Below are 288,358 nucleotides of genomic sequence, written 5' to 3'. Positions count from 1 at the left end.
GTGGCCAGTCAGCCACTATGACATTGGACCTCACAGATCTAGATTAGAGAAGAGGAGGGTGGACCACCTTACCCATGAATACTGTGACCGAATGTGTCCACAGAACCTCACCATGAAGGAAGGCCCTTGCTTGGTCAGCTCCTCCCAAGAAAGGACATCTCCTCTGTTCCCATTTCACAAAGATGCCAGAAAAGCATGTCATCAACTGCTAGAACTTCAACAAAGTATGGCAAACTCTGAAAGTTAACCCAACCTGTATTATCTAGTTTCTCTCAGACATCCTCCTCAACTAGAATAAAGCTCCGCTCTAAATGCGCCTGTAATTACATTGGACCCACTTGGAGAATCCATTTGAAGGTGAATTGATTGGTAAGCCTAATTGCCTTTGCAAAGTCTCTTTTGCCAATTAGCGTAATATAAACCACAGGAATAGCAATGGGGGATAAGGGGGACCTGAAAGTCTTACTGCCAAAATCCTACCGGGATATCACAGCCCCATAGCATAAGAAAGGAGAAACCAAAGACAGTCGAAAATAAGGCAGGTTTATGGACAAAGTCATTTTGAAAATTTCTTTTGGGTGGGAGCTGGTGGCTCGTGCCACCTAGTTACTCAGAAGGCTGAGATCTGAGGATTACAGTTCAAAGCCAGCAAGGAACTACTGACACAAAGTAGTGCTTGCTCCTGATACCTATCAAAGACGCCTAATACTTCCAGTTCTTCCTTTTGGAGGAGCTAAGTGCTCCCTACAGCTTCCAGTAGAGAATTTTTCCTATCACAGGAGAACCTACCTCTAATGCTGGCCCTCTTCCTGGCATACCCAGTGCTAAGTTAGATATTAAGTCCTGATAAAGACACACTGGCCTAGAGGCTGTTAATTAATGAACCAACTTGGTGTGCAAACTGAAGTTACTCACCTCCCAGTCAACAAATTCCAATAAGAGAATGAAGTGACTGGAAAACTACTTCCTGCTAATTAGGGGAAAAGAAACATTGGATTTTTTTCAAGTCCTAGACAAAGGGTTATTTTGTTGTATCCTCCTACTGGAGAAAAGGGGGAATGATAACTAAGCCAGGAGTTCAGAGAAAGAGTTGAGTGAAGACCAGTTGTTACCGGAAGAGTGAATGACAGACAAAGTGACACATTTTCCAAGTATAAGCATACAGGTGGTCTGGAAATTTCTTTTGAAGGAAATGAGCTCAGGGACCACAGGTTGAGAATCATTAGAACCAACCTTTGGGTTGAAAAAGTCATTAGTCTACTCTGGAGTCTGAGGTGGGCAGGAGGGGGTAGGGAATGGCTCCCTAAACGAATACCAAGAGCTATCTGTGCCTGAAACCTAGGCAGGAAGAAGCAGAATATCCAAATTTTACTACTTGTAATCACCTGGTATTAGGCAGCAGTCTGAAAGCTGCATTCTGCCTTTTGACTAAGAGTTTCCTGGGTAGGGTGTGTCTTTGTTTCTATACCAACCTCACCTAAACAAAGGAAAATGTGTGTAAAGCAAGGATGTTAAGAGTAAGAGAATTCTGTACCAAATCATGGAAGCGCGGCAATGATGAATGCTAAACGAAGCCTGAAATTATATAAGAAAAGCACAAAGGCAGGCCCAGAGCATCTGCAAGATTATACAGCTGGAGTTTACATGCAGAGCTCTCCCCTCCGGGGCAGGTAGGACCTCCAGTTCCCAAACAGGGCTGAAGCAATCGCTTGGCTGGTGTGTGCCAGCCAAGTGACTCACTCTCAAACATGTTTAATATAAAACAGTCGGGGTAAAACCTCAGGGAGAGTAGCTGCTCACCAGATCAGATTATAGCTGCAATCCTTCCAATGTAGCCTCTCAGGACGATTCTCTACCTGCACCCGGCACTTGCACAAGAAAGGGACTGTCCTTAAACTCCAAACATCTTCAGTTGGGACCCTACTCTGGAGTTATTTTGCCATGCAAATGGAACAAGGCCTTCCCTGCCCAACCCAGGATCCAGGGGGAAATGTTACAGAATTAAGTGATGTAAATGGTGACAAGCTATTATATCGGATATTAAATTACATTCAATATCATCAATCTCCCTTTACACTTGCGTTGGTATTAGGGGAGGGGATTTCTTTAAATAGCAGGAATGAAGAAACAGACCTAACCAAGACTTTTCCTTCATACCTGAATAACAAACAGCACCCATAGAAGCTACCAGTCAAGCTGTCAGCTAGATAGTCAACTTTTGTCAGTCCAGGTAATAGGCTGAAGTCTTTTCAAAGAGCTCCCTCTTCAGTGTTATCTGGAGCTATCAATTAAAGTATATTTGCTGTTACTCTGTAAATTATTTCAAAGGATCCAGGTTTGGAAAATATATTCAATTATTTTTCCCATCTGTCATTACATGGACAAGAAAATGGACAAAAAGATCTCTCTCTCTCTCTCTCTCTCGCTCCCTCCCTTCCTGTTCCTCTTTCTCTCCTCTCTTTCTCCCTCTCTCCTCCCTCTATTTCTTCTTCTTTTTGCCATCCCCATCTGTATCTCCTTTAAAAAAAAACAACACTAGGGTATAATAAAATGAGTAAGATCAGTATAGGTCTTCCCTCAAGTATAAAATTGTATGGAGCATAACAAAAGTATAACATAACATAACAACAACAAAACCCCTCTAGGACCAAAAGTAGTTTAGTGAGTTTTGGTGTTGTTTGAAACACAGTCTTACTAAGTAGCTCAGGGTAGCCTAGAACTCAAGGTCCTTCTACTTCTACCTCCTAAATACTTGGTTTACAAGTATAAGCCACTATGCTCGGTCTTCATGAGATAGCATTTTAATTTTGAGAACTCCTGAACAAAGTATCTAAATCTACTAAATAAAGGTCATTGACAATACCATGCTAAGACACACTAAAGAAATCATAAAATGTTGGTATTTTGTTCATTATGGATTTTTAGATTAGCTTTGTATAATAAGTATCCATGATTTTTTTTTCTTTCTGAGCAACATCTAAAATTACAGTCTGTTTCAGTATCAGAGACATCTTGGATTTGGCTAAATGCTTTCCATGGGGTGTGAAAAAGAAGCATGACTCCCAGCAATCAAAAGCTAACTTGATTTTTGTCTCCTACTGTGTCCTTTAAGTATTAACTCAGTGAAGGTCACCTTCCTCGTTGCCTCTGAATGAAAATGCTGAGTGTCTCACAGCTTTTCTGTTCACCCTTAAATAATGGCAGTCTCACGGCCATTTTGCAGTCATAAACATAGGCTCACTGTAGCAATTAGAATGCAGAAATCCCTAAAGAAAAGAATCCTTAAAGGAGAGAAGATTCAACTAGTTCTTACCTAGCTGGTAGCTTTGCTTTCCCTACACCAAGAAGATGCTTAGCGGGCTGGGGATATAGCCTAGTGGCAAGAGTGCCTGCCTCGGATACACGAGGACCTAGGTTCAATTCCCCAGCACCACATATACAGAAAACAGCCAGAAGCGGCGCTGTGGCTCAAGTGGCAGAGTGCTAGCCTTGAGCGGGAAGAAGCCAGGGACAGTGCTCAGGCCCTGAGTCCAAGGCCCAGGACTGGCAAAAAAAAAAAAAAAGAAGAAGAAGATGCTTAGCAGGGACCTTTCCTCTCTGGACATCACTGGCTCATTAGAATTTCCCTATGGGCTGGGCGCTAGTGGTTGACACCTATTATCCTAGCTTACTCAGGAGGCTGAGATTTGAGGATAGAAGTCCAAAGCCAGCCAGAGCAGGAAAGTTCGTGAGACTCTTACCTCTAATTAAGCATCTAAATAAAAGCTGGAAACTGGGCACAGGTGGCTCATACCTGTAAACTACTCAGGAGGCTGAGATCTGAGCATGAGGGTTCAAAGCCAGTCCTGGGGGAGCAGGAAAGACCCTGAGACTCTTATCTACAATTAACAACCAGAAAACAGTGACACTGTGGCTCAAAGTGGTAGAGCACTAGCTTTGATCATAGGGACAGTGCCCACGCCCTGAGTTTAAGCACAAAGGGGAGGGGGAGCTGGAAATGGAGCTGTGGCTCAAGTGGTAGCATTGAGCATTAAAGCCCAGGGACAGCACCCAGTCCCTGAGTTCAAGTCCTAGGACACACACAGACACACACAGACACACACAGACACACACACACACAATCCTATCCCTCTCCTCTCCCTCCCTCCTTCCCTCTCTTCTTTCCTCTTTTTCTCCCTTCCTCCCTCTCTTTCTTTTTCTCCCTATTTCTTTACTACCAACCATTTCAACCTTGCCCTTCATTTCTTTTATCACCCTGTCAGACCTATAAAGATAAGAGTTCAGCTCCGTTGTGAGATAAACTCCTTTGTGCTGTCATAGGCTAGTTATGCCTTACTCCTTCTGAATAAACAGAACCATATCCCCATGGTTTTCTCATTTCTATGAGAATAAATGGCCCTGGCCCAAGTCCAGTCCACTCCTAGTCTTCCGGGACCTTGTCCAGAGAACTAGAACATCTCTGCTTTTGACCTCTAGGATAGAAATCAACAAGAGTCCCACAGCAAGTGAAACACTGGAAACAGCAGAAAACACATCGTGCCTCACCACCAAGAGTTCCTCCATACTTGGTCGGTTACTAGGTGTGGAAATGGACACAGAGAAGAATGCAGAGATTTAGTAATGACCCCCATTTTAATAAAATATTCACCCCCATTGTGAAGTTCGCAGTACCAATAATATGACTTGCATTTTTGAAAATGCCCTATTTCTTCCATTAAAAAGATGTCTTCGTCCTTTGGCTTTATGAGTAGTACTTAAGTATGTAACTTTTATATTTTACCTCTCTAGGTTCCATGGAAGTCAGAACTAGAAGGCAAACTCAATTCTCAGATATGCCAAAGGTCCTCCTCAGATTCAGGATGTCAGAAGCGAACATGTTTCCAACATGACACGTTTCAGGGTCCTAAGGAGAGAACAATTAGCAAGGGGTAAGTAGGTCTTGTAGCTAAACGAGAATGGTGTTAGAGTTTTTGTGACAAGTACGGGAGAAAAGCAATTTAGGAGGAGGAAGGATTTCTTTGCATTCATGGTTTGGGTCTGAGGTGAGGAGCAAAATAAGGCAGTGCAAGCGAACACGTAGCAAAGGCCATGCCTCCAATGGCAGCTGGGGAGCTTAGAGAGCCAAAAGGGGCCCAAGGCAAGAAATGTAAACCCCTTCAAAGACATGCCCTTAAGTGACCTAGTCCTCCAACCAGGCCCCAACCCTTAATAGCCCATTGATGAACTTAGTGCTACGCTGAGCCCATCAGCCCTCATTAGTCACTATTGGGGGGCCAAACAGTCAACCCTTGAGCCCTTTCTAAAGACATTTTATATACAAACCACACACCAACGAAGCACAGAAGGAAATGAATGCCGAGACTTCATTGCCGAGAGGATTGTCATTATTTTAAGAATGGATCCTAAGTTTGCCACAGACTGCCAAAGAGGTCAAAGAGGGGGTGCTCAGGAACCCTTATATTTGGCAGTTATGGCTGAGGGTGAGGTCGCAGAATCCATCAAGCCACATCCCAAGATTTCACGAAAAAGGATTAGGGAGGAGGGGAAGGGGTAAAAATACAACTTTAAGCCTGCCCAAGGATTGCGCAGCTCCCTAGATTATGAAACAAGCTAACCTCCAGCTGAACGCCAGGGGCTTGAAGATTTTCTTGGTACAAAGTCCAGCTACATAAGAAGGAAGCTAGCTTGTCTTTGACTTCAAGAGGAATAATTCTAGAATACAAACCTAGATCCAGTATGCCCTAATTTCCAGCAGATTCCAAAATCTGTAAACATACACTAATCCTGCTTCTTCTCTCCCAAGCATTCATTTGAGAAAGGGTCCCAGAAGTTAAATAGAAATGTGTTGATAACCAACTTTCACTTAACCAAAGTATCAAAGTACTTAACTTTCGTTAAGCCTACCAACTAAATTCAACCTAAAATCCACATCTCATGCAAAAAACAAACTCACTCAAAATGAATCACAAATGTGTAAAGTATAAAACTTTATAACACTTTTAGAAAAACTAACCAAAAATCCAGGTACCTTTGGGTAAATACGGTTGTAGAGCTGACGCCATCGTGATTAGGGAAACATGGTAGGAAATGCTGCGGGGAGTAGAGCTGACTTCATCTTGATTTTTAGGTCAACCTGACCCCAAAATTCTGCTTCTGTAAATGGCTTAACTTGTTATTTGCTCTCCCCCGTGTCAACCTCCTACATCTGTGCCACGCTTGTGTATCGCGTGCTCTACCCTCTGCGTCAACCCCCTACACCTGTGCTACGCTTTTACCTTGATGAACCCCAGCTGGAGGACTGGCGTAGTTTCAGCTCCCCAGTCTGTGCTGTGTCCCTGGCCAGTCAGTTCGCTTTTTTCTTCCCCAATAAACCCATTTTTCGCTTGAGACTGTCTCTGAGTGGTGGACTCTTGGAGGGATGGGACACCCCTCTCTCGGACCCCGTAACAAATACTTAAGACTTAACACCAAAAAGCATGATTATAAAAAAAAGGAAAGTATAGTTGGACACTGGTGGCTCATGCCTGTAATCATAACTTACCCAGAAGACTGAAAACCAGAGATCCATGGCCTGAAACCAACGTGAGCAGAAAACACTTCAAAACTGTTTCCAAAATAACCAGCAAAAAGCTGTTGAGAGGCCACTGAAATTGTCCTGTATCGATCATGTTGGTGATGGTTACAGAATTATGCTTGTCAAAATTCAGAAAGGTAGATCTGCATAATTTGCAACTCAATATTTTAAGGCATTAAAAATAATAGGAGTTTTTAAACCAATCTCCACTTAGTTTAATCAGTAAGTTAACTACCATTTTCCATTTCTTTTCTAAGGCATAGCAACTGGACCCAGAACACTTATTGCTGTTCTCTAGTGTACTAATGTTTTCTGTACCAGTACCAAGAATCTGTAGTGTTCATTACCAATCCTGCTGGTGTTAAATGTATTGCATGGCATAAGCCCACAGAATATGAGTATGGAAATTAGGTGTGATGCTTTTGGAAAAGCCTGATAATTGCAAAATGCTGGGGGAAAAAAGACAAAACATTTTAAGGTAAAAACAGACAACAGGAGGAATAAATCATGGTGGTTGTTTTTTGTCTTGGTTTTTGTTTTGCTTGAGATAGAGTCCTACTATGCTGTCCAGGCTGGCCTCGAACTTAACCATTCTCCTACTTCAATCTCCTGAGTTCTAGGATTACAGTCATGTACAACCATGCCTGACTAGTTCTGGTTTTCTTTTTGCTGGTCCTGGAGCTTGAACTCAGGGCCTAGGCACTGTCTCTGAGCTTCTTTTGCCCAAGGCTAGCACTCTAACACTTAAGCCACATTTCCACTTCTATTTTTTTTGGAGCCGTTTATTGGAGATGAGTATCTCAGAATTTCCTGTGCAAGGCTGGCTTCAAACCTTGATCCTCAGATCTCAGCCTCCTGAGTAGCTAGGATGACAGGTGTGAGCCACTGGTGACCAGCTTAGTTTTGGTTTTCTATAGCTCTACAGATACAAAATAAACTACTACTGTTGAAATGCAATCTTTTGAAATACAGTCTATGCTGTATTTCAAAAGATACAGTCTATGCTGTATTTCAAAATAACTAGAAGTATGAAAGTTTCCAACACATAAAAATGATTAACGTTTGAAGAGATGGAGGAGTTGATTACTCTGATTTAATTTGATAACTTAATGTGTTTGGAGTTCCTTTTCAGAGTGATGAAATGTTCTACAATTGATATAACCATACCCAAAAACTTTTGTATTTTGTACATGAATTGAATTATAGTACTGAATTCCATAAAGATAGACACATACTATGTCTCAATAAAAAATAAATGTAAAAGGCATTTTCCAGATGGCGCCAGTAACTGACACCTCTAGTCCTAGCTCCTCTGGAAGCTGAGATCTGAATGAAGATCACAGTTCAAAGCCAGCACGGACAGGGAAGTCCATAGGACACTTATCTCCCAATAAACTACCTCCCTTACACACACACACACGCCAAAAATGGAGCTCTGACTCAAGTGGTAGAAGACTAGCCTTCAGCAAAAGCAGCTCAGGGACAATGCCCAGACCCAAAGTTTAAGCTCCAGGATCAGCAAAAATACATATTTGCATACATACATACATAAATGCATTTGCCTATCCTATGGTAGGCTCTTGGTTCAATTCCAAGCCACACACACACACACACACACACACACACACACACACACACACATACACACACTCATAGAAGAAATAAATGGACAAAATAGCTGTGAAAAAGGAAAGGAATAAGCCATCTATATTTGTAGACTTGTAGTAGCTTAACATTTTTGCTCTATTTTGACATAATTCAAACTGGAAGTTGCAGAATTTGCATCACAAGAATGGTTTATGCAACAAAGATACTTGAAATTCTAATTAACACTCATATATGAAGGAAGGGTATGTAGGGCCAGTAAATGTATATTCACATATTCTAATCTTTTAAATTCATGTATGAGATATCGTTTATGAGTCTCTAGTCTAGTTGCTTATAAGCCAAAACCATGTCCAGACACTGAGTAAGAGTGAAATGATCGAAACCTTAAGTTTTACACTTGGTGTGCTGAGCTCAAGAAGTTATTTTTTTCATCATCTTTGCAATTTGGATGTATTTGGTTTGACAGATGGAGTATTTGAAATGTTGGATGGATTCTTGTGACTTTCACTTGAAATGTTTAAATGAATTTAATTGATGGTAGATTGAAGATTTAAATTTTAGAAGTGTAAAAGATGGGTTGATTACATTTATAAACTGTGTTTGAATGTTCAGAGATTCTGAGGTACAAAATCTATAACTTCTGAGTTATTAAGTTTGTAAATAGAGTTTCAGATCTTATGAATATTGGTTTATTAGACTTGTAAGCTTGTTTGTTGAGTACATGAATTACTTCAGGGAATCAGATAGATGTTGAGTTTGAAATCTAAAAATTTTATCAAGCACACAAATGTTTAGAGAATTCATTTATTTATTGCCAGTCCTGGGGCTTCAACTCAGAGCCTGAGCACTGTCCCTGGCTTCTTTTTCTCAAGGCTAGCTCTCTACCACTTGGGCCAAGCGCCACTTCGGGCTTTTTCTGTGTATGTGCTGAGGAATCGAACCCCGGGCTTCATGTATTTGAGGCAAGTACTCTACCACTAGGCCATGTTCCCAGCCCCCATTTAGACAACTTATAAGCTAACTTTAAACTGTAACAGAAGAGTACAAAAATATACTAAGATTTGGTAATAAAAATGTATTTTAAAACTAAGTACTTTGTATAAAATGGACATTAATTAAGCGAAGATGGCTCTACATAGGTTTTTATTGTTTGTTTCTGTTTGTGCTGATGGTGGGACTTGAACTTTGGGCCTTGTGTTTTCCAGTGGCTTTTTAGCTCAAGGCTAGTAGTGCTAGACACTTGAGCTTCACCTTCACTTTTGGCTCTCCGCTGGTTAACTGGAAATAAAAATCTCAGGAATTTGTCTGCCTTTGAGCTATCATCCTCATGTCTCAGCCTCTGAAATAGCTGGTTTTGATTTACCTTTCCATGTGCAAAAACCTGACTCATGGGCTAGGAATGTGGCTTAGTGGTAGAGTGCTTGCCTTACATGCACGAAGCCCTGGGTTTGATTCCTCAATATCACATACACAGAAAAAAATCAGAAGTGGCGCTGTGGCTCAAGTGGTAGAGCGCTAGCCTTGAGCAAAAGAAGCTCAGGCCCTGATTTCAAGCCCCCAACTGGCAAAAACAAACCAACAAACCTATCTCACACATTAAGAAATGTAGATGACAAAATAGTGAAAGATTACCTTCTTGCAATACAGGGTCTCACACATGGACATGCACAAAACTCCTTAACTTGCAGACAAGAAAAAAAATAATCATAAAAACCAAGCATTTTAAATACCCTACTATAGTTCTTCCTCTATTTTGTTTGACAGATGGAGTCTGAAATACTGAATTTAGACTTGTGATTTTGATTTGAAATGTGGGGTGTTTAGTCAATTTACATTTGATGTGATTAGTGAAGTGGTTTGTTTTAAATCTACCACCTGGAGAACTTTTTAGATCTGTGAGTACAATCAGATCTCATACAAGTGAGACAATAGACAATAAGGTCTATTTAGTGATACATAGTGAAATATTTATAGGTAAAATAAAGTACTGCTTGTGATTTTTTTTCAGAAAAAGATGAAGGCAAGGATACAGATGAAACAAACTGGTCATGAGATGGTAATAGTTAAAGCTGAGTGATGGTGGCATAGTGGTTCATTAATATTTTATTTCTGCACTTGGCATTTTATGCTTTCACAACGAAAGTATTTTTCATAACTTAAAAAAATGCTCTAAGAAGACTTAACCCTATATTCTCCCTATCCCATAAAATTAATTTTGCTATTTCTTTGTCATCATAATAAATGAAAATATTAGTTTATTTTCAAATATTTCTCCAGCCTTTGATCATATGCCCCTTAATAGCAAAGACTAGGCCTTGGTTTTGTTTTGTTTTTTTAATATTGTTTACAAAATAGTTGTGAATTGGCCCAATTCACCAAGGCGCTCATGATCCAGGAACTGATTCCACACTGGACTGAATCGAATTTCCAGGCAAGAACTATGTCCTTTAGACATTCACCTTATATTCTGTACAAACGTATGGCAAAGGGGTCTAATAAAAAAACAACACTCAGGTAATAAAGCTGTCAAGACAAACCAAGAATCGAGGTTGATGGGGTCAGCAGTATTGAAATTATTTTATGGTTCACGGTGTTATTTCCCTTTCTTACAAGTATGAACTGTGACCTCTGCAAAGTCCGGCCTAGCCTATCCTCTCAGGCTCCTCTAGCTCAGATAAGATAGGAGATGCCTGCTACGGGGCTTTTAAAATGGACAAGCAAGTTGGGTGCTGATGGCTCGGGCCTGTCATCTTAGCTACCTCAGGAGGCTGACATCTGAGAATCATGGTTCCGAATCCAGTCCAGGCAGAAAAGTCTTAGGACTCCACTAAAACAAACTGCTGGGGGCGGGGGGGGTTTGGGAGTAGAGCCGGAAAAGTAGAGCTATGGCTCACGTGGTAGAGCTCTAGCCTTGAGCAAAAGCAGCTCAGGGACGGCTCCAGGTGCTGAGTTCGAGCCTCAGGAGGGACACCACGTTAATATGCCCAGCAACAAAATAAAACGGTGGTGGGGGTGTTGAGGGTGGGATTGGGGGGGTTGGGGTGGGATTGGGGGTGGGGGGGTTGGGGTGGGGGGGGCTGGGGCAGGGATGTTGGGGTGGGGTGGTTGGGGCAGGGATGTTGAGGGTGGGAGTGTTGGGGTGGGATTGGGGGTGGGGGGGTTGGGGTGGTTGGGGCAGGGATGTTGAGGGTGGGAGTGTTGGGGTGGGATTGGGGGTGGGGGGGTTGGGGTGGGGTGGTTGGGGCAGGGATGTTGAGGGTGGGAGTGTTGGGGTGGGATTGGGGGTGGTGGGGGGGTGGGGGTGTTGGGGTGGGGGTGTTGGGCGTGGGGTCTTGGGGGTGTTGAGGGTAGCGGTGTGAGGGTGGTGATGTTGGGGGTGGAATTGGGGGTGGTGGGTGTGTGTGGAACCCGGTGGGGTGTGCGTGTGTGTAACTCGGGGCCCGGGCCTGGTCCCCTTGGCGGGGTTAGGGTTCCAGGCCTCGCGGCGTCACCGGCCCACTTCCGGTCCTCTGCCGGCCGGCTGGCGAAAACAAGTCTCACAGACTTTTCAGCCTGGGCTGCTTTCGAACCTCGAACCCCGGGGGTCTCTCAGGTTCCCGAGGAGTGCGCGAAATGAGGCCTCCTCGGGTGCGAGAGGCCTAGAAGGATCCATGGGACCCGGTCCCCCCCACACCCCCACCCCCGAGGGCCCCTGCAAAGGTGGAGAAAAGACCATGGTGCTAAGGAGGGTGACAGAAAAACCAGGGCCGCCGAACAGCCTTCACCTTCCGTGGTCGCGTCCTTCGCCGAGCCGCCACCGGGCCGGGGCGCGTGCCGCCGGGCGGGCTCATCCCGGCCCGTCCCCTCGGAAAGCCCCGCGCCTCGCGGGGGCGTGTGGGGCGGGGCCTGGCGCGCGAGGGGGCGGAGCCTGGCGCGCGAGGGGGCGGGGCCTGGAGGGGAGCCCAGGAGGGGCGGAGCATTCGGGAGCTGCTAGAGGGCGGGACGACGTAGGGGGCGGAGTCTGTCTGAGGGGTGTGGCCTAGCGCAGGGGGCGGGGCGCCAAGCCCTGAGCGGAGGGCGGGACTGCAGGGAGGCGGCGACGACCGGCTGCAGCGGCGGCGGTGGCGGCGGAGGCTGTGGTAGCCGTGGCGGCGAGCGGCGGCGGCGGCGGCGGGCGGGCGGGCGGGGCGCGCTGGGGCCTCGGGCTCCTCACGAGTGCGCGGTGTTTGGCGGCGTTCACGAGAGCCCGCAGGCCCGCGAGCGCGCGTGTGCGGCGGCGAAGCGCGGCGGTGGCCGGCCGTCAGAGGAGGAGCTCCGAGGTAGGCGCGCGCGGCCTGCAGCCCTCCGAGACCCCCCCCTCCCCTGGTGGGGCGGTGCGGCGTGGGGGCGGGCGGGTATGGGGGAGAGGCGGGGCCCGGCCGGGCCTGGCCTGGCCTGTGGGGCCGCGCGGGGCGCCTGGCCCGGGAGGAGGAGGGGGGGGAGTGGGAGGTGTGGGGAACACCAGCCCCGGGGCTCCTTGTGGTGGAGCAGGAGGCCGGGAGGGAGGACGGCCCGGCGCCTCCCACTTCTTGGGGTTCCCCAGCCGGGCCCCCCCAACCCCCTCCCCACGGAGTCCCGGGGCAACTTGTACCCTGGCGAGCTTGGCAGGAAAGCAAATGCCAGCGTTCTGGAAGAACCGAGAGTCACGTCGGTCGCAGTTAGACGCTGAGGCTTTATTTTCCCTCCCCGCCCCCCTGCCCAGCCTCGGCCCACGACGACGACGAGGACTACTTGGCCAAAGAAGGATGTGTCACTGACTCCCGGATTGGGGAGGGGAGGGGAGGAGGAGGAGGAGGTGGTGAGAAAGGCGGGATCCCAGCCCCTCCCCCCGGGGCGGAGGACTGGGGTACCTGAAACAAAGGTAAACTGAGGCCTGGTGGGGACACTCGTCCTCTCCCCTCCCCGTCCCTGTATTGCTCGAATCGCTGCTGTGATCTAAATGGCCTGGATGGGTCTCCCTCCTTTCCCCCTACCCCACCCTATCCCCCTCACCACCACCCCCTCCTCCCCCCACCCCCCACACCACCAGGCCACCGCCTCCGAGGGGGCGTTCTCCTCTGGGACGTCTCGATGGAAACCAGCTGGCCGGGGTTGGAGTTGATATTGAATCAGAACTCTGTGTTGTGTTCATTATTTCCACTGGGCTCTGAAGCCTAAAGAAATGGTATCTCGTGTTAATAACGATCTGGGGGGGAGGGGGGGAAATGGAGAGATTGTGGTGGGGAGAGACATAAACTGTTGTAGGTAAATTATAAGGTATTTTCTGATTAGGACATGATCACAGATCACCAAGCCAAATCTTACTGTGTAAGCAGGAAAGGGAAGGATTTGTCCTGTCTTTCCAAATAAACGTTCCTCCTACAGATTTTCATTAGGCACAACACATCACACACACACACACACACATACACACATACCCCACACACATGCACCCACACTCCACAACCTTTCTCTTTGTTCTGTCTTAATGTCAGGCCTCAATTTCTTGTCAACACAGCACCCAGCTCCAAGACCCTAAGAATTGCCATACTAGGTCAGACCATGGGCCTCCAGCACAGCCGGTGGCAGGCTTGTGTTGCAGGAAAGGCTTGTGTTGCAGGAAAACACTAGGTTTCTTCCCTAGTGGTGCTGTTAAAAAATGATCTCAGTTTCTTTCATGGTCTCCATGACTTCTAATGAAAGCCTTTATAATCCACACACACACATACACATTTACGTTGATTGCTTCCAAATGGCTCTTGAAATGTCTGTTGGAAGAACTTGTATCATGAGACACTTGTGGGCGAAAAAAAAATACTTGATTCTTTTTATACAATCTTAGAGTTGCCTTTTCTCTTTCTTTCCTTTCTTGCTTTAATAGAGCTTTGGAGAAATTGGCCAGGGCCAACTTGTCCTTGATGGCTATTTTTGGGCTCAAACCCAACTTTACCTGCTAACACCCTGAACATTAAGAAAGTAATGATTTATTTGTACTCATAAGATTTACATATTTTAAAATGCAAGTGCACCTGCTAGAGAGTAGAAGACTTTTCTGATTTTATGATCTGAATTTATTTGGCCTTCATGTTTAGCTGAAACCAACAGTCCTAAAAGAAAAAGATGGTTGGTCTAGGAGGGAGTAAAGGTGGGCTGGAAGTGTGGCTCAAGAGATAGAGCTCTTACTTGGCTAAGCATAGGACCCTAAGTTGAAATCCCCATATTGTCAAAAGAAAGGGAGTAAAGTTGCTAGGGAATTACTCTTGAAGAGAGTAATTGTTCAAACCATAACTGTTTTGATGTGTGTGCCAGTCCTGGGGCTTGAACTCAAGGCCTAACTACTATCTCCGACAGGCCTTTGTCCTCAAAGCTAGCACTCTACCACTAGAACCACAGCTCCACTTCTGGCTGTTTGGGGCAAGGGGGTAATTAATTGGAGGTAAGAGTCTCACCGACTTGTTTTCCTTGGCTGGCTTTGAACCACAGTCCTCAGATCTTAGCCTCCTGAATTGCTAGAATTACAGGCAAGAGCTACCACCAGTGTCCTGCTTCAAACCATAACTTTTAAATTCCTCACTAGTCTGGCGCTGCCACCTTTTAGCAAGCAAAGGAAGCTTTATTTCCACGGAAGCTTTTTATGACACCTCTTCAATTCTTCCTTCTTAAAACAACCCACAAGTGCCGGTAGTAAAATTGACCACTGTCACTCCCCTTTTCACTTTTGATAGTATTGGGGTTGCAACTCAAGGGCTTGAACTGGCAAGTCGTCTACTACTTGAGCCACAGTACACAGATGCACACCAGACCTTTTTGCCTTAGTTTATTTTTCAGATAGGATCTTGTAGCTGGAATTACAGGAGTGCACCACCACATATGGCCCTTGGCCACCCTCTGAGTCAGGGTTTTTCATTGGTGACACTATTTTAAAACCTACGACTTGCTGGGTGCCAGTGGCTCACACCTGTAATTCTGTAACCACCCAGGAAGCTGAAATCTGAGGATAAGAGGTTCGAAGCCAGCCTGGGAAGGAAAGTCTGCGCAACTCTTATCTCCATTTAATCAGGGAAAATTCAGAAGTGGAGTGCGCAACTCTTATCTCCATTTAATCAGGGAAAATTCAGAAGTGGAGCTATGGCTTAAGTGATAGAATGCTACCTTTGAGCAAAAAAGCCAGGGACAGCACTCAGGCCCTGAGTTAAAGCCTCAGGACTGGGGCGTGCGCGCACACACACACATGCATACACATGCCAGATGTCCTCTTGGAAGGAGACTGTTGTCCTTAGGTGAGAGCCACTGTGATAAACTGCTACCTTTAGCGCTGGGATACTGCATTGTCCTCCTTTGCCTAGGTGTTGATTTCCTAGGTGTTGCTGTCATCATTTACTCCGCAAGTATCAGAAGGCCTACTTCCCAGCTTCATGCTAGGTTAAGTGTAACAACGCCATGGTGGAAACCCGTAATGCCATCGCTGAACAGGAACCTGTACTCTCAAGAGAACGGTGGATGTGTACGTGTCCATGTAGAATTAGACAGTTAACCTCGTCGCAGCTAAGTTCTGGAAGGAGAAACATGGGTAGTTGTTCTGTGTACCCAGCATGTAGGTATTGATCTAGTTTGCAAAGTAAGGAATGTTCCCCTGAGGGAAATGAGCTTTAAGACAGCCTCTGAAAGGGGAAACCTGGAGTTACTAGGTGAAGCTTAGGGGAACAGTCTTCCAAAAAAAGGGGGGAGGGGGTGGGAACCAGGCATGAAGACTGGTGGGCAGGCAGAGGGAATAAATAGCCAACTCAGGGCCTGGGCACTATCCCTGAGCTTCTCTTGCTCAAGTCTAGCACTCTACCACTTGAGCTGCAGCGCCACTTCTGTTTTTTCTGTGTATGTGGTACTGAGGAATTGAACCCAGGGATTTATGTATGCTAGGCAAACATTCTATCACTGAGCCACGTTCCCAGCCCCAATAAATAGCCTTTCTGAGGAACCAGAACCCATGTGGCTGGCGCATGGAGAATGATGGGGTAAGCTGATGCAGACCAGGCTGGAAAGTAGGCAGAAGCTGTCTGCTATCAGGGACTCCTCAGTCCAGCACTCCTCAGCATCCTGGAGAATCTTGAAACAGTACAGGTGCCTGGATCTTTCTCCAGCCCATTATATCAGAATGTCTTCTGTGGGTAGTAGTCCTCTGTATCCCTCCATTTTTCCCAGACTGTCTAAAGGGGTGACCATTGATCTTGGCTTTGAGTATCATTATAGACTTTTTTTTTGCAAGGATGCAGGAAAATAGATGTCTTTTTTTTCTCCTGTTTATACACTGGACTCTGTTCTCTTAAAAGTGTCTTGGGAGCCAGGTGCTGGTGGCTCATGCTCGTAATGCTAGCCACTCTGGAGGATGAGATCTGAAGATCACAGTTCAAAGCCAGCCCACACAGGAAAATCTATGAGACTCTTTCCTTCAAGTTGCCATCAAAAAGCCAAAATAGAACTGTGTCTCAAGTGGTAGAGTACTAGTCTTGAGCACAAAAGCTCAGGGACAGCACCCCAGGCCCTGAGTTCAAGCCCTAGGACCAGTGCAAAAAAAAAAAAAACAAGTATCTTGGTAATCTCCATTTTGATACATAATTTCCCTTAATTTTGATGATTGTGTAGTTATTTTACTGTGTGGGTATGCCACACACAATTTAAGGGTTCTTTTATTGAAGGGCATACATATGTATTGAAGGACATGTATATGTTTCTAATGTATTCTACTTTGAATATGCTTATTTACATATGTCTCAATATATTTGTAGTATAAGTTGCTGGAAGTAGAATTGTTGGATCAAATATGGGTACCTGTATACATGTGGGTGTGGTTGTGTTCGCAGATATCTGTGTTTGTAAACAGTCATTGATTTGGAAGGAAGCCCAAGTGAGTATAGTGGCAGTGTTTGGTTTTGCTTTGTTGTTTGGTTTTGTTTTTTCCTTTGGGAAGGGGACAGAAAGGGAGAGAGGAAGTGTGAGCAAATGCAGTCATGCTATTCAGTAGACATTATGTAGGAAAAGACCTGTGTAACTTGTGGGCAGGGATAGGAGGGGGAAACTGGAAGAAAGCAAAGGAAAAGAGTGACACTGTACAAAAAAAAAAAAAAAAAGAAATGTACACATTACCTGAGGTATGAAATGGTAATTCCCCCTCTGTGTAAGCCTTAATAGCAATAGTAAAATTATGTTTTAACAAAAAGTGAATGTGGGAGACACTGGCCTCATTAAGGTTGCCGTGTTTAACAAAGCTAGAGAGAAGTACGTATATGCATAACATACAGGTAGGAGGCATAGTTGATAGGATTGGATGGCTGATACGGTAAAGGTGTTGAGGGGAAGAATCGTAGGGTTCTGGCTTGCCTTGTGAGGTTAATGGCAGAGTTACCTGAAACAGAGCCTTGTAAGGACAGCTTGCAGATGCATTGAAATCACAGTTCCTATTGGGATGCTAAGATTTTCAGTGTGCGTCACAAAGCATTTTACAATGCAGACCCAGAGCCCAGAGGAAAGGGCAGAACTGGAGCATACAATTTTTTTTTTCATGTGAAATGAAGGGCGTGGGTAAATTACCCAAGGCAGAGGTTGCAAGCCAGTAAGTAGTCCAGCACGGATCTAGCTTGCAGATGTTTCGTTTTGCCCATGCAGTTGCTTTGTTATTTGGTTCGAACTCAGTTGCTAGGGTTTTTGAATCTGAAGATTTCCCATGAAAAATCCAGTTTGGTGTGTCCCTTAAAAATTGAGGCTATCACGGTGGACGTGATAGTACATGCCTCTAATCCCAACACTTGGGAGACCAAAGCAGGAGCCCTGGGGCTACAGAGTAAGGCAACAGTGATTGGTGCTGAGTCACACTAACCCTAGCTACTTTCTAAGTCACTACCATTCCTTAAACCATGCCTGGCTTGCATCATCAGAGCCTACTATTCCCTAAACCATGCCTGGCCTGCATCACGGGTTTACTTCTCTGAGTCTGCACTTTTGCATGTATAATGTCTGGTCTACAAGAGTGATGTGTATCTTGGTTTATATATTGGAATCACTGAATGATTCATGCTGGGTCTTATCTAAAAGGGAAATGGGTATTTTTGTTTACTTGGTCTCTAAATTATGGCCTTTTTTGTGGAAGATAGGGTACTGAAATTTTAACTCAGGACTTTGTACTTGCTAAGCAAGTGATCTCCCACTTAAGCCACACTCTCTAGGCCATTTTATATTTTGTTATTTTTCAGATAGGGACTCAAGTTTTTGCCCTGATCAGCTTGGATTATAATCTTCCTACCTATACCTCCTACACAGATAGCTGAGGTTACAGGTATGCACCAACATACCAATTTATTTATTGAGATGAAGGTGTCACTCACTTTTTTTCCCCAGACTGGCCTTGAACTTTGATCCTTCTAATCTGTGCCTTACGAGTGGCTGGAATTACAGGCGCAAACCACTCTGCCCAGCCTTAGCCTTGGAGTTTTACAAAGTCCTCAGTGATTGTACTGAGCACTGGGAGTTGAGAACCACTGACTGGAATTTGCAAAATAAGGCTTAGCTTCAGTTGGTGGAGAAGGGAAGCTCAGGTAGGGAATACGAAGTGAACAGAGAGGTACAATGGAATAGCACCTCGATTTTAGCTCAGGTATGTCAACTTAACTGAATATACTCTACCATGTTTTTAATTAGATGGTACAGAATCGGTTTATTTGCATGATTACAGATATGCCATGTCTAATGGGAGCACTTCAAGAACTGTCAAGTAATTCTTGATTATTTTTTTCTTTAAATGCTGTCTTTAGAATCTAATTCTCATTTAAAGTGTGTCGTCAAAAGCAAAGGAAAGGTATGCTTTCAGAAGAGCTATCAGGTAAAGATATGGACTAAAAAATCTTGACTTTAGCAGGATGAAGTCTTGACCTCAGAAAGAGCCATTATAAACTTCTGGAAGAGGCAGAAGCCTGAAGAAAATGACAAGTCAGGAAATGGGAATGGTTAAAGTTCAAAACATCTGTTGGGAAGGGGCTTGGGGCCTTGCGCATGCAAGTCAGTGGCTCTATCTGCAGTGTCTATACTGAGCTATATCCCTAGCCCAGTTCAAAATCCTTTTAAGAAGTTTGCCCCAAAAGATAAAGGAAGAGACTGGCGGTAGGGCCAGGTGTCTCATATACCCCACATGGTAGATGTTCAGTCTGTCTGTAACCAAACACTTCAACTTTCCAAGGAGGTAGTTTATTACATTCAGATTATCTAACTACCCCATCTTAGAGGGGATTTGCTTGAAATCTGTTTTAGAGACTGTGCTTTTATAACTAAGGAGATATTTTGTCAGGACCCTTACGATTCCTGCAGGGGCTGATTCAGTGTTTGTAATTAGGGTCTAAGTTTCTTGCATATCTGGAAAAAGCATGGAACTCCCAAAAGCCAGCAATGATCTGGGCTCCAGAGATCCTGACATCATCCTCCATTGAAATGACAAACAAAGACCAGATTGTTGGCGTGTTGAAAATGGAGTACTTTGACTGTGTTTCAGGAATGTGTATCTAACTGTCAGATCCCCAAGAACAGTTTTGGTAGTTGTATTGTTTTATTTTTTTCCCAGTTAACTTGATGCTATAGCTTGGTGGCTGAAGGATATGGATATAAATTGGAGGCATAGGCCCTCCTTGAGTTTAGAGACAAGAGCACCAAACAAACCATAGTTTCCAAAAGTTAAGAGGTAGGGTTAGAGTCACCATCTAGGGTGGGTGCTCAGGTAAACAGCTACAACCACTGTCTCCTATCTGTTTCTGCTCCACTGAACAGAGGATGTGTGGCGTTTTTGTTTTTACGTTGTGAGTTCTCCTGTTTTTAAGACAGGGTTTCACTTTGTAGCCCAGTCTAGCCTCAAACTCATATCCTCCTGCTGCAGCCTCCCAAGTGTTGAGACCAGATTCCAAGCTTGTGCCATCATTGCCTGGAACCACAAGAGGACAAAGGTCAGCTTTGTGCTTCCTATTCCTCAGAGTTGTGGCCTACCAGCAGAACAGAAAACATGAAGAAGAGATTGGAAAATGCCAAAGATTATTAGTGAAGAATGGCGTTTAACAGTTGAGAGTATAAATCTTACTGCTCTACTCTCAGAAGAAGTATCTTCTGAGGGACCAGCATTCATAGCTATCATTAGTTCACTAGATAGGTGAATTGTGGTTAACTTTTTTTTTTTTGGCCAGACCTGAGGCTTGATTTCAGGGCCTGGGCACTGTCTCTGAGCTTCTTTTGTGCAAGGCTAGCACTCTGCCACTTGAGCCACAGCGCCACTTCTGGCTCTTTCTGTCTATGTGGTACTAAGGAATCAAAACCAGGACTTAATGTATCCTAGGCAAGCACTCTACCGTAAGACACACTCCCAGCCCATCAGTACTGCTTTCTTTGGCTAAAAAATGTTCTATTGTATGGATATACCACTTTTTTTTTTCTGGGTAGAAGTCTTGAACTCAGGGCCTGGGTTCTGTCTCTGAGCTTTTTGCTCAAGGCTAGCACTCTACTACTTTGAGCCATGGCACCACTTCCTGTTTTCTAGTGGTTAATTGGAGAGGACAGACTCATGGGCTTTTCTTTTTTTTTTTTTTTTTTGCCAGTCCTGGGGCTTGGACTCAGGGCCTGAGCACTGTCCCTGGCTTCTTTTTGCTGAAGGCTAGCACTCTACCACTTGAGCCACAGCGCCATTTCTGGCTTTTTCTATATGTGTGGTGCTGAGGAATCGAACCCAGGGCTTCATGTATACGAGGCAAACATTATTGCCACGAGGCCATATCCCCAGCCCTCATGGACTTTTTTGGCTGGCTTCAAACCTCGATCCTTGAATCTCAGCCTCCTGAGTAGCTAGGATTACAGGTGTGAGCCACTGGTGCCCAGCTGATATACATTTTGTTTATTCATTAGCTGAGGGCTTTTGCCTCATTTGTAACTTTTGGCTCTTCCAAATAGTGAATCAGTTCTTTGTTTTTTAATTTTTATTTTATTATTGTTATTATAAAGGTAATGTACAGAGGGGTTACGTGAGTCAGATTTTGTTACATAAATCTGTTATATAAGTCAGATAATGAGTGCATTTTTTTTGGACTGTGTCACTCTTTCCCTCATCCTCTCCTAGTTCTTTTTTTATTAGCATTTATTAGTTGTATAAGGGAGATTTCATCAGTGAATCCCTTACTCTCCTCTGGACTCTTCGTCAGCATTGTACACTGTTGATGGATCCTTTCTTTGAAATGCTTCCTTAACTTAGCTTCTAGAACACTCTTTCTGTCCCTTGATTTCACTTCACGCTCTTTTCTCAGGCATTTGCTAGATCATTGTTCTTTTCCTGACTTCTAAAAGTTAAAACGCTGCTGGCCTCAATCTCAAACCTCTGTTCTTACTATGGACTCTGTTCCCTTGGTATTTCACCCAGGCTTGTGACTTTAAATGCCATCTCTAGACCAATACCTGTACACCAGGGGCCACCAATTTAGATCTCCAAAGTTACATCTGAACCCAGATTGTCCCCAAGAACATTTGAACCCCATACTCACGTGGCAAAGTGCCAGCTTGACATCTGTACCTCTTAAAACACACTCCCGATCTTCCTCTCCAGAACCTACTCTCTCTATAGCCTTTCCCATCTCAGTAAGTAGCATTCATTCTTCTAGTAGTTGAAAACCTTAGTGTCATCTTTGATTCTCCTTCACCCTGGGTTTGGTTTGTCAGCGAATCCTGTTGAGTCGACCCAGATTGGGACACCCCCACTCTTCCACTGCTCCCACTTGCCCAGACCACTGTTATCATCTGCCCTGGGTTATTGCAGCAACCTGACTCTTCCCTGCTTGTGCACTTCCTCTGCTACAGCTTGCTGTCAACATAGCATCTAAAGCTTTTAACACTCTTTTTTTTTTTTTTTTTTTTTTTTGGCCAGTCCTGGGCCTTGGACTCAGGGCCTGAGCACTGTCCCTGGCTTCTTCCCGCTCAAGGCTAGCACTCTGCCACTTGAGCCACAGCGCCGCTTCTGGCCGTTTTCTGTATATGTGGTGCTGGGGAATCGAACCTAGGTCCTCGTGTATCCAAGGCAGGCACTCTTGCCACTAGGCTATATCCCCAGCCCCTAAAACTTTTTTGTTCTTTTTTTTTTTTTTTTTGGCCAGTCCTGGGGCTTGGACTCAGGGCCTGAGCACTGTCCCTAGCTTCTTCCTGCTCAAGGCTAGCACTCTGCCACTTGAGCCACAGCGCCGCTTCTGGCCGTTTTCTGTATATGTGGTGCTGGGGAATCGAACCTAGGGCCTCGTGTATCCGAGGCAGGCACTCTTGCCACTAGGCTATATCCCTGCTTTTAACACTCTTAAAAGCAAGTTCTCCACTCAGAGGCTTTACACTTAACCTCCAACACCCCGCCCCCCAATCTGAACTCCCCTTTATTGCTCTGACCTCATTTCTTCCTCCTCTGTCTTGTACTTGTCTTGTTCCCGTCACAAATAGTACCTTTCACTTTCTCCCGCAAGGCTGGTATGTTCCTGCCTCAGGACCTTTGCATTCTTCCTAATTAAAGCATCTTGCTCAACTCATTTCCCTCAGGTCTTTGGTAACTTTGCCCAGTGCTCCCAACTCCTTTCCCTTCAGATCTTCTGAATATTTCTCCCAGTCTACTCCCCAAGACAGAGCAGTTGAGCTATCCCTCTTTCCCTCGTTCTCCTGTTCATTTTTACACTTTTCATTGGATCAGAGACTTCCGATTAAAAGAGACGTTTGCAAACTTACCTATGAGATCAGAAACTAAAAGCGGAGCGGAGCAGAGCGGCTGTGCCTGGGGATGCCATGGAGGCCTTAGGAATAAGCACAGCATGCTGCCCCTTCGTTCAGTAAATCATGGGCATATTTGGCGTCTCTCAGTACTAGCACTGAGTGCCATAATAAACGTCGTTACAGTGAGCTCCGTGATCCTGTCATGCGGATGTTCCCGGAAGCATTGTGTAGCGTTTTTGTCTTCTCTCAGCTTGGTACGTATGCACTGGCAATCTTCGTATTTGTTTTCTGGCAGATCTGAGTGGAGCCCCCTCGTTTCTGGCAGGGTGTGGGGCCCCCATGATGGATGAAGAGTGTGCTGGTTCTCCTGTGATAGCCCTAAAGGGAAGGGCAACAACACGACCAGTGATGGGTCTCTCTGTACCGGCATCATCAGCTTTCCCTGCAGGCCTCCCTGTGGGCCTTGTAGGGGGGTTGGTGTTATTAAAGGATGCAGTGCTGGGCTGGGAATATGGCCTAGTGGTAAAGTGCTCGCCTCGTATACATGAAGCCCTGGGTTCGATTCCTCAGCACCACATATATAGAAAAAAGCTGGAAATGGTACTGTGACTCAAGAGCTAGAGTGCTGCTAGTCTTGAGCAATTGTCCTCCCTCTACTTTTAACTATATATTATTTCTATTGAAATTTTAACCAAACAGCTGTTATATAAATATACCCTCCTCACCTCTGTTCTTTTCCTAGATGAGCTAATTTCCTAGATGGCAAAGAAGTGGATAAATGAATACGGTTTCACATAGTGATAATAGTGCAGTGCAGAAAATAAACCAGTGCTTTTCCTGTAAAAGGAGTTCTGGGATTAACTATATTTGTCTCTCTATTTTAAATATTACAGCAGTGAATCCTTGTACTTGTGCAAATGTATTTGTAGTACAGTCTGATATCCCAGAATTATAATAGATATCGCCAGTGTGGTTCCTAAAGTGTCTGAACAATATCACATAAAATATATAATGTTTCTTTTTTTAGCTGAAAAGATATTTATATTACTCTTTATATTTTTATTTTCAAGTAATTTTACAAAGGGGTTGTCATTCAACAAATAACTATAAGTACATTACTTTTTAGTTACACTAGTGGCATTGAATATAGTTGCTTTATGAAAAAAAAATTAATGTCAGGCTACAAGTCCTAAATACCCTTAATAGTTTGCATATATATCTTTCTCTTAAAAGTTGTATAAAATATTATCTTATCTCACTGTTTTTATCTTTCCCTTTTTTATTTTTTTTGGGGTGGTGGTGGTCTTGAACTCAGGACATGAGCACTGTCCTTCAGCTTCATTTTGCTCAATACTGGTGCTCTACCACTTGAGACACAGTGCCACTTCTGGCTTTTTGGTGGTCTATTGGCCATAAGAGTCTCATGGATTTTCCTGCCCTGGCTTGCTTTAAACCTCAATCCTCAGATCTCAGCCTCTTGAGTAGCATGAGCCATGAATGCCTGGCTTCCTTTTTGAATTCTTTTTTTCCACTCGGTCATGGGGCTTGAACTCGGGGCTTGGACATTGTCTCTGAGCTCTTTTGCTCAAAGCTAGTGCTCTACCACTTGAGCTACAGTGCTACTTGTGATTTTCTGGTAGTTAATTGGAGAAAAGAGTAGCTAGGATTGCAGGTGTGAGCTACCAGCGCCTGGTCCTTTTTGAAATTTTTAGTGTACACTGTGTGTGTATGTTACAGTTATAAACATCTTGATATGTATTTACAGTGTGTCAAATCAAATTTGAGTGACTGGTAGATCTGTCACCACAGTGTTTGTTATTTCTTTATGGGAAGAACATCCAAAGCCATCTCCTAGCTATTCTGAAACAGACAGTATCTTACTGTTAATTGCCCCTCAGTCCATATTACTGTAATAGAACACTGAGGTTAAATATATTTGTGACTTTTGGTGTTATTTTCTGTCTTCTGAGTGGCATAGCAGATACTACTACTTATGTCCCGTGACCCATTCTTCCTTTGTCTTTGGAAATAGGAACATCAGCTCATAGCCGAAACTATTGCTGCTCATCTAGAAGACTCAGAGCTAAGTATAAGCATGTAAGTTGTAGCTAATGGCATATAAGCAGAAGAGTTAGATGTGAAATCCCCCTCCCTGAGAAACTGCACTGTTAGAATATGCTTTGTGAATACACCAAGATTTTTCTCATTTATTTTCTCAGTATTTTTTTATGCTCACACTGAATCTGTTCCATGTTTTTTTTCCCCAAATTGAATTTCATATTTTACTCTTCCATTAGGTTTCTTTAAATTGTTTTTTCTTCTTGCCCTGACAATTGCATTCTTCCATATGTAGTGCCTTCTGTAGTTTCCATTTCCCTCCTGTTGATTTAATCTCACAAGTCATTTGCTTGTTTGTTTTTTTAAATTAAGCTTTATGTTTGGTCTTATGACATGCTCTATGTATCATTCTCGTTTTTTTAAATTAAGCTTTATGTTTGGTCTTATGACATGCTCTATGTATCATTCTACTTCTGGATATGATGCCATTTGTGAATATCCTTTTAATTATGTGCAATCAGTTTTATTATTGAACAAATTCATTTTCTTAATTGTACTCAGAAAGTTTGGTAGGTATAGTCTGAAGTTCAAATAGGTGACATTAAAACATGTTATCAAACAATGTTATTTGTTGTATTTTAGAAGCTAACTCTAAATTTTACTCCATTAACTTTATTATAATTTTGTTTTATATGGCTGTTTTGAGTCTCATAGCTTCATCATTTTCTAGGCCTTCATTGTTTTCTAGGCCTTCTCAAAGACAAAATGGGGTTTAAAAGAACATCACTTTGTACAGATTTTGTCTTCCTCTTTCTCTCCCTTTCTCCCTTTTTCCCTCCTTTTCTTATACCTACTGAGATCTTAGACAAACCTAGCATTAGGAAGAGATTCAGGTAGTATCTACCCAAGGTTCTATAATATAAACATAGCATGGGATGAAAGAATTTTGTTATTAGAGAAACCCGTCACAGTTCTTATACTTTCAGCGTAATGTGATCAAGGTTTTTAAACTTCTCTCAGTTTCCTCATCTGTGGTGTAGATATAATATTAACTTCAGTGGAGGCATAAGACTGCAATTAGATGATGTGCTCAACACAATCCTAGTACTGCGTAGTATAGCCATGTACCACACACTATTTCATTCAACACTGGATTGTATATACAATGCTAGTCCTATAAGATTATAGTGAATGATCCTTTTAATGTTCTATTGAATCAAATTTGCAAGTATTGAGGATTTTGCATCTATGCTTATGAAGGAAACTTTTTTTTTTTTTTTTTTTTTTTTGCCAGTCGTGGACTCAGAGCCTGAGCACTGTCTCTGGCTTCTTTTTGCTCAAGGCTAGCACTCTGCTACTTGAGCCACAGCGCCACTTCTGGCCGTTTTCTATATATATGGTGCTGGGGAATTGAACCCAGGTCTTCATGTATACAAGTCAAGCACTCTTGCCACTAGGCCATATTCCCAGCCCTCATGAAGGAAACTTTTAAATGAGTATGTTATATGTTATGTCATGCACACACAACAAAACTGCATCAGAATGCATTTCTCCTGTCTCTACCGATAAGCAGTGTGTGGCTGTATTGTATCACTCATGGTATATGATACTAATCTTTCCCCTAAGAGCCTGGTTAGAGCCACGAAGAGGAAGCATGCCTAGTTTTCTCCCTCTTGCTGTTTGTTTTTTTTCCATGTTGTTTTTACTGGGTCTCACTCTATAGTCCAAGCTGATCTCTTAACTGGATATCCTCCTGCCTCACCCTCTAAGGAATGGCTTCACCAGTGTGCACCACCTCACGTGCTTTGCTTTCTGTTATGTGTGGAGGATGGTGGCATGAATTCCTGCAGAGGGTGGTTTTATGCCCGCTGGTTACCATTTCCTAGCTCCGCCAGCGGCCTGTCGAGGAAGTCCCTTACTCACCAGTAATGTGTTGTTGTTGCTAGATATTATTCCTCTGGATGTGTGGTTATTAAACTTGTACTCCTAGGTAGGTAATCTAAAGGCATAGGGTATGGCCATGGGAGAAAATAACTGAGAAAAGGGAGAGAACAAGATCAATGTTGTTGTTGTAGAGAAAAGGTCAAGAAACTAAGAGGCCAAGATATCAAATGGATTGTTTGGATGTTGAAATCAATAAGAATTATGACAGAAATAGTGTCGGAATGACAGCGAGCCAGAAGCTAAAATTATCAAGGAATGAAAGGGAGTGACCTTGGGGAACCATAAATGACTGCAGTCAGAAAGGTAGTGGGCAGTAAAGTCTGATGAGATGTGACTCAGAGCCAAGGACTTTTGTACAGGAGAAAAGGAGAATGGTCTAGGAGTGGTAGGGAGGTGTAAGAAGGGCACTGGCCAGGCCTCATAAGTGAGGAACGTGAGAGAGAGAAAAAGACTCCTCACCTCAAAGGGCTACAGTGACAGCAGCTTCCTCAAGCGTGAGTGCCTTTTCCGTTTAAATAAGAAAATAAAAGGAGTGAGAGAAAGCATCTGAGAAGAGATAAAGGACATGAGGATTTGGCTAGTAACTGACTACCCAGGAGTTTGTACAGAGCTCGGGGAAGGGCTAGGGCTTCAGACGATGTGAGGGGTAGCTGCTCAGATCCTGTCATCAGTCATCACCAGCTCTCCCTCTCATGCGTCCTCAACTCTCACTTCAGCAACCTTACTTGGCTTACGCCCGCGTGCCAGTTAAACCCAGGCTTTACCTATTCCATGTCTGTAAAAAGTCATCGTGCTTATTGACTATACGTGTGTGTATTTTAAGCCAGATGTTACTATAAAAGTTAAAAAGATTAAAAGTTTGTAAACTAACAAACTGACCCTAATGCTGCCTAGCAGTCATACTAGTTTTTTTTTCCCTTTTTCTCTCATTTATCTCCTCTTCCAAGATGATGACTATTCCATTTCCTGTGTCCTTATGGTCACTATCCCCTCCCCCACTCTTGACTTTCAACAATGTCCTTGCTGCTTCTTACACTGAGAAAACTGTCAGAAAAACCTCATAGCTACCTACGTACATACACTCTTCTTTTTTTTTTCCCCATCATCGCGAACTAGCTAGGTGCTTTGTAACTATCTCATGACATCGGTTTTCCCTCTTCCTAAATAATTCTCTTTATGAATGAAAAATATGGTTTTTTTGGTCCCATTTTAAACATTGTACTTAACTCCATTCCTCTTCTACTCCCTTATTTCACATAAACTTCACAGCAAAACTTCTTGAGATTATTTTATATATACTTGTAATTGTTTTCTTTATTTCTTTAATCTCAAGCCTGTCCAGACTTCTGCCCCACAATTCCATGAAACTGCTCTTATCAGTTACAGTGTCTGTATCTGCTGTTTCTCAATGCTTATCTGACATTCCGGAAATGGGTTCATTACTTCCTCTTCTTTGAGGCACCTTATTTAGCTAATATCTTACCTAATTTGTAAACTAACAAGGAATCTGCTATGGACTCATGAATGCTTACAGAAAATATGGGACTTCTAAACAAAAGGTGAACAGTTTGTTCCAGTTCTTCTCTCTGGCTACTCCTCTACTTTATACTACTCTTCGCTTCCCCAAACTGTCGGTCTATGCTGGTTAGTACTGTGGCCACCAGCTCCAACAGTGGCCACCTGTTGAATGGCATAGATACAAAAGTATTTCCTCATCACAGAAAGTTCCATTGGACAAGCACTGTTCTGCATGTCTGAATGCCTCAGGGCTAAGCTTCTGGATGACTTCTCTTTACTTTCTGTAATCCTTCCCTAGTGTTCTCATCTATGTTAATGGCTTCAAATATGTACCCCAAATATCCAGCCCAGATCCCTCCCCTCAACTCCAAGCGCCATTTCCCCAACAGCTTCTACATACCTTTATATGGATGTCTCATAGTCATCTTAGAGCTAACATGCTTAAAACAGAAGGATGATCTTACTTGCCATCACCACACCCTCTGCCACTACAAACCTGTTCTTTCTGGAATCTTCCACCTTGGTTAATGTAAGTTTTCTTTTTTTTTTTTTTAACTCATTCTAGCATAACAAAACTGAAAAATAAAATTCTCTAAAACCCTTCCATTCGTTCTTGACCTCAGTCTTTTCTACAAAACCCACACATCTGTGTGTCATTGGCCTCAGTGCTTTCAATGTTTATCCCAAATGACTCTCTTCTCATCCTTTCCCTTTTCCCTGCTGGTCCAAGCCAGCATCCTATTTTACCTAGATTATTCCAGTAGTGCCTTGTTTAGTCTCCCTCTTTTGCCCTTGTCCCTGATGGTTTGTTCCCGACATGACTTGTTTAAAAGTGAGTCAAGTTGGGCTCAGAGTGCTCATTAAGAGCCATAGGCTAGACACACTGGGGAATGGTTCACAACACGCTCGCTTCCATCTCAGAGCCTTTGTGTTTGATCTCCCTTTCCACATCCTCTCTCTGCAGCCTACTCATACTTCTGTCATACTAGACTTACTGGAGAGATGAAGACAGCTGTGTTACAGAGCAGTCTACACTATATTGCAAATTTCTCAACTTATCAAAGATTGTTTAGTAAGAAAATTCTGTAGGTGATGCACATTTAGCACATTTTGTCTGATTGATGTATTGTTCATGATACTAAGCTGGACTAATTAATGTACTGCGGTAGTAGCTTTCAGAGCCTTGCATTATGACTTTCCTTGATGATAATGGGTGAACTGAAGAAGAAATACTATTTTCTAACCTGTGATTTTTACTGAGGAACTGTTTTTTTTCTAGGTAAAACTCTTCCTGAAAATCCAATATAAAAAAAAAAAAAGTAGAGCTTTTCTGGTTACAGTGGGAAATGCCTAATATTTGCAACTTGTAAGGAAACTCTAGACAAACACACTTTTTCCCCCCACAGAACTCCCCCCAAACTTTTTATTTAGGAAGTAGAGCCCTGGGGAGGATACATGGAGTCTTACAGTCACCTAGCAACTTAGGAGAAAGATTGAGTGGAGCTTCTCCTAGAGCAGAGTTCAGGGTCTGTGTCACGTCCTCAGAAAGCTGCGGCTCTGAAGGATAATAACAACAGCATTCCCTTTTCCCCAGGCTGTCGCCCACTGCTTCGAGTTATCTGCATGCTTTCTATCTGTTTTGCAGATGTGAAGATTTGAAATCGCTTCATTTTTAGTATGTGATGGGTTACAGTCTTTTTCTTTTCTTTTCTTTCCGTGTATGTGCACGCGCGCACGCCTCCCTTTTGGAAATGCTTCATCCACAAAGCGTCAGACATTATTCATCTGTGTCTGGAGCACTAAAATTTCAAAGGTTCCATATGTCCTACCTCTTTCCACCTCTAGATATTCAAAATGCTGCCACAGCTGACATCAGTGTTATCATTTGGGTGCTGCTGCTCTCTCTCTTCATCTTAATGCACATCCCAGTGGGCCTTAGTAGAGAATCTAATGAATAAATTTAGTACAGCATCCACACAATGCATAAAGTTGTATAACCAATTTTTACTTTAGCTGAAAGGAATATTAAAGAAAATAAGTAATAGGCTATAGCCTCACTTTAGTTTTTAAAAATATAGACAATCTCATGTCTGTTTCTGTGTGTGTGTGTGTGAGTGTGATTAAAGCCAAAAAGGATATTTACAAGGCAGATGATTACAGGTGGTGCACACCTGTAATCCAAACATATAGGAAGCTGAGTCAGGATGATCATGAGTTAAAGATCCGTGTAGACTACCTAGTGAGTATTTATATACATATGCGTGTACATACACATATGTATATACACATATACTCCCACGAGTGTTCATATTGATATTGTCTCATAGAATGATCTTTGTTCACTCTGTGTCTCTGTCTTTCAGTGTGCTGGGTTTCTCCAGTCATCATTTTCATATGATTCAAATTGTTGTTTAAAGCAAAACCAAAGGGGCTGGGGATGTGGCCTAGAGGTAGAGTGCTCGCCTCGCATACGTGAAGCCCTGGGTTCGATTCCTCAGCACCACATATATAGAAAAAAGCCAGAAGTGGTGCTGTGGCTCAAGTGGTAGAGTGCTAGCCTTGAGCAAAAAGAAGCTCAGGGTCAGTGTCTCGGCCCTGAGTCCAAGCCCCAGGGCTAGTTTAAAAAAAAAATCTTTTTCTGTATATCACCTTTATAATAACAGTTTAAATTTTTTAAGTCTTTTTTTTAGCTTTGATGAGAATTTGTATCTCATAGGAATGAAGGAAGGTATAGGAATTGAAGATGAAGGACGCCTGTTCATAGTTTTGTTAGTCACTTATTTAGTCACTTAGGCCTGAGCTAACTTCAGGTTTAACCTCTCTACTGCTTCCTCGGGCCTGCGGAGGCCTTCTTCTGCTCCAGTTAGCCTTGTCTTGTTTCCCTTGCTTTGCCTACCACAGTATTGCTTAGAGTATGAATCTGATCTCGTCTCCTCCCCCAATCTCGACCTCTCAGCCGGGCTTCTGTTGCTGTGCTGCCCATGCCCCACCCCTGCAGCTCTGGCTCCCAAAAGCCAACCTGACGCTTGGATGAGACCAAGCTCTACGCTCCCACGCATGTCACACCACCTTCTGCTTCCTTCCCTCTGCTCACGCAGCCTGTATCTGTTGGCTAGGAACACAGCTGCTATTCAGCTACACAGGAGATGAAGACAGGAGGATCGAGATTTGAGGTCAGCTTGAGCAAAGAGTTAGCAAGACTACCATCTCAAAAAAAAAAAAAGAAAAAATCGGGCTGGGAATGTGGCCTAGTGGTAAAGTACTTGCTTTGCATACATGAAGCCCTGGGTTCGATTCCTCAGCACCACATACACAGGAAAAGCCAGAAGTGGCGCTGTGGCTCAAGTGGTAGAGCACTAGCCTTGAGGGAAAGAGCTCAGAGACAATGCCCAGGCCCTGAGTTCAAGCCCCACAACAACAAAAAATAGGTAGGTAGATAGGTAGGTAGATAGATATAGATAATGAAAGAAAGGGGAGGAGAGGAAATAAAAGGGAAGTAGTGGGAGAGAGACCAGAGAAAGAGGAGAAATGAAGAGAAAATAGAAGAGAGGGAGGAAGGAAGACCCTCAGAATCATTTAGTACATGACCAGACAGACAGGCATGGTTCTCATTGGCTGCCCGCCTGCCATCTGCCTGTATTGATAATGTTCTATGTCTCCTGAGTGATGTTATAAATATCCAGATGGCCCTTGTCAGGAAAAAGAAAAAGTTCTTTTTTAATGCTTTAATGCTTTTAATGCTTTTTAATGCTTTTGTTTTAGGATCTCCAAAATAGAAAAATACATAAAAAAAAAGGAAAATGGATAGCTTGAGATAATGCCAGACAGAGACAACTGTTGCTAATGTTTCTGAGTGTGTGTGTACATGTGTATACATACATGTATACTGGGAACTAAATCCAGAGCCTTATATATGTATGCTAGGCAAGCAAGCTCTCTACCACTTAGTTATATCCCCAGCCTGAGATTTTGTTTTGTTTTGTTTTCCAAACTAGTAAAAGTTTAGCCCCAAATTTTCCCTTTGGAACTTTTGAGACAGCTTTGCAAATAACACACATTTAATATGAATATGCCTGTAATCCCAGTGTTCCAGAGGCTAAGGCGGGGACGATCATTAGTTTCAGGATAGTCTGTGGCACCTCTCAAAAGAAGCGAGCAAAAATAAACAGCTAATTTATTATTCTTCTACATAAAATATAAATTAAAAATATCCGTTTTGCTCCCCTTTTGTTCCCTAGATCCCCAGAGCCATCTTTCATCCCGTTTTTGCAGAAGAGAAGGTGAAATCTCAGGGAAGTGACTAGCAGGCTCTCAGATTGGTCAGTGAGGAGTCAGAAGCTGGAGGAGTTGCTCCTTCCTACCTACCTGAGGGAACGCCCACGGCCACGCTTCCTGTTGCTCCACTGGAATATCAATCAAAGTAAGTTTTATGAACTTCCTAATTCCTGTGTGCTCAGATGAGGCCTGCTGCTGATAGAGTGTTATCCCTAAACCCAAAGCATGTACTGTTCTCCCGGAATTACATATGCCATCCCTTTGTGTATAAGAAAACCTTCCCTTAAGAGATTCCCTTTTTCAATTTATCTTCTCAGCTCTTCTTGAATTGAACACATACATTAAAACATTCCAAGTTTCTTCTTCTTTTTTTTTTTTTTAAATTCCCTCCAGTAGCTCTGTGGGCCTGGTCTGTATTTCCTCTAAACGATTCTCTTGGAAGCCATTTCCACACTGAGTCACCCACCAAAGATTGCCTGTGTTTTCCAGGCAGAGCAGTAGTTTTATTATGTTTAAATGACTCATTACTTCTGAGTCATTATTCCTTCTGTACTCTATTAAATTTTTTTTAAAAAAAACCTCCCTCTATAGTATATTCTTCTCTCAGCCTTCCTGTGGTCTACTCTAGTGACGTGGATATTCAGCTCATTCTCCCTTGTCTACATATCTCTTCTTGAATCCTTTTACCAGCTGAGACAAACAGTGGAGTTTCTTTGCCTCTTACTCCCTGCTTCCAGATGTTTCCTGAAATGGTGCAAATAAATAGCAATATAAAATATATGTAACACCTTTTCTCTGTTTTCCATCATGGCACTTGTGTCGTTACAAGTTTTATTCACTTCCTAAATTTCTCCATGAAACGAGGGGTGGAAAACCCCATAAAAGTAAAGCAAAGCTCTGGTGATGGTTTGGTACACAAAAACCTGTGAAATGCAGCATGTTGAAAGAATGACTCTCATCTTTGGAATTCTGTGGCATATTTTGAGTCGCTCACTGCCCTTTGAACATTTATTTTTCTCTCTCTTTCTTTATGCCCTAGGGACCAAGTCTTCCTTAGAGTCCTCTCCTTGACTCTTTTCTCACCCCAGGTGTGTTCATTCTCACCTACTCTTGTAGCTTACAGTCCTTCATCTAGTGCCTTCCCTGCAACTCCGGTCACTCTGCTGTCAGTGAGGAGCGTGTACTCTCTCTGCCTCTGAAACAACCCAGGCCCTGAAGCCACACCCTTGACTCCAGCCCACCTGAATGTGTACCCTCGACCCCAAACCTGGGGCACAATTAATCAGGCCCTCGGCTCATCTCCCTAAAACCCATTTTTAATCTCTAAAATGTATTATAAATGTTACTTAAAAACATTACTTTGGTATTTAAAGTGTCAATTGCAAAAGGATTTTAGGTGCTTATTCATAAAGACATAGAGGCAGCGTGTCGATTTTTTTCATATCTTTTGATATTTCCATATTTCTGAATACATACTTATGGCTAATTCGTTCATTTTAAACACTGAAGTTCAGCTCTCTCACCCCTACTTCATCACCTTAACAAAATAAAGGATAAGTGATGTGATCATCTCAATATTTGGAAATATTAAATACACAAAAGAGATTTTATTTTTACAACTTCCAGTGAAATGAGAAATAGAAGACAGCTTTCTTAGCCTGAAAAATGACATCCACAGAAACCCCTCTAACTTTTATTGTATATAATAGTAGAAGACTGAGTCCATTTTCCCCAATTTCAGTTACAAGGCAAGCATTTTCTACTTCTATTCATTGAAGGCAGTAAGACAGTATGATTGGAAAGGAAAAAGCAGAAGTGTGTCTGTTCTTAGACAACATGATTCTGTACGTAGAGAATCTCAAGGAATTTACTCCCCAAAAAATTACCAGAAGTGAATTTAGCCAAGTGACAACTATGTTTCTGAGTACAAGCCACAATGTGATGGTGGAATGAAACTTCCCCTCTCACTGTGTCACATGCCCTTCACTGGTCACCTTAATCACTGTTCACACGTCCTTCGGTTCAGCCACCATCCTTGACACATCTGCAGTGTACCCTCTGTCCTGAAAATCACATGGCTGTTCCTCTGAAATAGGTCCACCATCTAAACATGTCACTGTTTCTTTCTTGGCTTAAGCCCCCAGCTTCTTGCCTGGCTCATTCCAGTAGTGCCTGCCTTATTTCCCAGCTTCTTCTCTCGTCTTTTACATCTTAGAACACAGCGTCCAAAATTCATCAGTTTCAAAATGTGTTCATCTGATCATGTCCTTTCTCAATTCAGTACCCATCAGTTGTGTCCTGGCCCACTCGTAATTCAAGTCGGCTTCATTATAGAGTTCTACAGATGCTTCATGGTTTAGATTCCCACCTTCCCTTCTGACCTTCCCTTCTATACTATGCCCCTTGCCTTCCCTGCTCTGATCACTTTAGTCTCCTCCGTCATTCTTCTGGTAAATCAAGAATGCTCCCACCTCAAGGCCTTTCCATTTAAGGTTGCTCTGCCTGAGAGGATTCACTGATAATAACTGTGTGGCCTGCCCCCTCTCTTCTTTTGGGTCTCTGTTCATATGTCAAGATCTGCATGGGCGGAGGATATGGCCTAGTGGCAAGAGTGCTTGCCTTGTATACATGAAGCTCTGGGTTCAATTCCCCAGCACCACATATATGGAAAATGGCCAGAAGGGGCGCTGTGGCTCAAGTGGCAGAGAGCTAGCCAAGAAGAAGCCAGGGACAGTGCTCAGGCCCTGAGTCCAAGGCCCAGGACTGGCCAAAAAAAAAAAAAAAAAAAATCTGCATGAGGCTGGAGGATGGAACCAGGAACAATTAGGAGAGTGTTATCCTAAAATAAGAAAACTAAAATTGCTGAGAGAATGATTTCAAACTTTGGAGGAGCTTTCAAATTCTAATAGATGTTGCAAGGTTCAAACATGGATCAAATAGAGGTAGACCTTTTACCTCTAGATTTTTCATGAAGAGGAATATTGCAGAGTAATTCCTCAGCCGTGAAGAATGAGAAAGCTGTCTACCTATAATCTTATTGGTATCATGTAAAGTGGGCAAGGAGACTCAGAAAAGAAATACCCGCTGGGAGGCAGATGTAACAGAAAGAGGTAAGGCAATATAAAATGTAGGGAGAGGGCTGGGAAAATGGCCTAGTGGCAAGAGTGCTCATGTCATACACATGAAGCCCTGGGTTCGATTCCCCAGCACCACATATATAGAAACAGCCAGAAGTGGCGCTATGGCTCAAGTGGCAGAGTGCTAGCCTTGAGCAAAAAAGAAGCTAAGGACAGTGCTCAGGCCCTAAGTCCAAGCTCCAGGACTAGCCAAAAAAAAAAAAAAAAAAAGGTAGGGAGAGCCAAACACAGTCATACACTTGTGTAAACCAACATACTCAAGAGAGATTGGAAGGATTATAGTTCAAGGCCAGACCAGGGCCCCCTCCCCCTCCAAAAAAAAGATACCATCTCAACAAGTAAGCTACACATGGTGGCTCACCCATGTGCTCCCACTCAGGTGGGAGGATCGTAATCTTAGGCCAGCCCTGGGGAAAAAAAAGAATTAGACCCTATATAAAAATCACTACAAGCAAAAAGGCTAAAAACATAGTTCAGGTGGTTAGGTACCTGCTTAGCAAATGAAGACCCTGAGTTCAAACCCTTGTACTGCCAGAAACAAAAAAGTGAAAGTTAAAAAAAGAAACGCAAAATCTAGCAAACAAAAGCCTGTATTGAATCACAAAGGAAAAAGAACATAGAAATTCTGTTGTTAAGAAAACATCTTTTCTTCTTTTTTTGCTAGTCGTGGGGCTTGAACTCAGAACCTGGGCACCGTCCCTGGCTTCTTTTTGCTCAAGGCTAGCACTCTACCACTTGAGCCACAGCGCCATTTCCAGCCTTTTCTGTTTGTGTGGTGCTGAGGAATCGAACCCAGGGCTTCATGCATGCAAGGCAAGTACTCTACCACTAAGCCACCTTCCCAGCCCCAAAACATATTTTGTTTTAATTATTTTCTCTTTTTATTATAGGTTGCTCTAAGTCACAGAAAAATGGGTCATTTAAACCTCTGGAGGACTCAATTATCACAACACTTCTGTGTAACTACCAGCTAAGATTTATGATGTAAATGTATAACAAATGTGTGCACCTAACAGAAGCACAGAAGAAATACAAGAGGATATCTTTCCTAAAAGTTTAATATTTCTAAATACAGCCCAACAGCACAATTAGTAAATTATTAGACTTGCCGATACGGGCACACATGTGCAGCAGCTACTGTATACTGATAATTACCGAACCTCAGATGTATATGATTTCTCTCTGTGAGAAAAGTCCTTAGATTTGTAGGAAATCACTGAACATTGCCATTAGGCACATATTCAGTTAAGTGTCATTGACGAGCGTTTTCTTGAAACATCGTAGAAGGTTGGCACGTCCCAGGACCGGGTGGACTGGCTATTATGGCAGCAGCTTACAGACTTGTGGTTAGTACCGTGAACCACTACAGCAGCGTGGTGATAGACCGGCGTTTTGAGCAGGCTATCCATTATTGCACTGGAACCTGCCACACGTTCACACATGGAGTGGACTGCATTGTGGTTCACCATAGTGTCTGTGCAGATCTCTTACACCTCCCTGTGTCTCCGTTCAAAGATGTCGATCTGAACTCTATGTTTCTACCCCATGAAAATGGCCTTTACCCCACAGAAGGTGACTACTCCCACCAGGCCCTCGCAGGCATAACCAGGGTCAAGAGAACATCCACGTTCCAGAACACCTGTAATTTAAAGGACATTGCAGGGGAAGCCATCAGTTTTGCCAGTGGCAAAATAAAAGAATTTTCCCTTGAAAAGCTCAAAAACTCTAATCATGCCGTTTACAAAAAGGGAAGGAAAGTGAAGTCTGACTCATTCAATAGGAGGTCGGTTGATTTTGACCTGCTCTGTGGCCATTATAACAGTGATGGGCCCTCACCAGCCTTTGGCTTACTCCGGAGTTCCTCAGTGGAGGAAAAGTCTTTGTCCCATAGAAACTCACTTGATACAAACCTGACTTCCATGCTTCTCCAAAACTTCTCTGAAGAAGACCTGGTGACTCAGATTTTGGAAAAACACAAACTAGATCACTTCTCTTCGGGGACAGACATCAAAATGTGCTTAGACATCTTACTGAAATGCTCCGAGGACTTGAAAAAATGCACGGATATCATAAAACAGTGCATAAAGAAAAAGTCAGGAGGGGGCATGAGCGAAGGAAGTGGTAACGATGCAACTTCTACCTCTGAGACCGTCTATATGAATGTGATGACGAGGTTAGCATCCTACCTGAAGAAGTTACCATTTGAATTCATGCAGCCAGGGCATGAGGCCATTGATATCACAGAACTGGTTACCAATGTGCCTAGCTTACAGCTGACACCCTTTTCTCCCATATATGGCACCGAACGACCCCCTAAATATGAAGATGTTGTCCAGCAGTCAGGTCCTGACTCGGGACAGTTTCAAACTATTGAATCTCAAGATGACAAGCATATTTCTAGGAAAACAGACACTGCAAAAGTCATTCCAAACAACTCTACCAATTCCTTATATAGGCTGGAGGCAAATGATCCCAGAACTCTAAAAGCTGTCCAACTTCCATCACCTTCAGCCAGGAATCCTTTAGAGAATGTTTCTGCTGGTGACTTACTGGAAACTCTTTATATTGAAGAAGAGTCAGATGGAAAGAAAGCATTCTTGGACAAAGGACAAAGGACAGAGAATGGGCCCAGTCAGGAGCTGTTCAAGGTAAACAAACAGAGAGCCGAATTGTCAGACCATGATATTCACCTTACAAAAAGCCCTGCCTTGGTGCAAAATAATATTGGTAAGGTGTTTGAAACACCAGTTGTTCATCTACCTGAGAAAGACTCTAAATCAAAAGTTCTCAACATGGAAGTGGGAGACCAGAGAGGTTTTATGAACCCTAATAGTCAGGAAGAGATTGATAAATTGTTACTGGATTTGGAGTCATTCTCCCAGAAGATGGAGACCTCTTTAAAAGAACCACTCACCCAGAGTACAGACCTCACTTCTGTAAGTAGTCCTGGTCCCGTGATTAGTTCAATCCCTGCAGATCTGGAGCTTAAATCTAAAGGCTCCTCACCCACAGAAAAAGTCTCACCTTCTTGCCTAACAAGGATTATTGAAACCAATGGACACAAAATAGAAGAAGAAGATCGAGCTCTCTTATTGAGAATCCTGGAAAGCATTGAAGATTTTGCCCAAGAACTAGTCGAATGCAAATCAGGTAGAGGGAGCCTGTCTCAAGAGAAGGAAATGATGCAAATTCTACAGGAAACCTTGACAGCCTCCTCCCAGGCCAGTCTGCCTGGCTGCAAAACTCCTGTTGGTGATAAAGCCAATGATACCACTTCCGTGGTTTTGATTCAGCAGACGCCAGAGGTGATCAAGGTAAGGCCCAACAATTGAGTCCTAAGAAGTCTCCAAAGATATTTATAAAATGTATAAGACAGGGGCTGGGAATATGGTCTACTGGCAAGAGTGTTTGCCTCATACACATGAAGCCCTGGGTTCGATTCCTCAGCACCGCATATACAGAAAAGGCCAGAAGTGGCGCTGTGACTCAAGTTCGCAGAGTGCTGGCCTTGAGCAAAAAGAAGGCAGGGACAGTGCTCAGGCCCTGAGTTCTAGCCCCAGGACTGGCAAAAAAAAAAAAAAAAAAGTATAAGACAAATTAGTCTCATTAACCATTTTATGCTCTACATTAGGAAGGCCAGTCATTGAGAACCAAAGACTTTACAGTCAGGCAGACTGGTTTTAACCATCCTCTCACACCTGTAAGCTTAGCTACTCAGGAGACTAAGATCTGAGGATCATGGTTCAAAGTCAGCCCAGGCAGACAAATCCTTGATCTGTTTTTCTAACTAGCCACCAAAAAGTCTTGAGGAAAAAGAAACTAAGCAAGAGACTGAGGCCCTGCATTCAAGCCCTAGTGCTAAGGAAGAAAAAGCATGGATACAGAGATACAAACAGATACAGTATTCAGAATAGCGGCTAACCTTGGAGAAGGAAGAGAGAGATGAAACCCAAGGATAGTCAGGGAGCTTCAGTAGTATTAGTAATACCCTCTTTATATTCATATCCGGGTGGCAGAGCTATCAAGTCTTTTCCTCTTTATCTACATACACTCTTTTTATCCTATTTTAAATACTGCATAGTAATCTATTAAAATTGTGTTAGAGATAGTATTCATGTAGCCAACTTAAAAGTCAAGTTGCAGCTAGAAATGGCGCTGTGGCTTAAGTGGTAGAGCCTTGACAAGGACAGAGCCCAGGCCCTGAGTTCAAGCCCCAGGACCAGCAAAAATAAAAAATAAAAAAAAGACAAGTTGCAGATTATTTTAGCCTCATTAAAAGTTTTAATTGAAGAACATGGTTCAAGTGATAGTATACTTAGCACGTGTAGGACCCTGGGTTTAATCCCAGTATACCTCCCCCCAACAAAAAACTTACTTGAGCTGGGTGTTATGTAATTCCAGCATTCAAAAGGCAGAAGCAAGCAGATAGCAAGTTTAAGGCCATTCTAGGCTACATAGCAAGTTGAACTGCATAGTGAGACACTGTCTCCAAAACCCAAGGGCTGGGCACTTATTTCAGTGGTAGAGCACTTGCCTAGCATGTACAAGGGCTTGAGTCTAATCCTCAATATGACAAGATAAGAAAAAAAAATATTTCTGTGAGCAGGGAAAAAAGGTGCATTTTAACCAGTACGTGTTTTGTAGCTGCTGTTCTGTTGCAGTTTGGGCATTGAAGTTTAAAGCAGCAATTCCTACTTTAATTTCTTAAGTGATTATTTCATTCACATCTACTTATTACCATTTCTGCAAACACAAAAAAAAATACTTGATGTGAGTCTCATTTGTTGATTCAGAAATATTAATTTGGTTACCAGAATTTTAGAGTTAAAAGCATGGGTTCCAAGAGGTCAAACATTCTCCAAAGCCAATCAATCCAAGAGACGACAAGTAGTGAGGGCAGGACAGGAAGAGCAGAGGTCCTGTGTCCTAAGATCTGTCTTTGGGGATCTGACAAGAGCTTTCAGGTTTGGTAGGAAGCAGAATGAAGACATGGGTGGCACGTTTGCATAGCTGACCAAACAAGGACTCTGAGGCTGATTGTTATCTAAGGATGGGTTTTGTGGGGAAAAAGGAAGTTGGTATTGCCGGGAGAATAGTTTCAACCCTTCTCCTAAGTTGTTTATCCATGAGATCTGTTAATTCTGGAACCCAGGGTGACTGACTGCTTAGAGGGGCTGGCAAAGAGATAAAGAACATGTCAGACAGGGAAGACGGAGTTAGTTCTTCCGGGTTTCGGGCAGTGACTAGAGATGTCTCCGTGACTCCAGTCCTTGTGTCTTGAGAGTGAAGTGTGCGTTACCAGTTTTGAAGAAACATTCCTTAAATAATGAACTGAACTACCTGCAGAGTTGAGCAGGAATCCAATTCAAACCTTGAGAGCAAGGAAGACAGATGCAGAATGAAGGCACAGATGCCAGGCATTTATCCTTCTCTTAGTTAACCATCACATCTGCAGCCTCCACAGTCCAGTGCCTTAAGCAATCCCAGCTTCTAAGTCCTGTTATATAGCATCTCTAACTTGGTCCCTTTTGGAGAGGCAACTGCAGAAATTATAAAACTGAGAAGAAATCTGTTCATACTTCCAAGCAATATTGATGTGCTTAACATTTTATAAGGGAAAGAAAATGCTTAGCACCTCAAAATGATAATGATATGTGAAGAGCTACCAGTTATTTGAGCTAAGTGAGGTATGCTAAGACACGAATTGTTCACCTCTGATGACCTGTCTTAATGTCTCACAGTCATAATAGCCAGAAATGCTTATTAGCATACAGAATTTTCAACGTTACTCAGCCCTCTCCTCACCAGAGGAATGGATCTCTGAGGAGACCCCCCCCCCAATTTCAGGACTAGGTCCCCATTGATGCCCCCAATTTAGGTACAACTGCTAAGAATGTCACAATGAGGTCCACGTGAGCTTCTCAGATTTTTACAATTATGGGCTGAAATCAGAATCTGGTTACAATGCTGTTTCCCACCATGCTGATATCATATAGAGTAAAAATTAATGAGATCCCTGTACAGCTGAGACTACAACTTGAGCCTCTTGATTTAAAGAGTAAAAATATTGTCAACAAATCATCAAGCATCAGCTTCAGTTGGAGTTTGAAATTTTGCACCTGCTAGGCAGGTGCTCTACTACTAGAACCATGCTTCCAGCTTTGTTGGTTTATGTTGTTATTGGGTTTGTTTGTTTTTCTTATTTTTAGTCAGAGTTCCCCAGAGATTCCCAGCAAACAGTACCTCCTCTAGACTAATCTAAGGTGGTTGGTTCTGTCATCTCCTTCATACTTTTAGACACCACAGTTGAGCTGTGTACCCTGGGAAGGGTTGAAATCCACGGGGCATAACTCCATCACCTATTGTGTTTGCAGCGTAATACATGTCACCAGAAGGATAGACTTGACCATCAGTTGCAGACTTCTCTTTTGACATCTCTGAATTTAGCTCTCACCTCAGGCGACTGAGAAATCATATCCTCTTCTCTTCTTCCTCTCACCTTCTCTCTCCCTATTCCCCACCTCTCTCTCCATTCGTTTAATGTGTCAGTGGAAATTCTCCACTCTTAACATTAGCGCTCTAATATATTTATAGGCCAGAAATTAATTCTTGTGCTCTCTCTAATAAGAAATCTGTAATTGAAATAATTCCTCAAGGTGAGAAGAAAGAAGAAAAGTAGACTAAGGACAGAGAATATCAAAGCTAGAAATTCTGGGCTCTTAAGAATTATCATACCTAATAATTTCAGGCTCTTCCTTCTCTCTTCTCTCTGCCTTAGACTCTAGAAGTTCATGTAACCCTGGCATTTAGAAAACAGAAAGGCAAAAATACGGGGTTTTAGTCTGGAGGCATGGCCCAAGTAGAAGAGAGGCTGTGTAACAGGTACAAGGCCCCAGGTTTGAACTACTGCCAAAAAAATAAAAAGGTGCTTTCCGTTATTAGTCATGGAAAGTGTTCCTGTCATTTGGAGGCACTGAAGCAAGACGTGCAAGTGTTTATACAATCTCCTCCGTAACACAGGTTTCTGCCTTCCGGTGTTGCTTTAGCCAGTGAAATAAAGGCAAGAACAAAGAAAACCATCTATAGCCACCATTGCCTGCCTTCTTTCCCCACCCTCGTGGTTCTTTGCTTAAGAACAAGATAACATTAATGACAGAACAAGCCATTAATTAAACAATAAAAAACACCAAATGAGGGCACACAAAAAATAGATGCTGAATTTTAAGATTAAGAGTAATTGACTAATTAGCTTTGTACTCAGTTTCCTCTTTTAAAACCTACTTACAGTGATTTTAAAGTCTGTGATTGCAAATCATTACCCTTTTTAAACTGACTCAGCAAGTTAGAACTACAAGGTACGAAGCCTTTTTTGTTTTGGTTTTGTTTTGTTTTTTGCCAGTCCTGGGCTTGAACTCAAGCACTGTCCCTGGCTTCTTTTTGCTCAAGGTTAGCACTCTACCACTTGAGCCACAGCACCACTTGTGGCCTTTTCTGCTTATGTGGTACTGAGGAATTGAACCCAGGGCTTCATGCATGCGAGGCAAGCGCTCTACCACTGAGCCACATTCCCAGCTCTTGAAGCCTTTTATTTTTTAATTGACATATAGCTTAAAACTCTGAGTTAGACCTCTGAGAAGCAGAAGTATATAACTTCTCTGAACAAGCAAAATTTTGTTTATCAAAAGGAATTCCAGGAAATGGAAATGAGTTTTCTGTTGTTATTGTCATTGGTGGTGGTAGTGGTAATGCCTGCTTTTGCTATTGAGGGGAAGGAGACAGTGGGGGTCCACAGAAATGGAAACAGAAAGGGTGAACAAATGCAATCGTGGTATTCAGTATGTGGAAAATGAATTGTGTGACTTGTGGGCAGAGATGGGAGGGAGAAACTAGGAAGAAAGCAAAGGAAGAGGTGACATTGTCCAAAAAACAAATGCACTCATTACCTGACTTATAAAATGGTAACCCCTTTTGTATAACACCTTAATACTAACAATAAAATTACATTTTTAAAAAATGTAGTCACTCTGAAAGCCACTTTCTTAGGTTCTATATTACAGTTGTCACAAAACTGACTCAGATTCTCAGATCCTTTCTAGAACAAGAGAGTATACTGCCGTACAAATAGAAGTAAGTAAAGAACAAATCGACTGACCTCAGGCTAGTTAGAGTTCCTCTGTCAAATTACTTAACTTCCCCAGACCAGTTCTTTTCTAAGCCCTTAAGGGTTCCTGTCTTTTGCCCTCTGAAATATTTAACAGCTTGGGAAATCAAAACTTAGAGCTTATTTCATCATCAAAAGACATGGAGGAATGTTTTCATGAGTGTTAACAACAGAGTCAAATTCTTCCTTTGAGGAGCTTCAGTCACTGTTTAGACTTTTAACTGCTGTTCTGACTTTGAAACTTCAGAGACTTATAGGAAGTAAACAAAATAAAAATAATTCTTTTTTATTGTACAGTCCTAGGGCTTGAACTCAGGGCCTGGGCACTGTCCCAGAGCTTTTTTGCTAAATGCTAGTACTCTACCACTTGAGTCAGCTCTACCTCCAGCTTTTTGGTGTTTAATTGAAGATAAGAGTCTCATGGACTTTCCTGCCTGGGCTGGCTTTGAACCACAATCCTCAGATCTCAGCCTCCTGAGTAGCCAGGATCACAGATGTGAGCTGCCTGTGCCCAGCTTAAAATTATTTCTTGTCGTTTGCTTCAAACTAATATAGTCCTAGGACGTACAGGGAGGAGAAAAAGAAAAGAAACTTTTTTTTATCCCTGTCTTCACACCCCGCAAAGTGTCTGGCATGAAACAAGTGATTGTAAAAATATTTGAACAAGTAAATAACTGTAAAATTGAATTTTCCTCCAAGAGTTTAGACAATATTAGAAAATTATCAGATTATAGGATATTACAAATAGAAGCTCTTGCTTGAACATGTTTGATCATGATAAGCAGTAAAGAACAGTAAACTATGTGTGTGTATACACATATATATGGAAATGCATATCTTAAACACTTAAACTCAAAGCAATTATTCAGATACCTTTTGATATAGGGCCCAAGCTTTTTATTTGAAAATAAGTCTCATAACAAAGATTCATGACATGTTTATTCACATTCACATTTGCTGATTTCCAGTTTTCATTTCTTTTTTGGGGGGTGGGGGGATGAGCACACTACCACTTGAACACAGCTCCATTTTTTTGGATTTTTTGATAACTGGAGATAAGAATTTCACGGGATTTCCTGTTGGAGCTGGCTTTGAACAGCCATCCTCAGAGCTCAGCTTCCTGAGTAACTAGGATTTTTACAGGCATAACACCAGTACTCAGCTCCAGTTTTAGTTTCTTAACAGAGGGAACTTAAGTCAGTAGTGAAACAGTTTGAATGTACATATCTTCCAGATTTTAATAATCTTTCTCTGGAATGGATCCAAAAAAAAGTGGTACCTATATACAATGGAATTTTACACAGCCATTAATTAGAAAGGCCAAAATAACGGCATTCACAGGGAAATGGACGGAACTAGAACAAATCGTGTTGAGCGAGATAAGCCAAGAACAGAGAGACAAATGGCTCATGGTCTCCCTGATATGCAGGTGTTAGATTTAAAATGCAGTGAGACATGACAAAGCAAACAGGACTCAAGATACCAACACATAGTGAGACCAAAAAAAGGACATTTTGGGGAGAAAAGCACCAAATAGTAAGACCTAAGCACCTCTTCATATGTACATAAAATAATACACAGATTGAAAAGAACTCCCAAGATAAAGAAACAAAGGATCTCTTAATTTGTCTTACAGTTTTTAGAGGACTCTATATTCTTTACCTCACATATGGTGTATACACGTGCGCATCTGAAAGAATCTGGGAGGAGGGCACAGAATGAGTGGAAAGCAGGTGAAAAAAAAAATACATCAGAGGGACCCAACAGCTGCAATGGACATTGATGAAAGGAAACTAAGCAACTCGAGGGTGGTAGTGGGAGGGAGGAAATGAGAGAAAAAGAGGGAACAGATGACACTAAGCAAGAGGAAAGAAATGTACATATCACCTGACCTGGAAGAAATTGTTTTATTGTTAATGTTCGTAGAGTTCACAAGCTTGTAGATTAGAATGATGGTGTCCATCACTGGGAAGGTTAAAGTGTACCATGCAATTTATGTAGTTACTTAATCTCAATAACAGAAAAAAATTAACTTTTCTCTTTTACCTCATCCAAACCTAAGTTTACAGCAGTATTTTTAGTTGTTTACCATTACCAAATCTTTATAAAACTTAAGTTGGTTTTTTTTTAAAATTCAGCTTTTTTATGGTCATATTTTATTAGTTTATGTAATTGAATTGTTACTATAAAAAGTACAACCAGCATAAACAGATTGGAGACGGGCACCGTTGACTCTTAGCAAGCATGCAACTGGACTGAGATAGAAATACGAGCGCAGAGCAGGAAATGAACAGTCCGCCATGCATCTTTGGCATCAGGAGCTGTTTTACAGGAGACATGGAAAGCTCTGGCTAGTCCAGAGAGAGAGGCCACTTGAGGAAGATGCTACAGTGACTCATTAACGTATAAACAAATTCATGAATTACACCAAGGGCTCTCCATGAAACACATAAAATTTAAGATCAGAATGTTGTATAACTTGAAGAAGCAGATTGTTTTCAGGTAGGAGGTGAAAATTCACCTGACGCCATGGGTAATACAAGCTAAGGTGTGGCTTAGCTGAATAAGCATTAAATCATAAGTGGGGGGACCTAATCGCATTCAGAACAAATTTTTGTTATTTTGGTATGGAGATAAATATTGAGGGAATATGACAACATACCCAGACCATAGATAGATAGATAGATAGATAGATAGACAGATAGACAGACAGATAGATGGGGGAAGAGAATGGGAGGGAGTATGGGAAAACTACCTAACTTTAAAAGTTAACACATTTGCAAGGTGAGAGAAAAAACCAGTGATTTTTCCATTGTAATCTTCAGTTGTAGTACATATTTGAAAGTTTTCAGATTAAATTTTTGTAGGCGCTAAGGATTACACAGCTCAGAAAAAAAATTTTAACTACGTGTTTAGACACACAAGCCCAACTCTTTCTTATACGTGTTGCAAGCTGCCACAATGCCTTGAAATGAATGGAAAAAAGCCAAATTGCAGGAAACTATGGAAAAAACGTGAGAATTTAATGCTGCTAACTTAGGACAGTAAGAGACAGTGGTAAAACTAATTTTTGGCTTTCTGAAGTTTCACATTTTTTAGAACTAAAATACTAATTGAATGATGACAGTGATAGGAATCTGTGTGCTCTTAATGAGCTAGTACTTGATTCACTCATAAATATTTAGATGAGGCCAGTGTTTAATATTTGTTAATCTGATGAGTATTGTAAACATCTGGATGATTTCTTTAAAGCTTTTTGAAGGAAAGTATCATACAAACCTTATAAATATGTAACAGGCACATATGATTGATATATATCTATTATTTATATCTATTACTTATATATAATATATATAAATCACATATATATAATCACTTCAGAAAAGTAAGTAACTATGGTAGTCTTCTGCCAAAAAACTTTTTTAATCTTTTACAAATTTCTTTGTAAATTACCATTTGAGCATGAAAGTTTCTGCTTCCCTCCATGTTGTGACCAGCAGTATCTAGAGGATTTTGAATATTTTCTCTCTTCCAATGAAGAAATAAAACCCATTCTTGAGCAGAAGTTCACCCTGTTCTTTTTTTTTTTTTTCATTAAGTACTAAGTAGCAACAAGTGGAAGCATTGTACTCATTCTTTTCCCCTAGTTTGTGGAGAAACTGCTTTGTGTGGATCAAAACACCTCACATGGTGAAATTACAAGCTAGCATTATCTGGGAAGTTGCTATTTTTAGGGCCTGCCATCATGCTTCTAACTTTGGTACTAGGAGTAGTGGGTGCTTCTCTTCCCAGAAGGCTCTGTATTCCTAACATGTGCAGGTCAATTTCACATAAAGCTACTCACCGGGAGCAACCAGACCCTTTGCAGGCTGTGTGTTTGTAATTTCAAAATTATGAGCAAGAATTGGGAGCCACAGGCTGTATTTGAGAACCAGCTGCATGTCAGAACAAGCATGGATTGTGGCCTCTGTGGATTATGGCTGGGAGAACACAATGCTTGAATTTAACCTCTTTGGGAGATAAGAAGAAAAAAAAAGTACCTTTCTACCTGACGAGATTGACAGTTTATTAAACCTTATCTTCAGAAGTGCGCTGGGGCAGTGGTGAAGTAAACGCTCACTTTTCAAAGATGATGATCAAGGAAACATCTTTACGAAGGGACCCGGATTTAAGGGGCGAGTTAGCTTTCCTGGCAAGGGGCTGTGACTTTGTTCTCCCGTCACGGTTTAAGAAGCGGCTGAAGTCATTTCAGCAGACACAGGTTTGAAGCTTGGGGTGTTTTTTTGTTTTGTTGTTTTTATTTTTTTTTAAGTATTTTTATTACTAATGAAACCACCCACTGAACTAACTCACAGTTTATAACTGACTTGTATCTTGATATTGGATCAAGGAATTAATCTGTGCCCTCTATCCAGCTATTTGCAGAAAGCTATTTGTAGAGAGATTCCAACAGGTTTAAAAATAGACGTGGACCTGGAATACAGGACTCACAGAAAGGGAATCCAGTTTTAGAGACAATAAATACAACTTACCAAATGTTTTACAGTTTAGCCAGAAAAGTAGTAAACAAACTAGACTTGCTAGATTAAAAGCCTTATTTGCATGCAATCAGGATTAACATGTTTCCCATGTGTAGAAAAGGTTTGCTGAAGAATATTGATATTTTTAAATAATGATCATTGCAAAAGCAGAAGAACCTTGTATAGAGACAATTACGTAGGTGTGTAGTGTGCTATATATCTGCAGATAATGAGGCGTGGCAATTTCTTCTGAATTGTGGAAAATATCTTTCCCAAACAAGCTGTGACATGAAGTGATTTCTGCCTTGTGATGACTTCTCTGCTGTCTCTACTTTCTTGCTTACAACCTAAGGGCCAGTGTCTGTCTTACCGTACAAGTTGTTCAGCAGAGTACAATACAAATCAAAAGCCCACACAAATAAGTGATAGTCATCTGAATTGTAGCATAATTATTGTAGCCCAGAGTGATTTCCAATTAGGTGGATGAACCATGTAGAATCTTTTTCCTTTTTCTTTTTGTAAATAAAAATTGAAGATATATCAATTAAAAAAACACTGCAGTGACGTAATAATATAAAATGTAGTACTAGTCAGAATGAGTATCGAAATACTGCTCTGATTAGGGAAAGACCAAAAGGGAGAGTTGAGATACTTACCTAGCTTTTTTTCTTTTTTAATGTTGTTTCTGTACTGAACTGAAACTTTATTCAAAGTGAGCAGAAAGCAAACTTTCCAGTAAGTATGGCACATTTTATATTACCAGATTTTATAATCTTTGGAAAGGGTCTGTTTTTTTTTATGCTACCTTAAGGTAGCACTCAATGGAAGAAGGTAAGTTAATGTAACTGAAACCTCAAAATAAACACATTGTTTTAGTAGTTTCCTTTGGATTATGACCCTGTTTTATTAAAATGGAGTTTACCAGTGAAAAATACTTGCCTTTCAGCCACTTAAGGGTAAGAGGTACACATGTACAAAAAAAAAAAAAAGCAGAGTGGAATGGAATGTAATCAGATGTTTTCTCACTCGTGTGAAAGCATTGACAGGTCGCCCTTGTTTGTTCTGAATAGCACCCACTTCTGTCAGAGAAGAAGCAGAGTTAATATCAAAGGTCTTGCTCTGCACCCTCCCAGCTAATAAATACCGTGTTCATCCATGCTGACCCCAGCGGTCTTGACTTTGATTGCTCGCAGATTAGCCCTAACTCAGCAGTCTTCCTGAGGAAAGCTGTGTCTTCCCAAGCCAGGTTTGGTGGCTTATGTCTGGAATCCCAGCACTCGTAGGCTGAGGAAGAAAGATCGATCACAAGTTTAAAACCAGCCTGCATTACTTAGTGAACTCAGGGCCAGCTTGAGCTCACATTGACTTCAAATACAGCCTGGACTTTACTGGAGATCCTATCTCCAAAAAACAAAAACAAAAAAACTAATATAGTTACAATAATAAGCTAGGTGTGTTGGTCCCATTCCTGTAATCCCAGCACTCAAAAGACTGAGGCAAAGTATAGTGAGAGCTTGTCTCCCCCACCCCCAAAAAAGAATTCACTTCTTTTTCAGCCAATTGAGGAAGATGTAAAAACTCACAAAGCCCAAGAACAGTTGCAAAAAAAGTTTACTAGTCTAATCTCAGCAGACTGACATTTCTTCAGATCTTTCACATTGCAGTAGCTGTTGCTCTTTGATTATTTTGAGATGCCTGCAAAGAATGTGTGGCAACATATCACTGGATTGTTTTGTTTTGTTTTGGATCGGTCATGGGACTTGAACTCTGGGCCTGGGCACTATCCCTGAGCTCTTCAGCTCAAGACTCTACCACTTGAGCTACAGCACCACCTCCGGTTTTCTGGTGGTTCATTGGAGATAAGAGTCTCATGGACTTTCCCTGCCTGGCCTGGCTTTGAACTGCCATCCTCAAATCTCAGCCTCCTGAGTAGCTAGGATTACAGACGTGAGCCACTGGTGCCTGGCTATACTGCTGGATTTTTAAAACATACATCTCTGTAAGCTTGAATATGAACATGTAATTTATGTATTGATATATTTAATGTGGAAAGCATCCCCTAGAAACATGCCGCCTTGTGGACTACGTAGAGCTCCTGACCTCTAGTGTGTCTTAATGTGTGGTTTCTGTATTTATACAGACTTTCCGTTAGGGGTGAGCATTCTCAAGAACTATATATACAGTTTAGAATTGGTGTGTCTTATAATCACATTTCTCTTCCAGATTCAAAATAAACCAGAAAAGAAACCTGGGACCCCACTTCCACCTCCAGCCACCCTCCCAAGTAGCCCCCAACCTCCCTCCCCTGTCCCTCATGCAAATAATGCTGTGAACGCACCCGTGTCCATAAACATTCCACGCTTCTACTTTCCGGAAGGACTCCCAGAGCCCTGCAGTAACCACGAACAGACGCTGAGCAGAATCGAAAATGCCTTCGTGGATATTGAAGATCAGAAAGCAGACATTTATGAAATGGGGAAAATTGCAAAGGTAATAGAAGTGCTCAGGTGATTTCCTAATTTCCTTTCCTAGCAGCTCCACCATTCCCCTCTCCTGTGCCTCGTGGCTTTCAGTTAGTTTTTAAGCAGGTGTAGGTTCCTCCATTTCCACACACACACACCCCACCCCATGTTGAAAAAAAGTCAGTTCTGTTACATAGCTAGCTGTGGTCCTACTTCATAGAACTCTTTTGTTTGTTTGGGGCAGGGGCAATTTCCAGTCTTGGAGGGCTCGAACTTGGCCAGGGCGCTGTCCCTGAGCTTTTGTGTTTTGTGCTCAAGGCTGGTACTCTACCACTTGGAGCCACAGATCCATTTTTTGGGGGGATGTGGGGGTGATTAATTGAAGATAAGAGTCTCATGGACTTTCTTGCCCAGGCTGGCTTTGACCCATGATCCTTAAATCTCAGTCTCCTGAGTTGCTAGGATTACAGGGGTGAGTCACTGGTGCCCAGCTTTGGTTATTTATTTTTACCCTCCCTTTGACTCCAGTGTTACTACTTGCTTATTGCTCTTTAGAAACACGTCTGTTTCTAAAGAAAAGCAAACTTTCCTTCCAGAAATCAGAACATCACCTGTCTTATTCCGCTTGTGAAGAATCTGCAGCCCTGGAAGTACTAAGCTCACAGCACCAGTGTGTGTCCGGGACACCCGCCGACACGCACTGCCTCTTAGTGCTGTGTCTCCTGGACAGCACTCACATTAGCCCACTTCCAGTGGGGAGAGGTCAGATAAAGTACAAGCCCTATTTCCAGGACATTCAGCCCTTTTTTTTTTCTTACCCAGTTCTCTGAGAGTGCTTGTTGTATTAGACAACAGAACCAAGATGGTTCTCTCTGAACGGGCTGGGAACTTGGGGGTCTGCATACAAAAATACAAACTTAGCAAGGATAAATAAAATCTGCCTTTAGAGGTAACCTATTAAGACTCTGGAGAGCAAGAGACTCTCTGGTTATTGAGCCATTACAAATGCAGATCCTAGCCAGAAAAAAAAAAAAAATCTGGCCAGTGACAAGCTCAAGCAGCTCCCAGCAGTGGGCTGGAAAATGTCAGACCAGAGCTAAGAGCATTTGTACAAACCTAGAGAAGAAAAGCTCTGTAGCCAACAGTGGCTGTCGGTCAGAAGGGCGGGATAAGGCAAAAGCAGGGCTAGCGGGAGGCTAGGAGAGCAGTCCTAAAGAAAACCAGTCCTGGGCTGGGAATGTGGCTTAGTGGTAGAGTGCTTGCCTCGCATGCATGAAGCCCTGGGTTCGATTCCTCAGTACCACATACACAGAAAAAGCTGGAATTGGTGCTGTGGCTCAAGTGGCAGAGTGCTAGCCTTGAGCAAAAAGAAGCCAGGGACCTAGTGCCCAGGTCCTGAGTTCAAACCTCAGGACTGGCAAAAACAAAACAAAGAAAACCAGTCCTGGCTTTCTGGATTGCTTACTTAGGGTTAAAAATCGGGAAAGTTTATGTCTACACAGGGCTTACTTGTTTCTCCCCACCTACACCCTCTGACCTTTGTCATTGAATTGGGGACTGCTCAGACATTCTCTGCATAAATACCAAAAGGCAGTTCTAGCACAGGGACCATCTGTGTGGAAGCCAGCTTCCCAGGGAACGCCTCAACTAAGCAGATGAGGAGAAGCTGTCCTGAGGAAGGGAGGCCCAGACGTTCCCCACAGCGGCGGGGGGGGGGGGGGGGGGGTCACTGTCTTGGGAGGCCATGTGGGTGACCAGTGCAGCCCACTCTTGTCTTGAATATAGAGACACATGGGCCCCCCTCCTCCCCTGACCGGGGAGCCCTGTTTGCCCTGTCTCCTACGTCCTGCTGGTCTAGAGCTCCCACTTCTGTGGGCCACCAGCACTCCGCACCGTCAGGGAGAGGAAAGCCGAAGGCCTAATGGCCACGGGCTGGCCAATGGAGGCGCGGAAGGAATGTAGGCACGGGAGGGAGGGAACCCTGGGGTGACGGGGAAAACAGCTCTCCACAGAGAGAATGGGGTCCGGATAGGGCGTCAGGGAAAAGTGCCAGCGCTGAAGCCAGCAATGTGGAAACGCTTAAAAAATAGAAGACTTATTTTCCTTAGCCAAGTGAATTTACTTAGTAATTTATGGTTTATATCTAATGACCATGTGGCACGATAACCATTTTACATGTATATGACTGATTAACTTGATGATAGCCCTAAATTCCATTCTTAGGAGCCAAGCCTCTGTAGTCATTGCTCTTAACACCTTAATTGTTAGCTGATGTGGCGAGATAAACTGTCCCGTACCTAGTTTTCACGAGCACTGCACATAATCATGTGTAATGACCACAAAAAAGTTATCATGAGGCAGGCCCCAGTGGGTGGGGTGGCTCACACCTATGATCCTAGCTACTCAGGAGGCTGAGATCCAGAAGATCACATTTCAAAGCCAGCCCAGGCCTAAAAGTGAGCATGACTTCATCTCCAGTTAACCAACAAAAAACCAGACTGGAGGCATGGCTCAAGTAGTAGAGCACCGACTGAGCAAGCAAACCTCCCCAAGTATCACACCCTGAGTTGTTCAGTCTCTGATACTGGCCAAAAAAATAAAAATAGGCATGGTGGGTACAAGCAAAGACAGAATCAGTCTAGACTTCGTAGTATCTAGGCTGTCAAAAAAAAATAAACACATATATTCTATGATTATATGATCATGTTTGTTTACATTGTTTTGAGCCTTTGGAATTTTGTTATTGTTGTTTCTTTTGTATGTGTGTTTTAGTTCCATTTGTTTTTTCTGCCAGTCCTCGAGCTTGAACTCTGGGCCTGGATGCTGTCCCTCAGTATTTTTTCTCAAGGCTAATGCTCTACCACTTTCGCCACAGTATCCCTTGTTCCAGCTTGTTTGGTGCTTAATTGAAGAAATGGACTTTCTTGTCTGGGCTGGCTTTGAACCGTGATCCTCAGATCTCAGCCTCCCGAGTAGCTAGGATTATGAGTCACCGGCACCAGTCTGTGTTTTAGTTTTTTGAGGTAGTGCCTTGATTTATAGCTCAGGCTAGCCTCAGATCCAGTCTTTCTGCTCAAATCTCCCATATCCTGGGATTGCAGATATGCCAGCTTCTTGGTGCTTTCTTTTTGACTAATACACTGACTCATTTTTATTAGCTTTTGCCTCCTTATTCTTTTTTTGTTGTTTTTGTTTTTGTTTTGCCAGTCCTGAGCCTTAGACTCAGGGCCTGAGCCCTGTCCCTGGCTTCTTTTTGTTCAAGGCTAGTACTCTGCCACTTGAGCCACAGCACCACTTCTGGCTTTTTCTATATATGTGGTGCTGGGGAATCGAAACCAGGGCTTCATGTATACAAGGCGAGCACTCTTGCCACTAGGCCATATTCCCAGCCCTGCCTCCTTATTCTTTTTTTTTTTTTTTTTTTTTGGCCAGTCCTGGGGCTTGGACTCAGGGCCTGAGCACTGTCCCGGCTTCTTTTTGCTCAAGGCTAGCACTCTGCCACTTGAGCCACAGTGCCACTTCTGGCCATTTTCTGTATATGTGGTGCTGGGGAATCGAACCCATGGCCTCATGTATACGAGGCAAGCACTCTTGCCACTAGGCCATATCCCCAGCCCTGCCTCCTTATTCTTAAAGTCACATTTTTTTTTTTTTTTTTTGCCAGTCCTGGGGCTTGGACTCAGGGCCTGAGCACTGTCCCTGGCTTCCCTTTACTCAAGGCTAACACTCTGCCACTTGAGCCACAGTGCCACTTCTGGCCATTTTCTGTATATGTGGTGCTGGGGAATTGAACCCAGGGCCTCATGTATACGAGGCAAGCGCTCTTGCCACTAGGCCATATCCCCAGCCTTTAAAGTCACATATTTTAAATATTGATTTCATTGTGTCTGTAAACCAGTTTTCATTTGCTTAGTTGCAGCTGTTTGTTGGCACTCACTAAATTGTCTTTATTTTTGGTCCTTGTTTACTCTGTGTCTTATCTGCTGTGGGCAGAAAACTCCACAGCTTTCACAACATAGGCTTACAACGGGTTGGTTGTTGGAAAGAGAGGAGGCAGCCTGCGAGGGAAGAGGAGAGAGAGAGATCTTCGAAGCAATAACTGGGTGTGTTTATGTATTGGTATAGCTTAGAGAGCTATTTGGAAGGCCGGCGTGAGTTTGCAACCTCTGAGTAGCACTTAAGTATAGCTGCAAAGACTGGGATCTGTTTCGTAAGTGTGGAGAGAACTCTGTTTATGAAAACTACAGGGGCTGGGAATGTGGCCTTAGCGGTGGAGTAGTTGCCTTGTATGAAAACTACATCTGTTGATGAAGTTTCACTCATTCGTCTTAGAGCTCAGACAGCCCTGGGGGGGCTTTATGTCCATGTCCAGTCGAATTCTTAGTGTGTACTTGGCACTTCTCTCTGTAACTTTAAGATAGAAATGAACAGAGAATGAACCTAGTAAGATGAAAGCAATATAGGAGCAGAGGCTGAGCAAGAGAAAGACAAGTGTGAGTGAGAGAATAGGCCACAATTTTATCTTCTAGTAAGAAGTTGAGGAAAACTCTTCTGAGCCTCCTCAAGCCCTCTGGCTCCTTCCTCTCTTCGGGTTATTGTTCATAAGGCAGCATCTCTCCACTTGAATTTCTCCTGCTCAACAGCTGAGGCCTATACTCCTAGCTACTCAGAAGGCTGAGATCTGAAGATGGTAGACCCAAGCCTGCCCAGATAGCAAAGTCCGTGAGACTCTTAGCTCCAATTAAGCACTAAGCCGGAAGAAGTGGAGCCGTGGCCCAAAGGGTAGAACACGAGCTTTGAGTAAGGAAGCTCAAAGACAGTGCCTAGGCCTTGAGTTCAAGCCCCAGGACTGGCAAAAAAAATATATATATAACTCTAATTAAAAGATACTTTTATTTAAAAGGAGAGCCTTTTATTAAAGAAAAAAGTATATCTTAGGATATTGAAGTGTTGTAATATTAATTCCCAGTTATTACTAAGGCTTTTATAATAGATAGTTATTTGTGCTAGCTTTTAATATATAAGGAAATGGTATCACTTAAAATTTTTCCTTTCACTATTCCCTGAAACATAACCCTCTGAACAGATTTGATAGCTGTTTTCTGGAACAGCCTAGCGTTTTCTGGCTCTTTTTGAATTTGGAATTTAGTAGCATTTTAGGTACAAGAGAGAGGAGGAGATAGGTAATGGGTGTTAACACCGAGTGATGCAGTAATAAAATGACTGCCTGGGGGGGCGGGCTCAAGAATTAAAGGATGAGCTGGGGACGCGGCTTATTGTACAGAGGGGTTTCAGTTCAGCACGTCCGTGTACGCATCTTACTCCGCCACCTCCTTCATAATTCACCTCCCTCATCTCTCCCAACCCCACCCTTTTTAAAATTATCTTTCTTCTTAAGCTTTTATTCCTTATACAGAGAGGAGATGTCATTGTTTCCACACGCGTTTACAATCCATCCCAAGCAATCTCACCCCTCTATCACTGCCCCTTTCTCCTTTCCTCCCTTCCCCAAACAATGCCAACCCGTTTCCTTGTTGGGTTTTCCTGGTTGCAAGCAGCTCCCTCAACCAGGTCATCATTCAGCACCGTTGTTTTCTGGTCTGCAGGCCTGTGGCTGTCCTCTCTATTGGAAAGCCCCCATGTTCAGGGCTGCAGGGGGAGAGAAGACAGGGTTCGTGACGGCACAGTCATTCGCTGCTGTGTGGAAAACGTAAGTGTGTGAGCAGTGCCGGGGCTACCAAAGAATTGGGTGGGTTTCAAGGTCGGCCGGCGGCTCTCGCCCCATTCCCAGCCTTCTTTCTTTTATCTTTGCACAACTCTACTAACCGACGGTAGTGCTTTCATACAGACGTGCTATCCCCTAAACCGCCAGCCCTGTCTCAGGGGCCTGGCTGTGACTTACTTTAGGATTCAGTAATCCCTGTCAGGTTAAACCAAGGTGGACACCAGCTCTCCTGTGTGAAAGTCAGACTCCCCATCAGTACTTGCATTTCCTGTCTCTGGCTTGAAGGCCTCTTAGCATAGTGTTTCCTAGTCTCTTTTAATCTCCTAGTTTTGTCGCACCTTTCTTACTTAAACTTTATGGCTACAAGGTTTTTCCCAGCAATTCTGAGCCCTATGGAGAAGATACCCCCGATGAAGTTAGGTTGCTTCTTGTGACCCTCCCCCCGCCCCACAACCCGTCTTCCACGGGCCAGTAACAGGCTTTTTTTTTTTTTTTAGAATCTGGAGTCTACCACGGTAGAAAAAAGGGCTGAACTTAAAGTTCCCAAATTCTGCTACTGTGAATATCCTAATTTTAAGAAATACCCCACAACTGGCTTTGCTACAAGGGAGATGAGAGAAAGAGGCCATGCCTGTTTCCCTGCCCTTTAGGCAGTAGAGTCTGTTTCCTTCCCCCTGGTTCTAAGCTCCCTGAAATACCCAGTGCTAATAGGGACTGAGGCATGATAGTCACTTGCTAAAAGTGGTTGGAGTGCCCTCTAGTGGGTATTCCTCACAGTGCCTCTGTGTATGCGTGCATTTGTATGCTCGTAAAGTGTGTGTGTGTGTGTGTGTGTGTGTGTGTGTGTGTGTGTGTGTGTTAGCTCTTTGGTGGTTAACTGGAGATGAGCGCATCGTAGACCTTCCTGCAAGGCTGGCTTCCCATCCATGATTGTCATACTCAGCCTCCTGAATAAGAAGGATTAAAGGTGTGAGCCACCAGTGCCTGCCTGTTTAAAGTACCTTTTAAAAACCAGAGTGCTTTTTAAGAGTTGTCAAGCAGCTAAATAAGATGATTGGAGTTACCACACTGACAGAAGACAAGCTTTTTTTATTTTTGACTCCCCCCCCCACAAATGGTACCCTTTTTCATAAAGGCTAAGATAGCGTATTAAAATGTTGAAGCAGCAGGGCGCTTGTGACTCACATCTGTAATCCTAGCTACTTAGGAAGCTGAGATCTGAGACTCTCAGTTTGGAGCTAGCCCAGGAAGACAAATACAATAGACTTTTTATCTTCAGTTAACAGCAAAAAGCCAACAGTAGAGATGTGGCTCAAGTGGTAGAGCATCACCTACGAGTGGGGATGGGAGGGGAAACAGCAAGAGTATGAAGCCCTAGTACTGGCACACACAAAAAAAAACAAAACTGGCAGTTAATAATACAGAATTAATTAGAGGACCTTATGTGTCCAATGTAGGAAGTTAGGCTTATGCATATGAGGCTAAAGAGCTAGAGAATGTGGGTTTTTTGTTGTTGTTGTTATTGTTTCTGGCTGGTTGTAGGACTTGAACTCAGGACCTGGGAGCTGTCTCTGAGCCTCTTTGTGCTCAAGGCTAGCACTCTACCACTTGAGCCACAGCACCATTTCTTGCCTGGGCTGGCATCGAACTGTGATCCTCAGGTCTCACCCTCCCGAGTAGCTTAGGATGACAGGCGGGAGCCACCAGTGCCCAGCTTAGAGGACATTTCTGAGTGAGGGAATTGTGTACCCAGAGTTGGTTACGAGCCACCTATGATGGGAAGGTGACTGCTGAGGTGTGGCAGGACCCTCTTTGCTTCTTGCAGTCAAAGCCTGACATTTGAAGGCCCCACGTTTGATCAAACAGTAGACATAGTAAGGAAGAAACAGCTCTCTAGAACATTTTGATGAAAAATCCCCAGGAGTCCAGTGTTGTCGTCTGTATTCCGGACACCTCGTGTCCCCAGCTAGGAACTGGGGCATTGTCACGGACTTCCCTTCTCACCTCTACACCTATCAAGAAGAAACTTGAAGCCCGGCGGCTGGTGGCTCGCGCCTGTCATCCTAGCTATTCAAGAGGCTGAGATCTGAGGATCGTGGTTCAAAGCCAGCCCGGGCAGGAACGTCTGTGAGACTCTTATCTCCAATCGACCACCAGAAAACCAGAAGTGGTAGAGTGCTAGCCTTGAGCAATAGAGCTCAGGGACAGCGCCCAGGCCCCAAGTTCGAGCCCTATGACTGACAGAAAAAAGAACAAATTTGACTCTTAGCCTACTCTTAACCGAAACGACCTTCGATCAGACTGGAATCCCCTGTTGCTTGCTAGCGTCTGTCTGTGTCCTGTCATTGTTCCGAGTAGCAGATCTTCCTGACTGGTATGTGTGTGTGTGTGTTTTCAGGTTGCTGACTAACAATCATGATGACGCATCTAAGTTCATCTCTCTTCTGGCAAAGCCCAACTGTAGCTCTCTAGAACAAGAAGACTTCATCCCTTTACTTCAGGTAACGTTGGCTTTTGAAAATGACATCTGCGCATAGAGTTTCAGAAGTCTTTCATACACATGAACAGCGACACAAACCTAGAGGTCAAATTTCTTTAAAAAGTCGGCTTTTATACTTGTTTGAGCCATAAAATCCTTCTGTGAAATGAAATTCAAAATAGGATCCTGCTACAAAAGAGATTTACACACACACACAAAAAAAAAACAGGGCTATTCCCACTTTGTCAGGGAGAGGAGCATCTGTTCCTCCCTCCCCCAGCCCACCCACGGAAATCACCAAAACATCTTCAGAAACCGTAGACTCCAAGCTTGGAGAAGGCTGACTTATAGTTAAGAACCTATTAGGAAGCGAGAAAAGGCTGTAGAATAACTAGGCCAGATGTCATGAACCCAGAGTCTTTACTCAGGGCTTTCTAGTTGATGTCAGCATCCTTCTAAAAGGTTTGATTCATTTTTGTTTGTTTGTTTGTTTTTAATTTTCAACCCAAGACATGAAAATAGGATCAGAAGAAAGGATAACAATATAAAATCAAACATGCTGAGAGCTACAAAGACAGGTTGTTCCCAGACTCTAAAAGTAGTCAGAGGGGTAAGAAAAACAACCTAAGAAAAATAGGACATAAAACCCATGAAATTACTCCAGTCCAAGGGTGATTTAGGATAAGAACAATAGTCCTTGGTCCTTTTTTTTTTTTTTTTTTCCAGTCCTGGGGCTTAGACTCAGGGCCTGAGCACTGTCCCTGGCTTCTTTTTCTCAAGGCTAGCACTCTATCACTTGAGCCGCAGCACCACTTCTGGCCCTTTTTTGTATATGTGGTGCTGGGGGATTGAACCCAGGGCTTCATGTATGGGAGGCAAGCTCTCTACCACTAGGCCACATTCCCAGCCCCTCCTTGGTCCTTTTAGCAGACTTCAGCAAGATAAGTGGTTTATATTAGTGGCATAGATTACATTTACCCATCCAGAAAACTCACTTACATGGAGCACCTTTTGCTGAGGGAACCAGATAAATGAGATAGCAGTATTTTTCTTATTTTTTTCTCTTCTATTTATGAAATTTTAAACTCTTGTCTTATTTATTCGTATGTTTTTATACATGTACATAAGGATAAGTCTTGTGCCAGGTGCTGATGGCTCATGCCTGTAATCCCAGCTACTCAGGAAGCTGAGATCTGAGGATCACAGTTCAAAGCCAACCTGGGCAGGAAAGTCCAAGGCCCTTTTTTTTTTTTGCCAGTCCTGGGCCTTGAACTCAGGGCCTGAGCACTGTCTCTGGCTTCTTTTTACTCAAGGCTAGCACTCTACCACTTGGGCCACGGCGCCACTCCTGGCTTTTTCTGTACATGCGGTGCTGAGGAATCAAACCCAGGGCTTCATGTATGCAAGGCAAGCCCTCTACCACTAGGCCATATTCCCAGACCCAGTCCAAGACTCTTATCTCTAATTATCCCCCCAAAAAGCTGGATGTGGAGCTGTGGCTCATGTAGTAGAGCACCAGCTCCAGGACAATGCCAGGCCCTGAGTTTAAGCCCCAGAACCAACACACACACACACACACACACACACACACACACACACACACACACAAATAAGTCATTGTTTTAGGGTTTTTTTTGTATTTTTTTTGCCAGTCCTGGGGCTTGAACTCAGGACCTGAGCACTGGCCCTGGCTTCTTTTCGCTCAAGGCTAGCACTCTACCACTTGAGCCACAGTGCTGCTTCCAGTTTTTTCTATGTATGTGGTGCTGAAGAATTGAACCCAGGGCTTCATGTATACGAGGCGAGCACTTTACCTACCACTAGGCCATATCCCCAGCCCCGGAAATAAGTCATTGAATGGGGAGAAGAGATAAAACTTCAATGCAGAAAAAATCCAAATAATTCAGTATAGTCCACCATCAAAGAGAAACAAAACTCTCCGTTCCTGAGGAATATACTGTGCATGGCAATTTCAGGGGGAGCTTGGAAGAGTTGGGTCTACAGCAGAGGAACCCAGCAAATACTGCTTCAGCTTGGTGATCAAGGCCACCGTTAGCAGTCATAAATCATGGTGATCGTGTGTCCCCTTGGCAGGATATGATGAAAATGGTACATTGCCTCTGTAATCTTCTTCCCCCAAGCCCACAAACCCCGACTAATCATGAGAAAAGCATCAAATTCCAGTCCAGGGCAACCTGTATGTACCTGACAGGTCTAGGCCATCAGAAGCAAGGGAAGTCTGAGAAACTTCCACTGCCAAAGGAGGCCAAGAAGAAAAGACAACTGAATGTAATGTGAACTCCTAGAACAGAAACAAGACACTAGTAATAGGATGTGTCAGTACTGATTTATTAGTGAAAATATGTGCCATTAACCTCTTCTGTGCTACAAGAGGTTAATAATCGAGGAAACTCGGTGTGGGGTATATGGAAACTGTGTGTTATATCTCTCAAATTTTCTGTAAATGTAAAACATGACAAACTGGAAAGTCAGTGATAAAACCGATTCAGACAATGAGAGAATTCAGTGAAATAAATTGAAACCTCTTTGTACAACTGCTTAATAATAGATAGGCAGATAGACGAGTAGGAAGGAAAGAAATTAACAGTGAAAATTAATAGATCTTCTACCCTAACCAAGTTTGGATTTGTCTTCTCACCTGAGATATTAACCAAAGAAGAAATGGAAGTGAAAACTCTAGCAGTCAACAGGTAAAATTCATAATGTCCTATGCAACAGAAGCAGCAAACTATGGTTAATAACCAGGAGGAAAAAATATAGCCTGATGCAAAATTGGCATTGATGTTAGAATTAGGTGAAAGCGGATGTCCTAAGTAAGTTCCCTATCTTCAGCGTGTTAAGTAGAAGGTGGAAGATACATTTCTCAGATGCAGGCTATGGGATCTTTTTCAGGATGTGGTGGATACACACCCTGGCCTTACGTTCCTGAAAGATGCTCCAGAATTCCACTCCCGCTACATCACCACGGTAAGCTGAGTCTGATTTTTGTCTTAATAGATAACCCCATAACTCACCTTTTGGTCACTAGTATCCAGGCTTCCTGGTTTTCATGCAGAAAGTAATATGAGTTACCATGATTATTTTAAGTGGAAGGAAGATGGAAAGTAAAATGAAATTCACATTTTTTTATTGGTACCCATTTCCCTTCTTACCATGTGCCAGCTCTAAAAGGAGACTCGTAGACAAATTCCCCTCGCTCTCTCTGGTCTTAGGAGGTATTGTGTATCTGGTTGCTCTTCAGCATTTCAAAATAATACCCAAAATAGAGGCGGACGCCGGTGGCTCTCATGGTTCCACACATGAGGACGAGGGCACACCTCACATTCACGTCAGTCTCGGGCGTGAGGGCCTTTGCTCAGACCCCTCAGCTACACGAGAGCAGCCCTCTGTCCTTCTGAGTGCTTCCATGTAGCATACTGCCGGGTCTTTTGTTTTGTTTTTGTCCCTCCTGAAGGAACTTCATTCTTGGCTCTTCAATTGGCTCTCTCTTTTTTTTTTGCTTCTGTAAAACTCGGAAGATTTTTATCCGAGCCAGATGTTGTCATTATCACCCTAAGACTATCTCAGAAGTTATTGTTGCTCATTGACCACACACCGTCCTAAACTGATCGCCACAATCAACCTGGGTGTGGTCTCCTTCATTTCTCATTTGAATGACTTCTAATTGGTTTTTCTCCTTCCACCCTCACCGCTCTATAGTATAGTCCCCCCTAAACAATTACTGTTTACGTCGAGTAAGGTCAGTCCCTTTCTCAAGCCCTCTAGTAGTTTCCTCCTATCTTGCTGAGAATAAAAGCCACAGCACCTGCCAAGACTTTCTGTCCTCACACTCAGGCAGCCCTGCCTTCTTTGCAACTTGTACCTCCCGATTCCTTCCTGCTTCTCTCTGCAGCTAAGCCCCAAACTCCAGGCGCTGTACAGTTCTTCCTCTCTGAACAGCCTGCTCTGCCAGATTCCATCCTCACTAATGCAGATGCCTGTTCAGATAGTCCCTGATCACCGTGCTTTAACCCACAGTGCCTTGCTTCCCTACATCACAGCACCAGCTTTTGTGAGCCTTTCAAATAAGCAATGAGGTTTAAAATAATTCATGACACGGGTGCTTGGATGGAAATATCTTTCCACCCAGCTTGCTCAGGCGGAGTCTTAGTGATATATTCAGAATCATCATTGAGTTGAACCGAATACATCACTTTGGGCTGAAATGTGGGACGTTAGTCACTGAGAACCTGGCACTGATCTTTACTAAGATGACTAAGCTGTCTATCGGGCATCACTTAGATACATTTTTAGAAGTCCAGTTCTACAGAAGGCCATGAATAAATTTCATAGCCACATTCACCAAAGAGTGGATTGGTAATCCACAGACAACCATCGCTTGGTAAGTGGAGCTTAGGCTTCCAGCACGCGTATATCCATCTGCGCTCATCACCTACCATGAGAAGGTCTTTGCCATTCCCATCTGCATCTCGTCTACTTTCAAAAACAGTATGACACAGCCGCCAAGCAGAGCTACCAAGCATTTCCATTCCTGGTGGCCTGTATTCACTAGTGAATGATCAGTGTCATTCCTCTCACTAGTGGTAAATAATTATGCGGGTTATTTAGTCTTTAAATCTTGAATTGCTTTAAAAGTTGTAATAGATGGTAGTGTGATCATGTACATGCTCATGTGTCTGTATATGCATGTGTGCACGTGCATGTGAGTGAATTGCTAATCCCGGGGTTTGAACTCAGGGTCTGGACGCTGTCCCTGAGCTTTTTTCCTCAAGGCTGCAGCTCTACCACTTAAGCGATAGTTAACACTTCGGGCTTTTTCTGTGGCTAATTGGAGATAAAAAGCCTCACGGACTTTTGCCAGGGCTGACTTTGAACTGTGATCCTCAGATATCAGTTTCCTAAGTAGCTAGGATTACAGGTACCTTTGCTAGTGATCGATTTTTATTTATTTATTTATTTATTTGCCTGTCGTGGGTCTTGAACTCTGTGCCTGGGCGCTGTCCCTAAGCTCCTTTTGCTCACGGATAGCGCTCTACCACTTGAGATACAGCACCACTTCCAGCTTTTTCTGTGATTGATTGGAGAGAGGAGTCTCATGGACTTTCCTGCCCAGGCTGGCTTTGAACCACAATCCTCAGATCTCAGCCTCCTGAGTCACCAGGATACAGTCGTGAGCCACTGACAGCCAGTTTTGCAATTGATTTATTTTTTATCTTATTTTTTGCCAGTCCTGGGGCTTGTACTCAGGGCCTGAGCACTGTCCCTGGCTTCTTTTTGCTCAAGGCTAGCACTCTGCCACCTGAGCCACAGGGCCTCTTCTGGCCGTTTTCTATATATGTGGTGCTGAGGAATCGAACCCAGGGCTTCATGTATATGAGGCAAGCACTTTTGCCACTAGGCCATATTCCCAGCCCCTGCGATTGATTTTTATCATTCTAAAAATGGTAGTTGGGCGCCAGTGGCTCATACCTGTAATCCTAGCAACTCAAGAGGCTGAGATCTGAGGATTACAATTCGAAGCCAGCCCAAAGAGCAAAATTCATGAGACTCTTATGGCCAATTAGCCACCAGAAAGCCAGAAGTGGTGATGTGGCTCAAAGTGGTAGAGTGGCATAAAAGCTCAGGGACAATACCCAGGTCCTGAGTTCAAGCCCCACAACTGACCCAGGTGGGAAAAAAATAAATGTAGGCCTGAAGTTGGAAATGCAGCAGCACAATGTAGAGCCATCAGTGCAAGCTTTCGCCACCAGGTGGCGGTCCTGCCTCAGTCTTGTAAATGCTGACTCAGTATTATGGAAGCCGCAAGGGGTGCCGATGAGGTGCGTCCCCTGAGGAAGATGGTTTAGGCTGTAGAAAAACGGAATGCATTGTTGTGTGGTTTCAAAGAAGCGGCTTAGGGGCCGAAGGCGCGTCCCTGTAATCCTAGTGACTCAGGAGGCTGAGATGTGAGGGTGGTTGTTTGAAGCCAACAGGCTAGTTCTGGAGACGCTCATCTCAAGTAACTACCAAAAGAAACCAGAGGTGGCGCTGTGGCTCAAAGTGGTAGAGCGCTAGCCTTGAGCAAAAGAGCTCAAAAACAGCACCCAGGCCCTGAGTTCAAGCCCCACACCAACAAAACAAACAAAATGCAGGTTAGGAGAAGCAAAAGAGATACCTAGCAAACTTCTTAGCAATTTTTAAATTCTATCCAAAAGAATAAAAAAAAGAGGGTATGTGGAGAGTCACGTCTATTTTTTGTATTATAATAGCCTTTTCCCTCAAAGCAAGTCATACCATTAGAGTACTTTTTGGCTATGGAAATAAAAACAGTTGCATGTTTTAAAAAGGAAAAAGAAAGTAAATAAGCCAAAAGCAATTTAAATTTAATAACTGTAAGAGCAACAGGGTACTTCTAAAAATGTAAAATATTTGATCTATAAATACAAATCTTGTATAGGAAACAGAATTTAAGTTAAATATTCAAAATCAAAAAACAAGGACAAAAAATAATGATGTTGGGCTGGGAATGTGGCTTAGTGGTAGAGTGCTTGCCTAGCATGCATGAAGCCCTGGGTTCAATTCCTCAGTACCACGTACACAGGAAAAGCTGCAAGTGGCGCTGTGGCTCAAGTGGTAGAGTGCTAGCCTTGAGCAAAAGAAGCTCAGGGACAGCGCCCAGGCCCTGAGTTCAAGCACCAGGACTGGCAAAAAACAAAAACCAAAACAAAGCAATGATGTTTAACAAGAAAATTTTAGTAAATGGATTGAAATTGAGAGATACCATGTAACTATGATAAATGAGATCTTCATGTTTATTTTCATACATGATTTCTATGCTGAAATTCTTTTTTTTTTTTAATGAACTGCCAAGGTAGTGCTAAGAATATCATGTTGAGCAAAGGACATTTCTTTTTCCTTTAGAGCCAGTAGTAGAGTGCTTGCTTAGCAAGCATAAGGCCCTAAGTTCAAACTCCAGCATGACCCTAGGGTGGGTGGGGGGTGACCCTAGAATCAAATAAACTGGGCCCTGTTGCTCAGCCTCTGATCCTAGCTGTTGGGGAAGTAGAGATTATGGGGTCGCAGTACCGGTTAAAAAAAAATGTCCCCCAAACTTCATCTCAACATGTGATTATCAACAGTGTGAGGGAGGACAAGTAGGAGGATTGGCCTGAGCATAATATAGCCAGACCCGACCTCGAAAATAACCAAGACAGAAAGAGGCTGGAGGCTCATGGCCCAAGTGGTCAGACGCCTATTTAGCAAGCTCAAGCCCCCGAGTTCAACCCCCAGTACTACCAAAAATAGAAAGCACAAGTCACCAGAACCTGTGAGAAACAGCCATGGCAGTTCTACAAGTGTGTATGAGAGCCTGCACCCATTAAAAGAAAAAAATCAGAGTTCTCACATAAATCATCTGATGATACGTTGCAAAATCTTAGAAAAACAGGAATAAGTCAAACCCCAAGTCATATCCTAGGGTTATCTGAAGATCACTGCTCCAGTGGTCTCCACCTGCAAGCAAGCCCAGAGCTCTTAAGTTCAAACCCCAGAGCCACAAAAAGAGGAAACACATAACTTCATGTCAACTTCATTGCTTCATAGGATTAATTTTAGAAAACTCTTCCTTATTCTGAAGCATTTCAGTCTCAGGCACGTCTGTCCATTTTGTTTGTTTCTCGGCTGATCCTGGGTCTTGAACCTCAGGGCCTGGGTGCTGTCCCTGAGCCTCTTTGTGCTCAAGACTAGTGCTCTTACCCCTTAAGCCACAGCACCACTTCCAGTTTTTGAGGGGTTCATTGGAGGTAAGCGTCTCACGGGAATGTTTCTGCCCAGGCTGGCTTTGAACAGCAATCCTCACATCTCAGCCTCTCCTGAGTAGCTAGGATTTACAGACGTGAGCCACCCGTCCAGGCCAGCGGCTCTGTTTTGCCCTCGAGTCCAAAACAGGGTGAGTCAACTGCTATTCCTACCCTGTTGTCAGCATTGGCCTCATGATCCCAGTCCTACATATTCCAGCCCTATACGTTTTCTAGGATTAAACTTTGCTACACCTTCTACAGTCGTTTTAAATCCAATTACCCTTTCCTCTTTATGTTTTTTTTGCACATTTTATATACTGCTGCTACATGATAAATAAAAATACTGATCTACATGGATTAGATTGACATCCATCTTCCATTTAAAACTTAGGAATAGATCTGGGCACCCAGTGGTTCATACCTGTAATCCTAGCTAGCTATGCAGGAGACTAGTATGTAAGGCACACAGTTCAATGCCAGCCCCTGCAGGAACATCCTTGAGACTCAGAAGAAGAGCTGTGGCTCTAGTGGTAGAATGCTAGCTTTAAGCAAAACAAGCTCAGAAAGGCTGAGTACCTGTGGCTCATGCTTGTAATCCTAGCTACTTAGGAGGCTCAGATCTGAGGATTGTGGTGGTTCGAAGCCAGCCTGGGTAGAAAAGTCCCCATGAGACTCTTCTTTCCAATTAACTACTCAAAAAACGGAAGAAGCTCTGTGGATCAAGTGGTAGAGTGTTAGCCTTCAGCAAAAAAGCTCAGAGGAAGTGCCCAGGCCCTGAATTAAGCTCCAGGACCCCACTAAAAAAAAAGGACTACAGTGTAATTGTTTTTTAAACTAAGAACTACACTTGACGTGAGAACGCCAATACTTAAATTGGCGCCAAATGTTATTTGTCATATAGCCCTTGGTAAAATAGCAGAGCTCCTTAATGATTTTAATTGGTTTTGTTTTCTTTGGAACCAGGTCATCCAAAGAATATTCTACACAGTCAACAGATCTTGGAGTGGAAAAATTACCTCGACAGAGCTGAGAAAAAGCAACTTTTTGCAAGTATGCCTCTTACATAAAGATATGCTTATCCACTTGATCTCCATGTAACCAGTATTTGAGTGCTAACTCTGTGCGAAGCACTGTCATTACTTGGAGTAGTGAAAATGCTTGGGGCAGGGCCAAGGAAACAGAACTTCTACCCGGGGCACGCACTGGGGAGCAGCATACACGAGGCCCGCCAGCCACACCTTACTCAGCAGTTTCCACAGACATGCATGAAGAGGTGCAGAGGCTCACCAAAGGACGGATTTAGGATCCCGTTCTTGGGGGGGGATGCCAGGAATTCACCGTAAAGGAATCCCAGACAGAAGCAGCAGCATGGTCCAAAGCCAGCAACATGGAAGTGCCCTGATCTGGAGCTGCCAGGCAGTGTGAAGGAAGGGCTCAGGGGCTTCTGGGAAGAGAGGTCAGGGATGAGCAGGGAAGGCTGGGCTGGCCAGGGCGGAAAGAGCTTTGCCAAAGAAATGGGAGAAGAGGGACTTTGTTCTTTCAGCAGTGGTTAATCAAGTGTGGTAAGAAGGAAGGAGAGAGGGAGAAAGCGAGGGAGAGGGAGGGAGGGAGGGAGGGAAATGTTTTATTCAGTTATGATATTTATTTCTCAAATGAGAAAGTAATGGCCACTAGTGGGAGCCTTTTACCACAGTAGTCTTGATTCCTGACTGTTTAAACTTCTATGACCCTAAACAAGAAAATGGATTTTTTTTCACCATTTATTTTAAATGAGTCCTACTAAATGAAGCTTAGGCTGATGGTATAACCTTATTCTTCTTTATTTTTCCTGTCTTCATCTGAAACAGACAAGGTATTGAAGGCTTGGAAAATTTTACTAGTCCTTAATAGATGCGCATCTTGTATTGCAAAATGAACAGTCATCATTACAGTGTCTGTTGAATTGTTGAACACCAGAAGCCTGCCTGGGTTCCTAGGTTTTATGGAATAAGTTAAGATGGTAATAATTCCATAACATCACAAGAACCGTCATGTTTGTTTTATTATATTTTATACTATAATCCTTCACATTTCTAGAACACATCACTTGAAGTTTCTGAACCATTATTACTATTATTACAGCATTTCTTACTACTGCTAAAATTAGAGACTCAAATGTAGCTGAATAGCATATAAGAACACTCAGCTAGAAGATTGCTAAATGAAAGCAAAACTCAAGTGTTCTTGTCCTAGAGCATGATTTATATCGCCCCTCCTTCATCTTCCTCTTAGTCCAGCAACAAACACTCAGAAAGTAATAAAACATTCCAATAAAAAGCAGAAGTCACTGCTTATCTCTTTACCCTGCTGGGTCTCACTCCCCTTCCTGGAGGAACCGTATTATCTGTACTTTTATCCCCTTATAAGTGTTTTCATGGAGTATATACTTTTGTTTTGTAGGACTACTCTTTTTGAGTGTTTTAACAATATAAAGCGTCGTACTAACTATTGTACTTACTTGTTTCTTTCACCTAACAATGTCTTGGGGTTTATTTCCATTCGTATCTATCTCCTTGTAAATACTGCATAGTTTGATTGTATTGTTGAACTGTAATTAAGTACACATTCGGCTGTTGATGTTTGGGTCATCCTCATACTTTCTGTGTTATCATGATACAGTCAACATCCTCTTGTGTGGTTATGAACAAACATTTCTCCAGAATAGAGGGGGAAACTTGGATCTGAGGATGATGTTGCAATTTTGATTCAGTAGATCCTGCCAAGTTACCCTTTCAAAAGCCTAATGCATACTTTCCCTTACAAATTCACAACGGGAGGAGATAGTGCCAGGTACAGGTGGCTCACTCTTGTAATCTCAGCTTCTCAGGAGGCTGACATCTAAGGATTGTGGTTCAAAGCCAGCCCTGGCAGGAAAGTTTGTAAGACTTTTATCTCCATTTAACGACCAGAAAGTCAGAAATGGAGCTGTGGCTTGAGTGGTAGAGCATTAGCCTTGAGCAGAAAAAGCTCAGGGACAGCGCCCAAGACCTGAACTCAAGCCCCAAGACCAGCACACATACCAAAAAACAAACAAAACTCTTTTAGCAAGGAGACTTAGTATATTTATCTTTATTGTAATTATTGATGTGTCCAATCTTCTGCCATCTTTATTTTCTACTTCTTAAGTTTCCTTAAGATTTCTTTTGTATTTCTCAGTCTTTCATTTCTGAAAAATGTCTTCATTTATTTATTCATGTGGATAATTTAGATGACCAAACAACTGTAAACTAAAAAATCATTGGTTCTGGTGTTTCCCTTAGGGGGTGTGATGGGTCAGGGGAATCACAGATCTGCATTCAGCTCAGGATCCTGTATTTCCACTACCTTCTGTGCCAGGCTACCTTGTACTGCCACAGTTATATAACTATGTAGTCTTTACGGTAAACTTGTTTTCATTATAAATCTAAGCAGTATATATGTGGATACCCACTCTTCTTTTTTCTTTCTTTTCTTTCTTTTTTTGTCAATTGTGGGGCTTGAACTCTGGGCCTGGGCACTGTCCCTGAGCTTCTGTGCTCAGGGCTAGTGCTCTACCACTTTGAGCCACAGCTCCACTTCCTGTTTTCTGGTGGTTAATTGGACGTTAGAGTCTCATGGACTTTTCCTGCCCTGGCTGGCTTCAAACCACAATCCTCAGACCTCAGCCTCCTTAGTAGCCAGGATGGCAGGTGTGAGCCACTGGCACCCAGCTACCCACTCTTCTTAATAGTGCTCTTGTAGCTGAAACGTGAAGAAGGGTGTTGGGTTATGATTGTGTCTTGTAGTCTGGGGACCTTTACTGCGCGATTCAAACTCAATTTTCAATGAAAACTTGCTAGACTCCTCAATGGCCAAAGCTGGGTTTCCATAACGTTTAAGAATTAATCCTTTCATTCATACCATTTCAGACTCTAGCCCTTTTGGAGGAAGAGGAAGATATAAACCAAATCACAGACTACTTCTCCTATGAGCATTTCTATGTTATTTACTGTAAGTTCTGGGAACTCGACAGTGACCACGACCTGTATATTAGCCAGGCCGATCTGTCACGATACAATGACCAGGGTGAGTCACTTAAAGAGTTACGTAATTTATCCCACTCATTAAAGTAATCCCATTTATTAAATTCTGATTCTAAGATATGTAGAGGACTAAGAGTTTTTAATGAGAATGAGCAAAGATTTTTTAATATAGAGAACCAAAGAAGAGGTAAGTAAAAGGAACCACAGTTTTGATAAAGCAAACATCCCTGTGATGTTTTTATGATGATGAATAAAACCCACGTGCTAATGTATTTGAAAGAGAACATGTATACTCCTTTAACCTATCACTTAATTTTTTTTGGTCAGTCCTGGGGCTTGAACTCAGGGCCTGAGCACTGTCCCTGAGCTCCTTTTTGCTCTCAAGGCTAGTGCTCTACCACTTGAGCCACAGCACCACTTCTGGCTTTTTCTGTTTATGTGGTGCTAAGGAATTGAACCCAAGGCTTTGTGCATGCAAGGCAAGCACTCTAAGCTATTCTCAGCCAGAATTAGAGTTCTTAAGCTGAGTAAGACGGTACATACTATAATTCCATCTAGCGGGAACCAGCCTGGTCGAGTCAAAGCAAAAAAAAAAAAAAAAAAGCCAAGCCAGGTGCTGGGGGCTCACGCCTGTAATCCTAACTACTCAGGAGGCTGAGAGCTAAGGATCACGGTTCAAACCCAGCCTACGCAGGAAAGTCCATGAGACTCCTGGCTCCAAGTAACTATCAAAAGCCAGAAGTGGAGTTGTGACTGAGGTGTTGGGGTATGGCTACTTGAGCACTTGCCTAGCAAATACAAAGCTCTGAGTTCAAATCCCTAGTACCACAGAAGGAAAGAAGAGGGAGGAGTTCTCAGACAATATACTCAATGTTACTAATATATGTTGATAAACGTGTTAGTCCTGTTGCCTCCCTTTTTCAGTTAATCATAATCTAATCATTAGGATTGCATAAAGATTAGTAAGGAATAATACATTTAATACAAACTCTATATATTTTTGTCCTTGTTGTCAGGATTAACTTAGAGCTTAACTATATAATGTATTTCAGATGTTAGGCACAGTAAATTTGCTTGTTCTTTTTTTAAAATTACTGATATGAAGCTACTACATTCTTCTAAAACACACAAACTATACACAAGAATTGAACTACTGGGGCTGGGGATATAGCCTAGTAGCAAGTAGTGCTTGCCCCATATACATGAGGCCCTGGGTTCGATTCCCCAGCACCACATATACAGAAAATGGCCTGAAGTGGTGCTGTGGCTCAAGTGGCAGAGTGCTAGCCTTGAGCAAAAAGATGCCAGGGACAGTGCTCAGACCCAGAGTCCCAAGCCCCAGGACTGGCCAAAAAAAAGAGAATTGAACTACTGCCTCACGCTTGTAACCCTAGCTACTCAGGAGGCTGAGATCTGAGGATCATGGTTCGAAGCCAGCCCAGGCAGGGAACTCCATGAGACTCTTACCTCCAATAAACTACTTAAAAAAGCCAGAAGTGGCACTGTGGCTTTAATGGTAGAGCAATAGCCTTGAGCAAAAGAAGCTCAGTGACAGGGCCCAGGACTGGCAAGAAAAAAAAAAAAAAGAAAGAAAAAAGAGGGCTGGGGATAGGGCCTAGTGGCAAGAGTGCTTGCCTTGTATACATGAAGCCCTGGGTTCGATTCCCCAGCACCACATATATAGAAGACAGCCAGAAGTGGCGCTGTGGCTCAAGTGGCAGAGTGCCAGCCTTGAGCAAAAAGAAGCTAGGGACAGTGCTTAGGCCCTGAGTTCAAGCACCAGGACTGGAAAAAAAAAAGAATTCAACTCCTGATATCCTCATCATGAGAGATTATTATGGCTTGGCTTTGTAGAAAATGAAAACTTATTTTCCAGAAGTACTGACTTACAGAGTCTGTGTCTAACTAACTTTTGTAATTTCTTATTTACATGTAGCTTCATCAAACAGAATTATTGAAAGGATATTCTCTGGGGCAGTAACAAGGTAAGAAAAGTTTAAAATCTACCTTTCATAATGAACTATAAATAGTATCATAACATTCTCATTTTAACAAGGCTTCTTGCATAATTTGGCAGCACTAATGAAGAAAATAAATCCTAAACCATGGCTTAATATTAGACAGTAAGTCTTTAATATTGTCAGTTTTGTATCTAAATACACATAACAGAACTTGATCCTACTACTGATCACTTGCAATACAGAAACCAGAGCTTTCATGTTTTAACATTGTAGGCCTTTAAGAACAAAATAGGGTTGCACTATTGAAGTATCCAGCCAAGAGTGTTATTTTCTTAATCACTTAGGAAAATTTATAACCATGTGTTTTCTCCAGAGGAAAAACAGTCCAAAAAGAGGGAAGAATGAGCTATGCAGATTTTGTCTGGTTTTTGATCTCTGAGGAAGACAAACGGAACCCTACCAGGTAGGAAAGCTTTCCAGGACATTAAACAGGTGCACATGCACAAAGCACATGATGCGTACCTAGGAAAACGGATGCAAGCTCAGGAAACTAAGATGGGTGACACCTAGTTTCAGCCTACGTGGAACTCTCATTCACACAGAATCCAAGGTCATTGCATGCCAAGACAGGCTGTTACCCACAGAAAGAAAGCTCACCCAGTGCAAGCTGGCCTGCAGAGATAAGTAGGACTAGTAATCACTTATACATTGTGTGGCAACAGATACGTTTATTTTTACTTCTCTTATTGAGGGTTCGGTAGAAAACTGGTGAAGGAAAAGTCAGATTGTGGGTGACAATTATATAACACCCTGTCCCCATTCTCTTTGAAATCATCTCCCCTTTGGCCTTGGTGTGAGGAAACATGAGTTGTTTGAAGATTTAGGTATCGCTTACGTATCCCTTCCCCCACGCTATGGCGTTATTCATGTAGATCAATAAATAGTTCACTCTTCACCCTTGCTTGTGTAAGGAAGCAAGTGAGGCAGTTCTTGACACTGGTGGAATTCACTCAGTTCTTCATCGTGGTTCCAAAAGTTATCTTCATGTTCTATATACTGTTTATAAACCATTGAGATAGAAATAAAACGAGCCTTTTTTAAGACAGCCTGTTAACATTTTTAAATAACTTTGCTGTTCCAAACGTGGTCTGCAGAACCCACTTCTCAGCAGTTCATGGAACTTTCTCCAAAATAGATCACATTTTAAGCCATAAAGCAATGCTTGCCAGAGATAAGAAAACTGAAAATAGTTTCTTCTGTCTCAACAGATCTTAATGGAATAAAAGTAGACACCATTACCAAAAGAACTGTAGAAACTATACAAACATATGGAAAATCAATCAGTACATTTTGAAATGATCAGGGAGACAATACAGATTTAACAAACTTTTAAAAATCCTAGAACCAAATGACAATAGAAAATATCAGAAACTATAGGATTCAGCAAAAGCATTTATAAGATGGAAGCACATAGCTATGACTGTTGACATTGAAACTATCAAAGCGATCTCAATGTATTAATGCACCTCAGGCAATTGGAGAAATGACTACAAACCAAATCCAAAATTAGTAGATGTACAGAAATAATAAAGATTGTAGCAGAAATTAATGAAATGGAGGCTAAAAGAACAATAAAAAGAATCAAATGAAGAGTTGGATCCTTGAAAAGATAATTAAGGGCCAGATGTACAGGCTCTTGTTTGTATCATAGATACGGGAGCCTGAGACCCAGATTATCATTCATTCAGAGTCAGCACAGGCGGAATACTCTGTGAGACAGTCTCCAAAATAACCAGGAAAGCCAGGTGCTGGTGGCTCATGCCTGTAGTCCTAACCGCTGAACAGGCTTGAGATCTGAGGCTCATGGTTCGAAGCCAGCCAGGGCAGGCTTCAAAGCCTGTGAGACTATCTCCAGTGATCCACCAAAAAGCTGGAAGTAGAGCAGTGGCTCAAGTGGCAGAGCACTAGCCTTGAGCAAAATGCTCAGGGACAGCGCCCAGGCCCTGAGTTCAAGCCCCAGGTCAACACCAAAAAGAAAAGAAAAGAAAGCACAGTTGCTAGAAGAGCTGCCCTGATGGGTTCCGTGTAGACAAGTGGCGGGCAGGTGTGCGAGTGGATTAGGAACTGTGCTCATTACCTGCCTTATGAAATGCTAACCCCTCCACATGGTATTGAAAACAAAAAGTTGGAAACGGAACATTGAGAGCATTTCCGGTGAGGAAGTTGGAAAGGGCACGCAGATCAAGTGGGAGTGGGGAAAGCCGCAACCTCCTCTTTCACCGCGCAAAGAAACTACACGGGGGCTTCACACAAAAGAGCCAGGCGGCGGGGCAGAAGCAGCCACTGGTGCTGGAAGCCGCTGGCTCTGGGAACGGGCAGGCAGGGAGGAGCGCCCGCCGGCTGGCTCTCTGTCCCGCGCTTTGTACTCGCGTCTGTCCAGTGGCCCCCGTGGGCTCACGCGCACCCCTTGTCTCCTAGCATCGAGTACTGGTTCCGCTGCATGGACGTCGACGGGGATGGCGTCCTCTCCATGTACGAGCTGGAGTTCTTCTACGAGGAGCAGTGCGAGCGCATGGAAGCCATGGGCATCGAGCCCTTGCCCTTCCACGACCTGCTGTGTCAGATGCTCGACCTGGTGAAGCCAGCCTGTGACGGTGAGACCCAGTGAGCCACCCTCTGCGGAGCGGGGACACGCGACCCTAGGCTGCCCCAACCTCACCTTCCAGGGTCTTCCGTACAGGCTTCCCAACTGCAGGAAGGGGAACGTTTCTCCTAGGAACAGCAGAGATGGGAAAAGCCACTGTTAAGGAACTAGGACCTTTTTCTTTTTTTTCCTGTTGGTTGTGGGGCTTGAACTCAGGGCCTTAGGTGTTGTCTTTAGCCTCTTTGTGCTAAGGCTAGCACTTGGTTTACCACTTGAGCCACAGCACCAGTTCCAGTTTTCCAGTAGTGAAATGGAGATAAGAATTTCATGGGACTTTCCTTCCCCAGGCTGGCTTCAAACCCCAATGTTCAGTTCTCAGCCTTCTGAGTAGCGAGGGTTACAGGCGTGAGCCACCTACCGGGCAGAAATTGGATCTTGCCAGGCACAGTAGTTCAGCCTGTAATCCTAGCTGCTCAGGATCAAGGTTCAAGAACCAGCCAGGGTTCAAATACTCAGGAGACCCTATCTCAAAACAAAACGGACTAATAGGGCTGAAGTTGTGGCTTTCGTGGAGGAACGGAACACTTGGCTACCAAGTATGAGGCTCTTGAGTTCAAGCACCAGTACCACAAAAAAGAAAAAAAATACATATCTCTATATATAGACGCATTGACACATATCCCCTTTTCAGCATCGGCGAAGCAGCAAGTGACGAAACTTAGTGGGTGCGTTTGTGTTTGCACAGGCAGGATCACCCTGCGGGATCTGAAGAGGTGCGGAATGGCCCACATCTTCTACGATACTTTCTTTAACCTGGAGAAGTACCTGGACCATGAGCAGAGAGACCCCTTTGCAGTCCAGAAGGTACCAGTATACGCTGAGCTTGGGGGCCGCAGGGCCAGAGCTACCGGGGAAAATCACATCTGCATGGAGGAGTCCCCATATTTAAAGAGCTAACATCTCCAGTAGTTACTGGGGGGGGGGGACACGCACGAGGCTGAGGGTTCAGTCTCCAGCACCGGGGAAAGGGGGGGCGGGGGAGGGAAGGAGAGAGAAGAACCAAGCACCAAGCGCAGCTCTGCCCATAGCCCATCGTCCCTAGTGTCGAACACGTTGTCCTTCTACCTTTTCAAAACGCACCCGTGGGCGCACCCCCGTTGGCCCCCTGTTGGTCTTGGTGTCGTGGTGCCACGGGTCTGGGAGGTGCCGTGGCGAGTAGCTTCCCTTCGGTGGGTGGGGGGCGCGGGGGGAGGGGGATTCAGAAGTGCTTCCGGGAACTGGACACATCTTCCCGTGCTGGGACCCCGTGTGTGGCTCTGCCCTAAATGTCACCCCGTCTTCTGGCACCTTCCCACGCACAACACCCCGCCGGCACTGCACCCGCGGTTCACCGTGGGCAGGGCAGACACAGCCCGTCCCCTCTCCCGTGGCAGGGCACACCTCCGCGGCTAGGGCACCACGGACTCCTTTTCAGTTTGGAGCCACATTTTTAGTTTTGCCTGGAACACAGAATCCGAGATACTGCACTAGGTGGGGAAGAAGGCTGGCCCTTTTGTTCCCTCCTTTTATTGTGTTACCTCTATCATTCAGTTTAATTTTGGGTGGTTGGGTATTTTTCACACCGCATCTGGGGACGTAGCCCAGGCTGGCCTCGAGCCCCTCCCCTCCTCGTCTCAGGGGCCCCCCGTTTTGGCCTATCTGTTGGTCAGGGTGCTCGAGACGCCCCTGGCACTATGTCAGAGCCTGAGTACAAGAAGGCGACAGAGGTAGGAGCAGGGGGGAGGGACCAGCATGGAGAAGGGGGATGAGACGGGGGAGGGGGGTAGTGTAGAGATGTTCCCAGGAGACGCCGCACAACAGGCTGTGGCTGAGCCGGCGTGTCAAGAAAAACCCTTCCTCCGCCACTGATCCACGCCTCCACTCACCGGCTGGAGCTTTGTTTCGTTGGCGACAGTGATCTCAGGCTTCCCCACTGGGTTGTTGCTGAGAGGGAGGTGTGTGCCAACATGTCCGGCTTTCCCCGTTGATATGGGGTCCCCTCATCCGCCTGCGCTCAGCCTCCCAATCACCAGAAAGAAAAGAACCTTAAAAAAAAAAACTCATAAAAAGTTCCCAGAGGTTAGGATTGTAGTGACACACACCTACAATCAATCCCAGCTATGCAAGTGGCAGCAAGAGGATCGCTATTCAAAGTCAGGCCAGGCCAAAGTATTTATGAGACCCTGTATCAAAAATAAGCCAGGCCCTGCACTGGTGGCTGTCATCCTAGCTACTCAGGAGGCTGAGATCTGAGGATCGTGGTTCGAAGCCAGCCTGCACAGGAAAGTCCATGAGACTCCCATCTCCAGTAACCACCAGAAACCCGGAAGTGGCGCTGAGGCTCAAGTAGCAGAGCTCTGTCTAGCCTTAAGCTGAAGAGCTCAGGACAGTGCCTAGGCCCAGAGTTCAAGCCCCATGACTGACCAAAAAAAAAAGAAAAAAGAAAATTCAGAGTGGCTCATGTCTATAGTCATAGGTATCCAAGATGTGGAAATGGAAGAATCATGGCGTGGAAACTGCCCTGGTAAAAGCAAGCAAAATCCTCCCTCAGCCAGTAAGTCGTGCGATAGCTCAGGCCTGTAATTCCAGCCAAGAGGAAGGCGTAAGTAGGAGAATCATGGTCCAAGGCTGGCCCTGGACAAAAATATAAGCAAAGAAAAAACAAACATGGCTGGGGACATGGCTAGAGGGATAGAGTGTCTTCCTAGCAAGTACAAGTCCTGAATTCAAATCCCGAGCACTGCTAGAACACTGTCAAAGGAAAGGTGGGCAAGAACAAACCACACCTACTCCATCCACGGAGCTGCCACGCAGAGCGCCCGGGAGAAGGAACTAGAACCGCCCATGACTGCCAAGTGAAAGGTCTAGCCTCGGCATCCAGTTACCCCTGTGGTCTGAGCAGTAGGAAGGTGGCATTCACAGCCTTGCATTTCGGTAACCGGTCCTTTTTCCCTTTCAGGACGTTGACAGCGATGGGCCTGAGCCCTCCGACTGGGACAGGTTCGCTGCGGAGGAATACGAGGCCCTGGTGGCTGAAGAGGCCGCCCAGGCACAGCTCCAGGAAGGGTGAGTGGGCCTCCGGGCTTCAACGCAGCCGTGCACAGCTGTGCGCACGAGGGGACCTGAATAAACCTCACACTGGAACAGTAAAGAGTATGAACGAGGGCTGGGGATTTGGCCTCGTGGCAAGAGTGCCTGCCTCGTATACATGAAGTCCTCCCTGGGTTCGATTCCCCAGCACCAAATATATAGAAAACGGCCAGAGGTGGCGCTGTGGCTCAAGTGGCAGAGTGCTAGCCTTGAGCAAAAAGAAGCCAGGGACAGTGCTCAGGCCCTGAGTCCAAGGCCCAGGACTGGCTCAAAACAACAACAAAAAAAACCCAGAGTATGAACGATCTAGGTCGCTGATGGCTTCTCCCAGCAGTCTTCCTTTCCCGAGTTCCTGCTCGCTTTCTCATGCGCAGTTCCCTTTAAAACTCCATGCCTTTCTTTCAAAGAATCCAAGATGAGGGGGCAGCCATGCCCTCCTTCAGTGATACGTGTGAGCGGGCTTCGTTTATCCTCCTACCTTCTATTCCCACTGACTGCTCCTTTAAGTAGTAAGATTAAGATGATATGTCGGGCACGGGTGGCTTAGTTTGTAATCCTAGCTACTCAGGAGGCTGAGCTCTGAGAACCTCAGGCAGGAAAGTCCATGGGACTCTCACCTGTAATTAACCAGCAGCAAACCTTGGTGGCCCTGTGGCTCAACGTGTTGAAGCACTAGCCATAAGCAAAAGAGCTCAAACCAGGCACTGGCGGCTCATGCCCATAATCCTAGCTATTCGGGAAGCTGCGATCTGAGGATCTCAGTTCAAAGCCAGCCTGGGCAGGAAAGTCCCCATGAAACTCCTATCTCCAATAAACCAGTCAGACAAGCCAGAAGTGACTCGGTGGCTCAAGTGGTAAAGCAGTGTTAGCGTTAAGCACTGAGAGGCTCAGGGACAGCGCCCAGGCCCTGAGTTCAAGCCCAACGACCAACACCCCCCCTCCCCACCCCCCAAAAAAGGACTATGATATTTTTAAATCTTTACACGCATGATTTTGTGCATTCAATCCTGAAACAAGTAGCCTCTGCAGTTTATACTAGTAAAGCAAAAATTCTATAAAGGGACCATATTTAGAAATTAAAATTTCCAGCAAAGTCTACTGACACATGAGTGTGAACTCTGCCCTCATAACGCTGGTAGTATGTTCGTGTGACACAATATTCACAGAAACCAAAGAGTTGGCGAAGCATTTCCTACTGCTGTCTTCTTCCCCATGAAGCCCTGTTCCCTGTTCCATAATGTATCGAGGGACTCTTCCTTACTCCACTGTAGAGTTGTGCCATTATTTTACAACCTCTGTTGACTGACATAGCGCTAACATTTCCCTATTGGAAATCATAGGGCTATATAGTACATCCTCCTTTGTACATCATTATTCCTACATGTAAGATAAATTCCTAGACCTGACTCAAATAAGTATGGATGAAAACAGCCCCGAATAATAGCAGTGATTTCACTCAGAGCTGAGGGACTATTCCCACTGTGGGTTCCTATTTTTTATTTTTATTTTTGGGGGGCCAGTCCTGGGCCTTGGACTCGGGGCCTGAGCACTGTCCCTGGCTTCTTTTTGCTCAAGGCTAGCACTCTGCCACTTGAGCCACAGCGCTGCTTCTGGCCGTTTTCTGTATATGTGGTGCTGGGGAATCGAACCCAGGGCTTCATGCATATACGAGGCAAGCACTCTTGCCACTAAGCCACATCCCCAGCCCTGTGGGTTCCTATTCTCTTCTGTCATTTATAAGGTTTGTATAATGTGCGTGTATATTACTTGAATAGGAAAATGATTTTTTTCCTTTTATCTATTTACGTAACATACATGTTCACCGCAGAGAAGTTACAAATAAAAATCTTCACCTAAAATCCACCACCCAAAAACAGCTTTATTTTATTCCCCTGGAATAGATCCTAGACATTTCAATGCAAATAACCAATCTGGCCCTACACCCTCCAAAATAACCTGTTTTACAAAAGTATACCTATTATAACGTGCTTTAGCGGAAGGAGAAAGTAGCACGTCTGAACAGGAGTTTGTGTGCATGGAAACGAGAGCGAGCGGCGGCAGGGAAGAGAAGGAAGTCACCGGTGGCCGCGCAGGGAAGACAGGACGCGGGCAGAAGTAGGGGTGAGGGGTCAGGAGAGGAGATGCCGACACCAGCTGGAGACTCAACCGGTGCACCTGAGACGCCCCCCTCCCCTCCCCTCCCCTCCCCTCCCCTTCCCTCCCCTCCGCTGTGACAGCTGAGCCTCCCCAGAGCCCGGGAGAGTTGCCACAGCCCGCATGGCCAGCTAGGGCGGCAGCGAGGCTGAGCCCCAGATCCCAAGGGGGCCCCACCCGGGCCTTCAGGAAGAAGCGCATTCAGTCTGAAATCGTCACCTCCCCAGTCGAGAGACAGGAAGAACACTGGCATCGCCGGAAGGGCACAGGCTCGGGAGCCACGCAGATCTGGCCCACTTGCCAGCTGGGCAGGTTACCTGACTCCCGGGCTCGGGTGCAGAAGATGGAGCAACTACCTTCCCAGGCGGTTGTGAGAACCTGAGATAATCTATATACCTGGCTCCCGGTCACGGCACCTGTGACCACGGCCCGCGGAGGAAGAGACAGCGTGTGAAGCCTCTTCTCCATCGTCCAGCCGCGCGTGGGCTCCCCAGGTGCACGGCGCCCAGGCCACGGCTCTCAGCGCCCTCACCGCACAGAGCAGCAGGGAAGACGGCGTCTGACGCAGCGGGGGAGTCGGCTTAGGAAGCAGCTGACGGGAGTCCCGTGACGCCAGCACCAGCACACACGGGCTCCACGAGGGAACGCGGTGGCTCCGGGCGGCACACGCACGTCGGGGAAACTGTAGAAAGGGGATGTGGCCCGCCCATGCGTTGAGCACGGGGGCAGATGCAGCGAGGAAGCCCTGCAGGGTCTCGGGAGGTGACGCCATCTCACTTAGGGATTTTGAGCGTTCTTCCGCTCAGCTGGAGGGATGGAGAAGTAGGGAGACAAGGAAGCCTTTTCCGACATCTAAACGAGACGGTGGTGGCACATAACGATAACTTTTTTCAAAAACGTTTTTAAGACAGCGGTAGGTGAGCGGCAAAGAATCGGGAAATTTGGGCGACATCCAAGATGAGCTGGTGAGTGCTGAGGTTGGAGGGAAAGGTACCGTGGGCAGTCGGCATCAAATCCGCCATCCCGACGGGGCCAGCAAGCCAGGAAGTGCACTGCTAGACCGGGAACCGAGTCACGGCCGCGGACGCTTCCTCCACCTGAGTAGACGGAAGGTGTGGAGGACCCCACCAAGGCTCTTTGCCATTTCTCCCTACTCACTTCCACTAGGCCTCAGAATGTGGGGAAGAGTAGTGGAAACAAGAATGGAAGGGGCGGGGCTGGGGATATGGCCTAGTGGCAAGAGCGCTTGCCTCGTATACATGAAGCCCCTGGGTTCGATTCCCCAGCACCACATATACAGAAAATGGCCAGAGGTGGCGCTGTGGCTCAAGTGGCAGAGTGCTAGCCTTGAGCAAAAAGAGGCCAGGGACAGTGCTCAGGCCCTGAGTCCAAGGCCCAGGACTGGCAAAAAAAAATGGAATGAGCTGTGTGTGTGTGTGTGTGTGTGTGTGTGTGTGTGTGTGTTTTGAACTCAGGGAGTGGGCACTGTCGCTGTCCCTAAGACTCTTTGTGTGCAAGGCTATTTATTGCTCCACCACTTGAAACACATTGACACTTGTGGTTTTTGGAGTGAATAATTGGAGAGATGAGTCTCACTGAGACTTGTCTGCCTGAGCTGGCTTCGAACCTCGATCCTCAGATCTCAACCTCCTGAGTAGATAGTATGACAGGCGTGAGCCACCGATGCCCGGCTGAAATGAGCTATTTTTGAGAAATGATCAAGCTAGGGCCTGGGTATGTGGCTTAGTGGTAGAGTGCTTGTCTAGCACGAATGAAGCCCTGGGTTCGATTCCTCAGCACCACATGCACAGAAAAAGCCAGAAGTGGCGCTGTGGCTCAAGCGGTAGAGCGCTAGCCTTGAGCAAAGGTGAGCAAAGGTAGCTCAGGGACAGTGCTCAGGCCCCGAGTTCAAGCCCCAGGACTCAGGGGAAAAAATTATGAAGCTATAAATAATTTCTTATAAGATCGTAAGCTGGAACTCAGAGAATGGTTTTCCAAACAGGTAAGCTTTTTTTTAAAGTTTAACCTCTCTAAGCTCCCTTCGAAGATGTTTTCAGACTTGAACAGACACCAAGGTGGGTTGTACCTGCCTTGGAATATTGTCATTAGTTGACCTTGGTAACTTTTTGGTGGACTCCAGAAATTTACGTTCAAATGTAGGTCCCTGCAAAGGGAAACAAGTCAGGTGGGGGAGGGAGGGGATGCCCGGTGGTAGAACACTTGCCTTGCGTGTCAGAGGCCCGGGTTCAGTCCTCAGCACCACCTGCAAAACAAACTAACTAGTTAGCAAGGGTAATAAGCCAGGGGTATCAAATAGGAAATGCCTAAACAGCCCTCAGCAAAATGACCGTGCGTGCCTTGCTGGGCTTCACGCAGCCCCAGAATAGTTAATACCCATTCACACCGGTGCCCACAGCCAGTGTAAGGGAGGCCCGGTGGCTTCCTGGGGGAGCGTAGGTGTCCTGTGGGGTTCTGCAAAGCAGGGTGGAGGCAAATGAACAGGCTTCCTTCTGCTCCGTGCCAGCTGTGGCGGGGGAAGCGGAAGCGCGAGCTGCCCCGCAGCCTCTCCCTTAGCGAAAGCTTGCTGCAGCATGTCCGCAGCGCGCTCTACTGTGGACTGGAGCTTCGAGCAGGGGTGAAGTGTGCTGTCTGCTACCGGCTGTTAGTTCCTCCTGGGGCAACTCAGTTTTTTGTGGCTGCCGTTTGTAAAGCAACTATGGGTACTTACTTAGGCCGGTCCTCAGGCTTGTTTGCCAAATTAACCTGTACACAACACAACCATTAACGTTAAAAAATCAGCAACTAAGCCGGGCTCCGGTGGGCCCACGCCTGTCATCCTAGCCTCTCAGGAGGCTGAGGTCTGAGGATCATGGTGCAAAGCAGGAAAGCTGTTGAAACACTCATCACAACTAACCACCAAAAAGCTGGAGGTGGTGCTGTGGCTCAAGTGGTAGAGCGCTAGCCTTGAGCAAAGGTTAGGGACAGCAAGTAGGACCCAAGTACGGGACACACACACGCACACACACACACACGCACTCACGCGCGCGCGATAGCTGAGCCAGAAAGTTCATGAGACCTGCGGCATGGCTCAAATGGTAGAGCACCCGTCAAGTCAGCCAATCACTGAGGCCCTGAGCTCAAACCCCAATACAACAACCAAGTCAGCAACTTACTTTTGCTTTGCTCTTGCAGCTCCTTTGAGGAATATGAAACAGATGAGCCTGCCTCTCCCTCTCCATTTGGAAGCCAAGACAATAAACCAGGACCCTCAAACCTTTCAGAGAAATGTGGCAAGCTTCAGTCAGTGGATGAAGAGTAGCTGCCACTGGTCACAGGAAAGGAAGACGTGTATTTCAAATACCTTCCCTTCCCTTGTCAAGAGATGCTCCAGTTTGTGTACTGCTTTTGTAAAGGCTTTGATTTCTCCCAATGGGCATCTGCACTGCAAACTTCCAGGCTGATACCTCTCACCTTGGGAGACTCCTCGAGCTTGCCCAGACTTCTGGCAGAGGCTTTCCTCAGAGGGGAATCTAACAGTGACCATCACCTTTCAACACCTGCAACCCCCGAATGCACCACAGCTCTCTTGGGGACGGTGTCAAGTTCTCTGCACGGCAGATACTGTCTCCATGCTGGCCGGCTTCCCCGAGACCTCTCAGGGCTCCTATGGAGCCTAAAAGAAACCTTCACTTGCAGAAAACTTGAGTCAAGAGATTCTGGAACTTGAAAAGTATTAAGGGCCTCCAGAATTGACGTAGCCCTAGTAATAAAAGCACTGCCAAAACATCTCAGAGACTTCCTTTAATTATGTGTACTGGAGTTCAAAGATCTTGAACTTAACCCAGTTTAAACGTAATTTCACAATGACCTGCCAAACTACTAGTCACTTTACATCCTCAGGTATTGTAACCACTGGGCCTTCCAACTCGGCTGACAAGGGGTGGCTACCTCCCCATCATGACTGGACCTTAGATAAAATCCCAAGGAAAGAAAGATCCTTAAAAGGAAGACTAGCGTAGAACTTGGCTCATACTTGAAAACAAAGCAAGCCGCCTAACTTATACATTTGTATAGAATTACTGAATGATTTCTTAATCTACAAGTTCACTGATTTACCTTATCTTTATTTTCTAGCAGGCCTACTTAAAGCCTTAAAAGGAATCGTGAGATACTGTATGAAAAAATTCTTCCTAGATGTATTCCTTTCTTCATGTCACTATTAGATTAAGCCGGAAGTAAACTCAACCTAACTCTATTAAAAAGAAACTACTATTCCAGACATTTACCACAGAATTGGAAGGAAAGTGATAGCATTGGGGGGAGGGGATTCTTATTGTGGTAGCAGATATGTTCACTTCAAAACATCGTCTCAGCAGGGCCACGGCACAACCAAATCCCACAATAGCCAGGGTGGAAGAGGGATGGAAAGAAACGACTGGAATGGATGGACATTTCTAAAACACATAAAAGGAGTCCACTGAGTGACTTCAATAGTCATCTCTGTCAAAGTCAGCTTTGCTCCTAGTTACTTGTGGCCTCTTTGCCATCCATCTTGGTTGCTTTGACCAAATACTGAACTAATCGAACCTTGGAATATGGCAGGCAGGAAGTGAAGAATAATTTAGGAAATTAAAAAAATCAACTAAAAGTATGAGCAACCCCAGGAATTATACCTGTCACTATCCAGCCAGATTCCTGGTGGGATTTTATCTTCATTAGAACTAATCTCCCACTTAACGTAAAGGGCACACGCCTGCAATCTCCGCACTCAGTAGGCTTGAGGGCACCCCGATCCTGTCTCCAAATGGATTGGGACCTAAGAAATTTACCACCAATCCCATCCCAGCCTCTACCAGCAAGGAGGAACTCTCTAGTGCCAGATGAAAGTACAAAAGGTTAAAACTTGCTTGGAAATACGGTATGTTTTGTTATCCATACTGACTCGTTATTTGGCTCACCAAAAAGACAAAAGTTGGTTTTACACTTTTTAAAATGAATTCAGGCCTGAGCTGCTTATGCCTGCTAGCCACACTGCAATCATACGCGACTTTTTTCCCTTTATTTGCACTGCTGCCGATCCCAAACCCAGGGTGTTGCACAGCTCAACAACTGAGCTGCACCCTCAGGCCTCTTCTTTACCTCATTTGTCCTTTCGGAAGTTCTCGTGATCAATTTGGATTGTGCCAAGTCATTACAATCATGTATTGCACTGCATTCCTTTCTTAGAGATGAAATGCAGTATGTGTCAATCCTGAGGACTAGGATAGTATGTCTCTCTGATAAAGTTCTCCCTAAAACTCCTGCCAAACTGGAGGCTGCAAGCATTACAGTACCCCAGGAGCCTTGATACAAGACAAATTGAGTTATCATGATCTTGCACAACATTAGTTGCCCAGGTAATCAAATGAAACTGTGTTTTCCCTCCAGTTTGTTACTCTGTACTGTTTCAAAGTGTTTTTAAAAATTAGATCTGTCCAACAAGATGTCATTTTCTCCACTTTTGAAAATGTGTGTTTGGGTAGAGAAGGCTGCATGACTTGTTCTTGCCTTTTTGCAAAAGAATAAAGTTGACAAATAGACAAATCTCATTCACTAAGATAATATGAATTTTGTTTAGTCACAATGTCTGAGTAATGCTGTGGACAAACGAGTTTCAAATACAGTAACTTTGTAGTAGGAAAGTTATGAAGTGATGCATTGGTAAAGTGTTTTAAAAAAAAATCTAACCTGTAATGGTAGCTGCTTAGGAGGCTGAGATCTGAGGATTGTGGTTCAAAGCCAGTCCAGGCAGCAAAGTTCATGAGACTCTCACCTTCAATTAACCACCAGAAAACCACAAGTGACCCTGTGGCTCAAACGTGGTAGAGCGCTAGCCTTGAGCAAAAGAGCTCAGGGACAGCACCCAGGCCCCCAGTTCAAGCCCCACGACTTAAAAAAAAAAATCTGGAAGGGTATTTCAACCAGAGAAGTGCTTTCTACTTGGGACAGGGTTGGCCAGGGCACAGAGATGAGAGTTCACAGGAATAAGAGGGGCATTAGCTTGATCTGCGATGTATTATGTTACTGGGAACCTAAACATTTTTAAGGAGTAGAAAGAGAATAGAAACTGTCAAAAGTACATACAGATACTACCCGAGTTTGAATGTAATGTTTCCTAAAGCACTTAGTAACCTATAGAGTGTTTAAAAAGCAATTTTATTTCTCATAAAATGTCTACTTTTCTTTAGTAAGGTAACCATGAAGTTTTTTCAAGAAAACAACAAAATGAAGTAAATGGAATAATTCCTCACCAAGAACCACATTGCATCTCACAGAAGAGCTGAGCTAAGCCAATCACAATGATACAACTGTCCGCTGCAAAGCTATTGCCTAAGGTAAAAGATGATTTGTTTATGATGATGGTAACTTAATGGTAATGAGGACTAAGGAGGAAATTGATGGGCTGTTCCGTGTTGATTGTTTTGTGTCCTGATGACAGAGGTCCAGTTACCTCAGCAATCCCCTGGTCAGTCATTGGTCAGAACTCGTAAACAACTCATGGGGTACAGACAAGACAAAAACCAAAGCAATACAGTTGTTCTTCCCCATATTAATACAGACCTTTTAGAGCATGCTGTCCCAAACTCCTCAGTATTCTACAACATACAATTAGAAAACTATCATTTATTGATAGATTTAAGGTGTAATACAGGTTTTCCAAAAGTGTGGCAGTGAGAATACCAGCATAAAAAAGAGAAACTTGTGCTAAAAACAACCTGAATTCATCGTTGGCAATATTACATTACAATCAAGGTCCTCACATACGAATGATTTCCACTTTGCCTCTATTGCCAACCTCCCATGCATCAAGAAAACACAAAACTAAGATGATCAAATCTGGGAAGCAATAAAGTACTCCATAATTTTAAAGTCATAGTATTAGGAAAGTTTGGGAGATTTGCAAAATAGATCCTAGTCATCCATGTGTACAATTTCATTTCTAGTCATTTTTGCAGTGATCATTAGTGAATCAAGAACAGATTTACAAGTTTATATAGCAGGGAAGCTGGGTTCAACACAAAACTGTTACAAACTTTAGGTAAATACATTTTTCATAAGACACAGCTAACACTTAAAGGAATTAAATAAAATTCCAAAACTTGGGAAAGCAAATAAAGACAAGACAACTAAGAAGCATTTTCCACCATTTACTCTTGTTATCAAAAATAGTTCAACTCTTCTTGCAAAACAAAAACAAGATAGTACATACTGGACACATACATCACATTTTTCTTCCTATGGCTTTAGCCTACCCCCACCCCACCAAAAGAGACCAAAAAGAAAAAAAAGGAAAGAAAAACACACGCGCGCACGCACGCACGCACGCACACACACACAAAGACGAAACAACTCTACCTGACCACATTCACAGAAAATGACACCAGGATACACTACAAAACAGAAGGTGGTGTCATGGGCTCTGTGTTCCAAGGATTCTTGTCCATGTCGTGAACGAGGTGAGTAGCCATCATTGAAGATGCTGTGTGCCAAATCAAAACCTAACTCCAACACTTGACAGACCCGGAGGCCGATAGCAACTGGCATCATCTTCCCTGCAGTATGTTCTTACCATGAGCACTGTCAGAGTAGCAACTCTTCTCGGAAACCAAGGTTGTGTCTACACCTAGTCAGTCCTTGTCTACTTGGGCTGTGCTCTTCCAACAACTGACCAGATTTCCCTTCAACAGAATGTTTGTTTTCCCCTTAAAAATTAAAGGGAATTAGTACATTTAAACTGAAACAGTTTGTGCTTTACATGCAAAAAAGCATTCTAGAGAAAATCCTCCTAGCTTTAGACCTACGTAACTGCACAGGCTTCATAAAAAAAAGGCGTTTTATTAGGCCTCGATAAAGAAGCCAGCATAATGAATAGCACCCTAAGAAAGAAAAAAAAAAGGATAGGAGCATATTCAAAATAAAGTCTGTGGCAAATAAACAGAAGAAAAAAAAAAGAGTGGCCAATGGCAATTAATACAATGCATACATCTAGGTATGTTTGGGGCATTATTCCAAAAGAGTTTTAAATAAATCCCAATTTCTAAATAAAACCTTTAAACTTAAAAAAAATATTGTCACGTACTACTGTGAATCCAAATACCTTCGGAATAAATGCTCTTCATATTATTTATCCAATTAGAACATTGCTCATAGTGAAGGATCTCAAAATTTTCCCCTAGAAATGAGTCAGACCTAGCAAGACAGGCGGGTGGACGTTTTGCAGGAAAAATGGCTAAGGATCTGTAGTTTGACAATCTCATCAGTTTGTTCACATTTTTTATAAGACAGATTTCTTAAAAACATTCTAATGAGGGGGCAATTTTCTTCCATAATACTGCTGATTTAAGTACTACATACCAGTAGCTAATTTTCATGATCTTAGAAATGGTATTATGTCAGCACAAAAGTTGAACTGGGCACATCAGCTTTTCAACAGAAGAAACACCAGCGTGGCGTGAGAGCCACACTTGAGTCTCCGGAATAAACTAGTGGCTACTTTTTCACAAAGAGAGTCTCACAATCTTTATGGACTGACTCGATACCACTTCCTTACATTTAATCATAAACTTTGATTATGCACAAAGCATTACCAGAAACAATGAGGTTAATGTTATTCTCCTTGCCAAAGTTCATTCTGTATAAATCAGTTGCATCAGCATTTGTTCTTGAACTATGAGGTTCTGTAAGAACTAAGAACATACAGTTGTAGGGTTACTCCTCCGTTATCTGAAAACTATTTCCCCGACACTAACACATATAACTTATCAATGAAAACACTTGATACAAGTGATCTATATGCAGGAGCTCCGGCAAGTGAAACCAACAGAACCATAGCTGCCGTAAAACTGTAGCTATTTCCCTACCAGAGGTAGGTTTGAAGACCCACTGAGTTAACAGTCGAATCTCATGTCTATAGCTTCATCCAAACTTTTATCATCATGTGTACTGGCAGCTAAAAACGTCGTTACTGGGGACCCTGTGACATTAATTACACTGGTGCTGGTACTAGCGTTACGCACAGCAATGCTAGTCACATTAATGCCCAAAGTGAGCCTGGTCTGCTCCAAGGCCTTTTCTGGCACGGCAAATGCCTCCAGCTTCTTCTCCCCATTGGCCATGTAGGAGTTTTGGCAGCCTCGACATATACAGTCTAAGCAGGCTTTCCGGTTAGAGTAGCAAGGGCAGCGCTGGCCACGGCATGTAAGAACACTTGGGTTCTGAGTAGCACGTCCACACTTACACCCTTTCTTCTCCTGGGGCTTTTTGTACACAGTCTTGGTAGGACTTCCTGGCATAAAGTGATGACTAGGAATCTTTTCCTTTACTGCTTTGTCTTTCTTTAGAATACCCGGCTTGGTTTTAGAGTGAGACTTCTTGGATCCATGTTCGTGACTCTTCTTCATGCTTTTAGTAGATAGAAGTACAGTTTTGCTGATTTTGGGTGTGGTGCCTCCATTGGGAACAGTTGCTATAGGTTGAAGAGAAATTTTACTCTCTCGTTTCACTGTCACTGGAGCGGATGCCCCCAGTGTTGGGCCCCGGATAATGGTAGAAATTGGAAGTGGCTGAACTTTTTCACTGTCACTTTCTGATCGGGACCGTTTTCTGTTCAATTTTGCTACCTTGGGAGTTGCTGCTGTACATGATAACCCATGAAGTGCCGGACTGGTGGACATAAAAACATTATGGCTAAGAGACTGGGAAGAAAGCTGCAGAAAGGGTCCGTTGGATACAGTGGCTTCCAAGTTTGGCTGCAAATTAGGACAACAGACCTCTGTATTTGAGACAGTTTCCAAGCTGCGGAGTACTTCTTCCACACTCAGTAAGAGGGAGTCGCCAGGTTTTATATCTTCACTGAAACTGCAGATATCAATGCCGGTGGAACACAGATCCGTGGCTACTGTGTCACAGACAGGCGGCAGGCTGTCTGACAGGTCCTCAGTTTTTATGTCAACAGTATTACATACATCAATAGTATTTGCATGTTCAGGCGAAGGAATATTGATACCAAATCTATCTATTGAGAGCCCATTGTAAGTAGGCAAACCATTGATCACAGAACTGCCGATAGCAATGCTGAGGGTGCTCTCAGACATTGGAGACAAACTAGCTTGAGGATTAGTCGTGACTTCTGAGGTGGACGGTAAAGGGGAATGTGTCAAACACAAAGTAAAGGAGGAATCGGAGGGCTTTTCTGTCTCCTCACAGAACAACGATCCATCATTAAGCAAAGCCAAAATATCAGAAGAGCAGTCGACTGCTTCAATTATATCCCGTGCCAGTGTAGTCTGGGTTATGTATTCACACAGTTTTTTGTAGCAGTTCACTAAGATGCTTAACTGCTTGTTTTCCTCAAATTGCTCATAGTCTTTGCACCAGCTACATGAAGGTTTCATCATCATTTTCTTTCCTTTACAAGTTTTGCAGACATAGTGTTGGCAGGTAGAGTTGGTAGGTGCAATAGGATCTTGTAGCAGATGTCCTAAGGGGAAGAAGGAGGAAGCAAAGATTTTAGTAAAATTAGTTTCATATCATATAGTCGGGATTAAGATGACAGGAATCTATCCAAATTGAGATGACTTAAACTCACCAGACCAAGCAACAACAATGTACCTTACAATAACTAGAAGAATACTCAGTAACACTCTGCCATATTCTCCTTCCCTTCATCTTAAAACTAGAATCTTCAAAGCCTATGAAGTCATAAAGAAGATTTATTATGGAAAGCTTAAACTAGGTTTAAAACTTGTTTTGTTGTTGCCAGTCCTGGGAATTGGACTCAGGACCTGGGCACTGTCCTTGAGCTTTTTTTTTTTTTTTTTTTTTTTTTTTTTGGCCAGTCCTGGGCCTTGGACTCAGGGCCTGAGCACTGTCCCTGGCTTCTCTTTGCTCAAGGCTAGCACTCTGCCACTTGAGCCACAGCGCCACTTCTGGCCATTTTCTGTATATGTGGTGCTGGGGAATTGAACCCAGGGCCTCATGTATACAAGAAGCACTCTTGCCACTAGGCCATATCCCCAGCCCCCTTGAGCTTCTTTTTGCTCAAGGCTAGTGCTCTGCCACTTGAGCCACAGCACCACTCCCAGCCCGTTTATGTGGTACTGAGGAATCAAACCCAGGGCAGGCTTCATGCATGCTAGGCAAGCACTCTACCACTAAGCCACCTTCCCAGCCCAGTTTAAAACCTTTGAGTGTTTCCTCTGTAACTCATGATGTAAGTTATAATTGTGATTATATGTTAAGATGCCATTTTCCATACATCTTCAAAGAAAATGCCTAGCTTCAACCAGTCATTACATGTAGACTAGTACTAAACTTCAAGGAAAGTACCAAAATATACCTGCAATGAAAACAATGTTTTGGTCGGTCATGGGATTGGAGTGCTAGCCTTGAACAAAAAAGCAGCTCAGGGACTACAGTGCCCAGGCCCTGGGTTCAAGCCTCAGGACTGGCAAAAAAAAAAAAAGGGGGGGGGGGAGGGAGAGAGAGAGAATATTTCCTGACTAATTAAGGGCAGTACTACCTGATACCAAAGCCATTAAAAAAGTTAAAGAAATTTCTCCTGAGGATAGAGACAAAAAGAACACTGTAAACAATACAGCAACATATAATCTAATATCTACTCACAAATTCCTTTTCTTTGTGCTCAGGGCCTCAACACTATCCTAGAGTTTAGTGCTTAAAGCTAGTGCTGTACCACTTGATCCTGCACCACTACTTCTGGCTTTTTGTAGTTAATTCAAGATAGTCTCACAGACTTTCCTGCCTGGGCTGGCTTCAAACCCCAATCCTCAGATCTCAGCCTCCTGAGTGAGCGAGGCTTACAGACCGGAGCCACCAGCACCCACTCCTAATCACAATTTTTAAGTTACTTCTAAATAAACCAGAACTATCCTGTGGCGTACCCTACGTGGCTACTGTATATGACTTTGGTACAATGGATATTGTATATATGCCTACCTGATCTAGGAAAGGGAAAGAAAAAGGAGGGTGCGACAGATATCACAAGAAATGCACTCACTGCCTTATTATGTAACTACCCCCTTTGCACAACACCTTGTCAATAAAATTTAATTTAAAAAGATAAAACCACACTCCATTAAAAATAAATAAACCAGAACTAGAACTTTAACTCAGACACTATATTTTGAAAAAGGCAAATCAAGAATTTAAGGCAGCATGGCCCAGAGTTTAGCCCCTGTACCAACATCAATAAAGTGAAATCAAATAATAGAATTTTTAAAAATTTGATTGCCTGTTGGGAGAGGCAGGACCAAGTAAAAGGAACAGACAAGAACACAAAACTTAAGTTTTACTGAGTTTTGCCATTCAAATTGCTAATTTTTTGGGGGGGGGAGGGGGATCAGTCCTGGGGCTTGAACTCAGGACCTGGACCCTGTCCCTCAGCCTTTATAGCTGTGCTCAGGCTAGCACGCTACCACTTAAGCCATACACAGAGCCACTTCACCTTTTTCTGTTGCTTCATGCATACAGCACTCTACCACTAAGCCACATTCCCAGCCCCTCAAAATCGCTATGATTTTATAGTTATTTAAACTTTTAAAGAAAATCTAGAAATCAAGAGCAAAATGAAGATAACTATCATTTTACATCAAATTTGGTAGTGTAATCAGAGCAACTGCTTCAAATGACTTTATAATAATACACAAAAGTGACTCCATCCTTGGATCCTCATTTTTCTTGTTTTCAGTCACCACACTGTTGGTGGTAGTGTTGACAGTAATTGTTAAGTGTCGGTGTAGATTATAGGATTGATGCCCCTGGTATATCTAAACATTTTTTTGTGTAGGAGGAAAAAGATGTAAGATAGAAAATGATGGAAGAAAAAAGAAACCCTGGGCTGGGAATATGGCCTAGTGGCAAGAGTGCTTGCCTCATATGCATGAGGCCCTGGGTTCAATTCCTCAGCACCACATATACAGAAAATGGCCAGAAGTGGCGCTGTGGCTCAAGTGGCAGAGTGCTAGCCTTGAGCAAAAAAGAAGCCAGGGACAGTGCTCAGGCCCTGAGTTCTTGGCCTAGGACTGGCCAAAAAAAAGAAAAAAGAAACCCTGCATTTCACCATAAATTGTCTTTCTTTACAAGTCACCTTCTAACCAAATGAATTTGACACTCCCGTTTTTAACAAGGCTATTATGTGCTCCCAGCTTCACTTTTGGCCTTTTATAGTAAGTCTCCCAGAATTCCCTACCCAGGCTGGGTTCCAACAGAGATCCTCCCATCTCACCCTCCTAAATTACCTAGGATTACAGGCATGAACCACTGGCATGCGGTTAAAGCCCCGGAGTTTTCTTTGGTTGATCTCTAACAGTGACCTAGCACTCAAGAGTGGTAAGTCAGTCGTTTATATAAGGTAGGCCTCAGCGGTCAATCACCATTAAAAGCGAGAAAAGCAAGCACTCACCACAGATTATTAAACAGGTGATAGATGACTACTCAAGCTCTCAACATATTTATGAACCCTGGTTGTGCCATTTCATGTTCTAGTAAGAATTAAAGGAGAGTGCCAGACATTTATCTTACTAACTGCATAAGGGAGACCTTTATAAGATGTTTACATTTACAGAGCACTGTTTTTTGTTTGTTTTTTTGGCCAGTCCTGGGCCTTGGACTCAGGGCCTGAGCACTGTCCCTGGCTTCTTTTTGCTCAAGGCTAGCACTCTACCTCTTGAGCCACAGCACCACTTCTGGCTTTTTTCCATATGTGGTGCTGGGGAATCAAACCCAGGGCTTCAGGGATATGAGGCAAGCACTCTACCACTAGACCATATTCCCAGCCCTACAGAGCACTTCTGAACTAGTCCTTATTTTAACAAACCAATGATAATCACTCATGAAATTCTTACAACACAACCACCATATAGGCTGATCGTTTAAGCACCAACTAAATACACCCAAACCTGACCAATAAATCTAGATTAAAAAAATATTCCAAAGTTGGGCTGGGCACCAGTGGCTTACACCTATAATCCTAGTTAGTTGAGGAGGCTGAGAAAGTTCCTATGAAATTATCTCCAGGTAACCATCAGATAATCAGAAGTGGAGCTGAGGCTTCAGAGTGGTAAAGCACAACCTTGAGCAAAAGAACTAAGGAACAGAGTCCAGGCCCTGAGTTCAAGTCCCACAGTCGACCAAAAAAAAAAATCCAAAGTAGTGTACCACAGAACCAGATTTACTTTTTTTAACCTTCTTAGACTCATCCCAACATACAATAACATACACTAGCATCTTTAAAACTGATTACTACAGCTATCAAGAAACATCATTTGCATGTACTGACCTTCACTTTTTTGTACTTTTTTGTACTTCAGTACTGTTTTTCAAATGTTTAAGATGACTTGCAAATCTGTCCAACAATTAAAATACAGATTACAAAGCCTAGTATGATTAAGAATCAGACATCTAAAGCCCTGCCAATGGCTCAGGCCTGTAATCTTATCTACTGAGGAGGCTGACATCTGAGGATTGCAGTTCGAAGCCAGCCCAGGCAGGAAAAAAAATCTGTGAGATTCTTACCTCAAAAAAAAAAAAAAATCACAGAAAAAAGCTGAAGTGGCACTGTGGCTCAAGTGGGAGAGGGCTAGCCGTGGACAAGAGGAGCTCAGGGACAGAGAGAGCCCAGACTCAAGAGTTCAAGGGTCAGGACCCGCAAAAAATAAAAAGGAAAAAAAAAAAAAAAAGAATCTGATTTGTGGCTGGGGCTGATGTCTGTGCTCCTAGTTTCCTAGTTACTCATAGGAGACTGAGATTTGAGGACCAGGATTTAAGTTTGGCAGAGGCAAAAAATTTGGAGACACTCATCTCCAAATTAACTAGCAAAAAGCTAGTTACAGATTCTTGGACTGAAGAGATGCTTGGGTAGTGCTTCTACATTCAGTGTGGATCCTGAATCTTTTTTACAAATGGACCAATGACAAAAATAGGAAACTGAAGCTCAGTCTATTTAATTTCCAAGACTACTTCTTATTCTCAGAGCACGTCCTTACTACTTTGATGGTGCTACAATGTTCTCTCTTCAGTGGCACAAGTGTGGAGTATAAAGGTGAGCAAGCCAAACAAGGCTCCCATCCCTGAGAGAACTACCCCTCCTTACTTCACGGTGGAGCCTATGGGTAGCCACAATAGGAAAAGATAAGGTTTGTTGAGTGCAAAATATGCAAAACGTCTTCCTACGTCCTTGGGAAATACGAATGACAGCCCCTTACTCTTTTATTTTTTTATATTCTTTTAAAATTTTTATTTTGTCAGTCATGGGCTTTGAACTCCAGGCCTGGGCACTGTCCTTCAGCTCTTTTGCTCAAGGCTAGCACGCTACCACTTTTAGCCAGTTTTATGGTGGTTCATGGGAGCTCGAGTCTCACAGACTTTCCTGCCCCAACTGGCTTCTAACCAAGATCTTCAAATCTTCAATTAAGCACCAAAACCTAAGTGAGGCTGTACCAAGTGGTGGAGAGCTAGCCTTGAACAAAAGAAGCTCAGGGTTAGGGGCTCAAACCTGAGTTCAATCCCTGGGCCAGGTGGGAGGGTGCTGACCCAGGCCTGTGATAGTCTCAGGAGGTGGAGATCTGGAAAATCTCAGAATCCACAAGACTCTATTTCCTATTAACCAGCCAAGAACAGGACAGAAGGTGCAGCTCAAGAGGTAGAGGGCCGGCCTAGCAAGAGCCAAAGCCTAAAGCCCTAAGTTCAACCCTCCATTCACACACACACACACACACACACACACACACACACACACACACACACAGGAAAATATTTGCGTCTGAGCAGTGATCTCACCACGAATATTTACAAGTCTCTAACCGTAATCTTCAAGAGTAATTTCTAGTTCCAACAGGTTTTGACTCCATACATCAAGACTGCACATGTGATGATTTAGAATCTTAATGAAAACCTAAAATCCCTTGGGCATAATTTATCAACTCTTATGCCAGCAAAAGAAGAGTAATTCTTCTTCCTGATAGAGCAAGTCCAACAGTTAAACAGGACCGAGGACCTGACACTTAAAACAGCAGACATAATTCACTGTTCCAGCAGGGTTCCTGTGCCCTAGAAACAACAGCCATTCTCTGGAGCACTGCTATCTATCCAATTCACTAGAAGCTTCAAAAGGTTTAAATGGACAAAGCAGCTGAAAACACACAGACACACAGAACAATGACAACAAAACCTGTATCCAGTGAATCATCTAGGCTGCCGATAATTGACCTGACAGTGCGGCTCTCCCTCCCGCCTCCCGGCTGGGCTCCGCCTCCGGCTCTGGGGCAGAGGTAGGACACTAAGTATCTGGCATGCACTCTCAGTGAGTCTCTGCATTTTGTATTGTAGTCTCTTTTCCAGGCCATTTAAAACAGGACTCGGGAAAACAAAACTTACAGCAGGAAAAGAAGACTGTGGCAAAAAAGTTAAAGCAACTTTTGTGCCCAGTGGAAAGAAAAGCCAAACCTTAAACCAAACTACAAAGCATGTCGGGCTGTCTCCTTCCCTCCTGGTGTGTCAGAAAACACCAACATGCAGATCCCTGGAGGGGCCGAGGGTCAAATGCACAATGAATAACACAACTCCTCCGGAAAGTTTATTTAAAATACACATACACTAGAGGAATCAGATTTTTAAAAACTGCACTGACAGAACTGGAAAGTATCTCATGACTGAACAATAGGTTATAGAGGTTTGGAGAATGAGTGAACTTTTTGCTTGAGTGAGGCAAAGAAGAGCTGATAAATTAGGTGTACTTTTAGGTAAAAGAAACTTCAGGGAATGAAAGTAAGAAAAACAGGAAATATAAACCATGTGAAAAGATGAAAACATCCACTTGGCTATGGCAGAAAAACCAAGTATATGTACCATGATGACAAAACTGAATTAAGAGGACCTTCTGAAATACACTATTTACAACACCACAATAGAATGAAGCTTCTCGTTTTTACAATTATCTTTTTCATGAGATTAAGGCTGCAAACACATACACTAATATGAAATGAGTTTTTATGCTGTTGAGTTAGAACTGTCCCTGGAATAAAGACAAATGCTTGAGCTGAATTGAAACAAAGGATACCGTCTCAAATACTTCCCCATACTTGGTGGGGGAATCCTAGGCAAACAAGTAGACCCAATTTGTGTGTGTGCGTGCACAAAAGTCCTGGTGCTTTTTTTTTGGCCAGTCCTGGGCCTTGGACTCAGGGCCTGAGCACTGTCCCTGGCTTCTTTTTGCTCAAGGCTAGCACTCTGGCACCTGAGCCACAGCGCCACCTCTGGCCGTTTTCCAGATATGTGGTGCTGGGGAATCGAACGGAGAGCTTCATGTGTTGGAGGCAAGCACTCTGGCCACTAGGCCATACTCCCAGCCCCCCTGGTGCTTTTAACTCAGGACCTGGAAGCTGCTGTCCCTGACTTTTCTTGCTCAATGCTAGTGCTTGAGCACTTGAGCCACAGTTCCCCTTCCCCTTTGGTATTTAATTGGAGATAAGAGTCTCAAGGACCTTCCTGCTGGACTGGCTTAGAACTGAGATCCTCAGATCTCAGTCTCCTGAGTAGCTAGGATTACAAGCATGAGCCACCAACACCTGGCTAGTGGAACCAATCCATTTCCATAGGCCAGAGAGACTTGAGCAACAGCGAATAACTACAAATCTCCACCGTCAGGAAATTTCCCATTCCCTTGCCGAGTGGTTTTTTTTAAAAAGGGCTGTAGTTAAACCTGGTAATCATTTTGTGTGTGTTTTGAGCCTGGGTCTCATTATATAGCCTAGGCTATACTAAACCTTTCCTAAGTGCAGTTGTCATTTCCTAACATTACTATTATTTTTTAAATCAAAGTTTTGGAAACTGTGTTGTTAGACCATCACAACCCTGAACCTGTTCTTAAGGATATAAAATCCTGGGCTGGGAAGGTGGCTTAGTGGTAGAGTGCTTGCCTAGCATGCACGAGGCCCTGGGTTCGATTCCTCAGCACCACATACGCAGAAAAAGCTGAAGTGGCGCTGCGGCTCAAGTGGCAGAGTGCTAGCCTTGAGCAAAAAGCCAGGGTCAGTGCTCAGGACCTGAGTCCAAGCCCCAGGACTGGCAAAGAAAAAAAAAAAAAAAAAAGAACCAACTCCGCACGCTAGTCGCTAGTGACAGCCTCCTCACAGGACGGCCAGGCTGCCTCTCCGCCTGGGGCCTACTTCACTCACGCTGCAGCCCCACTATCCTACGCCAAGCCAGTGTGGAAGCAAAGACCACAGCAGAGGAAGAAGTCACCGGGCCTCCCTCTCCTCCAAGGCCGTGGCACCACGAGCACGGGAGGGGGCGGGAGCTCGGGCGATGCCCAGCGCTGGAGGAGGCGGGAGTGGGCAGAGCAGGCCCGTCCCCGCGCGGCGCACGCGGGGGGCCCGCGGCGGCTAATGGACGGCCCGGTGCCCTCCCCGTGGGGAGGGTGTCCCCTGCCCGGCACCGGCCGCGGCGCGTTACACGTACCCACTCGGTCACTCCGGGGTGTGGAGCCAGCACGAGCCCTGCCAACCACCAGCCCGGGTCCACCTTCGAGCGCGGCCGCAGGCGGTGGCCCCCGCCGTCCACCTGCCGACCCTCCCGACCTGGGGCCGAGGGCCGAGGGGGGGGCTGGGCGCGGGGGCCCTGTGCGCCTCGCTGGGCGGGTGAGCCGCGTGGAGCCCGGGGGGGGGGGGGACGGGGGAGGGAAGTCAGGCTCGAGGCCGCCGCCGAGAACACGCGCCCCGACCAGCCCGGTGCCGGGGCGGCGCGGAAAGCCAGCCCGCGGGCTCCGGCCCTCACCCCGCCCGCCCGCCCGCCCGGGAGGCCGCGGCCCGGAGCCCGGAAGCGGCGCCGGGGCCCCGGGGGCGGACGGGGCGGGGCGGGCGGGGCGCCGGGCCGGGGCGAGCCGCGCTCGGGGGTCGGCAGCGCCCCGGCCCCGGGCTCGAGCCCCGGGACCGGCGAGAAGGAAGAGGAAAAGAGCCACGTGATCGGTTATAAAAAAAACATCCCAGGGCCACCTGAGCGCGGGCGGAAAACCCGGGGGGGGGGGCCGGGCCGCCTCCCGGGGGGACCCCGCGAGCTCGCCCCGCCAACACCCCCGCGCCCGGCCGCGCCGAGCCGCCCCGCGGCCCCCGCCCGCCGCCCCGCGCCCGGCCCCGGGCTCACCGCACACGCAGCACGAGAGCGACTGCCGGAAGTAGGGCAGCAGCCGGTTGATCTCGGTGAAGGCCTTGGGGTCCCCGGGGTCGTAGTTGAGCACGAGGCGGCTCGCGGAGATGTAGAGAGCAGTCGCGTTCACCGGGTTCATCGCCGACGCCTCGGCACCTCGGGCTCCCGGTGCGACACCAGCGCCCGATCCAACGTCCTGGCCGGCGCCCGGCGGCAACGGAGGCGGCGGCGGCGGCGGCGGGGAGGAACAATGGCCGGCGGCGGGCGGCGGGGCCCGGGGCGGCGGGGCCGCGGGGCCGCCGGCCCGGGGAGGCACCAGGGTCCGCGCGGGCTCGTGGGGCGGGGACGGCGCTCCCGCACATGGGCCCGGGGCGCCCTCGCTCCGCGCCCGAGGCCGGCGGGTCCGGGGGTCCGGGGGGCGGGGGCGGGGGACGCGGCCCCGGGGGCCCCGGCGTGCGCGCTCAGGCTCGGCCCGCGGCTCGGCGGGCGGGCGGCCGGCGCCCCAGCCGCATGTCCCGCCGCGGAGGCGCCTCCCTCGCGGCGGCGGAGCCCGGGGCGGGGGAGGGGGTGGGGGGGTCAGCGGCGGCCCGGCCCCCACGCGAGGAGGAGGAGGAGGAGGCGGCACGCCGAGCACGGATAACAGTAACAATAACAACCGCGCGCGTCCGGGAAGCGGCCGCGGGGCGCGGGGGCTGTCGCGGGCCGCCGGAAGGAGGGCGGGCGGGCCTCCCTACTCCATGGCGGGCGGGCGGGCGGCCCGGCGGCTTCCCGGGGAATCTACAGCGAGCGGGCGCGGCCCGGGCCGACGCTGCTCCCGCCGCGGCCCGCGGACGCCAACGCGGCCGCCGCCGCCCTCGCCATGCCGGACGCGGGGCCCGCGCGGCGCCCCGGCTCCCTCCCCGCCCCGCTCCGCTCCGCTCCGCGCGGCGCCCCGCCCGGCCCCGCCCCGCCCGGCCCCGCGGTTCCTCGAGTGGCGCGGCGAGTGGGCGGGCGGAGGGCGGAAGTGCGCGGGGCCCGGCGGCGGGCGGGAGGGGCCGGCGGGCGGGCCCCGCGGCGGCGCCCCTCGCCCCGCGGACGCACACGCGCGCTCGCGCACACGCACTCGCACACGCGCGCACACGCGCGCGCTCACACTCGCCCCGGGGTCACACGCCGAGCGCCGCCCCCTCACCGCCCGGCCATCTTTCCCCGCGCGGCGCGGAGCGGAGCGGCACGGACGACTCGTGCGCGGCCGCCGGGCCGCGGCCTCCCCGGCGGACGCCTCCCCGCCCCGCGCCCGCCGCCGCCGCCGCCGCCGCCGCCGCCCGGGCCTCCGCGCTCCCGGCCCCCGCCCGGCGCCCGCCGCCGCCGCCGCCCAGGCCCCGCGGCGCCCCTCCCCCGCGCCTCGCCGCCCGCGCCCCGCGCCGCCCCGCGCCGCGCGCCGATCGAGCTCGGCGGGGGCCCGGCGCCGTCACCGCCCGCACGGGTCCCGCCGAGGGGGCTGGCGCACGCGCCTCAGGCCCGGCCGGCGACGACGACCGTTACCCCAACGGGTAAAGCCACTGTCATCCCCGAGACGCCGCCGCCGCCGTCGTCGCTGGCGCCCGCGCGCATGCGCACCGCGCGCGCCCGCCCCTCCCCCTCGCCTCCCCTGCTCCCGGCGCTTCCCTTTTCCCTCCCCCCCCTCCCGGGGCGGGCGGGCGGGCGGGCGGCTCGGCGCGCCTGCGCGCAACCCCCTCCCCGACGCTACCGCCTTTCGCCCCGACGCGTGCGCCTTGACCGCCCACCCAGCAAACCGGATAAACACATTAGCCCGCTCGCGGCCGGCCCCGCCCCCTCCCCGGGCCCCCACCGCGCATGCGTGACGCGCCGCCGCCGCCTGCGCACGCGCTCTGCCGGCCGCCAGCTCCGCCCGCCCCGCCCTTCCCCCCCACGCGCTCTCAGATTCCCTAGGCGGGGGGGGGGGGGGGGGGCGGGGGGGGGGTCACTGGAGCCGCGTCTCCCCTCCGCCCTCCCCCGGCTGGCAGCCGGCGTCCTCTCCCTCCCCGCTCCTGGGGACGCCTGCCTGCGCCTGCGCGGGGATCCGGGTCCGCAAGGCACCCCCGGTGGGTCCCGCGGCACCCAGTTTGAGAACGGGGCCCTGCGCCCCACCCCCCCCACCCGCGGGCCTGCCCCTGCTCCCGGCGCGTCCACGTAGGCCTTGCAAAGCCAGCTTTTCCCATTTGCTTCGTGTGCGTGTGCAAAACCAAAAAACACAACCCAAACACCCCAAAGACACCCAGCTGTAAACAGGCCAGGGCCCTGGAGGGGAGTGAGTTCCAGGGGGGCCGCCCCGTGGAGGGGGGTTGTTTTGGGGTGTTGTTTTCCTTCTAGGAGGATTGAGACGTGCACTTTCCAGATGGAGATGATTGGGATTGATGGCTTGAGAGGAGCCTGTGGGCACTGTAGCTTCTGAAGCTGGGTGATGGAAAACCACCCAGGAAAACCCTGGAGACCATCAGCTCCACCCGAAAACCAGGATGGAAAGACACCCTGGACCCGGGGAAACCACCCAGGCCCTGAGTCGAGGCCCCAGCGTCTGAGGGTGCACACACACGCGTGCACACACACGCACACACACTGATGAGGAGCCACAGTAACTGCACTTTGCGCCCTTCCGGACCAGCAATCCATCAGCGCCTTCGTCATGTAATCCTTTCATATGCTTAACATTTAGTTTTAGGGTTGGTTTTTTTTTTCTTATGAAGAATCAATCTTTAAACAAAAATGAAGTATAAAATAAATAACAGAAGCAGGCAGCAAAGGCCCTGAGCCGGGGGCTCAAATGATTGATCGAATGCCAGCTTAGCAAGAGCAAGGCCCAGAGTTCAACCACAGCACTGGAAAGAAAGAAAGGAAGGAAAAACAGAAATAGATCCTCTGTGGAAATCGACATGGGGCTTCACACACACACACACACACACACACACACACACAAAAGCCAAAGACAGAGCCAGCCTCCGACCCTGCCCTCGTGCCACAGTTACACATACGTCTGAAGCGGTGTAAATCAACGTACAAGGCAGACACGTGCTAACCCAGGCTTATTGGAAAATTCCAGACTAGCCTGGGCTAGTCTAAAAAAAGCGAAAAACAAAAAACAAAAAAACACCCCAAAAACCTCCAAGATGTGCTCCTATAATCCCACTACTTGGAAAACGGAGGCAGCAGGATTATTGCAGTCTGGAGTTCAAGATCAGCCTCGAGAACATAAACACGCATCTCAAAACAAAAATGTGGCAAAAGCGTATTTGAGAAGGCAAGAGGTTCATTACACGCTACTTTTTAAACGCACTGGGTAGCATTTTTTGAAAAATAAAAACCTGTGCATGGTAAAAACCTATAAAGATATCCACCAAAATGTTGACGTTTTTCTAATTGTAAGGAGTGCCTCGTTCTGCTTGGTGTCTCTGTGCTTTTTACTGTTTTCGTGTTTGTGCCAGTACTGGGACGTGAACTCAGGGCCCTGGGCACGGTCCCTTCGCCTTTCCACTCAAGGCTGTTGCTCTGTCACTTCGCTACAGTTCCTCTTCTGGCTTGGAGGTGGTAAATTGGATATGGAAGTATCTTAGACGTTTCCTGCCTGGGCTGGCTTCAACCCGGGATCCTCACAGATCTTAGCATCATGCCTGTGGCACCTGTTTATTTTAAACCTTTAATACTGACACCCTTTGCGGCTTCTTTGCCCCTAATTCTAGCCTGGACAAAGCACCTGGTTTTGTTGGCTTAGCACAGTAGCAGACACCTGTTAAAAAGTATCCACTAAATGTTACTGTTTTCATTCCCTAAGATTCCTGCCACACTATTCAAATGCCTATTCGATTTATCCATTCATTTACGCAACCAACATTGATTGCCAGTTATAGACCAGGCATTCAGGATACAAAAATGAATAATTCAACAGCTCCTCGCTCTCAAAGAGCGAGCAGTGTGGCTGGGGCAGTAGCTATGTGCGGAGCGAGCTCATTTATAATTCAGAGCCCTAAGAATTTGCGGGGGGGGGGTCCTCCGTGCATGTCTCAAATAACTTAGCAGCTCAGATCATGTCAGTTCTGGGATGGGTTAAACTCGTTTCCGCGGTGGGTTTTCCTGAGAAGAATCACTGTAATTATTCATAGCAATGTTTCTGAGGGAAAGTGTGTTCTGCATTCCAAACAGTCAACTTAAAATTGAAGTTTTGGAGCGCAGCCCGCTTGCTCCCGGGGTGTCTAGTTCCTCATGATCTAAACATGACTCTCTCTCCCAGGACCATTTAACTTTGCTTTACATCTCCCACCCGCGTCCTTAGGGCCTGGGTTACCACCTCAGGGTCAAAGGGGTTTTGCAATCACCACCAGACCAGGGAGTGGGTGCTACTATTCCCGCTGTGGTCCTTGATTGCAGCCGATAGTAATAAACTAGCAGCGGGCCTACTTTTGACTGCTTAATAGTCCAGCATGGGAGAAGATAACCAGAGTCCATCAGGTGAGAGCTGAAAATTTGGAATTGCTGCTGGATGGGAAATGGGAAGGGGCTCGGCACCTGTAGCACAAGCCTGTAATCCTAGCTGCCTGGGCTTGAACTCAGATCTTAGGCGCTGCCCCTGAGCCTCTTTTGCTCAAGGCTAGCGCTCTACCTCTTGCGCCGCAGCGCCACCTTTGGCACTTTTTCTGTGTATGTGGTGCTGGGGAATCGAACCCAGGGCTTCACGCATGCGAGGCGAGCGCTCTGCCACTGAGCCACCTTCCCAGCCTCAGGAGACAGTCTTGAAGGAACTTTTAGTACAAGAGTCTCCCTATTCCCAGACCCATTCATTGTCTCTTTCCGGTTTCATTTAACCACCAAATCCCCAAAACTCGGGCACACAACTAAATACATTGTAGCTGTGGGAATCAGAACCTTCCAGAATTTGGTTGGCAGGGTTCCCGGCACCTGGCGTATGGAATGTTCCCTCAGATAGTCCCTTGGCACCTTCAACTTTGTTCAGTTCCTCCCATCCTTCCAAGGCCAAGTGTAAGCCCAACAGCTTCCTCTCCCGTGGCTTTCCATGCTCCTTTCCTGGACAACCACCCAAGGCAACAAGATCCCCTTCGAGTGACCTTCAGGTCTGGGCAGCTGCAAGACCCCTTTATCTACTACTTGGGAAGCAGCCATACATCCTAGCCCGCCATGATGAAGCCCCTGGTCTGCACCCCCAAACCAGGGTCTCTGCCTCCCAGCCCCTCCTAGCCTCTGTAAGTTATATGGGTCACCTCAGACAACAGCCCGCACCTCTTCTCCTTTGTGAGGAGGGGTCTTGCCGGTCCCTTTGCTGGCAATAAACCCTTCCTTTGTTCTTTGTGCCTGGGTGTCTGCATGGTTTTCTGGCAAAGTCTATTTTATGCTAACATCAACTCTTGGCCTACTGTATGAGATCCTTCTGAACGCCGGGACCCAAGTGACTGGCCAACAGCAGGCACTTGTGAAAGGCAGTGCCCAGACCCTGAGTTCAAGCCCCAGGACTGGGGGAAGGGTGGGGAGAACAATTTCCCTGGCTTCTTTTTGCTCAAGGCTAGCACTCTAACCCTTGAACCACAGAACCACTTTCGGCTTTTTCCACATATGTGGTGGTGAATCGAACCCAGGACTTCATGTATATGAGGCAAGCACTCTACCACTAGGCCATATTCCCAGCCCTCCCCCCCTTCCCTTTTTCTGGTGGTTCCTTGGAGTCTCACACTTTCCTAGCCCTGCTAACTTCGAACCAAGATCCTCAGATCTCGGCCTCTTGAGTAGCTTGGATTGCAGGTGTGAGCCACCGGCTCCGGGATCCAAAATGTGTGTTCAACTTGAATTCACTAACATAAGAATATCAAGCCAGGATCTGGCCCCCTGGCTGTGAGCTACATCTTGGAAAGGGTTAATGATCAACTTCAGTCGTTTTCTGTGGCTAAGAATTAGAAATATGCACCTTGTACTTTGCCTTGAAGACTCGTGAGCCGGACAAACAGATGGACTAGCTCTCAGCAGTTTCATTTCCAGCTCAAGAACAGTGGTTTTGTGTGTGTGTGTGTGTGTGCACGTGCCAGTGCACACGCGCGCGCGCCAATCAGTCCCGGGGGCTTGAACTCAGGGCCTGGCCCTCGTTTCTGAGCTTTTTTTTCTTTTTGGCTCAAGGCTAGCACTCTACCAGCTGAGTCACAGCTCTACTCTGGGCTTTCTGGGGAGTTTATTGGCAGTACGAATCTTGCAAACTTTCCTGCCCCAGTTGGCTTCACATGGCAATCCTCAGCTCTCAGCCTGCGCGCGCGTGCACACACACACACACTTCTTAACAGGGTCCTTTTGGAGCTTTACTCACTAAAGTGTGCTGGGCTCACACCTGGCACCGAGAGACTGTGAACCTGTATGTCAATTAGAGATGTGGTGAAGGGCCGTGTGGAGATCAACATTTGTAGGGGGTGAGACATTTGACTGTGGCCTCAGGAGACAAAGAAAGGGGGGGGGGTTGGGGGCAAGAAGCAAGGGTGCCTAAGGACCGCCCAGGCCCAGTCGGGGGTGTGTCCCAGTCTTTGTCTCTGGAGGGTTATTGCTTCATGGCTGGAGGGTGAGGTCCAGCCAGTTTGGCTGGTGGAGGGTCTGTCCTAACTTCTAGCTATTCTTCTCCTTTGGGGCAGGTTTGGCTTTGGTCACCAGATAAGGGGGGGGGGAGGGGGGGAAGGCATTCTTCTGCGTTTCAGAGGGTGTGCCCAGTGTCTTCACAGTAACCCCAGCGCCTCACCTGGAGCCCGAGGGGATCGCCAAGTTGCTTGCTTGGGAAGAATGGCTGTGATCAAAAGACAAGATGTCAAGTGGGGGGGGCGGGGGGGGGGGGCTGGGCGCCTCACTTCGTACATTCCGGGCAGTATTGGGGTCTCTCTCACCCCCCCTCCCCGCCCTTCACCTGTGAGCCCGAGGGAGGGCACGGGGCAAGGCCCTGGCCCAGCGGGCAGGCCGTGGCGGGAAAGAGCCGGTGCGGAAGTGATTTTCTGCTAGCTGCCTTGTTTATTTATTTATTTGTCTTTTATGGCCACCCCCACCCCCCCCACCCCCGACCCCCCCCCCCCCGAGCTGAGGTCGGAACCCAGGGCGTCAGCCCGGGCCAGGCAAGTGCTGCCCTGCTGAGCTAAGTCCCCCCCCCCCCAGCCTCCTCCACCCACTTCCTGGAGGGAGCGGGGCGACCGGGCTACCCGTGGCCGGCGTCGGGGGAAGGGCGGGCCATCCAGCCTCCCTCCCTCCCTCCCTCCCCCCGGTGCAGCCCGGGGCGCCTCGGGTCCCGCGCGGGCCCAGGGCAGGGTGGCCTTTTGCCCCCAGGGGTGTTCCGTAGTCTCCTCTCCCCCTCCCCCGCCCCGCGCCGCCCCGTCCCTCCCCTCCGCCCGCCTACCGGACCGCCAGCTCTGCGCGCAGGCGCAGACTCGGCGGCGCCCACGCGCGGACGCACGCAGGCACGCACGCGCGTGCGCACTTAAGCGCGCCGCCGGCCGTTGGTTCGCCGGCAAAGCCAAGATGGCGACGGCGATGCGGGTGGCAGCGGCGGCGGCGGGGGGCCGGCTCGGCGTCCTGGCGGGTGGCTTCCGCACCCCGCTCCGCGGCCTGTGTAGCCAGCCGGTGACGGTGATGGAGCGCATCGAGAGCAAGCGCCGGGCGGCGCTGCAGGGCGGAGGCCAGCGCCGCATCGACGCCCAGCACAAGCGAGTGAGTCCGGAGGGCTGCCCACCACCGGCTTCCCCGACTCCGCCCCGCGCGGCCGCCGCCCCGCCCCTTCTCGGCACTCGACCTATCACAGAGCTCCTGGCCCCGCGGCGCCCCGCCCCTCCGGGGCTAGCGGCCTATCCCAGAGCTCCCGGCCCCGCGGCGCGCCTGGCCTCCCGGCCAATCAGCGTCGCACGCCCGCGGCGCGCCCGGCCTCCCAGCCAATCAGCGTCGCACGGCCCCCCTACCCGCAGGCCGCCCCCACCCCGTGGCCCGGCACTGACGTGGGGGCGGCCTTGGTTGGCTGCTCGAGTGTGTGTGTGTGCGTGTGCGTGTCTGTGTGCGGGGAGGGGGGGGTGGCCGAGCCTCCCGAGGGCCGGGCTCCTCCGAGGGGCGCACAGCCTCGCCTTGAGGTCGGGTGTCAGCCCGCAGGCCCGAGGGCGACGCCCCCTCTCGCTGTCCTCCGGGGGTCGCAGGATCGAGGGGTGCGCCGTGCTCCCGCTCCCCGCCCCGGGGCTGCTCGGAGGGGGGGGCGGGGGGGCGGACACTGTGCTTGGGGTGGCGATGGCCCCGGTTCGGTTCCTCCTGGAAGCCCCAAGCCCTGTCCCCCCACCCCACCCCACCCCGATTCTGGCGGGTCTGCGGCGGCCCCCACGGCTGCTGCTGTTGTTTTTGGGGGGTTCTTTTTGGCACAGCTGATTGAGTCCGGGGACGAACCCCCACTTTTTATTTTTTAACAAACTTTGTGGTAGGTTTCCTAGAAGTGGAACCAGAGGCTCTGAGTCTATGTATTCTTTCTCTGCACACACACGTACACACAAGCACATACACGTACACACAAGCACACACGTACACACAAGCACATACACGTACACACATACACACATGTACACACAAGCACATACACGTACACACATGCACATACACGTACACACGTGCACATACACGTACACACGTGCACACACGTACACACGTGCACATACACGTACACACGTGCACACACGTACACACATGCACACATACGTACACACATACACACATGCACACACAAGCACACACGTACACACATGCACACACATGTACACACATACGTACACGCACGCACACATGCACACACGTACACACGTGCACACGCGCGCACACATACGTACACACATGCTTACATGTACACACACGCACACATACACATGTACACACATACGTACACGCATGCACACATGTACACGCATGCACACACACGTACACGCATGCACACACACGTATTGCTTTTGGGAACTGGCTTTCCTAGGCCTAAGCCCGTTGGTCTGAGTACCGTCTCAGCCGGCCTGGCCTCCTATCCTATGGGAGGAAAAAACAAAAACAAAACAAAAACAAAACACCACCCACCTCGTCTGCTTGTTTTGGCGAGGGAGATAATGCGAGCTAAGGCATTTGTGGCTAGGGGCTGGGGTTTTGGTAGACCAAACACTGGAGGCTGTTGAAAGATTGGGGACTGCAGGGTTATGTCCTGGGGCTTGAACTCAGGGCCTGAGCACTGTCCCTGGCTTCTTTTTGCTCAAGGCTAGCACTCTACCTCTTGAGCCACAGCGCCACCTCTGGCCTTTCCTGGGTGTGTGGTGCTGGGGAATCGAACCCAGGGCCTCGTGCTTGCTAGGCAAGCGCTCTACCACTAAGCCACCTTCCCAGCTCCTCCGTGTCCCTCTTTTTTTTTTTAAAGGCTCCTTAGGTCTCCAGTGGTTGTGAAACTGTGGTTGCCCCGGGGTGTCCACAGTTAGTGGCTCCTGCAGTGGACTGCCCCGTCCCCCTGCTTTCCTCGCCGTGTCTCCCGCGGGGCAGGGCGGCCTGCCCCCCCCCCCCAACTCCCCTTCCTGGGCTCAGTCGGCGGCGGTGACATCACCCCGTGGCCCTCGCTGTGTCGTCCGCAGGGAAAGCTGACGGCCAGGGAGCGGATCCACCTCTTGCTGGACCCTGGCACCTTTGTGGAGACAGACATGTTTGTGGAGCACAGATGTGCGGATTTCGGAATGGATGCGGAGAAGAATAAGGTAGCTGGTTGGCACCGGAAGTGCCGGGCAGCTGGGGGCCCCGCCGCGTGGGTAACGCGGGGGTATTCCTCTGGAGAAGGAACCACGGGGATTCACGTTCCTCCTTCCCCTCAACCTTGTCCCCCTCCCTCCGCTTCCTGCGCGCTGCTGTTCCAGGTGTGCGCGCCCGCATGCCCGAGACCACGCTTCTTTGCTTTATTTTCTTTTTCTTTTTTAATTTTTTAGCTCTCTGGCACCACTTGGGTTTTGAACTGAGGACTTTGTGCTTTCCAGACAGGCACTCGACCACCTGAGCCACACCCCCGGCCCTTTCCAGTTACTTTTCGCATAGGCTCTCAGGTTTACGTACACGTCCGGCCTCGACGGCGGCTCTGTCCGCCCTTCCCCTGCAGCTGTCGGGACGGGCGTCTGCCGCCGTGCCCTCCTTTCGGTGGTTTGTGGTGAAGGTCTCCCCAACTGCCCAGCCCGCCTCGTTCCTGCCTTCCTAAGTAGCAAGGACGACAGGCGTGAATCACCACACCCGGCTTTGTGCTGCTTCTATCTTTATCTCTTCTTGCCAGTCCCGGGGCTTGAACTCAGGGCCTGGGCACTGTCCCTGGCTTCTTTTTGCTCAAGGCTAGCGCTCTGCCACTTGAGCCACAGCGCCACTTCTGGCTTTTCCTGTGTACGTGGTGCTGAGGAATCGAACCCAGGGCTTCATGCGTGCTAAGCGAGCACTCTGCCACTAAGCCACCTTCCCAGCCCTTATTCTATTTTTTAATTACTTTGTGCAGGTAATTTTATTTTATTTTTTTTTTGGTCAGAGACTGTTATCTCTAATTAGCCACCCCAAAACTGGAAGTGGAGGTGTGGCCCCAAAGCGCCAGAGCGCTATCCCTGAAGCACAAAAGCTCAGGGACAGCACCCAGGCCCCGAGTTCAAGCCCCATGACTGACAAACACAAACCCCACCAAGAGTATTTGGGATGCTCAGCCTCTACGTCTCCATCTGTCTGGCAGTTCCCTGGGGACAGCGTGGTGACCGGACGGGGCCGGATCAACGGAAGACTGGTGTATGTCTTCAGTCAGGTATGCCACAGCTGCCGTCGCAAGTGACAGACAGGGAAGCAGACAGCTTGGGGCAGTGAGGTCTGACTCGTGGTTTGGGTCAGGCGTAGAATGTGCCGAATACCAAGGTGGCCAGACACCAGTGCGTCTAGAGTGCCAAACCACGCGCCTTCTTCCCCCGAGGGAGGGCCGATCTTTCCAGGAGAGGGTCTCAGTGCTGGAGGAAGCCACGAGTTTCCCCCGCAGGGGTGGGGTTGCTCTGGGCAGCACCGGGTGCGAGCCTGGGGGACATTGGCATCGTGGTGGAGCTGCGAACACATCGGCGTGAAGGGACCGGGCCGTGGGCCCGTGGTCACGTCCAGCTGCCCAAGTCCATCCCCTGGGAGCCTCCCCTTAGCTGGAGACGATCAGCTGAAGCTTATCAGGTCCACCGGGGGGCTCCCAGGGGCTTAACCCCAGGAGCCCTTAAACGTGGAAAGCAGGTGAACGCGGTCAGGAAAATTCACCGTGGGGAGGACTCGACCTGCGGTCTCCAGCAGTTAGAAAGGTGCAGCCCCCGGGGGGCCCGCCGTCAAGCTTGGCTCGAGCCCCGGGAGGCCGTGGGCTTGGAACCCCCGGCACTGGGAGCTCATGGCCTGTGTTGTCTGAGCCCCTGGGTTTGTGTTCATTTGCTATAGCAGGCTAGACACAATATGTTGGATGGTGGGTTGTTTTTGCCAGTCCCGGGCCTTGGACTCAGGGCCTGAGCACTGTCCCTGGCTCCTTTTTGCTCAAGGCTAGCACTCTGCCACTTGAGCCACAGCGCCACTTCTGGCCGTTTTCTGTATATGTGGTGCTGGGGAATCGAACCCAGGGCCTCATGTATACGAGGCAAGCGCTCTACCACTAGGCCACATCCCCAGCCCTGTCCCTGAGCTTTTGTACTCAAGGCTGGTGCTCTGCCACTTAAACCACAGCTGCACTTCTAGCTCTTTGGTCGTTAATCGGAGGCAAAGAAGCTGGCGGACTTTGCTGATCTCCGCCTCCCGAACAGCTGGGGTGACAGGCCGGAGCCGCTAGGCCCGGCCGCTCCCAGCTCTCCGGTGGGGCCTGGGGGCCGATGCCAGGCCCGGGGGTAGAAGGGCATGGAAGCACGAATGGAGGCGTGGGGCGCGGGGCCCCCCCCCTCCGCGCCCCCGGGCCCTCCTGCGGCCTCGGACACGCTGTTCCCTCAGGACTCAGGACTGTGTCTTTTGTTCTTGGTCCCCCACTCGTCCACTGTTCTGCGGGACGGTCTATGACCCCCCCCCTCCCCAGGCCTTGAGCTCCCCCCACCCGGTCACTGTCTTCTCCGTAGGATTTTACAGTCTTCGGCGGGAGTCTGTCAGGAGCACACGCGCAGAAGATCTGCAAGGTAAGTGTCTGCTTGTGAGACGTGCCCCCCCCCCCCCCACTTGGCTGACGTACTGTCGGGGTGTAGCCCCAAGTGGGGTGCTGGCCGACGGGAAGGGGCTCCAGGCACGTCCCAGAGAGCGCGGCTCCGCGGGCGTCTCACGAGGCGTCTCTCCGCCGCCCGTCTCAGATCATGGACCAGGCGATGGTGGTGGGGGCCCCCGTGATTGGGCTCAACGACTCCGGGGGCGCGCGGATCCAGGAGGGCGTGATGTCTCTGGCCGGCTACGCAGACATCTTTCTGGTGAGAGACCTGGTCCGGCAGACCGAAGAAGTGCTGTGCTCAGTCCTCAGCGCATCCCCCGCCCAGTCCCTCCCGCGGCCCCCTGGGGCGGGGGGGGGTTACGTGGGGCGGGGGAGCATGCAGGGGGGTTGAGTCCCTCTGGTGGGGACAGCCCACAGTTAGCTCAAGGTCAGTGCTAAGTTCTTCAAAAGCAGGCGAGTCCAGGTGAATCCTCAGTGGTGCACTGCAGTTACTTTTTTTTGTTTAGTTTAATGTCGTGCTATTATTTTTATTCTTTATTTCTTGGCCCATCCCGGGGCTTGAACTAAGAGTCTCACACACTTTCCGGCCTGGGCTGGCTTGGAACTGGGATCCTCAGATCTCGGCCTCCTGAGTAGCTGGGATGACAGGCGCGAGCCACCGGTGCCTGGCTTGTTGTTGCTTTGCTTTGCCAGTCCTGGGGCTTGAACTCAGGGCCTGGGCGCTGTCCCTGCGCTTTCTCTGTGCTCAAGGCTAGCACTCTGCCACCTGAGCCACAGCGCCCCCTCTGGCCGTTTTCCGTATATGTGGTGCTGGGGAATCGAACCGAGAGCTTCATGTGTTGGAGGCAGGCGCTCTCGCCACTAGGCCACATCCCCAGCCCACAGACGGCATTTCAGAGGGCCGGGTGCACGGACGCACCGGCTCGCGAGCCCGGCCCGGCTTCTGGCGGCTCGAGTCTCGTCTAGAGCCGCCTTCCATACTCACTCGCCGTGGCCGTGGCCCTGGCCCCCTCCTCCGGGTCGAGTGACCGTGCTGTCAGCCCCGTCCCCTCGAGGGACAGCGCGGGCCCCGCGGCTCACCCACGCCCCCGTGTTTGCCCCCGTTCACGGGCCGTCCACTCCCAGCCCCCGGAACGCTCCTTTCGGCTAGCCCCGTCCAGTTGCAGGGCTCACCTCGGGGCGGGGGGGGGGGGCAAATGTCCCCAACTCCTGACTCGGCCAGAGTTGGCGTCGAGGGGCAGCGGTGCCCTGGGGAGGGGGGCCTCGGCTTGCCCACGTGCTCACTGTCTGCTCACACCCTGCTTGTCCTTGTGGAATGTAGGTGGGCGCCCCCCCCCCCCCCGTCGTCTGTGGCCTGTGCCCTGGGGAGCTGCCAAGAAGGGGAGAGGCGAGGCGACCCCTTCTGGGGGGGGCTGTTACCTAACCCTCGGCCTTCCCTCCCCGGCAGAGGAACGTGACGGCGTCGGGCGTCATCCCCCAGATCTCGCTGATCATGGGCCCCTGTGCCGGCGGCGCCGTCTACTCCCCGGCCCTCACCGACTTCACGTTCATGGTGAAGGTAGGAGGGCGGGCGGGCGGGCAGGGGCGGGCCGGCCTCCCTGTCCGCTGTGGGTGGGTGTGAGCCGTCTTGCTCACAGGTGTGAGCGGGAGGTGCTCTCCCGGGATGGGGGGTGGGGGTGGCCTGTCCGCTGCGCCCCGCTCCAAGCCCGGCTCTCCCGCCCCGCGCCCGCCCCGTCCCCAGCTCCTCGGGAACGGCTTGCTCTTCCTCTCTCCTCATCTCTCGCCATGGTCAGGGCAGATGGGACCTTCAAGCCCGTCTTCAGAGGCCACGAAAGGACATTTGCCATAAACTCTCCCCCCCCCCCCCCCAGTCCTGGGCTTGGACTCAGGGCCTGAGCACTGTCCCTGGCTTCTTTGTGCTCAAGGTTAGCACTCTACCACTTGAGCCACAGCGCCACTTCTGGCTTTTTCTATATGTGTGGTGCTGGGGAATCGAACCCAGGGCTTCATGTATACAAGGCGAGCGCTCTACCTCTAGGCCACGTTCCCAGCCTGCTGTTGTTCTTTTTGCATGTTTTTCCCTTTCCCAGAATATTTGGAATTTTCTAGCACGTAGGCTCTTCAGACTGTCATCTTTGATGCTTAGGTTCCTGCACGTCCCTTCGTGGCTTCCTTTTTGTGGTGGTACCGGGGTTTGAACTCAGGTCCTCGCGGTCGCGTGGCAGGTGGGCAGTCTGTCACCTGAGCCCGCCACCTCCAGTCAGCCCGCGCCCACTGCAACAGCCCAAGCAACACTCCCCGTTCCCCGGGACAGCCCACCCGCCCCTCCACCCCCCGAAGGGCTCGTCGGTTCCTCCCCAAGTTCTGGCGCCGCCAGTAGGGCTGCGGTCCACACCCGCGGGCACATCGTTGCTTGGACCTAAGTGCCCGCCTCATCTGGGTCACACGGGACGTGACACGGAACGTGACACGGATCGGGACCTGCCGGGCCTCTCCAGGCAGGGGGGCCGTGCTGGTTCAGTGTGCGTTTCCACGCGCAGGGGCCAGCGCTCCCACAGTTGCGCGTCCTTGCCAGTGCGCGTGCCCCGTCACCGCGCTGCCCGCCATCCGCCGCGCAGGGTCCCCGGCCTCGCGTGTGTTGGCCGAGTGGACTGCGTGTGCTCTCGGGGCGTTGTAAGCGCCGTCTGTGCGGCTTGGTGGCGGTGTCCTCCTAGGCCGCGGCTTGTCCTTCCACTCTCGCCAGTGTTTCTCTGAGGGTAGAAATGTTGAACGTAAATGAAGTATGGCTCGTCCGTTACTTCTTACACACTCATGCTTTCGGGTTGCTTCTGAGTAGTGCCAAAAGCAAGGCGGTCTACACTCAAGTGAGAGACATACACACTCATTTTAGGTCCCTGGTCCATGTGGTGAAGGATAGCTTTGTGTGTTTGATGTTTTTTGTTGATGTGGTGCTGGGGAATTGAACCAAGGGCCTCACGCCCGCGAGGCAAACACTCCACCAGTAAGCCACCTTCCCAGCTAGCCCAAGTCTTCTGAAGTTGACTTTTCGGGGGACTGGGGATGTGGCTTAGCGGTAGAGCGCTTGCCCAGCATGTGCAAAGGCCTGGGTTCGATTCCTTAGCCACTTAGCACCACATACACTGAGTGGCGCTGTGGCTCAAGAGGTAGAGTGCTGGTCACCAGCCAAAGGAAGTCCAAGCCCCAGGACTGGGGGAAAAACAGAAAAGAAAAAAAAAGATGACTTGTTTCATCCGGATGGCCTTGTCTTGCGGTTGCCCCTCTGTCCAGACCTCGTGAGTGTGGGTCTGCTTCACCCATGCCTCGCGGTCTCGAAGGCTGCAGAGGAATACCTGGGCTTCCAGCAGGCTTCTTGGGGCGCCGTTTCCTTGCTTGGGGTGGGGATGGGGGATGGCAGATCCGTGTGATAGGGTGGGGCTGACCGAGCGAGGGCTGAGCTCCATAACGCATTTTCAGGAATGTTCTTTCTGAAATGTTTCTCTTTGCCAGTCCCGGGGCTTGAACTCTGCACCTCGACCCCTTGGCTCGAGGCGAATGCTCTGCCACTCGAGCCACGGCGCCCCTTCGGGCTTGTTTCCGAGTCGTTTACTGGAGAGGAGCCTCAGGGCCTTCCCAGCCCGGGCTGCCTTTGAACCCCCGTCCTCAGAGCCCTGCCTTGTGACTGTGGGCCACAGCGCCCAGCTTTATTTGGGGGGGGGGGTTTGAACTCAGTGTGTGCGTGCATATAGACACACGGGTGCACGTGTACATGCACACACACGTATCACTGTGAAAGCGGGTGGGAGAAGCACCCGCGATTCCGTGGCTAGTCCTTAGACAGCGGCCGGGCACGGCAGGAGGCGGGGCGGCCGGGGCGGCGTGGGGCCGCGCGGGGGGCGGCGTGGGGCCGCGTGGGCCGGGCTGCAGCGCTGCGGGGGTGTCACCGCAGGACACCTCCTACCTGTTCATCACCGGGCCCGACGTGGTCAAGTCTGTCACCAACGAGGACGTCACCCAGGAGCAGCTGGGCGGCGCCAAGACGCACACGACCGTGTCGGGTGAGCCCGCGGCCCCGGCCGGGCGCTCCGTGGGTCGTGGGAGGTGCGTGCCCGGGGCGGGGTGAAGGCGGCCGCGCTGTGCAGTCGCTGTCGTGGCGACCCCCGCCCGGGGCTGCGCGGTGCGGGGACCCCCGGCCCCTCCCACCCGGGCAGTGTGTCGCGGGGGAGGGTGGGGAGGGGAGGGGGGGCTCGGCCCGCGGCTCCAGCCCGCCCCGCCCCGCCCCGCAGGCGTGGCCCACCGGGCGTTTGAGAACGACGTGGACGCGCTGAGCAACCTGCGCGAGTTCTTCAACTTCCTGCCGCTCAGCAACCAGGACGCGGCGCCCGTGCGCGAGTGCCACGACCCCCGGTGCGGGGCGGGAGGGGGCGGGGCCACGACCCCCGGTGCGGGGCGGGAGGGGGCGGGGCCACGACCCCCGGTGCGGGGCGGGAGGGGGCGGGGGCGCGGGGCGGGGGCCACGCCCCCGGGTGCCCGCTTGTGCATAGGGGCGCGGGGCTCGGGGCGGGCGGGCGGCGGGGCAGCCGGGCCTCCCAGGCGCAGGACCGCGGGCCGCCCGCCCCGCCCCCTCTCCCGCAGCGGCCGGCCGGTGCCCGAGCTGGACACGATCGTCCCGCTGGAGTCCACCAAGGCCTACGACATGCTGGACATCGTGCGCGCGGTGAGCAGCGGGGCGCGGGGGGGGGGGTGGGGGGTGGAGTCCCGGGCCCTCCCTTACCCCCCCCCCCGCCCCCCCTCCCGCAGGTGGTGGACGAGCGCGAGTTCTTCGAGATCATGCCGCACTACGCCCGCAACCTGGTGGTGGGCTTCGCCCGCATGGGCGGCAGGACGGTGGGCGTGGTGGGCAACCAGCCCAAGGTGGCCTCGGGTAGGTGGGGCGCCGGCCCGGCCCGGGGGGGGGGGGGTGGGGGTGAGGGGGGCCGCGCCCGCCCCCCGCAGCCCGCCCCACGCGCCCCGCCCCCCCAGGGTGTCTGGACATCAACTCGTCGGTGAAGGGCGCGCGCTTCGTGCGGTTCTGCGACGCCTTCAACATCCCGCTCGTCACCTTCGTGGACGTCCCCGGCTTCCTGCCTGGCAAGTGGGGGGGGGGAGCCCCTCGGTGCCCGGGGAGGGGCGGGGCCCGCCCGCGCCGCCCGCCAACCCCGCCCGCCCCCCCCCCCCCCCGCAGGCACGGCGCAGGAGTACGGCGGCATCATCCGGCACGGCGCCAAGCTGCTGTACGCCTTCGCCGAGGCCACGGTGCCCAAGGTCACCGTCATCACCCGCAAGGTCGGCGCCGCCCCCGCCCCGCCCCCGGGGGAGCCGCCCCCCCCCACCCCCCCCCCCCCCCCCCCGCTCCAGTCACGATCAACCGCATCCCCCCTCCCCCCCCCGCAGGCCTACGGCGGCGCCTACGACGTGATGAGCTCCAAGCACCTGCTGGGGGACACGAACTACGCGTGGCCCACGGCCGAGATCGCCGTCATGGGCGCCAAGGTGAGGCGCGCCTGCCCGCCCGCCCGCCCCGGGGCCAGGCGGGGCGAGGGGCGCGGGACGGCGGCCGGCTGTCGGTCTGTCTGTCGCAGGGCGCGGTGGAGATCATCTTCAAGGGCGGGGACGTGGAGGCCGCGCAGGCCGAGTACGTGGACAAGTTCGCCAACCCCCTTCCCCCGCGGCCGTGCGAGGTGAGCGGGCGGGCGGGCGGCGCGGGGGAGGGGGCGGCCGGGGAGGAGGGGCGGCGGGGGGGGGGGGGCGCCGCCCACGGGGCCTCTGCGCTCTGCCCCGCAGGGTTCGTGGACGACATCATCCCGCCGTCGTCCACGCGCGCGCGGATCTGCCACGACCTGGACGTGCTGGTGAGCAAGAAGGTGGCGCGGCCGTGGCGGAAGCACGCCAACATCCCCCTGTGACGCAGCACGCGCATTAAAGCCCGCCGCCCCCCACACGCGCCCGCCGTCTGTTCTTAGCGCGGGGGGCCGGGGCGCGCGCCCGGCCTGGGATCCCCGCGGAGGGCGCAAGGAGCGGAGGGCGGGGCGGCGTCGTGGTTTTCGTCGTTTATTAAAGGAAAGGTGAAGCATCCGTTTCAAATTGTACAAAAGGAAAAAAACCTCGTATTGCAAATGTACAATTTACAGAGTCACTAGCAAAACCAACGGGGCACCGAGTACAAAACGGGGCGCGGGGGCGCGGGGGGGGGCGGGGGCCGGGATGGCGTGAGGCCCGCCCGCGCGGGGGAGGCCGCGGGCTCCGCCACCTCACGCCGGGGTCACGCCGTGCTCGGGCGGGGCTTGTAAAAACGCGCCGAATTTTTGGTAAAAAGGGGGAGGGAGCCCCGCTTCCGCTGCACCAGCCGGGAACCACTGGGGGGGACGGGCGGGGCGGCCGCCGCCCTCCCGGAGACCCGCGGCCGACTGGGCATCGCTTCCTCCGGCTGGGACCGTGATTCGCTGGTAGAAGTTGCTAGAAACGTGCGCACGCCCGGGACGCCCCCTGGAGGCCGGCACCGCCTCCCGTTGTGCGCGCTTCCTCCTCGACGCCCGCCGGTCCCTACGAAGGAACCTCCTCCGTCCCGAGGGAGGGGCGGGGCGCCCGCCGCCTCCAGCCGCGCGACCGCCGAGTCGAGTGGGGAAGACCCGCCCCGGGCCTCGGCGTGGGCGCCGAGGGAAAGCCTCTTCCTCCTCCGCGGGGCGTGCCTGTGCGCGGGGACGGCTCCCGGCGGCGCCCCGCCCGCACGCACGCACGCAGGGCCGCCCGTGGCGTGGGCAGCGCCTCCCGCGCACGCGCGCCATCACAGTATGTCGGCCTCTAGGCGGCAGCGGCGGCTCCGGAGCTCAGAACATGGGCATGCCGAACCCCTGCGGAGCGGAGGGCGGGCGGGCGGGCGGGCGGTGAGCGCCGGCCGGGGGAGGGGGAGGGGAGGGGTGGGGGAGGGCGCAGGGGGGGAGGGCCGCTCACCGAGTCGTCCTCTATGATGGCCGCCGAGTCGAAGAAGTCCGGCCTCAGCTCGGCTCGCTCGCGCCGGTTTCTGGACGGGGGCTGGAAAGGCGAGGCTGAGCTCGGGCCCCCCCCGCCCCCGCCCCCCGCCCGCGGAGGACGCACGCACGCACGCACGCACGCACACTCACCAGGTCAATCACCATGGTGTCCTCGAACTCCTCGTTCATGTCCTCCAGCTGGCTGCGCGATGACATCATGACGTCCTCGAAGATGGGCTCCGCGTCCTCCTCCATCAGCCCGCGCCTGCGGGGTCGGGGCGGCGGGGCGTCAGCGCGGGGGGGGGGGCACAGGGGGCGCCGGCCCCCCCCCCCCCCCCGGCGTGCCCGCGCACTCACACGGCGTGCCGCACACCGGCGCGCACTTTCATGTAGCTCATGCCGCTGCGGTCCTTGCGGCCCAGGTCCTCCAGCTTGGGCTGCCCCAGCCACGAGATCTGCATCTGCGGGCTGAGAGCGCGAGGCGCGGTGAGGCCCCGCGGGGGCGCGGGGGGAGGGCGGGGCGGGGGGGCGCGCACTCACTTGTGCAGGAAGTCGGGCTCGGCCCCCGGCTCCGCCTCGGGCTCCTGGATCTGCTCCCCGACGGGGCGGCCGCTGTCGCGCAGCACGGTGGAGGTGAGCTGCGGCGCGGGCAGCGGGCCGGGCGTCTGCATCATGGTGTCCGTGCGGTTGAGCCACGCGCTGTCCAGGCTCTCGTCTGCGGGGAGGGGGGGTTGTCCGCGTGCCGCACGGCCCGGACGCGGGCTCCCCCCCCTCGCCCCGCCCCCGCCGCGCCGCCCGCTCACCTTCCACGCGCCTCTTGTGCAGCGGCGGCCGCCCCTTCTTGCTGCGCACCGACGAGGCCTTGCTGCTGCCGCTGCCGCTGTTGACCGACATGCGGTCGTCCTCGCCGCCCGTCACCAGCGAGTTCCGGTAGGAGATGAGCGGCAGCCACACGTCCTCGCGCCGCTCCATCATCTGCTCCGTCAGGAACTTCTCCAGGTACGAGTGCCTGCGCCCGCACGCACGGCCGCGGCTCAGGCGCTGCGCGGGGCGCGGGGGCCGCCGCCCCCCCCTCCTTCCCGGTCTCTGCTCCTGGCTGCTCGCTCCCCTCCCCCCAGCTGTCCAGACCCACACAGAAAGACTGGAAACCACGAGACACCCACACCTGCACACACACGCTAGGAGGGCACGCGTGCGCGGCCCGCACCCGGACACCGGGCACGCTGCTGACACAGCTTCAAGACAACCACGCCCTACCTGCCGCGTGCGACCCGCAGACCCAAGGACCTAAGCGTGACAAATGTGCGTGTGTGCCTACACACACGCACGCGTGCGTATGTCAAAGCCAGAGTGTCACGGCAGCCCATCCATCCCCATGTGGTTTCCACAGACCCAATTCCATCTTGTACTTTCTAGGGTCCTGGGGGTGCGGGAGGCCAGAGAGAGCACACAAGCACCCCTGAAAGAAAACGCACGCTTCCGTACCGCGCTGAGCCCATCAGTCACCAATCAGTAGAGCTACCTGACTAAAATTCCTTCAAGAATGGTTATCAAACGCCTGTAGCTACGTGCAAATTAAGGTAAGCCAGTTAAAAACACAAACACTGCAAGTGTCAAAGGTGGCTACGATAGTGTGCAACTTACACCGTCTTTTTGTCCTGTCGAAGAAGTTTAGAAGAAAATTCACTTAGCACTTCAAGGAAAGCCAGATTCGGAGGTGGATATTCTTGTCCTTTTTGATTCTGGTATTTAAAGGCAAACTCAATGCCATCCCTGAATGAAGAGACCACAGTGTTTTCGTTTTTCCAGGTACATAGTGTACATCTCTTAACAGGCTAACATTACAAAACACTTGGGAAATGACTGTAACCAGAGAGGTTAGGGGAGTCAGATTTGTTCTGATCGTCAGCACCTGCACTGCTGGGGGGCTGCCGGGCTCTCCCCGCCCACACACATCCCGTGGCCTGGTTCAGTGGTGAAACGACACCAACCAGATTAGCACTGGGTACTCTGGTTTTTGGTAATGGGGACCAAACCCAGGACGTTGTACTTGCTAGGCAAATGCTTTACCACAGAGCTACATCACAGCCCAATGCTCTTTTTATTATTTTTGTCAGTTGCAAGGCTTGGACTCGGGGCCTGAGCACTGTCTAGCACTCTGCCACTTGAGCCACAACGCCACTTCCAGCCTTTTCTGTGTGTGTGGTGCTGAGGACTGGAACCCAGGGCATCGCGCATGCGAGGTGAGCACGCGACGGCCAAGCCACCTTCCCAGCACCCTCTATTACTGACTTGCGTCGTCCCGTCGCTTGGGCTAGGGCGGGGCACTGGCGCCTCACTCACTTGTGCAGGGTGGCCACAGCTTCACGCGTCTTGATCTGGTCTAGCCCAAACGTGAGCGCAAAGCGACGAGCCAGTTCCTTAATGCCACTGACATGGGCGGACGTCCTGTCCAGGTTGGGGCCTTGCTCTTGAACAAGCTCATTAAACAACTGAAAGAAATCACAACAGGAAAAAGCTACAGCGAATACATAAATGAGCACCTCATATCCCCCCAGGATTTCAAGTGCGGCCTTTATCACAAACATATATACATGTGTGTGAGTGAGTACATGTACATGCCCAGAAATCTCTGATCTATAAGCATTTACATATTAGGAATCATACAATATATGTAGTATATTTTCTTTTTCTTGGTGCCAGTCCTGGGCTTGAACTCAGGGCCTGGGCACGGCACTGTCCCTGAACTTTCCTGCTCAAGGCTAGCACTCTACTGCTTGAGCCACAGCTCTACTTCTGCCTTTTTGCTGATTAATTGGGAGATAAAAAATCTCACAGACTTTCCTGCTTGGGCTGGCATTGAACCTGGATCCTTAGATCTCAACCTCCTGGGCACCGGTGCACAATGTTGGTGTGCATTTTTCTTTTTGGAACAGTTCTGCTACACTTTTCCCAAATGCCTTTCCTAGAAAATTACTTTTTATTAATTACTTGTTAAATTTCCAACTTGATGTTTCATTTGGCCCAAGGGAGATCATGTTTGAAATATGAGCCACCAGTTTACTTACCAAAATGAAAGACCTCTCTCTGCAGAGGAACCACAGGAGTATGCTGACAAACAAGGCAGCTTAATAGAGATATCTAGCACACAGAAGTGTGTGTCTCCCTGCCTTAAAATGCGTACCTGCTGCAAACTGAGGATGAGGGTCTTGGCACACTGGATCTTATCAATCTGCCTGGTTTTACTGAGGGTTTCCTTAATGATGTCACCATAGTCATTGTAGTACTATGAGGAAAAGAAAGACAAAGTGACTTTCAAGCTACTGAAATCTTATGATCAATAAGAGTAGAGTAGCGAAAGGGAAAGGATAAATGTCATTTTGTACAGCTTAAAGTTAAATGTTTGGCTATTTTAGGAAAAACTAGTCCCTCTAAACAAATCTGTATTTGTTATAAGGTCAGTAGTGTCTGTCTAGCTAATCTATAATCGAGATGAGCAGCTCAGCAGACACCAAAGCTCAGAAGACAGAGAAGATAAAGCCACGCTGTGTTGCTCTGGGAATGCTACTGAGTGTGGATTTCCTTATCTGTAGGGATCTGCTCTGGCCTGGAGGTTGACCCGTCACGTGACACAAGCCCAGCATCCCCTCCCCGTCAGCTCTGCGTTCCTGACGGCAGAGTTCCTGTGCGACCTCTGCTCACCCGGGGCCGGAAGAATGAGGAGGATGGAAGAGTATCACTTGCGTGTTAGTACCTCAAAGAGTGGGCACTGGAAGGATTTCTGGCTTCAGAATTTTCAGGTCTTTTTGGACCATTTGAGCAGACTTTTCTGGTAGAACATTTCTCAGTCTATTAACTGCTTGGTGCTGGCAGGTGCTCCGACTTTGCTCGGGGTGTACAAGTCACCACTGGCACTGGGCCATCCGTCCCCGGCAAGGGCAGAGCAGAGCATTTTCTCCCCCTCCCTGCCCGTGTGGCCAGCCAGAGGAGAGCTCAGCCCCGCTGTGTCATAGGGTCGGGGACAGGCGGGAGCTGTGTGTCTACTGTGGGTGTCAGGAACTCGGGAATGGTACCAACTAATAAAGCCATCAGGAAGCTCTTCTACCTTCATGTAGTGCTTGAAGATGTCTGCGGCCGCATGCATGTCCACAATGTCATAAATGATGAGCTTGCTGAAGGCCGCCAGGAGGTTCCTTCTTTTATGTAAGGCTTCAATTTTGTTAGCTTCGTCCTCTTCATCGCCCTCTAAGCCCAGGAAAGGAACGTGTCATGAATTTCAGCCATTCTCGCAGGTAAGTCTGTGCAGCTGGAAGCTAGCTTCACATTTCTTCACATAGGTGCTACTCAGCTCGCTTCTATCAGCTGATACATACATACATACATACATACATGTACAATACGCATGAACTACCAGTGCCTAGCGGAATACCAGAACTTGTAAGATCTAATTTCTTTCTATCTTGTGAGATTTACAAAACAAGGTAGATATTGACAGAATGATCACTCTAATTACCCATGCTTTGATTCTCCTCATCCTGGTCAATGAAAACATGATCCATCACGAAACTGAGGAGTTCTGACTGTAGTCCAGTATCTGGATTGAACACCAAGGGCTGTAGGCCTTCTCTACCACCGGTCATTAACTGGTGGCTAAAAATCATCAACAGATCACAGAGTAGCATGAACGCCTGCAATGCAAAGGGGATGCAATAGCAAAATGGCGTGTGAATATACACAAGCATGAATGAAACAAATCAATTACATATACAGTGACCAAATAATCAACCTAAGTTTTAAGTTAATCTCAGTTAATTCAGCACATTATAATGTAGAATCCTAAGCCTGTGAACTCCTAGTTGGAATTCTTAGATAATAGTCAAATCTAAAAAAAACAATAGGTACTGTAAAAACCCTCAATAAATGTAGTTACCAATTCACCAAAGACAAAATACTACAACATAGATGCATGCTGTCAAGTGTTGTTTTTTTAGTCAGTCGTGGGTGCTGTCCCTGAGCAATTTTGCTCAAGGTTAGTACGCTGCCCCTTTGAGCCAGTTTCCCTGCATCTGAGTGGTTCACTGGGATAAGAGCCTTGGGGACTGGACGTTTCTGCCAGGCTGGCTTCCCACCGCGATCCTCAGCTCTCAGCCTCCTGTGCAGCTAGGACGACAGGCGTGCGCCTCTGGTGCCGGCTTATGCGGCCAAGTTCTAAGTAGGTAATGTGAGTATGTATCATGAATTTACTGCACTGTAAGGATTTTGAGGTTCTGAAATGTCCAAACAATCAACTTAAATTTATCCTACAAGACCACCACCGGTTTGGCATTCCTTGCCGTCTGGCGACTCCCGCCCTTGCAGTAAGCCTGTGGCCACAGGGGCGCGCGTGCGCGCTGTGCTCTAAGAGCCATGTGAACAGCTGGAGCTTAAAGGGAACACAGGCTCTTCCAGATCTCCCCCAGCAAGACTCCATGCAGACACGGGCCGTGCTGGCTCTCAGGGCCAGGGAGGACCAGCTCTGCCTCTACTTCCAGTTAAAGGCTGAGGCACAGTGAGAGCGCAACATCGCAGGATGAGGAATCATCAACTCTTAGTCCAACAGGAACTCACACAGGCCCGGCTGTGGGGCCCATGCCTGAACCCTGGGGTGCCAGGGACTGGGAGGATGTGTTTGCGGCCCACTGGGACGACGTCTGTGGACTGCGCCTCAGCGTGGGGGTGGCGCTCTGGTGGGCCCCATGCACAAAGTGAGACCGTGTCAAAAACAACAAAGCAGAAAGGAGGAGTAGGCTTGGTTCAAGGAGCAAGCACAAAGCCCAGAACTGACATCAAGAAAGGCCCCATTGAAAGGTAGACTGTCTTCTCGCGTAAGAAATCCTCTCCACAGCGGTTCCACGGCCCCCTCGAGAGGCCTGCCCTCTGGGCTGCTGGACTGAGAGGGTGTTTCCATCGGCACCCTGACCGCAGGGAATTCCCTGCCCTGACAGAACAGAACAGATCTTGACAGAACGGAGCCTTCAGAAGGCCCCTGCCCTAGACACGGTATCTCCACATGCCGACTCCTAAGCCTCCAGTTGGTCAAGGGCAGCTGGGCTGAGGGGTGGTGGAGATAAAAGTTTGGGCCGCACTGGTCACAAGCATGGAAACGAAGCTGAAGCAAGATGACAGACCAGCCTGTGAGGCTCCCAATGTTCTAGCACAGGAATCAAGAATTGTAAGGCCAACGCCAGTGGCTCAAGTCGGTAATCAATCCTAGCTACTCAGGAAGCTGCAATCTCAGGATTGTGGTTCAAAGCCAGCCCAGGCAGGAAAGTCTGTGAGACTCCAATGAGCCACTAGAAAACTGGAAGTGGTGCTGTGGCTCAAAGCTGTAGAGTGCTAGCCTTTGAGTGAAAAAGTGCTCAGGGACAGCGTCCAGGCCCCGCGCTCAAGCTCCATGACCAAAAAAGTCTAAAATGAAAGTCTTTCAGGTGATGACTGTACTTGTGAAAGCACAAGAATAGAATCTATGTATAAAACAACTTCAGTTTGCTTTGTAACTTAAATTACTCAGACTTGTATACTCTGGATGTTAGATACACAATGTCACAAAGGGTCACAATAAGATACCATATTACGATTCATCTATACATTGGTGTTGGTTTTTGGAGTACTAAATAATTTCTTACCTGTTCTTTAACTGGAGTATTAACATTAGATAGGCACTGTTGGCAAACAGCCAAAAAGGATTTCACTGTCTTCCTCAACACCAACAAATCCTCCTGTAAGACATAGTCAGATATGCAAGCATGAATTACAGTATTCTAGAACACTGATCCAAAAACATAACAAACAGAAAACAGCCAAACTGGTTCAGCATGAAGGAATTCTGGGAAGTTAAACTCAACTCATCACTGGGAACCAATTAGTGTAGGCATTTCCAAGTTACCTGACCTAATGAAAGGAGCAGAGAATCGGACTATACCTGACACCAAGTGTGGTCAATACCTGTCTGGCTGCTGTCTATTTCCTGGCACACTCATAAAACCCTTGAACCTGCCAAGGTGTGGCGTGTCTTTTTGGCACGCTAGTGTACCCCCGGGGAGATTCAGGCAAGCCTCGGCAGGAGCTCCCCCACCCCCACCTTCCTGAGTAGAGGGGCTGATGGCTGGCTGGTCCTGAATGGCCAAGGGGGAGATCGGACATGCTCAGGTAAAAATGCAAAGGGACTGGCTTCACTGAGATTCCAGAGTTGGAAATGGGGTTTCCTAGAGGTGGTGTATCCAGAGGGGCATCAACGATTTACCCCTCCCCCCCACTCCCCACTTTTTTCATGTCTTTTTTTAAAGACAGGATCATACTACATAGTCCAGGCTGGCCTTGAACTGCTGATCCTCTGTCTCAGGCTCCAAGTGTGTACCATCATGCCTGGCTTGTACTATCCTTTACAATAATAAACTGGAGAATGTGTTTCTTCTAAGTGAGTCACTAGCAAACGAATGGCCCCTGAGAGGGAGCCGGGCTGCTGCGGGCGGGCAAGCAGTGTGGGGGGCTCCCACTGCTGGGGAGCAGGTCGGGTGCTGGTGGAAACAGCCATGCCGGAGTCCAGACGCCAGCTTGTCTCCCCGCAATGGCGGGGTGTGGAGGTGGCCTTGCTCGAGCAGGACGGAAGCTCCCTTGGCCGTGGCGGCTCGTGGCACAGTGCAGAGCAGCACCCTTAGGTCTGTGAGCTTGGCCGCACCCCACGCCCCGCTCTGGGCAAAGCAGTCACCCCGCTGCCTAGGGGGGCTGCAGGCCGCGGGCCAGCGTTAGGTTGCGCAGGCCGGGCCCCGCGGCGCACGGCTGTCACCTGGGCCTGGAAAACAGCTCAGGAAGCCAGCTCAGCTCCGTGGATCTACACCGAGCCCCAAATCACACATCAAGTTGTTAACTGACAGCAACAGAAGATAAAAGGGCAGGTCCAGTGCCTCATCCGGAGTGCCATTTGTGGGTGTTCCCGCCCCCCCCCCCACTATCCATGAGCATCTTTTGCTCAAAACGAGCACTCTACCACTTGAACCACAGCACCACTTCTGACATGGGTCTCAGCCTCCTGAGCAGCTAGGATTGTAAGCGTGGGCTGCCGGTGCCTGGCGGCAAACTCAAATTTAACTCCAAAGACCATTCTACAACATAAAAATAGTGGAAACATAAGAACTGTGCACTTCTTACATAAATACAGTGGCTCAACAAGGAGTCACCATTTAACAAACACCTAATAGCTGTTAATTAGTAGGAAAAAAATACTTCCCAAATGAAAAAACATCCTGCAGGGAAAAAGAAACTGCATTACTGTATTACTCAAGGGATATTAAGTAGGGTAAAGATATCTATTTCTATTTAAACAAACAGCAGGACAAAGAAAGTAGACTCTTTGATCATTAATGTTGGTGGAAACATCTATCTCTGTACTACATACACTGCAGAGCCTAGGGTTTTGTCTAAATAATCCCAATATTGCCTTAGGCCTCTAAAATAAACAACCAAAGCACAGTCTTTTGTTGTAATAATTGTAATTTATAACATAAATAACAATTCAAATTTCTGGCTTATCTTTCATGGAGGACTCTCTACCAGAAAGCTAGGTCCTAAACGACTGAAGTCCTAGGAAATTGGGTTTAAAACTCTTTGTTTGTTTTTTGGCCAGTCCTGGGGCTTGGACTCAGGGCCTGAGCACTGTCCCTGGCTTCTTTTTGCTCAAGGCTAGCACTCTGCCACTTGAGCCACAGCGCCACTTCTGGCCATTTTCTGTATATGTGGTGCTGGGGAATCGAACCCAGGGCCTCATGGATATGAGGCAGGCACTCTTGCCACTAGGCCATATCCCCAGCCCCGGGTTTAAAACTCTTAATGGAACGACTTGTAAATTTTTATTTTACTTTTTTTTGCCAGTCCTGGGGCTTGGACTCAGGGCCTGGGCACTGTCCCTGAGCTTCTTTTGCTCAGGGCTGGCACTCTACTACTTGAGTCACAGCACCACACCTATTTCTGTGAATGTGGTGCTGAGGAATCAAACCCAGGGCTTCATGCATGCTTGGCCAACACTCTACCACTGAGCCACCTTCCCAGCCCCTAGAGCTGTTTTTAAGGAGAACAGTAGTAACATAAATTACAATGTAGCTACAAAACTGACTACTAGATACACATTGACTAGCCTTGAGGTTTAAAAAAAAGCTCAGGGACAATGCCCAGGCCCTGAGATGAAGCCCTAGGATCAGCATAAAACATACATATTCTCTATGCTTTAAATGATTTCGTGTGTGTGTGTGTGCGCGTGCATGTGTGCACGTGCCACTCCTGGGGCTTGTGCACCCTCCCTGAGCTTTTGTGCTCCAGGCTAACAGCCACTTTGAGCCACAGCATTGTTTCTGGCTTTTCAGTGGTTAATTGGAGAGGAGACTCATAGCCTTTCCCGCCCAGGCTGGCTTTCCCCCACCGTCCCCAGACCTCAGTCTCCTGAGGAGCTAGGATGACAGGCGTGAGCCCTAAGAGCCCCGCCCAAGACTGTCTCCCCAGGCCAGCCTTCAAGAAGGCAGACTATAAATATATTATGATCTCAAGATATCACAAACATAAAACAGCAAAATATTAACCAGGGTTATCCACAGCTAGTAAAATTCGGTGGCTTTGTTGTATGCAAAACAACTCAACTTTCTATTTTACACCAAACTAATAGGCCTAACTTATTAGCTAAAAAACGTTACTGTGCCCTCTTCAGAGATTCACGTGAGTTTTGCAAATGAGAAACGAACAGATGGTAGTCAGCTGGCTTGCTCACTTACTAGCTACAGGATCCATTCCATCTTAATGTTGTCAACAAAACAAAATTGCTTCACATATTAACTTTCAGTATGCATCCAAATGGCCCAACATTACAAATGTTAAGAATATTTATTGTTGATGAATATCGCAGTATCTACAACACTGCACTTAAATTCCAGGGAAATATTATAAGGGGGGAAATAAGGGATACAGTCTATATGCATCAGTGTTGAAGTTCTCTACGTACTTTGGCATTACAGCCACAGTACTTTCTTTTTTGCCAGTCCTGGGACTTGAACTCAGGGCCTGGGCACTGTCCCTGAGCTTCTTTGTGCTCAAGGCTAGCACTCTACCTCTTGAGCCACAGCGCCACTTCTGGCGTTTTCTATATATGTGGTGCTGAGGAATGGAACCCAGGGCTTCATGCATGCTGGGCAAGCATTCAACCGCTAAGCTACCTTCCCAGCCCTGTCACAGTGCTTTCTATCTGCATGCACTTAGAAACCCAGCTTTACAGAACAACTGTGTTTGCAATTGTGTTACAATCAACTGACCAACAACTTTACCAATTTGTGGTCTAAGAATTAACCTATGTGTAAAAAAATGTATTAAAAAACAAAACTGTAATCTGACTAGAACTAGTATATTAAAAGTTTAGCACAAGAATATAAACAGCACTAGTAGCAAGTTCTAGATTGAGAGTCAATGGGTTGTGATGTAAGTCTATGGTTTCAGGCAACTACCCAATGTCCATAAGGTTCAGGCTCGACACCTATCAAACAGGACTTCAACAACATCCCTTTTACAGGTTTATTATGAACATTTCATTAGGACCATTATGTCTATATGACATAAAATATAGAAACACCAGTAAGATAATAACAATCTCTCCTAGACTTCAACTACAATGAACATATTTCATCAAATCATTTTCAAGTTCCTCTACAGTTTTAACAGTATAGCACAAAATAATGTTGCCAGGGCAAATCCAGGCCTGAGCTGCTGAAGCACTGCTCTATGATTCATTTGCGCTGAATTATACCCTGTACGGTATTACCAAGAGAATTAAGACTTTTTGTTCTAGCAGTTTGTGTGTGTGTGTGTGTGTGTGTGTGTGTGTGTGTGTGTGTTTTGTTTTTTTGGCCAGTCCTGGGACTTGGACTCAGGGCCTGAGCACTGTCCCTGGCTTCTTCCCGCTCAAGGCTAGCACTCTGCCACCTGAGCCACAGCGCTACTTCTGGCCGTTTTCCATATATGTGGTGCTGGGGAATCCGAGAGCTTCATGTGTAGGAGGCAAGCGCTCTTGCCACTAGGCCATATTCCCAGCCCCTGTTCTAGCAGTTTTAACATTCATTTTTGTGATACAATTATGTTAAGTGTCAACAGTAATAACCCTTCAAGCAACTCCATTTTCTAGAGGAAAATAGAAGATCTCATGTATCTGCATAGGTATTTTTAGTCTATCAGTTTTTGGCCTTAGCATAAAGTACAGAGTTTAATAGCTAGAAGTTTGGCCTTCAATTTCATCAGAGACCAAAGATACAAATAAATATTGTTAAGCCAGTACCTAGGGGGCCTCACACTTATACTCCGCAGTTTCCATCACATATGGCACTCCTGTGTCCAGTTCTGGCTTTCGCTCATTATTTAGAGATAAGGTTTCCATGGCGTGTCTATGTGGGCTGGCTTCAAACCTTGATCCTTAGAACTATGTTTCCAGTAGCTAGGATGATAAGCATAAACTACTAGTGCCCATCAATAAATGATTTCTTTAGTTGTTACCGATACCTAGAAAGCACTTTAAATTCATAAAATGTTTTTATATAACCGATACGGTCTGAAATTACTTTAATGACATACCTTAAGTTCATAAAAGTTAATGATGTAGCTTGGACAGAGTCTCTTTATCGAGTAGAATATAGACTACACACGTATTTAAAACTTAATGTACATGGCTCCTAAATTCTTTGGCGGTATCCTCCATCATACGAGTTACCAGAGTATGTGGCAATTACTCATCAAGAAATTATGATGTGCCACTAACCATTTTGAGAGGAGCAATCTTGGCAAATGAAAGGTTTACTAAGAGTTCATATGACTCACAAAGCCATCTTTTTACTACTAGATCTAACGGATACACCATCATGACTGAATGCTCTTTAGACTTTTTTAAAAAGCTACTAACAGGGGCTGGGGATATAGCCTAGTGGCAAGAGTGCCTGCCTCAGATACACGAGGCCCTAGGTTCGATTCCCCAGCACCACATATACAGAAAACGGCCAGAAGCGGCGCTGTGGCTCAAGTGGCAGAGTGCTAGCCTTGAGCGGGAAGAAGCCAGGGACAGTGCTCAGGCCCTGAGTCCAAGGCCCAGGACTGGCCAAAAAAAAAAAAAAAAAGAACCTAAAAAGCTACTAACAACTTCAATATGAGAAGAAAACGAAAGAGTTTTACATACGATACAAATATATACAAAACTATGAATGAAAACTAACATAACAACAAAGCATCTAAAAGCAGCACCAGCGTTCTTTCTGGTAAAAAATTTGTGCTAGTGAGGAAATACATATTGCCAAGTGGCAAGGACCAGCATGAAATACTTTGACAAAAACTAAAGCAGGAAAACAGGAATCTTAAAATAGAAAATACTTAACATGTATTTAAGAATAAAAATTCTTTTTGCCAAGGCATGAACTCATGGCCTTTTACTCTGCGTTGGCTTGTTCATTCAAGGCTAGCCACTTGAGCCACGTCCAGCCTTTCGGTGGCTAATCTGAGGATTAAGGGTCTCTTGGATTTATCTACTTATTCGGCTTTGAACCTGGATCCTCAGATCTCAGCCTCCTGAGTAGCTAGGATGAAGGGCACAAGCTACTGGTGCCCAGCTTAAGAACAGAGATTCTTTTTTTTTGGCCAGTCCTGGGCCTTGGACTCAGGGCCTGAGCACTGTCCCTGGCTTCTTTTTGCTCAAGGCTAGCACTCTACCACTCGAGCCACAGCGCCAATTCTGGCCGTTTTCTGTATACATGGTGCTGGGGAATCGAACCTAGGGCTTCATGTACGGGAGGCAAGCTCTCTCGCCCCAGCCTCAAGAACAGAGATTCTTACAACAGAGATTCTTGCAATAGTGGTTCGTGACTAGCTACTCAGGAGACTGAGATCTTGTGGATGGAGATTTGAATCCAGTCCATGAGATTAAATCTCCAATTAATCAAAAACAAGCCAAGCTAGAGTGGTAGAGTACTAACCACAAGCAAGTAAGCTGAGCCAAACAAAGGGTAAGGTGCAGCAGTCAAGCCCCAGAGTACTGGCATATATTAAAAAAAAAAGAAAGAAAGAAATCAGGACCACCTCATATTGCAAAAGACATCTCAAAGATGTTAAAATATAACAGTTGTAAATTGGCTTTTGTTACTAAAAAAAGGTTACATTTAAATTTTGCTTTTAATAACTGAAATTGTCAATAAAACAGAAAAAAACCTAAAGTTTTACAATGTATTGCTATCCTTCAAATGAAAATCAAGCTAGCAAACAAACCAAACTATATTCCAAATATGCAAGGAGATCTCAAATTAATAACCAGGAAGGAAAAAAACCTTTGTCTGAGAAAAGAATGTTCCACATTTAAATACTGGTTTTAAATGCAAGCAGTAGTCAAATTATCTATAGTGCCATAATACTGTTAGTGGGATAATATGAGGTCTATGTAAGCACCCAAATCTCCTAAGTTTTTTTCAATATGTATTTTTTTTAATTTCATGGAACAATTGAAGTACCTATTTCAGATCTGTGTTAGATAAGTCCAATATGTTGTCATTTTCTTCATGGTTTCCTCTTTTGATTTGAATGTTTAAAAAATTTTTTTGCTATGAGCTCACATTTCTTAAAATCTTATTTCCTGAAAATTCTTTTTTTTTTGTCAGTCCTGGGCCTTGGACTCAGGGCCTGAGCACTGTCCCTGGCGTCTTTTTGCTCAAGGCTAGCACTCTGCCACTTGAGCCACAGCGCCACTTCTGGCCATTTACTATTATATATGTGGTGCTGGGGAATCGAACCAAGGGCTTCATGTATACGAGGCAAGCGCTCTTGCCACTAGGCCATATCCCCAGCCCCTTCCTGAAAATTCTTTAAAGCACAGAGCTTCAGAAGACATTTTGACTTAGTTCTTTAGGTACTCGGGGACTCCGTCACCACAGAACACTTAGCATTTTAATTTTTTTAACTACCAATATGCATTAAAAAACTGTTTTTGGTCAGTTATGAAACTTGAACTCAGGGCCTGGGGCGATCGCTGAGCTCTTGAACTTGAGCCACAGCCCCACTTCTGATTTTCTGGTGGTTACTGGAGATAAGTCTCACGGACTTTCCTCCCTTGGCTCCCTTGAACTACGATCCTCAGATCTCAGCCTCCTGAGAAGCTAGGATTACAGGTGTGAGCTGCCAGTACCTGAAATGGAATTCTGAATGAAATCCTAAGTGAAAACTACTTCCGGATTATACATTTTTAAAGAGATACATTCACACACACATACATGCCTAATCAATGACATTTTGTGTGTGTGTGTGTGTGCACGCGCGTGCATGTATGTGCGTACCAGTCCTGGGGCTTTAACTCAGAACTCAAAAGAGTTCGGGCACTGTTGCAAAGGTGGCTCTCTACCACTTGAGTCGCAGCTCCACTTTGGCATTTTGTGGTTAACTGTACACAAGTGTCTCACAGACCTTTCCTGCCTGGGCTGGCTTCAAACTGCAATCCTCACCTCTCTGGAGCATTTAGGATTATAGGCGTGAGCCACGGGTACCAGCTCCATGACGAATTTTAAGACAGGCTTTTCCATAATCCATCTCACGAATGGAGCAGGGGTATGTTTATTTCTGTAACTGTACAGAGCTGGGCTTCAACTTTATCATGTAATCACTCATCCTGAAAGGGCCGGAGGCCTTCTAAGTTAGTAAAGGTCCTCATTGGAAAGTAGGCTGCAGTGTTTCTTTTCATTCTTGAACCCTAAGAGCATTTCATCTCTGGCCTGTGATTGTTCCTTTCAGGTTTAGAAGATTAAGGATTAAACTTAAAAATAAAATAGTCCCCAATGTTTCATGGGGCATGGTTCACTTTGGGTCCAGAGGTATTGTACTGCCACAATAAAAAGCTACACCCTGTATACTGACTTAAAACTAGTCTACAGCATTTCACCTACAGATCTGTTGTTTCTTGTATTTTAATTGTGTGTGTTTGCGTGTAAAGACTGCCTATCTTTCAAAAGAAGTAAACATACTCATAAGGCAAAGCAAGAACTAGAAACAATAAACTACCATATATTTTATAAAGATTATAATAATTTATAGAACTGATAATACATGGTTAAGAAAAGGTTATTTTAATAATAACTCTTCTGCCTCCAGAAACTCTTACTTACTTTGGAAGGAGAACCATCAGTAATTTTCACCAACTGCCAAAGAATCGAGTAATGGGAACATTGCAGTGCCTGTACGACTATCTGTATCAAATGGAAAAAAAAATTTAATAAAAAATTGAAACAAACGAGACAATTTTATGTTTGCACAGTACTAGAATGATTATTTTCACTGGCTTTTATTTTATAATGAGGTTCCAAATCCAGTTTATATATTATTAATGAGAATGGATAAAATATTTGACTTAAAAAAAAAACCAACCAGTAGAATTCAGAGAAAAAAAACCAGACCATATCTTGATAATAGGGACTCAAATAATACTATGGCTTCAAACAAAAATGTAGTATTTATCTAGCAGGCCTTACTGGGGTTTGAACTGAGATCGCCTTGTGCTTGCTAGGAAGGCACTCTATCACTTGAGCCTTGACCTTTAGGCCTTTTATACCTCAGTATTTATTTGTTTAGTAGTATTGGTTTCTGTCCCAGCCAGTCTGGACTACAATCCTCCTATTTATGCTTCCCACATAGCTGGGATGACAGCTACTCAGCAACATGCATAGCTTTTCGTTGGTTGAGACTGGGGAAGGGGGAATCTACACAAGTTTTTTTTGCCTAGGCTCTGACCTCATGATCTCAAGCTCCATGGCAGCTATGATTAAGGACCAAGTCAAAGCCAAAAACTCCCTGCATTGTATAAAGGCTTCACACATGTAGGGCAATTACTCTTTCTTTCTTTGGTTGGTTTTCAGAGGAGGTCCTGTATTTTTTTGGTCTAGGACTAGTCTCAGACTGTGATCCTCTTATTTATGTGCACCTGAGTATCTGGGATTAAAGCTGTGACCACTGCTTTTTTTTTTTTTTTTTGCTGAGATGGGGCCTCGCTATCTTTTGTCTGAGCAGTTGGAATTACGAGGTGTGAGCTACTGTGCCTAGCCAGGAGTCAATGTGTTTAACTACTTAAATCTGGATCACTGAAGTTTACTGTGGCTCCAGCTATGACCATCACGTCAATGAAATCATGGAATACGTACTCAGGTCTGATTTCTTTCCTCTAAGAGTGTATACAGTTCGTACTCAGGTCTGATTTCTTTCCTCTAAGAATGTATATGTGGTGCATGTGTCCGTAGTTTCAATAAACTATTTAGGATATGCTCGTCTTGTTTCATGCTGCCTGCTCTGGGGCCTCGGGCCTGGGTTTCCAGCTTGCAGGAAGGACCTCCTGACGCTGCAAGGACCGGGGATGCAGTTCACAGGCACAACACTTCCTGACGATGCTCTGAGTTGGATGCCCAGTTGAACATAAACAAGCCCAAGACCAAAACTATAGTAAGGACCCCCAAAAATAGATTTCCTTGAGGTGTGAGGATTGAGCCCACGTAAGTGCTCCAACAGTACATCTCTGGCATCCCCAAAGAGTTTTATGTGGCTTGCGTGTATAAGTAGCACCATATTAAACAGAAAGACAAGACCATATGCTGTAGCCTCAGCTACTGAGAGGCAGCCACAGGAGGACTGGAGTCTGAGACTAGCTCTGCACAAAACTGAGAGAAACTATCTGAAAATCAGGTCAAGTAAGAGGGCTAGGGCGTGACTCAAGGGGCGGAGCACTTGCTGACAAACTGAAAAAGAACTATTTACAAAATATGAAAGAATACACTGATGACATCTTATGAACAAATTTTTATGGATAATGAAAAGCTAGAACAAAAAATTTAGTAATAGTTGTATATTTTTGCAAATTTCTTCAACCTAGATTGATAACGACCAACTGAATTTTCTTATCTGCACCTTCATCCCGCTATCATGTGCTTTTTGTGTTTTTCTGGTGCTGGACCTAATCTTTTTTTTTTTTTTTTTAAATTTTGCTCAGGACCCTCCAACTTGAGCCACTGCTCCACATCCGCCTTTCTTTTTGGGGGGTGGGGGTGGTGCTCTTAATTGGAGATAAGTCTTGTGGACTTGTCTGCCTGGGCTGGCTTCAAACTGTGATCCTCACATCTCAGTCTCCTGAGTAGCTAGGGTGAGAGGTGTGAGCCACTGATGCCTGGCTTACTATAATAAAGTTTTGTTTAAAGAATATGAAAAGAATTTCAATCTCACAGAAGTCACTGAAAAAAAAGTACATATTATTAGTCTTCGTGGATAAGTATGGAGTAATGTTGGTACACAGTACTGGACAGCTGTGACAGAATGAGAAAGCACACACTAGTAACTTCTTATGAAAGTAGTCCTGACCTCATGTTCCCCCACTGAAAAACCCTAAGTCCTCTGACTACAATGTCAGACAATGGCTCCAGGATAGCAGCCCTGTTAGCTTTTACTACAGGTTACCAAACTGTGTCCAAAGTGATTGTATCTAGGAGTTACTGATAGTTACTGTGGCTCAACATTTTAACCAGTAAGTTCCTATCATCACATCTAGTGACTGAATTAGACATGAGCAGAACCCTAGTGCAGTTTTCTTCTCTCTCTTCTCTCTCTCAGCTCTCACACTTGTGCTCTTCACAGGCTTTCTCACTCCATCTGGCACTCTACCACTTGAGCCACACCTCCACCTCTGGCTTTTTGCTGGGTAAAGAGTGTCAAGGATTTGCCTGCCGGGTTTGGCTTTGAACTGTGATCCTCAGACTTCAGCCCTCTGAGTAGCTAGAAATACAGACATGAGCTCTTAGTGCCAGCGTCTGTTTGCTTTTATATTTGTTTTATCTGTTCCTCTTATGTTTTTTTTTAAACAGAAGCCCTTCTGTTTGGTTAAATGTCTAGGTTCAAGACTTTGCCTGTTATTTTTAGGGAGACTAATAACAGGATTCAAGGAAATGTGAATGTCAAGAGTGTTTGCATATATAGTATATCTTTAGCACAATAAACATGCCTGGTAAGATACTCCATTATTTCATCTGTTAAATTTATCTGGTATTTCTATTATCCCCTCATGACAAATCAAAAACCATAAAAGTGAACATACATAGAATTAAATTAAAAGACAAATAAACAAACAAAATCGTACAAAAAATTAGCTGCGAGTTTTGCTAGTTTGAAAATTACTGTATTTCAAATCATTTAAACAAAAGGTATCTCCTGTATGTCAGCTTGGGCACTGAAAATAAGTCCTAAGAATTAAGAGGAATGGATGGTACTGCTTTTGATGAAACACAATTGAGATGATGTCAACATGCAGAAACAAGACAACTAAAATGTGGTAGCTATCAACCACCATGACAGGACCTAGACCTCGTGTATATACAGCAGTAAAGTCTGCAGGTGTATGTTCAGAGGAGGAACTGAGGAAAAGCCTCAAATGCACAAGATGCAACTTCAGGATTCTGAAGTTACTCCAGCGTACCTACACTATAACATACAGTAGTAGATCTAGCATTTGATAATTTGAAACCACAGAGTGGGTAACATTGTCACAAAAATTACTGTTGTACACATTATTGACCCACCAAAAAATGGTAGACCTTAGCTCATGCTTTTGACCCTCAACCATGAAGCTTGATTTTTTTCCCCATACTACCCCACCCACCTTCCACTGAAGACACACCCACCTCAGATGACCGAAAATGTTCACTTTTTAACCTAAATACATTTTGTGTTCTTTTTGGTATGAGAGGATTACCATAACTTTCACCTTGCTGTTTCAAATACATTGGGGGATGGGGGGGGAGTGGCCCTGGGGTTTGAATGCTGGGCCTGGGCGTCGTCCCTGACTTTTGTGCTCAAGGATAGTGCTCTACCACTTGAGCCACACAGGTCTACTTTTGGCTTTTTTGAGGCTAATGGGAGATACGAGTCTCAGACTTTTCTGCTCAGGTTGGCTTTGAATAGCAATCCTCAGATCTCAGCCTCCTCCTGCGTAGCTAGGATTACAGGGTTGAGCCACCAGTGCCTGGCTATATTGGCATTAAAAAAAAAAAAATCAGTTTACTTTTAAATGGGCTCCACTGTATTACATGACAAGATAGCTGATCAAATGCCAAAAGAAAATTCAGGACTTTTCCATTCACTTTCCTATCAGTCATTTTCATGTTTGATCTTTCATGCCAGTGGTGCTACCCTAGCTTGTTCAGAAGTCATTTACTGACAAAAATCAACTTTCTGGGAAACACAAAGGATAAGCAGTAAAAACTTGAAAAGCTCTGTTTTCCTTTTTTTTTTTTGGCCAGTCCTGGGCCTTGGACTCAGAGCCTGAGCACTGTCCCTAGCTTCTTCTTGCTCAAGGCTAGCACTCTGCCACTTGAGCCATAGCACCACTTCTGGCCGTTTTCTATATATGTGGTGCTGAGGAATGGAACCCAGGGCTTCATGCCTGCTAGGCAAGCACTCTACCACTAAGCCACCTTCCCAGCCCCTCTGTCCCTTCTGGAGCAGCACTGCTGTAATCTTGGGGAGGAGCTACAAACAGCAGCAAGGAAGTGTGCTCTGATGTTCTTTCAACCCCACTGCTTGCTCTCCCACCTCCCCCGTTTCCAGGAGGCAATGTCCCTCCCCTCCTGGGAGCAAACACCACATTTCCGGGCACATGAAGAAGCTGAGCACCTTCTCTATCTTCTCCCTGTTTGCCACCAGCAGGACGTTGAAGTCCTACGATACTTGAGCCCTTCAATGACTGGGGAGGACGATGGCACCAGATTTCCATTAAACCCCTGAGATTCTTTAGATCAATCATACATGTATACAATGTATTTTGGTCATATTCACCCTCATCATGTACATCCTGATGTGATATCATTTATATTTCCTGCCAAGAATCCACAACCAGGATCTAAGTATTACAAACATCAGAAAAAGTTAGGAATTACTCTGTCCTCTTTAACAACATGTCCTCAAAAAAGGCTGAGAAACCATTCCACAGGGAAGGAGATATACAAGACCAACTAAATGCTGGGTGTTACTCTGGGGTAGCACAAATGCTAGCATGAGCTTTATTTAAAGTACATTTTTCACATTAACAAATGTAATATGTAAGAGTAGAATATACAAGTGCAAAAATGTGAAAAAAATCAACACTTGCTAAAGCTGGTAAAGCAACTCAGCTTTCTATTATTAGAACTTTTTTTCCCCCCCGGATGGTTGTGGGTTTGAAACTCAGGGCCTGGGCGCTGTTCCTGAGCTGTTGTGCTCAAGGCAAGTACTCTACACTTTGAGCCACAGCTCCACTTCTGAATATCTAGGATTACAGGTGTGAGCCACCAGCGCCTGGCAGAACATTTCTATATTTGGACTTTTTGAGGTGATTACTGGAAAAGGTATACTCCTAAATTTTGATCTTCACCATATTTTAAAACTATGAAAACAGTACTGAAAAAAAATTACATTCATGCACACAAATCTTGGTAATCCCAAAGCATGGGACTGAGAACCTTCTACTTGCACTGTTACCATGGGAAACAGCCACACAGGGCCAACTTAATCCCTAAACTAGCTAGAGTATTAAGGGACTTTGAAGACATTAAACACAATCAAGGGACAATACCAGTGAACATTTGAACTCCATGATCATTTAAAGAATTAATTATAGTTCTGCATGCCTTTTTGGAGGGCAAGAGGGGAAGGGGGAGTACTGAAGTGTCGGCTCAGCTTCAGATTTGCTACCCTTTGAAGCATGCCTGTAGCCTTTTTTCCTTGGGTTATTTTTGATAGGGTTCACTTTGTGCCCAGGTCAGCGTGGACCAGAATCTTCTTTTAAACTTTCTGCGATGGTTGGGATGACATGCAAGTACCACCATACCCAGCTTTTTTTCTGAGATGGGAGTCTTGTAAACTTTTTTCGCCTAAGCTAGCCTCAAACCGTGATCCTCCCAATAGCTGATTCCCAAGTAGCTATAATGCAAGCCACCAATGACCTAAGGAGATAGAGCGGGGCCATTTGTGTTTCCAATTTCAGGTATCTTAAAACGAACAACAACACAGTCTAGTAGCCATACACTAAAAGTTCACACACATGATTAAAGAATATGCCTTCTGAGCCATTTAAAGAATTAAATGTCACATGGATATATATTCTTATTGGACAAATTAACATAAAGGGGGAAATAACACCTACGCAGTGAAAAAAGTAATAAAACTCAAAATAACAGTTGAAGGTAACACCATGAGACAAGTCAGAGCTAAGATAATAATCATGGTGAAGTGATTTAAAAAAATGAATGTGGACATGAGTATGATCCCTAAATTAAATAGTAATGTGCTCTTCTTATTCTCTCCTAAAGAAAACAAGAATTCAATCTTCCTTTTCATTCCCTTTCAAATCTGGAGTGTAATGTGAGAAAAAGAGTGAAATTATATTTAGGTTATCAAACAGATTTAGCTTACTGAACGTGAAATGAAGAAAGGCTAGGAAATTGAAGTGCTAGTAGTAACCAGCAGGGCCAAACAGCCGCTTTCCTTCCTCCATAAGCCACAACGCAAACACCTGACCTAACAGGGACTTTGGGTGTAGTAAGAGCGCCTCGCCTGTAACATCAAGAAGTGGCCAAAAGGGGCTGGGGATATAGCCTAGTGGCAAGAGTGCCTGCCTCGGATACATGAGGCCCTAGGTTCAGTTCCCCAGCACCACATATACAGAAAATGGCCAGAAGCGGCGCTGTGGCTCAAGTGGCGGAGTGCTAGCCTTGAGCAAAAAAGGAAGCCAGGGACAGTGCTCAGGCCCTGAGTCCAAGGCCCAGGACTGGCCAAAAAAAAAAAAAAAAAAAAAAAAAAAAGAAGTGGCCAAAGAAATCATGTTAGATGGTCTCCCCGCTGCAGTGTTGAGATATGTAATCTAAGAGAATTAATCACAGCCAAACTTGGTGATAGACACCTGTTATCTAGCGTGTGGGAGGATGATAGTAACTTTGAGGCCAACCTGAACTATGTGGCAAAACCCTGTTTCGAAAAACCAAACCAAAGCAAGAATTATTTTTAGCAGTAATACTGTTTCTATAATACAGTTGCCTTTTTTCTGAGGACAAAAAGGAAATATTGCCTAGGTCACCCTCATACTCCTGGTATAAGGATCCTCTTGACTCAGCCTCAAAAACCACTGGGAAGACAGGCTTTAGCACAGTACCTCGTTTCTGGATTAACTTCAACAGGAAATGAGAAGTTTCTTATACCAGTTGCAATGTTTCTCGCTTTAGAATAATAAAGCCTGAATTAAGAGCCCCTATTACTAAATGAGAATTTTTATCCATCACCAAAGCACAGGTGATGTCATGATCAAAGTGGCATTTTGGTCTCCTAAGTACCTGTATTATACAACATAACCACTCCCTTTTTTGATACAGAATGCAGGCAATTCCTGTCTTCCACTCCAATTCTAGGGGAATACCTAGAGTTCTAAAATCTACTAATCTACTAATGCCCCCCCCCCCCAAATTTTGGTTTTATGATAAAACCCAAGTTATGCCTATGGCCTGGCATCATCAGCATGTAGAATGTTCCAGTTTATCATGGGACTGAGACTGGGAGGGTGGTAGGTTGGGGCCAGGCCCTGGGATGACAAGAGGCTGGAAAGAGGTAGACAGAAGCAAGAGGACAGACCTGTCCTAAAAGTGACCAGTGAGAACCAGGGCGGAGATGTGGCTCAGCAGAATCATGCCAGCCTAGCATGTATTGTGTGTGTGTGTGTGATGTTTCATTACATAATAAATTAATCAGACGTTGTCAAGTAATCAATGGTATTTTTCCTAGAAGAAATATATGTTTACGTTAACATTAAACTTTAAAGACATGAACATAACAGTTGTCTAAGTGTTCTAATAATCTCTCAAAGGAGTGGCTGCATTAAAGATTTATCAACTCTGAGCACCTCTGGTTCACACTTGTAATCCTAACTACTCAAGAGGCTGAGATTAAAGGGCTGTAGTTTGAAGTAAGTCCACACAGCAATGTCTTTGAGACTTCATCTCCAAATGATCAGCAAAAAGCTGGGCTGGAGGTATGGCTAAAGATACGGAACCAACAAAAAAAAAATCCTCTTTCTGTGATTTTAGAGAAGCCTAGCTTCCAAAAACAATAAAAGAATATCAGTGAGTGTGTACCTGTTCTGGCATGGCTCCATGTTCAATCCCAGTCTTCAATAATCTGTAGCAATTACCAAACAGATCCCATTTCGTGAGATCGTGAGCACTAAAACAAACAAAAGACACATTACTTTTACAGTGGAAGAAAATGTCAAGTCGCTCATAGTTTCAGTGACTAGAAGAGTGAAATAAGGATAGGGAATGTGGCTTAGTGGTAGAGTGTGCTTGCCTAGCTTTCATGAAGCCCTGGGTTTGAATCCTCAGTACCACATAAACAGAAAAAAACCAGTAGTGGTGCTGTGTGTTCAAGCTGGTAGAGTGCTAGCCTTGAGCTCAGGGACAGTGTCCAGGCCCTGAGTTCAAGCCCCAGGATTAGCCAGAAAGAAGAAAAGAAAAAAGAAGAGGATAAAATAACCACCTTGTGTAGAACTCAGAAAGACCCAAAAGAAACGTGTTCAAGTGTAAAGAAGACCATGATAAATAAGGGCTGACAGTAGGAATTTATGAAAGAAATCAACAACAAAACTTACAAATGTAGCTGAAGGTTTCTATCCCACAGTTATCCTAGGCTCATGTTCCATATAGAGTACCTTGCCCTATTTAGAATATTTTACATTTTAAACATCTACTCACAACTTGAAGACATATAACCATATGCATAGTTTGAAAGAGAGATTTGGACTCATGAAATAAGAGGCTCACGCCTGCATCCTAGCTACTCAGAAAGATGAGATCTGAGGATTGTGGTTCAAAGCCAGCCCATGCAGGAAAGTCCCTTTGAGACTCTTATTTCCAACGAACCACCAGAAAACCTGAAGTGATGCTATGGCTTAAGTGGTAGAGCACTAGCCTTAAGTGATAAAGGTCAAGGACAGCGCCAGACCCTCAGTTCAAGCCCCACAACTGACCCCTTCCCCCCTCCCCCGCCCCCCAAAAAGAGACAAAAAGTAGGGAAAGGGAATACAAGAAAGCTTAAACTGTGACGTGTTTACATGGCCAAAAAACATCTGCGCATAGTTAATAGTGATAATTTTAGGTTCTTCTGAACTCTATTATAGTTCTTTCGATAGTGGTGATCAACTTTTATCTAACAACTAAGTATTTTAAAAATTGGCATATGGGATGGGAGTGTGGCTTAGCGGTAGAGTGCTTGTCTAGCATGCACAAAGGCCTGGTTCCATTCCTCAGCACCACATAAGGCTGGAAGTGGAAGTGGCGCTGTGGCTCAAGTGGTAGAGGGCTAGCCTTGAGCAAAAGAAGCTCAGGGACATTGCCTAGGCCGTGAGTTCAAGACCCAGGACTGGCCAAAAAAAAAAAAAAAAAGGCTTAAATTCCTTATTCAGAGGGTGATTTCACTGTTCTATCTCCCCAGGTTTACACTGTATTCCAATCAATCTCACCCCACCACTCTCCCTAACAAAATACTTTTTTCAAGTTAAGACTTTTCCATAGCATTCCACTTAGATTTCCAACTTTCTTGTCCTTGTGTCCACCCTTCTTTCCATTCTTTCTTTGAGACACTATTTTACTACATTGTGCAGACTGGTCTTGATTTCTTAGGCTCAAGTTGTCTTCTTGACTCAACCTTCCTAGTAGCTAGGATTATAGACAAGCACCACATGTCTAGCTCTAGGCTTAGGCTTAGGTTGCAGAAAGTGGTTTCATAGTTGTAAACCATTCTGTTTCATTTTAATTTTTTTTTTGTCAGTCATGGGGCTTGAACTTAGGGCCCTAAGATTTTTTGCTCAAGGCTAGCACGCTACCATTTTGAACCACAGTGCCACTTCCAGTTTTCTGGTGGTTCACTGGAGATACGAGTGTCTCAGGGACTTTCCTGCTCAGGATGGCTTTGAACCATGATCCTCAGATCTCTTCCTGTGTAGCTAGGATTATAGATGCGAGCCACCAGCGCCAGGCTTCAACCTTTCTTTGACAATAAAGTTCTATTTGCCTTTCTTCATAAAGATACATTTGCCTTATTACGAGTGACATGCAAATTACAACTCGAAAACATACATTTATCAGATCCTTGCTTCCTAATTTAAATCTAGCTATCTATTTAGTAAGAACACAGTAGGTAACTAATGCATCAAGAACTAAGAAAACAAAAAAGCCCAAGAAGCTACTTTCATGCCTTTCTCCAAAATCATGGTTCTTTTTTCAGTATTTAACTGACTAATATGCTTTTAATTAACATTTGTCATGTATATTTTGAAACATGTTAATATTACAAGATGGCTAATGAGAGCTATTATCTCACCTTTTTGTGGTAGGAATACTTAAAAATTGATTTAGTAATTTTCAATAATATAAAAATTGTTATCACTGTCATACTGTAGAATAGACCTGTTGATTTCTTTTGTTAAATATTAATTCCTTTAAGGTTTTAAAACATATTAAGTATATTCATTAATATATATAATAAACGGTAAGCTTCCATATTAGAAAATCTAAGTAATAAAAACAGACTACCACATCTCAGTATTTATCTAAACGTTCTCATTGGGAGATAGGAACATCAAGCTTTGCAATCAATCTGTGTTAGTGTGTATTTTAAATGACATACTTGTGGAAAGAAGTTAACCGCTTTAGAGTGGAAAGAACATTGTAAATATCGTCATCATCAGCTTCTTCACCCTACAAATTAAAAAAAGATGACCTCAGTACCATAATTTACATTTACATTCAAGTTTACGAATCCTTAAATGCCTGAAGAAAAAGTCGTTGTGTAAATCATATAGACTCATTGCCTTGTTCTCTGGTGGCACTGGGGGTTGGACCAGCGTTGGGCACACGCTAGGCAAGCACTCTGCCGCTTCAACCATGCCCGTTCAGACACTTCACCACAGACAAACATAAATAAGGAGAAAAAAATCCCATCACCTAGAGATACCTAGGATTTACATTGAAATAATGTGATATATGACTGCACATTTTCCCAGTTAATATTATATGACAAATTCCTTGAAATTGAAATTGCTGAGTAAAAGGGTCTTTTGGGGGTAGTTCCAGGAACTGACCTGGCAAACACTTCACCAGTGGGCTACACCCCCATGTTGGAAGAGTTTTAAATAGTTTTAAGTTTCAAAACTACTTCTGTAGCTTAAATTAATCACAATAAAAAATCGTGTTAAAAAAACCAGAAGAGTATAAATAGTACAAAAATTCTTTACAAAGTAAGCTATACAGATTAAAGGGAAAAATCTTATCAGCATGACTGTCAGAGCATGAAGTAAAGGATTACCAGATAACCTCATCATAGTTTGGGAAGGGAATTGCAGAAATTATTTAAAAAGTAAGCAACTGGAGATGCCTGTTGCTCTCTTGAGCATACCATTGGATAGCCAGCATCCTCTGTAAGAATACCTAATATGCATCAATACACTGTAATAATCTGGTTAGTATTAAAATACAAATCAGTTCCCAGAATAGGAAACAGGAAAAAACAAACCTATGAGACTTTATTTTAGGTGGTGGCAGAGTTTGAACTCAGGGCTTTACCCCTACTACTATGTCCCTCAATCACATGCTACTATGCCTCTAGTACTTTGTTTCCATTTATTTTTCAGACAGTGTCTTGTGTTTTCGCTAGGCGCAGGCCTACTCTCAAGAATTGTGATTATAGGCAGTGTCATCAGGTCTACTTGCGTGTGCGTGTGCGTGTGCACTGGTACTGGGGGGCTTGACCTCAGGTCATGGAGGCTTTTACATGCAAGGCTGGTGCTCTACTATGGAAGCCACAGCTCCACTCTCTCAGCTTGGTTTTTGAGATCGGACCTTACTAACTTTTTTGTATGTGTGTGCTAAAGCTGTCCTTGAACCACAATCCTGCCACCACTACCTCCTATGTGGTTCAAAGGAGGAGCTTTCTTATTATAAGAGGGGAAAAAAAAAATCCTCTAGAATAAAAATGAAGTATAACTAAGGTGAAGCAGCACGCAGCATTGCGATAACTTGGCTTAAGTTTTGGAAAGAGTAGAAAAGTTTATTTCAAAATGGAAATAATGTATAGCCAAAGCTATAGCTACTTTGAAATATTATCCCAAATTCCTGTGTGTGCATGTTAACCGTGGAACGAACCTCTTGCAACAGGTCTTCCACAGAATGATTGAAGCGGTCCACAAACTCATCAATCAGCTGGCTCCGCGCGACGTCCACTCTGTTCTGGATGGTGTACTCCTCACTGCACAGGATGCTGTAGGTCTTACTGCAGGCTTCCAGCACATCGGACTCCACATGCTTCTCCACCACAAACTTAATCTGCTTCAACAAAGCGTCCAGATGCTGAGGCGGAGAGAAGAAGAAAGGAAAACGGTGGTAGGGATTATTAATGAAAAACAAAGCTTATCTGGCTGCATGAAAATGAAATCATCCAGTTAATAAAAATTTGAGGTGGATTTCAATTTCATAGTGCCCTTACCTTTTCCATTCTGCCTGTGCTGTAGATTTCTAGATCAAAGTATTGAGGAATTTGCAGCAAGTTTGCTACCTTTTCTGCATCTGCAGAGTACTAGAAAGAGAAGCAGCAAAATAAAAATTAGCTACGTGAATCATGCGCTGAAAGTAAACTCACCAACATATTCATAAAACTGAAAATGATACTATACCTTTGATAGTAACATAGGGAGTGTGATGATAAAATGTTCAGTTAGTTTGTTTCTGTCATCAATTTGCGTTTTTCTTTCTTTGGCAGTTAGCACCTAGAAAATCAAAATGGTTAAAAAAAAAAATGTCACGTGCTACCTTAAACAAGCAAGGCACACATGCACAAATATTTCACCTATCCCCAAATGACACAGCTATTAAATAAAAAGAACTTATAAATGAAGTAGGGTACACCTCCCAAGCCTCTCACGTGCTTAATAAAAGATAGGATTATGAAAGTTCTAAAAAAGTCCTGCGTCAGTACCATGACAGAAGCAGGTACAAAAACTATGGGAGCACAAAGAACAGAATTTATCTTTGGAAGATGAGTCTAGTAGACAAGGAAGCCATCAGAGTATGTGTTCCAAAAGCCACTTTGAAGATTCCACACATTTTAGACCATTCTACTGAAAGATCAATTATAGACTTCTCACTGTGCAGACTTACTCTCTTGCCGGTACCTCTTCCCACGGGAGGATGCGCCTCGGCAGCCTGACGGATTGTACACACCATTAACTCTATAAGAGCACTCTCCTGGCGGTCAGACATTGCTAAGGGGAAACACGATACATGAGAATGAGTGAAAAAGTTTACAAGAAACAAATGCTAAAAATGAACACAATGACTGCCAACAATGGAGTAAGTAAGCTCTGTAACCTCTTCCTGTACCTGGCCTCTTTCTTAATGCCATGCATCTGAAGCTTTTGTTGTTACTTCTTTTTACATCATTTCAAGGCTTGTATGGTAGGCTTTTCCTTTTCTCTTTTTAAATAAAAGGATCTTGTTATATATTTTAAAACTAGTAAGACACTGTAATGTCTTTCAAGTCATATATATAGTGTACATAAGCATATCTGACACATACATTACACAATTTACATATTATATATGTACACATATTTATTTACATACATTTATATACACATATAAAATGTTTGTACACGTAGTTATATACAATATATACACATATTGTATATAGTTATAAATTATACCTTATTACCTTACTTATATACCATAATTTAGTGAACCTTCTCTCCTACTTTTGGTCAAGTATTTCCAGGTTTTGGCACCATGAAAAATGCTGCGGTAAGCATCATTAATACACAGGTGCTCATATATTTGTTGCAATTTATACCAGTAACTGCTATGGTGGTAACAGTTCATGCCTTTTATCCCTGCCAGCACTGGCTGTCATAAACTGTTTATGCCAGTTCAATGGCTGTCAAGTGATATTTTGTTATTATTTTATTCCTATCTACTAATCAGTGAAGTAGAATATATATTATTCTAAGGTTTTCTTTCTCTGGAAATGAAGGTCTCATTATGTTGCTATAGCTAGACTTGCATCAATGAATGGGCTTAAGTGATCCTTATACTCTGCTCTTCTGAGTATGAGACTGAGTAACTGGAATGGATTTCTGTCACGAACTTCTAGGATTTCTGTGCATTTGCTATGATAAAACAAGCTGTTAATAAACTGTAGATTAAAAATTTTATTGTCAAACTATAGATTTTGAACACTGTTTTCACTGGGCTTATAGAAGGGTACAGTTATGTCTTTTTTTCTTAGCTAGAGCTCTATTCTCTACTTCTCTTCCTGTTTTTGACAGTGTCCGCAATTCTTCCCTCAACCTTGGCTCTGATTTTCCTCATAAGCTAACTTCTTCTTTAATATTTTTACTATTGCTTCTCATAAAATTTACCTGTAAATGTAGCAAGAAGATTCAGGACAAACTATTTTATTTTTTTACAGTAAGTACATCAGGACTTCGTGTCTCAAATGAATATCAAGAAAGGAAAGTTGACACGCAGATCTTTAAAACATTTGAATCACAGCAAAGTATACTATGAAGATATTTTAGAACATCCTTCTTTGCTATACAAAATAAATTCTCTTGACAAAAAACACATGGCACCTGCGTACACTCTTTTTAAGAAGTGACCAGTAGAAGAAGACATGATTGTTGATGGAAACCTAACAATCAACTTGTTAAAATACTGTACCTTCCTCTCCTTGAACAGGTTCTTCTAGTAGCAACTCTGTCATGCATTCCCAGTCTTTCAACAGTTCTTGAGAACTTTCCCACAAGCTGTCCACTAAGTAGGCTGCATGTTCATGTAACTAAAATGAACAAACCAAAGGCAATTAAGGAATATATAGTAAACTGCTAATAGTATTCTAAGTTAATAACAAACTGTTCTACTGGGTCCAATGACATCATGTATAGATGAGGAAACAGTAGATAGCTTGTTAGCCAAACTCTTGAAATTTTAAGCAGATTCTAAGCTATTTTCACTATTCCTGGTTGTTTGTGTGTGTATGTCCGTGTGTGCACACGCATGTGCATGTGCACCCTGCTTGTACTGGGGCTTGAACTCAGGGCCTCATGCTCTTGCTTAGCTTTACTGCTCAAGGCTGGTGCTCTGCCATTTAAGCCATCTCTTCATTTCTACCTCTTGGCTGGTTAATTGGAGATAGGAGTCTCACAGACTATTCTGCCTGAATTGGCTTCGAATCTTGATCCTTATGCCTCAGCTTCCTGCATAGCTAAGATCATAGGGCTAAACCACTGGCACTTGGATTGTTTTTCCAAAAGAACATGAATCACTTCTCCAAATTCCGTTTGAAATTTCACTAACAGCCTTACTTAATATTTTTGCCATGGTCCAAAATGTAAGGTACTCCCTCCTCTCTCCTCTTTTCTAATCTCATTTCCTCATATCAACTTCATTTTGTTATTCATTACTCACTTGACAATATATCCTTTAAAACCATGTTGCCATACTGAACACATATAAGTTTCTCATTAAACACTCCACACCAAACTCTTATGCTTGCTAGTCAATAAATCTTGGATGATACCAAAAAGGAATGGTACCAAAGAAGACTGCAGGGAACCTGAGTACAAAACATCCTGGCATTACTTCAGTTTCTGATACTCAAATTTTCTTTCAACCTTTGTATAAATGAGCCGCCAACCTTTAAGGCTCATGATGCCCAACTCTAAACCACCCTCTTGAGATCAGTACATTTCAAACTAGATTGCAACCCATTATTGGGTTGCTAAAACTAATTTGTGCTCTGAGAAGACTGAAGAGCGAAAAAATAACACATTGGAAGAAAAAAGCACATCAACGGATAAATATTATTTTGCTTTTCCAATGGTGGTCAAACCCAGGGCCTTGTGTGTGTAGGCCATGGCTCCGCAACTGAGCTAACATCTGCCCTCAACTATTATTTGTCATGTGCTTGCAATGGTGAGGGAAAAAGATTTTCTCATCAGAAGCCAATAAAGAATGAAGGCCACCTTGTATTTATTTTTGTACTAGTCCTGGGGCTTGAATTCATGGCCTGGGCACTGTCCCTGGCATCTTTTGCTCAAGGCTAGCGCTCTACCACTTGAGCCACAGCACCACTTCTGGCTTTTTCTATATATGTGATGCTGAGGAATCAAACCCAGGGCCTTTTATGCATGGTAGGCAAGTGCTCTACCACTAAGCCGCATTCCCCACTCACAAAGTTGACTTTTTAGACCTGCTTGTTATCCACTGTTATTACACTGGCACATTTATTAGCACCTGAACTGGTTTTCTTCTTCCATTCTTAACTGTATATTCTTAACTTCAATTTGAATTTTGATGACCATTTAATGCTCTCTTTTTTTTTTTTTTGTGGGTTTTTTGTTGTTGTGGCTGTTGTTTTGCCAGTCCTGGGGCTTGGACTCAGGGCCTGAGCACTATCCCTGGATTCTTTTTTTTTTTTTTGGCCAGTCCTGGGGCTTGGACTCAGGGCCTGAGCACTGTCCCTGGCTTCTTTTTGCTCAAGGCTAACACTCTGTCACTTGAGCCACAGTGCCACTTCTGGCCGTTTGCTGTATACGTGGTACTGGGGAATTGAACCCAAGGCTTCATGTATAAGAGGCAAGCACTTTACCACTAGGCCATATCCCCAGCCCTAATGCTCTCTTTTTTGGCCTTAATTCTGCATTAAAAACAAAAAAAAATTTGAATGCCCTGGTTCCAGAAAGCCTCAGAAAAACACACTCAGTCACCCAAAGATCCACAAAAACCAAAGGAAATAATACAAATGGCATTTTTGCTTGCAAAGAACATAGGCATGGCTTGCAATAAGGTACCTTCAAACTTTCCAAAATTACATCCTAAAAAACTGTTTTTCAACCATCGGTCTTCTGTTGCTTTGATCTTTAGAGATCTATAGGAAACTGTAGTTTTTAAAAAGTGATTTTGGGGGCTGGGGATATGGCCTAGTGGCAAGAGAGCTTGCCTCGTATACATGAGGCCCTGGGTTCGATTCCCTAGCACCACATATACAGAAAACGGCCAGAAGTGGCGCTGTGGCTCAAGTGGCAGAGTGCTAGCCTTGAGCAAAAAGAAGACAGGGACAGTGCTCAGGCCCTGAGTTCAAGGCCCAGGACTGGCCAAAAAAAAAAAAAAAAGTAATTTTGTATTTTTTAAATTTAATTTTGTTGTCAAAGTGATGTACAGAGAGGTTACAGTTCCATAGGTAAGGTAGTGAATAATTTCTTGTCAAACTTGTTACCTCCTCCCTCATTTTTCTCCCATTCTCTCTCCTCCCAACTCATAGTTAATTTCTACCATATTGTCTTGTGAGTATTGCTGTTGCATTGGTTTGCCTTTTATCCTTTGTCTGAGCATTTTGATGTTCCCCTTCTCTTCCCTAATCCAGATAAACGTGCATTCCCTGCCCCTCCCCCCCCATGTATGGTTTAGCCCCTGTTGTCACTGTATTTGGTTTTGGTACCCTGGGTATTGTATATGTGTTTATCTGATTTTCTAGTTTTGCCTGACGGGGCTATGAATGTATCCATCTTTTCTCATTTCCTTTATAGCTTCCACAAATTCCTCACTGTTTGGGTCAACTGGTCATAACAAATAATTTATAAGCTATATAAGCTTCCCATATTACTGAGCCTAAAATATCTATAAATACTTCTATACTGGATCTTCACTGTTACAGAACTACTGAAATAGTCACCAATGACTTTGAAGAACGTAAAATTTTAATTATAAGCTTCTTTCTCCCTATTTAAAAAAACTCACCACACGTTGCACAATAAACTGCCTATAAACCTGTGTAAACCACAGGAATCAACTCATTACACTCAAATATCATGTACCACTGGCATGCATCTAAAATCCAATGGACTTTGTCACTTGAAATTAGTAATTGCCATAAAAGCTGGAGTTGTTGAAAATGTCACTTTTTGATGCAAAGGAAAATTAAAAAGTAGTTTAGAAAGATCTCCTAATTTTCTTAATTTTACACGAAAGGTAAACTTCCAGCATCTAAAATTCTATTATTAAAACATTACCAATTCATATTCCCGTAAAACAAAGAAAAACAGTAATTCAATCATTGAAGCCAGTTAAATGATCTGCAACTCATTGATTATTCTTTATGAGCTCTCAGTCCATCAACTCAACATTTATGAGGCTCTTACTAAAATGTTATTAATTACATGTCTGTACAGTAAAACAAAGAGGAACTCAGTCTCATTCCAACATGGCTGGAACGCCATCATACTAAAAGAATCCAGCCTCAGTAATGTATTTAACTGTTAAGTGTACACTAACGCAACAGGGTAAGAACAATTTCCACCAACAATGTTTCATGTAAAATACAGGCCAATGTAAAGACCATGAACCAACCAGAACCCTTAAATACAGTTTGCAGTAGCTTCTGCAGCAAACAAGAATGTCATACAGGAAAACTGGGAAATATGCTGTGATACCGTACGTCTGTCCATCCTTCCTTTCCCCTCTTTTTATCTTTCTTTCCTCTCTCCTTCCTTCCTTTTATTCACCACTGTTTTACTCTGTCTAAACTTAAGAGATGGGACAACTGAGTGACATAGGATGTTTGTCTTGAAGTTTTCTTTTTTGGCCAGTCCTGGGGCTTGGACTCAGGGCCTGAGCACTGTCCCTAGCTTCTTCTTGCTCAAGGCTAGCACTCTGCCACTTGAACCACAGCGCCACTTCTGGCCATTTTCTGTATATGTGGTGCTGGGGAATCCAACCTAGGGCCTCATGTATATGAGGCAAGCACTCTTGCCACTAGGCCATATCCCCAGCCCTGTCTTGAAGTTTTAACACTGTTTTTAACATTAGCAAATAGCAGAAAACACAAGGACTGAACAGTGTTTTTATCTTTATTATGCACAGAGAATGGCCAGTATGAGCTAGAAACTGGTTAGAAACGCAGAATGTGCTGGTCCCACTTGAGTCACTGAATCACACCGGTACTTTTAATAAGTTGCCCTGGTAGGCAGTACGCAGTCAAAACATTCTTAGTCAATTATTCCCTTCCTCTTTTCTCTTCCAGGTTTCCCTTATCTCCTTACTCCCCAGTACTCTCTTATTTTTTCAGAATTCACTAGGGAATTCATTCAGGCTGGCTTTGAACTTGCTAGGTAGGTAGTCCAGGCTGAACTTGAATTTGTGCTTCTCCTCAGTGTCCCCAAATCAAAATTTAATTTTAATTTAATTTTCCAAATTAAAAATGCATCTTAGATTTTCACATTTTCTTTGCTCTTTTCTCAATTCTCAGTTCCAAACTCAGTGCATGTTAGTTGTCATGCTAGTAGTAGGAAATACAGATAGAAGTACCAAAAAACACTTTACTCAGCAAAGTAAGCTGTACTTTTGGTCCTGGTAACATACTAGTGTAAATCATAATGATGATTGACAACTGGATACTAACGGAATTGTACAACTATCATTTAAAACATCTAAACTTCACACTTTCCCTTTTCAGTATTAAACACTTTCCAAACAAGTAAAAACTAACGTTTTTAACAGCTTGACAAGTTCCACCGCTTTGCTTGTTTCTGGTGCTGGAAAGTGAACCAAGAGCTGTCTGTGTACATGTTAGCCAAGCACTCTACCACTCAACCACAATACTAGCCCTCAGACTGCTGAATAATATAACTTAAAAGGGGTATATATACACCCACACAAGAAAAAACAGGAAAATATTTTCAAGAATGTAGTACTGCATTTCTACAACAGTTGAAAGTTTAATAATTACCAGTATATATTCAATGTTGAGCCATACTTGCATATATAGTCAGAACTTCTTCCCACACAAATTATTGAGTATTGATTTCATAATCAAGAACTCATGGGGTGACAATGATCGAGATGCACTGAACTCATCATCTGAGTTACTGAATTGAAGCCTCTTTGTACAACTACTTGATAAAAAGGAGCTCATCAAGGAAATTAAATAGGAAACTGGCTTGTTTTCCATTGATCAACATAATCCTAATTGATCACAAGGAATTAAATAACATAGGAAAAAATAAAATAGGAAAAAATTTACCTCACTTTCAAGAAAGAAAAGAACAAGCATCCTGATGAGGTTCCCATTTGGACTGTTCCTTCCTCTCCTCTTTGCTAATGCTTCTTCCGCTTGTGGATCATGCCTGCTAAACAGCCTGCAAAGAGAAAGAGAAACAAGAAAGGGTGTTACAATTCACATAGAGACAAATTTGTTTTTTTTTTTCTTTTACCACCCTAGTAACTACACTTCAGTGTTGTTAAATAAAAATGACAATATCAGAGATCAGATTACCAATCTAGTTCGATGCAATTGGAACTGAAGCCTATATGGGTCAAAAGGCTAGATCTGGAAAAAAAAAATTGTATAGTACAACCATACAGAAAATGTAGTCGGGCGCTGGTGATTCACAACTGTCATCCTAGCTACTCAGGAGACTGAGATCTGAGGATTATGGTTCAAAGCCAGCCAAGGCAGGAAAATCTTGTGAGATTTACCTCCAATTAATCACAGGAAAACAAAAACCAGAAGTGGCACTGTGGCTCAAAGTGGTAGAGCTCCAGCCGTAAGTGAAAAAGCTCAGGGACAGCACCCAGTCCCTAAGTTCAACCCCCCATACCCCCCAAACACACACACTCTCTCTCTCTCTCTCTCTCAATAATGATAAAGGTATACCTTTCTGGATTTCCATGTGAAATATTTCAATAAAAAAATTCAACCAATGTTTCAAATTTCCTCATACAATACAGATACTTAAATATTGAGAAATGCTTCACTCTATTCTATTCACATGAGTGACTGGCAAGCTCAATGTTATTTGGAACTTATGCAACAGAGACTAGAAACACAGCTAGTGGTAGCGTGCTTGCTCAGCATGTGTGAACTGCCCTGATGTTCATGCCTGTAAACTTTGACTTTCTTCTTCTTGAATTTCATTACCAGAATAACTAAGATCTGGCTACCAGTTACAAAAAGGTTCTTACCAGAGACTTTACCGGCTTTAAATAGTACAACTGAGTACAGAATCATTTGTTATTGCAACAGTAAAATTCAAAAGCTAGAATGCCAGGACTGCTCATTATCAAAGTTATCATGGCTGCCCAGTGCATGATTTACCACTTTTATGCTCCTTCATAAAATTCAAAGTCCATAATCACAGAGTATTGTAATAGACTAGAAGGTCCACCTGCCAATAACCAAAGCTACTATTTTAAACCTATAAACCATATAAATAATGAAGGACAAGATGCAATTAAAAATGTACACACTAGAAGAATGAACTACTCTACCAATAACTGTAGGATTATACATTCATCCACAATTGAAAATATATTTCTAACAAATGTTTATATTCATAAGCTTTCAATAGTTCAGTGGTTTGCCAAAAATGCTAAGAAATTTAAATAAACTATAATATACATAAAACTATCAGAATCAGTAGATATTACTGATTAGAATCATCTTCATCGCGAGAGAGAAGTAGGGAAAAAAATAAAACCTGAAAATTTGTGAGATCTAAGGTGCTACCACTACATTTAGATTACAAACGTTGAAAGGTAGATATTTCAAAGGGAGGAAAAAAAAGACTGGGTGAAACTTTTATAAACCTCATGAGAGTCCCTAATCTCCACTCCCATTCCCATCTAGAACCACCCTTTCAGGTTACAGGATGAGGAGTTAAGATATGATTCGTGGGTGGGGTGTGTGTGTGTGTGTGTGTGTGTGTGTCTGTGTGTGTGTTAGGATGAGGAGTTAAGATATGATTCGTGGGTGGTGTGTGTGTGGTGTGTTAGGATGAGGAGTTAAGATATGATTTGTGGGTGGTGTGTGTGTGTGTGTCAGGATGAGGAGTTAAGATATGATTCATGGGTGGGGGGTGGGGGGTGTGTGTGTGTGTGTGTCAGGATGAGGAGTTAAGATATGATTCGTGGGTGGGGGTGTGGGCGTGCGTGCGCACGCGCGCGCTGGAAAACAATCACAGCTCCTGAGCTGCTGGGAAATGTACCCCGCCTCAGCACTGTGTTCAGACACTATTACTCCTTTCTATGAGTTCTAAAATCAGTACACAAAAGTACAACATGCTTTCAAACACACTTACTTTTTGTGAAGGAACTCTCCAGCTGCCACAGCGACAGGGCGATGTGCTGAATATACCAAATGGTAAACATTTTCACAGTCTTCATTGGAAAGGGCTTCTTCGCTTCCACTGAAATGTTCAGAACCAAAACCATGCTTGCTTTTAGTTTTACCTTTATTTAAAACTGACAGCTTTCTTTATCTTACTTTGAAAGCATTTCCCTTTATGATATGTTAGATACAATTCAAAAAAATAAAGATAAAACAAGGGCTGGGGATATGGCCTAGTGGCAAGAGCGCTTGCCTCGTATACTTGAAGCCCTGGGTTCGATTCCCTAGCACCACATATACAGAAAATGGCCAGAAGTGGCACTGTGGCTCAAGTGGCAGAGTGCTAGCCTTGAGCAAAAAGAAGCCAGGGACAGTGCTCAGGCCCTGAGTCCAAGCCCCAGGACTGGCAAAAAAAAAAAAGATAAAACAAGAGAATAGGGCTGGGGATATGGCCTAGTGGCAAGAGTGCCTGCCTCATATACATGAGGCCCTGGGTTCGATTCCCCAGCACCACAAATACAGAAAATGGCCAGAAGTGGCGCTGTGGCTCAAGTGGCAGAGTGCTAGCCTTGAGCAAAAAGAAGCCAGGGACACAGTGCTCAGGCCCTGAGTCCAAGCCCCAGGACTGACCAAAAAAAAAACAAGAGAATAACATCTATATAATTCTTCTATAAGCTTATATCCATAGACAAAGACATTAATAATAACTCAGATGAAATGATGAAATATATTAGAAATGCTAGAAAAAAGGCATGTCATGTCAGAAGATTAATGTAGTAACAGATATTACACTTACTGAAGTATCAGAGTAACCAATCGAATAGCTTCCACAGCAACATCATATTCTTTATCAAGTGTCATTGATACAATGCGATCCTGAAAAAAATTATAAATGAACTGTGGTATAAATAAGCCAGAGAAATGTATTCTAGGGTGCATATACCACAGTGGGAACAGTAAATGGAAAACTTCACTACTGAAACTGTATTATCATAGTTCTTACATAAAGGGGGAGTTGTATATTTATTAATTTAAGATCTTCCTCATCAACTGTTTTTTTTTGTTTCGTTTTTTTTTTTCCTTTGGGGGGGGCGGAGGTCCTGAGGTTGAACTCAGGGCCTGGGTACTGTCTTTGAGCTTTTTCAGCTGGAGGCTTGTGCTCTGTCACTTGAGACACAGTTCCACTTCTGGCTTTTTTGGGGTGACTAAGTGGAAATAAGAGTCTCACAGACTTTACTGCCCAGGATGGCTTTGAATTGCAATCCTCATATTTTAGCTTCCTGAGTGCTAGGATTACAGGCATATGAGCCACTAACACCCAGCTTATCATATTAATATACTATAAATACCTAGCTTAAACCAGAGAGCCTTCTTTCAAAGGCATGAAATAGGGCTGGGAATATGGCCTAGTGGCAAGAGTGCTTGCTTCATATCCCTGAAGCCCTGGGTTCGATTCCCCAGCACCACATATATAGAAAATGGCCAGAAGTGGCACTGTGGCTCAAGTTGGCAGAGTGCTATCCTTGAGCAGAAAGGAGCCAGGGACAGTGCTCAGGCCCTGAGTTCAAGGCCCAGGACTGGCAAAAAAAAAAAAAAAAGATTAACCTCAAAGGCATGAAATAAGAAGACATGCCAGGCACTGATGGTTCACAGCTGTAATCCTAGCTACTCAGGAGGCTGAGATCTGATGATAGCAGTTCAAAGCCAGCCCGAGCAGGAAAATCCCTGAGGTTCTTATCTCTAATAAACTACTTAGAAAAGGACAGAGTGGCTCTCTGGCTCAAGTACTAGAGCGCCAGCCTTGAGCAAAAAGAGGCTCAAGGACAGTGCCCAGGCCCAGAGTTCAAGCCCCAGGACTAACAAAAAAAAAGGAACACATTGGACACATCTGTTGTAAAGCAAGATGGACGTATCTACTTAAGAGGAACTATGTAGAATTCATAATTATTGTTAATTAGAATGACGATGTCTCCATCATTGAGAAAGTTAAAAAAATAAATGATGAAAGCGGAGGTGGGGTGGGGTGGGAGTGGCTTGAGGGGAGGGATGGTGGGAGAAAAATGAGGAAGTAGGTAACAAGTAAGACAAGAAATGTACTAACTACCTAAGTATGTAACTGTAACCCCTCTGTATATCATCTTGACAATAAAACGAGGAACTAAATACTTGCTGTGGTAGGTAATGTCATTTGTCACATTAGCTACACCTGGCATGTGTAAAGTAGAAAGCAAAAATCATCATTCTTGATACTGACCTTGAATCGATTAGTAAATAGCTCCAATTTGGGGAATAACTCTCTGTTGGTATATAGGCTCTGGAGAGCTTTCAAACACTTCAGTCTGACTTCCCCTTGCTTCAAAAATACCAAAAAAATAGTCAATTCCATGCCACAAGAATTAAAAAAAAAAACCACCTTAAAACTACATGAAGATTAACATAAATTTCAGATTAACCATTCATATTACATTACAAGATAAGACTGGGTAGTACGTAGTCTGTGTTGAACTTACTCTTAACAAAAAATACACTGCAAATTGCTTAGTTAACCTTTTCAAACTTATATCAATGTTGACAGATTATGAAGTATTATTCATATTGTCCTGAAGTCCTTAGAATTTTTAATCTATATTATAATCAGAGAAGGTGATGTTCATTTTTCCTATATATAATTATGGAATAATCCTGTAGAAACACAGTTTCGTTTTAAAGGATCATCATGTATTAATGCAACAAATATTTACTAGAGCTTCTCATATCCCTACAAGAGCAGCTAGGGAAACCAAAGAGTAAAAGGAAAATATTTAAACGAGTCCTGGGGATGTTATTTGCTGGCAGGACGTTTTCTAGATAGTCATTAACTTAAGAGTACTGGTTGTTGGTCATCAATCATTGAAGACCATCTAGAAATCTAGACAATTTTCTCAAAAGGATTCAGAAACAAATGAAACTTCTATGCTCCAGTAATAATGTTGGCAAGCACAGGAATGTTCATGCATCACTCTTGTATGCTGACTTACATCCTTCAGATATATGCCCAGGAATGGTATAGCAAGACCATGAACATTGCATTTAAATAAAACTATATGCACTACATGTACTTTAAGAATATTGCATTGCAATAAAACAAGAGCCATGCATGGGCCAGCATCTCAAGTTTCAGTATGATCATCATATTTACAATTACTCATTTGTATCGTCTTATATTTCGGATTGTTACAACTTTCAAGAATATCAGCCATAGAAGTTTTGATTTGTAGTACTATTCTAAGCATGTCCATTATCAAAACCTGGGAGATAGTAACTTACCCTGTCGTGAAGAGTCCAGCCCACATACTTTAGGTAGCTATCATTGAGGAAGGCATCACTATACATTTTCATCCACACTCCAATCTCTTCAATACAAATGGCTCTAATCTCAGCAATTGCATCACTAGAAAGGGGTAGAGGCAGAAAATCCTCTGGCTTATATCCAAAGCTGGAATGCATTTATATTCACTTTCAGACAAAATTTAAAAATTCTTTCTTTTTTGTTTTTTGAGACAGAGTCTTGCTATGTATCCTAGGCTGGGCTCAAACTTGTGACCATTCTGCTTCAGTATCCATGAAGCCTGGCCTCAACTTCTGGTGATGTATTTCCCTCAACGGTCTCCACTTTTGAGTTTCTGGTTTGTTTTATTTTATAGTTTCTACAAAATAAAAACTACCAATCTCACACTACATAATGCCTAGTTTTTGCCCCATGCTTTACTTCCACTGGGACATGCAATGGCATTTGGAGCTTTCTGAGAGTCTCACAGGCATAACAGAGCCAACAAACGTCAAATCTTTGGCGAAAACTAGACTACCACATCCAAATATACATAGCTAATGTAGAACTCAAGAATTTTGTCTCTATAAAATGATTAAGCTTTATAAGCTACTACATAGCTAATAAATTAAGAGAAAATAATGTTACGATTGAACACAAACTAGTTATATATCTATGGGGGCACAATTACATTATTTTAAAATAATTAAACGCTCCATATATAGGATAATCTGTACATGTACAGAATAACACTTAGCACTTCATACAAGTCCCAGGCCCTTCACCTTTAATTAAATGATTGTTTAAGCCAAGGAACGGGGAATAATGATCCAGTCACTTAGAAGGGGAACAATCCTGGTGACTGACTGTACTGTAACGTAGTGGCAACACAAGTCTACATGTCAGGATTCTGGCTCGCTGCCCAGATGGCTCTTCATTTTCCTGTAAGCATCCAATGTAATACTCTTAGGATGTTTCCCTACACTTGAGTTCATTTGTGAATTGTAAACAAATGCAGTTGCTAACACTTTTACCTTACCTTACCTAGGCTGTTATGCCTAGCTTTAAAAAAATATTTTGAAAAATATGGTGAATCTTAACTTTCTTTTCAAATTAATCTTCAGGATTTTTGATTTAACTAGTGTAACTAAAATATTTAAAAATCCTCTAAATTATACAAGGCAATCTGTCACTCTTTAATATTAAGGGACTTTTCCTTGTCTTTATCTCTTGACAAAGTAAGTGTGAGGACTCATAATATTTCATTCCTTATTTTAATAAATCCCCATTCTAGGCTCCTGTCATTGCTTAAGGATAAAAACGGTGGAAACTCTCAAACAATACTACAGATTACAACTGTCAATTTCGCTGACACACATAAAATTCATACATACTGATAGGGTCAAATGTGATGTTTCAATACATATATGCAGTGCCTAATATTTAAATTGGGTTAAACATATATATTATCTCAAACATTTCCCATTTCTTTATGGCAAAACATTCTATTTATTTAGCCAGTTCTGGAGCTTGATCTCAGGGCCTGGGCACTATCCCTTCCCTTCACTCTACCACTTGAGCCACAGTGTGAATGCTAGGCAAGCTCTCTACCACTAAGCCCCACTCCCAGCCCAAGGCAACACATTTTATACTCCTTTTTCTTTTCTTTTTCTTTTTTTTTTTTTGGCCAGTCCTGGGCCTTGGACTCAGGGCCTGAGCACTGTCCCTGGCTTCTTTTTGCTCAAGGCTAGCACTCTGCCACTTGAGCCACAGCGCCACTTCTGGCCATTTTCTGTATATGTGGTACTGGGGAATCGAACCCAGGGCCTCATGTATACGAGGCGAGCGCTCTTGCCACTAGGCCATATCCCCAGCCCGCCTTTTTCAAACTTTCTGAGTGTATAGCACAATGGTCCTGGGCCAACTACGACATGACAACTGCTGCCTTAACACTTCCAAGTTTAGAGGTAATTTTTATGGCAAAAAAACCAAAAACCCTTCATATTAGTTTTAGTACTATCAAGGACCCTTATCAATCTAATGACAAACTGTCTCATCAATCAGGCCTTCCGTTGGAACAGCTCAACTGCACCAGCATGTGCATGTCTGTGGTCATCTTCATGCCTGTCATCATCTCCATCTTATTCTATTCTCTCACTCTGGAATGTTCTTTCAGGTTCCAGTGAAGCTTCAGCTTCTCCATGATTTTTGTCTTATCTTCCAACTACTAGACATTGCTTTCTTACCCTCAAGGAACATTGTATTTAAATGGATGTATCTTTCTACATATTCTCTGAGTTGATTACAACATGTTTTGATACAAACGTATTTTTTCTTGTAAGGGAGTCCCCACAATGACTGGTTTTCCTATTACCCTTAGGTAGTAATAATCTACTCCCAACTGCCTCATCCCATTTAATGTCAGCTGGGCTGGGCACCAGTGGCTCACGCCTGTCATCCTTGTTAGTCAGGAGGCTGAGATAAGAGGATCATGGTTTGAAGCCAACCTGGACAGGAAAGTCTGTGAGACTCTTATCTCCAATGAAATCAAAGAAAAAAACAAAAGTGTCGCTGTAGCTCAAGTGGTAGAGTGCTAGCCTTGAGCAAAAGGGTCTCAGGGACAGTGCCCAGGTCCAGAGTTCAAGCCTCAGGACTGAAAAAAGAAAAGAAAAAAAAAGTAATGTCTACCTGAAGCATTTATAAACTCCCCAAATAAAGATAAAAGGGGGAGGGGAGCAAATAAGTCAAGAAGAAAGGTATTAAAGACATTCAGAAGACAGATCAATTTTCATATCATTTTTCTGCAAACAGCTAAAAACAGAAATAGGAAATCGCAATTATATTAAAAAACAAAACAAAACACTTTTTTTGCCTATAGAAGGGGGAAATTTGGGCTGGGAATATGGCCTAGTGACAACAGTGCTTGCCTCATACACATGAAGCCCTGGGTTCAATTCCCCAGCACCACATACATAGAAAACGGCCAGAAGTGGTGCTGTGGCTCAAGTGGCAGAGTGCTAGCCTTGAGCAAAAGAAGCCAGGGACAGTGCTCAGGCTCTGAGTCCAAGGCCCAGGACTGGCCAAAAAAAGAAAAGAAAAGGGAAATTTGAGGTTGGTAGTGTGGTCTAGTGGTAGAGTGCTTGCCTAGGATGCAGTAAGCCCTAGGGGTTTGATTCCTAACCACCACATACACAGGAAAAGCCAGAAGTAGTGCTGTGGTTCAAATGGTAGAGTGCTAGCCCCAAGCAAAAGAAGCTCAGGGACAGTGCCCAGGTCCTGAGTTCAAGCCCCGGGACTGGCAACAACAACAAAAAAGGTGGGGGGGGGGAATTTAAGTCTAGTGAATTTTACTTACATGTTTTTTATTGCCTAAATTATGATGACTGTAACATAAATTCTGAGAAAAACTCTTGGATAATATGTGGGCACTGACCCAGTTACTGCTCATGCACCAGGAATCTCACAAGAGCTCTGGAGTAGGAAGTAATTATGAATGCCAAAAATCTGAACTGCAGCATAAAATAAATTCACATTTCAACCAATTCTGTTGGCAAGATTTGGCTGAAAACAAAACAGATTTTCCAAAAGAGTCTATCTACAAAGGAGAAATGAACAGCTGAAGGGATCACTGAACATCATACTGTGTTCTTTATGAGTCTGCAAGTAAGAACTTGAGAGCTCAGAGATAGCTTACCGGAATGTGATTAACATTCACCGAGGGGGCTGAGTATTAGCACAGGGCACTGCAGGGAACAGAGTGCATAAAATGATGGAAGGTAGGGAGGAGTTAAAGCAGTGCTCACTGAGAAACTGATAAAAGAGTAAAAAATCCTATTTTAGTAAAAAAGGACCAAAGGAGAAGAGAGTGACAGGAAAGGAGATAGGGAAGAATTACTAAGTACTGGGAAAACAGTTTTTAAAGATGACAGATATATTTATTATCCTATTCGTGGCAGTAATTTAACAAAAAGAATTTATATATATATATATATATGTACATGAGTACACACACACACACACGCAAAATCAAATTATTTGGCTTGCCCTCATAAATACTGCAGGGCAGGTATATTTAAGTCCTTTCTGCCGAATAAATATGTCAATAATGCATTAATGGATTAGAAGACAAGCTTGTACAAGATGAAGAACTCCAATAATCCCTAGTCAATATTCTTGGCTTGTTTCAAAATGGGTAGTAAGTAAAGCCTACTTTGAATTAAAATGTTCTTTTAAAATAAAATACCCAAATTATCTGTGCATATACATTTCCATAGACAAAAACTATTTCCTGCTTTAACAATCTCCTTAACTTATTAACTATACTCTGAAAAGTATCAGAATAACAGGAAAGTATTAGGTAACAGAAACAATGTAGTATCTGAATGAATTTACTTACAATTAACACAAGTATATTTCAGTGCTGGTCCTGGGACTTGAACTCAGGGCCTAGGCACTGTCCCCAAGCTTTTATGCTCAAGACTAGTGCTCTATCACTTGAGCCACAGCTCCACTTCTCATTTTTTATATAGTTAACTGGATATAACAGTGTCATGGACTTTCCTGTCTGGACTGGCTTCACACAGTGATCCTCAGATCTTAGCCTCCAAAGTAGCTAGGATTATAGGTGTGAGCCACCAAGTGCCCTTGTAAACGTTCGTTTAAAATGTATTATATTTAAAAGAAAGTTTCCTGGGGGCTGGGGATATAGCCTAGTGGCAAGAGTGCCTGCCTCGGATACACGAGGCCCTAGGTTCGATTCCCCAGCACCACATATACAGAAAACGGCCAGAAGCGGCGCTGTGGCTCAAGTGGCAGAGTGCTAGCCTTGAGCGGGAAGAAGCCAGGGACAGTGCTCAGGCCCTGAGTCCAAGGCCCAGGACTGGCCAAAAAAAAAAGAAAGTTTCCTGATAAAAGACACACTAAACCATTTGCAATGGAATATGAGAAAAAAAACCAACTGTTCAACAATGATCGCTCTCAAGACCCCAAGTGAGAGCAAACAAGAACGGCCACCCTGCTGTGTGTCATCTTTAGTTACTAGCTCACTTGCAGGGCAACCCTTCACTACCTGTTCACTATTATCCAAGTATTTTAAAAGATTACCAGCTGATCGTGGAACAAGACAGGACCACAAGGCAAGAAAAGATATTTAATATTCTCAAATGTGAAAACAGTTTTATCTAAGGCCCAAATAATTTAATGACTTGATTAATTCATACTGAAACACTAGAAATTCAAGTGCATAGATTAGACTACAAAAAAAGTAGTATTTTTTAAGTTAAAGAACTTGTAAATGACTTTAAAAAGTCCTTACCGGTATCTATGAACAAATATACCCTTAAAAATAGAGTTCATCATATTTTCAATTTCATCCTGATTCTCTTGTAGCTGAAATGAAAAACCAATAAAAAATATTAACAGAAATACTGACTTTTTTGTTTGGAATGAACAGTTAGTTTTAAACTCCCAACCATTCTCATTCTGGTGAGTATCCTGTTTGCTCACTGTGCAATGATGTCTGAGATTATTTATACCACAGTGGTTTGGGAAGTTCTTATTCTCTGCTATCAGTTACTCTCTAGATGCATACTACACCATGACTAAGAAAGAAGAGTTTTGTAGCTGAGTGTATATGATACAAAGTACCATCCACTTTGGGGACTAGGTTCAAATTCTAGACAGCTCCATGAGCCAGAGGCTCAGGGTGTGACTTTTGTCTTTGATGATTAAGGGGCCATATTTGACAGTGTTTTGTCACTGTTCAAGCAACTTCCGCCTGTAATCAAATGAAAATAAACAATACTCTGCATCTAAGTAGTCCATAACACTAAGTCAAGTTCCCAAAATGAAAGTTTAAGAGACAACAGAAAGGACCCTGGTCACTGGGGGTAGAGAATGCAGCAACAAAATGAAATACTATAGTGAAGACAAATTCAAGCAACACTGCTGATGAGTTAGAACTGAGCTTATTTACCATTTAAAAGCCAGAAAAGTCACTGATACAAAATGACCTTCCATGCTTTATTTCTTGTTCTAATTTCTCCTGTGATTTCCTGCATAATAATATCCACCTTCTATGTTTCAGGTGGGAAGTGAACTAGAGGTATTCACGTGACATTCTGGCAAATAACTTCTTTATCCCTTGAAAGTAGGTGGGAAGCAGAAATTAAAGCTGGCTAACTAATCCATAGGAGGAAATTTCAAGGCAGCTCAGAATTCAGGCTGTTGCTTGATTGCTGCTGGCTTTTTTCCCCTAGTTTTGCAGTGAGAATCAGGACCAGAAAGCAAAGCGGAAAAATTGTGAAAAGCCCGCAGTCTGGACATATGTTCCTGCCAGCATGCTATTCTGCATCACTGCAGGACTAAAGCAATGGATGCAGCAGACCCTGGACTAAAACCTCAAAACTGTGCCTTAGGCATTTGTCACAAAGATGAAAATCCTGACTAACACACCTCCAAATAGTGAGATAGTACACTTCTTTTGTTTAAGCCATTCTTCCTGTGGCCCTTGGTTATAGTCGTCTTATTCAGCTAACAGAGTATGGCTAATGATTTAATGGTAAGTGTTCTGATACAAATTTGCAGTTGCTTTGCACCATGATATTCTTTATTCAACTAAAAGATAAGATAACTCTACATAGTAAAACATGTTTCCAGTTAGATCAATAAAAATGTTTCCTATGTTTGGACTGAAGGCTTGGCTCAAGCAGATGCAAGACCCAAGTTCAGAAACTAGTGCAGCTCACTCACCCCTCACTGAAAGTTAATCTTGTTTCTTATTGAAGAACCCAGTGTAAATTCATTTTCAACATACATACGAACATTCTGTTGTAAAACTGGGAACAAGACCTCAGTGTGTAGCTTAGTGGTAGATGATGAGACTTTCTGTTGGATTTGTAGCACAACAGGAGAAGGGGACGGAGAGACCAATTTTATTTTTTACAATGCCTTATGCATCAGGTAAAGTACACACTTGCTCCTAAAAATGTGGATTTGCTGACCTATAGAGACTAGTTTCTTACTGTGCTTTTTGACCTTGCTTTGACAATTTTTCAAGTTGCCCTATAGATTACTTTATTACTTTCTTTCAAAAAAACAGTTCTGTATCACTTCCTTTGTCATCAAATAGGACTTAATCACTGGTGAATATATCAGTTTGAAAAACTTTGAGATCTAATTTCAAATAAGTTAAGGAAATATAAAATACCAAAAAGAAAAGTGTATTTCTTGCTCATTCACAAAACAAAAGTCCATCAGTTACTAGAAGCTTCCTTACCTCTTTGCGTTTCTGGAGTAGCAATTCCAACCGTTCGTTGGCTCGCTTCCCAATCATTTTATTTCTCTCGGCTTCATACTGTCTCTGGGTATTGTCCTGGTGGATACTGAGGTTTAAGGCGACATTCACCAGGGCCGTCATGAGCTTCATGGCTATGAAACAAAGGGATATCACAACATTAATCTGGAAAACAAACCTTTGGCCATGAGATCATAAACTTATAAAAGCAAATGGACGAAGGGGAGATAATTTTAAAGTTTTAAATGACAACATATAAAGGCATCTGCGTACTCTGCAATCTAAATTGGGCTTCCCACTTAAAAACAGCGACATCTTAAGTACTATCAGGGAAGATTTAAGTAGCACCTTCAACAATGCCTTTCCTTCACACCCCTAAACCACTCTTCAGTGAGGGTAGGCAGACTCATCAAGCTTCATTTACCTAACCAGATCTGTGTACACAAACGCACCCAAAATAAATTCACTTTCATGAACCACAGGTGCTTGAACGGTCTAGTCAATTCATGACCTCTCCCTCAAAAGATAGTCCCTCTCTCTCACTTGAGTCAACTGTAAATTGCCAGTATCTATAAAGTACACTGATACTACAAAACTCATTATATCCATTAAAACATATCCTGCCAATTTCCAAGACTTATTTATATTCTCTATCAGGCATTTATATATTTTAAATGTTCGTTTTGTATTTGTAAATCTGATTTTCTCTTTATAAAATACAGAGCGGTTTTATAGTTATGTAAGTCAGGTAATGAGTACATTTCTTCCCCACCCTTTTGGTCGTGGGGCTGGAACTCTGCCTGGGTGCTGTCTCTGAGCGCTTTTGCTCAGGGCTATCGCTCTACCATTTTAAGCCACAGCACCACTTCCATGAGTACATTCCTTTTGGGACAATGTCACTCCTCTCATTTTCTCCTAGTTTTTCCCTCCCTAATTTTCAAACATCTGTTGACATCATTTAAGCAAAAAGAATGCACAAGCCTCAAACTTTTGTCTATTCATATTTATTGTCATTACTGAGAATATGGGGAATATTGGTAAAGAAATAAAAGGTTTCCTGCTGGCAAATAATTTCCCCTTCAGTCCTTTTAGGCTTATTCATATAAAAATGCCAATGTTCAGTTATGGCAACATACTGTTCATCTAGGCCGGATGCTGGTAGCTCACATCTGTAATCCTAGCTACTAAGGAGGCTGAGATCTGAGATCTAATCAAAGCCAGCCTGGGCAGGAAAGTCCAGTGAGACTCTTATCTCCAATTAATCACCAGAAAACCAGAAGTAGCGCTGTGGCTCAAAGTGGTATAGTGCTAGCCTTCAGCAAAAGATGAACAGTGCCCAGGCCCTGAGTGCACAACCACCAACAAACAAACTGAAAAGGTGACTCAGCTAACTGCAAAACAAAAAGTGTACATTTAATTTTTTTTTAACTATTTCCCTTTAATTATATACATAAGGCACACAGTGATTGGTCTACCTGTGTACCTACCTACCCACCCACACATACATACACACTATTTGTTATTCTGAAACCCCACCTACATTTTGGCCAGCTACATTTTAACACTGATTGCAATTACCCTTAGAATAATATATAAGACTATATAATCCTGAAAAAAATGTCCTTAAATTAGTAAGCATATAGGAATGCATTTAATAGAAAAGTTTTTCTTAGGATACAGTATCCAAAACAGTTACAATCAGAAATACTGTTTCAAAATACAACTTAATGTTTTATCTGTATTTGAATATTTGATTACATTTTAAGAATTACCTTCAAAATAGTTTGTATAAAAAAGAATAGCTCCCAACTGCCCAAGTGAGGGAGAGTAACAGTTTATCAGAGCTTGAGTACACAAAGAGATACCTAATGCTATATATAGTTCAGTTTAAACCAAATCTCAAAAGCAAAATGGCTTGAAAGATGGGAGTTGGAAAACGTTGAAATTAATACCAGTAGTGGCTAGATTTCACCACTGGAAGGTAAGCAAGACAGCCTTTTCTGAATCTAGTCAAGTTTGCTTTCAGTTACATGTCCTGTTGTGCATTCACATCTCAAATGCATGGTCCTTGTGGTATGATCCTCTTTTTCCAGTCAAGATACATGATCAATACACTAAAACTTAATAAAAATGTAAAATGATCTATAAATTTCCGGGACCTTATTCTCCGGGTATATGGATCGACTTCCATTTTAGGAGATAAATGGGAATTATGTTTTGAGTCCACTGAAAAAGAATGATTTCTATACCGAGTACCTGTAAAATTCTACTAGGCTCACTAAAGGGAATGCTTTATAAATTAATAATATTGCAGAAATTCAGCCTTTATACGTGACATGGGTTCTGAAGTGTCTTCTTTTTGTCAAGGTGAATACTTTTGACTTTTACATTTCGTCTGTTGGCTACATAATGATGATAATACCTGAGTAAAATGTACCTCAGAATGCAGTTTGCAAATATGTGTAAGTTCATTACCATAGAAAGTTGAAAGTGACTCCTTGGTGAAGACAGTGTGAAATACCTATCTGCTAGTTCATGCATAAAGTGTCTTAAAAGGAAGTCATAACTTGGGTTGTCTACAGGGGGCTAAAAGCCGGGGATAAAAAAGACATTTTTACCACATAACAATTTGTACTTTGAATGTGAAATCACGTTACTATTGTCACCTATCTCAAACTCCTTTTTTTTTCTTTGTGCTGGTCGTAGGGCTTAAATTTGGAGCCTGGGTGCTGTTTCTGAGCCTTTATGCTCAAGACTGGTGCTCTACCACTTGAGCCATAGGTCCACTTTCTCAATTTTTCCCCCATACAATGGCAAAATCATTGAACTGGATTTTACTTCACTGTCTCCTTGATGAAGACAGTGTGAAAAGAAAAAAGGAAATATCTGAACATTTGTCAAGATAATTCAATATTGACAGTTTGGCTAAAATGCACCAGAACTTGTTTCCAGAAAAAAGCAAAGACAAAGTTCCAAGAAGGAAGAAGTAGCTGTGTCTTTCCAGAAAAAGAATGATGACAAGTGAGAGCTGCCAACTAACTTAGGCAATAATCCTGCTGCCTGCACACCACAAGTAGGGAGGTAAGATATAATGGAGCTTTAAGGAGCATTAGGAGGAAGCTAAGGGAACCTGCATATAAATAAACTTTCTGAGATTTGCATGTGAAGAAAAGGACAGGGATGTGACTGATGACAGCTCAGGGCATGTGGACTCAAAGGAAGCCTGACACTTCATCTTAGGGGTGAAGACCTGGCCAGGATATCTTGGCCAGTTATTTGAATCCAGCCATTATGTTCAAATTTGTTATTGTTGTTGTTTAATATGATAGGGGTCCTGGAACTTGGACTCAGGGCCTGGGCACTGTCCTTGAGAGTCTTTTTCTCAAGCCTAGCGCTCTGCCACTGGAGCTGCGGCGCCTGTTCCGGAGTAGTTTAATGAGTGTCAAAGATTTTCTGCCCAGTCTTCAAACTGGAATCCTCAGCCTCTTGAATAAGCTAGACTGGCAGGCCTGAGCCACCAGCGCCGTGTAAAATCAGGACATTTGGGGCTGGAGGCATGGCTCAAATGGTAGGGTGCTGGCCAATCAGCAAAAGTGTCAGGTACAGCCTTGGTCAAAAGAATTAAAAAAAAAAAAATCAGCTGACTTGGAGAAAAGGAAGGCCATTATCTCTCAGTGATGTGAGTGGAACTCACCCACAAAGGATTAAGAGGAAAACACATTTTCCAGAGAAAAAATTGTGAAGATGGCAACATAAAAATATTAAACTTTCTCATTTTTGAATGTCATACAGATGTCAGAGTCAAAGCTGCAAAACTCCTGCCTGAGTTTCTAACTTGTTTGCCTTTCGGATTAAGTTTGTCACATTTTACATGTGTATTGATACAAGTTGCTAAAGTAAGAGAGAAAAGAGGCAGAAGGAGGGAGGGAGACAGAAAGAAGAAAGAGAAAGATATGTTTGTAAGTATATCTCTAGTAGTCCTGTTTCTCTGGAAACCTATAAAGACAAAAAAGGGTTTCTAAAAGAAAGAAGAGAGTATACAATTAGTATAATCATAAAGAATTACCTAATGAAAGGCGGAAAACTGAAGTCAGGAATGAGAAACAGTATCTGAAGAGCAGTTGTAAAGGAGGTGAAGAGGAAGTGAATTTACAGCTCAGTACCAAGACTGGCCACAGAGGGCTCCATAGTAAGAGAAAAGGCAGAGAGCATATGGGTATAGCTGCAGTTAAAAAGGTTTAAGCATTGAAGGTTCTCTTCCGACAACTGCCATTTAAAAAAAAATGATCTAAATATAAAGGGGGAAGTATAGAAGATGTGTGGGATAAATATTGCTTAGCAGCACTAAATGTTCATTCAGAAAGATGCAAAGCCCAGCGTCTGGTTAAATACTAGCGGTGGAGTAGCTACTGCTCAGGTGCAAATTGAGTATGTGGGGATACAAGGCTTTCCCAGGACTATGATGGAAGAGCAAAGGCAGGGGAAAGCTTAGGAAGTAAAGTGACTACAGGATCAAAGGATATGCAGTATGTGAAGATCATTAAATACACAGTGTATACAAACTCATGTAGTGTCTGAATAGGAGAAAAATGACGAAAGAATGGGAACACAGGAGAAAATCGTTGAAAAGAGGTTTCAGGAGCCAATGGAATGTCTGAGAACAGGATCCTGAATATTGATCCTTTTAATCAATATCTGACAATTTCTATTTATGTTTCTGTAAGCCTAAGTTGAAACATAAAAGAAAGTGCATTTATACCAAGTGATACATACTTCTGAAATGCTAATTGCACACTAAAAACATTTTTTCTGAAATGGAAGACTCACTATGTTGTTCACAATAGCCCCAAACTCTTTGGCTCAAGCAATTCTCCTATGTTATGACCTCAATACCAGGGGCTACCAGCGTCAACCCCATGTGTGACAACAAAAACAGGTTTTGTAGCAGGACAAATTAGATTAAGATTTTCTTAAAAAACAAATTGTTTTAAGAGAAGGAAGATTCTTAGTTTGGTTGCACAACGCCTACACAGTAAACTTCTCATTTCAAATGATAAAAATTGAAATAATCTGTCTCTTACAATCCCGAACAAAACAGCAAAGAGAAGACAATTTTCATCTTTAATGACTCCAAGAGATACACTGAAGGTGAAACCACAAATACATGATATATGAATTAAGGCCAACAGGAGGATGAGAAGGGGGCATTTAAATCCAGCCATGGGGTAGGAAAAACAGAACAAGCTCTACCTAAAATGCTATTTTCTCCTATAGGACACAGGAACATGAAAACAATTAGAACTAAATTCAACAGAACATAGACAAAGATAATCTGAAAATCTTAGTCTGGACAATAAGCAAGTAAGTTGCAAATCCTCACTCAATCTAGACAATCTGGCGTTTTCTGTATCAGTCATTTCAAAGATCAGACAATAAATAGAGGGAAGTAGGCCCAGCCTCTCCTGCCTTGGCAATTTGCTGCTGAGGTTTCAGTATCTTACTCTCCATGCCAAGAGTCAAGAAATAAGAGAAAAGAACACAACATACTTTCTAGATATGCAATTGCCTTAAATATATACTTCCTCGATATTCCTTTTTATTTCCAAGAAGCTACCAGGTAATAATATTTTACACCAAAAGGAGACTGTTTCCACCCCCCTCTATATATATATATAAAAGAGGGCAAAGGATTAAAAAGACAAAAGGCAAATAAAATAAACTTGAAGGACATCTAAAATTTGCAAAGAATATATTTAATTAAAAGTCTATAATAGGGGCTGGGGATATAGCCTAGTGGCAAGAGTGCCTGCCTCGGATACACGAGGCCCTAGGTTCGATTCCCCAGCACCACATATGCAGAAAACGGCCAGAAGCGGCGCTGTGGCTCAAGTGGCAGAGTGCTAGCCTTGAGCGGGAAGAAGCCAGGGACAGTGCTCAGGCCCTGAGTCCAAGGCCCAGGACTGGCCAAAAAAAAGTCTATAATAATTCCTGTTCAATGCATTAGAGCAAGAATTCTTTTATTTAAGCTTCACAATATATCATGAGGTAGAACTATTCTTGTTTTTATCAATACTATACAAATGAAGAGGTGAAGTTAAAATAAAGAAATATATGAAATATGGTGCTTTGTAAAGTGATCTTCAAAATAATTTCTTTAAAAAAACTGGCTCATGGGGGGCCTGCAACGTCGGACAGAGTGAGCAGACGCAACGGAGGCAAGCCGGAGCCGCTGCCGTCGCCAGGACCCGCAGTAACCAGCGTGAGCTCGCCCGCCAGAAGAATATGAAAAAGCAGAGCGACTCGGTTATGGGAAAGCGTCGAGACGATGGGCTTTCTGCTGCCACCCGCAAGCAGAGGGCCTCGGAGATCATGCAGCAGAGCGGAAAAAGGCAAACGAGAAGAAGGAGGAACCCAAGTAGCTTTGTGGCTTCGTGTCCAACCCTCTTGCCCTTCGCCTGCGTGCCTGGAGCCAGGCCCACCATGCTCGTGTTTCCTCCTGTAGCGCTCACAGGTCCCGGCACCGATGGCATTGCCTTTGCCCTGAGTCTGCAGCAGGTTCCTTTTGTGCTTCCTTCCCATCAGGTAGCCTCTCTCCCCCTGGGCCACACTTGGGGGTGAGGGGGTTACTCCTTCCCAGTGTATTTTATTCCAGTGGGGCATACCCCAAAGTATTAAAAGTAGCTTTGTAATTAAAAAAAAAAAAAAACTGGCTCATGGGGCTGGGGATATGGCCTAGCGGCAAGAATGCTTGCCTCGTATACATGAGGCTCTAGGTTCGATTCCCCAGCACCACAGATACAGAAAATGGCCAGAAGGGGCACTGTGGCTCAAGTGGCAGAGTGCTAGCCTTGAGCAAAAAGAAGCCAGGGACAGTGCTCAGGCCCTGAGTCCAAGCCCAGGACTGGCAACAAAAACCAAAAAACTGGCTCACAAAAGAAAGCCCAGTATGAGACTCAAGGACAGAAAGCAAAAAAGGGAAAAAAAAAAAAAAAAGAAAATATAATCCTTTAGAAAAAAAATTATAATTTTTCTAATTGTAACTACAATTCTAAAGGTACATTTTATTTTACAGCTATAATTACATGACATGGTGTTATTTAAAGATTTGCAAAGAACTATTATTGGACATTAATCCTTCAACAAATTTAAGTCCATTAGAAAACTGAATAAAACTTGGAGAACGGATGAGAAAGATGTAAATGATAAAGTTAAAAAACAAAGGGTAAAAAGTACAAAGCAATGAAATCTCAAAGAAGAACTAAAGAATAATAAATATAGGGCTGGGACTATAGCTCACTGGTGAAGTGCTTGCCTAGCATGTGTGAGGTCCTGCTTCAATCCCCAACACACACTCTCTCTCTCTCTAAGACCAGGGCAGCAAAAAAAGATTATAACTAGTTTATTTTCTGAGAGGGAAGTTTCTAAGATTTTCAAGTCCTAATCATAATCTGTCTCATTAACAATTATGAAATATCTAGTGAATGTAATTAACAGGATATGGGTTCTGGAGCCAAATGAAAATGAAAATGTATGCTGTTAGTTTGATTAACATCCTTTGGGGGGGGGTGGCGCAAGTCAACTCTGTTGCTTGAGTAATACCCCTAGCCCTTCTGCTCTGGTTTTTTGTTTTTTTTTTTTTTTGGGCCAGTCCTGGGCCTTGAACTCAGGGCCTGAGCACTGTCCCTGGCTTCTTCCCGCTCAAGGCTAGCACTCTGCCACTTGAGCCTCAGCGCCGCTTCTGGCCGTTTTCTGCATATGTGGTGCTGGGGAATTGAACTTAGGGCCTCGTGAGCCTCAGCGCCGCTTCTGGCCGTTTTCTCCATATGTGGTGCTGGGGAATCGAACTTAGGGCCTCGTGTATCCGAGGGCAGGCACTCTTGCCACTAGGCTATATCCCCAGCCCTGCTCTGGTTATTTTTGAGACAAAGTTTCACTTTGGGTAAGGCTGGACCATAATGCTCCTACTAAAACTCTTGGTATAGTTGGGATGGCAGATATGCATCAATATACCCACACTTTTATAATGATGGGGGAGGGGGATATGTCTCATGAAATGTTTTGCCTGGTCTGGCCTGGAATTATAATCTTCCCAAAATCAGCTTCCCCTGCATCTGGTACGAGAGGCATGGACACGGCAATCAGCTACCAGTGGAGATGGGGGTGGGGAGAGGGAGCCACATGAACCCTTTGTCCAGCCTGCCCTCACACCTGCTATCAGCCTCCAGAATATGCCAGAGGATTACACTAGCATCCACTCTGATTTCATTTTTTTTTCAAATTTTATGTATTGTTCACTTCTAATTTCCTCATGTGCCATACAGTCTATTAAAACAAATTGGAGACTCAGTGCATCCTGAGAAAAAGCATGAAAATTTAGCAAATAATAGCTCTACTGGTTATCACAGAATAGTGAAAGCACTTACTAAGTGCCAGGCACCATACTAAGCTCTTGTATGTTTTTTTAGTAAGAGAAGGCTGTCATGTTGTTTTGGGGTTTGTGTGTTGTTTTTCTGCCAGTCATGGGGGCTTGCACTCTACCACTTTTTTTTTTTTTTTTTTTTTTTGGCCAGTCCTGGGCCTTGGACTCAGGGCCTGAGCACTGTCCCTGGCTTCTTCCCACTCAAGGCTAGCACTCTGCCACTTGAGCCACAGCGCCGCTTCTGGCCGTTTTCTGTATATGTGGTGCTGGGGAATCGAACCTAGGGCCTCGTGTATCCGAGGCAGGCACTCTTGCCACTAGGCTATATCCCCAGCCCAACTCTACCACTTTTGAACCACAGCACCACGTCCCATTTTCTGGAGGTTAATTGTAGGTAAGATTCTCATGGAATTTCCTGCCCAAGGTGGCTTTGAGATCCTTAAATCCTAGCCTCCCGAGTAGCTAGGATTGCAGGCTTGAGCAGTTAGTGTGCCTGGCAATAGCTGTCACTATCTTCTCCATTTTGTATTAAAAGAGAGTGTATAGCCAGATAAGGACTTGTACAAGGTCATCCAACTAGTAAAAGGAAGATAGGAATATGCTTCCAGGAAGACTGGTGCCAGAACCCATTCCATCATTCACTCATAGGACTCGTATCAAAGGAAAGAGATTGCAATTTTCAGAGCTATGTCAACATTACAATGTTAAGTAACAAGACATAAGCAAATGTTTAATCCCTCAAGCACTTTGGTGACTTACTGTTAACCAGTGATCAAGATGCCCTCATAGGATGTCCTTGACCACATTTCTAATTCTTCTCAAGTTCATTTTAGGAAGCAATTATAGAATAAATTATGTCATTATTAATAGAATTTTGAATTCTTAATTTTGTTCAAATAAGCACTTTCACCTTAGAAGTGACAGGTAGCCAGTATTAAGCTATTTGAGATATATAAAATTATGTGAGAAAATGAAAAATAAAATAATTCAATCAATACATTTATCCTAAATACTTGAAGTCAACAACTCAGGATGTAATGGCATAAATTTACAAGCAAAAACCTACATATAATTGCAATTATGATCAAGATTCTTGAAGAATATTGTTTTCACAATATAAAAAGTGGTAAATCAAAGAGAACTTATTTTTACTGGGAAAAATTATTCTCATAAAACATAAAAATGCACTTCAATGAGGAAAAAGTATCTCTAGACTCAGACTGTAAACCCACTCGAATTATGACAAAATATTTTTATAGTTAAACCCATAAACTATGCTCTAATACGTACAATTAAAGAGAGTGACTATAACAGAAGTAAGGGCACTGAATTCTGAAGCCAGAATTAAAATAAGTGTACTGCAATGTGAAGCTTCTTTATTTCAGTGGATCCAGTAAATGGCACTTTGCTTAAGAGAACAGAAATAAGAAAAATATAGTATGTAATTTCTAACAGTAGGCTGCAACTTACTGATAAAGAGCATTCCCAAAAGAAAAAACGGAAAAACAATGCTTATATTTTTAATTGTGGAGAAATCAGATCTGAAGAACTACAGAATGCTGAAAACTGTTAATGAAAAGTATAGTATACAATTAAATGCAATGAATAAATACTGACAATAGGGACACATTAATTAATTCACAACAAGAAAATGGGATATTTGAAAAACATATAAAAAGAACTACTAATAAAGACCACTCTGGTGACTTACGAAGCTATGGAACTCATTACATCTGTACCCTACAAAATAACTAACCTGATGGTCTCTCTTCTCAGCTAAGATATAAGCAATGTCAAGGAGCATTTTATTCCAAAGCCGATAATCATATCTGGCCATAACTGCCTTGCAACTGTCCATGCACATAGTCTTTGAAGCAGAGGATTAAATGTTCCTGCCCATTTTATCTAGTCCCCAAGACTTGTCCTGCAAAGTGAATAAAAATGATTATCTTTTAATCTATGTCTTGTATACATACCATTTAAAAAAAAAGAGGGCAAAGGTGTGAATAAAAAGCTCATAAGAGATGGATAATTATTACCTATCCTAGAATTAAGTTCTCAGCAAACCCTCTGTGCTTAGTTAAGGTTGGTGACCAATAAATCTCATATTTTATACAACTGAGCTTTGGAAGACATGGTCATTTGTATAGACAAATGGGAATTACAGTAGCATTTTGAAGAACTTTAGAGAATGACTAAATTAACCACAATACGTTGAATACCGTGTATTTTTGACATCGGATTTTGTACAATAATTTAAAATGTAAATCATTTTCGTAATAAGGAAAAGAGGTTAGGTGAAACAAAATGGCATTTATTAAGCAATTTTAAAGGCTAGTACTAGTGGGAAGAGTGAGCTGTTCAACGCAAAATGGGTATGAGAAAAGCCATATGAAAATATATATAAGCATACATCCAATTAGCAGATGGAGACAACCAAAGGGATGAATACAGAGAAAAAAAAATAGTACAATAAAAGTTACTGGAAATGAGCCAATGGAAAGCAGAACGAAAATGGGCCATCATAAAAAAAAAAAGGCAGTTAAAATACAGAAATACATCATTTACATGGCACTGAAGAAGTGAGAATTAAAGTGCACTGTTTAAAAAACGGAAAGTTCTTGTTATTTTTGTTGGGGGGGGTGGGGGGGCTGGGATTGAACTCTGGACTGCTGCCACTGACAGAATAGTAGAGTCAGCCATGCAGTCTACCACTGAGCTAGCCCAACTCCAAGAAAATGTTTTGGTTTTTGTTTTTATGCTGGTCCTGGGACTTGAACTTTGGGCCTAGGTGTTGTCCTGGAGCTGGGGGGCTCAGAGCTAACGCTCTACCACTTGAGCCACAGCTCCATTTCTGGCTTTTTGTAGTTAACTGGAGATAAGAGTCTCATTGACTTTCCTGCCTGATTGGGCTTTGAACTGCATTCCTTAGATCTTAGCCTCCTGAGTAGGAAAGATTACAGACATCAGTTACCAGCCTTACCAAGAAAATGTTTTAAGAGTCAAAATACTGTACATATTTCTATAACATAGAATATTTTATCTTCTAAGTAATTCTATATGTGGCATATGCTTAGGTCATATTCTTTTTTTTTTTTTTTTTTTTTTTTTGGCCAGTCCTGAGGCTTGAACTTCTGAGCTTCTTCTTTTCCTCAAGGCTAGCACTCTACCACTTGAGCCACACACCACTTCCAGCCTTTTCTGTTTACATGGTACTGAGGACTGGAAAAAAGGGCTTCATGCATGCTAGGCAAACACTCTACCACTAGGTCGCATTCCCGCCCAGTCATATTCTTTTCTACACTCACACACAGGTTTCTGGATTAAACAGAAGCAGTCTACCCTACAGAAAGTCCCCCGTTTACTCTGTACTTTGAGATTTATATTTTTGGTCTTCCTTTATGTTATTAATTATCATTTCAAAATGCTATCAACAACAGAGTGTCTGAGGTAAGCCCGCCATGAATTTTTTGCTTCCCTTCTCCTCCTGGCCATGGGAAAGCAGATGATGGTTTGTTTGTATATCAAGATAGTATTGTTAATTTCTATGACAGCAGGTTCAGTATGCACTATCCATTTCTCCCTTATGTTAAATGACTATGACAACCAGGTAAATGGGCATTACTGTACACAGGAAGATGCAAAAGAAGTAGAAAATATTAAACAAGTTAAATGACTAAAACAAAGACCAAATGTGGAAAACACTAACGTTCATGAAATTGGAAAAAAAAAGCATAACAAACAACTTTTTGGATACTTTTTAAAATATACAACTGAGCATAAGATTTCTTTTTCTTTCTAACAACAAAGGAACAGATAGTGTGAAAACACAAAATCAAGTTTTCTCTCCAGAAAGCTTTTAAACAAGCTGTATTTTTCTTTAGTACTAAACTTTTAATAGAGAGGTAAAACACCTATTTTCTCTAAAATAATAAGAAAAAAGAAACTACCCCCCCAAAAAAAACTATGTTTCACATATGTTTGGTACACTACTATAAGAAAGAAGATAAGGGGCACTTTTATCCATGAACTAGATAGAGTAAGAAAAAGAGGAAACGTAAAACCTACATCTGACTACAAATAATATCATACTGTCTTTATGACACAGGTCAAACCAGAGAATGCCTAAGTTTTAAATGCAGCAGTGTCAGTAATGTATATTCCCCAAACCACCAGAATCAACATCACCTAAAAATTGTTAAATTCTGAGGGTGAGGATAAGTAATTGACACAGACCTTTAAAAGAATTTTGATATGCCAAAAGTTTAAGAAACAACACCTCCAATGTAAATAAATATTAAATTTAAATATAAAGAAAAATAATGAATCTGGTTCTCTCATGATAGTAAAGATGAATACAAACAAAATTATTGCTACTAAAAATGTAAATTGGGAGTATTTAAATGTTTATATACACACATGTGTGCGCACAAATAAACATTCCATATTATGATTGAAAAAGTAGTCATTTTAGGCAAGTTCAATTAATAAGCTGGAGGAAAAAAACGTAATTCCTAAATTAACCAAATTACCTTGTAGAAAGCAAAAAAAAATGAAGTTATGTGACAAACTGTCAAGATAATTCCAAAATAAAGTGTAAAGTAAATCTACAGTCTCTCAGCTCTTCATAATAACTAAGGTTACCTTAAATTTGAGATGTATCTAAGGCATGCTGGTTAATAAAATAGGAAGAATGCATGCTACTTTACTGTACAGTATTGTTTCAAACAAATTTTATACACTTTGTATGTCTAAAAAGAGCAATAAAACAGACAAGTACCAGTGGCTCACACCTGTAATTCTAGCTACTCAGAAGGCTGAGATCTGAGGATCATGGTTCAAAGCCAGCCCAGGCAGAAGAGTCTGTAAGTCTCTTATCTCCAACTAACTACCAAAAAGCTGGAAGTGGTGCTGTGGCTCAAGTGGTAGGTAGAACACCAACCTTGAGCAAACAAGCACAGGGACAGCACCTAGGCCCTGAGTTCAAACCCTAACGCTGACACCAAAAAAAAAAAACACCAAAAAAGCAATAAAACAAACAGTATAATGAAGAATAAAATAGTAGAAATGTGGAATTTCACCTATCACTAGTTAGGTTTACCAAAGAGTATTTCACAGAGGCCTCTTCAAATTTCTTTGGTGCAAAATATAGATGTAGAGGAAAACATACAGATGTAAGAAAATATTTAGTGACAGAAAATTTCAATTTTTATCCTTAAAGACTGTGTTAATTGCCATCTTGGCAAACATGCACACATTTTACCCTGATAACAAATTTCTCAGACAAACTTGCCAGGAACACGGTGATTAATTCAACATTTCATCTGAAGAAAGCTTAACTAGAAGAAAACATACCCAGCAAACTCAATGAAAAAGAATGAATATGGTGGTTACTTTACTTACCAGCAAGGGTACTTGTATGCCTAAAAGCTCTGACCTGGGAGTCTGACAAACCAGTCAAAAGGGAAATTACTGTGTCCATCATATACTCATCATAGATTATGCTATACTGACACTGTCGAATCAAGACTCCAATAAATTCACAAAAGTTGGAACGAAATTTTTTCCACTGAGGTCCAGGCATGGTAAGAGGGTAATCACCACTGTCCTAAAAGGTATAAAAAGAACTTATTAAGTATAACACGGGGACAGACCAAGCCTTGCTATTCTTTCAATTACTTAATTATGTTTTTATTAACGATAAGTAGTTACACAGGAGAGTTACTATTCAACAGATCAGGTAAGTACAATGCCTATTACTCCTTTCATCATTCTCCCATCCCTCCCAACCGTGCCCCTCCCCTCAGATATGATTAACATATGAACCACTGAAAAGTGTAAGTGGGCAATTTGTGTAAGAACTGGAATATGTACCTCATCAAATTCTTCAGTCATTTTCCTGATGATTTCTGCATTCTGCATATTTCGAAACATCTCTATTCTCACAGTGCCTGTAAGAAAACATTCATAATCATTATAATCAATCCGACCACTGTTTTAAATGTTGAAAATTTTCCTAAACTTTTGGATTCTGTTTACTCCTCAGATTCTTATTATTCTTAAGGACCTCTTGTTTAAGAACATCTATGTTTTTGAGACCGTTCTGAAAGACAAAGAAATCATAAGCACTGAATTTGTTTAACAAGAGTTTTAAAGATTGATTCTTAAACATATACTAACATTATCTACACAAATAGCTTGCTACCATTGTCTCAAAAAATTTAAATATAGAAAACAGATTTACTGGGCTAGATATATGGCCTAGTGGCAAGAGTGCTTGCCTCATATACATGTAGCCCTGGGTTCGATTTCCCCAGCACCACAAATATAGAAAACGGCCAGAGGTGGCGCTGTGGCTCAAGTGGCAGAGTGCTAGCCTTGAGCAAAAAGACAGGGACAGGGCTCAGGCCCTGAGTTCAAGGCCAAGGACTGGCAAAAAAAAAAAAAAAAAAAAGGAAAAAGGAAAAAGAAAGAAAACAGATTTACTGTATGGCTATTTCTGACATTTTTTTCTTCTCCCCCTCCCCCACACCTCTGTGTGATACAAAGGCTTAAACTCACTGCATGTAAATTCTCAACTGGAACTTCTATCCCTCAAGAACTGCAATTGTCCCAAACTCAACCTCCTTAGTAGTTAGGTGTGAGCCATTGGTATAAATTAAAACAAAATACCCTTTGATAGAAATTTTTTTTTCTGAGACTAAAAGTAGCTAAGTTCTACATAATTATAAACAATCAAATATAAACTTTATCCTTAAATTTTTCATTCTTTACCTTCTGAGTTTTTTATATCTTATATAAGGTTATGAATGTCAACATGTAAATACAGAGAAATAAAAGAGAAATTTATATTTAGAAGCTGTGTTAAAACACACACAAACACACACACACACACACACACACACACACACACAATGTAATTTGCCAGGGGTCAGTGGCTCACGCCTGTGATCCTAGCTACTCAAAAGGCTGAGATCTGAGGATCGGGTTCAAAGCTAGCCGGGGCAGAAAAGTCTCTATAGGACTCTAATCTCTTTCTTAATAACCCACTCAAAAACCAGAAGTAGGCTGTGGCTCAAGTGGTTAGGAACGAGCCTTGAGCACAAAGATGATCAGGGAGAGACCAGTTCAAGCCCCACACCTACAAAAAAAACTGAAAAACAACAACAAAAAACTGGCAAAAAAAAGCCAATTTGAAAAATACAACTAAAGTGGCAGAACATTAGCAAAGCAAACATAAAGCAATGAATGCAATCCAAGGTACCACCAAGCAAATGAAAAAATAAATCCTTAACTACATCCTAATAGATTACACTTTAATTTAATAGATATACTTCACAAAAACTACAGAGGGCTGGCTCCCATTTCTGATGTGTACCCTTTCTCTAAGCAGTACAGGCACCAGGCTGGAGGTGGGGCTCCTGGCCATAGGAAGAGAGCAGTAAAACTGGCCCTGGTGAGGCTCTTCCTTCCCCTCTCCTCCCTCAGGGTGCCCAGGTCATGTTTGCTCCACGTCACAGCTGTGTGGAGGGAGGAGGAGGCTGCCACCCAACCTTTAGCCAGGAAAGAGCTCGGGCCAAGAGAGGTCAGAGTCCAGTCTCCTCAGACTCTCCCCCATGAATCTATACATGCCAAGCTCAGCACCCCTTCAAGAGGTCCTCAAAACGACTGGCCTTTTCTGGTGCCTGGCTGGGACCTGCCCAGGGAGTCTGTCAGAGGCTAGGGACATTTCAGAGAAGCCACGGGCCACTCCTCCCTGAAGGAGGCACCAGGACACCCTGTTAGACTGAATGTGCAGTGTGTGGTGGGCACAGGCCTCCCATCAATGGGCTGAAGGCGACTTAGCAATGACAGCTGTCTCTCCTGGCACGGCTGCGTACTGAAAATGCTGCCGTGCGTTCTGGTCCTTGCTGCACTGGCACATTCCTAGGGGGCTTCCAGCCTCTGCTTGCTACCTTCAGGGGTCCCCGGTGTGACCTCTCTGCCTCTTACAACAACAATAAAAAATTAATTTATTTTACTCTAACAAAAAAGAATCATACTGCAAAATGTTAGAAATACAAAACATTTTGGGTGTGTCCCCAAATCTGAGGTCTGTAAAGTTAATTTAAACCATTACAAAACTGTAACAAAGTATCAGATTAGTCACTGTGATCTACAAATGAAAGGAATTAATTCACATATGGAAAAATGGTGAAGGAGTGAGGAAGAAGAAAATTCTTAAAAATCTGAAAGAAAACTCTATCAATGTGAATAAAGAAGTAGGAGATTGGGGCTAGGAACATGGCCTAGTGGCAAGAGTGCTTGCCTCGTATACATGAAGCCCTGGGTTCCTCAGCACCACATATATACAGAAAAAGCCAGAAGTGGCGCTGTGGCTCAAGTGGCAGAGTGCTAGCCTTGAGCAAAAAGAAGCCAGGGACAGCGCTCAGGCCCTGAGTCCAAGGCCTAGGACTGGCCAAAAAAAAAAAAAAAAAAAAGGTTTAAATGACTAAACACGGCTTAATTATATACAATTTGCCAAACAAAATGTTTGATTCTAATTACATAAGAACATATAGAATCATCAACTTCAAAATATCTTACAAAACTTTGCAGATACAGCCAAAGTAATCGCAAAGACAACCTGGAACTACAAGAAAATCGAAATGAAGAATCCTGGACCCAAACCACATGAGATATCAATTTACAATTACAGGGGAAACTTACCCCACTGAAAAGCAAATTACGTTTACTAAATGTCTTTTATGGCACAATTATAGCTCATTCAAATGTAATGTTTGACGAGTGAATATACAAAATGGGGCATTATTCATCAGAAGTAGGATGAAATAATGCTGTTTTCAGAAAGAAAAAAGAAAGTAACTGAAGATTATCACATTCAGGGAGAAAGGCCAATCTCGGAAAGACAAGCATCACATATTTTTGCTCCTAATATGAAACCTAGATTGTAAAATGGGTCCTGCTGGGTAGAAGTATAAAGGAGTGAATATGTTACAAGTACATCATATATATGGATGAAAAGAGCATACTGAAACCCACCAAACAACTGTTAAAAAGGGCGGAGGGAAAAAAGGGTTTAAGAAAGAATACAGACGTAGTGAATCTGACCAGAAGCATATATATATATATATATATATATATAAATTATTGAAACTTATTTTACAATTTATGGTAATAAAAATTTTAATTTAATGTGTAGTTTGCCATATAAGTTATAGATAAGCAAAAGAAGCAACTTTTTTTCTAGTTTTGTAGGATCTGCCTTTCTATCACTACATTTCAAAAATAAGACACAAGTTTTACAAAAGTCACTTCTGAATAGATAGAGGTTTTCTATAAGAAAAAGCTCAAGGGAAAAAAGCAAATAGAACTGTACTAGGCAGAAATATAACGTTGGTTCACTAATTCCAAGGCATAAGACAATGCCGGCAGTCTTTTATCCTGAGAGATTTGAGTATAATTTCAGTGCATGGAGACATGAAGAAACCAGCATATATAAATTGTACTTGTCAATTTTGCTTAAGATTTTGTTGTTTTTCCATTCATTAAGAGTATAAAAAAAAAATGGGGCTGGGGATATGGCCTAGTGGCAAGAGTGCTTGCCTCGTATACATGAGGCCCTGGGTTCGATTCCCCAGCACCACATATACAGAAAATGGCCAGAAGTGGCGCTGTGGCTCAAGTGGCAGAGTGCTAGCCTTGAGCAAGAAGAAGCCAGGGACAGTGCTCAGGCCCTGAGTCCAAGCCCCAGGACTGGCCAAAAAAAAAAAAAAAAGAGTATAAAAAAAAGAGCTGGAAATGTGGCTTGACAGTCTAGTGCTTGCCTAGCACGCATAAAGCCCTGAGTTCCATTCCTCAGCACCACATATACAGAAAAGGCCAGAAGTGGCACTATGGCTCAAGAGGTAGAGTGCTAGCCTTGAGCAAAAAGAGGACAGGAACAGGGCTCAGGCCCTAAGTTCAAGCCCCAGGACTAGCGCCACCCCCCCATCCAAAAAAAAACAAAAACAAAAACCTGTATAAACGTCGTATTTCATTTTCTCAAGAGTTTTCACTTTTCATCTGGGTGTTGGTGCCTTCATCCTATAATCCTAGCTAGTTAGAAAGCTGAGATCTGGAAGTGTGGCACAAAGCTAGGAAGGAAAGTCGCAAGTGAAGCTTCTTTGCACTCAAGGCTAGTGCTCTATCACTTGAGCCACAGCACCACTTCTGGCTTTCCCCCGCCCCCGCCCCCCATTTATGTGGTACTGAAGAATCCAACTCAGGGCTTCATACATAGTAGGCAAGCACTCTTCCACTAAGCAACATTCCCAACCCACGCAATGTTGTTTAAACATTATTAATTTATGGTGTTACCAAATAACAGCAGATAACAAATACAGATTTCATTGATAATTTCCAGAGAAATCTAAATTCTAAAATAATTTCAAATTTTCTTTTAAACAGTTAATGGTACAGCACAACTTCAGAGATAATCTTCAGAAATTCTACTCCCAGACAATCATTTAAGAGCTATACAAACACACTGATGAAAAGAAAGACTTGTAAATGATCAAAGCAAGCCTGGGATACGTAGTAAGAATGTTCGCAAAACAAAATCACATTTCTTACAGAAGTATATCCGAAGATTGCAGATAAAGTCATGGTGCTAAAACAATCTTTGGCTTCTTTTGTGCAAAGAAATATAAATAACTTAAAACAAAGAAGTCTTACTATATTAATTAAAAGCTCGTGCTGTGCTAGACGCTAGTGGCTCACACTTGGAATCCTAGCTACTTAGGAGGCTGAGATGAGGATCATGGTTTGAAGCCAAGCCTGGACAGCAAAGTCCCCGAGACTTTTACCTCCAATTAACAACCAAAAAAGCCTTAAGCAAAGTTGTGGCTCATTTCAAGCCCAAGGATGAGCAAACAGATAAAAAACAACAAGAACAATAACAAATGAAACAACTCTCAGAGGGTAATGTACCAGAGATACCACAAGCACACTGACTGGACGACTTTTTGGTAGTCTTATGTTTTTGTTTCATTTTTACTAAGCCCCATAAACCAAGCAGGCTGGAAATCAAGGCGCAGGAAAGTCTGCAAACAAATGTGGATGAACTGACAGAGAAAACCTGAGTCAGAAGAGAAGTGCTGCTAGTGCTGCTAAAACGGAGAAAAGTTCGCTGAAAAAAAACATCTGCAGACAAGCAATATAGTAGTCTAGAAATACAATCTTAAGATCTAAAAAAAAAAAAAAAGGAGTTGAGGAAAGACGGTAAAGGGACACAGAATCTGGTTGCTTTTCAATAAATATTCCAAGCTTAATTGTGAATGCTGTGGGATGCATGTGATCTGCCTGGGTAGTACATGCTAAATTGAGGAGACTTATTATTAACCTTAGAGTTATCAAGACACCTTTTGAAAACTTGTTTCAGAATGCTTTAAAAATGAAAGCGGTTATGATTCTATCTCCAATGACAAGTCTGTCCCTAGATGGCAGCCTTTAACACTTTTCATAAAAATAAAACCACAAAAACAAAACAAACACCCCCACCTAGGAATCTCTTCTTTTGAAAATAGATAAGTAACACACAAAAATGAATGCTCACACAGGAAAAACTAGATATAAGGGAAAAAGTCAGTGTTAACTATTCTCTTAAACACTGCATGGGGGCACTCCTATTTCAAGAACAGTTAAATTTACCAAGTACTAATTAGTAAATTTATGAAATGTTAATTAATGCATCAATATTTGAGCCACATGTGAACAGCCCAGGCCTAAAATTACGCAATGCCAAAAACTCCAAGATGAGCTGGGCACTTGTGGTTCAAACCTGTAATCCTAGCTACTCAGGTGGCGAAGATCTAAGGATCACAGTCCTAAGCCAGCCAGGGCAGAAAAGTCCATGACATTCTTATCTCCATCTAACCACCAAAAACAGAAAGTAAAGCTGTGGCTCAACTGGTAGAGCCCTAGCCTTGAGCACAAAAGGTTAATGACAGCCAGCATTCACGCCCCCAGGACTAGCCAAAGAAAAAAATTTCTAAGGTGTTTTTACCCAGTTTTCTGAGGAAAAAATAATTAACATAACACTAATGTAAATGCTTATGCATAATAAAATGTTGAGAAAATAAATTTACTCTTAAAAATATTTTTAACACAGCTTTATTATTGCAATAGCATTATTAGTGGTCAAAGGCACAAGAAAGATTTCCAAATTTAAAAAAATTGAAAAACATCTGCAAATCTGTCCATACAAACCTTAAAAAACAAATACACAAATTAAAAAAGGACACAACTACACAGACTATTTTCTTTGGCCTCAAATTCAAAGAAACAGAAAATCCATATAACAACTAGAAAACTCTTATGTTTGAAAATTAAGAAATATGTCTTTCACCATGGCCTGGCAATAGAAGGCTGAGTCAGGAGGATCACAAGTTCAAGGTAAATATAGGCTACGTGAAACTGGTTTAATAAATATATTTTTTTAAAATCAGGCGCAAATGCCTTTAAAAAAAAAAACAGAAAACCTGAAATGGAAAGCAAACAGAAAAATAGAAAAGTATATGTGCATGTATGTATATGGTCTTGCTGATAAATTCAGATAGAAAATTCTAATCTGAACAAATCAAGCATAGCTCTAAGTTTAAAACTGGGAGTGGAATGGAAGGAAAGCTCTACACCATGGGAATTTAGGGGATAGTGTAATGGGGGTGGGGGGGCGTGCTAAGCTATTATCCATGTGTAAAGCCTCACAGAAGGTTACAGTAAGGTGAAATCTAAGGGAAGCTATGGAATTCAGTTGATAAAAATGTGGAAATACTGACTTCATTTATCTTTAGAAACAAACCACACCAAGTGTAGGGCACATTATCAGAAATTGAGGGGAGAACATAGATGAGAATATTTTCAGTCTCTGCTTACTTTTTATGTAAATTTGGAATTACTGTAAAAATTAAAGTTTATGTATAAAAGACACTTTTTCTTTCTTTTTTTTTTTCCTTAAATAACGTTTCAAGTCTAATCCCCACTGGGGATTGAACACAGGGTCAGAAGCATGGGAGGTAAGGTGCTAGCACTTGAATCACCCCCCCCCCCCCAGGCTTTTGGATCTGGTTTCTGAGCCAAGCTCTGGGCCTGCCTGGAGCACCCTCCTGGCTCCCCTCCTGAGCAGCTGGGATCTCAGGTATGTGCCTCCCACAAGTAGTCTGAAATGTACACATGTTTAGAACACAGTAAATTTCATACACGCTAGAAATCTTCTCTAAGAACAGTATTTGGACACAAAGGTCCATAAAACAAAAGTAAATGGTTATACTTAAAAATTAACAAGGGCTGGGGATATAGCCTAGTGGCAAGAGTGCCTGTCTCGGATACACGAGGCCCTAGGTTCGATTCCCCAGCACCACATATACAGAAAACGGCCAGAAGCGGCGCTGTGGCTCAAGTGGCAGAGTGCTAGCCTTGAGCGGGAAGAAGCCAGGGACAGTGCTCAGGCCCTGAGTCCAAGGCCCAGGACTGGCCAAAAAAAAAAAAAAAAAATTAACAAAAATGTATGGGTGCTTGAGGTACAATAAAACAAAATAGACACAATTACTTACTGCCTTGGGGGGATAATTTATCAAATGACAGAATAAAGAAAGGGGGAAAAAGCAGTAAGAAGAAGATGGTGATTATGTATAACCAATAAAGGAAGAGCAGTAACTTATAAACTGTTCATAAAAGAGAAAATCTAAATGGCTCTCTGGTACATGAAAAAGTACTCAATCTCAATAGTAGGCAAGGATAACAAAAATTAGAATCACAGTGTGATAGCTGGCAATCTGCACAATAAGATGTGTTTACTATGTGTTAGCAAAGACATGAACCCAACTGAATTCTGTGACACTGGAGAAGAGTTGAAGTGATAACCACACTTCAGGAAAATTTGACATTATGTAGAAGGGCTGAATCTTTTTTGGGGGGATGGGGTGGGGGTGGGGATGGGGGTTGGTTATGGGGCTTGAACTCAGAGCCTAGGTGCTATCCATGAGTGTTTTTGCTCAACTAGTACTACCACTTTGAGCCATAGCACCACTTTAAGGTTTTCTGGTGGTTAATTGAAGATAAGAGTCTCACAGACTTTCCTGCCCAGTATGGCTTTGAGATCCTCAGATCTCAGCCTCCTGAGGAGCTAGGATTACAGCCTGGCTCTGCATCTTTTACAGCACACCAATTTCATTCCTCACAAAAACTACGGAATCTTGTGCTGGGACAACAAAACAACCTGTACAAAAGGGCAGCTCATATTGGCATTGTTCATATTCTCCAAAAGCTTGAAATAAAAAAAAAACTTTATTCAAGAATAGGAAATATAAATAAACTCATATTTACACAATGGATTCTTTACAGGTAGCTCTTAATACAAGACAGTTCTGCCTTTAAAGCGATATTTGTCAAATTCTGCCATCACAACTAAGGGAGGGTAATTAACTGGCAGAGGTCAAAGATGCTGGCAAACATACAATGCACAGGACAACTCACCACAACAAGGAATTGTCTGTATCACAACAATGAAAATTAATAAACATTGTACAGGCAATATGAGGTGAATCTCATAATGTTTTAGCAGAAGAAGTAAAAGAGTACATACAGTCATTATCTAGAGCAGCACAGGCAAAACTATTTTGCTTAAGAATAGATCCACTAATGGTAAAGCTATAAAGAAAAGTAACAGTTATCATAAAATCAAAGCAGTACTTATCTCAGTGGGAGATAAAGATTGCTGTAATGATGATAGTCACACCACAGAGAGACTGGGGAGGGACTCTATGATGTCCTAGCAATATTCTTTTTCTTAACAAGAACACTTGCAACATGGGGATACACAATACAAACTTATATGCTTATATTTTGGGCAATCCACTGTGTATATATAATGTTAGAACTTAAAGTAATTTACTAATACTTAATTTAGTAGTACTTAGTTCATCCTGTACATGTAAGGAGACAAGAATTCATAAATTCTGAAAACACCAATTAATATAAGAGAAACATTGTTCTATCCCCCAATGTAGACACTTAAAGGTATCAGTTCAAGTAACTGATTGATGAGGATATTCCATTAAAAACTGGTAATATAGGGAGGACATTAAAAATAGTAAAGAAAAGTGGCCAATAAAACAAATGTGAGCTGGGCACTGATGACTCGCACCTGTCATCATGCAACTCAGGAGGCTGAGACCTGAGGATCACAGTTCAAAACCACCTGGGGCAGAAAAGTCTGTGATACAAAAACAAAAATGAAACACTACAAATGTTGGGTAACCAATTACCACAGTTCACTCTACCACAGTCCCCTTATGCCTACTTCACTCCTTGAAAATTCTGCAAGTCAAAGCAGGACGTGCATTTCAAAATTATCCCACGGAGGAACAAAGGAGTTTTGGTGTGTGTATATAATAACTCCCATTTATTCTTTAGAGGCTGGGTGCCAAACTATGTACTGAGATGCCTTGGGACAAGTACACAAATTCATGTAAGCCCCTGTGGGTCTTTTAAAAGGGAAAGAAACCAGTATTTGGTAGTTCTTATGCAATACAAAAATCTATTAATTCATGTCAGTAATTCTCATTTTCAGCATCAGAATACAGAGATTGGATGGTATCTTATGTTTCAGAAGCTGAGTTTTCACAAATATTGACAGAAAAAAACAATGTAAAATGAGGATGCCTCCAAGAACTGAGGACTTATACAATGCCCAACAGGTACATGAATGCATTACTAAGTAGTTAACGGTTATGCAGAAGTAGAATACAATTTTTCATACATCACTTGTGTAAGTGATTAGTAAGCTGTAAGGACACTTTGGATGTAAATACATAATAAATAAAAGGAACTAGAGATGCCATGAAAAAAATTACTGCAACACTAATGGGGCCACAAAGCAGCCAAGTTCAGATAACCCTGAGTAAGTGCTCCTAGGTAAGGTTAATTCTGGCAATCTTGAGCTTAAAAATTTGGGTTTGATCTTATGACATTTTTAGAAACATCACATATTTGTTACTATCATAAACTATATCTGCTTTGAGTTGTATTTATCACAGCATACTGCTGATATGGTTGAACATTAGTGGGCATTATGAGTTTAATTTCTATCACTGGTAATCTAATAAATTCTAACTATCACAAATTTATGTTATTTGATAACTTATATTGATATTATAAAATTTGTTATATATTTGATATTTTCATTTTGATCTATATCTTTATTTCTTATTGCATTATACTTACAAACTGTGTAAAATACTAATTAAAACTGAAGATGGGCCATCATATCTTATTCCTAAATTTACAGTGCTTTGCCATTTAAGTTAGATATTTGTTGGTTTTTCATTGATACTGTTTTAGCAAGACATATTGACATATTTATGTATTCTTTGCATGCTAAAGGCCCTCAGGAATGAGTAAAGATGGGTAAAGTGTAACAAGAGTTTTCACTAATGTATTATTTTTTGCTACATTCACTAGCATAATGAAATCTTGTTAAGTCTCTCTCTTTTTTTTTCCTGCCAGTCCTGGGGTTTAAACTCAGGGCTGTCCGAGCTCCTTTATACTCAAGGCTAGCACTCTGCCACTTGAGCCACCCTGGCTTTTCCTGTGTATGTGGTATTGAGGAATTGAACCCAGGGCTTCATGTATGCTAGGCGAGCACTCTACCACTAAGCCACATTCGCAGCTCCTTGTTAAGCCTATTTTTAAAAATTAATCTTTGAATATTTGGCAAAGAAATGTTCTACCTAAGTCTTGAAATAATAAAGTAGATTTGTTTTTGAGAGATTGTCATTCTGACCAGTGAAGAGATCACTACTCTTTTTTCTATTGGAAAGCATAAAACTGTGATATACCAATTGATTTCCCATCTGTATTGTTTAAACTGTTAAGATATACCTAGAGAAGAAAAATATATAGTAGTTGGACATTAAAATAACTAGACTTTTACTTTAACAAATTGCCTTATTAATTTCCAACTCATTATAAACTTAAGATCCAATTCTGATACGCATGGTTTTTAAGCAAATTAGCTGAGCTTCCAAAGTATTGGAAACTATAAAAAATAATTACCAAACTACTGGTAAAAACAATGAATGTTAGCAGCTAGCACACATCCTAATATGAATCTGACATACAGAGAAGATTTTCTCTTAGGATCTAAAAAAAAAAAATCAATAAATCTATTGAATGAATTAAGAGTTTCTCTCAAAATCTGTTAAAAACATAGAAATGTATTAACGTATGGGGCAAAATTAAATCAAAATACCCTTAAATTACCAATAGTTTTCTTTATCAGAAAAAGACCATATAATTCTCGAATTAATTATATATTACTAGTGGGAGGTGAAAAGTCACACAGCTAGACTGACCAGCTCAATGTACACATTTATTTAACATTCTGTACCTCGACATCCTGAACACTGGATAAAAAAGTTGATTAAATCCAGAAGTGCGATGTCCCTGTCTTGTTTATATGATTCAATCCAGTCGTCCACCACAGACTGTGGGAAAAAAAATATAAAAATGAAAAGCTCTAAAATCTTGGTGTTATAGCAAATAGATTTTTTCAAAAAGCTGTGTGTGGGGGGGTCTATTTGAACAAGAAAATTACTTACCTTATTTTTCAGTAGTCAAATAAAAGGAAGATTGCCCTCTTTTTACTAAGGTTATTAAAATATATATTACCGGGTCTCAATGATTTGTTCATCATAAGAGCACAATACAATATTCAATAATTTTTAAGTAGATATGGATAATATTTAACCCATATTATAAAAACATCACAAAAATTAATCCAGTTTCAATAGACATAAAAGCTTTCTGAGTATCAGAAAACCTAATCCATTAGTAGTGTATACAAATAGTACATCATGTGCAACAAGATGCATTTTCTTTAGGAATACAAATGGTTCAATGAAATAAAATATCAATAAAGTTAAAGAGAAAAATAAAGTGGTTATACTACTAGATTCTCAAAAAAGTTTATGATATAATTCTAAAGTCAATCCTAATAAAAAATTTCCTGGAAAACTAAGAGATAGGGACTACATTAAAAAAAAAAGACCAAGATGAAAATGTATTAGTCATTGAAATACCCAAGATTGATGTAACTAGTAAAGTGATTCAATACACTAATAACAGAAAAACTGATAAGACAGCTGACAAAAGATAAACATATAAAGTAGCTGTAATACTGATGGCAATTTAAAAATAAATGCATATGTAGCTTCTTCACATCTAAAAATTAGATTCAGGAGAGGAGAAAATATTAAAACAAATTGCTTAACAAAGAAAATTCAACTTTAGTAAGAATCATGTTTTATATATATATATATATATAATTTTTTTTAAGTGAAAGTAAAGCTGGGACGCAAAGGGGTTAAGAGTGCTAGCCTTGAGGGGCTGTGGATATAGCCTAGTGGCAAGAGCGCTTGACTCGTATACATGAAGCCCTGGGTTCGATTCCCCAGCACCACATATACAGAAAATGGCCAGAAGTGGCGCTGTGGCTCAGGTGGCAGAGTGCTAGCCTTGAGCAAAAGGAAGCCAGGGACAGTGCTCAGGCCCTGAGTCCGAGCCCCAGGACTGGCAAAAAAAAAAAAAAAAAAAGAGTGCTAGCCTTGAGCAGGAAAGCTCAGGGATAACACCCAGGACCTGAGTTCAAGCCCCACTGCCAAAATAGAAAAGGTAGAGGGCTGGGGATATAGCCTAGTGGCAAGAGTGCCTGCCTCGGATACACGAGGCCCTAGGTTCGATTCCCCAGCACCACATATACAGAAAACGGCCAGAAGCGGCGCTGTGGCTCAAGTGGCAGAGTGCTAGCCTTGAGCGGGAAGAAGCCAGGGACAGTGTTCAGGCCCTGAGTCCAAGGCCCAGGACTGGCAAAAAAAAAAAAAAAAAAAAAAAAAGAAGAAGAACAATTTAAGTTCATGAACAATGGAATGGCACGAGTAAAGAAAATATGTATACTCAGTAATTCTTACCCAGCATCCCTTCCCAAAATAACCTTTCAGATAAAGGCAAAACACAACTTTTCAGACTTGTTAGACATGATGGCTACAGCATGCTCTTAATTCCAGTCCTTAGGAGACTAGGGCAGAGGATCAATAATTCAAGACATGGGCCACAGTGTAAACCCCTGTCCAAGCTGGGCACCAGTGGCTCACATCTGTAATCCTAGCTACTCAGGAGGCTGAGATCTGAGGATCACTGTTCAAAGCCAGCCTGGACAGCAAAGTCCAGGAGACTCTGATCTCCAATAACCACCAGAAAACCAGAAGTGGAACTGTGGTAGAGCCCTAGCCTTGAGTGAAAAAGCTCAGGGAGAGCACCCAGATCCCGAGTTCAAGGCCCACAAATGGGGGGAGGGGCGGAAGAAGAGACAAACATGGGGGGTGGGGACCAACCCTCTCTACAATACAAACATACCAATAACACACACACACACCCCTAAAAGGAAAAACAAAAGTGAAACTAAGAAAATGACCTGGGTACTTTTTTAAAAGAAACATCTAAATTGGATAAATATCTTTTAAGAACATTATTTTACTGACATTTATTACCAAAGATATGAACAATGCCCCTGTTTTTGAGGTATGTATATAGGATAAATAATATAGTATGTGTATTTATAAGCAAGCTAGAAAGACTAAATGAAGATGTGTATAATAAAGGTCCTGAAGAAGACAAAAATTTTTCCTGCTGGGCGCCAGTGGCTCACTTCTGTAATCCTAGCTACTCAGGGAGGTTGAGATCTGCAGATAGCAGTTCAAAGCCACCTCAGGCAGAAAAGTCTGTGAGACTCTTATCTCCAATTAACCACCAGAAAACTGGAGGTGGTTCTGTGACTCATGGTAGAGCACAAGCCTTGAGCTGAAGAGCTCAGGGATAGTGCCCAGGTCCAGAGTTCAAGCCCCACTACCCCCCCCCCCCCACAACCTTCCCCAAAATACTATTCATTTGACTTTTAGGAAACAAATTGTACACATACTCTTTGGTTTTAAAATATTCTTATTTTCACACTTGAAAAACATAGACTACTTTAAAGAGTTCCTAATGTCAGGAGCCTGACATCCCTATTTCACATGGAATAAGGGATGTACCTTGAAAGCAAGAGCAATTCTCAGAGCCTCTGTATTTTCAAATTAATACTAGTATTATAAGATAATTATCACAGGTAATATACCTGATGTGTCTGTAATGGAGTTTGAGATGTAGTGCATAGGAGAAGTATCCTTTTAAGTATTATTCCTAAAATCAGACAAAATATGTTAAAGAGGTTTATTTTGAATTACTGAACTAGAGAAACTTGAACTTTCCATACATCTGTATTTTTAAGAATAAATAATACTATTGGGATCTAACAGTAAACTATCTGAATAAATACAGAAAAGACTCATTCTTCTGGTGAGTAACTCAGTAATAAGTAAACCTTACTTAAATACAACGTAATCCAACACTTCTAGAACCCCTTTGCCTAGCAAGACCGCTGAATTCAATACTGGAGAGAGTAAGGGAGGAAGGGAATATTTTAACTGAAGATAAATGAAAATGTATCAAAATTTATAACAGTTAAAGCAGTAGTTGTAGGAAAAAACATCTTTAAGTAATTACTGGGAATTTATAGTTAATTTAGAATTTATATTAAAGAGTTCTAAATGAATGACTTCAGTTTCTATCTTAAGAAACAATATTTTACCGTGAGCTGTCTTTATTAGTGACATCAGAAAAAATACATAACTTAATTAATCTCATAAACATTTCTCATAACATGGTGTCAGACCCTTAAAAAGAAATCAGTAATTTTAGGAGATCTATATTATGAATTACAGACATGTCATCACTGTGGACCCTCAAAGTGGCAGAGGCTTGGGGCTGGGGATATGGCCTAGTGGCAAGAGAGCTTGCCTTGTATACACGAGGCCCTGGGTTCGATTCCCCAGCACCACATATACAGAAAACAGCCAGGAGTGGCGCTGTGGCTCAAGTGGCAGAGTGCTAGCCTTGAGCAAAAGGAAGCCAGGGACAGTGCTCAGGCCCTGAGTCCAAGGCCCAGGACTGGCCAAAAAAAAAAAAAAAAAAGTGGCAGAGGCTTTATTGGCCTCCAAATTATCAATACCAGGAAACCATGAAAAACTATATCATCAATAATTTTTTGTTAAGTCAGGCTTACAAATAGTATATGCCATCTCACTTAACATTTCATTAGCAAAAACTTGTACAGTAACCATATCTGGATAGAAAAGAAGGAAAAAGTGTAGTTTCCCTGGGCAGACTGATATCTGAAGATGACAATTCAAAACCAGCCCAAGGCAGGAAAGTCTTTGAGGCTCTTATCTGCAATGAATCACCAGAAAACCAGTAGTGGAGCTGTGACTCAAAGGGACAGAGCACTAGCCTTGAGCAAAAAAGCTCAGGGACAGTGCCCAAGCCCTGAGTTCAAGCCCCATGGCTGACAAAAACAAAAACAATAAAGAGACCTAAACTTCTTCCAACCTCTTCTCTGCCAAGATCTGTGCCAGTGGTTATTAATATTCTATGTATCACATAGAGAACGTGGTTACCTGCATGGGCATTTGTTTATACTCTTCGTCTATAAAGAATTGCTTCACTAAATTAATATATTCACACAGTACAATGAAATGTAATTGGTAGTACAAAAGTGCTGACTGAATCTGTATTAGCACTAATGGAAAAGAAGGCTGTTTATGACAAGGATAAAGAGAACATATAGGGTTATCTTAACAAATTTATATATACAAACACACACACACACACGCTCACAGAAGCACAGGAAAAAGTACAAAAAGTGGAAATGATAATACTGATAGATTTGCATGTTCTTAAATCATTCCCAACAGTTTTATTCCAAGTCTTTACAGATAAGAAAATCATTGAAAAAAAAAAAAGAAAATCATTGAGAGTTCAGCCTTAGATCCTCAGCAAGAAAGCCCTAAGTTCGTATTCAAATCAAAGATGAAGAACTAGAAAAATCGTAACATCTGGTATTAGTGATTTTGTATTATTATAGAAGAGTACAGTATAATAATTTATATTGTAGTTTGCTCGATAAGAAATTTGAGGCAGTTAAAAAAGCATCTTAAAAACAAAGAGAAAACAAATGTCAAAGCTATGAAGAGAAAATACAAATAAGTGGAAGCAGACAGTTGGTGTAGCAGTTAAGCATGAGTTGTAACCTTGCCTCTAAGCTCCCCATAAAGAATAAGGTCAGCTCAATCTGGACATCTATATAGTACACTGAGGTTATATTCTTCAAACTCCACTAGGTTTACATTTTCCAAGAGGCAACTTGATAGGACGTTGGCTAAACAGACTAAGGCATAGAAAATTAGTATGCTACACTGCTGCTTAAGAAATTCATTTGCTCTGGAGTTAGACAAGCAGATGGCAAAGATAATACAGTAGCTTGTAAACACAAGACCAAGTCATGATGGCATGTCCCAGTTACCAGAGAGGCAGAGATACAAATCTGGGAGTGTGGGAAAGAGAAAAAACCATCACCAGGAATTGGAAATCAAAGACTCACTTGTCTTTCAAATGGAGCATCACTGTTCAATAAATACATAGCTGGGTTTGTTTACCATGGCTGTTAGTGATATCACGCAGTTTTCTCAATGAACTTACACAGCATAAATATTATGTAATACTAGATTTATGTAATAAATTTCTTGATTACATCCTGAGACTAGGCAATTATAAAATTTTATCTTTAAGAATGGTTTCAAACAGTGTGGTTTCTCAGAAAAGCTAGGACTTTTACTTATTATTGTTTTATACTGTTTATGAAATGGGTATATTAAAAGTTCTTGTTTTGAAATAGTGCAATGGAAATTTTTACACCAATTTACTTTCATAAAACAGATAATTCAAAGTAAGCCTAGACCAAACAACACATTAGACATCAAAATGTTGGGTATTATTTATTTTTTAAAAGCTTCTGACAAGATATATAGAAGAAAAATTGCTAATACTGCTTTAGTGACAAAATTAAATAATAATTTATTCAAAATTAAATAATTTGTTATTAGTTACAAGTGGAAGGTGGCAGATACAAAAAGTGCTTGCCATATTTCCTGATACATGAAAACATTTAATGTTTTTGCTTTTTTTTAGGGGGGGAAGGTAGAAGAGGGATATAAACCTAACAAGTGCATAGTTAATACCTGGGAATGAGAGAAGTTTCTGGAACAGGCTCACCATACTATAAAGACAGCAGAGGGAGTTTGCCTCACAGAGAACAGATGCTTTTCAGAGAATAGTTAATTAATTTTAACAACCTGTTTCATGGAGAGCCATCAGCATAAGTCAGTAATGAAATAAAAAAGAAAGAAAAATGTCCTCTGTTATTCACTAATGGTATACTGTTAGGACCCAATAAACCTTAAACAATGTCCACACGAGTCTGACAACAGTATTAAAAGAAACTAATGTTTAAATTCGTTATTTTAATTAATCTGAGCATTTTACTCATTGGCAGCTTCTTTACTAAATTCTGTAATACACATTTTTAGAAGAACATGATTAATCTCAGTTAAGGAACACTATGTTTTATAGGGTTTTTTCGTAATTTAAAACATACATGACTAATTGAATACTAACCCTTACACTTCCAGTTTCAACCAAATTCTAGCACTCAACACAATTTCTCAAAGTCCCAAAAGTACATCTACATAATCAGAACCATATTAAGTCCACTGAAATTCAGTCAATTTTCTAAATTTAATAATGAGCTCAAATACAATTGAAATAAGTTGTACAACATATTAAGATAAATTATTCTCATTTAATTTTCATCAGAAACCTAAGAGACAGAAAATTCCTGATAAGGAAACTGATAAGGAAACCAGGTAATGCCACTTTCTATCTTTGTTTTGTTATAGTCCAAGAATTTGCCCATTATAGAATACAGTCAAGTATAGGTCAATTATAGGTCAATGCTAAAAACGTCTTCATGATTGTTCAAAGTTAAGTCAGATTTATTCTGCACATCAAACCCAATGTATTTCTCAAGATGAATTTGTAATGTCTCATCTACATCATTCAAAGAAGTTATCCTGTTTTATTCATGTACTCCAATATATCACACAGCTCATCGTTTGTCTTAATCATTCTTGTACTGGTGTTGCTTCCCAACCATTTCACTTAAAGCATCAGAATTCAAAATTCCTCTGCGAATTAGTTCTCAAAATCTCCTTGCCTCTCTCTCAAACCCAACTATTTTCCTAGTGATCTAAGAATACAAAAGTACTTAAAAAAAAAAAAAGTACTCAGGCTGGGTTCCAGTAGCTCACACCTGTTATCCTCCCTAATCTGGAGGCTGGAATGTGGCCTAGTGGTCGAGTGCTTGCCTAGCCTGCATGAAGGCCTGGGTTCCATTCCTCAGCACCACATATCCAGAAAAGGCCAGAAGTAGTGCTGTGGCTCAAGTGGTAGAGTGCTAGGGACAGTGCTGAGGTCCTGAGGTTCAAGCCCCAGGAGTGGCAAAAAGAAAAAAAAAAAAAAAGAATATTGAGGTATCTATCTCAGGCAATGGCTGAGTACAGTGACTAATGCCTGTTATTCCAGCTACAGGGAATTCACAATGGCCAGGCACAATGGCATACCTGTTATCGCCAATAACACAGGGAGTTGGAAAACCACAGACCAGACCAGGCCAGTCTAGGCATAATGCCAGATAATCCCCAAAATAACTAAGTTCATGTCTAACTAAAATCAATCAACAAATTAAATTGAGCCTAAAATTATTAGAAACTTTTCCCACTTTATCGGGAGCTCAGAAATGCAAAACTGTCCTGCAACAAACAGTTACTATATAACTGTCAAGCTCAAATTCAAGTTAAAAGATTTGCATAAAGCCCACTGAGGCTTTTCACTTTTAGTACAGAGAATAAAACTCATGGCTAAACCATGCAAGAGACTTCTTCCACATCTGATATATACAGATTTGACACCTAACCAATTTATATGGTCTGGTGACTAAACTGGCAGTTATAGCTGCATAATAAGTTCACATCTCACACAAACCTTAAACCCACTGCAAGAATTTGGGGAGGCAGGGACTGAGTTTGGTGAGGAACATGGAAAGGTAATTCTACATACAACCATGAAAAAGTGGGAAATAATACTCTGATTAAAGAGTCAATAAGCAAATGAGGAGTAGGGGAAAGGTAAACTTTTAAGGGGTCAGTTCAGGGCCTGAACACTGTCCCTGGCTTCTTTTTTGCTCAAGGCTAGCACTCTACCACTTGAGCCACAGCGCCACTTCTGGCTTTTTCTATATATGTTGTGCTGAGGAATCGAACCCAGGGCGCTTCATGTATGCAAGGTAAGCACTCTACCACTAGGCCATATTCCCAGCCAAAGGTAAACTTCATTTAAGACAAGATTTCAATAAATATAGCGCAAGATAGCTTGGTCATGATCCACCTTCCTCAGTCTCCCAAGTGCTGCAATTACAGGTATATGAAAACTTGCCTAGCTTTATGTTCTCTCTTTTCCAGAGGTTATTTATAATTATGTGGGGTGGGAGGGGGCAGTCCTGGGCACTGTTCGTGAGCTTCTTTTGTTCAAGTTAGTGCTTTCCCACTTGAGTCACAGTGCCACTTCTGGCTTTTTCTGAACTGTTAATTGGAGGCAAGAGTCACATTTTCCTCCAGTTGGCTTCAAACCGCAATTCTCAGACCTCAGACTTCTGAGTAGCTAGGATTACAGGTGTAAGCCAATGGTGCCCAGCTTGATTTCTTTATTTTTAAACTAAGGACTAGTGAAATTATCAAGCATCATCAGTGGAACAACTTTCAGAAATGTCATGAAATAATCCCATATTTATAAGTCAGATGTATATATATAAATGCTTCAGCTGGGCGTCAGTGGTTCACACCTGTCATCCTAGCTACTCAGGAGGCTGAGATCTGAGGACCATAGTTCAAATCTAACTCAGGCAGGAACGTCCGTAAGACTCTTACCTCCAGTAAACTACTCAGAAAAAGCTGGAAGTGGCACTGTGACTCAAGTGGTAGAGTGCTAGCCTTGAGCAAAAGAGCTCAGGGACAGAGAGCATCTAGGCCCTAAGTTCAAGCCCCATGATGGATGGATGAGTGAATAAATAAATATTCCAACATAAATAACACTGTGTTAATCAAACAGAAGCTGACACTCAACTTAATCATACATTTAAGATTGTTCTTACAGCTGGACGCTGGTTGCTTACATCTGTAATCCTAGCTACTCAGGAAGCTGAGATCTAAGGATCACAGTTCAAGCCAGCGTGGGCAGGAAAGCCTGTGACCTTCTTATCTCCAATTAGCAACCAGAAAACTGGGAATGGCTCAAAAACTGTGTCTCAAAGCGGTTGAGCAAAAGAGCTCAAAGACAGTGCCCAGGACTTGAGTTCAAGACCTATAAGCAACAACAACAAATTGTCTTTACCTATATAAATACCTGGCAAAGTTTTACATGAAAAAAAAATGAAAGCAAAATGTTAATGCTAAATGATTACAAATTCTGGAAACAGCTGAATTTTTATCAACTGTTGCATCTCTTGATCTTTCTGCTTATTTATGTAGGAATCAATAAAATAGATAGACCTCAATAACTATTACTTCTGTAGCTTTTTAACCATTTTTCTATTAGAGTAAAACAAGTAAGTGGTAAAGCAGTGGTGAAAGGTCAGTTTTTAAATCAAGTTTAGGTAATTCATAAATAGTCATTGACTGCTTTGGATAACTGAGAATTCAGTATTCATTTTACCAATCATGCCACTTTGCTCCACATCACCCATTGCACATACATAAAAAGCAATCGCCAATAAACGCCCTACAGGACTTGAAGAAAATGAAATACAGATTGTAAATAAAACATATGCAAACAACAAATGGTTCCAGTACTAAAGGTAATTCCATTAAATAAATTATAAAAAGAATTTCCATTTAAACTAAGAATGTAATTAAAGAATAGGGCAAGTACACTCAGATTTTACCTACCAATCATTGTTGATCTAAGAAATGCAAATTAAAATAAGTGATCATTTTTCACCTATGTTCTCAAAGTTTAAATATAAAATATTCAACTGCTAACTCTAGTACAGAAAAAGCAGCTATTCTGCTACACTTCTTTTTGTTGTTTTTAAACATTTGTTTGCTTTTTAGACTGGGTCTCTTTATATAGCCGAGGCTGGCCTCAAACTCAAAAATCATACTACCTCACCTTCCTCAGTGCTGGGATTAGAGACATGTACCACTACACCCAGTGTATTCTGCCACAATTGTGATAAAAAGTAAATACACTCAATTTTTTGAATGTCACATGTTAGAAAAAAATTCCTTTCTCCAAAAAGAATTCCACTTGTAGGATTCGTAAATGAAAAATATGTACAGATACAAGCATGAATAACAAACACTCTATTGTAGTTAAAACAATTTAACAAAATGCCAAAGAAACAGTAATTATTGTTCATCCACTTAAAATCATGTCGTCACTTAAAATCATGCTCTTACAGAATACCTAATATTATTTTAAATAAGGAGAGATAAAAGACAATTAATATTATAAAAGATCATCCTTTCTTTGTCAAATACTCTGAAACACGTTTTATTTTAAATCCAGTTCTGAAAGCTGTGTTGAGGCTATAAAAATCCCCTTGGAGCTGGGCTCTGATGGCTCACAGCTATAATCCTAACTACCCAGGAGGCTGAGATAGGGGAATTTTGGTTACAAGAAACCTAGGCAGACAAATCTGAAATACTCTTATTTCTATTTATCACAGGAGACAGGGGAGAGAGCAGGGAGGGTGGAGGGGAAGGGGGTGGAAGTGTGGCTCAAGTGGTGGAGCCCCAGTCGTGAACAAAATAAAAAAAAGCCAAGTGAAAATGTGATACCTCAGGTTCAAGCCTGCAACTCCAATGATCCACCGCCTATTTACTTGGTACAATTTAAAGTGTATCTTACTACTAAAAATATGGCTTTCCTGATGTCCATTATTTAAAAACAAACCAACAGCAAAAACCTTTAAGAATAAATTTTTGGGGGTTACATACATGTTCAGGGCCTGGGTACCACAGTGGTAGGATATGTGCTTATTAGCAAGTGGAATGGGGAAAGCGGGAGGGGGAGAGGGAGTTACAGGCAGTGCACTGACTACACAGGACTCATTGACCATCTTGCTCTACACATGAAATAAAAACATTTAAAGATTTACCTGCATTGCACTTTTCCCCAGTTTCACCACCTCAAATAACGTAACGGGCTCCCCTTCGCCATTCTGTTGAGGATGCCCATTAGCTCTTCCACGGCCTGTTCCTCTAATTCCAGCTTCAATTCGACTTTTCTCTCCTGGAGATTTTCGAGGTTTCTTATTTGTAGACTGAATAAAAATAGGAAGATAAAACAAAACTGTAGTAAATGCACTTATTCCTCAGGCTTGGTTCTTTGGAAGGCATTTAGCACTATTACAGACAAGAGATAAATTCCTAATCCCCAAAACACTTTCACAGGTAGTATTCAGTGCTAATAAACAATAAACAGTCCAAACAGCATAGAGAAAATAAAGTTTAAAAAACTGATTAGATTTGTGCAAAAATGTTAGGGCTGAATGTTTCAACCATGGTCAGTCGTAACATTTCCTTCTATGATCCATACCCTTTTCAATACTCTACTTGCTCAGAAACTTTATTCAATAAATCACTTCTGAGAAATGCTATGTATTCTTCCTCTACTGATGTGCTCAAGATTTTCTAAGCCCTGCAATAAACATAATGAGAGTACTTAGAATCACTCTTGGCACTACAAATACAGCAGTAAAAAACCAACTATTTTTTCTTCAAGTCAATAAATAGCACCTTATCTATGTCTTGCCTTTAGAACCAAGAAGAATATATGATATTTGTTTGCTGTCACTTTATCCAAACCCATAAGTTTCATTCCTTCAAACTTTAAAAGGCATTGCATAGCTGCCGCCTTACCCAACTCACCAATGACATCAATGCTGCTAAACATAACACAATTCTGAAAATTTCTGGGTTTGTTTTTGTTGGTTTTTTGCCAGTCCTGGGGCTTGAACCCAGGGCCTGGACACTGTTCCTGAGCTTCTTTTGCTCAAAGCTAGAACTCTACCAACTTGAGCCACAGCATCATTTCCAGCTTTTTCTGTTTATGTTTATGAGGAATTGAACCTAGGGCTTCATGCACGCTAGGCAAGCACTCTACCGCTAAGCCACATTCCCAGTCCATCTGAAAACTCTTAAGAGGTCACCTGGTAGTCTTCCTTTCCCATCAGTTATCTTCCCTGTGATATACTCCTTACGTGTCAGTGATACCCAGAGCTCTCAAACACCTTTTCTTCTCTATCACTGAACTCCTATTGGAGTAATTAAATTCACTCTCATTATAGCCTTGTTCCAATGATAATTGACTGCTCCTTGTCTCCAAATCCACCCATATTTGAATTGCTTTGTGACGGGGAGCCGGACTCTTGTCACATTACTCTATTCCAATCTGCTGCAGTAGCAGGCTTTATAAATAGAGGGCATTGGAGGAACACTAACAAAGCAGAGCTCATTTATCAGGGGGGTGGGGACCTACACTAGGTTATAGAATCTGCTCTATTATGTGTAACCATTGTCTTTATTAGTACTACTATCACTCTTCGTGATTACTGGCCTTAAAACCAAGTCTGTACATACGTTAATACAGAAATTAATGAATAATTTCAAAATAAAATGCATTTACAAAAAATTGTAAAAATTATAGTAGTATGTTTGTTCCAATTAATGAACTAGTATAAAACACTAACATGGCCATATTTTATATACTTTTTGTCCTAGTGAGCTTTCCCTGTCCTAGGATCCCAGGTAGAATATCATATACACTTCATCATCAGGCCCTCCCCCTGCTAAGGTCATCGTGTCTGTTTTCAGTTCCGCAGGTTCTCTTGGTTCTTGAGACTTCAGTAGTACTGAATACTAATCAGTTAGTTTTCAAAAGGTCTCTCACTGAGATGTGTTTGGCATTTTAGCCATTACTGAACTAGGTTTATGGGAAGAAGAAAACAGAAGTATTATTTTTATCATCTCCTATCAAGTGTACTTAGCATAATATATCAATACTGATGTTGACTAATCACCTAGTATTTCTCAGGATTTTCTACTATACAGTTTTGTTTCCTTCCTGTTACACGTTATGCCCTTTGGAAGAAAGTCGGTCGTTGCCACACACAGCCCACACTTAATGGGTGCTAAGTTAAGTTCCACATTCTTCTAGGAGACAGTACTTACATAAATCATTTGTAATTCTTCAAAATAGTAGATTTTTCTATTCTCAAGAAATTACTTATCTAATCATTTAAGTCAATGTGAACTCAACAACAATTACTTTATAATCTGGGTTATAGCACTATACTAATTAATTTTGTTCCAGCTTAGTCACTGAGAACTTTTACAGCTAGCTCCTATACATATCCTGCTCCTTGTGTGTGCATTTTTGGTTTAGCTTTACTTTTAGCACTCATTGGCCCTACAATATTCTATCCCAAGTGCTGGGAATGTGGTTTACTGGTAGAGTGCTTGCCTGGCATGCATGAAGCCCTGGGTTTGATTCCTCAGTACCATATAAACAGAAAAAGACAGAAGTGGCGCTGTGGCTCAAGTGGTAGAGTGCTAGCCTTGAGCACAAAGAAGCCAGGGACAGTGCTCAGGCCCTGAGTTCAAGCCCTAGGACTAGGAAAGAACAAAACAAACAAAAACAACAAACCAAGATTCTGTCCCAGGCTTCTGCCTCAGTACTGGAATCAGTCAAGAGATAACTCATCATAATCAGTGTGACAGATAGATATTCAAATAAAAAACTAAAATATCGTTGTGTAAGGACACATCTTAGTGTCAAGAGTTCTTGTCTAGGGCTGGGGATATGGCCTAGTGGCAAGAGTGCCTGCCTCGGATACACGAGGCCCTAGGTTCGATTCCCCAGCACCACATATACAGAAAACGGCCAGAAGCGGCGCTGTGGCTCAAGTGGCAGAGTGCTAGCCTTGAGCAAAAAGAAGCTAAGGACAGTGCTCAGGCCCTAAGTCCAAGGCCTAGGACTGGAAAAGAAAAAAAAAATGACATTACCACTTTTGTGATATTTATACATATACATATATCCTATGATTCATTAATTTTGTGTATAAACTTGAAATGTATACTAATATCAACAGTAAGATGTATGCAAAGTAATAAAAGTATCTATAAGCATAATAGCCAGAAATGAGGACAAAATGACCAGAAATATAGTCATACAATGGAATGTTAACAGTTTTATAATAAATGATTTATAAACTATGTAGGCATTTATTTGATGATAGCAATAAAATACTACTTTGGGTAGGATACTGAAGTTTTCATTTTGGGGGCACAGAAAGTAAAATATCTCTTCCCCAAGGTAGGTCATAGAAACTCTAATCTTCCCTCTACTTTCCTGTATTGGAGCTGGCCTCAAAACAATTATGTGAACTACTCACACCCAAAATGTCATAGAATTCTATCTTCAATACAGAGAGGTCATGTCCCTCACCTGGAGAGAATGATGCACAAAAAGGCCAGGAATAATGCTCAAGAACACAGGCTTGTTGGAGTCCCCTACTAGTCTATTAGCTTTACACATGCCATGAAGTTTTTACAAAGGACAGGGTTTAGAGATTCTGGGCAGCTCAATACACAACTGTTCTTGAAGAGTGGAAGAAGCTAAGTGGAGACTGAAGCTCCCTGTCCCTTCTCTCATACCTTGTCCTTCTCTCTTTATTCTACAGAATATCCTTTATAATAAATGGGTAAAGTCAGTGTTTCTTTTGAATTCTATGAGCCATTCAAGCAAAGTAATCATACCTAAGGAGGACTCGGGGGAGGGAGGGGATGTCCATTGGCACTCTTTCAGAAGCACATATAAAACTGACTAGGACTTGAAACTGCCATCTAAGGGAAGGGGTGAGTGAGTATTGAGGACTGAGCTCTCACCTATGGGATATGATATTATCTCTAAGTAGATAGTGTCAGAACTGAATTGGGTTCTAGGACATCCATGTTACAAAATGGCTTGCTTGCTTGCTTGCTGGTGGAGAGAACTCCTCATGCCTTCTGAGGTCAGGGAAGTGTTTGGTGTTGACTGTTGTCTACAGTAAAGGACAGCTATGTGGATTTCCACACAACAATACAAACTGAAATAATTACAAATGGAATAAAGTCAAGGATGATGTTAAAAATAATATGAAGGAAAAACAGGAAGACAGGTGCAAGGACAAAACAAGACTGGCCATTTACTGAAGCTGGAAAATGACTATTTGGGGGGAGGTTGGGTACACTCTGTGTCTTATAAGACAAAGTTTTTCATATGAAAAACTTCTATAAATAGACAAAAAATTTAGAAATAGCAAATCAGATCATAAGTGGGTATAGAATACTGCAAGTCCTAACCCCCTGGCACACTGTTACGAGTATCTTTGAAAGTTTATGCATGTTTAAATGATAACTAAAACCCTTAAAATACATAAAAGATACCTCTCTATAGGATTATATCACACTCCTCTAAGCGTCTTAGTCATGTGTCAATGAAAATTAAATCCTGAAACTGGCCCCAAGCTCCAAAGAAGTACAACCAAGCAATCAAGAGTTGCAGGTGAAAAGCAGGTCTTAATTAACAATACTTCACTCAATGTTTTTAACTATCTTTGTGCCTTCACACAGACCACTATGAACAGAACAAGATATTGTAATCATTTCCATTTTCTAGTAACCACTAAGCAAATATAAAGTCAAATTGCCCAAAACTACTTGTCATGAAGCAAAACATATTAATAATACTAGCACTACACATGATATATGATTAATATTAAGCCCATTTATGAATAAACAGTAAGGAACATAGAACACAAATGTAATACATACTGGAGGCCGGCCAGGACGACCCCTTTTTCTTTTTCCTTTGACCTCTGTTTCTTCAAGTTCACTGCCAGCATCAGAATGGGCAGTAGTTTCATTAGTTGAATCCCTAGAAAATATTATGTTATTTTAGTACACAAATTAATCAATAAATGCAATGCAGTTCTATCCCACTATTTTCCTTACAGCCTGCTTTATCACTGAAAAGTAGTTAAACACTTCCACGTTCAGAAAAACTTCAGTAACCCGAGACTTATTACCCTCCCTTCCTAATGTCACCTAACAGTGGGTGAAATGAATCCCCCAAATAAGAGGGAAATAAAGAGAAAGAAATTATTGTGGATATGGCAACTGCTGTATAAAATTATAATGTAAACATAGTTCTGAAAAACTAATTCTTCAATATAAGATGATGAAGTTTGGGCTGGGATGCAGCTCAATGGTAAAGCGCTTTCCTCCAAAGCCCAATGGCCAGTTCGATTACAGCATTAAAACACAAGAGAAAAAAGAAGAAAAAAAAAAGATTAGAGCTCAGGTGAAATTTTTATAAAATCCTGAATGTGGTATGCTAACAAACGATTCTTCACAACACACCTTATCATACATATTTCTGATATAAAGGATGCTTAAGACATAATGTATGCACAATAATAAGCTATGTAACACTTTCTATTGTAAATTCCATATGGCCAATTCTCACAAAATGATTTTAACATACTACGTCTGTATATAAGAATGGATGCGGGCTGGGGATATAGCCTAGTGGCAAGAGTGCCTGCCTCGGATACACGAGGCCCTAGGTTCGATTCCCCAGCACCACATATACAGAAAATGGCCAGAAGCGGCGCTGTGGCTCAAGTGGCAGAGTGCTAGCCTTGAGCGGGAAGAAGCCAGGGACAGTGCTCAGGCCCTGAGTCCAAGGCCCAGGACTGGCCAAAAAAATAAAAGAATGGATGCAACAGATAAACAGGAAAGATGGTTGCTAATTTTCTTCCCATTAGTGGATAAGATGCAAGCTATATTGAGCTAGGCACTGGTGTGGCTCACACCTGTAATCCTAGCTACTCAGAAGGTTGAAATCTGAGGATCGTGGTTTGAAGCAAACATGGGCATGCGTCCATGAGACTCTTATCTCCAATTAATCACAGAAAAGGCTGGAAATGGTGCTGTGGTTCAAGTGGTAGAGTGCTAGCCTTGAGCAAAAAAGGAGCCCAGAAACAGCACCCAGGCCCTAGAACTGGCTTTTTAAAAAAAGATGTAAACTATAGAAAAAAGACATCTGTTGGAACAACACTTGTAGTCAATCCTGTGAGCCACTACTTTGCTGAATCACAATTCTTTTCTTGCCAATCCTGGAGCTTGGACTCAGGGCTTGGACACTGTGCCTGTTTTCTTTTTGCTCAAGGCTAGCACTCTACCACCTGAGCCACAGTGCCACTTCTGGCCTTTTCTGTTTACATGGTGCTCAGGAATTGAGCCCAGACCCAGAGTTTCATGCATGCTAGGCAAGCACTCTACTGCTAAGCCACATTCCCAGCCCCTGAATCACAATTCTTAATGCTAGACCAGTACTTCTTTAACTTGTGGTCATTTAATGGCTATAGACCATCATTAATACTTTTAAAGTTAGTACATATTAACAATTCCTTGAACTTTTCTTAATTCACATTAGTAACAATTTCTTGACCATTTACTTGCATCTATAACCAAACACAGACAAAACAATGCACCAAGTTATGATTTACAGCATCTGCTGATTTGCATGGTGCAAGTGCTTCAACTACAGCCAATTTAAACCTACCAAAGTAGTGGCATCCATGAATGCAGAGCTGCGAAATGATAAACAGCAGGGCACAGTTAGAATGTAATTTCTATCATACATACAAAACAATATAATAGTTACAGAAGCCAGGCATGGAGGAACACACCTGTAATCTCAGCTACTTAGAAGATAGAGGAGAATCATGAGTTCAAGACCAGCCTGGACAAAGCGAATCAGATCCCATATGATTATCTCAAGAGCAAAAAATAAAATAAAATAAAATTACAAAGGAGAGGGAATTATAGCACAAGTAGTAAACCTGAGTTCCATCCCTGACACTGCAGCAATACTAATAACAACAATGACACCATTACAAAATGATGTCTTCAGTACTTACTCCTTTGATCTTATTATAATTATCCAATATGATACTGCTCCAATCTTTCACAAGCCTCATTTCATGTAATACTCCATATTTCTAACCATGCAAAAAATGGGGGTGACTTTATTTCAAGGCCTCAAATATACATGCTATGAACATGCCAGTTCCTCAATATGGAACTGATAGCCTATTTCTTTTCCCATTTAAACCTCAGTTCAACTGCCTCATTCATAGAAAATTAGATTAAAGCCATTGGAAGATTCTTACAATGCCTCCAACTTTCCTTCATGCCACCAATGGCAATAACTATGTATCTGTTATTATTGTATCTATCTTTAGAAGCTTTGCTAACAAGCAGTAAGAATGTTCTGCATGTATCTACCCAGATTCTAGCAAACTTACAGGGTATACTATCTGTTAACCGAGATATATATATATATTTTTTTTTTGGGGGGGGGGCCAGTCCTGGGCCTTGGACTCAGGGCCTGAGCACTGTCCCTGGCCTCTTCCCACTCAAGGCTAGCGCTCTAACACCTGAGCCACAGCGCCCCTTCTGGCCGTTTTCCATATATGTGGTGCTGGGGAATCGAACCAAGAGCTTCATGTGTAGGAGGCAAGCTCTCTTGCCACTAGGCTATATTCCCAGCCCCTGTTAACCGATATTTTGATAATGTATAATAGTAAACTGAACTAAGATGACAAATCCATCAATAAATTGTAATATCTAAGTAAGCCAAGAAACTACTATCAATGTCAGGAGAGAAGCCACTCTTTTTTTTTTTTTTTTGGTAGGTTGTGGAGCTTGAACTCAGGGCCTGGACGTTGTCCCTGAGCTCTTTTGCTCAAAGCCACAGCTTTATCACTTTGAGCCACAGCTCTATTTCCAGTATTCTGGTGGTTCAATGGAGATAAGAGTCTCACAGACATTCCTGCCTGGGCTGGCTTTGAATTGCACAGCCTTCTGAGTAGCTGGGATTATGAGAGTGAGCACCACCAGTGCCCAGCATAGTAGCCGCCATTTTTTAATATCTGTGTTCTAAAATATAACTGAATTGACAAATACCTAATTTATAATGTGTCTCCACTTAAAAGAAGATGGAAACTGAAGTCTCCTTAACCTCTACAGTGAAGACTAGTGCAAGGGATTGAGGAAGGGTCCCACAGGGCGTGTGTGAAAGGCTTGTCAGCCTCAGGCACTAATGGGAGGAGCTGGCACTCTTAGAAGACAAGGGAGTAAGTGAGGTCAGTAGGGGCTTTCTTTTAAAGGGGTTACTGTTTGTGGGTCCTTCCTTGTCACTGTTTCCTGATTACCACGAGGGCAGCAGCTTTCTCCACCTATACAACTTGCTGCCACCATGAGCCACAAGCTCAGAAGCAACTTATCAATGGACTAAACACTGGAAAGCTTTGTAGTAGAGAAAATAAGTATTTCCCTTTTAAAACTGATGAATCTCAGCCACTTGTCATTTGTTACAGCAAAGGAAAACTGACCAACACAAAAAACTGGTATTGAAAAGTAGGGTCACTGCTGTGATAATACTCGATGATGTGTGGTTGAGAAAGCCTTCAGAATTGGTTTTCAGGATGAACTTCGACAAATTTGGGTAAAGAAGGCAGAGAAAGCCTAGCCGATTCCAGTTATGACTCAGAACACCAGAATACACACAGAAATGTAAACACTTATGGTTCAGGAGGCTTGGAAAGAAGGATTCCCTTGGGAACTAGACTGAGGGCCACTAATGTTATACCTCAGTAAGGAATTTGACTTCCTTTTGTCCATGCTCTGAGACTTTGTGAGAGACTGGACTTTGTGGGAGGTAAGTTATCTGGAGGAAGAAATGTCAAGGTAACAAAACAACACTTGGGAAATAGCATGGGTATTTCTGGCTGCTTTTACTTTTTTGTGTGTGTGTTAAATATTCTTTACTTGACATTTATACATAAGCCACACTCAAATGCATTTCAATAAGTAAAAGGCAGATTTCAGAGACAGGTAATTCTAATTAAACTTACATAGCCAAAACCAAAAATGCAGACATCGCTTCCTCATCTCCAACCATTGCCTAAAACAGGCTAACCACCATAAACTGAAACACAGGTGAATCTTGCTTGGTTCTGAGACAGTGAAGTGACTTCCTCAGTATTGAAGATGTTTTCATAAGCTGGGGGCAGGTGGCTCACACCTATGATCCTAGCTACTCAGGAGGGTGAGATCTGAGGATTACAGTTGAAGCCAGCCTGGAGAAAAAAATCTCTTTGATTCTCTTAGCTCCTACTACTAAAAAATGCCAGAAATGGTGCTGCCACCCAACTGGTAGAGCTAGTGGGAAAGACGGGGGGAAAGCTCAGAGACAGTATACAGGCTCAGAGCTCAAGCCCTAAGGATCAGCAAAAGGGAAAAAAATTTAAAAAAGGGGGGGAGGGGAAGGTTCTCATAACTAGTTATATAAAACCAATCCTTGATACATTTGGAAATGTACTCTTCCCTATCTTGCTAAAAACCTGAGCATTATTAAGTCCAATCATATCACAGAAAGGGAAAACAGTGGTAATGTTTTTAAAAGATCATATCCACTTAACCACAAGCCAGTTTTCCTTAAATCAAGACAATCCAACAAAAAATTTTCTGTCAGCCATTCATGGTATGAATTCTGATGTTAGGATCAATTAAATAACAGTACACATTTTGTTTTGCAGTCAATAGGCAGTGGCTACTACATATTTGTAGCTTTTTTGAGATAAGCTATCTCATCTGCCCTTTCTCCCTTCTTAACGCCAGCGGAGATGAATTTTGTTCCAGGGATGGAATACTCCATCAGTCAATCATCTCTCCAGGCCAGGCCTTTGTTCTTTTTGGCATCTGTGTAAGACAATCCAGCTGCTTGACCTGTCATCTGACCAAATAGACCATGGACATTAGGCCCAGTCTTGTGCTTGCCTCTTCTCAACAATCTGGCACCGGGCACACTTCTGAATAATGGAAAATCTTCTTGCCTCTCTCAACACCACCCATTTTAATTCACTCCTCCATCGCTACCACCAGAAAGAAATCTGCTCTAAAGCCGGACATCCTGCTCTCTACACTGCTTTTGATTTACACTAATAAATCTGTAGCAAAAAAAAAAAAATGTAGAGTAGAAAGCTTTTTTTTTTGGCCAGTCCTGGGCCTTGGACTCAGGGCCTGAGCACTGTCCCTGGCTTCTTCCCGCTCAAGGCTAGCACTCTGCCACCTGAGCCACAGCGCCCCTTCTGGCCATTTTCCATATATGTGGTGCTGGGGAATCGAACGGAGAGCTTCATGTGTAGGAGGCAAGCACTCTTGCCACTAGGCCATATTCCCAGCCCAGTAGAAAGCTTTTTAGAAATTGACACCTTGTCAAGAAAAGGAACACAGGGCTGGGGATATAGCCTAGTGGCAAGAGTGCCTGCCTCGGATACACGAGGCCCTAGGTTCGATTCCCCAGCACCACATATACAGAAAACGGCCAGAAGCGGCGCTGTGGCTCAAGTGGCAGAGTGCTAGCCTTGAGCGGGAAGAAGCCAGGGACAGTGCTCAGGCCCTGAGTCCAAGGCCCAGGACTGGCCAAAAAAAAAAAAAAGAAAAAAAGAAAAAAAGAAAAGGAACACAAGTAAAGATGCTGCTAAGGAGCAGGCAGTTGAAGCTGTTAGTGTCATTAAAATGAAGCTAAAGGGCTAGGAATGTGGCTTAGTGGCAGAGTGCTTGCCAAGCGTTCATGAAACCCTGGGTTCGATTCCTCAACACCACATATATAGAAAAGGCCAGAGGTGGTGTTGTGGCTCAAGTGGCAGAGTGCTAGCCTTGAGCAAAAAGAAGCCAGGGAGAGTGCTCAAGCCCTGAGTTCAAGCCCCAGGATTGCCGCCCCCCGCCAAAAAAAAAAACCTCCACTAAAATGAGGCTAAGGGCTTTGTACTGCAAACACAGGAAGGATGCTTTATGCTTTAAGGCATTCTCAGTAACCAACAAAACACTGAACTCATAGGCTCATGGTAGCTCACTGGAAAATACAGGGGACTTTCATTTGAGAGCAAAACTCCTAGGATAACATGGGGAATGGTTTCCGTGTGATCTGCTTCCAAGGGTCCAATGGAGAAAATGCTCAAAAGCTGCAGCTTCAGTGACTTGAACAGGCCAGCAGCAAGGTACAGCTGACACCCTGGCATCATCCACATGGGTGCTAGATTTGTAGGCATGCAGAATGCCGGAGTAGAAGGGTCATGAAGGTTCCACAGAGATTTCAAAGGAGAGCCTCAAAGACTAGGCAATGTGTGGCAGGTTCAGAGTCCCTACAAGGAAGCCCTGACAAGGTAGGCTGTGAAAGTGGAGCCGTCTACCACAGAGATCCCAGGATGTGCAGTGCCTGCAGAAGGAAGCAGGCAGTAAACAAAACCAGCCCGAGAGAGGTGATGTGGGCTGCAACCCAGCTTCAGAGATAGTGTTAAATAAGCCCTTCAAAGCACATCCTACACCAACAGGGCTCAAGATGCTAGATATGGAGCTTATGATATAATTTTATCTTGCTGAGTTTTTGCTCTTGCTTTGGGGGTCTGATTCCTCAATATTTCTTATCTCTCCTTTTGGGAATGTGAATGTTTATCCTGTACCGCCTTGAAAGTTTGTTTGTTTTTTTTTACACAATAATTTGCATGGACTTAAAATATTTAACTGAGGGCTGGGAATATGGCCTAGTGGCAAGAGTGCTTGCCTCCTACACATGAAGCTCTCCGTTCAATTCCCCAACACCACATATACGGAAAACGGCCAGAAGGGGCACTGTGGCTCAGGTGGCAGAGTGCTAGCCTTGAGCGGGAAGAAGCCAGGGACAGTGCTCAGGCCCTGAGTCCAAGGCCCAGGACGGGCCAAAAAAAAAAAAAAATTTAACTGAAAAAGACTATAATATATTCAAGGTGTGGGATATGGTGATATATATGTATTACATATTGATTACTTTAAATTGACTAGTACTATTCAAGCTGAACCTCAGATTCCAGACTTTATTCATCATCATTACTTTTTATTATTATTTTATAAGACAATGCCTTTTTTTTTGAGGGGGAGGGGGCCAGTGCTGGGCCTTGGACTCAGGACCTGAGCACTGTCCCTAGCTTCTTTTTGCTCAAGGCTAGCACTCTGCCACTTGAGCCACAGTACCATTTCTCGCCCTTTTCTATATATGTGGTACTGGGGAATCGAACCCAGGGCTTCATGTATACAAAGCAAGCACTCTTGACACTAGGCCACATTCCCAGCCCCAATGCCTATTTTCTTTATGGCAGTAATAGTGTTTGAATTCAGCATCATGCTCTCATCTTGGCTTTTTGTCTCAAGGCTAGCGCTCTACCACTTGAGACACACCTCCACTTCCCAATGCATCTTGCTCAGCTTCTCGCCTCCCATCATTCTCCCCTTGTTGAGAAAGCTTAAAAAAAAAAAACAAAAACTTTTACAAAGATTCACAGCTGAGCTTGCGTTGAACCTCAAAGGAGAATTGGGATTTAGACTTTTGAGCAATGTCCTTTATAAGGAAAAGACCTTGCAAATGATTAGAAAAGAACTAAACGCATTTTGTATTATGAGTTGGACATGAGCTTTTTGGTGCCAGGAGCAGAAAGCTATGGTTCAAATAAGTGTCCTCCTGCAGTCTATGTATTAAAGTGTAGTTATGTAGTTACTTATGGAGCTACAGGAAGATGGTAGAATCTCTAGTAGCGGGGCCTAGTAGGAAGAAGTCAGGTCACTTAAGAGGATATTGGTATTCTAGTCCACTCAACTCTCTTTGCTTCCCAGCCGTGGGGAGGTAAGAGGTCACTCCATTACATATTCCCACGACAATATGCTGTCTCATTATAGGCACAAAGCAATATAATTGTAGGCTGGACTCTGAAACTGTAGGCCAAAATAAACTTTTCCTCCATAAATTAATTGTCTCAGCTGGAGGCATGGCTTAAGTGGTAGAATGCCTGCTTAGCAAACCATGAGGCCCTCAGTTCAACACCCTGTGCCACAAGACAGACAGACAAAACCAACTGGTTTTATAAAACACAATATAAAAAACAACTGGTTATCTCAGCTATTTTTTGTCAGTGATGAAAAACACTAACCGTTATTACTATATAGATGCATGGGCTAAGCAAAATAATATATGCAGACACATCCACAAGATACCCAGAAAATTTAGGCCTTCATAAACTTACCAGAGCTCAATGCATCACAGATAGCATATCTAGCTGACAAATCTAAACCAGAGCTCACGTTCCCAAACTCCAGGTCACTACTATCTACTTCCAACATATATATTACAGATTTACAATTTCATCATGAAAAAGATTCAGTTACAAAATATAACATGAGGGGTTGGATGAGTGGCACAGGTGGTAGAACAACAGACAGTGAGTATAAGTGGCAGATATTGAGTTTTTAGTCTGGGTCCTGAAAACAAACAAGAACAAAACATTGCTTTAAATACTATTAATACAACCACTTTAAATACAAACACAGTTTTAAAAACCAACTTTCATGTTTTATTAGTTATTATTGTGATGGTCTGTCTAACAACCAGTTGTGTACTAGGAGCTGACCGAACCCCTACTCCCCCCACCAAAACAAAAACAAAAACAAAACACTCTCACAAAAGTGCTCAATTTAGGAGGCAGAATTAGTACCATTATGTAAGGCATGGAGCTAGGAAAAAACACACAGAAATGTAGAAGCAAGGAACAGCTGAACTAGCTTTGACGGCTTGGAGGAGCTTTGATATGTGAAAGGTATCCTAACTAAAAATATAAACAGTGAGTGGAGTAAGTAAAGGCAAAAGTGCCTAAGAAAGCTGGGGGCTGGTGGCCTCACAACTGTAATCCTAGCTACTCAAGAGGCTGGGATCTTAGGATCACAGTTCCACACAGAAGCCAGCCCAGGCCGGAAACTCTGCGAGACTTTTATCTACAATTATCCACTAGAAAACTAAGTGGAGCTGTGGCTCCACGTGGTGGAGCACTGGCCCAGACCCTGAGTTCAAGCCCCACCCCTACCCCAACTCCCTCACAAAGAGCACCTAAGAACAAAAAGCAAACAGAAGGAAAAGAAGGAGTCAGAATACTAATCAGAGGGATAATTCTTGAAAAAATAGGTATAGAAATGAAATGAACAGTTAAAATAATAATCACATTTACGTTAGCTAAACCATCATTATCATACAGGATCAAAGTATGCAAATCCCTAATTTGCATATTACACCGAAGGATGTAAGTAATAGTATCTATTATTTCTGTGATCACATTTCTCAGAGATTCCCAAATAAAATCCAATACAAATAATTTTCTACAAATCCAGCAAACCCAGTGATATACCAGCAAAATTACCAACTGGCATTCCCTTAGGTTCTTCTATAAATGAGCATGGCTGAACAATCTCCATCTCAGAGGAAAGAAAGAATCTTAATGGAGCAGAAGGAGAGCAAGAGAAGAGTAGAAAACAAGTAAATATAGGACAGAGGTCAACGGGCTTTCTTCTGTAAATCACTGGACTGAGTATTTCACATTTTCTAGAAAATACAGTCACTATGACAACTTGTAGCACAAAATAACCGTAACAGTCATAAAGATATGAATGTATCTTAGATTCAACAGCAGTTTACTTACAAAAATAGACACCATGCCAGATTTGGTTTCAGTCAAAGTTTACTGACACTAACAGGACACTAACATATATCTTGTTCTAGTATTAGAAAATATGCTGATGTTCTAATAGCAAAGGCTAGGAGTGGATGTAGTAACTGTATATTCTAATACATAAATTTAAATTAAATTATCCAAATATCAAAGAACATATTTGACATGTCTCAGCAAAGAGCATTATGATAGATATACTCATTTTTCCCTTTAAAAAAGGGAATTATAATACTTACTGTAACACTGGTAACTCTGAAGTAATCATTGCTGAAAAGGTTGTTCCACAGTGCAGCAAATTCTGTGTAATTCCAAACTTTAAAAACCACTTCAAAGGCAATCCTGTTAATTAAAAAAAGAAAATAACTTTAAAAAGTAAAATTAATATTCCAGAACACAGTAACTACAATCAATAAACATCATCAATCATCACACTACTTGGTACTTACCCAAATAATTTGAAAAACAATAGCCACAGATAAATCTTAAAAAAGGGTGTTTATGATGCCATAATTCACAATTATAATCCATAATTAGAAGCAACCAAGATATCCTTTAGTAGGTAAATGGATAAGCAAGCTATGGCACATTCAAGGTATTTATTTGGTATTTAAAACAAATGACCTATCAAGCCCTGATATGACATGACGAAACCTTCAATGCACACAACTAGAAGCCCATATAAAAAGGATTCCAACTGTCTGATAAACATAATAAGACACCCAATTAAAGTATGACCTAGTCACAAGAAAAAAGACATCGTCTTTTGATGAAGCCAAGATTGTACTTTTAAGATAAAGATTTATAGGAAAAGTGGAAGAATATCTGAGGGCATGACAGAAATATCTGATTGAGCCAGAGACCAACTTAGAGACATACTGTACTCAAATTATAATCAAGAGACACACTATAACCAAAAGACAGTGTCCCACTCTTTTTTTTTTGGGGGGGGGGGGGCGGTGTCCATCGTGGGGGCATGAACTCTGGGCCTAGGCACTGTCCCTAAAGCTCTTCAGCTCAGGGCTAGCGCTCTACCACTTTGAACAACAGTGCCACTTCTGGTTTTCTGGTGGTTAACCAGAGATAAGAATCTCACAGACTGGGGGAAACTAAAAGGAAGGGGTGACATGGTCCAAAAAAGAAATGTACTCATTACCTGATGTATGACATGGTAACTCCTCTGTACAATACCTTAATACTAAAAATAAAATTATATTTTTAAAAAGTTAAAAAAAAAAAAAAGAATCTCACAGACTTTCCTGCCCGGGTTGGCTTTGAACCACAATCCTCAGATCTCAGCCTCCTGAAGAGCTAGGATTTACAGGCGTGAGCCACTGGCGGCCAGCTAGTGTCAAACTCTTGAAAGAGACAGAAAAGAAAATTCTTCACATAAAGAATGTTCAAAAGATTAATTTCGGATTGTAAAGCATCTAGTCAGAAGGCACGGTATATTTAAAACACTGAAAGACAAGTTGTTAAACAGGAATTCTATATTAAGTATAGAATTCCAGTGCACCAAAACTATCCCTCAATGGATAAATTAAGATAGTCTCAGAATGGTAGTAAGGAACATCCAGTTCACAGGCTCTCAAAACCATTTAGTATATGATACATGACAGAAATACATGCCTGTAGCCATTTGTATTAATAATTTTGAATAGCTCACCTAAATATCCAAAGAGCTCTTGGCAGAAATTTTCACCACCCAATTTTAGAATAACATGAACTGTAAGAATTTATTGTTATACCTAAGCTATAGGAAAATGCTGAAAGCAATACTTCATACAAAATGGAACAGTAAGAATAAAGAGCCAGGTATGAGGGCTTGTATATATAATCCCAGGACTTAGGAAGAAGAGGCAGAAAGACCAAGAATTTGGGGTCAGCTTGTATTACACAGACAATTCCAAAACAGCTTGGGCTACACAGTAAGCTGTATCAAAAACAAACAAAAGGAATAGCACACTAGAATAATCAACTGAAAAGGAGGCAGTGCTGTGGGAATTAAGAAACAGGAAGATAGAAAACATATAAACAATTAAATGGTAAATCTCAGTCAGCAATCACTTTCACTGTAAACAGATATAACATCCATTGAGGGGAAGACTGAACCAATTTTTTAATGACTTAACTATGTTGTCTAAATGAGATCTATGCTAGATTCTAGAAGGTTGAAAGTATGATGATGCAAAAAGATACTCCACGCATGTAGTAACCAAGAGAGCTAGGAAGACTATACTATCAGACAAGATTTTACAAGGGATGATGAAAGATATTATGTATTAGTTGGGGGGGCAGTTCACTAGAAAACTATGAGAACATAAAGATGTACATATAAAAGAATAACGCCCCCAAATACATGAAACAAATCCTGACAGAATTGAAGGAAGAATCAAACAATGCTTCAAGAATACAGCAGGGGCTGGGAATATGCCTAGTGGCAAGAGTGCTTGACTCATATACATGAAGCCCTGGGTTCGATTCCTCAGCACCGCATATATAGAAGAGGCCAGAAGTGGCGCTGTGGCTCAAGTGGCAGAGTGCTAGCCTTGAGCAAAAAAGAAGCCAGGGACAGTGCTCAGGCCCTGAGTCCAAGCCCCAGGACTGGCCAAAAAACAAACAAACAAACAAAAAGAATACAGCAGACCCTCTTCATCCACAGGGGATACATTACAAGACACCCACCGCTCCCATGGAGGACTTACACCAATACGGCACCAAACGCTCTCTTATCTATTCTTACAGAAGATCTTACCAACTTTCAACTTTTCTCTATTAAGTCAAAAACTTTTAACTGTCACCTAAAGAAAGCATTTCATGGATTCACTCTGACATATATATTGCCTGATCTCTTTCACCTGGTTATATGCACAGGAACAATGAGATACTATGACAGCTGCTCTGATAAGCAAAACAACTTTTAGGGGCTAAGAGGCGAGTAAATGTACATGATATGAATAATCCGGACAAAGGAATGATTCACATCCCAAGAAGGATGGTAAAAAAAAAAAAAATTCATTATGCTACCCAAACTGGTATGCAATGGGAATTTTGAGAAATTCCATTTAATGTTTTCAGACCTATTGTGACCACCAGTAACTAAAACTAAAGAAAGTGAAATCACAGATAATCAAAAACTACAATAGTGGGGCTGCGAATATGGCCTAGTGGCAAGAGTGCTTGCCTCCTACACATGAAGCTCTCGATTCGATTCCCCAGCACCACATATATGGAAAACGGCCAGAAGGGGCGCTGTGACTCAGGTGGCAGAGTGCTAGCCTTGAGCGGGAAGAAGTCAGGGAAGGTGCTCAGGCCCTGAGTCCCTGAGTCCAAGGCCTAGGACTAGCCAAAAAAAAAAAGCTACAATAGTAATAATACAATAGTTGGTCATTTTTAACGTATCGCCTTCAGTAAAACATAGGACATCTACACCATGTATCGCCAAAGATAAGACTTGAATAACAATATAAACCAACTGGATCTAGCAGACATACATGTCTCCTAACAAAATGCACTTTCTTTTCAAGTACACACAGAACAGGACAGAACCCATGACAGATGATGTTGTTTTAACAACAGTAAGTTTTAAAACAGCGAAATCATGCATTATCCTCTCTTGTGATAGATAAAACAGGAAACCAATAACTGAAAGAAAACTAGAAAAAAATCAACCAATATTTGGAATAAAACAATATGCTTTTAAATAGCCCACAAATCAAAGAATATTAGAAATTCAAATACTTTGAAATGAGTAAAACAAAAATGCCTGACAAAATTTATAAAGAGGTCTGCAGAAGGAGAAATAGTTGTAAATAGCTACATTAAACACCTCCAATTGAAGACTAATTGGGAACTTTCCAGAACACTTGTAAGAGGCAGAAGAGTGAAGGCTGCCCTGGCTGTACATAGCTACATGATCCTTTCTGGTCTCCAACCATCATCAGCTCTCTGATCAGCAAGGAAATGGAAGAAAACCCACTTATAATGTCTTGGGGGGTCCAATCCAATGCTACCGAGCAAGAACTAAAAAAAGCTTATAGGAAACTGACCTTGAGGTAGCACCCTGAGAAGAATCCAAATGAAGAAAAGATTAAACAAATTTCTTAACATTATGGAGTTCTGAAGCCTAAAAGGGGGAATTATATGACAAAGGAGAGACGGGAAAGTGAATCAGGTTGCTTCTGGCACCCTTATAGATATCTTTAATTAGTTTTTCAGAGGAGGAAGGATGAAGAGGGAAAGGAGATGGAACCTTAGAAGATTTATATAATGGGCAACAAGTAAAGAATGTGGTTTGTGACATATGGGAAGGCTAAGGTGGTATTACAAAAAAGTTGTACAGTGCTGTCTCAACTGCCAAGGTGCTAGCATGCAAATAATTCATCAGATATGACCTGGACTGGTTCTGTAAATTCAGTCTGTGTGCATCAAATGCCAGGACCACAGAGATCTGATCAGCCCTATAGACAAAAAGAAGTAAAAGCTGCACTGGAAGGCAGAGAGTATCAGAGGAGTTTCTAGAAAGTCTTAGTGACAAAAGCATGGACAGTGGCCAGAAGATAACATTCCTTGGTAAATAAGACCAAGGATCAAATTGGAGTTGGAAGAAATTATCAGTATCTTAGATCAGAAGGACAGGGCTATTATTACTTGATGAGAAGACATTTTCTTGTGTGGCTTCCAAAACCAATCATAGTCATCCAGGTCAATTGCCAACGATGGTGATATCAAGTGTCTGCTAAACCAAGTGTCTGCTAAACGAAGGCATGCCAATTTATCACTGACCATATGAAAAGCATCATCAAGTTTAAAGTAAGCTTCCTTAAAAATGTCTTTTCCATGGGGCTGGGAATATGGCCTAGTGGCAAGAGTGCTTGCCTCATACACATGAAGCCCTGGGTTCAATTCCCCAGGACCACATATATAGAAAACGGCCAGAAGGGGCGCTGTGGCTCAAGTGGCAGAGTGTTAGCCTTGAGCAAAAAAAGAAGCCAGGGACAGTGCTCAGGCCCTGAGTTCAAGGCCCAGGACTGGCCAAAAAAAAAATGTCTTTTCCTGGCTGGGAATATGGCCTAGTGGCAAGAGTGCTTGCCTCATATACATGAAGCCCTGGGTTCGATTTCCCCAGCACCACATATATAGAAAACGGCCAGAAGTGGCGCTGTGGCTCAAGTGGCCTTGAGCAAAAAGAAGCTAGGGACAGTGCTCAGGCCCTGAGTCCAAGGCCCAGGACTGGCAAGAAAACACACACACACACACACACACACACACACACACACACACACACACACACACAAAATGTCTTTTCCTTTCCTGGAAAAACTCATTCCTGAGAAGGAAGCAAAAGAGACTAATGAAAGAAAGGTATCAGAACTAGTGAACGTTGATCCAAAACAAGCAAGATGGTGCCATTATGTAATGAAGAAACTCATTAGGATGATGAACATTATTCCAAAGGTAGTGTTCAGTGTCAAACCTTTTAATGGGGCCAGTGAATAACACTCACTGATGATGTCTTATATGTACTAATAAAGGATTGCAATCAAAACATGATGATGACTTGCTATTGTTTTAGCAGTAATCTTTACCTACAGTAATGTATTAAAAGTTAAATGATCAGTAAGTGAAAATATTGAAACTCTGCTTTCATGTATACTGACATTGGTATGCAAGAAGAAGTTTGATATCTGTAAAAAGTACTTTTAAAAGGAAGAAAGCAAATTTCTGCTGGGTGCTGGTGGGTCACACCTATAATTCTACCTACTCAGGAGGCTGAGATCTGAGGATCCTGGTTCAAAGCCAGCCCAGGCAGAAAAGTCCCCGAGACTCTTATCTCCAATAAACTACTCAGAAAAAGTCAGAAGTGGGGTTGTGGTTCAAGTGGTAGAGCACTGGCCTTGAGCACAAAGAGGCTCAAGGATAGTGCTTAGGCCCTGAGTTCAAGCCCCAGGACTGGCAAAAAAAAAAAAAAATAGTAATAATAATGGAAAGATCTACATTAAGATCTACATTTATAAAATTAGGAACAAGAAATGGGTTTTTAAGCGGATACCAATAAAATGCAGAAGCACTAGGCATTGTTTTGAGTTATATTCTTTTTTTAATTTAATTTATTTATTAATTGAACACAAAATTTTTTGACAAGTTGTGCAAAAAGGGTACAGTTACATAGTAGGGCAGTGTGTACATTTCTTGTGATATCTTACGCCCTGTTTTTCTTTCCCTTCTCTAGGTCAGGTAGATATACAATATACAATGTATCAAGAACATATACAGTAGCTACATGGCCAAGCCCAAGAAAATTCGCCTAGGGCTTTAAATGTGATGTCGACATTAGACAATATGTCGACAGTAGTCTTATATGAACGTACATACATAGCTTTTGAGCTATTGTATTCCACTGAGAGGTCAATTTTTGACCTTTATATGTTGAGTAGTTGTTTGGTTTTAGTTACATACTGTTGGGTCGCTGCCCCAATCCTGTGGGAAATACCATTTGACAAGCAGTTTTTGGTTTCACAGACTAGGTCTCTACTGTCTCTCCATCTCCCTTTGTTAACAGTCATATATCAGGGAGATCATGGCCCTTTGTTTTCTGTGTTCTAGGCTTGTCTCGCTCAACATTATTTGTTCGAGTTCTGACCATTTCCCTGCGAATAACAATATTTCACCATTCCTAATCGCTATGTAGTATTCCATTGTGTATAGGTACCGTATTTTTTGGATTCATTCATCTGTGGAGGGGCATCTGGGTTGTTTCCATATTTTGGCTATTGTGAATTGTGCCGCGATAAACATGGAAGTACAAATGTCTTTTTGATATCTTGGGACTTGCTGTTTAGGATAGATGCCTAGGAGTGGTATGGCTGGGTCATAGGGTAGGTCTATATTGAGCTTTTTGAGAAACCTCCATACTGTTCTCCAAAGGGGTTGTACTAATTTGCACTCCCACCAACAATGGAGAAGGGTTCCTCTTTCCCCGCACCCCATCCAGCATTTGTTGTTGCCTGAGTTCAGAGTATAGGCCATTCTAACTGGGGTGAGGTGGTATCTCAGGGTTGTTTTTATTTGCATTTCCTTTACTACCAGGGATGTTGAACATTTCCTCATGTGTTTCTTTGCCATTTTTATTTCTTCTCTTGTGAAGTCTCTCTTTAGCTCCTTTGCCCATTTCCTAATTGGTTTATTGGGCTTGGAGGGGCTTAGTTTTTTGTGAGTTATATTCTAATGAACAAGAAAATGCAGAAGAAATACATCAACAGTATACTATAACCAAAGAAACGAAGTTCTACTCTCTCTTTCCACTGAAATTTAACTTATGTGACAGATTTTTTGTAGCTTTTTTAGTAAATATAAAGAATGCCCAGAGGAAGATCTTCCACATCACATAGCAATTCACAGTTCACAAAAAGAAAAAGTCTAAATAAGCAAACAAAATTAAGGTACAAAAAAAGAGAGTAATGGTAAATCCTTGAAAACATCAATCTAGAAACTCTCATCTATTAAATTAGACAAAAAGATATTTTAAGACAAAATCTAATCGTGTGTTCAATGGGACAGCAATTGGAAACACAAGATTAAATTTGTTTTTACAACAGAATGATTTAGGAATTTCTTCAGACAGACTTCTCTAACTTGGAGCTCTTATTTGTTCAAGAGGAATAATGAAAGGAACAATACTTCATATAGGTGTATGAAACAACTGTAAGTATTAATTCTTGGCTACAGAAAGAAGTAGGTAACAGAGGAAAAGAATGTAAGCTATACATCCTGAAACTAAGTAAACATTTTTTATATTAAAAATATGTGTTCCACCTGGGTGTCAGTGGCTCATTCTATAATCCTAGCTACCGAGGAGGCTATATTTTGCATATCTCAGTATTCCCATGTATTTGTTTCTTAGAGTTTACTGTAACAGTATCTAAAATTTGATTGCTTTAAACAATACCAATTTATGCATACATGGTTCTAGAAGACAGAAAGACAAAAATCAAGGTGTTGACAGGGCCATGTTCCTTTCTAAAGCCTCTAAGCAAAAATTACTCAGAATATTCTAATCTCTGATAACCTCAGGCATAACCCCAGGTTATATTTTAAGAAACCGTATATAAACTATGGTTATATCATGTTTTACTGTACAATCCCAATCTCTAGCAATCTTCACTATGTCTGTGTGTCCATGTCTACATATGGTATTCTCTTTTTTCATTTTTCTCTTCATACAAGATTATCAATCAGGGGCTGGGGATATGGCCTAGTGGCGAGAGAGCTTGCCTCGTATACATGAGGCCCTGGGTTTGATTCCCCAGCACCACATATACAGAAAACGGCCAGAAGGGGCGCTGTGGCTCAAGTGGCAGAGTGCTAGCCTTGAGCAAAAAGAAGCCAGGGACAGTGCTCAGGCCCTGAGTCCAAGGCCCAGGACTGGCAAAAAAAAAAAAAAAAAAAAAAGATTATCAATCACACAGGGTCAGGACTTTATTTTAACCTGACTATCACTGTAAAGGTAAAAATTCCAAATAAAGTCATATTTATAAATATAAATTATTATTATAGATTCATAAATATAAAGGGGACACAGGTCAGCCTATAATAGACTTTGATTGCATAAAAGAAGTGTTTAGAATTTACTTATTCAAGAGCTGGACAGGTGTGGTGGCACATGCCTTCAATTCCACCTACTCAGGAAGCAGAGATGGACAGAATCAAGATTTGAGGCCAGTCCATCAGAAAGTTAGAAAGACTCTATAAAAAAAAAAAAAGCTGGGTATAGTGGTACACATCTGTAATCCTAACTGTGCAGAAGGAGTTAATAGGAGGATTAGTATCTAGGTTGGCCTGAGGCTAAGGGAGGAATACGATGCCTCTGAGAGAGAAGGGGAGGGGAGAGAAGTGGAGAAGAAAAAGGGGAAAGGATGGAGAGACAGATGAGGAGGAAGATTGAGTTACGATCATTTTAAAGAAATGCTTGTTGAACAACTCCAAGGCACCTTTCTTTTAAAAAGTGCTCACAATATAATAATATATAAGATACTCTCCCTTTATGAAGCTATTTTTAGTTAATAGGATTAGACAATAGACAAAGGGATAAATATAACAATTTCAGGCTGTGAGAAGTCCTAAAATACGCCTGGCGGCTCATACCCGTAACCCCAGCAACTCAGGAGACCACGATCATAGGATTGAGGTGTCTAGGCAGGAAAGTCTGTGAGACATATCTTCAACTAACAACCAAAAGCTGGAAGGGGAGCTGTGGCTCAGGTGGCAGAGTGCCAGGCTTGAATAAAGAAGCCAAGCTATCTCAAGGCCCAGAGGTTCAAGCCCAAGTAGGGGCACAAAAGAAAAAAAAACAAAACACAACTTTAGTATTACACTAAAGAGGTAACATCTGAGCTAAGTCTTGAGGGCTATGTAAGTAAGACTGCCAAAAGAAGGGGGCTGGTGCAGAATAACTATTCTTCATAGTGGAGGAGAGTATTTACATAAAATATTATTTATTTGATAAGGCCTTATGGCAAACCCTATAAACACTTTACAGCTTCTAAAGCCACCGACTTTGAAATTAAGTGACTTATGATTTTTTAATCTTTAGATTACTGTACCAGTTTTGCATGTCAAAATTGCAACATTATTTCAATTTTGGATAATTTCAATTTGTATAGTTCATAATCACGCCCTTTATTGATCACAAGAACACAATGAACAGAATACTAACTAATGTAGGCTAAGATAACGTGCTGTTATAGCATAAAACTGCAGTTATTGAGTGTGTATATGTGTGCACAAGCACGCGTGTGTGTTGGTCCTAGGACTTGAACTTAGTGGAGATAATGGTCTCACACTTTCCTGCCCAGGCTGGCTTTGAACTGCAATCCTCACCTCTCAGCCTCCTGGGTAACCAAGATTACAGGCGTGAGCCACCAGCACTCAGCCACAGTGATGATTATATGATGTGTATTTACTGATAAGTACTACACTTCACAATTAAGAGAAAATTTGGAGACAAAGCATTAGAAGAGTTTAAAGTGCACTGCAATATCCTCAATAGGCATTTCCTATTTCCAGGGACTGTAAAAATGGGGGTTGAGAAAGTTAGGTAACGTATATATCTAACAGTCTCGGAACAATCCTAGTTGTCTGAGTGCTCACTGGAGCACCATGCCTGCCGGCTGCCTAAGGCTATCATCTTGATGAAGTATACTCCAGGGAGAGCTCTCATCAAGCTTCTAGTCTTTATTTCTCCAGCGTGCCTCACTGGCAAACTCACTTCCTTCCATGAAATATACAAATTAAGGGAATTAGTAAAGGTGTAAAACTACTGTACTATTAACTACAAAAGTCTTGGATATGATCATTGATGTAGCTTAACCATGCCTGAAGGGGAGTCCTATACACCACCCCCTTCCTCTTCCTCTCTTGCTTCTTGCCCATGAGATGACTCATGTTCCTATTGCTTCTCAAGCCACTACTACTCAATACATACATTTCTAGAGGCATAAGCTAAGATTATAGCACATTCTAACACATTTATAATGGTAATGTCAGGAATTTGTTTTAAATGAATAAAGGATGAAAAGTGTACAGATGAACTCAGTCATGAGTTAGCAACTGTTGAAGCTCAATTTAGAAGTACACAAAAGATTATTACACAATTTTATCTACATTTGCCTGAAATATTTCTAATTTTCCTTAATGTAAATTAAGGTCATTCATAATAGTAAGACCATAGGCCACATTGTAACATTCCTCTTAAATGTTTTTTGGATGGAAGGAGGAGGACAGGGACTCTGCCACATAATGCCCCCACAGCCCCCTTTACTTCAGTTTTCTATTCAAATAGGGTCTTATGGCCCCAAATTCCTCTAGTTATGCTTCTTGCATAGATAGGATGACAGACCTGCCACCACACACAGCTTTTTAAGGTTGAGATGGAAGTCTCTTCAACTTTATGCCCAGACTGGACTCAAATTGCAATCTTTGAGCATGAGGCACTGTGCTCAGATAAATTTTAGTTTTTAATCAAAACAAAAGTCACTGAATCACACGAATTTGGAAATATTCTTCCTTAAATCTCACACAAAACCTCACTTCTCAGTCCCTACCTTCAATCAGTAAACTGCTTTTTATGGACTTAATCAGATGTGGCGCATTCCTCAGTCACATTATGCAATGCATAAGTTGTTTGTGCTAAATGTGTGTGTGTGTGTGTGTGTTACTACTGGGGCTTCAACTCAGGGCTAAGGGTCTTGTGCTTTTGTTTAGCATTCTTCCCCATGAAGGCTGACACTCTACAACTTGAGCCACATTTCTACTTCTGTTTTTCATGTTGTTGTTGATTTTTTGTTTTGTTTTGTTTATGCTGGTTGGCTGAGGATAAAGAATGTCTCCAATTTGTCTGTTGAGGCTGGCTTCAAAGCAAGATCCTCAGACCTCAGCTCCCGAGTAGCTAAGATTACAGGTGTGAGACACTGATCTCTAGTGAATACTATTTTTAAAGTACTTGGATGACTTCCAAAATCTTTTAGATCCTTATTTTGCTACTGCTTCCTATATAGCTCAGTCCTAAGTCAAAAATAAATACAATCAAGCATTTTAGCATTTTAAATATTCATTTTATAATGGGGAAGGGAGGGCAACTTAATGTCCTAGAGCTACATGGAGAGCAACTACTGATGAAAATATTTTTATATACTACTAAAAAGAATTTACAAGTAGAACTGAACATGAAATGCTTATAATATGATAAACAGAGTAAGTTATCAAGAGATAGACTTCCATGTAAGGAATTACTTACACATTTTATATATATATTCATATGCATAGTAAAGACTAAACAGAAAATGTCAGTAGTTGTTCTGTGACTGTGGATCTATATGCTAGCGTGCTACACTTTACCATTTCCTGCTATTAAGTGTAAAAAGCATCATCTATTACTACTAGAACTGCCACAGGCAAGCAAGAACATATGGTCATCAGGACCTATGGTCACCAGCTCACCTAGGCACCATCATTCAAAAGCAAAATGACTAAAAGTACTTGAAGATCATACAATTATAGACTCAGTTTTGGTGTTTACATTAATTGAACTTCAAAGATATTTTATTTTTTTTAAAGCAATGGAGTATATCTCACATTTTTTGCAGACTACTGAGTTTGGCTTCAACATTTTTAAATATTCCTTTAATAGAAAATAATAAATTAAAGGTAATTTCTGATTAATAAAAACCTGAAGTTGGGGTAACTTATCATTACGTAATTTGTGCAAGCAGAATGAGAAAATGAAATGCAACTACACATACCAGGATACTATTAACTCAGTGCATCAATTTCAACACTGATATATATACATATATGTATCTATCATACATAAATGGGGGGGAGCTATGCTAGGGATTAAATACAAGACTTGCTAAACAAGTGCGCTACTCTGGTTTTTTTTGAGATAGTCTTGTATAGCTGGTCTCAGCTGGCTTCAAACTCTCAAACCTCCTGCCTCTTCCTCACAAGTGCTGCCATTACAAGAATGCTCATGACATGACACCCAGGTATGATTATTAATTTTCTAGAGCTCTAAGACAAAGTTGAAAAGGCTGGTACTTGCTGAACTAACCAGCTGAAGTCCACTTTATAAAGTGAACTCACTTCTAAAGTGACACTATTATTTAGATATTGACTGAAATTGACCATATTTTTAATTTAATTACATTTGCTACTACTTCACTGACAAATTAGTAAAATAGTCCTAATATACCACACACACACAGGAACAAGAGTATGGAGTCATTTAACAAGACAGATATTCCTCTGCAATTTTACACCTAACAATTTTTACTATGGCAGTTCTTAACTGACCACAGGCCTCAAAATCCAAAGTATGTACTGCTAACTCCTTTTTACACCATCCCAATTCCCTAGAGACAGACAGTTACCTTTAACCACCCAGAGAGATGTGACTCCAACCTAATTCACATAACCAGCGTAAATTCAGACACTATTCCTGATTTCACTTCTCTTCATGAGCCCACATAATTAACAACTTTCTCATGCCTTGATGCTACAACACCTCTAAGGTACTAAGCGTCAGAGGGCAAAGCATAGGCTATAACCAATAGCTTTATTATTAAAGGTATTTCTTTAAGCAATAGTAATATCAGGGAAAGTGACAGCACAAGAGTCCAACATTCTTCAGAGAGCTGTGAAAATTATTTCCTGAAAACATTCCCTGTTCTCACTTTCATTATTCATAAGCCTACTTCCAGCAACATTGTATGACAGTAATATAAGTGTTAAATTTTTGTGTAGTGTTCTGTTAAACTTCAAGAGGTTTAAGAGGATTCCTTCAAAGCCCTCTTTCATTTGCTCAATTCTTTTCTCAAGCATATTAGACTCCATTAACAGCCAATCATGTAAGCTGAGCTGCAAGTGACCTGAGAGTTGCCATAGCAACAGCTGCTTTCTGAAATACGTGTTATGCATTTTAAAAGCTCTCACAGAGAGGATACCACATCTATCAATTAACAACCAAAGCTCAACACAGCACATTATCCAAATGAAACAAAAACGACCTTAATAGAATAACAGCTTCCTAACAAAAAGGATGTTTAGAATTCATGACTCCAAATTGTTTCATGGTTTATAAATTTCAAAAAGAAATAACATATAACAGTTGAATACCATGCTTACTATCGGAGGGAACTGATGTAGTATAGAATCAGGATTATTTCCAGCAATGGACCACCAAAGGTAATGACGACACTACCAAATTGTCAACTAACCATGCTAATGAAAAAGCTCGTCTAAATGAGGTTTGCCAAAATATCTCTCAATGTATATCATGTTGTGTGTATGTACTTCATAAGTATATGAAAAGGCACGATAGGAAAAAGTGTAGGAGCAATGTATACAAAAGAGATTTGATCATTTTCAAGAAAATCATTCTTTTGGCAATTCAGTGGAGATGACATCTCTCCTCATAAAGAGGGCACAGCTAGCAAGGCTTTGCCAGCAAGGTCATCTAAACAGTATTACAGCAACATTGAAGTTGATAAATCAAAACATAAGGCGAATACTGACAATATGACATAAGCATAATAATGAATATGTGGTAGTGAACGAGGTTGTAAAGAAGGGGTAGTTTAGGGCATTCTAGGCTTTTTAATTTGTTGTACTACTGTTTTCTATTTTCTTAGTTTTGTAAGACGAGTCTCACTGTGTGACCCATGCTTGCTATCTTTTTTTTTTTTTTTTGAGAGGGGCCAGTCCTGGGGCTTGAACTCGGCCTGGGTTCTGTCCCTGAGCTACTTTTGCTCAAGGCTAGCACTCTACCACTTGAACCACAGCACCAGTTCTGGCTTTTTCTGTGTATGTGGTGCTGAGGAGTTGAACCCAGGGCTTCATGCATACTAGGCAAGCACTCTACCACTGAACCACCTTCCCAGCCCATGTTATCTTATTTTTGCCTCATAGCTCAACCTGGCCTCAAACTTTCCATCCTCTTGCTTTTTCAAAACTCCGCAAGGGGGGGCTGGGGATATGGCCTAGTGACAAGAGTGCTTGCCTCCTATACATGTGGCCCTGGGTTCAATTCCTCAGCACCACATATACAGAAAATGGCCAGAAGTGGTGCTGTGGCTCAAGTGGCAGAGTGCTAGCCTTGAGCAAAAAAGAAGCCAGGGACAGTGCTCAGGCCCTGAGTTCACGGCCTAGGACTGGCAAAACAAAACAAAAAAAAAAAAAACACAAAACTCCGCAAGGCCTGGGATTAGTCATGAACTACCATGCCAGGCTCAATGATTTAAAAACAACAAGAAAGAAAAAACAATGGAAACCTATTACAACTTTTTAAAATAGCAATTTTGAAACCATCTGATGTGTGTCAAATCAGGTTCTCTGGAAAGCAGAACAAACCAAGACAGTTAAAAATGCAAGAAATTATTGTAAAAACTGCTTTTGGAAGAATGAAGAAAAAGCTAGAGAGAAAGGCTTCGGGCTATGATGTCCAACTGTCAACTGTGAAAGCAGGAAAGAGAAGAGAATTAAATAAAGCAGGAGCAGCCAGCCTTAGACCAGTACAATTCTTTCTGTTCTGATAGCCCAAAAGGGAGCTCAACTACCAAGACTGCACTAAGAAAAGTTCCACGTTGAGCAGAAATGGCTAGTCCCCAGTATTCTGAAGTGCTTAGTTACTGAAGGAGAGCAGCTTAGAGAATGTGGCCATGACTCAATGGTGCAGTAAATCCCAAAGGCTCTGTAGCTGGAGGCTGTCAGCTAATAACATTCTGCAAGGTAGAATTCTTTCAAGGGAGATCAAAGAACATCTCCAAAGCTGTCACAGATATCCTATAATAGAATACTCTGCAGCCATTAAAAATACTGGAGAAGAAGAAATCATCCATGTAATATTTTCTGTTTGTCTAAAAAGGCGGTCCTGCCTCAGCCTTCAGAGGAGACGATGGCTGGAGCTACAGGCACCATGCCCAGCACATCCTTCTAAACATAAAACTTGAAAAGCTTTGTATTTTCACCCCACCTTCAATTACAGTACCCATTTTCAGTTTTTAGTTGCTACATTTCAGAGTTAATTTTATTTACTACATTTCTATAGAAATCTATTTGAACTAAGCTACAATGCTAAAAAAAAAAAAGAGCTCCCAAACTACCCAAATCATGAAAAGGAACCTTATTACTACTAAGTTTAAGGACTCAATTAAAAAAACAAAAAAACTTTCCATGGAAAAGAAGCTTGAGACTACAAAACACATTTCCTCTCTCTCTCAAAATAAACCTAAAAATGTTTACCCTTTGTAAATGATATTTTTCTTGTTTGAGTTCTCTGTACTTCTCGCAATTAACATTACAAGGGTTTGGTAACGATAAAAATTTTTTTTAATCTTTTAGATTTTTATGTTTAGAAAGTGGGAAGGGTATGCCCTGACCTAACAAATTGACTCCTTACAACTTCAGAACTATTTTTACTGTAAAAGGCTAACAATAGCTGGGTGCCAGTGGCTCGCACCTCTAATCCTAGCTACTCAGGAGGCTGAAATCTGAGGATCACAGTTCAAAGCCAGCCCAGGCAGAAAAGTCCCCATGAAACTCTCTCATCTCCAATTAACCATCCCCAAACCAGAAATAGCACTATGGCTCAAAGTGGTAGAGAGCTAGCCTTGAACAAAAGAGCTCAGGGACAGTACCCAGGCCCTGAATTCAAACCCTGCAACCAACCAAGACTTGAGGTCTTGGGTATGATCCCCAGAACAGCAAAAACAACAACAGTAATAGTAATTTGGCTTCACACAAACTAGAAACCCACATTTACAAATATTAATATTTACCTCAAAGTAAGCTCTACCTGTTAAGACACAATGTGTGCATTTAATTATTATAGATACATCTTTGATTATTAAATAACATACAATTAATGAAATTATGACACTGATTAGCAGTATACAAACAGCAGAAGTTATCCTATACTGTTCAGGAAATTTTCCATGATTTCATTTGCCAGTAATTTTTAGTCAAATTATTCACCAGCATTCATTCATTCATTCCATCCTCTCATCCACCCTGCCTCCCCTTCCCTTCCCTTCCTTTCCTCCTCCCCATGCTACCCTCGCTCTTTGTTCCTGTCCTGGAGCTTGACCTCAGAGACTAGGTGCTATTTCTGAGCTTTTGTCCTCAAGGCTAGTTAGTGCTCTACCACTCGAACTTTTGGGTGGTTAATTGGAGATAAGTTTCAGGGACTTTCCTGTCCAGGCTGGCTTCAAACCATGATCTTCAGATCTCAGCCTGCTGAGTAGCTAGGGTTACAGGTATAAGCCAATGACACTCAGCCCAAGCATTTCTATTTTTATAGAATGATCCAATATTAGCACCAACTATGTTAAAAAAAAAACAACACACTTATCATTGCATATAACTTCCTTGGTTTTTCCAACTAAGCTTACAGCCAGGAAAGCTTCTAGCATTCTCCCATTTAGTAAATGCAGAATTTGATGGAAGAAGCCAAGGTCACTAAGTGAATCAGTAGACATGCCAGGAAAATTGCTGATTCATAATTAAGTGATTTTAAAATAGGCTGGTAAAGTTCCTATGGAATTAGGTATCCAGATAGGATCCTATTTTCCTAGAATAAAATTACAATCACTTTAAGGCTCTAACCAATAGGTTCCTTCTTAGAATCCTAGCTAAGTGGAAAGCTGAGATCCAGAAGATCAAGGTACAAAGCCAATCCTGAGGAAAATGTCCTCAATATTCTACCTCCAAATCTAGTCAACACAAATTAGGTCTAGAAGTATGGCTCACCTGGTAGAACGCAAGCACTCAAGCAAGCTGAGCAATATGCATGGCCCTTAGTTCAAAACATAGTAATGAAAGGAGGGAGGGATCCCTACAATTAAATAGAAAAGATATAAAAAGCAGGCACCAGTGGCTTATGCTGGCAATCCTAACTACTCAGGAACTGAGATCTGAGAACCACAGTTTGAAGCCAGCCCAGGCAGACAATTCAAGTAACACTCATCTTGGGCTGGGGATATGGTCTAGTGGCAAGAGTGTTTGCCTCATATACATGAAGCCCTGGGTTCAATTCCCCAGCACCACATATACAGAAAATGGCCAGAAGGGGCACTGTGGCTCAAGTGGCAGAGTGCTAGCCTTGAGCAAAAAGAAGCCAGGGACAGTGCTCAGGAGCCCCAGGACTGGCCAAAAAAAAAGAAGAAGAAGAAAAAAAAAAAAGAAACACTCATCTCCAGTTAACCAGCAAAAGGCCAGACGTGCATGTGTGGCTCAGGAAATGGAGGGCCAGCCTTAAACAGAAAAGGTAAGGTAAGGGAGAGTAAGAGGTCCCTAAACTCAAGCCCAGTAACCATACCAAAAAAAAAAAAATCTAAATACTAATTTTTTTCTTTTTAATCAACTCATATTTTAAGTACAGTTGTATCTACCATTATATGTTGGGGTAAATGATCTTTGGACTTTCAATAAATGTTGAATTTTCCAGATAAAGGGGGAATTTTTTTTGTCTGAAAAAGACAAAGATTGTGCTAATTGAAGATATCTCTGAAAAGGTAGGACGACAGGCATATATGAGAGCCTTGCTAGAGACTGGAATTTTAAAAGGGACTGCACTAAATTATAGACTTCTTTTGGTTAACAGGAACTTTAACAAGATTAAAGTCTTCCAAACACAGGCTACCTTTCTGTTTACCTGTTTCGTTCCCACATTCTTTCCTTAATACTTTATGGATTTCCATGTTCAGGTGTTTAACTTCCTTGGATAATTATTTATGTTTATTTTGTGAAGCTATTATAAATGGGACTGTTTTCATGAGTTTCCTCTCAGAAGGTTTACTGTTAATATAGAGAAAAGCTGCTTTTTTTTGGGGGGGGGGATTAATTTTGTATCTTGGTACTTCAGTAGAAGTATCCGTTTTAACAGCTTTGTTTTTATATCAGATTCTTTAGGGTTTCCAACATATAAAGTCATGCTGTCAGGAAAACAGTGACAATACCACCTCATCCTTTAAATGTCTTTAAGTTCTTTTCTTTTTAATGGCCTGAATATAATGCTGGATTTGGATACCATTATTTCTTCCCATTCCCTTATTACTGTGGCAAGGCAAGGGCTTTTAGTAGTTAAGCTGAGTAAGTGATGAGGGATCATCTTGCTTGGAAGACAAGGCTCCAATTCTTCACCACTGAGTATATAATGTGGTCATGTCACACACGCATGAGTACCATGTTGAAGTACAAAAAGATCCAAGTGGCTCTTGGCTATCACTGCAGGATTTATCCTCTATGCAGCCTCAGTCAACTCTTAGCATCTACTTCCCTAAGCATCTACTTCCCTAACTATCTTTTGCTGCATGAAACACTCATTGATTTAAAATGCTATTCCCACCTTTACTTTGTTGACAGTAACAACAAAAGGGGGGGGGGGTAAAAAACCCGAAAACCATTTCTGGATGTTGCCATGAATTTCCAGAAATATGCTTTACTGGGATCTGGATTCAGTGAGCCAGTGTCTACCACCTCAGAAGTCACAGAGCATGAAAATTAATGTGTAACTTTTCTCTAGTGCTACACTCGCTCATTTTCATGCATTACTTTCTCAGTAAACCCCTGCTTCAAAAGTGCTTCTGTTTTTAGGACCTATCTTTCATAGTATGTTCTGACATTCTTGCTAATGCTACCAAAGGAATTATCTAGAGATATGTTGGACCTAAAAATGCTTTTACTTCCTATATCTCTGCATTTGTGGCCAACACTGGCTGTTTTGTGAACTAGAGTGCAAGAGACAGTGCTTACCACCGGCACAAAGCACATGGAGAAGAAACATGAGCTCTGTGGTATACATACAAATACATGACAGCAAGGCATGAGACCTGCAAGCCTTGCAGTCAGCAAGGCAGGAAGGTGGCTGCCTCTCCTGAGGCCCGGCTGGGCATGACAAGGCCAAAAGCCACATGGCCTGGACCCTTGTCCTGGGTCGCTGAGGACAGTAAGCGTGATTACTGACAATTTGGTCACTGAGATGTGAAGGTAGCTTTGAAGTTCCTGGTGCTGTTAGTGTTCCTAACCAGTGATCTATCTTCCAGTGTCTAGAGCTACAAAATAGACAAACAGGAGACAAAGGCCAAGAATTGATCATGGAGATTGTCTATCCTCATACTGCACCAGTGAATCAATACCAGCAAGGACAGAATTCCACCTAGTACACAAGACAAATGTTCTATTTCATCAGCCAATCAGTGTGCTTTTCCATTCTCTCATGCCAAAGGAAACCTGATACAACTTGTCACTCATTTGTAAAAGTCACATATAATTGACAAACCATAAAATTTACCCCATTAAACTATACAATTCAATCGTTTTTAACATACACATAAGATTGTGTAACCATCACACTACTAATTCTATATTTTTGATGTTCTAAAAAATACACCATATTTGCAATCGCTAATTATCAGTGTCCTACAATTGAGTAGATGAAGAAAATGTATATATGCACCATAGAGCATTATTCAGCAATGAAGAAGAATGAAATTCTGTAATCTGGAAGGAACTGGAGATTATCATGTTCAGCAAGAAAAGCTAAACCAGAAGAAAAAAAAAGAATCAGGTTTTTAACCACGTAAAGAACCCAGCAGCCCCCCTCAAATAATAGTAATGTAATGTGACTGTAGAAGGGAGAATGTTTTTAGGGAAACCAGTAGGAGAAAAGTAGGAAAGGAGAGGGTGATACAAGGTAAATGTTTCAGACTAAAACACATGGTAAATCTGTCTATGAAACTAGCATAATGAAACCCACCAAGAACTTTTAAAGGGAGAGGGAAAAGAGACTAGGGGCCAAGAAAAAGTAATAGAGTAATAGTATGTAATAGAGTAATAGCAAGAGTAAGAGTACGTAATATCACAATGAAATCCCCTTGTTCAATTAACTTAATCTGTAAAAGATAAACCATATTCATTAGCAGTAACTCCCTATCTTCCCATCTGTACTCCCTGATAATCACTAATACACTTTATTTCTATATGGATTTGGCCTATTTAAACATTTCGTATACATGAAACCACAAACTATATTACCTTTTGTACTTAGCTTCTTTCTTTTAGCATAGTATTTTCAAGGTTTACCTAGGCTATAACAAATTCAGTACTCATTCCTTTTTATGATTAAGTAATATTCCACTGAGTAAATATAACATGGATATATTTTTAAAAACCAGTAATTTTATACTGTAGACTTTGTTCTAAGGTCTCAATGTTGGTAGATCCCCAAAATTGGTACTTTAAGACCCAATATGAAGGGGCTGGGGATATGGCCTAGTGGCAACAGTGCTTGCCTCATATACATGAGGCCCTGGGTTCGATTTCCCAGCACCACATATACAGAAAATGGCCAGAAGTGGCGCTGTGGTTCAAGTGGCAGAGTGCTAGCCTTGAGCAAGAAGCCAGGGACAGTGCTCAGGCCCTGAGTACAAGCCCCAGGACGGCCAAAAAAAAAAAAAAAACAAAGAAAAAACAAAATGAAGACCCAATATGAAAATATTAAGAGAAGAACTTTCTGAGTAGTGATTAGTTACGAGAACTCTGCCATTACAAAGGAAACTACTGTCTTCTTTTAAGAAAGACCTAAAGGAGCTACTCTGCTCTTTCTGCCAAGCAAGAGTAAGAAAGCTCACCTTTTGAAGTAAACAGCAAGGCCTCACTAGACACCAAACATGCTAGCAGCACCTTTATTTTGTACTCCCTATCCTCAAACTTCTGTGGTTATAAATAGCTCAGCCTAAAGTATTTATAAGTCGAATGAACACAAAATCTAAGACACAAAAATGAGGCTAAAATATTTTCAACAACTAGAGTACCTATATAAAATTCTGGAAGAAATTTAGCAAGTTGGGATTCATATGAAAAACAGTATATTCTTTTCTGTTATTTGGTGGTATTGGGGTTTGAACTTAGGGCCTCCGAGTAGGTGGGCACTTCACCACTTGAGCCATCTTCCAAAGCCTCTTTTTCTTTCATAGTTCTCTTTCCATAGGTTTCGATGGGCCCTCCCAGTGAGATGGGATCAGAGGCATGCACCACCATGCCCAGCTTATTGCTCCTGGGCCTCAGTTAATTTTTTTTGGCTCAGGTTGGTCTCTGAGGTCTTCCCCGTCTCCACCTTCCAAGGAGCTGAGATGACAGGTTTGAGTCACTAAGCCTAGACTATATATATATATACATATACATATATATATATATATTTTTTTTTTTTTTTTTCCTTTTGGCCAGTCCTGGGCCTTGGACTCAGGGCCTGAGCACCTTCCCTGGCTTCTTCCCGCTCAAGGCTAGCACTCTGCCACCTGAGCCATAGTGCCCCTTCTGGCCGTTTTCCATATATGTGGTGCTGGGGAATCGAACCGAGAGCTTCATGTGTAGGCTAGCACTCTTGCCACTAGGCCATATTCCCAGCCCCTAGACTATATATTATTAAAAGGCACAGGTATTAATAGATATTTTTTAATGATACCCTATGCACCAGTGGCTCACACCTGAAATCCTAACTACACAGAGGCAGAGATCTGAGGATCGTAGAAGTCCGTGAAACTCTTTCTTCCAATTAATATCACACACTCACACACACACACACGTAGAGTTCTGACTCATGTGGTAGAGCTCTTGCTGTGAACGAAAAGATCAGAGACAATGCCTGCCCAGGCCTTGAGTTCAAGCCCCAGGACTGGCCAAAAAGAAAAAAAAAAGTCAAAAGTACCAATCACTGTGCATTAGTTTCATCTCATCTAAATTATGATGACAATAAAAGAGTTTTGTAATATTTGGAGGGGGGTTTCAAGCTTATGTACAGAAACAAATGGTAAGAGCAAAAGCAAAAAACCCATAAAGGGGCTGGGGATATGGCCTAGTGGCAAGAGTGCTTGCCTCGTATACATGAGGCCCTGGGTTCAATTCCCCACATATACAGAAAATGGCCAGAAGTGGCGCTGTGGCTCAAGTGGCAGAGTACTAGCCTTGAGCAAAAAGAAGCCAGGGACAGTGCTCAGGCCCTGAGTCCAAGCCCCAGGACTGGCAAAAAACAAAAACACTCACCTCCCAAAAAACCCATAAAATAGCAAAAGCTGGGTATATTGGGTAAAATAGTACTTAATTGAGAAAGGGGATTCAATAAATATGAAATTTTAAGAAAAAAAGGACAATCACTCAAGTCAAAGGGAAATAGTTAAAAGAGCTGTCTAAAACAAGAGTAAATGCTCTGCTATTCAACATACTAAACTCAATGTGAAGATGAATTACAAAAAAAAAAATCAGTATCATGTAGGAAAAGAATTTGGGAAATGTTCACAACTCCAAACTGTAAACTAAAAAAAATTCATATTTATAATTAACTGTTCTATCTGTTAAAAAGGGAAGACACTTGTAAAATGAATAACAAAGAATGTTTTTACACATAGTAAGGTTTTGCCACTTGAAAGGCAATGAAAGTAAAACTTAAAAGTTATCAAATAACAATTGAGAAAATAAAACTAAATGTTTAATAGACATGGAAGTTTAAATTAAAAGTAATGAGCTGAGTCCAGGTGATTTTACTTTACTTTACTCCCAAGGCTGAGATCTGAAAGTTCTAAGCCAGCCCAGACAGCAAAGTCTAGGATACTCTGCATCCAATTAGCTAGCAAAAAAGCCAAGCTAGAGGTGTGGCTCAAATGGTAGAATGCATAGTCAATAGGAGGTCTAAGTAAGCTCTGGTACCAGAAGGAGAAAAAAAGTAACAATGATATGTTACCTTACTGGCCTGACAAACTTTTGAAAGAGTAATAACCCTACTGCTGGCAGGTATGGAGGAGAAAGAATTCTCACATGTTCTTGGTGAAGCACTTCTGGCAAGCAATTTGGCAACATCGACTGAAATAAAAAGTACAAAACCCCTTTAACCCAACAATTCTACTCCTGAAAATCTACACCACAGAAATAAAAGCATCGTGAAATAATGACACATAATCAAAGATACAACATTAAAATGGCTAAGAACAAGAGATTTATATTCCCATTAACCTGAGAATGGCTAAGTTTTATATAACACAACATGAAACATTCATTTTACAGCTATATAACAAGTTATAATTTGGATAGAGGAATTTCTTCCAGGATATTATTAGTAAAAAGGCAAGTTTAAAAAAGTATTCGTTTAAAAAATGTGTTAATCTTTTTTTTAGTTATGGCCACAAAAATCTTACACAAAGGGTGATAGATTATATAAGCAATGGGGGAAAAAACAGAGTAATAAATAATACTAGTTACACAAACCCAAGCAGGAGGGAAAGGAAATTCTGATGCAACATTGTGGGAAAAGCTGTCTTTACTATCAGAGTAGGTTGCTTCCTTTCTGTCAATCCTGGGAGAATTGCTTTCCAAGAAAAGTTGGGGCTTTAGCCAGGTGGTTTGGCACTCCTTGTTTACATTTTAGTTACATCCTTTTCCTACTAAGACATCTTAGCTCACCACCATCTTTCAGAGATTGTGAGCCTGAGCTCAGCCAATCCAAGCAGAGAGGCGGGGCCTTACTGGGTTAGGAATAAAAAGATAGCAGCCAGCCTGCTCCATGTGCTTGCTTGCTGCACCTTCCTGCAGGAGTCAACTTTTCCTTGCCAAGTTAGTATCCTTATTCTTATGCAACACCACAGTATCACAAGGCATAACTGTAGGATTTTCAGACTGTCTTCTCAATAGCTTTTTTTCTCTTGATTATTTGGAGGTGGAGCAATGAAGCACCTTACAGTTTAGGAGAGTAAGGAAAACAAAAGGAAGCTTAAAACTGGTCTTCTATTAAGTTGGTTACCATTGTGGGCAGCTAAAACATAATTCTGCTGGGAAATTTGGCGGGGGGGGGGCAGTGTAAAGATTAGGCCTAGAGCTAAAGGGCTGAGAGATCTTATGTACATATTTATACACAAACTCCAGTCCTTCCTTGTGATTTGTGGCTTCTACAGCCGGATGAGAATAAACGAAGTACCAAGTCCCCAGGCACTTCTGGCTTAACACTGTTGAGACAGTGGCATCCAACAGCAAAAGACACTCAAGACTGATGGTTACAAGTCCTGCCCTATGGCTAAAAGAGTGCAAAGTGGCTAGGACACTACCAGGATTTGCCACTTCCTTCTTCTTGCTCATTATTATGTTTTTCTTTGCCTAATTTTTGGTGTTACTGGGGTTTGGACGCAAAGCCTCGTGCTTGAGCCCACACCTCAGTCCTTATCGCTTAGATTCTTCTTGAGATAAAAGTTTTTGCCTAGGCCTGCCTGTTCTATGATCTATTTGTCTCCTCACCATAGCTAGGATGACAAGAAAACATCACCACACACAGCTATTGAGAAGGGGTCTTTGCGAACTGTTAGGGCCGGGCCCAAACTCTAATCCTTCCAATCCCTGCCTCCATGTAGCTGGGCTTAATGTGAGCCCCTAGCGCCTGGGTTGATGTTATATTTTCTAAAACACACACCCTGATGGACTCTGGTGGCTCACATCTGTAATCTCAATAATTCAGAAGGCTGAGGTCCAGAGGACCAGAGTTTGAAGCCATTAGGGTCAGAAAGTCCAAAATACCCAACCAGAAGTGGGGCTGGCTGTGGGGCTCAAGTGGTAGAGCACAGCCAACAAAAAAAAAGTCCAGCAAGTATGAGGCTCTGAGGTCAAACCCCAGTTCTGCCTCGGAAAAAAAGGGGGAAGAAAGGCTAACTTTCTATTTAAAAATGCTGGGAATGCAAGGGGCTGGGAATGTGATCTAGTGGTAGAGTGCTTTGCCTAGTATGCATGAAGCCCTATAGGCATGAGCCACCCACACTGGGCCAGACATCAGTGTGAGTGAGTGAATGCGTGGGTGTGAGTGGGTGTGAGTGTGTGTGAGTGTGTGTGTGTGTGTCTTGGGGCTTGAATTCAGGGCCCGGGCACTGTCCCTGAGCTCTTTAGCTCAAGGTTAATGTTCTACCACTAGAGCCACAGCTCTACTTCTGGCTTTTTGGGCAGTTTAGTGCAGATAAGAGTCTCGTGGCCTTTCCTGCCTCGGCTGAACTTGAACTGCAATCCTCAGATCTCAGCCTCTTGAGTAGCCAGGATTACATGAGTCACCAGCACCAGGCTACTGGCCATCAAATTTTTAATTAACATTCTATGCTTGTTTGCTTTGGGTGGGGGAGGGAAGAAGGGACCCAATGGGAGATAGTGGGGAAAAGTGGCACTGGAGTTTTAACTCAGGGGTTTACAGCCCAACTGACAATCCTCTTGCATCCATCTTGGGTGTTGAAATTATAGGCATAAACTACCATCCCTTGTTTAACCGTTTTGTTTTGTTTTTTTTAACCAAAATACCTTTTGTAACTGTTGTCCAAAACCCCTTGGTTGTCAAGTAGTAACACAGGTCCTGTTCATTTTGTTATTAAACATCAACATTAGTTGAACCAGTTATCAATGTTTTCTAAAAATAATTCACCTTGGCATTGTGTCATAAAACCTTGAAAGGTTAGTTTCATTCAAATTTCAAAATAGGACATGTTAGTATTAGAAGACTCCCCTTTCCAGTCTTCTTTGTTTTCCAAACGCTTCATTTACAGTCTTTGAAAGCAAAAAAACTAAAGTGTGTGTATATATCATTACAAATGCACCACGTGCAAACTTAGAGACCCATTTCAGATGGATTTTCCATTAGCAGGCATTGTTACCAATTTATAGGAAAGGAAAACAACGTAAAGGGGGACAGGACTTGCCCTAAAACTGAGTGACAATGCCAAAATATTCTCCTGTCTCCCTACAGTTCTGACAGTTATCTTGTTACATCAATTCCTAAATAGTAGTAATTGAAGCTGGGAGTTTCTAACAGTACTCTTTTTTTTTCCTCCTAGGAATCCTGTTTCATGTCATTAAACAGTAAATAAATTTCTAAAGAACATATATCTTAAAGAACACATTTTTTTCCTGATATTTAGAAAAGCACTTGTCAAGGATTATAGTCTGCTATAAAATTGGGGTTCCTCTTTTCAAAAAATCTGTTGTGCAGAAATAAAAAATGTTGGCAGAGATACTGTTCCCATGGAGACTCGAGCAAAATATCTTATTGCTGAGCTTCTTTATCAATTCAACCACACATGTTTTATTGTAAAGAATCAAAAAATTGTCTCTTATTTTGTCTAAGTAAATAATCTAACACAACAAAGACACTCAGTTTGGAAAACAATGTTTATTTATTGGTACTTATACTTTTTAATCTTTTTATTTGCTAATCAGCTGTCTTACTGGAAAGATCAATCTTTTGATGATGTTAAAAAAAAATGTCTGCCTTTAGCCAGGTGCTGGTGGCTCACACCTATAAACCTATAAACCCAGAAGACTGAAGTCTGAGGATCACGGTTCAAAGCCAGCCTAGGCAGGAAAATTTCATGATACTCTTATCTCAAACTAACCACCAGAAAATGGGAAGTGGCACTATGACTAAAAATGGCACAGCATTATCCTTGAGCAAAAAGAGCCCAGGGACAGTGCCAAGGCTGTGTTCAAGCCCTGAAACTGACAAAAAGAAAAGTCCACCATTAGCCTGATCAGTGGCTCAAGTCTATAATCCTAGCTACTTGGAAGGCAGGGAGAGTGCTCAAATTGTAGAACACTTGCCTAGCAAGTCCAAGCCTTAGTATCATGGGGAGAAGAAAAAGTGGAAGTTCTGCCTTCAATGTCTTGCTAGCCTACTTGATTTTATAAGGAAATAATGCCTTTGATGAGATTATTGCTTTATTCATATACAATATTTGACCTTTGGTCTGAGTACGTAGCACTACAATTTAAAAAAAATCATTCTAAAGTCAACTGCATTTTCTCATCACCTTTTGACTATAGTGACCAGATGTCCTTCACTTCCTTCATAGCTTCTGACAAGAATTTTAAAAGCGTTGGTTTGCTTTCTTTCCCAATTCCTGTTAGCTTGTCATATTATGGACCATTTTGAAAGGTTTGGTTTTTCTTTTTTAACCTTCTTAACTTTATCACAATGATATATTTTCCCGATTTCCTCTTAAGGAAAAATAAAGACATACAAGGGTTTCAAGCCAGGTAGTAGGCTCACACATCTGAAATTCCAGCACTTAGGAGATAGAGGCAGGAAGATCATGAGGTTCAAGCTGTCTGGGCTTGCCATGTATGGCAAACCTTGTCTTGATCAAAAATTTTTCAAAATTTAAACATAATTCCCCAAACTTAGATATTTTAAACTATTTTAAATTATTTATTTAATTTATTAAATTATTAATTATTACATTAATATTTTAAACTATTAAATGTATAAAATAAGAATAACTTCATATGGAGCATATTATATCTGGGGTATCTTTCATAGATCTATTAAAAATCAGCAGACATAAGTCTACCATAAGAGTGGGAGAATTATTACAAAAGTTCTGAGATAGATCAAATCCTCAGTGGTGTAAAGTTGGCAGTAAGAGTTTTGTGCTGTGCACAGTTACTCAAGCCTATAATCCTCACTGCTTGGGAGGAAAAGATGGAATATTACAATTTGAGGCCAACCAGGGCATGCAAGTTCATTAGACTCCATCTAAACCAATGAGTGGGAGCAGTGGTACATGTCTGTTATCCCTGCTTCATATCACAAAGGCTAGGTACAGGGGTGCAGCCTAATCATCCCCAGTGACTGACATGGAAGGTAACAGTACAAGGAGAGAAGCCCAGGATGGCCCAGGCACAAAACCAAGACCTTACTTCAAAAATAACTAATACAGGGCTGGGATGTAGCTCAGTGGCAACGCGCTTCCCTAGCAAGTGCAATGTCCTGGGTTCGATCCCCAGTACCAAAAAAGAAAAGACAAAAAAAATACAGTTACAGAAAAAAACCCAACCAAAAATAACTAATGCAACAAGGGCCTAGAGGCATAGCTCAGGTAATAGAGTACCTGCCTAGCAAGTACAAAGCATGGGTTCAATTCACACTGCTGCCAAAAAAAAATGATTGAGTAATTCATTAATTTCAGAATAAGGACCATCTGGCAATCCAGTTCATAAACAATATATATATATATATTATATATATTTATATATATATATTATTATATATATATATATTATTATTATAATATATTATATTATATATATATATATATATATATTTTTTTTTTTTTTTTGCCAGTCCTGGGGCTTGAACTCAGGGGCTGAGCACTGACTGTCCCTGGCTTCTTTTTGCTCAAGGCTTAGAACTCTGCCACCTTGAGCCACAGCACCTCTTCTGGCCTTTTCTATATATGTGGTGCTGGGGAATCGAACCCAGGGCTTCATGTATACAAGGCAACCACTCTTACCACTAGACCATATTCCCAGCCCCCATAAACAATACTTTCTATAAACTATAATCAAAGGTACATTAAATCTTCTCTCTATGTGTTAACCTTTATTTAAAACAATCTTAAGTGCCTTGGATATCTTTAATTTCAACAATTAAGATCATTGTGGTAACATCTGATTTACACAAATGCAAAAAAATTTTAATGAAAAGTCCTATCAGTAAGGTGGCTAAAACTGAGCTACTCAAGAGGCTAGTTCTAAGCTTGACCAGCCAGGAAAATCAGAGACTTTATCTCCAATTCATCAGCAAGAAAGTTGCAAAACATCAGGTATACTATTAGCCTGTAACAGTTTTTCAGGGGCCACAAATCTGCCACAAATCTGGTGACTCAAAACAATCAAAATTACTCCTCAGTTCTGGAGGTCAAAAGTCCAAACTCAAGGTGTCTACATGGCCCCACTTCTCAGTGTTCAAAAACATGAAGAGAAGTCACTTCGTGCCCCTTCTAGCTTCTGGTGGGTCCAGATATTCCTTGGCTGTGGCTTATCTATCTATAACCTCTGCTTGCATCTTCACATAACTGTCTTTCACCTGTGTCTAACCCATGGCCTATTTCTGCACATATGTCTTCTAAGGTGACTTGTCATTATCAGGATGATCTTGTTTGAAATTCTGAATTAAATCTGCAAAAACTGACAAAGTGCTCAGTTTCCACTAAGAAGAACTTGCATATATCTTTTTGTTTTAGGGGAAAGGATACCACTCTTTAACCCACTACAGAACTCAAGTTGTATTTTATTTTTAATCTGTATGATATTTTAATTTTATTTTGTGGTCGGTAGTGGGGCCAGAATTCAGGACCTGGGTGCTGTTCCTGAGCTCTTTTGCTCAAGGCTAACTCTCTACCACTTACAGCCAAAGCTCCACTTCCGGTTTTCTGTTGGTTAATTGGAGTCTCATGGACTCTTCTGCCTGGGCTGGCTTTGAACCACAATCCTCAGATCTCAGCCTCTGGAATGGCTAGAATTACAGACGTGTCCCATCAGTGCCTGGCTATGAGTATATTTTTAAGTAGCTAAAATATAGACAGATACAGAGAAAATAATTAACACTGGTTGCCTTTCAGGAAGCAGAAACAAGGGAAATTCTCACTGTGTATCTCTGAAATTTATGTAAATAATGAGCATTTATTTTTCCATCATCCCAAAAGTACTTCATTCAATCTCTTCAATTCTCTAAGAAATTTTTACTCCACTTCCTCCTTCTCTAAGAAAATTAAAGCACTGGAAAATTTCCCTAACTAAAAACCCCACATCTACCAACCCACCAGCACAGCACCTACACCCATATGCTCTGCCTCTCCTCCAGTGGCCATCTTAAAAACTCTGGTGCTATGATTCCTCAAACTTCTTCTACATTTTTATTAGCATCAAGGGTACAAGGGTATTTCACTATGACAATACCCATATATACATACAATGTACCTTATTCAGACTCACCTCTATCACCCTCCCTTGTTAATAACCTCCTTTTCCTCTCAAACTTTTCCATGTCAAGTTCTACTCTACTGGATCATTCTTATCATATCAATACAGAAACACATTTTCAATACTTTACAAAAAACTGTGTTAGCCAGTAGCCACGCACTGTGGTTCACAACTGTAATCCTAGATACTCAGGAGGCTGAAATGTGTGGATAGCAGTTCAAAGCCAGTATGGACAGCAAAGTCCATGAGACTCTTACCTCTGATTAGTCACTCAAAAACGAGAAGTGAAGCTGTGGCTCAAAGTGATATAATGCTAGTCTTGAGTAAAAAGAGCTCAGACATACTCAGGCCCTGAGTTCAAGCCCCACAACAACCAAAAACAAAACTTTGTCTTAGGGGTTTGGAGACATGGAAGAGTACCAGCCAATGAGTGAAAATGTCAGGCACTGAGTTGAGCCAGTCTTAGACCAAAACAAAAACAAAAACTTTGTATTAAGTTCATTCTCTACTCTAGATACCATTGTATTTTGTTGCTCATGTTTGCAGCAAAATGTCTGCAAGAACTTCCTATACTGTCTCTTTGTAACATCTCTCATCTGTCTTTTCTTTCCTCTTTCCCTCATTGCTCCCTTTCCCTGCCCCTCTCTCTCCAAAAATTGAAGAGAGTAGGAAGTCTATGCTTAGGACTTGAATCCAGGGTTTAGTACATGTTAGGCAAGTACTGTTCTACAGAGCTACACCCACAGACCTACTGTCTTTTAAACTCACTCCTAGAAAAACGTCCACTTTTTCCTCTACCACAAATCAGCTAGCCAAGAACACCATTATGACCTTCATTGTTGAACTCAATGGTTAATTCTTAATCTTCATCTTAACTTGATCTTACCCATAGCATTAGTCAAAACTGAAACTGTGGGGGCTTCCAAGACACCCTAGCTGTCTTCCTTTACTAGTACTATGCTGAATCCTCCTCTCCTTGCCAACCACTAAAATTAGGAGTACAAGTCTCTGCACAAATAACCACAAAGGATCTTCTCTGTCTATATTCAGTCCCTGGATAACCTCATCTAATCTCAGAGAGATCATCTGACGTGACTGTCACTATTGTTTCTCTAGCACAGAAACCTTTCCCAGAATCCAAATTTGAATTAAAAGTCTACCAATGCGGGGCTGGGGATATAGCCTAGTGGCAGGAGTGCCTGCCTCGGATACACGAGGCCCTAGGTTCGATTCCCCAGCACCACATATACAGAAAACGGCCAGAAGCGGCGCTGTGGCTCAAGTGGCAGAGTGCTAGCCTTGAGCGGGAAGAAGCCAGGGACAGTGCTCAGGCCCTGAGTCCAAGGCCCAGGACTGGCCAAAAAAAACAAAACAAAACAAAACAAAAGTCTACCAATGCCTATACTGACATCTTCACTAGGCTTTGCAAACATTTCCCACCATCAGTAGAGACATGTGCATAGGCAAACATGCACACGCACACATGTGCACACATATGCACACAACACAGCCTGAAGTTAGTGGCTCATACCTGTAATCCTATTCAAGAGGCTGAGAAATGAGAATCAAGATTATAACCCAGCCCTCACAAACAAACCAACAAGACTCCTCTAATCTTTGATTAACCAGCAAAAAGTAGCAGTTAAGATGTGGATCAACTAAAGCTTCTATGATATAGTTGACTTCCAAGTAACAAAAGACTTTGTTTAAAAAAATGACCCAAGTAGCACTAAGCATCAAAGAAAAAAGTGATTATCTCACTATATAAGAACTTTTCTTATCACTTAAAATAGCACTATAAGCAAACTACAGGATAGGAGATAGTAACAGCCCATTGAAACTAATGAAGAACTTATATTCAGGGGCTGGGAATATGGCCTAGTAGCAAGAGTGCTTGACTCATATACATGAAGCCCTGGGTTCAATTCTCCAGTACCATATATATAGAAAACGGGCCAGAAGGGGCGCTGTGGCTCAAGTGGCAGAGTGCTAGCCTTGAGCAAAAAGAAGCCAGGGACAGTGCTCAGGCCCTGAGTCCATGGCCCAAGGCTGGCAAAAAAAAAAAAAGCATTTATATTCAGAACAAAACATTCCCATGAAGTAAAAAAAAAAAAAAAAGTAGATAATCCAACTAAAACTTACTTGACAATCATTTCACATAATACGCCATGAAAATATCTAACAATGATGTGCTCAACCTTTTTCATAGACAGAAAAAATGTAAATGAAAACATACTTAAGCTGGATACTGGTGGCTTATACCTGGAACTCAGGAGACTGACATCTGAGGTTCAAGGTTTGAAGCCTTACTGGGCAGGTAAAATGAAAGACTCCAACTTATCAGCAAAAAGCTGCAAGTGGAGGTGTGACTCAAATGATAGAGCTCTTCTATAAAGGCCAAATAAATTGCTTACCAAACCCACAGACATGGAACCTAATCCTAAACTATAAACTTAAGTCCCCAATTTTCATAGGTGGACTAAGGTTCAGAACAGTTGAGCAGTTTATATAGATCAATGAAACAAAATAAAAGCTGAGGTCTAATGGTTATTATTGACTGTGGTGTTTCAGTATTTTATTACTAATAAATCCATTTCACTTTACCAGAAAGCAAAAATTATACAGAAAGTGTTATTTTGAGGTTAAGGTTAACATTAAGAATTAAATGAGGAATAATCAAACACAACAAGAAGAGAAATGAAAGAAATACAATTATCTGTAGAATGAGGAAAGTAAATACACAAAATTCAAGAAAGGTGGCATGGAAAGCAGGACTGAGACCTTGTTCGTGACTGTATGAAGCTGAAGCCAAATTAATTCAATAGTGGGAATGCTCCAACAAATTAAATTTGGCAGTTTGTCTCCCGCAGAGCCTCTGGAGACGGTCCTGACCCAGATCTGCTGTTGTTCAGAAAGATCTGTCAGACTATCAGAGCTCAAGAACACTGACAATTAAAATGATCCAACTTGTTTTGAGCTCATTCCAGGTTTACTAATCAATCTTCCTATTATAATCTGCTACCAAAACAAATAGTTCTTCCTACAAAAGGAGAAGGTACTGATTGGCCAACACAGGTAGACCCTTTCATTTGAAAGTTCATTTCTCAATGTATATCAAAATATGATGACCTCATCCTGATACCTCAGACTTAAAGTCACCTGAAACCTTAAATACTTCTGGATGAAAATATTTTCTGATGGGCCCTGGTGGCTCACAGCGGTAATCTTAGCTACTCAAGAGCCTGAGATCTGAGGACTGCGGTTTGAAGCAAGCTCATCCCAGGAAACTCCATGAGATTATCGGCAATATTCTACTAAAAAAAAAAAAAAAAAAAAAAGCCAGAAGTGGAGCTGTGACTCAAGTGGTAAAGCGCTCACCTTGCACAAAGGAAGCAAAGGGAGAGCATCCAGTCACAGAGTTCAAACCTCAGAACTAGCCAAAAAGAAAGAGAGACAGAGAGACAGAGAAAGAGACAGGAGAGAGAGAAAGAAAAAAGAGAGAGAAAGAAATATTTTCTAAGCATTATCAATTCTAAAAGTGATAATGATACCAGAGTCTGATACCTAGTCCATCAATTCCTACTATGTTTTAGAACTCAGAGGCAGTCAAGTTTTCCTACTGTATGATCTAAAAAAAAAAAACTTGTTTTTTGTTTTTTTGAATGAACGCTGTTGACAACTTTTCATACAAATATATGGCCGTGGCTGGGAATATGGCCTAGTGGTAAAGTGCTCGCCTCATATACATGAAGCCCTGGGTTCGATTCCTCAGCACCACATATATAGAAAAAAGCCAGAAGTGGCGTTGTGGCTCAAGTGGTAGAGTCCTAGCCTTGAGCAAAAAGAAGCCAGGGACAGTGTTCAAGCCCTAAGTTCAAGCCCCAGGACTGGCAAATATATATGGCCTTAAAGAGAAAAATGGTTATATTAATATTTGAGTTAAGAGGGAATTGTTTTAACTCATTTGCTGGCCAGCATCCAGAGATGCAAAAAACATTCTTACTTTTTTCCAATACAAGTGGTGAGGCAGTAAGGTCAAAGTAATTTACAAAAGGACAGGCTGCTAAAAAATAAGACAGATTACAATCCAGGTTATTGATTTCCAGATAAAGTGTTCCTTGTTTAAACACACAGCAAGTATAAGGTCAACTTTAAAAAAAGGAAAACACAACTTTAAAACCAAAAAATTCCAAATCTCTGCCAGGTAAAAACCAATGATTATTATATGTAGTCTCTATTAAAAACAGAGAAGGACCTCCAATAAAATAATAAATCATATAAACAAAGAATTAGAACAGGCTGCAATAGGGAAAACGAGGGAAATAGAAAGTTTATCAACAGGAAGTACTACAGAAATCCATATTGTTTCCATTTGAAAGTATATAGAGAAAAACAAATACTTTCCTTTAGAATCTTGTTAGAAAAGTTAATTCTTTTATACTCTTTATCAAATGAAGTAGAATTACTTAAGATTGAAAGAATTAAAGGAAATGATTAGGTTCTATCAAAAATTGTTTTTAAGAACTACTTTGCATGCCAGGCACCAGTGGCTCATGCCTGTAATCCTAGCTACTCAGGTGGCTGAAGATTGTGGTGCAAAGCCAGCGGGGCAGGAGAGCCTGTGAGACTATCTCCAATTAACCACCAGAAAATCAGAAATGGCGTTGTGGCTCAAGTGGTCGAGTGCTACTTTGAGCAGAATAGCTCAGGGAAAGCACCCAGGCCCCAAGTTCAAGCCCCAGGACCAACAAGATAATGATGATGATGTTGATGATAGTAAAAATTATTATTATTATAAAAATAAATAAAACCAAAATAACAAATGGATTAGTTAGGACCCTGGGCCTGGGAATAGCATCCTGGCATGACAAGCAAAAATCAGAAGCAAAAAATACTGCTGTTTCTGAAGTACTCCAGCAGGAAATAAAACGTCCTACCCCTACTCCTTCCTATCCCCTACCAGCCCCTCAAAGATAACCTCCCTATGACCCTAAAGAGATAAGGTCTTTGTAGAAGGGACTGGGTTGAGAATTAACACTCGGAATGTTGCAGGACCGGCCAATAAAGTCAGAGGATGGGTGACCAATCAGAGCACAGTACAAGGCATTAAAAAAAACAACCAGACTCAGCCACTTAGAGCAGAAGCTGCCTTAATCTGAGATACTTCTCTTTTGAATACCCTTCACTATCTGTGGACTTCATTTGCTGAGTTCCTAAGACAAGAAGGGGAAAATCCAAGAGTAGTAGCAGCCACTAGTGAAGTTGCAACATTAGCAGTCTTTGCCTACTGCTGGGCTGCAGCACTAGCAGTGTTGCCTGGTATAGGGCTACAACCCTAGAGTACCAGCTGATGCCTACTTGTAGAATCCAGTGAGCAAAGTACAAAATTAATGAGTACAGATCAGGGAGGCAAAGGCAGTATAGTAAACACGGAGAAACTTTTTCAGTGTTGGAAATGTTTAGTAACTTAGTCTGGGAGGTAGTTAAATGGGTAAAAGCTCATCACAATTATAAGGGGGTATATTTTACTCCATATACTATTAAAGTTGACAAGTGATACTTAATTTGGCAGATTTTATATAACAAAAGAATTTCCTTACATCTAAAACAAAACTATTTTAAGAATTTAGCTACTGGAGCAAAACTATTTTATACTAGAATTAGTTCATGATGCACTGAACAAACATTACCACAAAGAAACATCAAATTCTCTCCAAAATGTATACTTTAGTTTGCTGTATGCCTCCAAGGGCTGGACATGGCAAATGTCAGGGTGCTCTTGATTAGGTCTCATTTCAATCTTTTTTTTTTTTTTTGGCATCTTCCATAAATGAAACACTTAATATTTAAATACAAGCTCCTCAGCAAACAGATGAACTCAATTACTAACAGAGACAGGTAGTGGGGTAAGGAAGCTACAGAAGAGCTCTTTTTAAGTAACTGCTATGAGCAAGAGAGAGGACAGAAAAAAACTACTGGGTAATGCAGAAGAGTCCAATTAAGAGAGAGAAGAGCACAAATATTTTGTAGCTCCAGTCTGCAAGGTTTCTTTCTTGCTCCAGCTGTGCTCAGCAGGTCAGGGCCAAGTCAGAAAGATAAACTGCTCTATATTTGGGGTTTGGTTAGGCAGATGCAATGGAGACAAAATTGCAAAGCTGCTGAATGTATTTCTAGAGGTAAATAAGCTTCTGTCTAGATACAAAAATACACTGCAAGAGGGGGATGATACTTGGGACAAACATGTCAAGTCTTTTGCCTAGCATGTCTAGGACCACAGCACATTTGGGTAGAAGTGGGGAGGAATTCTCTTTTGTGTAAAATGGTGTCTATGCTGAAAAAAAAATTAAATCTCAAAATACATAAACTATCACAAATAGGTCTTCTATAGCATTTATTATTTTTGAAGACAGAATGTTCCTGGCTGAAAATCAAATTCCCTTTTTTAAGGATTCCTTGAAATAGGTTCCAATCCCTTAGAAAGATTCTAAATAGAAATAATCAAATGTGTTCAGTATTATAATTGCAAATCTAGATGTTACTCAACATTTTTATGCAATTCCAATATTTTCCAATATTTTGAATCAACTAAGGAAGTTTCCAATTTCTTAATGAACCTTTAACAAAATCTTACTGTAAGCACATCCGTCACCTCACAGATCAATGTTACCCTTTAAAAAGCAAAAATTAAAACTAGATGTGGTAGTAAGCACCCGTAATTCCATCAACTAAGAAGACAGAGGCTGCAGCTGGAAACCAGTCCAGGCAAATATAGCACCAAGACCCTGCTTCCAAACCAAAATTAACTAATTTTGACAAGCCTGGCCATTTTCCCCTCCCCATAAAGGCTGGTGCTCTACCACTTGGGCCACAGCTCCATTTCTGGCTTTGTGGTGATTAAGTGGCTATAAGAAAGAGTCCCGGGCTGGGGATATAGCCTAGTGGCAAGAGTGCCTGCCTCGGATACACGAGGCCCTAGGTTCGATTCCCCAGCACCACATATACAGAAAACGGCCAGAAGCGGCGCTGTGGCTCAAGTGGCAGAGTGCTAGCCTTGAGCGGGAAGAAGCCAGGGACCAGTGCTCAGGCCCTGAGTCCAAGGCCCAGGACTGGCCAAAAAAAAAAAAAAGAAAGAGTCCCGCCTGTTTTCCTGCCCAAGCTGGCTTCCAACCACAATCCTCAGATCTCAGCCTCCTGAGTAGCTAGAGTATAGGCATTAAACCACTAATGCCTGGCTCAAACACAAAATGAAAATACAAAGGGCTATATAAGATGAGGCTAAGCAAAATGAACTCCAAGAAATGGAAACAGGAGGATTTTATTGTTGTTATGTTTAATATACGAGGTGAATTTCCTTTGGTACCCCCTGTAGTCACTGTAACTGTAACCCCCCTGTACATCACCCTGTCAATAAAATTGAATTAAAAAATTAAATGTAGGGGCTGGGGATATGGCCTAGTGGCAAGAGTGCCTGCCTCATATACATGAGGCCCTCGGTTCGATTCCCCAGCACCACATATACAGAAAATGGCCAGACGTGGTGCTGTGGCTCAAGTGGCAGAGTGCTAGCCTTGAGCAAAAAGAAGCCAGGGACAGTGCTCAGGCCCTGAGTCCAAGGCCCAGGACTGGCAAAAAAAAAAAAAAAAAAAAAAATTAAATGTAGGGCTAGTGGTAAGAATGCTTGCCTCATATACATGAAGCCCTAGGTTCGATTCCTCAGCACCACATATACAGAAAAGGCCAGAAGTGGCACTGTGGCTCAAGTTGGCAGAGTGCTACCATTGAGCAAAAAGAAACCAGGGACAGTGCTCAGGCCCTAAGCTCAAGCCCCAGGATCGGCAAAAAAGAAAAAAAAAATTTAAAAAACACAAAAGGCTAGCTGGGCAAAATAGTTGCTTACTTTTAGAGTATTTAAAAGGCCCCAAGTTCAATCCTGAACAGCATTTTAAAAAAAAAGGCAAGAATTAGAAAAACAAATTATATATGTATATTTAAAGTAAAGGTGTATGACAAAATAATTTCTGTCTAGATCAACGAAGTATCATTGAGTTAACTGCACTGTTGGACCCATGCATGTGAAATTTAACTACATTTAAAATGTATTTTTAAGTATTGCTCTACAAATATTATTCTGCACTGTGTATAAAATGATATCAAATTTGAGGTTCGGCTGGGAATATGGCCTAGTGGCAAGAGTGCCTGCCTCGTATACATAAAGCCCTGGGGTTCGATTCCCCAGCACCACATATATAGAAAAGTGCAGAAGTGGCGCTGTGGCTCAAGTGGCAGAGTGCTAGCCTTGAGCAAAAAGAAGCCAGGAACAGTGCTCAGGCCCTGAGTCCAAGCAGGACTGGCCAAAAAAAAAAAAATTTTTTTTGAGGTTAACAAATCAGATATCCAATGCTGCCAGCAATAATCCCAATTCCATGCTTTCCCAAAAAGCAACAATACAGTGACTGATGGGATGTGAGATTTTGTTACTGAAATACAAGCAAAGGGGCACCCTGTCACATGTTAAGTAATGCAAATGAAAGTAGAAGGAACTACCAAATGCATGACAACAGATAAAAGATTTCAAAGTGTTGAATGTGACAACTGTAGACTGCACAGTACTACCGCTATAAGGTACATGTTTTCTTCTACTTAGTGTTAAGTCTTCCATCCAGTTTTCTAGTAAAAGCAACTGACATTCACTCACTTTAGATTTTAATAATCACAACACTTCACTCCGGTTCTTCCCCTCAGCAGGCAATTTCAGAATAGGATCACCATTCACTCAAATTATTAGCATCATTTTAGAATAGGATCACCATTCACTCAAAGAAAACCTGACACAGCCTTTTTCTAATTTGTGATGGTTAATCTTGCTTGTCAAATTGACTGAATGGAGAAGCACCTAAGAGACTGGTAAAGCACACCTCTGGATGTGTCTATAAGGATGTTTCCAGATTAAGGATTAATTTAGGATTAACTAAGAGGGGAAAATGCTGCCCTAGAAGGCCCCATTCCATAGGCTGGGGCCCAGGTAGGATAAAAGAGGACAGCAAAGGAAAAAGCTAAGAACTAAAGACATTTTATCTCCTGGCTTCCTGGCTGCCACAAGGTGAGCCGTTCTGAAGCCCTACACCATTCCCACCCTGATAGACTGCAACTTATGAGCTAAATAAAAATACCCTTTCCTCCCTTAAATCGTTCCTCTCTGGCCAGGCACAGGTGGCTCATGCCTGCCTATAATTCTAGCTACTCAAGAGGTTGATATCTGAGATCAAGGTTCGAAGCCACCAGAGCAGGATAGTCTGTGAGACTCTTATCTCTAACCACATAAAGCCAGAAGTGGAGCTGTGGCTCAAGGGCTGGAGGCTAACCTTGAGCACAAAGGCTCTGGGACAATGCCCAAGCCCAGAGTTTAAGCCTTCAGAAGGGGGGGGCGGAATTTATCTTGGGCCTTTTATCACAGCAACAAAAATTTTGATTATCAGTAATCTATCCCCAAAACACAGAATCAGAAGAGTTCTCATTATTAGCTCTATTATAATCATTTTATCCGTCACCCACATTCTCCATCATCACCTAATCCTTCTTGTTTACATTCTATCCCCATTTACCTAATCTAATATTTCACAAGCAGACAAAAGTAGTAGCAGTCTTGGCACTACAGTTATTTTAAGCAGTTAGTTCTTTGTTGTAGGAAGCTAAACAATAAAATGTTTAGGGGCATGGTTGATCTCTACTCAGAGATACAGCAAACGTCAGGACCCCAACAAGTTCTGACAACTAAACATACATATCAGTAGACATTGCCTGAAGTACCCCTGGAAGCAAAATCGCCATCAGTTAAGAACCACTTGCAAAACCATTTGGTGTAAACCAACTGAACAACTCATGGGGGGAGAAGGAAAGGGGGAAGGGGGTAGTGAGGGAGGAGGTAACAAACAGTACAAGAAATGTACCCAAGGACTAATGTATGAAATTGTAACCTCTCTGCACATCACTTTGACAATAAGAAAAAAAAAAAGAACCACTGTACCAGAATTTTATTTGTTTGCTTTATTTTTGTTTGTGTGTTATACTGAAGATCAAACAAACCTAGAACCTCACTCATGCTAAGCGAGCATACTATATTTAAAAAAAAATAACAAAAATCCTCTGCTAATCTGCCCTCTTTAAAATCTTACCTATCATAAATAAACTCTACATAATCTATACTTTGCCTATATCTGTAACCTCACGTGATGCCAATACTCTTGTTGCATTATACTCTCTATGGTAAATATAGCTTTCTCTCAGATCCTACGACACCACAGGTTTCTGCTATAGGTTTGTCTTTGCTATTCCCCCTGCCTAAAACAATCTGAATATCTCAGCTTAAATTTCACACCCTCACAGATGCCTTTCCTGGTTCCTGATCTAATGGATATATCTCATTTCCCAACACAATTCCTCACTTATTCTTTTCATAGTACCTGTTACTATATGACTGTTTATATGATTATTACTCTCTCAGTTGAGGACAAATTCCTTGCTTTATTTTCTAATGGTAAAAGTGAAAAAAAAAAAAACTAATCTGGAGTAAGTTAGCAGTGATCACCTCAGCACCATCATCTTATCCCCCACCTGCATTTGTGATCATTCTCACCTTCACGGAAGGGGGTGAGGAAAGGAGAAGCTTAAGCTTTGTCTATAAAATAGCTTTGCCAATAGCCTATTCTCTAAAGGGATGTGAACAAATTAAATAACATGTAATCAATCTAAAGCAATTCAAAGGGTTTAATAAAGAGCTATATCTAACAAATAATTGCTATGCATTTTAAAGCACCAAGCACAATGCTTCTAAGAAATACCTGAGAAACAACAGTTAGCTTGTTCCTTTTTTTTTTTTTTTTTTTTTTTTTTTTGCCAGTCCTGGGGCAGGGACTCAGTGCCAGAGCACTGTCCCTGGCTCCCTTTTGCTCAAAACTAGCATTCTACCCTTGAGCCACAGAGCCACTTCTGGCTTTTTCCAGTTACATGGTGCTGAGGAATTGAACCCAGAGTTCCACGCGTGCTAGGCAAGCACTTTACTGCTAAGCCTTATTCCTAGCTCTGCTTGTTCCTTTTAATCTCTCTCTTTTTTTTTAAGGCAGTGAGAAAGGATGTTTTCAAACTCAGAACCTCATTCTTGCTAGGTAGGTACTCTTCCACTTGAATCTGCCAATTCCTGTTTGTGTAGGTTATTTTTTCAAGATAGGGTAAGATAGGGTATCCAGCTGGCCTGGACTACAATCCTATGGGTGGTTACTTACATTCCCTAGGAGGATGACAGGCAGGACTACCACTTCCAATCACTGTACTCTGTCCTTCCCCCTTGGCTTGGGGTGATTGGCACATACAGGACACCCACCATGGGTTGAGACTCCATCTTACAAACCTTTTTATTCCCCTTCAAGCAGCTACCTCCCAGTCCTCCAGTTTTAGTTTCATTTTACCACCAACTTGGCTTGAATACAGTTAAAAACAGAACTCTGAGATACTTTTCCCCTTGTGTGGTTCTTGGAACATACCATAATCTATGTTAACACAAGTTATTCAAATGTATGGTCCCTTGGTATCTGAGGAGAAATGGTGCCAGTACCTCCTCTTCTTCAACAGATACTCAAGCCCTTACATTCAAAAATATCATTGCTCATAACATAAACACACATATCCATACATTTTAAATCAACTCATAATAATACAACTTAAAAGCTACATAAATACAATTATACTAAATTTTTAAAACACTAATGACAATTAAAGAAACGTACAAGGCTGGGAATGTGGCTTAGTGGTAGGGTGCTTGCCTAGCATGCACAAAGCCCTGGGTTCGACTCCTCAGTACCACATAAACAGAAAACACAGTACCACATAACCAGGCCCTGAGTCCAAGCCCTAGGACTGGCAAAAAAAAAAAAAAAAATTACATTACATACATGTTCAGTACAGTCAGAACAATAATTTTTTGGTGTCAAGTAATTTAACTTGAAGATGATAAGATCCACAGGCAAAAACCAAGGAGCTGGGCTGGGAATATGGCCTAGTGGTAGAGTGCTTGCCTCTTATATATGAAGCCCTGGGTTCGATTCCTCAGCACCACATATATAGAAAAAGCCAGAAGTGATGCTGTGGCTCAAGTGGTAGAGTACTAGCCTTGAGCAAAAAGAAGCCAGGGACAGTGCTCAGGCCCTGAGTTCAAGTCCCAGGACTGGCACAAAAAAAAAAAAAAAACAAGGAGCTGAGCACTGGTGGCTTACATGTATAATTCTAGCTATTTAGGAGGCTGATATCCGAGGATTGCAGTTCAAAGACAGCCTGGGCAGAAAAGTCTATTAGACTCTTATCACGGGTTAACTAGCAAAAGGCTGGAAGTGGAGCTGTGGCTCAAGTAGTAGATCACTAGCATTAAGTGAAGAAGCTAAAGGACAATTACCAGGCCGAGTCTAAGCCCCAGAAAGGGGGTAGGGTGGGGGAGAAAAAGAAAACAGAGCCTCCAAAGAGCCAATTCATCACAATGACCTCAGAATTACATTTCAGTTTATTTCAGTAAGTAAAATAAGCATATTAGAACTAAGTCTAAATTAGGCTCAGGAGAAAATAATAAATTATTTAACAATATCAATGTTAGTCATTAAAAATAGCTGCTACTATGTCTATAGAAGTTGACTTGTAGAAAGTAAAATATTACATAAAGTCCATGATTAGAATCATACAGTATAAAACAGGTCCTACAGGACTTTCAGCTAATAATTACAAGAAAATTATTTATCTTAAATTCCTTCTAATAGCCTTTCCTCTGAAAGTCTGCATATGCAGTTGGAGAAAATGACAAAGGAGTGTATTATTACTGGAGCATAAAGGTAGCCAGAGTGTCAGGGTCTGTAACCCACATCCGCTTCATTACTCATTATATCTCTAGAAAGTCATTTCACTTCTCTATTTCCTCATCTGTAACTGACCTAACAGTGCCCATTGCGTAAAGGTTGTCATAAGGATTACATGAGTTAATATGTACACATAAAATGCATCCAACAGCATGTAGGAAGTACTGTTATTGTATGTTATAGTACTGACGACCCATATTATATTATTTGGGGTTCTGCATCACTACAGTTAGTAGCTACCAGACAGAACACACATTTCCCTCACTGCAGAAAGTTCTAGTGCACAGTTCTAAGGCTGTTATCAGGCTACAAGAATGACGATGCTTGCTAAGACAACACATATTATCTTCCTTTAATGAAATATTTAGAAAAAAGTACACTAAATCCAAAGTATTTTCCAATTTAACAATCTTGATATATGACAAAGAACATGTTTCAATTGAACAGCCAATTGAAAGGGGGGTAACAGGCAACTTTTATAAGAAACTCTGATGTGAGGAGAAACCAAACATATTGGTATTTTTGTTTTCTGTCTGCTCTACATCAGGTATACATTAAATGAACTCAATGAATTATACCATGCTTAGAAGAGTAATTAAACCTAAATTTATCAATATTTCATATTGATTAGAGAAGCCAACTTGTCAAACTGTGAAATATGCTTCTTTAATGCAATAACCAGATCTAGAGGTAGAGTCCAACATATTTTTCTAAGACACAGTCTTACTTTATTTGCCCAGGCTTGCCTCAGGTGGTCCTTCTGCCTCAGCCACCTAAGTAGCTTCCAGTTAGCCTAATTTTTAAGTACTAATGAAAAAATTATAGAGATATTGACATTATTAGAGCTACAGTGTGAAAATACTGCTGATTTCTACTGGTGACAAATAGGTATTTTTACAACTATATTTTTCAACAAGAGCTTAAAGATATGATTATTCTCCCAGGCAAGTACATGAGCCTCATTTTTGGGGGGGGGGGGTGGGGGGAGTATGTTTTGTTGTTTTAATCGCCTAAAAATGGTCAGTCTTCAGAGTTAGAAAACCTGAATTCAAACTCACTAATTCCCATTAGAATTGGGAGAAAAGTCCTTTAACCTCACAACCTCACCTGTGAAATAAATGTAAAACCTACATAAATTGCTGTGCTATTTGTTTTCACATACTTAACATATATTTGACCCACCCAGTAAATAATCCTATCAACATTATGGTTCAGCACTCTCACAGTGCATCTGAACTCAAGAGGTATGGGTCCAGTGGTCCTGGCTGCAACAAATCCCAAGCACTGGTGCAGTTTTAAAGCTCCCAGGGCATTTTCCCCCTTTGTTTGGAGTAGAGATGAAAGGAAGCTGAACCCCCGAACTTTGCACAAGCTCTACCATTCAGCTAATACCCCAGCACCAGCACCTCAGGTGACCACTGGCCTAAGATAAAGTTTAATGTTTTTAGTTTGGCACACCAGGCACTCTGGTCGCAGCTTATAGGTCTGCATTATAAATCACTCCTTAATAGGACCCCTTCTCCAAACAAACCCAAGTTGCATATCCTGAAGAGGTAGGCTACACAGTAAGTAGTTTTTCCTACTTGAGCCTATATCACAAGCACCTAAATTACCTGTTAAAACACAGACTGCTGGTCTCCAGCCCTAGAATTCCCAAGTAGGCCTAAAATGGGGCCGAAGAACCTGTATATCTAACAAGGTTCCAGTTTGTGCTGGCACAGAAGTCATTACTTTGGAAACCACTGGACTACACTAACACAAAGCTGTCCCTTTGCACATATTGATCCTTTACCTGAAATGCCAGCAGAATATCTACTTCACAAGTTCAGAGCCTTGATTTAGAAACTGACATATGATAAAATGGAATTAACAGCCATAAAACTGACTTGCATTTGTTATTAAAAAAAAAAAACGCTGTGACAAAAATGGTGGTATACACACAATTTGAGGCCTGTCTGGCTACACAGCAAGTTCTAGGCCAGCCTGACTACATAACAAGGCTCCTTCAAAAAATAAACTTACAAAGAAGATTTCAATTTCAAATGGTATCATTGATGAATTCTAACAATAAGGAAGAATAGCAATATTACACAAAAATCTTTCCATATAGAAGGGAAAACTCCTATATTTCATTTTCTTAAACCTAACCAAGACACTACATCTATAAAACAATACAAATATAAACTCCAGAAACAGCAACAAAGTACTAGAATTTAAGAATATATACTGACCAAATTGGTTTATCACAGAACTAAGATTACCTGTAACTTTTTTTTTTTATCAGTCCTGGGGGTTAAACTCAAGGCCTGGATACTATCCTTAAGTTTCTCAGGCTCAAGGTTAGTGCTCTACCACTTGAGTCACAACACTACTTTCCAGCTTTTTCTGAGTAGTTTTTAAGAGATGCACAGACTTTCCTGCCCTGGCTGGCTTAGAACTGAGATCCTCAGATCTCAGCCTCCTGAGTGGCTAGGAATACAGACATTAATGACCAGTGTCTGTCTTTTTTTTCCCCCCTTACTTTCTCCAATGCCAGTCCTGGGGCTTGAACTCAATTCCCTGACCTATTCACTTAAAGCTGGCACTCTACCACTTGAGCCACAGCTCCACTTCTAGCGTTTTGCTGGTTAAAGAGTCTCACCAACTTTCTTGCCCAGGCTGGCTTCAAACCACGCTCCTCAGATCTCAGCCTCACAAGTACAGTAGCTGAGATTACAGGCATTACCCACTGGTGCCCAGCTACCTGTAACTTTTGAAAGTATACTTGTCCATTTTACCACAAAAAGACACTCAGGTTACTTCTACACTTTGGTTACTGAAAACAAAGCTACTATTACTTTTTTGCACACCCCTTTGAATATGCTATAGAAGTTATTTCATAGAGATAATGGAAAGATTATAATTGCTAGGCTTAAAGTACAATTACTAAAAAGAAACGTTCACAAAACAATTGTTATCAATCTACACTCCTGCCACAAGTAGTCAGGTAGTATAATTTCTTTACATTCTCAGCATTTGGTATTATCAGATTTTTATATTTATTTTATTTATTTATTTTTGCCAGTCCTGGGACTTAAACTCAGGGCCTGGACATTGTCCCTGGCTTCTTTTGCTCAAAGCTATGACTCTTACCACTTGAGCTACAGCTCCACTTGCAGTTTTTTCTGTATATGTGGTGCTGAGGAATCGAACCCAGGGCTTCATGTATAAGAGGCAAGCAATCTACCACTAGGCCATATTCCCAGCCCAGTATTATCAGATTTTTAAATATGTGCCGGCCTAAAGTAGGACTCCGAAGAAAGAACCATTTTACAGTGAGGCAGGAGGAAAGTTCCAGGCCAATGTCAGCTATATAAGCAAGTTCAAAGTCACCCTAGGCTACACAATGAGGCCATTCTAAAAGAGGAGGAAAAAGTGTTGCCTCCCAGGACTTGAGATGTCTAACAGAGATTCAAGTAGAGAAAAAGCCCCAAAGGAAGCAACTGGGATGTGTTATGTGGAGAAAGGGTTTGAGACCAACTGATCTAACCACGACCTACTAAGCTCACTTTAAAAGCATCACCTATTTCTCCATGAAGGTTTCTCTAGGTATTAAGAAACTGGGATCCTGTCTTATCAAAATAATAGAAAACTCATCCTTCCTTCTCTAGATACACCCTACTTTCTACCTCAAGAACCTCTCATGCTATAACTTATGCAACAGCATCTTTTTAGGTCTCTGCTTACTACTTCTTTTCCCTATAGAATATCAATAGTTCCAAGAACCACCTGAATTCTATGAGGCAAGCACTGTACCACTAGGCCTGGAATTCTAAAGAATCCTATCTTTGTTCAGTCAACAACAAAAAAGATGTTATCTAGTCCCTACCATCTCACCTCTGTGGTAAGAAGTTGTTAATCGGTATCTCCTCAATTATATTTGTTTTGCTTTTGATAATACTGGGGATCAAGTTACAAACTAGGCCTGCCCATCTCTTCACTAAATTAACACTTACTTGTGATTTTTAGTTTGATTTGCTAGGTAAACTTAACTGCTTCTTCTTGAAAATAGTTTTGCTTTTAGCTGGGGACTAGGGGCTCACTACTATAATATTAGCTACTCAGGAGGCTGAGACCTACAAAATCTCAACTTGAAGCCAGCCTGGGCAGGAAAGTTTAACTGGAGATTGCCTTTCCCATCAACTGCAGGCATGGCTGGCTCTAGTTAGGACAAGAGGCTCTAGTGTAGGACTAGAGGTGTGGCTCAAAGTGATAGAGCAACAGCCATGAACAAGGACCTTGGCTGTTGGCTCAAGCTCCAAGGGAGGGAAGGATACTTTTTGTTTCTGAGACTGTCAAATGACTTATACTATCTCCTTTGTGCCACCAAAATTAACCCTACACTGATAGCTTCAAATAACTACTTGAAGAGTTTCCTCTTTCACAAGCTGTTGGACCAATAATCATACCACAGCAACAGTTTGATGCAATGAATTTGTGAACCTGCCTGCTCCTTAAAGAGTTCAATCTTTTAAATTCCTTAACTTCCCTGAGACTTAATCTAATGTATAATAGGGGTAAAACAGGCATTAAGGAACAGCAAAAATTACCTAATATTAGCCATGCAATCTAGGGACTAGGGGAATCTAAGGCAAAAGAATCTTAAGTTCAAGGCCAGCTGGACTACACAGTAAGACCATCTCAAAAAATAAAGGCGTCTAGGGATGTAAACTCAGTGATTGGGTAATCATTTAACATGTGTGGGGGCACTGAATTCAATCCTTAGGAGCAAAGCAAAGATTTTAAGCAAGATCAAATGAGGCTATTGTTTTGTGAAAATACTTCTTGTCCCACGCAGGTAAAACTCTGAAGACCCTCTAATGACACTTGTATAATTAATCCCCTTGGGGGTAGAACAGATCTGAAGTTATAATGGGATAGCTTTTCTGTGCTGATGTTATATGGCATTAGATATTTTATGTATGTAATTAAGGTCTTTAATTGTTCATCAAAAAGATTATCTTAGCAGACTTGACCTGATCAGGCTAACTGCAGTACCAGTGACCTGCACACGCTATGAAAGTGCTCTAGCCCTTGAGCCATGCCTCTGGTCCTTTTGCTTGTATTGGTGTTTTGCTGTTGCTTTGTGCCAGTCCTAAGGCTTGAACTCAGAGCCTCAGGCACAATATCCCTAAGTTTTTTTTTGCTCAAGACTAGAACTCTACCAGTTGACCACAGCTGTTTCTGACTTTTTGGCACCATATCCAAGCTTCTGATCTATAGAAACCGATATAGGTTTTAAGCTACCAAATTTGTATTAACTTGTTATGAACCAAAACACATAAACTAGCCTCAAAAAGGAAAGGGATGTACTTTTCCTCAGAGTGCCTCCTTCCAAATACTGAGATATATTGACCTAGAACCAAACAAGGGGAAAAAATAATCACTACTATAAAGTTTTACGTTTTAGGATTTTGAAAGATTTTTTTTCCCACACACACATCTGGCTTAAAATGTACCATACTGGTCCCATTTTACAGATGAGACAATGAGACGTAATGAGTAATATCCCATACAAAACAAAACTGGGAGATGTTCCAAATAAACTTCAGCTCTGGATTCTCTCTCCCTACACCACAGTTCCTTGAAGGCATTGAGTCATTCACAACAGCAGTTAATTGTATAACTCTTCAAAAGAGGCAGTCCAGGTGACATTATTTTCCATATTTCACATGTAGTTAAACATCCCTTACCTTTATAACAGTAACAAAAAACTGAATCTAGAGAATTTTCTTTCTACCCAAGAGTGGTTTGTAAAAACGACCACTGGTAGATCACATGTCTAAATAAATTTATTTTTATTCAAAGTACAGGCAATGGTTTGGTTTGGAGATGGTGTTTCCAAGTACAGGCAACGCTATGGTTTGGATATAGGGTCTTGGTGATACCCAGGAAGGCCTCACACTTGAAACTCACCCGCCTCAGTCTCCCAAGCAGTAATAAAGGCCATCTTTCTAAGCCTCAAAGAATCATTTTCAAGGAAATGGAAAGGGAGGTAGAAAAACACCTGTAGGTTTCTACAATTTTAAGTAACAACCTGTGTTATGCTTTCAAAACACAAAAACAAAAAAATATTTCCGTTTCCTTCAGCATTCTTCTCTTTGGTCTAATTTTTTTAACCTCAATTTATTCATAAGTGTAAGAACACAGTACATCGTACAGTAAAGGAGCTGTTTTTATTTTACTCTTATGTATGTTTCACTAAGTGCTTTCTTTCCCCCATCAGGAAATTTGCAATTTCCTTGAAACATGCTGAGAACTCAAGGTACAAGAGTTACATTCAAATTCATGTAAGTTTTTTTTTTTTTTGGCCAATTAAGACACTTCTTTGCAAACCCTTTCTGCTCAGAGGCAAAACACCAGGAGTTAATAAACTACACCCAGTAATAAACTACACCCATCAACTAACCCAACTTTTAACAACAGATAAATTCCCTACCAACCCAACAGGCATTGTTTGGGGGGGGAGGGGATGTCCTACAAGCTAAAAAAAAAAAAAAAAAGAGCTATGACTTTATAAACGTCTGCAATGTGCAAAGAACAGGTAACATTTCCAATGGAAGGAAGTCGAGTTGGGGGGGGGGAGCAAATCCTCTAAAACCGGAAAATGTTCGGTCCCTTCAGCAGTGAAGAAGCACCCGGCTTGGCATCTTACCAGAAGAGGGATGGGGGGGGAGGGGAGTTTGAGGAGAGGGGAGTCCAGAGGAGGGAGGTTGAGGTCTAACTCCAAACACTCAGTTTCCCAAGCTCTCCTCTCACCGCCCCCCCCCCCGAGCGCCCAGAAATGGAGGGAAAACAACTTTTATTGGCCTCCTCTCCCGGGGGGGCGGGGGGGGGACGACAGTACTCTGGCTCGGACACGTTTCACTCGATTCCCCACACACACACACACCCGCAATCTCCTGCTCCCCCTCCCAAAAAGCAGTGTTGGGGAGGAGAGGGGGGGGGGCGGGAGAGAAGAAGAGAAAAGACTAGACTTACATAGCGGGAAAGCCCGGCTGCGATTCACCACCACCACCCCCTCCCTCCACAGGTCGCCCAGGTCATCAACCCTCCCCCCGCCTTCTCCTTACACACACACACACACGCACACACACACACAACATCCCCACCCCACGCACGAGAGAGGCCTGGGGGCCAAGCCGCCACGCCACGCGACCCCCGACTCTTCCACCCTCGACCCCACGGCTGAGCCCAGCTCGTTGTCATGTGACGGGGGGTGGGGGGGAGAAGAGAGAGGGGGGGGGGGACAACCGCCGCAGAAACGCAGGGCGACGGCAAGCATTCGCGCCTTCCCACCCGCCTCGGCCCCGGCCCGGCCCGGCCCGGCCCCGTCCGGGGAACCCGGGAGGGCGGGCGGGCGGGGGAAGAGGAGGGCGGGCTTGGCCGCGGGCCCGAGCGCGCCACAAAGGCTTGGGCGCCCGTCGCCGTGGTGCCCCGGCGGGCCGGCGGGCGGGCGGGCGGGCGAGGACACATTTTCGGGGCCCGCGGGGAGGGGTGGGGAGGGAGGGAGAGCGGGATGTTGGGGTGCCCCGCCGCGTCCGCCGTCACCTCCCCGAGAAGGAAGAGGAGGGAGGAGGGAGGGAGGGAGGGAGGGAGGGGAGCCGTGGGGGCGGCACGTCCGTCCATCCCGCCCGCCCGCCCGCGGCCGCCGCGCCCCGCACAGGCCCCGCGCGGCCTCCCGCCGCCCCCCGCGCCCGCCCGCCCGCCCGGCCCGCCGCCCGCCCCGCGCCCCGAGCTCCCGCCCGGCCTCCATCTTGGATCGGCGCTGGCGGCCCCCGCGCCGCCGCGGCTCGCCGCCGCCGCATTCCCCGCTCTTCCCGCCCCCCGCCGCCGCCGCCGCCGCCGCCCGCCCGCCCGCCCGCCCGCCCGCCGGCCCGCACTCACCTCAGCCGCCCATCCGGGCCGGCTGCCGGCCGTCGACCTCGCTCTGCCCCCCCCCCAAAGTCTCCGGTGTGTTATTCCCGTGGTGGGGGGGTGGTTCCAGGGTGGTCGCCGGGGGCTCGGGAACGGGGGCCGCGCCTTCACCGGAGCCGCAATCCTAACCCGCCATCTGGTGGCATTTTCCACACGCCAATGGCGCCGCGGCAGACTCGGGTCCGGACCGCCCTCTGCTGGCCACCGTGCTCCGGTGCCTCGCTGACGGGACGGGGGGCCTTACCCGGAAAGCGAGGCGGGCGGGCGGGAGGGCGGGGGAGGAGGGAGGGAGCGGAGGCGCGCCGGCGGGGGGCCGGCGGGGCGGAGGGAGGGAGGGAGGGCGGCACGCGCGAACGCTTCCCGGAGGGGGGGGGGGGGAGAGACCACACACGGCGGCGCGCATGCGCGAGAGCGGGGCGGGAAAAAACGTAGCCGCGGCGTGGAAGCCCCGCCCTCCCCCGCGGACGCTCAGCCAATCGCGTGCGTGCGGCGCCAGGCCTGGGCGCGCCAGGCCGCGACGAGACCCTTCCGTGGGCCGCGCGGCTCGCGGGGAGGGAGGACGGGGGGAGGCTGCCAGGGCGCCTGCGCGGGCCCGCTCGCTCGCTCGCGCTGAGTTGTCGCCCGCCATTTTTATTTATTTACTTATTTTTTTAATTGTTTTTTTTTTTCTCTTTTCAAAAAGAGCTTCTGGGAGAAGATGTGGAGAGGAATCCCGCTCCACGGCCCGTGCGTTGCTCCCTCCAAGCGGCGGGACGGGGTGGGGGGGGGAGGGGGCCTCTCCCGCCACCCCGGGGAAGGCGGGCGGGAGGGGGCGGAGGCGGCGGGGCGCGCGCGCACCACCCCCCCATTCCACGCTCCCCCCCCCCCCGCGCCGCCCAGGTCAGCGGCCCTCGCAGCCCGGCTTTGTATTCCACATGTACGAGGGTGGTGGACGGAGGGGGGGGGGGTCGGGAACTGTTTGGAGACCCTCCCTCCTTGCCCTCCCTCCCCGCCCGCCCGCTGGCTGGGCGGGGCACTAGCTCGCCCTGCGCCTCCCTCTCTCTCCTCTCTCTCTCTCTCTCTCTCTCTCCTTGCATAAGGCGGCAGCATTGGCTCAGTTAGCAGCAGCCCTGTGGTGTGTGTGGGGGGGGGGGGGGAACCCCAGACTCGGGTCTGGGCCATCCATGGGCTTCATCCAGGCCTTGTAGGAAAGCTGCCCCAGAGGGACACGATCCCTGGAGGTCTCAGCCCCCCCCTCCCCCGGGGATGGGGGGGGGACCAGGGGGTGGGGGTGGGGGTAAAGCCAGGCCCCTTGCCCTTCTCTTGTCTCCATCTGCTTGCAACTTGAATGGGAATCAATCCTGAACTCTTCCCCCCACACACCCACCCACCCCGGGGTCTTCAAGCCCCACACATGGGACTTTCATTCTTTCCTGTGGGTGCCCACAGCCAGCCCTGCGTTCACACAGGATGACCCACGGCAGGATGACCCAAGTTTCCACCCCTCAGTTGTTGTGAGGTGCTTTGGCCTTCTCTCTTTTTCTCTCTCTCTCTCACACACACACACTCTGGATTGTGTCTAGCCCCTCGTGTTGTCTGTAGACATCTCTGTTGTGCACCCCTGTTTGTCTCCTCCGCAGAGCTCGGTTCTAGCTTTGACTGGCTCATGAAAGGTGCCAGTTCTCAAGCTGCCTGGGCTCCACGAATGAATGGGATTCCGGTAGCGCCGGTTTGACATCCTCTCCATCCTAAAATTGTGTGGCTAACCCTTGTTGTTTTGGTTTTTTTTAACCGCAATCTCAAAAGAAAAAAAAATTCTCACCAAATTCTCATTTCCCCTTCTCTCCAAAGCCTGAAATCATAATTATCATCTTTTTTGTGAAGTACCTTCTCGTCCACTAGCGTCCTTTTTTTTTCTTTCCGATTTCCATCAAGCTATTTCGTGTGTGTATGTGTGTGTGTGTGTATGTTAATCAGTGCTACTACTCCAGTTGCTATTGAAGTGAGGAAGGCTGAGTCTTAAGTTCTCACAGCCATCCTGGTGCCTTGCTGGGTGGAAGGAGCTCTCCACCCAGCTCTGAAAATCCTAGAGGTGGGAGAGGCCTTTCATTGAATTGCAGATGTCATACTGCTTAGCCATAGGAAAGCTTTGCATGGAGACTGCTCTGATTCTGCCTTGATTACCTCCTTATATGGCTTGACTCACCCGCCCCTGAGTAGCCTCTAAGTATACCGGTATATGGAAAATCTAAAGCTGACCCCTGAGCTACTTCCATAGGTCGACAGTTCCCCTGGTACCTGAGCTACTTTCCCAAATAAGGTCTGCTTCTGTTGGGCTTGGGTACCGCACCCAGGCACGTGGTTTTTGTCTGGATAAAGCTCTGTGTAAACTCTGTTCTGGGCTGCAGGTCTTTGAGACAGGAATCCACCTGCAGCTGCCAGCTCTTCAATAAAGACTCCCAATTTGACCTCTCAAAAATGTGGCTTCTCTGTTTCCCACGGACTGAGATACCTTACAACACTATGCTGTCAACCTTTTCCTGTCAAAATTCTCAAAAGAACAGTCATGAATTGAAAGCCAGCCTTGGGTACCTATCTCAAAAAAAAAAAAAAATTACAGCCTCAACCAATCTCCATCCTCTCCTGAAAACCTCTTTCCTCTCCCTCTCTTTCCCTGGGTCTATACCCTAACTGCTTTATTGGACTTGTGATTCTTATATGCCTCTGCATCTCTCTCCCGGTTCATCGTTCAACTCCTAGCTTTCTACCACATCTTGCATCTTAGAAAGTAGTCCCAAATTACTGCCCGTGCCCAACTTTTCTTTCACTAAGGTTCCTCATATCCAGCTACTTTTCAGGAAGCACCAGCCCCAAAACTCAATATTTAAAATCATTCCTCTCTCTTTGAATTTCCTAATATAGCTCAGCAACTCTGTAATTCCAGCAGTGTAGTAGGGCTTAAGAACATTGAGCGGAATCACACTGTTCTGGGAAAGTACATAAACAACAAACTGTTTTGTGTCTTCAGTAACTTTGCTGTATAATAGAATTCATTGGAACTGTATATTTAGCATACTTCCTTTAAAGTTTTGGCCAAACTCACGTTTATTCTCTCTAGACAATGCCAACTCACAGAGTTGAGTCATTCAGTTGATCTTACTCGTCTACATAAAGTAAAAAAAAAAAAACCAACACATAACTTTTGATGACAATAATGGTATAACAATTTATTATCCTCCCCTCCAGTCTCCTTTTACAAGTACAGCTTAAGATGCAGCTACTAGATATTTACACCAAAGAAGTCTTTGATTGATCACACACACACACACACACACACACACACACATTTTTCTCTCTGGTACAAAAGTTTTAATTCGGGCTGGGGATATGGCCTAGTGGCAAGAGTGCTTGCCTCCTATACATGAGGCCCTGGGTTCGATTCCTCAGCACCACATATACAGAAAACGGCCAGAAGTGGCGCTGTGGCTCAGGTGGCAGAGTGCTAGCCTTGAGCAAAAAGAAGCCAGGGACAGTGCTCAGGCCCTGAGTTCATGGCCTAGGACTGGCCAGAAAAAAAGTTTTAATCCAGGACCTCATACTTGCTCAGCTTGCTTCCTCAGTTGGCTGGCGCTCTACCACTTGAGTCACACTACTAGCCCTGTTTTTCTCTGGGTATTTTGGAGGCGAGGTCTCTAGCACTTTTCTGCCCCAACTGGCTTCAAACCTCAGTCCTCCAGATCACTGTCTCCTATGCTATGATTACAGGTGTTAGCCACCAGCATCCAGCTCTCGCCACTGCACTCTGACCACTTCCACAAGCCGTGTGCTTTTGGGATGGTGAGAGCTGTCTCATTGGCCCCCTCTCTTGGTCTGTTGCTTTGTCGTACTTCATTGTACAATATGATGCCCCATGGCTGTATCAGAAATGACCGCCACCCCTTCTCCCCTTCTCTTGCAATTCAGAAGTGCTGCCAGTTGGTGTCAGTAGTGTGCCGTGATGTTCCACCTAACAATCCGCGGTTGGATTAAATGACAAATTTTCCCATTTGCTTTTTTGAAACTTAAACCACCACTTCTTCTAAAAAGCCATCCCTATTGGTAATTACCTGGATCAGAAGATACTTTAAGAACCAGTAGCCTTGCAGCAGAGAGAAGAAGGGGAGAAGGGAGAAAAAAGTAGAGAACAGTACAAGTAGGAGATAAGGGTTCGTAAATATTGTATTACATAGAGTTGGGTTTGGTTGGTAAAGTGCTAGCCAATGAGCTAAAGCTTCAGGTGCCAAGTTTGAGGCCTGGTCTTGAAGGAAAAAAAAAAGAGTTATCAGTAGAACAATCATTTATTCCACCAAGTCTCTTAGGATCCTGGTGTGCCCAGGGTCTTTCTGAAGAATCATTGTTAGTCCAGTAGATGTTACAAACATTGTTTCCACATACACAGAGACCAGCCCCAAATTTTAGTTGCAAAAAAAAATGCATACCAGCATCAAAAAAGGAAACAAATGACAACAGATCAAACAATGCAAAAGAAATTAATCATGAAAAACAACACACTCTCTTCTGGCTGCCTTCCACCCCCAGGGCTCCTGCCTGCCCAAACAAACTCTTTTGTAGTATTTGTATTTGAGCCTACTTTGGTGTATCCTTAGAGGATCTCTTAATGATTCCCTGCTATTCTGCTAATACCCACTGCTCCCTTACCTCACACAGCCACATCCGTTTTAGCTCATTGGTTGCTTTTCTTTGTAACTGTAAGTAATGCAATGAAAAACCCCAGAAGAGATTTCCACCGTGGATGTTGTAATTCTCTCCTAGTGCTCCTTTCCACCTTGTACTTGCCTCGAGGCCTTTAACAGTCAAGCTGTTGGCCGGCACTGGCATCTCACGCCTGTAATCCTAGCTGAGAGATGAGGATGGTAGCTTGAAGCCAGCCTGGGCAGGAAAACCTATGAGACTCATCTCCATTTCATCACCAAAAAGCAGCGCAAGTAGAGCTGTGGCTCCAGTGGAAGAGAAACCAGCCTTGAGTAAAAAAAAAAAAAAAAGATAAGGGACAGTACTCAGGCCGGGAATCCTAAAGAAAAGAGTCGGGTTCGTATTTTGTGTCATGTCCATAGGTTGGGTCAAAGCTGAAAGCCAAATTCCAAGTGATACTGATGTGATGAGATTGTTTTCTATGTGACCACTGTCAAAGCTACCAGACCACCCATTCAAGTAGAATGTGCAGCCAAATTGGCTTTCTTGTCACTACTCCGAATTCTTGGGCTCCTATTTAGGTCGAAATGTTTGTGACTTTGCTTCCCCCCTCCTCCTACTCATTTTTTGTAATTTATCATACCAAATCTTTCCATTTTTTTCCCTATCCTTTTACAGAGGTATTCACCTTTGCCTTCTAAGCAGAGTTTGGGCCCTAGCTGGGTACACATGGCTCACCTCTATCTAATCGTAGCTACTCAGGAGCTTGAGATCTGAGGATAGAAGTTCAAAGTCAGCCCAGGGTAGAAACCTCCTTGAGACTCTTTATCTCCCATGAACCAGCAAACAGCCAGAAGTAGAGTTATGGCTCAAGTGGTAGAGTACCAGCCTTGAGCAAAAAAATGCTAAGGGACAGCTGCCAGGCTATAAGTTAAAGCCCCAATACCAGCACAAATAAAAACAGACTTTGGGCCTGCCCCTACTCAACATAATTGCTCTTAGTCATTCATTTGTGATGTTGGGATTTGAACTCAGGGGCCCCTGCTTAGAAAGCAAGGCTCCACTTGAGCCACACCCCTAGGCTAATTTTACACGGAGACTTGGTATTTAGTTGTTACTTGATCGTTTTGTTGAGTTATAATTGGTACATAATAAATTACACATATTCGAAGTGTATATAACTCAATGAATTATGACATACATGTAATAACCATTGACTCACCACCACCATCTACATAATGAAGAGATCCATCGTTTCTATAAAGTGCCTTGTAAACTAACCCCTCCTCACTTCATTCCATTTCCAGACAGCCATTGGTCTGGCTTCTACTACAGGTTAATTGCATTTACTAGAATTTTATACAAATGGAATAGTGTATTATGTACGGGGAATTATGTTGTTTCATTACTGAGATTTATTTGTGTATTACTGTTCATTCTCATTTTTACTGCAGTGTGATTATATTATAGTTTTTCAATTAACCTGTTGAAGGACTTTTGAGCACAGTTTTTGTCATATACTTGACAATTATGAATCAAGATTTTGATTTTTTTTTAATTGGTATCATTTTACTCCATTTCCAAATGTGGAAACAAAAGAAAAATACAATTTCGGTATCAGAAACAAATCAAAACATAGGCTCATATAAACTTGGTACCAAATATATTTACATTCACTCATTTATTCTCCTTTTGATTATGCCTCAAATTGTCAGAACAAATAGAATTTATAAAAATTACATGAAGCCAGGTGGCACCGATGGCTCACGCCTGTAATCCTACCTACTCAGGAGGCTGAGATTTGAGGATCGAGGTTCAAAGTCAGACTGGGCAGGAAAGTCCATGAGACTCTTATCTCCAATGAACCACCAGAAAACCGGAAGTAGCGCTGTGCCTCAAGTGGTACAGTGATAGCCTTGAGCTGAAGAGCTCAGGGACAGCGCCCAGGCCCAGAGTTCAAGCCCCAGAACCAACAACAAAAAAAAAAATTAGAGGTTTGTCATGACGAAGGGGCTTGCTGACAACAACTGCATATATCACCCAGTCCTAGGTAGAAATGGCAAACCCTTCCATATGGGTTCGGGGCCTGCCCTATAAACTTATAACATGGAAGAGCAGAAGATTTGTTGAATCCTACAGAAGAGGCAAAGAGAGCTGGGAAAAGGCATGGAGCACCTGAGAATGAAGCAGTCCCACGGGGCCCGCTTCCGTTCATTGAACAGATGTCACTGAAATATATGTGTTGGAGAGCCAATGATGGGCGTGAAGGATATAGTCCATGGCCTCTTGGGACTTATCTCCTAGTAAAGATAGAATAGAACCATTCTGTGCCTCGGCTTATGGAATAACGACAGAGGTGCCAAGTCACTCAACACGCCGAGAGGAGACACGTACTAGCTATTCTATGATCATTGCTATTCGTGCCATGCAAAAGCACAGGGCTCCATGATGCTGTATCATGAGAACCCCAGAAAGGCAACTGAAGAAATCAGGGCTGGAGGCGTGGCTCATGGGTAACAGTGCTTGTCGTCTAAATTCAAACCACAGGATGGTAAAGATGGGTGTGGCTCTCTGGCCTAGATTTTGTTTTTTTTTGTTTTTTTTTTAAAGGATGCTCAAAGAGAAGACAGCATTGCCTTGGGGCTTCAGGTTGAGCCAACACCAACACGAAGTAAAAACAAGAATTCTTGTCACCGTTCTCTGCCATCCCTGACTCTTCTCCAGTGCTCTTGTGTTTATTTATATACTTTCATGCCTGTTGTTGCCAGGAACATTTGGGTATGTATAATGGCGGGGGGCGGGGGGTGGGAGGGGAAGCAGTAGCTAAATCAAGATTTACACAATACATTTTGAAGCAGAAACTAGAAAAGATTTCCGTTCACATTTCCAAAAAAAGCAATTCATTAGGGAGAAGGAAGCCAGAGGGAGCAGCATGCTCGCTGTTCTTCAACTGCCAACAAGTTAACGGGAATAAGTCAATGTGTGAAACACGTGACTCCGTTCTCACGCAGAGGAGGTGGCCACAGAATCAGGGGAGAAGCAGTTGCAAATTCAACTTTGCAATGGCGCTTTCACACAACACACATTGTCCTTCCCACCACAATCCGTGCGTATTCCATCAGGAATGAGCTGCCTGGAATCAACCTGCTCAACCAGTGCTTCGCATGGAGCTGACCGCAAGCCGCCTCTAGCAGCCACTTACAAACAATAACAAGGGGAGGGAAGGGGGAGCTGAACCAAGAGGTGGCATACCAGTCTGAACACTGGAGGGGAGTGTGTGCATTATGTAGCTCAGTACTTTTTTTTTTTTTTTTTAATGTCCTGGGGCTTGAACTCAGGGCCTTGGCGCTGTCCCTGACCTTTTGCTCAAGGCTAGCACTCTGCCACTTGAGCCACAGCACCACTTCCGGCTTTTTCTGTGCGTGTGGTACTGAGGAATCGAACCCTGGGCTTCATGCATGCAAGACAAGCACTCTACCACTAAGCCACATTGCCAGCCATTGATGAGAGCCTTTGTAACTCAAGCTGACCTTGACTGTGCATCAAGGGATGAGATGATGCAGCTACAATTTCCAAAATACCCCGTTTTCATCCTACTGTATTTTATTTCTACCGCGACATTTTACTTAGTGCTCACAGGATGGGAAGAAGCTAGGTACATCGACCCTCACAAAGGACAGGACTTCTCTTTAGGGCTAGCATTAAATGATAATTTCAGACTCAAGCATGGTAGCACATGCCTGTAAGTCCTAACTACTGGAGAGCCTGAGGCCATGAATTTGATACCATATATAGTTAGACCCATATAATTCCTTATTCTGGATAGCTGGGGCTATCTCTCACCAGGCTATAAGAGCTAATTGTGAGCTGTCAGTACAAGTATCTGGCTCACACCTGTCATCCTAGCTACTCAAAAGGCTAAGATACAAAGTTCGTGGCTTATAGGAAAAAAATCTGTGAGACTCTGATTCACCACCAAAAAGCCGGAAGTAGAGCTGTGACTCAGCTAGTACAGTGCTAACCTTGAAGTAAAAAAAAAAAAAAAAAAAAAAAAAGCTCAGGGACAGTGCCCAGGCCCTGTGTTCAAGCCCCAGGACTTGCACACACACACACACACACACACACACACACACACACACACACACACAGAGCTAATTATGAACATTTCTCCTCAGCTCTGTGTTCTATGATAATATGGTTTACCCCCAAGGATATTAACAATTGCCCCAACTAAGGAATCCTTTCCAACAACTGACCTTTGGAATCGAGTGTTACATATTCATCAGCACCCTGCTAGTACCAATACACTTTTGCCATGATTAGGACTCAGTTTCCAGGTAACAGATGCGACGTACACCTGACCGGAAAGGTAAGCATGAGGTTCAGTGGTGGAACACATTTAGGAAGTAATGATTGCTTGTGTGTACAAGGCCCATAAGCACCGACTTTGTGCCAGGAAAATGCAGGATGGATTGGTTCCTGCGAGTGATCTTTACGGTGGTAACCTATTCCGTGCTGTACCTTGGTGCTCCAGATTTAATCTGGCAGCGCTGAGTCGAGTAGGTCAGAATCTGTAGGTCACCATTAATTAGCCTTATCCTTGTCCCCTCCCCTCGCCCTCACCAGAGGTTTAAATCAACCACTCAGCTATTAATGGATTGCCCAGCCATCTCTTGGGATTGTAAAGGGCAGGCAAGAGAGGGCAGCAAGGTGACCTTTGTTCGAGTGGCTCCATTTTAGTGGGTGTGAAACAGTATGTCACCATTCTCCTGGGAGCGTCTCAGAAGAAAGAGGGCCTACTGCCTTCCAGACTTCCTTCTGGAATGTTTTTAGGAACCATTGGACTCTCTGCTCCACTCTTTTCTTTCTTTCTTTTTTTTGGGGGGTGGGGGGAGGGTGCAGTCTTGGGAGTTGAACTCAGAGCCTGGGCGCTGTCCCTGAGCTTTGTTGCGCAAGGCTAGCGCTCTACCACTTGAGCCACAGCTCCACTTCCAGCTTTTTAGTGGTGCATTGGAGATCAAGAGTCTCATACGCTTTCCTGCCTGGGCTGGCTTTGAACTGTGATCCTCAGATCTCAGTCTCCTGAGTAGCTAGATGATAGGCGTGAACGTATAATGATTGCCTGATGGTTCCCTTTCTTTTCTTTCCCCCACCAATGATGACAAGGTAGAGAATGGGCATGCCGCTCTATTTCTTCCTGGAACTTAGCCAGATGCTCTCTCCAGCTAAGCTAACTTTTTTTTTTTTTGGCCAGTCCTGGGGCTTGAACTCAGGGCCTGAGCACTGTCCCTGGCTTCTCTTTGCTCAAGGCTAGCACTCTGCCACTTGAGCCACAGCGCCACTTCTGGCCATTTTCTGTATATGTGGTGCTGGGGAATCGAACCCAGGGCCTCATGTATACGAGGCAAGCGCTCTTGCCACTAGGCCATATCCCCAGCCCCTCCTAAGCTCACTTTTTAAATCTCTTCTTGCCTGTCTGATTTACAGAAAGCATTCCACCATGACTCTCTTCTGGTTGACACCGCTATCATAAAATATGCTGAGCATATTACTCTGCGATGATCTACGGTGGGACTGTAGCTCAGAGCTCAGGCTGGTCTACAGCCTTGAGTGGCAAGATCACAGGCTCTCCCTAAAATGCCTAAAAGCGACTGTCTTCTCCAGCTCAGCGAATTCCCCAGGCTTCCTCCCATTCTTTAACTTTTGACATGCATACTTGAGATCACTCTCTCTCTCTGCCTATTGTCTTTAACATTCTTCCTACACATCGTTCACGCCTTTCATCGCTTGTCTTGGTTCAGAGGTTTCAGCATCCTCCTCCTGGATTAGCTTTCTGCACTCCTAAAGACTAGAGTCTGAGGCTTGGTACACCTCAGGGATAAGCAGGACTGGAAGTTGAGTGGGCATATTAGCGATTACTATGTTAAAAAATAAACAATCACCACCACCCCCAAAGTCACATCGCATATACGTATCATCCTACGAGATCTATGCACTAGCAAACTTAGACATCTCTCTTCACCATCTCTTACAAGGCTGAAAACATGGTATCGGCCCAAGGTCTCTGTCTAATCTGAAGGCTCGGGTGGGGATGAAGCAGCTGCCTTATGGGCTGCTAATCTGACGGCTTCAGTTTCCTGAGGATGGCTGATCTCAGGTTTGTTTGGGGTTTTTTTTTTGATCGGTTGTGGGGCTTACAGTCAGGGCCTGAGCGCTCATCCCTGAGCCTCTTCGTGCTCAATGCTACTGCTCTACCACTTGAGCCACGGCACAACTTCCAGTTTTTGAGTGACTAATTGGAGATAAGTCTCATGGGGACTTTTCTGCCTGGGTTGGCTTTGAACCGCGGTCCTCGGGTCTCCTGAATAGCTAAGATGACAGGCGTGAGCCACTGGCACCTGGCATGATCTATAATCACAACACTCAAGGCCAGAAGGCAACAGAGAAAGTCAGCGAGGAAAACAGGTTATAATCTCGTATAATTTAATCATAGACATGGCACCTATCCCCTGTGCCCGTAGAATCCAATCACTAAGTTCAGCTCACACTCAGAGGAGGCCACGGGGCGAGGCTGTACCAGGAGTTGGGAGCCATTGGTGGCCATCTTAAAAGTCTACCTTAGGGCTGGGAATATGGCCTAGTGGCAAGAGTGCTTGCCTCATATACATGAAGCCCTGGGTTCGATTCCTCAGCACCACATATATAGAAAAAGCCGGAAGTGGCGCTGTGGCTCAAGTGGCAGAGTGCTAGCCTTGAGCAAAAGGAAGCCAGGGACAGTGCTCAGGCCCTGAGTCCAAGCCCGGGACTGGCACCAAAAAAAAAAAAAAAAAAAAAAGTTTGCCTTACCACAGTAGGATGAGAAGCTGGTTTTTACACTGGCCAGAGAGCAAGACTGAAAACCTGCTGGGAGCAATGGCGTACATGCCTATAAGCCCAGCACCCAGGAGACTGAGGCAGGAGAATCGTAAGGTGGAGGCCAGCTCCGACTACAGAGTGAGTTCAAAGCCAGCCTGGGCTACGCCATGAGATCAAAACAACAAACAAAACAATCTACACACCTGAAGCGAGCTTATGGTTCCTCATGCATGGACAGATAAGAGGCCCAAAGTCCAGCACATAGAAAGACTAGTGAACACTAGTGAACCAAGAGCACACACTAGGATGTTCTGCAAGGAAATACCGCACAAAAATACAGTTTTCTTGCTCTAATTTGTGTTGGCGTGAGTATTAGCGACTAGCTCTCTGTAGATCCTGTTTTCAGAAAGCTCCTATCACTAAAATACGGAAGCATTTCTCTCTCCTTGCTGGCTATTGTTTTTGTGTTTGTTTTGATTTGTTTTAAGGGCCTCACTCTCTTTGGCCCTCTCCTAACTTTAGCTCTTATGTGGGGAGTTACTAACCACACTGTGGCACCCTACCTTAGACCTCTTGTTTCTCTTCCCACACTCCATTGCTAATGCAGAAAATCATCCAAATCTATCTCGTTAGAGCTCCTTTTCCCCACCGCCTATTTAAAACACATGGCAGTTTCTTGGAAGGTTGCCATTCTATTGTAGCAGCATGATCTGCACCATGGGTCTCAAGCCAGAGTGATCATTTCTCCCTTCAAACCAATCCTTGGACTGCACACACAGAGGAGATGATAAACCATTGGTTACTGGGCAATTTTGGAGTGAAAGATTATGGCTCTGGAGTAAGAGAGATTCTTATTTTCCATGTTAATCTTGTCTCTACTATTATGTTTTGCAAGTCATACATCTAATATAAAAATAAAATAAAACAGAGCTACTCACATGGTAAGCCCAGTCAACCTTTCCTCCTAAATTAAGTTTGTTTTTCTCTTTTTTAAAAAAAATTTTTAATTTTATGGTGAAGGCCAGCGCCCTACCACTTGTGCCACAGTTCCACTTCTGGCTTTCTGGTGGTTCATGGGAGTTAAGAGTCTCAGGGGCTTTGCTGCAGCACTTGGCTGTGAGCCGTGACCCTCAGAGCTCAGCCTCCTGACTGGTTAGGATGACAGGCGGGAGCCCCCTCATCTGGACTCATGTGGAGATGTAGGGATACCAGGTCTTTGCTTTGCTCCTTCTCCTCCATCTTGCTTCCTTACAGGTTTACAGAGCTGCTTGCCTCGGGCTCTGTTTCTAAGGAACCCCATCTAAGACGTATCCAAGGCCTATTTCTGAGCCAGTTAAATGTCATCGTACAAGTGTGTCACTTGTTCACCACAGAAAACTTAAATGTTTCTTATCAGGAGCTTTATTTGTTCAATGTTTTTGCCCCAATACCCATAATAGCAGAGAAAGCAACAATATATGTGTGTTGGTATATTATATATATATATCATTATATATTATATAATACATGAATGTGTATATATGTAAATATATGTTAATGCATATATGTATATATACATATATACATGTATATATACATATATACATACATATACATACATACATATACATATATGCATGTATATATACATATATACATGTGTATATATATATATATATATGTATACCTGAAAGTAAGGCTGAGATCTGAGGATTGCAGTTCAAAGTCAGTCCAGACAAGAAAGCCCATGAAACTCTCACAATTAACCAGCAAATAGTGAGAAGTGGAGGTATGGCTCCCAGTGGTAGAGCATTACCCTTGAGTACAAAAGCTCAGGGGCAGCACCCAGGCCCTGAGTTCAAGCCCAGGACTGGCACTAAAAGAAAAAAAAAAAAAAAAAGAAAACTTTTCTTGCGCAAAGAGGAATGACTCAGCTTGAAACCTGCTTCCAGGCTCTCAGTCGCTACTCTGTGCAATTGCGTAGAAAAGCAGATTCTCATTATCTGCTTGAAGGGATTCTATTACTTACAGATGGCAAATAAGAAGTGAACACATTTTCTAGAATTTTTTTTTAACCCTAAAATGAAAAGACTGCTTAGGGTCACAGATGCTGGGCACGTGGGGTCAGTGGCAAAAACTAGGCCTTTGGCAGAGTGAAAGAAATTTGGGTGTTGAAGCCCACAATGTGTGTGTGTGTGTGTGTGTGTGTGTGTGTGTGTGATTTTGATTTCTTTGTTGTTGTTGTTGTAGTTAATTGGAGAGATAAGAGTCTCACACAGTTTCGGCCCCAGCTAACATCAAAACCATACGCCTCAGATCTCAGCCTCCCAAGTGGCTGGGGTGACAGGCATGCTGGCACCTGGCTACTTATTTATTTGAAGGTGGCAGCCCTGCCTTCCTTGACTTTGTACCTTCCCCCCCCCCCCCCCCCCGCCGCCATGCCCTTGGCTGGGAGCTGCCCCTTCCATGCTCCCCCAGCTCATTCGCATTTGGGGTGTCTGTGTCTCATGCCTGTAACCCTCCCTACTTAGGAGGCGGAGATCGGAAGGTGGCGGTTCGAAGGCGGCCTGGGCAGGGAAGTCCAGTGAGACTCTAATCTTCAATAAACCACCAACCTCTCCCCCCCACACCCCTGGCTAAACAACAACCACAACAACAACAACAAAAACCCCTCAAAAATAGAGCTGTAACTCAAGTGGTAAAGCACAATCTGAGTTCAAGCCCCAGGGACTGGCGTGTGCACGCACACACGCACACACGCACACACACACACGCAGAGTAGTTGTGATTTTTCCGCCTCAGTTTCCCATGCACTAAGGATCCTAGACCCGTGTCACCACACAGGGCTTTGATTTAATTCCAGAGGCATGCCTTTCCCATTGAAGAAATAAGTCAGCGATTTCTTTTTAACCTTTTCTACAAACGACTGTGAGCTCGAGGGAGAGACCGGGGACGGGGGCCTTTTTGTCCCTCTCCCCCTCCCGTTCCCCTACCTCCGGGTCAAGATGCCTGCTGATGTCCTCAGTGAATGTGTTACATTACAAATGTGTGGAAGCTCTCCCAGTTACCATGGTAACCCCAAATTGGTTTCCTAGCCCTGTGTACCAAGGGCAGCCCTGCTGGGAGAGCCACCTGCCGCGCCCCCCCCCACCCCCCCCCCCAAGTCTCTGAGCCACTCTACCCATGCCAACCTCCCTTCCTGGAGAAGCAGGGTGATGGTGAAAATAAAACTTAAGGGTCTACCCACCGGGTCCACAGTAGACTTTCTTACCAATGCCAACGAAGAAACTGACCTCCCAACGCCGTTTCTCAGTGAGCCCCAGGCAGTCGGAACAAAGGACTCTGGGTGGAAAGTCAGGACATTTCCTTTCTTTTGTGGGGGGTCAGTTCTGGGGCTTGAACTCGGGGCCTGGGTGCTGTCCCTGAGCTCTCTTTGCTCAAGGTTACTGCTCTTCCACATTGAGCCACAGCGCATCACTTCTGGTTTTTCTGGCCATTAGTTAGCCATAAGAGTCTCGTGGGTTTTCCTGACTGGGCTGGATTTGACCCTTGATTCTCAGCTCACAGCCTCCTGAGTAGTTAGGATTATAGGCCTGGGCCACCAACTCTGTGCCCAATCTGGACTCTTAACCCAGTTGCTTCCTGCTTCCGTGTAATCCTTTCGCTGGATTGTAGAGATTGAACACTCACTCGTGAAATATCTGGGAACATTCTTCCTAACCTGTGAAAGTTCCTCCCCAAACACTTTCTCAAACTCACATGAATACATTCACAGGAAATGTGCTCTTAAAGTTATTTTTAGGAGACTAGGAGTCATGAATCTTCATGGACAAATTATTTTGAAGTGCTAAATCTGAGACACATGCTGGCAAGACTCACTCTGCAAGCATAATGAGTTCAATTAATTAGGAGGGAGTGTGTCTTTTAAGATCACAAAGTAACTGCTCTTTGAAGTGTGAGCTGATAGCTAACTGGAATACTATAGCTCAATTCCTTTGTTGAGTTGGGTTTTGGGGTTTTGGGTGGGTTGTTTTGTTTTGGTGGTGATAGTTGTTTTGGTCATGAGGCTTGAACTAAAGGCCTGGACACTGTCCCTGAGCTTTTACTCAAGGCTAGCACTCTACCACTTGAGCTACAGCACCACTTCTGGCTTTTTTCTATATATGTGGTGCTGGGGAATCGAACCCAGAGCTTCATGTATGCGAGGCCAGCACTCTACCACTAGGCCACATTCCCAACCCCAGACTCCCTATCTTTCTGAACACTTATTTTCCTTTTTTTTTTCTTTTCAACCTCTTATGCAGGAGAAAAGGTGGAAAGCAGACCTCCAGTCTTCAGTCCTCTGTTCTCTGTTTCTTTATAGATCGACTCTGATTTTCTTTTCAGTCCTCGTCACCTCAGGTCTTGCTTTTATGCAGACGTCTATAATTATGTTCAACGACTGAGCAGTTGAGAACAAGATTTCTTTAAAGGTCTTGGGGGGGTGGTAAAAAGACTTGGTTGTCTTTTATAACTCAGTGGACTGAAAAATCTATAAATGTCTGCAGAGAGTCACTGAGGAATTATGCTTCCCACTGACAGCGTGAGAAGTAGAGTCTATCCGTGACTCAGCTGGCAATCAATGGAGCATTATGCTTCAAGGAAATGGGAAGTATCATAGCAATTTAGAATGTGTCACGAAATCTACTGCGACTCTTTGTCCAGAGAGAAATGCAACTCCTTCCTCACAAGACCTGAGCTCTTGCCATCTTTGCCTATTTTTTTTTGAACAGGGCCATAATGAACAAGATTTGCTCTGGAGAAAAGGAGCATGGTAATGATATGTCCTCAAATCAGGTGTGTGTGTGTGTGTGTGCACACATGTGTGTGAGCTTGTGTTCCTACTAAGGCTTAAACTCTGGGTTTGGGTGTTATCCCTTAACTTCATTGCTCAAGGCTGGTGTTCTACCACTTGAGCCACACCTCCACTTCTAGTTTCTTGGTAGTTAATTGGAGAAAAGAGTCTCATGGACTTTCTTGCTTGGGCTGGCTTTGAACCATGATGCTCAGATCTCAGCCTCCTGAGTAGCAAGGGTTACAGGCGTGAACCACTGGCACCCAGCTTCACCTATTTCATTTATCTTAGAAGAACATATCCACATGCGGTTATTTTTATTGTCCACATTACTGTGTGTATGACCTTCTTTATAGTTACTCTGAGGGGCTGGGAATATGGCCTAGTGGCAAGAGTGCTTGCCTTGTATACATGAAGCCCTGGGTTCGATTCCCCAGCACCACATATATAGAAAACGGCCAGAGGGGGCGCTGTGGCTCAAGTGGCAGAGTGCTAGCCTGGAGCAAAGAGAAGCCAGGGACAGTGCTCAGGCCCTGAGTCCAAGGCCCAGGACTGGCCCAAAAATAAATCAATAAATATAGTTACTCTGAGCGATCTACTCACCTCTAGGGAGAGTGGAGTAGAATTAGCGCTCATTCATTCACTCCCTTATTTACTTATTTAGTTCTCAGTACTGAGGTTTGAACAGAGATGGAGCTGATGAGGGAGATGTTTCCACGTGAATCACCAGGCACTCTGGTAACATGATCAAAGCTTGGAGGGATATTGGCTATACACTAGAACCTATCAAGAAGCCTCCTCGTCCAAATAAAAGCTGTGCCAAAATACCATTTGGCAGAAAGAATTTGCTGTGTGAGAACAGACTCTGTGAAGCCAATAGAGAGAAAAGGAGAGACTGCTCTTCAAAGAAATGATTAACTCCTGGATCCAACCTTAGGTAAAGTCACCCATCCATGGGGTTGGGTTTTTTTTTTTTTTAATATTAAGTTAGATCTGTTCCTTTCCCTCAAATCGGCTTTTAGTCTGAGTTTTTGACACTTGCAAGGAAAAGCCCTTAGTATTACAGCACAAAAGAATTCCATTTATTACACATCACAAAATGTCTCAAAAATCCTCTTTCGTATCTCTCAGTATCTCAGTGTCACTCAAAGTGGCAGCTGTGCTAAATCCTCCGTGTCACTGCCTCAGATCTCTCCCGAAGTCAGCTCATTCTAGGTCTTTTTTTTTTTTTAATCTCTTTCCATACTCAGGGATTTTTTTCCCCCCCCAGCTCTTTCCTTCCTCCTTCTCTAAGAGAAACAGAATCTAGTTGAGGCTTGCAGTTCAAACCAGGCTTTTGAGGTTCTTTTGGCTGCTCTGGGACTCATGCCTAAACAATAATCATCAACAAAAATTAAAAATCCAGATTTTTTTTTTCCTCCTAGAAAGGATGAACTTTCTTGAGATAACATATCAAATGCTCTGTTCCGATTTCATTTGTATGCAGACCAAATAGCGATTATGCTTGAACATTAATTCTATTTGCAAATAGCTATACCTTGGGGAAGAATCTCTTTGGGTAAGTAGTTTTGCCAAGATAATGCAGTGGGCTGGTGTGTGTGTGTGTGTGTGTGTGTGTGACAGAGAGAAAAAGACAGAGATAATGATAGAGAGACACACAGAGATAGAGAGAGACAGAGGCAGCGGCCAGGAAGGGAGAGACAGACCGACAAAGAGAGACTAGTTGGACCAGCTTGCTTGGTCTAAATCAATTGCAAGGTTCTGGATTCAGACCAAGCTTATCCAGAATGCCGGAGACAACTTAATGATCAGCGCTCGGTCCTTTAGCCCTTTTCCCGTCTTCAAGCACATTCTCTAGGTTTCCTACAGAAAACAGCTGGAGACTTTCCACTGACAACTGCCTCTGTCAGCAGCCCCTGCACCAGCACACCTCTCCAATGCTGTGCCCCGGATTTAAGAGGGCCGAAGAATATTGACTCGTGGAAAAGCAACCCGGTTGCACCAACACAGATACGGGCTCAGTGAACACCTAGACCTCTTCCCTCAGCTCTTCTTTGCTCAAGGCTAGCGCTCCACCACCTTGAGCCACAGCTCCACTTCCAGTTTTCAGATGGTTCATTGGAGATAAAAGAGTCTCACCCACTTCCCTGCCGGGGCCTCACACCCCAGATCTCAGCCTCCCAGGTAGCTAAGCTTCCAGGCCTGAACCACCAACGCCCCGGCTCATCAGGTGTGTTTCTCAGAGACTGTGTTTGCTTTGCCTTGGAACTGGTGGCAAGGATTCAGGGGTGCATGGGACTGTGATTGACAGCTGGTGACAGGCGTTGGACCCTCCTAAAATGAATTATTATTATTATTATTATTGCCAGTCCTGGGGCTTGGACTCAGGGCCTGAGCACTG

At 43.5% G+C, this 288,358-nt stretch overlaps 4 protein-coding genes, 1 non-coding gene and 2 pseudogenes across 7 annotated transcripts; 4 read left to right on the top strand and 3 right to left on the bottom strand.

Annotated features, from left to right (window-relative positions):
- The first annotated feature begins 12,362 nt into the window (after positions 1 to 12,362).
- Positions 12,363 to 86,527, top strand: Ppp2r3a (protein phosphatase 2 regulatory subunit B''alpha). 2 transcript variants are annotated; one of them, XM_048334973.1, is made up of 15 exons: positions 12,363 to 12,480; positions 32,692 to 32,873; positions 36,756 to 39,179; positions 50,770 to 51,036; positions 56,615 to 56,718; positions 59,132 to 59,234; positions 62,126 to 62,200; positions 67,975 to 68,061; positions 70,938 to 71,094; positions 72,988 to 73,036; positions 73,386 to 73,475; positions 75,491 to 75,666; positions 76,402 to 76,520; positions 78,655 to 78,761; positions 84,132 to 86,527. In XM_048334973.1, exons 3-15 carry the CDS (start codon positions 37,188 to 37,190, stop codon positions 84,256 to 84,258), a joined length of 3,453 nt encoding a protein of 1,150 aa, XP_048190930.1. In that variant the 5' UTR covers positions 12,363 to 12,480; positions 32,692 to 32,873; positions 36,756 to 37,187; the 3' UTR covers positions 84,259 to 86,527. The 2 variants fall into 2 exon arrangements, with proteins under 2 accessions (XP_048190930.1, XP_048190931.1); XM_048334974.1 differs by lacking the exons at positions 12,363 to 12,480; positions 32,692 to 32,873; positions 36,756 to 39,179 and adding an exon at positions 47,677 to 48,287.
- Positions 86,528 to 87,115: 588 nt separating this feature from the next.
- Msl2 (MSL complex subunit 2) lies at positions 87,116 to 100,701 on the bottom strand. The gene is made up of 2 exons (XM_048334978.1): positions 100,137 to 100,701; positions 87,116 to 91,458 (listed from the first exon to the last, which is right to left on the bottom strand). Exons 1-2 carry the CDS (start codon positions 100,276 to 100,278, stop codon positions 89,867 to 89,869), a joined length of 1,734 nt encoding a protein of 577 aa, XP_048190935.1. The 5' UTR covers positions 100,279 to 100,701; the 3' UTR covers positions 87,116 to 89,866.
- A 6,942-nt stretch (positions 100,702 to 107,643) lies between these two features.
- Positions 107,644 to 118,464, top strand: Pccb (propionyl-CoA carboxylase subunit beta). Its single transcript, XM_048334980.1, is given in 16 exon segments — positions 107,644 to 107,849; positions 109,772 to 109,891; positions 110,890 to 110,958; positions 112,274 to 112,330; positions 112,499 to 112,612; positions 113,801 to 113,911; positions 116,300 to 116,408; positions 116,637 to 116,757; positions 116,986 to 117,067; positions 117,151 to 117,274; positions 117,373 to 117,480; positions 117,575 to 117,675; positions 117,784 to 117,882; positions 117,972 to 118,052; positions 118,055 to 118,070; positions 118,174 to 118,464. Coding segments are annotated over 16 exon segments (1,623 nt in total). The 5' UTR covers positions 107,644 to 107,660; the 3' UTR covers positions 118,296 to 118,464.
- Positions 109,453 to 109,530, bottom strand: Trnaa-agc. The gene has a single exon. It is a non-coding gene; the product is annotated as a tRNA-Ala (tRNA).
- Positions 118,465 to 118,993: 529 nt separating the features above from the next.
- On the bottom strand, positions 118,994 to 269,819 carry Stag1 (stromal antigen 1). Of its 2 annotated transcripts, XM_048334971.1 has the most exons (34): positions 269,589 to 269,819; positions 218,685 to 218,787; positions 208,625 to 208,727; positions 203,908 to 204,072; positions 193,096 to 193,192; positions 181,542 to 181,618; positions 181,071 to 181,275; positions 167,231 to 167,382; positions 165,269 to 165,342; positions 159,954 to 160,077; positions 158,902 to 159,000; positions 157,444 to 157,523; positions 156,619 to 156,726; positions 154,563 to 154,677; positions 149,204 to 149,321; positions 147,647 to 147,750; positions 147,163 to 147,255; positions 146,976 to 147,065; positions 146,636 to 146,839; positions 145,122 to 145,192; positions 142,574 to 142,661; positions 134,552 to 134,632; positions 126,026 to 126,118; positions 123,874 to 124,048; positions 123,466 to 123,605; positions 122,545 to 122,646; positions 121,704 to 121,852; positions 121,005 to 121,133; positions 120,164 to 120,369; positions 119,901 to 120,075; positions 119,718 to 119,828; positions 119,511 to 119,625; positions 119,341 to 119,421; positions 118,995 to 119,240 (listed from the first exon to the last, which is right to left on the bottom strand). In XM_048334971.1, the coding sequence occupies exons 2-34, from the start codon at positions 218,711 to 218,713 to the stop codon at positions 119,217 to 119,219; spliced, it is 3,777 nt and encodes a 1,258-aa protein (XP_048190928.1). In that variant the 5' UTR covers positions 218,714 to 218,787; positions 269,589 to 269,819; the 3' UTR covers positions 118,995 to 119,216. The 2 variants fall into 2 exon arrangements, with proteins under 2 accessions (XP_048190929.1, XP_048190928.1); XM_048334972.1 differs by lacking the exons at positions 193,096 to 193,192; positions 208,625 to 208,727; positions 218,685 to 218,787; positions 269,589 to 269,819 and having other exon boundaries at positions 118,994 to 119,240; positions 203,908 to 204,030.
- Positions 173,431 to 173,746, top strand: LOC125342673 (annotated as a pseudogene).
- On the top strand, positions 222,126 to 224,212 carry LOC125342323 (annotated as a pseudogene).
- Positions 269,820 to 288,358: the final 18,539 nt, after the last annotated feature.

Source organism: Perognathus longimembris, chromosome 26 (assembly GCF_023159225.1).
Source record: "Perognathus longimembris pacificus isolate PPM17 chromosome 26, ASM2315922v1, whole genome shotgun sequence".
NCBI lineage: Eukaryota > Metazoa > Chordata > Mammalia > Rodentia > Heteromyidae > Perognathus > Perognathus longimembris.
The sequence above is the reverse complement of the archived record's forward strand: the minus strand, read 5'-3'. Positions and strand labels throughout refer to the sequence as shown.

Bases quoted from the DNA above. Each gene is read 5' to 3' on its own strand.
- Ppp2r3a (XM_048334973.1), top strand. From the start codon at position 37,188: ATGGCAGCAGCTTACAGACTTGTGGTTAGTACCGTGAACCACTACAGC. The intron at 51,037-56,614 runs GTAATAGAAGTG...TCTGGTCTGCAG, and splicing joins AAATGGGGAAAATTGCAAAG to GCCTGTGGCTGTCCTCTCTA. The intron at 78,762-84,131 runs GTGAGTGGGCCT...TTGCTCTTGCAG, and splicing joins CAGGCACAGCTCCAGGAAGG to CTCCTTTGAGGAATATGAAA.
- Msl2 (XM_048334978.1), bottom strand. From the start codon at position 100,278: ATGAACCCGGTGAACGCGACTGCTCTCTACATCTCCGCGAGCCGCCTC. The intron at 91,459-100,136 runs GTGAGCCCGGGG...TCTTCCCCTTAG, and splicing joins GCTCTCGTGCTGCGTGTGCG to GACATCTGCTACAAGATCCT.
- Stag1 (XM_048334971.1), bottom strand. From the start codon at position 218,713: ATGATTACTTCAGAGTTACCAGTGTTACA. The intron at 157,524-158,901 runs GTCAGTATCAAG...AATTTTTTTCAG, and splicing joins TATTTACTAATCGATTCAAG to GATCGCATTGTATCAATGAC. The intron at 119,422-119,510 runs GTGAGTGTGCGT...TCGCCTTTCCAG, and splicing joins ACACCATGGTGATTGACCTG to CCCCCGTCCAGAAACCGGCG.